Source organism: Aotus nancymaae, unplaced genomic scaffold (genome assembly GCF_030222135.1).
Source record: "Aotus nancymaae isolate 86718 unplaced genomic scaffold, 86718_ANA_hifiasm-v0.15.2.pri h1tg000008l, whole genome shotgun sequence".
Taxonomy (NCBI): domain Eukaryota; kingdom Metazoa; phylum Chordata; class Mammalia; order Primates; family Aotidae; genus Aotus; species Aotus nancymaae.
In genome coordinates, this window is record NW_026988419.1 from 31247332 (window position 1) to 31535689 (window position 288358).

The 288358-nt window shown below is 44.1% G+C and overlaps 4 protein-coding genes, 1 non-coding gene and 1 pseudogene across 5 annotated transcripts; 3 read left to right on the forward strand and 3 right to left on the reverse strand.

Annotated features, from left to right (window-relative positions):
• The first annotated feature begins 21346 nt into the window (after positions 1-21346).
• SUMO1 (small ubiquitin like modifier 1) lies at positions 21347-58440 on the forward strand. The gene is made up of 5 exons (XM_012446318.3): positions 21347-21504; positions 40696-40770; positions 47399-47476; positions 50391-50462; positions 57602-58440. Exons 1-5 carry the CDS (start codon positions 21493-21495, stop codon positions 57668-57670), a joined length of 306 nt encoding a protein of 101 aa, XP_012301741.1. The 5' UTR covers positions 21347-21492; the 3' UTR covers positions 57671-58440.
• Positions 58441-62311: 3871 nt separating this feature from the next.
• KIAA2012 (KIAA2012 ortholog) lies at positions 62312-196274 on the reverse strand. Its single transcript, XM_064373159.1, has 23 exons — positions 195950-196274; positions 194161-194445; positions 176754-176913; positions 174172-174327; positions 169756-169898; positions 167555-167738; positions 166484-166626; positions 163819-163987; positions 160393-160542; positions 156627-156803; positions 152858-152968; positions 139255-139323; positions 126777-126853; positions 110240-110377; positions 99742-99814; positions 82805-82895; positions 78804-78966; positions 77639-77753; positions 75428-75813; positions 72118-72320; positions 71269-71441; positions 68577-68793; positions 62312-62888 (listed from the first exon to the last, which is right to left on the reverse strand). The coding sequence occupies exons 1-23, from the start codon at positions 196031-196033 to the stop codon at positions 62750-62752; spliced, it is 3606 nt and encodes a 1201-aa protein (XP_064229229.1). The 5' UTR covers positions 196034-196274; the 3' UTR covers positions 62312-62749.
• LOC110567603 (DAZ-associated protein 2-like) lies at positions 63762-65602 on the forward strand (annotated as a pseudogene).
• LOC105712915 (ubiquitin carboxyl-terminal hydrolase 21-like) lies at positions 79787-81649 on the forward strand. The gene is given in 2 exon segments (XM_064372830.1): positions 79787-80721; positions 80723-81649. Coding segments are annotated over 2 exon segments (1698 nt in total). The 5' UTR covers positions 79787-79854; the 3' UTR covers positions 81554-81649.
• LOC135273761 (small nucleolar RNA U13) lies at positions 185957-186060 on the reverse strand. The gene has a single exon (XR_010341570.1). It is a non-coding gene; the product is annotated as a small nucleolar RNA U13 (small nucleolar RNA).
• Positions 196275-234854: 38580 nt separating the features above from the next.
• Positions 234855-239452, reverse strand: FZD7 (frizzled class receptor 7). The gene has a single exon (XM_012446343.2). It carries the CDS (start codon positions 238662-238664, stop codon positions 236940-236942), a length of 1725 nt encoding a protein of 574 aa, XP_012301766.1. The 5' UTR covers positions 238665-239452; the 3' UTR covers positions 234855-236939.
• Between the last annotated feature and the right edge of the window lie 48906 nt (positions 239453-288358).

Below are 288358 nucleotides of genomic sequence, written 5' to 3' on the forward strand. Positions count from 1 at the left end.
CTCTCGGCTCTCCGCACCCTCCGCCTCCTGGGTTCAGGGAATTCTCCTGCCTCAGCCTCCTGAGTTGCTGGGATTACAGGCACGCGCCACCATGCCCAGCTAATTTTTTGTATTTTTAGTAGAGACGGGGTTTCACCATGTTGACCAGGATGGTCTCGATCTCTTGACCTCGTGATCCACCCGCCTCAGCCTCCCAAAGTGCTGGGATTACAGGCTTGAGCCACCGTGACTGGCCTAATTTTTGTATTTTTACTAGAGACAGGGCTTCCCCATGTTGGCCAGGCTTGCAAACTCCTGACCTCAGGCGATCCGCCCGCCTCGGCCTCCCGAAGTGCTGGGATTACAGGCATGAGCTACCATGCCTGGCCTAGGGTGAATTAAGAGCATAATTGGCCAAGTGCAGTGGTGGTTCACACCTGCTATGATCCTGCCATTGCACTCCAGCCTGGGCTGCTAAGCAAGACCCTGTCTCAAAAAGAAAAAAATGCGTTGTTGATTATAGTTATAGCTATAATCCAGTGTGGTCAGGAAGACAAGAGAGAACAAAATTACTTTATTGGGAGAGGGGCATGGGTGAGTGGATGAGAGAGAAACACCATGTCTGTTTATAGTGGGGTGTGTGTGTGTGTGTGTGTGTGTGTGTGTGTGTTTTGAGACGGTGGTGAGAGCTCGGCTTACCACAACCTCTGCCTCCTGGTTCAAGCAAATCTCCTGCCTCAGCCTCCTGAGTAGCTCGGACTACAGGCATGAGCCATGACAACTGGCTAAGTTTTGTATTTTTAGTAGAGACAGGGTTTCTCAATGTTGGTCAGGCTGGTCTCGAACTCCCAACCTCAAATGATCTGCCCGACTCAGCCTCTCAAAGTGCTGCGATTACAGACGTGAGCCACTGTGTCTGGCTATAGTGTTATTTAACTGCACAATGTTTTCCTGTCTAGTCTCTTTAGCAGAAGTGACATCTGCTAGAGAATTGTGTCTATTTTACACGTATTTGTGTCTGTACAGGATATGTTGTTCTACTCATGAAATAAAATCACATTAAGTAATTCTTAAAAACTTAATGAATGAATGTCTGCAGGAAGTAAAATTCTTTTCATCTAAAGCCTTAAATCCTTCTCCAAAAATGAAATGAAACCACTTATTCAATGAGAAATCTCTTTACCATGGTATTTCCTAGAATTTCTCCTTGTACATTACCATTTACATAATCACCTCAATATGATGCTTTAATCAGGAGTTCAGAGCTGACTATGATTTGGGGTTTGTAAGTTGGCCAAATAAAATAATTGGAGATTTTCTCTTGCAAGGGAGAAGAAAGAGTCTTAGTACTTTGTTAAAGTACTGAGTCAAAAGGAGATAGCACAAAGAAATATGAGAAGCAGCCTGGGCTAGGTGACTCATGCCTGTAATCCCCGCACTTTGGGAGGCTGAGGCAGGCAGATCAGAAGGTCAGGAGTTCGAGACCCGCCTGGCCAATGTGGTGAAACCCGTTTCTACTAAAAATACAAAAATTAGCCAGGTGTGGTGTCATGCACCTGTAATTCCAGCTACTCTGGAGGCTGAGGCAGATGAATCGCTCGTACCTGGGAGGTGAAGGTTGCAGTGAGCCGAGATCGCGCCATTGCACTCCAGCCTGGGCAACAGGGCAAGACTCTGTCTCAGGAAAAAATCTTGAGGCCCACAAGGAATTTCCTCGTGTGTTAATTGCGAGGAAGGTATATAGCTTTTTTTTTTTTTAATCTTTGTAGCTATCTTATTTAGGAATAAAATTGGAGGCAGGTTTGCCTGACACAGCGCCCAGCTTGAAATTCCCTTTGACTTGGCGATTTTGTGGTTCTGAGATTTATTTTCCTTTCACAAGGTATTAATAAATCCTAACGTTGTGCCTCTAGGCTGGGCACATGCCTATAATCCCAGCACTTTGGGAGGCCTATGTGGATGGATCGCTAGAGCCCAGGAGGTTGAGACCAGCCTGGGCAACATAGCAAGACCCCATCTTGATTTTAAAAAAGAGTTGTGCCCCTAGATTGACTCATAATCTGACTTAATGAGTATTGTACAATACAGTATATAATGGCCTGGTGGGATGGCTCATGCCTGTAATCCCAGCACTTTGGGAGGCCGAGGTGGGCAGATCACTAGAGGTCTGGAACTCGAGACCAGCCTGACCAACATGGAGAAACCCTGTCTCTCCTAAAAATACAATATTAGTCAGATGTGGTGGTGCATGCCTATAATCCCAGCTATTCAGGAGGCTGAGGCAGGAGAATCGCTTGAACCTGGGAGGCAGAGGCTTCGGTGAGCTGAGATCATGCCATTGCACTCTAGCCTGTGCAATAAGAGCAAAACTCTGTCTCAAAAAAAAAAAAATACAGTACATGATGACATAGGGAAAGACCTACACTCTAGCCTGGGCGACAGAGTGAGACTCTCTCAAAAAAAAAAAGGTTGTTTTTTTTAAAAAAGAAAAGCTCAACGTCTGCAAGTTAATTATATATTAAAATGATATTAATTATTGATATGAATAGTATATGTTAGTAACTGTATATAATAGTATACTTTTTTTTTAAGAGACAAGATTTTGCTCTGTCACCCAGGCTGTAGTGCAATGGCATGATCACAGCTCACTGCAGCCTCAGTCTTTTGAGTTCAGGTGATCCTCCCACCTCAACCTGTGGAGTAGCTGGAATTATAGGTCACACCAGCATGCCTGGCTAATTTTTAAACTTTTTGTAGAGACAGTATCTTGCTATGTTGCTAATATGGTTTGGCTGTGTCCCCACCCAAATCTTATGTTGAATTCCCAAGTGTTGTGGGAGAAACCTGATAGGAGGTAATTGAATCATGGGGGGCAGGTCTTTCCGGTGCTGTTCTCGTGATAGTAAGTCTCATGAGATCTGATGGTTTAATAAGGGGGAGTTTCCCTGTACAAGCTCTCCCTTTGCCTGCTGCCAACCACGTAAGACATGACTTGCTCTTCCTTGCCTTCCACCATGATTGTGAGACCTCCCCAGCCATGTGGAACTGTAAGTCCATTAAACCTCTTTTTTGCTGGGTGCGGTGGCTCACGCCTGTAATCCCAGCACTTTGGGAGGCTGAGGTGGGTGGATCAAGAGGTCAAGAGATCGAGACCATCCTGGCCAACATGGTGAAACCCCGTCTCTACTAAAATACAAAAATTAGCTGGGCATGGTGGTGCACACCTGTAGTCCCAGCTACTTGGGAGGCTGAGGCAGGAGTATTGCTTGAACCCAGGAGGCAGAGGTTGCAGTGAGCCAAGATCCCGCCCCAGCCTGGCGCCTGACAGCAGAGCAAGAAGCTGTCTCAAAAACAACAACAGCAACAAAAAACCACCTCTTTTTCTTCCCAGCCTTGGGTATGTCTTTATCAGCAGCATGAAAATGGCCTAATACAGTTGCCCAGGCTAGTTTGGAACTCTTGGGCTCAAACAATCCTCCTGGCTTGGCCTCCCGAAATTCTGGGATTACAGTTGTAAGCCACAATGCCTGGCCTAATTTTATACTTTTTAGGTTGGATAGAAACACATTGATGTTCACAAGCAAGGATGGTGTTACTGGCAAAAGGAATCTGAGTTACTGGTGGTGAATTCTTTTTTTTTTTTGAGACGGAGTCTTGCTCTGTCATCCAGGCTGGAGGGCAGTGGCACAATTTCGGCTCACTGCAACCTCCAACTCCCTGGTTCAAGCGATTCTCCTGCCTCAGCCTCCCAAGTAGCTGGGACTACAGGCGCCTGCCACCAGGCCCAGCTAATTTCTTGTATTTTTAGTAGAGACAGGATTTCACCGTGTTAGCCAGAATAGTCTCGATCTCCTGACCTCATGGTCCATCCACCTTGGTGTCCCAAAGTGCTGGGATTATAGGCATGAGCCACTGCACCCAGCCTGGCAGCGAATTCTTATGGGTCTGCAGCAACCTCAATTCTTGCCTTCTCAGAAGAAAGAATTTAACTGAGGGGCATAAGGCAGAAAAAGAGACCAAGGCAAGTTTCAGAGCAGGAGTTGAAGTTTATTTTTATTTGTTTATTTATTTATTTATTTATTTATTTATTTTTTTGAGCCGGAGTTTCACTCTTGTTACCCAGGCTGGAGTGCAATGGCGCAATCTCGGCTCACCGCAACCTCCGCCTCCTGGGTTCAGGCAATTCTCCTGCCTCAGCCTCCTGAGTAGCTGGGATTACAGGCATGCGCCACCATGCCCAACTAATTTTTTGTGTTTTTAGTGGAGACGGGGTTTCACCATGTTGACCAGGATGGTCTCGATCTCTTGACCTTGACCTCGTGATCCACCCGCCTCGGCCTCCCAAAGTGCTGGGATTACAGGCGTGAACCACTGCGCCCGGCTTATTTGTTTATTTTTGAGATGGAGTCTCACAATGTTGCCAAGACTGGAGTGTAGTGGCACAATCTCGGCTCACTGCAACCTCCAATTATAGATGTGAGCCACTGTGCCCTGCCTATTTTTTAAAATTTTTATTTTATTTATTTATTTATTTTTTTGAGACGGAGTTTTGCTCTTGTCACCCAGGCTGGAGTGCAATGGCGCGATCTCGGCTCACTGCAACCTCTGCCTCCTGGATTCAGGCAATTCTTCTGCCTCAGCCTCCTGAGTAGCTGGGATTACAGGCATGCACCACCATGCCCAGCTAATTTTTTTGTATCTTTAGTAGAGACGGGGTTTCACCGTGTTGACCAGGATGGTCTCGATCTCTTGACCTCGTGATCCACCCGCCTCGGCCAAATTTTTATTTTTTATAGAGAGACAGGATCTCATTCTGTCACCCATGCTGGAGTGCTGTGGTGCCATCACAGCTCACTGAAGCCTAGTCCTCATAAGCTCAAGCAATTCTCCCACCTCAGCCTCACATGTAGCTGGGACTACAGGCGCACACCTCCACATCCAGGTATTTTTATTTTTAGTAGAGACAAGGACTCACTAAGTTGCCCAGGTTTGTCTTCAACTCCTGAGCTCAAGCAATCCTTCTGCCTTGGCCTCCCAAAGTATTGGGGTTACAGGAGTGAGTACGTATGTCACTGGTGCCATAGAACTTCATTCAATTTTGTTGTGCCCCTATTTGAAGGCAGCGTTGAAGGTTAATAGTTTTATAATGAGGAGATTTATCTTTAACTTCGTAGTTCTCATAGCAGAATCTAAAAAAGATTTATGACTTATTGAATACAGCACCATATAAAACTACACATATTATTTCTACTATTAATTTATTCACTTAACAAATAATTGTTTAGTGCCCAGCACGGTGGCTTATGCCTCTAATCCCAGCACTTTGGGAGGCCAAGGCAGGTGGATCACGAGGTCAGGAGTTTGAGACTAGCCAACATAATGAAATCTTTTCTCTACTAAAAATACAAAAAATTAGCCAGGCATGGTGGCAGGCACCTGTAATCCCGACTACCCAGGAGGCTGAGGCAGGAGAATCGCTTGAGCTCGGGAGGCAGAGGTTGCAGTGAGCTGAGACCACACCACAGCACTCCAGCCTGGGCAACAGAGTGAGACTCCGTCTCAAAACAAAAACAAAAACAAAAAATTGTTTAGTACCTGCCATGAGCCAGACACTGGTCTAGGTACTGAGGAGAGTAGTGTTTTAGTGAGAAGATAACTAGCTACTAACAAATAACTAAAAAATCTCAATGTCATCACAAAGTAAAGCTTTATTTGTCATTCACATCATAGTCTGAGTTGGGTGTTCAGTAAGCATCCTTTAATATTTTGATTCAAGTATTTAAGTTGGTCTCCTATCAATTTGTGCTGGTACCATCTTCTCATGCAAGGATCTGCAAATATGTTTTGTAAGGGGACAGATAGCAAATGTTTTAGGCTTTTGTGTCACAACTAGTCAATTCTGCCATTGAAGCATGAACTCAGACATAGACAATATGTAATTGAATGAGCATGACTGTGTTCCAATAAAACTTTATTTACAAAAACAAGTAGTGGGCTAAATTTGATGCATGAGCCATAGTTTGCCAATCTCTGTTGTAGGATGTCCTCAGAGTCTTGAACTGATTCTCTTTGTATTCAAGAGATCAAGAAAAAGCATGTGAAAAAAAGGAAGAAAGAAAAAGCATGAGGAAGGCCTAGAAATGGCCTGACTTCAACCCTTATCTCATTGGCCAGAATCTAAACACAATGTGACCACTAAATGAGTCTTTCTTGTGACCCAATGAAAGGAAAAGAGATTGGTGACCACTGAGCCAGTCTGTGACACAGTCTGCCTTTTTGCTTACCAAATATTCTGTTTACTATTTTTCCTTTGTATAGATACTACTCTCCCCATCTCCAAAGGGGATAGCCCAAGGTCCCTCCCAGTAAACACATGCAGCTGAAAGTCTAAGCTCTCCAGATGATTTGCAGTTTTTGTCATGAGGCTCAGATATGGCTTTCTTTTTTTTCTTCTTCTTCTTCTTCTTTCTTTCTTTCTTTTTTTTTTGAGACAGAGTCTCCCTTTGTCACCCAGGAGTGCAGTGGCGTGATCTCAGCTCAGTGCAACCTCCACCTCCCAGGTTCAAGTGATTCTTCTGCCTCGGCCTCCCAAGTAGATGGGATTATAGGCATGTGCCACCATGCCCAGTTACTTTTTGAATTTTTGGTAGAAACGGGGTTTTACCATGTTGGCCAGGCTGCTCGAACTCCTGACCTCAGATGATTCGCCCACTTCAGCCTCCCAAAGTGCTGGAATTACAGGTGTGAGCCGCAGCACCCGGCCCCCTCAGATATGGCTTTCCATTATCTGGTGACCTATGAACTAAAAAGACAATCTGCCCATATACACCCACACCTATGATAATGTAACGTAGACAGGAAAACTGGGAAAAAACCTCCTCATTCAGAACAAGGAAGAATTGAGGACACAGCGGTCACTGGACCACAGCAATTTTGAAATCCCACTGGGTAAGTATTATGAAGACCCCCTTCACAATGGGTCAACTCTGCTTGTGAGCTCTGAGAGTTCACATAGTGGGGATGTCCTCACTTCACACAGGCTCCAACATCCTGTGCGAGGCAATTGTCTACAAGAATGTTCTCCCTCTTGTCAAGTCTGACACCATGGTTGGGCTTTCCCTTCACAGGACATCCTCTTCACTCCAGTCAGGCTCTGACATTCCTCTCCAGGTGACACCATGTTGACACTTAGTCAATTCGGCCCTACTTGATGGCTTTGGGACCAAATTGTTCAGAAAGAGAAAAAAGAATAGAGAAAGGGAAAAGGGGAAGAGAAAAAAGAAAACTTTTCTTAACTAATTTCTTATTGTTAGGGTCTGGAAGCAGTCAGCATTTCCTACTTTCAAGGCTCCCAACTTTTTTATTCTATTCCTTTCAATTTCTGTTTACAAACCCAGGAATTCTTTCTTGATCTCATCTCTTTCTTGTAATATCTTGCCAAACATTGCTAAAAATAATCACTATTAAGTTTCAACTTTCTATTTCCTTCCTCCAGGACTGCTGACTCAGTAGACACATGGCCTGCTGCTTAAGTAACCTCAGGCAACAATTCTGTCAAATGTTCTGCCCCTGTATCTCATGGCTTAGCATCTTTTCAGCCACTTATATCAACTTCATTGCAACCCACCACCCACCTGCTGTCTCAATGATCTATAGCTAAGGTGTGGCTTTTTTACAATAGAATTTTACTTCAAGCCATGAACAAAACAGATAAAGCCTCATTAAGCTTACATTCCAGAGGATTCTTCTAACTCCTCACATGGTTTTATTTTAAGAAGGATATGATTGGCCTGGCACGGTGGCTCACACCTGTAAACCCAGCACTTTGGGAGGCCGAGGTGGGTGGATCACAAAGTCAAGACATCAAGACTATCCTGGCCAACATGGTGAAACCCCATCTCTACTAAAAATTACAAAAAATTAGCTGGGCATGGTGGCATGCACCTGTAGTCCCAACTGCTCGGGAAGCTGAGGCAGGAGAATCACTTGAACCAGGGAGGAACCTGCAAGGTGGAGGTTGCAATGAGCTGGGATCGTGCCACTGCACTCCAGCCTGGCAGCAGAGTGAGACTCCATCTCAATAATAATAATAATAATATCACAAAAAATCTTTAAAGATTAATACAGTGGTTTACTCTCTGACTAGAAGACCATCCTATCCTCTATCTGGCCCCCTTCACTTGGATTACTATTTTCTACTTAACAGAAATCCAATTGTTTCTCCTTCAGCATCTTTTCTCATCCTTAAATACACATCATCCAGATTCAGAAATCTAAATCAGCTGAGTGTGATGGCTCATGCCTGTTATCCCAGAATTTTGGGAGGTGGAGGTGGGAGGACAGCTTGAGGCCAGGAGTTTAAGATCAGCTTGGGAAACAAAGTAAGACTTCCTCTCTACAAAAAATCAAAAAATTAGCCAGGCATAGTGGCCTGCATCTGTAGTCCCAGCTACTCGGAAAGCTGAGGTGGGAGGACCACTTGAACCTGGGAGGTCAAGGCTGCAGTGAGCCATGATCATGCCACTGCACTCTAGCCTGGGTGATACAGTAAGATTCTGTCCCCCCAAATAATAAATAAAAATCAAGACCCTGCACATTTCCTTCTCTGCTGCCTCCTGAATTATGTTAAACCAACCCCTAGACATGTTATTTCACCTCTACATACTTCAGAATGCATTGCTTAAAAAATTGATATTTTCTGCAATTGCCCTGTCATTCCTAAATACCTAGATATAAAATTCTCTTCCTTGGCTGGGCACAGCAGCTCACACCTGTAATCCCAGCACTTTGGGAGGCCAGAGCAGGAAGATTGCTTGAGCCCAGTAGTTCACAACCAGCCTGAGACAACATGGAAACCTCATCTCTACAAAACATACAAAAATTAGCCAGGCATGTGGTGCACACCTGTAGTCCCAGCTACGTGGGAGACTGAGGCAAGAGAATCCCTTGAGCCAAAGAGATGGAGGTTGCAGTGAGCTAAGATCACGCCACTGCACTTCATCCTGGGCAACAGAGCAAGACTGTCTCAAAAAAATTCTTTTTCATTGGCGTTTTTTTTTTTTGGAGAAAAGGTATGTCAATTTATTGACCTTGCACATGGGAGAATCACAGAGTGATTGCCCTATTGATATGGTTTTGATGAGTGGAGGAACACCAGGGTTTTTTTGTTTTGAGTTGAATTGAATAAAATGACACAAACACATGGAGTGTTTTTTTTTTTTTTTTTTTTGAGACAGAATTTTACTCTTGTTGCCCAGGATGGAGTGTAGTGATGTGGTCTTGGCTCACTGCAACCTCTGCCTCCTGGGTTCAAGTGATTCTTCTGCATCAGCCTCCCGAGTAGCTGGGATTACAGGCATGTGCCACCATGCTCAGCTAATTTTTGTATGTTTTCTAGAGACGGAGTTTCACCATGTTGGCCAGGCCTGGAGTGGTTTTAAGGAGCAGACAGTTTAATAGGCAAGTAAAAGAAAGACCAGGTGCGGTGGCTCATACCTGTAATCCCAGCACGTTGGGAGGCTGAGATGGGCAGATAACCCGAGGTTGGGAGTTCAAGACCGGCCTGACCAACATGGTGAAACCACCGTGCTGGCCTCTAAAGCCTTTTTAAATAAACTTCAGGCCGGGCCCAGTGGCTCATGCCTATAATCTCAGCACTTTGGGAGGCAGAGGCGGGCAGATCACGAGGTCAGGAGATTGAGATCATCATGGCTAACATGGTGAAACCCCGTCTCTACTAAAAGTATAAAAAATTAGATGGGCGTGGTGGCATGTGCCAGCACTCGCCTGTAGTCCCCGCTACTTGGGAGGCTGATGCAGGAGAATGGTTTCAACTCGGGAGATGGAGGTTGCAGTGAGCCGAGATCGTGCTGTTGCACTCCAACTCTGGGCGACAGAGCAAGACTCCATCTTGGAAACAAATAAACAAGCAAACAAAACAACCAGGTAATATTAGAGCATGGCCCAGGGCATGGGGGAATAGCAAATGTTCAAATAATGTTTAATTTTAATTTCTCCAAGAATCTTGTTTGAGAAATGTTCTAAGTTTGATCAAAGTTCTTCACGTTTCTCTGTCACTTCTACTTTCAGACCACCATAATAATAATAATAATAATAATTTTTTTTAGAGACAGGGTCTTGCTTTGTTGCCCAGGCAGTGGCATGATCATAGAGCACTGTAGCCTTGACCTCCTAAGCTCAAGTGATCCTCTCATCTCAATCTCCTGAGTAGCTGGGACCATGGGTGTGTGCCACCATCCCTGGATAATTTTTGTATTTTTTTAGAGACAAGTTCTCAACATATTTCCCAGGCTGGTCTTGAACTCCTGGCCTCAAGCTATCCTCCCACCTTGCCCTTTCAAAATGCTAGGATTGCAGGTGTGCACCTGTATCCAGCCCCAGGCCTCCATTTCTTTCTTTCGTTTACAAACGTGTCTTCCTTTGCTACTATCCACCAAACTTATTCACTGGTTCACTGGCTTCCCTACATTTTCAAGCCCTGCTGCCATCTAGGGTGACTTCAGTTTTTATGCAATAACCTATCTGTATTAGTTTGTTTTCTTACTGCTATAAAGAACTGCCTGAGACTGGGTAATTTATAAAGGAAAGAGGTTTAATTGACTCACAGTTCTGCATGGCTGGGGAGGCCTCAGGAAACTTACAGCCATGGCAGAAGGTGAAGGGGAAGCAAGTCATCTTCTTCACAAGGTGGCAGGAAGATGTGCCAAGCCAAGTGGGAAAAGGCCTTTATAAAACCAACGGATCTTGTGAGAAGTCACTCACTATCACAAGAACAACATGGGGGGAACCACCCTCATGATCCAATTATCCTCCACCTGGTGTCTCCCTTGACACGTGTCTCAGGCAGTTCTTTATAGCAGTAAGAGATTATAATTTGGCCGGGTGTTGTGGCTCATGCCTGTAATCCAAGCACTTTGGAGGCCAAGGCGGGTGGATCACCTGAAGTCAGGAGTTCAAGACCAGCCTGACCAACATGGTGAAACCTCATCTTATACAATAAATAAATAAAATAAAATAAAATAAAATAAAATAAAAGATTATAATTCAAGATGAGATTTGGGTGTGGGGGGGCACAAATCCTAACTATATCACCATCAACACCCTAACCCTAATCCTATATTCCTGCATCTACACAAGACACTTTATTTTTCTTTCTTTCTTTTTTAGACGGAGTCTTGCACTGTTGCCTGGGCTGGAGTGCAATAGCGCTATCTCGGCTCACTGCAACTTCTGCTTCCCAGGTTCATGTGATTCTCCTGCCTCAGCCTCCTGGGTAGCTGGGATTACAGGTGCCTGCCATCAAGCCCAGCTAATATTTTGTATTTTTAGTAGAGATGGGGTTTCATTATCTTGGCCAGAGAGGTCTCAAACTCCTGACCTCATGATCTGCCCACCTCGGCCTCCCAAAGTGCTGGGATTATAGGCGTGAGCCACTGTAACCCAGCCAAAAGACACTTTAGCCACTCATTTCCAAGGGCACACCTTGGCCCTTGTTATCACCAAAAATTTATTCACCCCTTAAACCTTAAATTCAAGTCACTCTCTTATTTCCATAACACACCTGAAGAACATAATAAACTCCTGGAATAACTGAGCTTTATTATAGTAGTGATTCTCAAGGTGAGGAGTGAGGTAGAAAGAAGTAAACTCCCAAGGGTAGGGCATTAATCTGCATCCTGAAGGTTTGCTTGATTTGAAAACCTCCACTGGTTATTTTTTTTTTCTCTTTAAGAGAAGGAGGCTTGGTTTGTTACCCAGCCTGGAGTGCAGTGGAATAATCATGGCCCACTGCATCCTTGAACTCCTGAGCTAAAATGATCCTCCCAATTCGGCCTCCTGAGTAGCTAGGACTACAGGTATGTGCCACCACACCTGGCTAGTTTTTAAATTTCTTTTTTTTTTTTTCTTTTTTTCTTTTTTTTTGAGACGGAGTTTCGCTATTGTTACCCAGGCTGGAGTGCAATGGCGCGATCTCGGCTCACCGCAACCTCCGCCTCCTGGGTTCAAGCAATTCTCCTGCCTTAGCCTCCTGAGTAGCTGGGACTACAGGCATGCGCCACCATGCCCAGCTAATTTTTGTATTTTTAGTAGAGACGGGGTTTCACCATGTTGACCAGGATGGTCTCGATCTCTTGACCTTGTGATCCACCCGCCTCGGCCTCCCAAAGTGCTGGGATTATAGTCGTGAGCCACCGCGCCTGGCCTAGTTTTTAAATTTTATTGTAGAGTTGGGGTCTTGCGCCAGGTGTGGTGGCTCACGCCTGTAATCTCAGCACTTTGGGAGGCAGAGGCAGAAGCATCACGAGGTCAGGAGTTCAAGACCAGCCTGACCAACATGGTGAAACCCCATCTAAATTAGCTGGGTGTGGTGGCACATGTCTATAATCCCAGCTCTCAGGAGGTTGAGGCAGGAGAATTGCCTGAACCTGGGAGGCGGAGGTTGCAGTGAGCCAAGATCGTGCCACTGCACTCCAGCCTGGGTAACAGAGTGAGACTTCATCGCAAAACAAAAACAAAAACAAAAAACAGAGAGATGGGGTCTTGCTTCATTGCCCAGGCTGATCTCAAACTCCTGGCCTCAAGTGATCTTCCACCTTGGCCTCTAAAAGCTCTGGGATCACAGGTGTGTGCCCCTGCACCTGGTTCGCAAGTGATTTTGATAGGCCTCCTATAGGTAGCATTTCTCCTACCCTCTGTAACTATTGTAAATCACTGAGGGAACTGGAGTCAAGATCTCTTGGGTTTAAATCCTAATTCCATCCCTTACTTGAGTGAGTTATCCATTCATGCATCTGTTTTCTCATCTATGAGGATAGAATTATTTCTTGCTTTATAATATTATGTGAGATAATAAATGTACAGTATTTAAAAGAGGGTTTCCCATTCAATACATGTTAACAATTAACATCATCATCCTCATCATCAACATTTATATGCCAATGGCTTCCACATTTCTTATCTTCAGCTCAGATTTCTCTCAGTGCTCAAAATCATAACCAATTGCTTCTTGGACATCTCCCTTTGGAAGACACTGGAAACTGTACACTTATATTTAAAACTTATCTATTTTTTTTTTTCCGGCTAGGTTGGGTGGTTCATGCCTGTAATCCCAGCATTTTGGGAGGCCAAGGCGAGTGGATCGGTTGAGGTCAGGAGTTCGAGACCAGCCTGACCAACATAGTGAAACCACATCTCTAGTAAAAATGCAAAAATCAGCTGGGCGTGGTGGTGCGTGCCTGTAATTCTAGCTACTCGGGAGAATGAGGCATAAGAATCTCTTGAACCCCGGAGGTGGAGGTTGCAGTAAGTTGAGACTGTGCCACTGCACTCCATCCTGGACAACACAGTGAGACTCCATCTCAGGAAAAAAAAAGGGTCCTTCTAAGACAGAGACAAAAGAGTCAAAAGGTCAGAGTCAGAGAAGAAAATGTGCCAGGCTGGGCATCATGGTGAGAGCCCGTCTCTACAAAAAACTAAAAAAAAAAATTAGCCCAGTCCAGTGGTGTGCACCTCCTAGCTATTCTGGAGGTTGAGGTAGGAGAATAACTTGAGTCCAAGAAATAGAGTCTGCAATGAGCTGTGTTCACACCATTGAACTCCAGCATGGGTGACAGAGCGAGGCTCTGTCTCAAAAAAGAAAATAGGACCATGGAATCAGAGGAGAGAGAGAAAGAGTAGAGAAAGAGAAAGAGGGAGAAGGGGGAAAGGGAGAGAAAAAGAAAGAAGGAGACAGAGGGAGAATGAGATATTTGAAGATGCTAAGCTGCTGTCCTTGAAGATGGAGAAAAGGACCACAAACCAAAGGATGCAACCAATCTCTAAAAGCTGGAAGAGACAAGGAAACATTCTTCTCTAGAGTCTTCAGAAGGAACACTCAACAATTAACTTGATTTTAGGACTTCTGACTTCCAGAACTATAAGATTTGTGTTGCTGTAAGCCATGAAGTATGTGGTAGTCTGTTTCAGCAGCAATAGGACATGGAAACATTTTGTTAAATTTCTTTAACAAATTTAACAAAACTTGCTTAGATTCATTTTTTTAATATTCTGTGTGGAGAAATGTAGCCATTTCTGCTCTATGTAATGGATATATTTAGGAAAAGCACACATAAGATGGTTTCCACTGTGAGCTGATTTAGCCACTTTATTTTTTGTTAAGAATTTTTTTTTTTTTTGAGACGGAGTTTCACTCTTGTTACCCAGGCTGGAGTGCAATGGCGCGATCTCGGCTCACCGCAACCTCCGCCTCCCGGGTTCAGGCAATTCTCCTGCCTCAGCCTCCTGAGTAGCTGGGATTACAGGCATGCGCCGCCATGCCCAGCTAATTTTTTGTATTTTTAGTAGAGACGGGGTTTCACCATGTTGACCAGGATGGTCTCGATCTCTTGACCTCGTGATCCACCCGCCTCGGCCTCCCAAAGTGCTGGGATTACAGGCTTGAGCCACCGCGCCCGGCTAAGAATTTTTTTTTTAAAGACTAACCAGGCTGGGCGTGGTGGCTCATGCCTGTAATCCCAGCACTTTGGGAGGCCCAGGTGAGCAGATCACCTGAGGCTGGGAGTTCGAGACCAGTCTGACCAACATGGAGAAACCCAGTCTCTACTAAAAATACTCCAGCCTAGGCAACAAGAGCAAAACTCTGTCTCAAAAACAAAAAACAACAAAAAAAAACAACAACAAAAAACAATTTTGTTAAATTTCTTTAACAAATTTAACAAAATTTATTTCATTTTTTAAAAAATACAATATTAGCTGGGCCTGGTGGCGGCATGCCTGTAATCCCAGCTACTAGGGAGGCTGAGGCAGGAGAATTGCTTTTTTGGAAATAGATGCTTGGTGCCATAAAGAAAAATTAGCACTGAGACAAAGGATCTTTCAGCAATGCAATTTTTACTTCCTGGACTGCAGGAAGGGTACTCTTGCTAGCCATTGTGCCACAAGAGTCCAACAAACAAAGGAAAACAGAAATAATTATTTCTTACGCATTTGGGGTCATCCTTACTGCTGTGTCTGATCTCTGTTGGCTGGAGCCGGACCTCACAATCTTTTTTTTTAATTTTTATATATATATTTATTTATTTTTAAAGACGGGATTTCACCATGTTGGTCAGGCTGGTCTTGAACGCCTAACTTCAGGTGATCCACCCGCCTTGGACTCCAAAGTGCTTGGATTACAGGTGTAAGCCACCACATCTGGCCCAGACCTCACAATCTAAATTAAAACCCAATTAGCTAATAACTTGAAACTTTTCTAAACAGGTAAAAGCAATGGAGAGCTGGGACATGCCTGTGAGCACGTCCAGCACAGATATCTTGGTTAAAGTACAAGGACATATAGAATGTACTACGTGCCTGTAAGCATGGCGTGTCTAACAGCTGCATAGGATAGGGCTTAACAAAGTTATTAGCATACTTATTCTTTAACAAGAAAGGAAACTTTAAAAAGAAACACTTCTTAAAAAAAAGAAAGAAAAGCCAGGCACGGTGGCTCATGCCTGTAATCCCAGCACTTTGGGAGGCCGAGGTGGGTGGATCACAAGGTCAAGAGATCGAGACCATCCTGGTCAGCATGGTGAAACCCCGTCTCTACTAATACAAAAAATTAGCTGGACATGGTGGTGCGTGCCTGTAATCCCAGCTACTCAGGAGGCTGAGGCAGGAGAATTGCCTGAACCCAGGAGGCGGAGGTTGCGGTGAGCCGAGATTGCGCCATTGCACTCTAGCCTGGGTAACAAGAGCGAAACTCCGTCTCAAAAAAAAAAAAAAAAGAAAGAAAGAAAGGCCAATGATGAGACATTTAAAAAAAAAAAAAAAGGAACATTTCTACTTCCTCCAGCTTGAACTTGGGAGGTGGAGGTTGAGGTGAGCTGAGATCATGCCATTGAACTCCAGCTTAGGCAACAAGAGCAAAACTCTATCTCAAAAAACAAACTAACAATAACAACAACAACAATATTGTGTTAAATTTCTTTAATAAATTTAACAAAATTTGCTTCATTTTTTAATATTCAGAAATGCAGCCAACTCTGCTCCATACAATGGCTATCTTAAGGAAAAGACACTTAAGATTGTTTCCCTTGTGAGCTGATTTAGCTACTTTATTTATTTATTTGTTTATTTTTGAGATGGGGTCTCATTCTGTTGCTCAGGCTGGAGTGCAATGGCATGATCTCAGCTCACTGCAACCTCTGTTGCCCAGGATCAAGCGATTCTCCTGCCTCAGCATCCTCGGTAGCTGGCATTACAGGCACCTGCCACCACACCCAGCCAATTTTTGTAGTTTTAGTAGACACGGGGTTTCACTATCTTGGCCAGGCTGGTCTTGAACTCCTGAACTCATGATCCACCCACCTCAGCCTCCCAAAGTGCTGGGATTACAAGTGTGAGTCTCCACGCCAGTCCTGCCACCTTATTTTTTACTAAAAAAAAATTTTTTTTTAAAGACTAATCAGGCTGGGCGCGGTGGCTCACACCCATAATTTCCAGCACTTTGGGAGGCCGAGGCGAGCAAATCACCTGAGGTCAAGAGTTTGAGACCACCCTGACCAACATGGAGAAGCCCCATCTCTACTAAAAATACAGAATTAGCTGGGAGTGGTGACCCATGCCTGTAATCCCAGCTTCTCAGGAGGCTGAGGCAGGAGAATCACTTGAACCTGAGAAGCGAAGGTTGAGGTGAGCTGACATCCTGCCATTGCACTTCAGCCTGGGCAGCAAGAGCGAAATTCATCTCAAAAAAAGGAAAAATAAATAAAATAAAATGGCCAGGCGCAGTGGCTCACACCTGTAATCCCAACACTTTGGGAGGTTGAGGCGGGCTGATCATGAGGTCAGGAGTTCGAGACCAGGCTGGCCAACATAGTGAAACTCTGTCTCTACTAAAAATACAAAATTGGCAGGGTGTGGTGACGGGCATGTGTAGTATCAGCTACTTGGGAGGCTGAGGCAGGAGAATGGCTTGAACTTGGGAGGCAGATGTTGCAGTGAGCCAAGATCATGCCACTGCACTATAGCCTGGGTGACAGAGCAAGACTACCTCTCAAAATAACAAATAAACTAATAAAATAAAATAAAAATAAAACACTAACCAAATGCAGTAGTGAGAAGAGGGGAAAATGTAAAACAAGGAGTCAAATCTGTAACTGACTGAATACTCAATTGAGATAACTCACTACCTACTAACAAGTCTATAATTTTTAAATAATGGAACACTGGGCCAGGTGCAGTGGCTCATGCATGTAGTCCCAGCACTTTGGGAGGCCAAGGCGGGAGGATCACTTGAGACCAAGAGTTGGAGACCAGCCTGGCCAACATGGCGAAACCCCATCTCTACTGAAAATACAAAAATTAACTTGTATGGTGGTGCACGCCTGTAATCCCAGCTCCTCTGGAGGCTGAGGCTGGAGAACTGCTTGAACCCGGGAGGCGGAGGTTGCAGTGAGCCAAGATCCCGCCATTGCACTCCAGCCTGGGACACAAGAAAAAAAGGCTGGGCTCGGTCACTCACCCTCATAATCACAACACTTTGGGAGGCCGAGGTGGATGGATCACTCGAGATCAGGAGTTTGAGACCGTCTACCTTGATCCATATGGTGAAACCCTGTCTCTACTAAAAATACAAATATTATTTGTGTGTGGTGGAGCATGCCTGTAATCCCAGCTACTAAGGAGGCTGAGGCAGGAGAATTGCTTGAACTGGGGAGGTGGAGTTTGCAGCGAGCTGAGATCTGCCATTGCACTCCAGCCTGGGCAACAAGAGCAAAACATCGTCTTAAATACAAAAAGTTGCCGGGTGTGGTGGCTCACGCCTGTAATCCCAGAACTTTGGGAGGCTGAGGCAGGTGGCTCATGAGGTCAAGAGATCAGACTATCCTGGCCAACACAGTGAAACCCCATCGCTACTAAAATACAAAAATTAGCTGGGCATGGTGGTTCCTGCCTGTAGTCCCAGCTACTCTGGAGGCTGAGACAGGAGAATTCCTTGTACCTGGGAGGCGGAGGTTGCAGTGAGCCAAGATGGGGCCACTGCACTCCAGCCTGGCACCTGGCGACAGAATGAGACTTTGTCTCACAAAAAAAACGTTTAGAACTACTGCTCTAGGTTATTTCAGCTTACTCTCTGGCCTTCCATTTAGACGTTATTTATTTGTTTATTTTGGAAGCTTTTCCTGACCAACTTGCTTGGATGTCGGTGTTCTACAGGCTGTCAATAATCCCCCATTCTTCATCTATTATTAGCAGCTCTTTTCAAGGCCATTGTATTTTTTTAATATAATCATTTTACTAAGATAATTAGCATATACAACTCACCTCTTTAAAAGATATGTTTTAGTTTTTTTAGTATATTCACATAGCTGTGCAACCATCACCAATCAATTCTAGAGCATTTTCATCACTTCCAAAAGAAACTCTGTACCCATCAGCAGTCACTCTCCATTTTCTCCCTAATCTCTCAGCCCTATAGCTCACTAATTTACTTTCTGTCGCTATATATTTATTCTTTTTTTTTTTTTTTTTTTTTTTGAGACGGAGTCTCGCTCTTGTTACCCAGGCTGGAGTGCAATGGCGCGATCTCGGCTCACCGCAACCTCCGCCTCCTGGGTTCAGGCAATTCTCCTGCCTCAGCCTCCTGAGTAGCTGGGATTACAGGCACGCGCCACCGTGCCCAGCTAATTTTTTTTTTTGTATTAATAGAGACGGGGTTTCACAATGTTGACCAGGATGGTCTCGATCTCTTGACCTCGTGATCCACCCGCCTCGGCCTCCCAAAGTGCTGGGATTACAGGCTTGAGCCACCGCGCCCGGCCCTATATATTTATTCTTACTGAACATGTCATATGAATGGAATCAAACTTTGTGACTGGCTCCTTTCTCTTAGCCAAATAATTTCTTTTTTTTTTTTTTGAGACGTAGTTTTGCTCTTGTTACCCAGGCTGGAGTGCAATGGCGTGATCTCGGCTCACCGCAACCTCTGCCTCCTGGGTTCAGGCAATTCCCCTGCCTCAGCCTCCTGAGTAGCTGAGATTATAGGCACACGCCACCATGCCCAGCTAATTTTTTGTATTTTTAGTAGAGACGGGGTTTCACCATGTTGACCAGGATGGTCTTAGCCAAATAATTTCAAGGTTCACTTATGTTGTACAGGCATGTGCCACCATGTCCAGCTAATTTTGTATTTTTAGTAGAGACAGGGTTTCACCATGTTGGTCAGGCTGGTTTCTATCTCCAGATGTCGTGATCCACCTGCCTTAGCCTCCCAAAGTGCTGGGATTACAGACATGTGCCACTGAGTCTGGAATGGATATATTTTTTCAGTTCTCTGAGTATATACCTAGGAGTGACATTTCTGGATCTTATGGTGATTTTATGTTGTACATTTTTGGGAACTGACAGTGAGTTTTTCAAAACAATTTTTTTTTTTTTGAGACAGGGTCTTGCTATGTTGCCCAGGCTATAGTGCATTCGCTACTCACAGGCTTGATCATAGTATGGCACACTGAAGCTTCCAACTCCTGGCCTCAAGCGATCCTTGTGCCTCAGCCTTTTCAGTAGCTGGGACTACAGGCCCAGTGCCACCATGCGTAGCCTAAAGCATTTTATATTCCTACTTGCAGTGTATAAGGATTCTAATTTCTCCATAGCCTTGTCAACACTTGTTATTATCTGTCTTTTTGAACATAGCCCTTCTAGTGTGTATAGTGTGTATAAAGTGGTATCTCCTTTTTTTTTTGTTGTTCATAGAACTTTTTTTTTTTTTTTTGAGGAGTCTCACTCTGTCACTCAGGTTCAGGCTGGAGTAAAGTGGTGCAATCTCAGCTCATTGCAACCTTTGCCTCCCAGGTTCAAGCGATTCTCCTGCCTCAGCCTCTTGAGTAACTGGGATTACGGGCCAGCACCACCATACCTGGCTAAGTTTTGCATTTTTAGTATTTTTGTAGAGACCAGGTTTCAACATGTTGCTGAGGCTGGTCTTGAACTCCTGGTCTCAAGAGATCTGTCCACCTTGGCCTCCCAAAGTGTTGGGATTACAGGTGTGAGCCATGGCCTGCGGCCTCCTTGTGTTTTCTTTTGAGGCGGTGACAAAAAAAAAAAAAAAACCAAAACAAAACAGAAAACCACAAACAACAAACAAAACAAAGTCATTCTTTTGCATATGGATGTGCAGTAGTCCTAGTACCAATTGTTGAAAAGACTGTTCTTTCATCATTGGTTTGTCTTGGTGTTTGTGTCGATGCAAATGTGAGGACTTACTGATTTTATTTCAGGATTCTCAATTCCATTTGTTTATATTCTTATCTTCCATGCATATGCCAGTAGGGCTATTGTGTTTTACAGAATAAATCTAGGAAGAATCTTTTTTATTTTTTTGAGATGTAGTCTCGCTTTTGTCGCTCAGACTGGAGTAAGGTGGCGCGATCTTGGCTCACTGCAGCCTCCCTCTTCCGAGTTCAAGCGATTCTCCGGAACTTCAAGAACTTCTTGGCCATGCGCGGTGGCTCACGGCTGTAATCCCAGAACTTTGAGAGGCCAAAGCGGGTGGATCATGAGGTCAAGAGATCGAGACCATCCTGGCCAACACTGTGAAACCCCATCTCTACTAAAAATAACAAAAATTTGCTGGGCATGGCGGCGTGTGCCTGTAGTCCCAGCTACTCGGGAGGCTGAGGCAGGAGGATCGCTTGAACCCGGGAGGCGGAGGTTGCACTGAGCCAAGATCGCGCCACTGCCCTCGAGTCTGGCGAGAGAGTGAGACTCCGTCACAAAAAAGAAAAAAAAAAAGAAAGAATCATTTTTTAACCTTAAGTCAAAGCAACCGATTCAAAGGTTGGAATTACCCACCCCCCATTTAGAACTTTCAGCAGCGGTCTTTAGCATCAGTAGCCATCAAGATTGTGTCCAATGGGGTCGTTGCTTTCTTGTTTTAAATCACAGCCATGTGTTTGGCAAGGGTGCTAGTTAACCGGAAATGTTGGCTCTAAGCTGGAAGCACTGGCATTGAAATCAACATATTTGGGGGTAGGGGGTTAACGAGCAAGGCTGGGAGGAGACAAAAGAAGTATCTCGGCTCAGCGATCAGAGACGCGCAAGGTGTAAGGGAGGGAGGAATCTAGGCTGTGAGAGTGGCTCCAAACATTAAGAAGGGGCCAGGACCTTTCCTCTTGGGGGATGGCCCTAGTACTGATGCGTAGGGCCGGGTCCTTGACGGAGCTGACAAGACTGCTGTTCACCCGTGCGACCACCGGTAAAGCAGCTCCACAGCCCCTCCTTCCTCTTGGCTGCTCCCCGACCGGTTTTCCCGCCTTGTTTTTCCTCTCTTCTCTCTGTCTCCCTCCTCCCTGCGCGTAGCGGAAGTGACGCCAGGCGTAGCGGAAGTTGCTGCAGCCGCGGTGTTGTGCTGTGGGGAAGGGAGACGGATTTGTAAACCCCGGAGCGAGGTTCTGCCTACCCGAGGCCGCTGCTGTGCGGAGACCCCCGGGTGAAGCCACCGTCATCATGTCTGATCAGGTATCGGGCTGGGAGCCATCCGACGGCGGTGGCCAGGGCCTTCCCTGTAGGTCTGCCTGCCGCTAGGCTGGGGTCGGGGATGGAGAGGCGGGGGAGGGGAGCGCGGAATGGGGGAGGGGGCGGCCGGTGGGGACTGGGCAGGCGAGGGAGGGGAGCCTACTAGGGCCGGAGATGCCGGGGCCTGCCGCGGGGCTCCCGGAGCCACCCGCCCCTCTCTGGGCTCGCTCATCACTCCCTGTACCCCAGCGCCTCTGGTCGCGGCCTCCCTCATGTCGTCCCACTTCTTTCTGCCGGGTCGATCAGGTGCAGAGCCCCGCTTCCACCTCCCTGAGAGGGTCTCTGGAGAACCCGTCCTTCTTCCTCCAGAGGACTGATCGCAGAAGCAGGGCCCTAGGCCCCAGTTATGTAACGGGAAGAGAATCCCTGACTGGGAGGCTCCGTGGCCCTGAGAAGCGGCTGGACTCTCCACTTTCTGCTTTTTCGTCTGGGAGGGCGTGGGGCGGCGGGGGAGGTAGATGTCCGATGTTGTTGGGAATCCAGAGAGCTCTGCCTCCGTTCGGATTGCAGCTAGGGCAAGGATGCCGCTGCTCTTCTCTTGAGTTACGTGTGGGGGTGCAGAGCTGTCGCCTCTTTTCTGTACTTTCCCATTTCTTACTCGGGATTGGTTCATCCTATCTCTCCAGTTGTAAGAGACCGTTCGGAATAACCAAGAAAGAAAATAGAACGAAACTGCTAGAGCAACAAAAAGCATCTCACCTGGGCATTAACCTGAAGAAGACTGATATTTTTGAGGAAAATGATAGGAAAACTTTGTGTATGTAGAGTAGTTGCAGAATATTTGCAGAAAGTTGCCAGGTAAGGCAAAGTGCTCCAGCTCAGTGTTAGTATCAATAATTTACTTGAGATTTGCACTTGATCAGAAGTGATCCATTTTTCTTAAGCTTTTCTTCCTCATCCTGTTCTAATTAGCCACCTTTATGATGTTTTTACTTTAAAGTTTTTGTCTGGTCTTTTGTTTGCTCAGACGACTTTGACGTTTTTTATTATTTATTTACTTATTTTTTTTTGAGACGGAGTCTCCTATCGCCAGGCTGGAGTGCAATGGTGCGATCTCGGCTCACTGCAACTTCCGCCTCCTGGGTTAAGTGATTCTCTAGCCTCTGTCCCCCGAGTAGCTGGGATTACTGGCATGCGCCACCACATCCACCTAATTTTTGTGTTTTTAGTAGGGACGGGGTTTCACCATGTTGGCCAGATTGGTCTCCATCTCCTGACCTCGTGATCCGCCTGCCTTGGCCTCCCAAAGTTGTGGGATTACAGGCCTGAGCCCTGCGTCTGGCCGACTTTGACTTTTAACATTTTTGGACCTTTTACTCGTGTAGTGATAGTTATTCAGAAAACTATTTTTCATTCAACTCCACGGTGTACTTGAACTTTTAAATTTAACACACCTATTCCCTTGGCTTTTAACCCAGTTTTGTACCATTTGCTGAGAGTAAATGAGGCTTTTGGAGATTTGTACTATTGTACAAAATATACACTCACATATTTAAGGCTTAACCATAATCTAGATTAATTTTGGATGGATCTACCTACTAATAATCTAGAGTAATTTCCAAGTTAGCATTATAAGTGTTTCCCTAGGTGGTTGTTTACTTGGTTACTAGGAAAAAAACTATAGGTGTAAATGCTTAGTTTCATCAGCCTTTTATTTTGCTTTTCAGAAGTGTCTAGAAAGCATTTTGAAATTTATTGTAGACTGATGAAAGAGCAACATAAATAAATAATTATAAAATAAATTGTAGAATTTATTGCTCCATTTTGAAGTCAGGTCATTTAAGAGAGACAAAGAAATGAAAGGCCTAGGACATCAATAGATTTTTTTATTTCATGTTCATACTGGGACATTATTTGTCTTTTTTTCAGTCTTATTGTTTCATGAGTGTTCAATGGAGATTTCTAGAAACTAACATGACCTGTAATAACAAAACAGATTAAATGTGGAGGCAGATGTGAAAATCCAGCTGTTTTTATTAAGCCAGACATTAAGGAGATTGAAAAAAATGTGTAACTGTTTCACTCTTTAATTTTGTTTTGAAAAATATTTTTAATAAAAATATGTGTTGACATATAACAGGTTTGTTGGTATTTTGAAATCAATTAATATTTAAAAACATTTCCTGGCCGGGCGCGGTGACTTACGCCTGTAATCCCAGCACTTTGGGAGGCTGAGGCGGGTGGATCATGAGGTCAAGAGATTGAGACCATCCTGGTCAACATGGTGAAACCCCATCTCTACTAAAAATACAAAAAATTAGCTGGGCATGGTGGCGCGTGCCTGTAATCCCAGCTACTCAGGAGGCTGAGGCAGGGGAATTGCCTGAACCCAGGAGGCGGAGGTGGCGGTGAGCTGAGATTGCGCCATTGCACTCCAGCCTGGGTAACAAGAGCGAAATTCCGTCTCAAAAAAAAAAAAAAAAAAAAAAATTCCCAGTTTTCAGTGTTTAATGCTGTAAACATCAATAGATGTAACCAACCTAACAAAAGCTTTATGGGGTTCTAAATAAGTATAAGAATACTGAGACCAAGAAGTTTGAGAACTGTTGCTGTAGGCTGATTGACCAACATCATTATTAATAATTAAGACTCTGGCTGAGCGCAGTGGCTCACACCTGTAATCCCAGCACTTTGGGAGGCCAAGGTGGGTGGATCACCTGAGGTCAGGAGTTTAAGACCAGCCTGGCCAGCATGGTGAAACCCAGTCTCAAAAAAAAAAAAAAAAAAAATTAAGACCCAGTACATTGGCTGAGTGCGGTAGCTCACACCTGTAATCCTAGCACTTTGGGAGGCCAAAGTTGGGGAGGATTGCTTGAGCACAGGATTTTGAGAGCAGCCTGGGCAACATACACCTCATCTCTACAAAAAATAAATTCGGCAGGCATGATGGTTTGTGCCTGTAGTCCAAGCTACTCAGAAGGTTGATGTGGGAGGATCACCTGAGCATGGGAGGTTGAGGTTGCAGTGAGCCCAAATCATACCACTGTACTCCAGCCTGAGCGATAGAGACCCTGTCTCAAAACAAAACAAATGAGACCCAGTACAAGTTTAGTGTTGAGTGCTAAAGACTTAAAGAGTTGGCTGGGCGCGGTGGCTCACGCCTGTAATCCCAGCACTTTGGGAGGCCGAGGCGGGTGGATCACGAGGTCAAGAGATCGAGACCATCTTGGTCAACATGGTGAAACCCTGTCTCTACTAAAAATACAAAAAATTAGCTGGGCATGGTGGCGCATGCCTGTAATCCCAGCTACTCAGGAGGCTGAGGCAGGAGAATTGCCTGAACCGAGGAGGCGGAGGTTGCGGTGAGCCGAGATTGCGCTGTTGCACTCCAGCCTGGGTAACAAGAGCGAAACTCCGTCTAAAAAAAAAAAAAAGACTTAAAGAGTTATGAAGCTGAACTCTTAGTCTTAAGAGGTTTATAAGTGAGAACAAGAATCTCCAAATCCTGTACTGTAATATCAGCATGAGACTAAACTACTGTCCTAAAAACCTTAATTTGAATCAAGTTCTTTTAGAGTGATGTATTTTCTGAGCCATTTCTCAGAGGGTTATTGTCTGGTGCTAAGATAGTGAAGTTGAGTAATAGCTTAAGCTTAAAATAGGTGGACATTAAATATACACAGGACTTCAATTGTCGGGTTCTCCATTGATTAATGAAAAATGATTGTTTTTGGAATTTGAATGAAACACTTCTTGATGACTGGGCAGGGTGGCCTATGCCTGTAATCCCAGCACTTTGGGAGACTGAAGTGGGTGGATAACTTGAGTCCAGGACTTTGAGGTGAGCCTGGCCAACACGATGAAATCCCATCTCTACTGAAAAGAACAAAAATTAGCTGGGCCTGGTGGCTCATGCCTGTAATCCCAGTTACTCCGGAGGCTAAGGTGGGAAGATTGCTTGAGCCCAGGAGGTGGAGGTTGCAGTGAGCCGAGACTGTGCCACCGCACTCCAGCCTGGGTGACAGAGCAAGACTCTGTCTCAAAAGAATAAAACACTTTTGTAATAATTTTAACAATTCTAACATCATCTAGTGGATTTGTGTATTATTATTAAATAATCCTCTAAAACAGGTATGAAACCTAAGGCCCTTAGACTTTAAAGACTGAAAGTCCACTGAGATTGTATGGAGTGTTTTGTGAGTATTTGTGTGTATTTTTTTTTGAGATTGAGTTTCGTTTTTGTCGCCCAGGCTGGAATGCAATGGCATGATCTGCAACCTCTGCCTCCCAGGTTTAAGCAATTCTCCTGCCTCAGCCTCCTGTGTAGCTGGGAGTATAGGCATGCTTCATCACAGGAAGAAAGATATTTCTTCCTCCCAAGAAGTTAGGCTTCTTATGGGGATATTGAAGGCTCTGAGAATGCTTTTCCACAATAAAAGTATTTTTAGTAGGGATGGGGTTTCCTCCATGTTGGTCAGGCTGGTCTTGAACTCCCGACGTCAGGTGATCCACCTACCTTGTCCTCCCAAAGTGCTGGGATTACAGGCGTGAGCCACTGCACCTGGCCCGGCTAATTTTTGTATTTTTTGTAGAGCTGGTGTTTCACCAGGCTGGTCTTGAACTCCTGACCTCAGGTGATCTGCCCACCTCGTCCTTTCAAAATGCTGAGATTACAGGCACGAGCCCGGCCATATTCTTTTCTTTTTTTTTTTAAATAGGAGAAAGGATCCGTAGTTTCATCAGGTGTACGTGATTCCTCAAAATGGTTAAGGACCGTCATTTAACCAGTAACAGAAATCAGATTGGGTGTTTTCCTTTAGCCGGGTCTCACCTTGCAGCAAAACAAAGCACTCCTACAGAATCAGAAGCTTAATATCAAAAGGATGAGGATAATTTGTACAAATATTTTTCCCTTCCTCCTTTCTGATATTTGAGTTTATAGTGTTTCTTTTTTATATCAACATCATCAAAGGTAGCTTGGTCAGCTCTTCAGTTCAGGTCTGTTAATTGTAGCAATTGTATGACTGATTTGTTCCACTCTAACTGAACCTGTATTAACACCCCAGAAAGAGAGGTTGATTGAACGATTTTCTTTTTATCTTTAGTCAAAGATTTGGAAACGTTGTGTAATTATGGTTATCTGAATACACTACCTCAAAATTTTGTGACTTAACAGCCTTTTGTTTTGTTCATAAATCTGCAATTTTAACAGGGCTCTGTAGGTTGGACTCATCTCTGCTTCTTGGTGTGTGGGGCCTCAGCTGAGATGACTCAAGTGGCTGGGGGCTGGAACAGCTGGGGGTGGGGTGGGATGAGACTGAGTTGGGCAAGTGTCTCCATATAGTCTCAGAGCCTTTCTGAGTGGTTTCATCATGTATTCTCAGCATGGAGACCCCAGGGTATTCAGACTTATGCCTCAGGAATCACGGAGAGAATGGGTGTTCCAAGAGAACCTGGGTGAATTGAAAATAGCAAGGCTCCTACAACCTAGCCTTGGAAGTCACTTCTGTATTCTACTGGCCATTCAAATCACTAAGATCAGCCAGAATGAAGGGAAAGGCATTTATTTAGACACTGTTTCTTAATGGGAGGAGTAACAAAGAATTTGCAGTTGTTTTTTTTTTTTAAACGGAGTCTCGTTCTGTCACCTAGGCCAGAGTACAGTGGTGTGATCTCAGCTCACTGCAACCTCTGCCTTCTGGGTTCAAGCAATTCTCCTGCCTCAGCCTCCCAAGTAGCTGGGACTACAGGCGAGTGCTACCACGCCCAGCTAATTTTTATATTTTTAGTAGAGACAGGGTTTCACCATATTAGCCAGGATGGTCTTGATCTCCTGACCTTGTGATCTGCCTGTGTTGGCCTCCCAAAGTGCTGGGATTACAGGCTTGAGCCACCGCGCCTGGCCAATGTGCAGTTATCTTTAATCTACATTAATTGTATTTTTCCTGCCATGATATATTCCCTGAAGTATTCTTTTTTTTTTTTTGAGACGGAGTTTCGCTCTTGGTACCCAGGATGGAGTGCAATGGCGCAATCTCGGCTCACCGCAACCTCCGCCTCCTGGGTTCAGGCAATTCTCCTGCCTCAACCTCCTGAGTAGCTGGGATTATAGGCACGCGCCACCATGCCCAGCTAATTTTTTGTATTTTTTTTTTTTGAGACGGAGTTTCGCTCTTGTTACCCAGGCTGGAGTGCAATGGCGTGATCTCGGCTCACCGCAACCTCCGCCTCCTGGGTTCAGGCAATTCTCCTGCCTCAGCCTCCCGAGTAGCTGGGATTACAGGCACGCACCACCATGCCCAGCTAATTTTTTGTATTTTTAGTAGAGACGGGGTTTCACCATGTTGACCAGGATGGTCTCGATCTCTTGACCTCGTGATCCACCCGCCGCGGCCTCCCAAAGTGCTGGGATTACAGGCGTGAGCCACCGCGCCCGGCCCTTCCCTGAAGTATTCTTTGTAGCTGATTTTAGAAATACTTTGCTTGAGATAGCAGGAGAATATGAACTAGTTGTGTATTAAAATTCATAATTATGTTACTACTATTTATATCAAAGAATAGGTGAGTTAGACTGTAGTTATTACTTGAGCATGTAGTCAGCGATGTGTACCTTAAGCATTTCATGCCCGAGGAGAAGAAAAATACATATTCTGTGTCCCGCTAGGATAGACATGAGGTCCCGCTAGGGGATATTACAAATGTATGGGTTGTAGTAAAACACTTTAAAGGAAGCATTATCTAAACAAACTTTACTAGTAGTTTAAAACCTGAATATGAGTGTTATGATTGGAGTACTCATTAAGCTTTAGTAGTTTAAATTTCAAAACTATAAAGCAGTTGTCATATAACTAATGACATCCTTTAGTCCTAAAAAGAAGGTATCTCTTTCATAATTTTTAACATGTTCTACCTCAAACTTTTGTGACTTAAAACAGCAGTCTTTTTATTTTGCTCATAAATCTGCAATTTGGACAGGGTTCTATAAGTTGCACACATCTCTGCTTCTTGGTGTGTGAGGAGGCCTCAGTAGTAGTGTAATGTAACACTACATTCAGTTACTCGTGTTAACACTCAGTAACATGTAATATTACAGTTACTTACATTCTTTTTTTTTTTTTTTTTTTTGAGAGGAAGTCTTGCTGTGTTACCAGGCTGGAATGCATCTGCCTTCTGGGTTCAAGTGATTCTCCTGCATCAGCCTCCTGAGTAGCTGGGACTATAGGTGTGCGCCACTGCGCTCAGCTCTTTTTTTTTTTTTTTTTTTTTGTATTTTTAGTAGAGTGGGGTTTCGCCATGTTGGCCAGGATGGTCTCAATCTCTTAACCTTGTGATCCACCCGATTTAGCCTCCCACAGTGCTGAAATTACAGGCCTAAGCCACCGTGCCCAGCAGTTTTTTTTTTTTTTTGAGATGGAGTCTTGCTCTGTGGCCCAGGCTGGAGTGCAGTGGCATGATCGCGGCTTACTGCAACTTCTGCCTCCCGGTTCAAGTGATTATCCTGCCTCAGTCTCCTGAGTAGCTGGAATTATAGGTGCATGCCACTGTGACTGGCTACTTTTTGTATTTTTAGTAGAGATGGGGGTTCCCCCATGTTGGCCAGGCTGATCTCAAACTGCTGACCTCAAGTGATCCGCCTGCCTTGGCCTCCCAGAGTGCTGGGATTACAGGTGTGAGCCACCGTGTGGCCAGTTATTTAGATTCTAAGTGTTTTTTTCTCCATTACATCAAGCAGTATTCATCCTTTTTTTTTCCTGTAGTGCTTAGCACATTGAGTGGATACTTAGTAAAAAGTTTTTTAAAGGAGAGTATCCAGATTTATTTAACAGATGTTTATTGAATGTCAGAATATTTGCAGCACCATTCTAGGCTGTAGAATTGGAAGGTCGCCTCAAAAACGTGAAACAGCGTGTACCTTCCTCCTCCTCCTCTCTCAGTCCTCTTGATGTTGTTTTTTTATTGAGGCAGGGTTGGTTGTCATGGAATAGTTTTTCTCTTACGATATTTTTGCATACCTTCATGTTTATTTCTGTTAGCAATAGACCTTGTAACTTTATCTCCAAAGTTGAATCATTTACTTCTTCCAGGACATTGAGATTATTAAGGATAATTTCTTTTTTAAACAAAAGGTCTCATATTTATTACTGAACCTAGCCAACCAACTCATTCATAACAGATTCAGAGAGAAAAAATATATTCCCAGTAAAACGTGTCTGACTCTCCAGATAGTGGTGACATTTTTCAGCTTGATATGGTAACATTATTGTGAGCTTCAGACAGCATTAATTATGTTGTATTGTGCAATTCCTTACAGACCCAGCTTGGTTCTTCTTCAGTGTCTCCTTTTGGAGTTTTACCTGATTTTATTACCAGTTTTCATCCAAATCCACTCGGGAATGGGATGATTTTGCTTTTGTTTCTTTGTCAGGAATCACTTAATCCTGAAAGTCTTGTAAGAAGACATGGTGAGAAGTGGAGCACACACCATGATGGTGGATAAAGGAAGAGGGGTGGATAATTTTTTTTTTTTTTTTTTTTTGAGATGGAGTCTTGCTCTGTTGCCCAGACTGGAGTACAGTGGTCCAGTCTCGGCTCACTGCAACCTCTGCCTCTGGGTTCACGTGATTCTCCTGCCTTCGCCTCCTGAGTAGCTATAATTACAGGCACTCAGCATCATGCCCAGCTAATTTTTGTATTTTTGTAGCAGTGGGGTTTCACCATGTTGGCCAGGCTAATCCTGAACTCCTTACCTCAGGTGATCCATCTGCCTTGCCCTCCCAAAGTGCTGGGATTGTAGGCATGAGCCACTGCACCTGGCCTAGATAATTTTTTATTAAGGTGTTTTTAGCATTCCATTTTAGAATTTTCTGAAATTGTGATTTTTTGAAAAAGATACTCTGATTTTTTTTTGTTTGTTTTTTGAGATGGAGTCTCGCTCTGTTGCCCAGGCTAGATTGCAGTGGTGCGATCTAGGCTTACTGGAACCTCTACCATGCAGGTTCAAGTGATTCTCCTGCCTCAGCCTCCTGAGCAGCTGGGATTAAAGGCATGTGCCACCACGCCTGGCTAATTTTTGTAATTTTAGTAATTTTAGTAGAGACGGAGTTTCACCATGTTTTTCAGGCTGGTTTCAAACTCCTGACCTCGTAATCTGCTTACCTTGGCTTCCCAAAGTGCTGGGATTACAGGTGTGAGTCACCTCGCCTGGCCTCTCTATTTTTTTTGTGAGACGGAGTCTTGCTGTCTTACTAGGCTGGACTGCACAATCTCTGCTCACTGCAAACTCCGCCTCCCAGGTCCAAGTGATTCCCCTTCCTCAGCCTCCCGAGTAGCTGGGACTGCAGGTGTACACCACCATGCCTGGCTAATTTTTTGTATTTTAGTAGAGATGGGGTTTCACCATGTTGGCCAGGATGGTCTCGATCTCCTGACCTTGTGATCCGCCTGCCTTGGCCTCCCAAAGTGCTGGGCTTACAGGGGTGATGAGCCCCCACTTACATAGCCTGGCCTATTCTCTTTCTTTAAGAGTCTTGGGGAAAAGTTCACACAGGTACTGTTATTGAGCACCTTAGTTTTATGTTTTAAAATTTGGATAATTCCTGCAACATGACTATGTTTACTTAAAGATATGTTGTTTTGGTTATATTTTGTGGCTGTTTTTGCATTTAGTTGCTTTTTCTGAGCTAATGAGGATCTAAAGGAAAAGACCTGAAGGAAGGAAGGGTGGAGTTCTATTTGCTGGGCTGGTTCTCAGTATCTAGGGCCAGTTATTTTTAAAGGTTTTATCAAAGAGTAATATACCTACAAAAAAGTGCACAAGAGTGTATGGTTTGCTGAATTTTCACAAACTGAACACAACCTTGCAACCAGCACTCAGATGAAGAACCACTGTACTGACAACAAGTAGAATAGTTTTGTCTGTTTTTAATACAGTGTAACATTTTATAAGTGAAATCATATAGTATGTACCTCGGTTTGTGGGTTCTTTTGCCCAGCACTGTTTAGAGGCTCATCCATTGTTACTGTTTATAGTTGTATCTTATTGAAGATACAGAATAGAATGCTGTATGGCATTCTATTGTGTGCAGTGCAATACACACAATTATTCATTCTGCTTTTGATGCCCATTGAGGAGTTTTCTAGAGTCTGGTTTTTTTTGAGACAGAGTTTTGCTCTTGTCCCTCAGGCTGGAGTGCGATGGCACAATCTTGGCTCACTGCAACCTCTGCCTCCCGGGTTTAAGCGATTTTCCTGCCCTAGCCTCCCGAGTAGCTGTGATTACAGGTGCCTGCCAGCACACCCAGCTAATTTTTGTATTTTTAGTACACCACGCCCAGCTAATTTTGTATTTTTAGTATGGACTGGGTTTCACCATGTTGACCAGGCTGGTCTTGAACTTCTCTTCTCAGGCGATCTGCCCGTCTTGGCCTCCCAAAGTGCTGGGATTGCAGGTGTGAGCCACTACGTCCAGCCTAGCACCTGTTTTTAATATGAGCCAAACTGATACCTATTTATAGCACCTTCTGTGTCAGGATTGCTTTTGGGCTGAATAACAGAAAATCTGATTTATCGTACATTAAACAAGTTTTTTTTTTTTTTTTTTTTTTTCATAAAACAAGCAGCATAGACATAAGTAGCTCAGGTGCCTTTGTATTCTTTTCTTCTCCATCCTTAACAGCAGTCTTTCACTCTGGTGCTTGTCTACTTGTGGGCTCAAAAAAGCTACTTTGTGTTCCAGACAGGAGAAAAAGGAGAAGCAAAGGGAAAAATATGTCACTTTACATCTCTTTGGCCAAAATGGCTATAAAAGAAGCTGGGAAATATGTTTTTTATCTGGGCAACTTTAGGTTTCCCTTTGTAAGGAAGAAAGGGAAAATAGATATCAGATAATTAACAATGTCTGTCATACTTCCAAGCCTGTTTGCTAGTACTTTTGGATGCAGTCAAACTGGTTTGTTGTAGGCTTAGCATAAGTTCATAGTCTAGGCTCAAAGAGTAGGGTTTACACAACCAGTAAAATGTTCAGTTATAGTTTGTAGTTCCTGAGAAGCTATCTGTACATAACTAGTGTTTAACCACCATTCAGGGTTGAATGTAAATATTCAGAGGCCGATTGTTTTGACAGCTTTGACCTAAACCTTGAGGTTATGGAGTTAAATCTGGTCAGTTCTGTTCTAAATCTCTAGTACTGTCTTACTAAGTTTGAACATATGCAGCATGAAGATGAAAATATACATATATTTTTGTGTTTTTAGAATTGTGGGCTGTGTGCAGTGGCTCATGCCTGTAATCCCAGCACCCTGGAGGCTGAGGCAGGAGGATTGCGTGAGTGCAGGAGTTCGAGACCAGCCTGGGCAACATGGTGAAACTCGGTCTCTACCAAAAAATAGAAAATTTAGCTGGGTGTGGTGGTGTGTGCCTATAGTCCCAGCTACTCAGGAAGTGGAGTTGCAGTGAGCCAAGATTGTGCCACTGTACTTCAGCCTGGGCAGCAGAGCGAGACTCTGTCTCTTTTTTTATTTTTTTTTTGACTCTGTCTCTAAATAAATTGTGGTAAATTATTTAAGTATGAGAGAAGTGACTTTATTATAATTCTGAGTTTTTACCTTTTAATAATGGGTGCATTAGAATTATCCTGTTTAACTCGTTTTGAGCTTTCTTCATTAGGAAATAAATTGATGTATACAAAATTTGCTTGAAGCTTGGAGTGAATTTTTTTAATGAAAATTTTAATTTATGTTTAAATGTACTGCATATATAATGAATCCTTGTGGCCACCTCTTAGCCTATCATCTAGAGCATCCCATTATACTCCCCCTTATTATTTTGAAGCCAATCCTAAATATTGTATCATTTCGTCTGTAAATATTTCAATGTATATCTTTAAAAGAGACGGGCTTTTTCTTTTTTTCTTTTTTTTTTTTTGAGACGGAGTTTCGCTCTTGATACTCAGGCTGGAGTGCAATGGCGCGATCTCGGCTCACCGCAATCTCCGCCTCCTGGGTTCAGGCAATTCTCCTGCCTCAGCCTCCTGAGTAGCTGGGATTACAGGCACGCACCACCGTGCCCAGCTAATTTTTTGTATTAGTAGAGACGGGGTTTCACCATGTTGACCAGGATGGTCTCGATCTCTTGACCTCGTGATCCACCCGCCTCGGCCTCCCAAAGTGCTGGGATTACAGGCTTGAGCCACCGCGCCCGGCCGGGCTTTTTCTTTTAACATGACCAGTATACTGTTATCACACCTTAACAAATGAACAGATTTGTTAATATCATCAAATAAGAGTAAATGCATTTTTTATTTGTTGTTGGGTTTTCCTAGAATCCCTCCGATTTCAATAAGAATGAGTAATCCAGCCTGGTGTGGTGGCTCACACCAGTAATCCTAGCACCTTGGGAGGCCAAGTTGGGCGGATCACCTGAGGTCAGGAGTTGAGATCAGCCTGGGCAACATGGGGGAACCCCGTCTCTACTAAAAACACAAAAATTAGCCAGATGTGGTGGCACGCACCTGTAATCCCAGCTACTCAGGAGGCTGAGGCAGTGGAATCACTTGAACCTGGGAGGCAGAGATTGGAGTGAATTGGGATTGTGCCAGTGCACTCCAGTCTGGGCGGCAGAGCAAGACTCCATCTCAAAAAAAGAAAAAAAAAAAAAGAATGAGCAATCCTTGTGCAGCTGGGTCAGTAACACGTTGGCAGTAGTTAAGCATGATACTCTCTCCCTGTGACTGAACTGTTACTGTACTGATTACCAGAGTGCTTTTTTTTTTTTTGGAGACAGGGTCTTGCTCTGTTGCTTAAACTGGAGTGCAGTGGCATGATTTCGGCTCACTGCAACTTCCACCTCTCAAGTTCAAGCAATTCTTGTGCCTCGGCCTCCCGAATAGCTGGGATTACAGGCGTGCACCATCATGCCCAGCTGACGTTTTGTATTTTTTTTTTTTTTTTTAGTAGAGATGGGGTTTCGTCATGTTGGCTAGGCTGTTCTTGAACTCCTGGCCTCAAGTGATCCGCCCACTTGGCTTCCCAAAGTGCTGGAATTATGGGAGTGAGCTACTGCGTCCGGCCTCCAGAGTGCTTTTAAGCAAAGGTCTTGTTCTTTTGACTTTGAAATAGCATAATAAAACTCTTCTCATGAATTTTGTACATTTGAAAATGAGGACTCTTGTGTTTTCCATATCTTTTGCAGTCTAAGAGGTTTTCAGTTCTCGGTTTGATCCTGTATATTCACTTAATCTTTCCATCATCCATTTCTTCTGCTTTGGGTCTGTGTATCCTTTCAAGCCAAATCACCCAGCACTCTTTGGGATTCTCTTTTCTTTGATGACCTAGTGTCCCAGACTCAGAGCTGAATGCTTTCACTGTTTTGTAACTAGTGCGTGCCATACCGTTCTGTACTGGATGCTTTTTGCAGGGAAGAGAAGGAAAGACAGCACAGCATACAAAAGACACCGAGCTCGCTGGAGACAAACTTTGGCCTTTTTTTGTATAGGATCTTCTTATTTTCCAGGCAGGTTTGTCAAAGAAGAAGGTGAAAAGCTTGATGGTTGCCTTAAGCAAGCATAGACTATTAAACAAGTGGTACAGGTGATTGTTACTCTAGTGGTTAAGAGTTGGGAAGAGATCACCGAATGGAGTGTCTAGGGAAAGTGACAGCTTATTTTTGAAAATTTAAAATCTCGTTCACATATTCTTTTTTGTTGTTGTTGTTGAGACAGAGTCTTGCTCTATCACCAGGCTGTAGTGCAGTGGGCGCAATCTCGGCTCACTGCAACCTCCGCTTCCTAGGTTCAAGCGATTCTCATGCCTCAGCCTCCCAAGTAGCTGTGATTACAGGCACGTACCACCACGCCTGGCTAATTTTTTGTATTTTTAGTAGAGACAAGATTTCACCGTGTTAGCCAGGATGGTCTCGATCTCCTGACCTTGTGATCTGCCCACCTTGGCCTCCCAAAGTGCTGAGATTACAGGCTTGAGCCAGCCACATCTGGCCTTATCTCTTTTTTTTTTTGAGATGGAGTTTCACTCTTGTTACCCAGACTGGAGTGCAGTGGCGCGATCTCGGCTCACCGCAACCTCCGTCTCCTGGGTTCAAGCAATTGGCCTTATCTCTTATTCTCAACTGTGAATCCAAAAACTGAAAAGAACTGTTTGAACTGACTATTGCATACAGAATTATGAAACATGAGTAAGATTCTGTGATATGATACAGAAAATAGTGCTGTCATTCTTATTTATTCAACAAACATTTAATAATTGCTTAGTATTTGGCAGGTGAAAAAACTTGGACTGCTTGTAAACTTGTAGGGAAGACAAGACATATGAACCTGTCACAGAAAACTTTTTTTTTTTTTTTTCTGTGAGACGGAGTTTTGCTCTTGAGTCCAATTGTGCGATCTTGGCTCACTGCAACCTCTGCCTCCCGGGTTCGACGGATTCTCCTGCCTCAGCCTCCCGAGTAGCTGAGATTACAGGCATGTGCCACCATGCCCGACTAATTTTGTATTTTTAGTAGAGATGGGGTTTCTCCATGTTGGTCAGGCTGGTCTCGAACTCCCGACCTCAGGTGATCCACCTGCCTCGGCCTCCCAAAGTGCTGGGGTTATAGGCATGAGCCACTGCACCCAGCCAGAAAACTGTTTAATAAGAATATTGAATATCTTTAAAGTACCAGGCTCTATGCTTGACCAGAAATACAAAGAAGAGTAAAGCATGCCAATAAGAAGCTCAAATCTGGTAGAAGAAATAGATATGTAAACAAATGGTTATGATAGTTAAGTAAGCAGTATGGGAACTTTTAAGAGGATGATCAGTGAAGTGTGATGTCTGGGTGGTCATGAGAGGTGGGTAGAGTGGGAAAAGGCCTTTGATGAAGAGGGGTTCAGCATGCACAGAGATAATTGAAATAAGGTAGAGGGTGCCATGTTCAAGGAATTGTAGATAGTTATGGCTGGAGGATAGGATATATACTAACAGAGGTAGGAGAATAAGGTTTCATTGCTAGGCAGGGACCAGCACATGAAGGATCAGTGTATGTCAGCTAAGGAGTTTGATTTTTTTTTTTTTTTTTGAGACAGAGTCTCGCTCTGTTGGCCCAGGTGGGAATGCAGTGGGCGATTTCAGCTAACTGCCACCTCTGTCTCCTGGATTCAAGTGATTCTCCTGCCTCAGCCTCCTGAGTAGCTGGGATTACAGTTGCATGCCTCCACACCCGGCTAGTTTTTGCATTTTTAATAGAGATGGGGTTTTGCCATGTTGTCCAGGCTGATCTTGAACTCTTGACCTGAGGTGATCCACCCGCCTTGGCCTCCCAAAGTGCTGGAATTACAGATGTGAGCCACCGTGCCTGGCCTAGGAGTTTGAATTTAACCCTGAAGATTTTGAGCAAATCAGATTGCATTTTAGTGAGATGACTCTGGTGACAGTTTGGAGAAATAATTGAAGAGAGGAAAACTGGGAACATCAGTTATGGTATTTTTAAAATTATTATTCCAGTGACAAGGTCTCGCTCTTTCACTCAGGCTGGAGTGCAGTGGCATGATCCTGGCTCACTTCACCCTTGACCTCCCTGGCTCAAATGATCCTTCCACCTCAGCCTCCCAAGTTTTCTCAGAAATGAGAAAACCTAATCTTGGCAGCCACCAGTGGAGAGTTTTCAAGGTAGAACTCATCAGTGTTTGTTGTTTAAGAGAGTTACAGATGAAAGTGTACATTGGATTTAGCAATAAGGAGTCCACCTGCTAACATTGGTGAGGAGAATGTCAACTGGAATGGTGGGGGCATAAACCATACTACAGTGGGGTGACAGTGAAAGTGGGGATAGCAAAAACGGAATATTCTTGTAAGAAGTTTGACTTAGAAAAAAGGTGAGAACAACAAATAGAGAAGTAAGGTCAAAGGAGAGTATTTTCAAGTTGAGAATAAATGCCATAAAAGATATGAATAAATTGCAAGTAGAATAAATACCATAAAAATATGAATAAATTGCAAGGAAGATATTAATATCATTTGGAAGGTTGGAGGAGTGCTGTGGTTCGTAGATGAGTTTTAAAAAATACTGACTTGGCCCAATGCAGTGGCTCATACCTGTAATCCCAGCACTTTGGGAGGCTGAGGTAGGCAGATCACGAGGTCAGGAGATTGAGACCATCCTGGTCAAGGTGAAAGCCTGTCTCTACTAAAAATACAAAAATTAGCTGGGCGTGGCGGCACATGCCTGTAATCCCAGCTACTTGGGAGTCTGAGGCAGGCAGGAGAATCACTTGAACCTGGGAGATGGAGGTTGCAGTGAACCGAGATTGCTCCATTGCACTCTAGCCTGGTCAACAAGAGCGAAAATCTGTCTCAAAAAAAAGAAAAGAAAAAATATACTGGACTTAAGTTGATGTGTGAGGAAGATATCCTTCAGGTGATTTCAAGAGAGGCTAAGAGAGGATATATATATTCCAGCTAAATGAAACTAGGGCTGCAAAGGGCTGAAGATGAAGTAATGCTAATGGACGTGTTTAGGTAACAGCAAATAGTCCAATTGAACAGAGTCTTTGGGTTTGTAAAGTGAGTGATGAGAGAAAAATGAGAATTGAGCTTAAGGGTGGAAGGACAGAATGTCATGCTATAGAGTTAGCTTATAGGCCCTAAAGTACTGGAAGCTATTTATGCTTTTTCTTTTCTTTCTTTCTTTTCTTTTTTCTTTTTTTTGAGATGGAGTCTTGCTCTGTAGCCCAGGCTGGAGTGCAGTGGCACGGTCTAGGCTCACTGCAGCCTCTGCCTCCCAGGTCCTGGTTCAAGCAATTCTTCTCCCTCAGCCTCCCAAGTAGCTGGGATTACAGGCATGAGCCACCATGCCCAGCTAATTTTTGTACTTTTTTAGTAGAGACAGGGTTTCACCATGTTGGACAGTCTAGTCTTGAACCCCTGATCTCATGATCCGCCCATCTTGGCCTCCCAAAGTGTTGGGATTACAGGCGTGAGCCACCGCACCCGGCCCTATTTATGCTTCTTGATTTGAGTAGTTACATGATTGGAGAAGCTGGGCTTTAGAAGGAGAGTTCTGAAGCACTGAGGGTGATGGAGAGGAGGAGGGGGAAGATTTCTTTTGTGCCGAGTAGCCTCTATAGCTACCCTGTCTAGGAGTCGCAGGAGCAAAGCCACTCCTGTTGTGCTGATACATTGCTGCTAAGGGAGTGGGCTGTCCTTTGTGCTAACTTAAACAAAGCTTCTTAACACCTCCTCTCCTTCCAGTTATAGAGGACTTAGGGCTTGGTTGCTGTTTATTGCCCTTTACTGCATGGAATAAGTTGTTTTTGCCTTCTAGATACTTAGAGGAAGAAGCAACTGTTTACTATGAATATATAATAGAAATGTGGAGACAGACTATATTTGAAGACAGTCTTCTAGTTTTCAGGTGAAATACTGTCTCACTAAAGAAGGTTAATTTTGCCTGCTGCCATAATAGTCAGTAGTCAGCAAATGTTAAAAGCACTGCAGAATGAAAAACAGGCAAGGATTCATACTAATGAAGTCAGTTCTGTCATCTAAGCATTTCCCTGGATTCTAGCCTGTATCTTAAGGTTAAAAGCTACTTCTAGTTTAATATGTTCTCTCTTTTTTAAATTGAGTTTTGCTCTTGTTGCCCAGGCTGGAGTGCAATGGCACAATCTCAGCTCTCTGCAACCTCTGCCTCCCAGATTCAAGCGATTCTCCTGCCTCAGCCTCCTGAGTAGCTGGGATTACAGACATGTGCCACCATGACCAGCTAATTTTTTGTATTTTCAGTAGAGATGAGATTTCTCCATGTTTGTTAGGCTGGTCTTGAACTCCCGACCTCAGGTGATCTGTCTGCCTCAGCCTCCCGAAGTGCTGAGATTATATGGGCATGAGCCACTGCGCCCAGCCATGCTCTCTTAATTGTTGAATGTTAAAGAATTTTGTATTTTAAGTTACTAGCATGAGCTATACAGGTAATGGTTCTGTTATTTTACCTGTAAAATACAATATGGTTATTCTTATCAAATATGGATTAACTGTTTGAAATTATTATGAATAATAAGGTATATATCTAAATAAGTGGGTAATTTGGTGGCCAAACTAAGGTGTAGCACATAGAGAAAAAAGCTACTTTTTTTTTAACCACATTATTAGTGAAAATTTCCAAGGTACCCACTTTACAAAAAATGATTTGCTTATTCTTGAGATACCTTCATGGTGAAGTTGTTTCAACTAATTTATTCTGTTAACTTCATTTTCATTCCAGTAACTCTCTATTTGAAATTATTTTGTAACTCTCTTGTTTTTGTGTTCTTTTTTTTAAAGAGATGAGGTCTTGCTATGTTGTCCAGGCTGGCCTCGAACTCCTGGGCCAAGCAGTCCTGCCATCACAGCCTTTCAAGTATCTTGTCATCCTATTTTTGTCTCCTCTTTTCCTTTAACTATTTACCGTGTTTGTGCTTTTTTTTTTCTTTCTAATTCTAATACAGTTCCTTTAATTTTTTTCAGCCAAGCCTTAGCTTTTAAACTTAAGCATTATGCTTCGGATAGTCTAAAATAATTGATTATATAAAACTGATTTGTTTTGATTCCAGAATATATTAGGCCAATACTTTCCTATTTGATTTTCCTTTCTAAATAGCCTTGCTTATGCTAATATGATTAATTTAAATGTCTTAGTACAGTTTTGTAGTTGGATTAAACTCATAATAGGCTGTGAGAAGATAATCTTGGATTCAGAATCTTTGTCTAAAAATCATGGAGGATGAACTCCCTCTGTGCTGGTAAGAGCTGGCTGTAGGGCAGTTGTTTCCAAGTTGTTATTCCTTTGGCCAGCAGCATCAGTACCATCTGGTAATCTGTTAGAAACTGATTCTCATCCCTACTGCAGAAGTGCTGTATAAGAATCTGGGGCTTGGGCCCAGCAGTTTGTAACACGTCCTTCAGGTGATTTTGATGCATGGTAAAGTTTTAGACCATTACTATGGGATATTATAAGAAAAGAGACCCCTTTCTTGATTTCTAGTGAATGATGATTGGGACAGTAATTGACTTAGAATCTTTTTTTCTTAATTGACTGGCATGGAAAAGAAATGCTCTTTGTATTCTCAGGTGCAGATTTTGCACCCTGAATGAAAGTAATGGATACTCATAAGAGTAATTAAAATAATATGTAAGAACTTTTATCTTGAAATTTGATTTTTTTCAGGAGGCAAAACCTTCAACTGAGGACTTGGGGGATAAGAAGGAAGGTGAATATATTAAACTCAAAGTTATTGGACAGGTGAGTTTCATTGTTTTTCTGTTTTGACTCTCCAATGTGAATAATTTTTCACAGGAAAATTATTTAAGTAAGACAAATTATTTTAAAATGACTGTGTATGCATTTTAATTTATTGTGTATGCATCTGTTAGAGGTGGAAGAGACTGATAATGTTTTTAAAATTACTCTGCCAGGCAGTTATAGATCACCTTAATTTCTTCAAATAGAAACTTTTTCTTGGTTAGTGTGCTTCAGGGGCAAATACAGTGAACACTATTAAGTGATAAGGCTAGGGCCCTGTCAGCCCTTTTCCTGACCCTTTCCCCTTTTCTAGCCCCCTATTTCCCTAGAGTCTAGTCTGTAGCTTATTGACTTTGAGATGTTAATTAAGGTTAGCTAACAACGGTTCCAGGAATGAATCTGCATAGTTATTTGGGTTTTCTAAAGGACAAAAGACAGAATTGGTGGAATGGTGGACTCTCACCATCGAAGTGTGACATTTAAAAAAATTTTTGCTGGGCATGGTGGCTCATGCCTGTAATCCTAGCACTTTGGGAGGCCGAGGCGTGCGGATCACAAGGTCAGGAGATGGAGACCATGGTGAAACCCCGTCTCTACTAAAAAATACAAAAATTAGCTGGGCGTGGTGGCGTGTGCCTGTGGTCCCAGCTACTTGGGAGTCTGAGGCAGGAGAATTGCTTGAACCCGGGAGGTGGAGGTTGCAGTGAGCCGAGATCGCGCCACTGCACTCCAGCCTGGCGCCTGGCAACAGAGCAAGACTCTGTCTCAAAAAAAATTTTTTTTTAAATTAAAATAAAAATTAAAAATTTTAATGTATTATTATTTTTTTTGAGATGGGAGTTTGTGCTCTTGTTGCCTAGGCTGGAGCGCTGTGGCACGACCTTGGTTCACTGCAACCTGTACCTCCTGGGTTCAAGCGATTCTCCTGCCTCAGCCTCCTGAGTAGCTGGAACTACAGGCACCCGTCACTAAGCCTGGCTAATTTTTTAAATTTTTGTAGTTTTATTACACAGATGGGGTTTTACCATGTTGGCCAGGCTGGTCTCGAACTCCTGACCTCAGGTGATCCATCTGCCTAGGCCTCCCAAAGTACTGGTATTACAGGTGTGAGCCACCACGCCTGGCCTTATTTTGAAAACTTTTAATTCACATACTATAAAATTCACTATTTTAAAGTATATGATTTAGTGGCTTTAGTATATAAGTATGTAATTCAGTGGCTTTAGTATATAAGTATTTAGTATATGATTCAGTGGCTTTATGTATTCACAAGTGTGTGCAGCCATCACCACTACCAATTCCAAAACATTTGTATTACCCCAAAAAGATACCCTGTACCCATTAGCAGTCATTCCCCATCCTGTTTTCGCCAGCCACTGACAGCCATGATTCTATTTTCTGTCCTATGGGTTTGCCTATTCTGGACATTTCATATAAATGAAACCATAAGATACATGCCTTTTTTTTTTTTTTTTTTTTTGAGAAGAAGTCTTGCTCTTGTCTCCCAGGTTGGAGTGCAATGGCAGATCTTGGCTCACTGCAACCTCCACCTCCTGGGTTCAAGCGATTTTCCTGTCTCAGCCTCCCAAGTAGCTGGGATTACAGGTGCCTGCCACCATGCCCAGCTAATTTTTGTATTTTTTTTTTTTTTTTTTTTTTTTTTTTAGTAGAGATGGGGTTTCACCATGTTGACAAGGCTGGTCTCGAACTCCTGACCTCAGGTGATCCACCCGCCTTGGCCTCCCAAAGTGTTGGGATTACAGGCGTGAGCCACTGCACCCAGCTTTTTTTTTTTTTTTTTTTTTTTTTTTGAGACAAGGGTCTCGCTCGGTCATCTAGGCTAGAGTGCAGTGGCCTGATCTCAGTTCACTGTGACTTCCGCCTCCTGGGTTCAAGCGATCCTTCTGCCACAGCGTCCTGAGTGGTTGGGATTTCAGGTGCACACTACCATGCCCAGCTAATTTTTGTATTTTTAGTAGAGATAGAGATTCGCCATGTTGGCCAGGCTGGTCTTGAACTCCCAACCTCAGGTGATCTGCCTACCTCGGCCTCCCAAAGTGTTGGGATTACAGGCATGAGCCACTATGCCTAGCTTCAGTATGTGACTTTTTATGTCTGGTTTGTTTCTTCTTTTCTTCCTTGCTTCCCTCTGCCCCCCCCTCCCCCTCCCCTCCCCCCTCCTCCTCCCCCCCCCTCCTCCTCCCCCCTCCTCCTCCCCCCTCCTCCTCCCCCCTCCTCCTCCCCCCTCCTCCTCCCCCCTCCCTCCTCCTCCCCTCCCTCCTCCTCCCCTCCTTCTACCCTCCTTCTCCTCTCTCCCTTCCCCTCCCCCTCTCCCTCCCCGCTCCCTCTCCCCTCTCTCCTCTTCTCTCTCCCCTCTCCTCCTCCCCTCCCCTCCCCTCTTCTCCCCTCTTCTCCCCTCTTTTGAAATGGGGTCTTGCTAGGTTGCTCAGGCTGGTCTTGAACTCCTGGGGTTAAATGATTCTCCTGCCTTGGCCTCCTAAAGTGCTGGGATTATAGATGGGAGCCCCTATGCCTGTTCTTTCTTTTAGCATGTTTTCAGGTTCATTCATGCTGTAACATGTATCAGTATTTCATTCCTTTTAAAGGCTAAATACTGTTTCATTGTATGGGTAGAATATATTTTGTTATCCATTTGCCAGTTGATGGATAGTTTGTTTCCATATTTTGGCTACTATGAATAATGTTGTTGTGAACATTCATGTGTGTTTTTGTGGGGACATATGTTTTCAGCTCCCTTGGATATAGACCTAGGAGTGGAATTGCTGGGTCTAGTATGCAATTCTGTTTAATTTTTAAGGAACTGCCGAACTGTTTTCAGCAGTGGCCCTACCATCTTACGTTCCCAGCAGCAACATATGAGGGTTTCAGGTTTTCTGTATTCTGGTCAACACTTCTAATTATCTGTCTTTTTGGTTATAATCCTAGTGAGTGTGAAGTGGCATCTCACTGTCGTTTCGACTTGTGCTTCCCTGATGCCTAATGATGCCAAGCATTTTTTTATGTACTTATTGGCCATTTGTAAATCTTCTTTGGAAAAATGAAGATCTTAAGGTCTTTTGCCCATTTTTAAATTGGGTTAGTTGTCCTTTTATTGTTGAGTTGTAGTATGTCTTTTATTCTGGGTATTAAATCTTTATCATATATATGATTTGCATAGATTTTCTCCCACTTTGGGCTATCTTTTCACTTTCTTGGTTTTATTCTTTGCAGTGTAAAGTTTTAAATTTTGGTCAATTAAGTTCATCTGCTGCTTTTTCTTCTGCTGCTTGTAATTTAAGAAACCATAGCCTGATTCAGGTTCACAAAGGTTTATGACTGTGGTTTCTATTTTTTTTTTTTTGAAATAGAGTCTCGCTTTGTCGCCAGGTAGGCTGGAGTGTAGTGGCATGACTTTAGCTCACTGCAACCTTTGTGTCCTGGGTTCAAGCGATTCTCCTGTCTCAGCTTCCCGAGTAGCTGGGACTATAGGCATGTGCCACCTTGCCCAGCTAATTTTTGTATTTTTTAGTAGAGACGGGATTTCACCAAGTTGGCCAGGATGGTCTCGATCTCTTGACCTCGTGATCCACCCACCTCGGCCTCTCAAAATGCTGGGATTACAGGTGTGAGCCACCATGCCGACCCGATTGTGGTTTCTTTTAAGAGTTTTTTTTTTTTTGAGATGGAGTTTCGCACTTGTTACCCAGGCTGGAGTGCAATGGCGCGATCTCGGCTCACCGCAACCTCCGCCTCTTGGGTTCAGGCAATTTTCCTGCCTCAGCTTCCTGAGTAGCTGGGATTATAGGCACGCACCACCATGCCCAGCTAATTTTTTTTTTATTTTTAGTAGAGACGGGGTTTCACCATGTTGACCAGGATGGTCTCGATCTCTTGACCTCGTGATCCACCCGCCTCAGCCTCCCAAAGTGCTGGGATTACAGGCGTGAGCCACCACGCCCAGCCTCTTTTAAGAGTTTTAAGGCTGGGCGCAATGGCTCACGCCTGTTATTCCAGCACTTTGAGAGACCTAGGTGGGCAGATCACCTAAGGTCAGGAGTTTGAGATCAGCCTGGCTATCATGGTGAAACCCTTTTTCTACTAAAAATACAAAAAATTAACTGGGTGTGGTGGATCACACCTGTAATCCAAGCTACTTGGGAGACTGTGGCAGAAGAATCGCTTGAATCCCATGGGATGGAAGTTGTAGTGAGCCGAGATCGCACCATTGCACTCCAGCTTGGGCAACAAGAATGCAAATCTGTCTCAAAAAAAAAATCATCATTTTGAATAATTTTTGTATGATCATGTTGTCTCATACCATTACTTGAAAAGACTTTCCTTCTTTTACTGAATTGTTCTGGTATCCTTGTCAAAAAGTGATTGACTATCGATATAAGGGTTTATTTCTTAATTGTATGCCATTGATTTATATGTCTGTATACCATGGAATATATTTTTAAGAATTATTGATTTGTGGGGTTTAAAAAAATAATGTCTCTTTTTTTGTTGTCTGTTACATGTTATAAATACTTCTTGCAGTATGTCTTAACTATGTTTATGGTGTCTTTTACTCTGGCTTTTTTTTTTTTTTTTTTTTTTGGGACGGAGTTTTGCTCTTGTTGTCTAGGCTGGAGTGCAGTGGCACAATCTTGGCTCACCGCAACCTCCACCTTCCTGGTTCAAGCCTTTCTCCTGCCTCAACCTCCCGAGTAGCTGAGATTACAGGCATGCGCCACCATGCCTGGCTAATTTTTGTATTTTTAGTCGAGACGGGGTTTCTCCGTGTTGGTCAAGGATGGTCTCGAACTCCCAACTTCAAGTGATCCACCCGACTCAGCCTTCCAAAGTGCTGGGATTACAGGCGTGAGCTGCTGTGCCTGGATCGCTATGGCATCTTTTATTAAAAAAAAAAAAAAAGAAGAAGTAGATAAATTTGACTTAATAAAATTAAATCAAATTTATCTACCTTTTTTTTTTTTTTTCCGCCTTGAGATGCAGTCTCGCTCGGTCACTCAGGCTGGAGTGCAATGGCGTGGTCTCGGCTCACTGCAACCTCTGTCTCCTGGGTTCAAGCGATTCTCCTGCCTCAGCCTTGCGGGTAGCTGGGTTACAGGTGCCCGCCACCGTGCCTAATTTTTGTATTTTTAATAGAGACAGTTTCAGCATGCTGGCCAGGCTGGTCTTGAATTCCTGACCTCAGGTAATCTACCCACCTTGGCCTCCCAAAGTGCTAGGATTACAGGCGTGAGCCACCGTGCCTGGCAAGAATTTTATTTCTTCGTAGTTAAGAGTCACAAGCAAAAATATTGTAAATGTGCAGCTTCTGCAAATACATATTTGTGTATGTGATATGTACTAATGAAGTTTGGCTTTGAAATTTTACATTATGCAAGTATCAGTATTTTTTCTGATGGTTCGCTGATAGTTTGCTTCACAATCTGAGTGGAATAAAAGAATTTGTGGTCCCAAAAATCAGTTTGACTAACTCAGGTTCTTACTCATTTTACTCATGTGGGAGAAACCAGATTCCATGTGGTGATTTCTTTTTTTCTTTTTTTTTTTTGAGATGGAGTTTTGCTCTTGTTACCCAGGCTGGAGTGCAATGACACGATCTCGGCTCACCGCAACCTCTGCCTCCTGGGTTCAGGCAATTCTCCTGTCTCAGCCTCCTGAGTAGCTGGGATTACAGGCACACGCCACCATGCCCAGCTAATTTTTTGTATTTTTAGTAGAGACAGGGTTTCACCATGTTGACCAGGATGGTCTCGATCTCTTGCCCTCGTGATCCACCATCCTTGGCCTCCCAAAGTGCTGGGATTACAGGCGTGAGCCACCATACCCGGCCTCTTTTTTTTCTGAGGTGGAGTCCTGCTGTATTGCCCAGGCTGGAGTGCAGTGGTGTGATCTTGGCTCACTGCAGCCTCCACCTCCTGGGTTTAAGTGATTCTCCTGCCTCAGCCTCCCAAGTAGCTGGGACTATAGGTGCGTGCCACCGCGTCCAGTTAATTTTTGAAGTACTTTTAGTAGAGACGAGGTTTCACCATGTTGACCAGGATGGTCTTGCTCTCTTGACCTGGTGATCTGCGTGCCTCAGCTTCCCAAAGTGCTGGGATTACAGGCGTGAGCTACCGTTTCTGGCCGATAGAGATTGTTTTAAGAAAATCTGTTAAGAATGCTAAAAAGAATATTGTGGTGGAAAAATACAGGTGACTAGGTTTATGTTTCTTTTCTTTTTTTTTTTTTTTTTTGAGATGGAGTCTCACTTCATTGCTAGGTTGGAGTGCAGTGGCTCAATCTTGGTTCACTGCAACCTCTACCTCCTGAGTTCAAGTGATTCTCCTGCCTCAGCCTCCCGAGTAGCTGGGACTACAGGCATGTGCCACCAGGCCCAGCTAATTTTTGTATTTTTAGTAGAGACAGGGTTTCACCATCTTGGCCAGGCTTGTCTTGAACTCCTGACCTTGTGATCTACCTGCCTCAGCTTCCCAAAGTGCTGGGATTACAGGCACGAACCATCACGCCTGGCCAAGATTTATGTTTCTATTTGCACAATATATAATTTGGTTTGAGTAAAGCAAATGATTTATACAAAGAGGGATAATTTTTTTTTTCTCTTTTTCCTCCTTAGGATAGCAGTGAGATTCACTTCAAAGTGAAAATGACAACACATCTCAAGAAACTCAAAGAATCATACTGTCAAAGACAGGTTTGTATATTTGTATTAAGTACAACGCTTTGTCATTAATTTTTTTTTTTTATAGAAGGCTGTCAAAAGAAAAATTCTGTTTTATGATTTTCACCATTAGCAACTCAAGGAAAAAGCTCTAAGTTTATCATTTCTTGTACCCTATTTAATTGCTTTTTTTTTTTTTTTTATCTTGTGGACTGTTTTAAAGTTTGTATTCATACTATGTGGAAGTAGTTTGAAAAGTAATTCAGAATTTTAAAAACAGCTCAAATGAATGTTTCTGTCTTGATGGCTTACCAGTATATGTAGCAATAAAGGCAAGTAATTTTTTGGTGATTACTATGATTTTTTTGTACTTCTAAACATGAGTGTTTAGCCATATGTTAAATTTAAGTAGTAGTATTATTGGCATATTGTCTTTATACATAGTAGTACATATTACTTCGAATTGCCTTCTTTTTTTTTGAGACAGAGTCTTACTCTGTTACCCAGGCTGGAGTGCAGTGGCACAATCGTGGCTCACTGTTACCTCTGCCTCTTGGGCTCAAGGATTCCTCCTACCTCAGCCTTCCAAGCAGTAGCTGGAACTAAAGGCATGTGCCACTATACCCAGCTAATTTTTGTATTTTTAGTAGAGACAGGGTTTTGCCATGTTGCCCAGGTGGCTCTCAAACTCCTGCGCTCACCTCAGCTTCCCAAAATGCTGGGGTTATAGGCATGAGCCGCTGTGCCAGGCCCCATATTTTCAACATGAAGGAATTTTCTCTGTTTAAAGAAAATTTATGTAGAAGTCTAGTTAATACGAAATCATCACAAATTTTGGCCTTCAAGAATTAGATTTTATTAGATCAATAATTACACCATCCTGCCTGGTTCACATTTGGGCTCCACCACTCTCTTGCTGTGTGACTTTGGGCAAGTTATTTAACCTCCATGTGCCCTGTTTCTTCAATTAGTAAAATGAGAATTTTGTAGGGCCACATCATGAAGATGACTTGAGATATTCTACATAAACCTCTTAATGTGGTGTCTAAAAATGATCAATACATGTTACCTATTATTATTATTCTTAAAACAGGTTTTTAAAATAAATGTAACTGGAATTAATATATATGAGACAACCAAGATATATTTTAAGTGAAATTATGATTTAATAAGCAAGAAATACATGTTTAATCAGTCTATTAAAATTGAATTATGTAATATTAACTCAGGCATTGTAGATTTGTTTTTAGAAGGTTTGCTTTTAACCATTTAGATTTGTAATTAACATAAAAATAACTTACAAGAAAGACTAGTTGTTAGGATAAGTAAAACAATAGCTGGTTTTGTAGATTTTAATTTTTAAATTTAATAAAATCTCATTAATTGGTTTCAGCTACTTCACATTTGTAATAACTTTGGGTATTAAAATTGAGATGAAATTCATCAGAGGAAAGAAACATTTATTGAAATGTAATTTATATGTACTATGCCACAGGTACTTAAGATACATTGTCATTTAATCCTCATTACTCTGAAGAAAATTCATATAGCCTTCACACCCCCCAGTCAATAGGCCAGGGAATTGATTTTTGTCGTCGTTGTTGTTGAGATGGAGTCTCACTTTGTCGCTTAGGCTGGAGAGCGGTGGGGCCATCTTGGCTCACTGCAACCTCTACCTCCTGGACTCAAGCGATTCTCTTGCCTCGGTCTCGACTGAGTAGCTGGGATTGCAGGCACCTGCCACCAGTCCTGGCTAATTTTCTTATTTATTTATTTATTTACACAGGGTCTTGCTCTGTTGCCCACTCTGCAGTGCAGTGATGTGACTTTGGCTCAGTGCAACCTCTACCTCGCAGGTTTAAGCGATTCTCCTGTTGCAGCCTCCTGAGTAGCTCAGATTACAGGCATGCGCCACCCTGCCAGACTGATTTTTGGATTTTTGGTAGAAATGGGGTTTCACCATGTTGGCTAGGCTGGTCTTGAACTCCTGATTTCAAGTGATCTGTCTGCCTAGGCCTCCCAAAGTGCTGGAGTTACAGGCTGAACCACTGCGCCCGTCCCATAATTTTTGTATTTTTAGTAGAGACGGGGTTTCATTATGTTGGCCAGACTGGTCTCGAACTCCTGACCTCAAGTGAGCTATCTCTGCTCTGCCATCTAGGCTGGAGTGCAGTGGCGCGATCTCAGCTCATGGCAGATTCTGTGTCCCGGGTTCAAGTGATTCTCCTGTCTCAGCCTCCTGAGTAGCTGAGATTACAGATGGACATCACCATGCTGGCTAATTTTTGTATTTTTAGTAGAGATGGTGTGTTGGTCAGGCTGGTCTTGAGCTCCTGACCTCCTGATCCTCCTGCCTTGGACTCCCAGAGTGCTGAGATTACCCCACAACACCTGGCCTATGCTAATATCTTTTGTAATATTTTTGGTACTATCTATGTCATCCAGGTTTATGGTAGATTAGCCATTGTGCTTTACTAAATTTTATGATTTAATCTGTTTAAAACCAATTTTGCCAGTGTAGTTGGATGCTAGTAAGGGTGCTCATTTAGTTTCTGATTTTATCTTTTATGCTAGCTTAACAGATTTAGGGCAAAATGAATCTAGTAGTGGTCAAGAGCACAGGCTTAGAAACAGGTTTGGGCTTCAGTTCTTGGCTAGCTCCAAGCCTTAGGTTCCCTAGCTGTAAAGTGAAGATAAAGTGATAATAACTACCTTCCAGTGTTGTGTTTAACACTTATCATTATATATGTAAAGTAATTGGTACAGGGAGGGCCTTGCAAATAGTTGCTACTCTGTATATGGTATTTATGATTGAGTTAGCTCTCTAGTTATATTTTCTGTGTAGTTCTAAGGCTTTCATGCTTGCCTTTTGTGCATCAGAGTTACCATAATGTTTTCTAAGATTTGTGTGTGTTTGTATATATTATTATTATTTTTACCTTTTTAGGGCGTTCCAATGAATTCACTCAGGTTTCTCTTTGAGGGTCAGAGAATTGCTGATAATCATACTCCAAAAGAAGTGAGTATACTTTTTTCCTGAGTCACGAAAAAATTTAAATTCTCCTTTGAGCAGTTTGGTTCACTGGTATTAAACTGCCCTTTTCTTAAATATTCTCTGATTTAAATGGCCTATCATTTGTTGGAGAGAAGAAATAATGTTTTGGGTTGAACTTCTCTATGGTGCCTTCAAAAGTGACAATAAAAAGGGAGGTAGAATCATAATGAATACTGAAATTGTCATGGGGCACATGCTACATCTCTTTTGAAGATGGACAAATGTTCCTAAAATTTGTCAAATTTCTGGTATACGTCATGGATTTTGATTTTTGAACCATTTTGAGAATGTTAATACAGAAGCATAGTGTATATAAATATATTTGGCTCCGTCATCTTGTTTTATTCTTTTTTTTATACTTCTGTGTCTTCTTTTAATGTTTTTATTGTGTGAGTGGTTTTCTTTGCTTTTATATTCCACCCATCTCCCTTCCATAGCGATATCTCAAAGTAGAGTGTGTGTGTGTGTGTGTGTGTGCATGTGTGTGTATCTACATACATAGATTCCCTTCTTCATACCCAAAGTAACATTACTGATATTTCAGATAGTAGGAACAATATAGGGTTATTAATTTTTTATTTTGAAAACATTTCAAACTTACTGAATTGTGAGAATAGAATAATAATCTCCTATATACCTATTCCTTAGACCAGTTAAAATTGCACAGCATTTGGGCCAGGCATGGTGGCTCACCCTTGTAATCCTAGCACTTTGGGAGGCCACAGTGGGTGGATCACTAGAGTCTTGGAGTTTGAGACCAGCCTGGGCAACGTGATGAAACCACGTCTCTACTAAAAATAAAAAATAAAAAAATTAACTAGGCTTGGTGGTGTATTCCTGTAGTCCCAGCTACTTGGGGGCTGAGGCGGAAGGATCATTTGAGCCCAGGAGGTCGATGCTGCAGTGAACCCTGATTATGTCACTGTGCTCCAGCCTAGGAGACAGAGTGAGACCCTATCTCTAAATAAATAAATAAATAAAATAAGATAAAATTGTGCGGCATTTGATAGCTGGGCGTGGTGGTACATGCCTGTAGTCCTAGCTACTTGGTAGGCTGAAGTGGGAGGATCACGTGAATGAGCCCAAGAATTCAAGACCAGCCTGGACAACAGAGTGAGTCTCCTGTCTCAAAAAAAAACCAAAATAAAATACAAATAAACAAAATAGTGTGCAGCATTTGTTTTTATCACTCTCTTTATAGACATATATTATTATTATTGCTGAACCATTTGAGATTAAGGTGCAGATAGCATGACCTTTTACTGCTAAATATTTTAGTGTGTTATCTCCTAAGAGCCACAGTTCAGTTGTCAAATGTGGGAGATCTAACATGGCTACATTCTTATTTTTTTCTTTTTTTTTGAGATGGAATCTGACTCTGTCACCCAGGCTGGAGGGCAGTGGCACGATCTTGGCTCACTGCAACCTCTACCTTCTGGGTTCAAGCGATGCTCCTGCCTCGGCCTCTTGAGTAGCTGGGATTACAGATGCATGCCACCATACCTGGCTAATTTTTTTGTATTTTTAGTAGAGATGGGGTTTCACCATGTTGGCCAGGCTGGTCTGAAACTCCTGACCTGTGATCCACCCGCCTTGGCCTCCCAAAGTGCTGGGATTACAGGCATGAGCCACTGTGCCTGGCATTTTTTTTTTCATTTTTTTTTTGAGGCAATCTTGGTCTGTCGCCCAGGCTGGAGCTCAGTGCAACCTCCACCTCCTGGGTTGAAGCAATTCTCATGCCTCAGCCACTCAAATAGCTAGAATTACAGGTGTTTGCCACCATGCCGAGCTAATTTTTGTATTTTTATTAGAGACGGAGTTTTGCCATGTTGGTCAGGCTGGTCTTGAACACCTGGCCTCAAGTGATCCTCCTGCCTCGGACTCCCGAAGTGCTGGGATTACAGGCAAGCCACCATGCCTGGCCTGTTATTGAGTATGCAGTTACAATAGTCAGATGTTGCTATCTGTCCCAATAAGGTCCTTTATAAACCTCTTTTTACCTGACTCATCTAGGGTATGCATTCTAACTACTTGTCTTGTCATGCCTCTTTGTTTTTGAGACGGAGTCTCACTCTGTTGCCTAGGCTGGAGTCCAGTGGTGCGATCTCAGCTCACTGCAGCCTCCGCCTCTGGGTTCAAGCAATTCTCCTGCCTCAGCCTCCCGAGTAGCTGGGACTACAGGGGTGTGCCACCATACCTGGCTAATTTTTTTGTATTTTTAGTAGAGACGGGGTTTTACCGTGTTGGTCAGGCTGGTCTCGAGCTCCTGACCTCAAGTGATCCGCCCACCTTGTCCTCCCACAGTGCTGGGATTACAGACGTCAGCCACCAAGCCTGGCCTGTCATGCCTCTTTAGCTTTCTTGAATCTGGAACAGTTCCTCGGTCTTTTATAATCATACTGACCTTTTTTTTTTTTTAAGTCCTTCACTTTGGATTTGTGTAATGTTTTCCTCATGATTAGATTTAAGTTTTGCTTTTTTTTTTTTTTTTGTAGGGGATGGCACAGATTGAAGCTATGTACTTCTGAGTGTATTATGTCAGGAAGTACATGATGACTGTCCTGTTAATGTTAACTTTGGTCACTTAGTTAAGGTGGTAACTGGCAGATTTATCCAATATAAAGTTAAAATTTTCCCATGTAATCAATAAATAATCCGTGGGGAGTTGCTTTGAAACTATATTAATATCCTTCTTTAGATAGTTGGCGGTGGGAGTGCCTTTACCTTGGCATCTGTGTTCTTTTTGCCATTTTTCCATTTTTAAATGTTTTTTCTTTGAAATATATATATATATATATATATATATATATATAGAGAGAGAGAGAGAGAGAGAGAGAGAGAGAGAGAGAGAGGAGACAGAGAGAGAGAGAGAGAGAGAGAGAGAGACAGAGACAGACAGAGTCTCACTCGGTGGCCCAAGCTGTAGTGCGGTGGTGCAATCTCGGCTCACTGCAACCTCCATCTCCTGGGTTCAAGCTATTCTCCTGCCTCAGCTTCTTGAGTAGCTGGGATTAAAGGCACACGCCACCATCCCCGGCTAATTTTTGTATTTTTAGTAGAGATGGGGTTTCACCATGTTGGCCAGGCTGGTCTCGAACTCCTGACCTCAGGTGATCCACTGTCTCGGCCTCCCAAAATGCTGGGATTACAGGTGTGAGCCACCATGCCTGGCCTGAAATAATTTTTATTTTACAGAATTTGCAAGAACAGTATAGCAACTTTTCTCCGCCAAGATTAACTTTTTTTTTTTTTTGGAGACGGAGTTTTACTCTTATTGCTCAGGCCGGAGTGGAATGGCACAATCTCAGCTCATTGCGGTCTCCACCTCCCGGGTTCAAGTAATTCTCCTGCCTCAGCCTCCCAGGTAGCTGGGATTACAGGCATGTACCACCATGCCTGGCTGTTCTTTTTATTTATTTATTTAGTAGAGATGAGGTTTCACCATGTTGGTCAGGCTGGTCTTGAACTCCTGACCTCTGGTGATCCACGCACCTTGGCCTCCCAAAGTGCTGATATTACAGGTGTGAGCCACTGTGTCCAGCCAGATTCACCTATTTTTAACATTTTGATATCTTTGCTTAATTATTTTGTGCGTGCCTGTGTGTGTGTATTTTTCCTCTTCCTCCAAACCATTTGGGAGTAGCTTGTGTACACTGTGGCCATTTATGCCTTGTTAAGTGTGCATTTTTTAAGAAAACATTATTTTACAGTACCACTGTACTATTAATCAAATTCAGGAAACGTAACACTATTAGAATACTTTAAATTTAATGTACGACCTAATTTTGTCTTTTGTCCCAATTATGTCATATAACAAATTTCCTCCCCAGCACAGGATTCAGTTTAGTATCACATATTTTATTAGAGTGTGCCTTTAATCACCCTTTATTTGGAACAGTTCTTTGGCCTTTCTTTGTCTTTCATGACATTGACATTTTACCAGAATACCAACCAATTATTTTCTAGACAGTCCCTTACTTTGGGGTTGTCTGTTCCTTCATGACTAGATTCAAGCTATATATTTTTGGCTAGGATACTGTATAAATGAATGTGTCTTTCTCAGGTTATATTTGGAGCACATGAAGGCATGAAGCCACCTTATTGGTGATAATTTTTTTTTTTTTTTGAGATGGAGTTTTGTTCTTATTGCCCAGGCTGGAGTGCAATGGCGTGATCTCAGCTCACTGCAACCTCTGCCTCCCAGATTCAAGCGATTCTCCTGCTTCAGCCTCCCGAGTAGCTGGGATTATAGGCATGTGCCACCATGCCCGGCTAATTTTGTATTTTAGTAGAGACAGGGTTTCTCCATCTTGGTCAGGCTGGTCTCGAACTCCTGACCTCAGGTGATCCGCCTCCCTCACTCAGCCTTCCAAAGTGCTGGGATTACAGGCATGAGCCACCGTGCGCAGCTGGTGATGTTAATTTTTGTCACTTGGGCTTTTTGTTTTTGTTTTTTGTTATTTTTAAGCATACATGAGACTTAGTTCTTTTTCTTTTTTTCTAAGCGAATTGATGCAGGAAGAGATTTTTTTTTTTCTCTTATTTTTTGAGACAGGGTCTCTTGCTATATCACCTAGGCTGGAACGTAGTCATAGCTCACTGCAGCCACAAACTTCTGGCTCAAGCAGTCCTACACTATCACTGTCAGCCTCCTGAGCAGCTGGGATTACAGGCATGTGCCACCATACTCTGCTAATTTTTAAATTTTTTGTAGAGATGGAGTTTCCCTATGTTGCTGAGGCTTTGATCACTTAGTTTAAGTGTTGTCTTTTTTTTTTTTTTTTAACTGTGTAGTTAACTGTTTTCCTCTTAAAATTAAGTAATTTGAGGGGACATACTTTGAAACTGTGTGAATATCCCCTTTCTCATTAAATGTTCCCCTTAGGTTTAGTATTTACCACCTTCTTGAATACTTCCTTACTTTCTGGCACAGTAAGTTCCAAACTCATCTTGTAATTTCTTGACCAAACTTGGCATAATCTCTAGGACCGTACAATAGATACCCAATACATTTTACTGACACATGCCTTAGACATTCCTTGTAATTAAGAGACTATCTTTTCAGAGGAATGTTCGGGCAGTGGGAGAGAGTAGGTCTTTAAGGGAGTGACTCTCCTGTGCTATTGTTCACTAGTCTCTGTGAATGTACTTCTTGAAGTTCGTAGTTTCATATTTTTTATAGCTCAAGGACTTGTGCTGTCTTCCTGTTTTGAAGGTTTCTAATAACATTTGGAATTTTATTCCTTGCAATAATTACCATGCTATATGAGCAATTAAAATTGTTTTAAAAGCATCTTTAATAATTTAAATATTAATAAATATGCCACAACCAAGATAGCTTAGCACTAGAGCCATTCTGATCATTTTAAAATCCTAATTCATATCTGTTATGTTTAAATTTCTTAACATATTTAATTTTCTTTTGTTTTTAAAATTTTTAACATATTTAATTTTCATAAATTCTACACAAAAATGTTACCTATAAAATTTAAAACTTTTCGGTCAGGCACAGTGATCCACGCCTGTAATCCCAGCACTTTGGGAGGCTGAGGCGGGCTGCATCACTGTAGATCAAGAATTTGAGACCAGCCTGGGCAACATGGCGAAACCATGTCTCTACTGAAAATAGAAAAATTAGCTGGCTATGGTGGCATGTGCTTGTTGTGCCAGCTACCGGGGAGGCTGAGATGGGAGGATTTGTTGAGCCCAGGATGCTGAGGTTGCAGTGAGCTGAGGTTGAACCCAGGAGGCTGAAGTTGCAGTGAGCTGAGATTGTGCCACTGTACTCCAGCCTGGGCAACATAATGAGACACTATCTCAAAAAAAAAACCAAAAACAAATTAATATATATGCTGTCAAACTATCATTTAAACTATTAAATACATGTTTCATTAAATTTAAAAGTTCTTTAACATAGCTGTCAAAAACACCTTTTTTTTTTTTTGAGACAGAGTCTTGCTCTGTTGCCCAAGCTGGAGTGCAGTGGTGCGATCTCGGCTCACTGTAACCTCTGCTTCCTGGGTTCAAGCAATTCTCCTGTCTTTGCCTCCCGAGTAGCTGGAACTATAGGTATGCTCCAGTACACCCGGCTGATTTATATAGTTTTAGTAGAGACGGGATTTCATGATGTTGGCCAGGCTGGTCTTGAACTCCTGACCTCAAGTGATCCATCCACCTCGGCCTGGCCAAGTGCTGGGACTAGAGGGCGTGAGCCACCGTGCCCAGCCAACGCTTCAGTTTTATACAGCGAATAAACCTTGGTAGTGAAATTGAGTCAGGAAAGTAAGATGGATAACTCAATAGACAGAATGAGAAGGAAAGACACCTCTGTGTTCTTTGAAGAAAATAGGATTCTTTCTTTTTTTTTTTTTTTGAGACGTAGTCTCCCTCTGTCGCCCAGGCTGGAGTGCAGTGGCGCAATCTTTGCTCACTGCAACCTCTGCCTCTTGGGTTCAAGTAATTCTCCTGCCTCAACCTCTCAAGTAGCTGGGATTACAGGCGCCCACCACCACTCCCAGCTAATTTTTGTATTTTTAGTAGAGACGAGGTTTCACCATATTGACCAAGATGGTCATGATCTCTTGACTTTGTGATCTGCCCGTCTCGGCCTCCCAAAGTACTGGGATTACAGATGTGAGCCACTGTGCCCAGCCAGGATTTTTTTTTCTTTCTATTTTTTTTTTTTTTAAGATGGAGTCTCACTCTGTCACCCAGGCTGGAGTGTAGTGGTATGATCTCGGCTCACTGCAACATCTGCCTCCTGGGTTCAGGTGATTCTCCTGCTTCAGTCTCCCAAGTATCTGGAATTACAGGTATCCGGCTACTTTTTGTATTTTTAATAGAGATGGTGTTTCACCATGTTGGCCAGACTGGTCTCAAACTCCTGACCTCAAATGATCCACCCTCCTCGGCCTCCCAAAGTGCTGGGATTACAGGCGTGAGCTACCGCGCCCAGCCAGAAAGCAGGATTCTTAATCTTAGAGGATTGTAAGTATGGGTCACATTTGGATCTCTTTACACTTTTAAATTGGTGGTCACATAATTGTAGCCAATTTAAAAACAGTGCTTTTGTATTCTACTAACATTTTTCTTTCCTCTTACAGCTGGGAATGGAGGAAGAAGATGTGATTGAAGTTTATCAGGAACAAACGGGGGGTCATTCAACAGTTTAGATAATCTTTTTATTTTTTTTCTTTTCCCTCAATCCTTTTTTATTTTTAAAACTAGTTCTTTTGTAATGTGGTGTTCAAAACAGAATTGAAAACTGGCACCCCATCTCTTTGAAACATCTGGTAATTTGAATTCTAGTGGTCATTATTCATTATTGTTTGTTTTCATTGTGCTGATTTTTGGTGATCAAGCCTCAGTCCCCTTCGTATTGCCCTTTCCTTTTTAAAAATTACGTGTGCACAGAGAGGGCACCTTTTTCAGGACATTGCATTTTCAGGCTTGTGGTGATAAATAAGATCGACCAATGCAAGTGTTCATAATGACTTTCCAATTGGCCCTGATGTTGTAGCATGTGATTGCTTCACTCCTGGACTGTGACTTTCAGTGGGAGATGGAAGTTTTTCAGAGAACTGAACTGTGGAAAAATGACCTTTCCTTAATGAAGCTACTTTTAAAATTTGAGGGTCTGGACCAAAAGAAGAGGAATATCAGGTTGAAGTCAAGATGACAGATAAGGTGAGAGTAATGACTAACTCCAAAGATGGCTTCACTGAAGAAAAGGCATTTTAAGATTTTTAAAAAATCTTGTCAGAAGATCCCAGAAAAGTTCTAATTTTCATTAGCAATTAATAAAGATATACATGCAGAAATGAATACAACAGAACACTGCTCTTTTTGATTTTATTTGTACCTTTTTGGCCTGGGATATGGGTTTTAAATGGACATTGTCTGTACCAGCTTCATTAAATAAACGATATTTGTAAAAATCGTACTAATGCTTATTTTGTTTCCATTGTAAAGAAAGAAAAAAGAAAATGCCTAAAGTAAGGTTTTCTTGCATAGATACTGGAAATTACACCTGGTACAAATTTTTTCTTCATTACTGTACAGTGATGATGTTAATGACTTTGAAGCACTGAAAGTTACTGAAGTGCCTTCTGAATCAAGGATTTAATTAGGGCCACAATACTTTTTTAATACTCAGTGTTCTGTTTTTTTAAAAAAACTTGATATTCCTATATGGAACATATATATGATACAGTTACCTAATCATGTTGAATAAATTGGCATGCCAAAAATTCTTAATTGATTTATATTGATAATTTCAATTGTTCCTTTAACAATTTACAGAATGGTAAGGCTTGGTATATTTTGTTTATGTTTTCCTTTTATTTCTGTGTGTGTGTGTGTGTGTGTGTGTGTGTTTGTGTGTATGTATGTATCTGTGTAGTTTTTTTTTTTTTTTTTAGATGGAGTCTTGCTCTGTCACCCAGACTGGAGTGCAGTGGTGTGATGGGCTCACTGCAACCTTTGCCTCCCAGGTTTAAGTACTTTTTTTGCCTCAGTCTCCCAAGTAGCTGGGACTATAGGCGCGCCACCATGCCTGGCTAATTTTTGTATTTTTAGTAGAGATGGGTTTCACCGTATTGGCCAGGCTGGTCTCGAACTCTGGACTTTGTGATCTGCCCGCCTTGGCCTCCCAAAGTGCTGGGATTACAGGCTTGAGCCACTGTGTCTGGCCTGGCTTGCTTTCTTTCCCTTTTTTTTTTTTTTTGAGACGGAGTCTTGCCGTGTCGCCAGGCTGGAGTGCAGTGGCGCAATCTCAGCTCACTGCAACCTCTGCCTCCTGGGTTCAAGTGATTCTCCTGCCTCAGCCTCCGAAGTAGCTGGGACTACAGGCGCGCGCCACCACGCCCAGCTAATTTTTGTATTTTTAGTAGAGATGGGGTTTCACCATGTTGGCCAGCATGGTCTCGATTTCTTGACCTCGTGATCCACCCCTCTCTGCCTCCCAAGGTTTTGGGATTACAGGCGTGAGCCATTGCACCTGGCGTGGCCTTATTTCTTTATATCTTAAATATTTAAACTTTGTGTAAAATTCAAATACCAGATTAGTTTTTCCTATTAGAGGGCTTAACTTTTATTTTTAATGCTAATGAATCACAGAATTTACTATATCTCTGCCTACATACAGTCCAGTTTCATATTATCTCAAATAGAATGTCATTTAACTACTTTAGAAGACCAAATAAAACCCACCTTGAATGCATAAGCTATAAACTGTTACAGCTTACATACCTACTTAAGTCACCTTTTGAGAAAGAGATTGGCTTGATCTTATAGTTCTTATGTTTGACCCTGACTGAAAAATTATTTGTTTGGTGTAAGTTAGAGCTTTTAGATTGTCACTTGATATTTATCCTTGTATTCCTTAAACAGTGACTAGGAACTAGGCCTGTTTTAAGAAAATCCTCCACAGTTGCATATTTCTGTCAAGACTGAAAAACAGATCTGATTGGGTATTTGAACTATGTGAATCTATAGTTTGGTATCTTTTTCTTTTTTTTTTTTAGACAGAGTTTCACTCTTATTGCCCAGGCTGGAGTGCAATGGCACGATCTCGGCTCACCGCAGCCTTCACTTCCCGTGTTCAAGTGATTCTCCTGCCTCAGCCTCCTGAGTAGCTGGGATTACAGGCATGCACCACCACGCCTGGCTAATTTTTGTATTTTTAGTAGAGACAGGGTTTCTCCATGTTGGTCAGGCTGGTCGTGAACTCCTGACTACAAGTGTGAGCCACCATGCCTGGCCAGTTTGGTATCTCAATTTTGTTTGCATCTCTAAATGTCTGAAGGCTCTCAGGATTTAGGTGGTGTGATTTAGCTACTGGGGAAATAATTTTCTTGTTTTTAGTTTTTTTGGATTCTTCTCTAAATGCACTGCACTCTGCTATGGTTAACTTAAACATGTGCTTATCTGATTAGCAGTGCCGATAAATAGGCATTTCACAACAAAAATTTTAACACATTATCAGATTTCTTAAGGGACCTTGCATAAAAGTGAAGCCACTCTTATCTGGTGCTTGACTGCAACATCTAAATCTGTAAAAGAAGGGAGAAACTAAAGTCAGCAATGGTAATTTCCCCCACAAGGATGATTTCCTTGTGTTTGTTCTGTTGTGGGTTGAATTATTTGAGATGTTCCTTTCTTATCTGATTAAGTACTGTTCAATGAATTGATTGAATGAATGAATGTGCAGTTAAGGTCCACAAGCTTGAGAAAATGTTTAGATGACATATTGAAGTTTACTGTGACTGATATTATCTAGTGTTTGACTATTTTATTTCTATTTCATTCTTATATAAAACAAGGAGTTAAAATAAGGATCAAATCTAAGCAAGTCCAATAACAGCAATACAGAATCCAAACAGGTTTGATTTCTGGGTTGTAGAGGTGTAATTTCTGTAGAAAGCAAATACCTTACAAACATTAATGAGGAATTGGAGGTAATTACTTGCAAATATTAAGTTTTTCATCCATAGATGGTAAAGTATAGAGTAGGGCCAAAAGAAATTTGTGAAAAAATTAAGGTTCAGATGCTCTGGATTTAAATAACATCCTTTTATATAACTTGTATGCTAAAAATATCTTTCATCATCCATTTTGTTAAAGGGATATTTTATTAAATATTAAAAGAGAGATGTTAAAGATAAATATCTAATCCAGGCTCATCCTGGGCCTGGCACAGTGGCTTGTGCCTGTGACTCCAGCACTTTGGAAGGCTAAAGCAGGCAGATCACTCAAGCCCAGGAGTTTGAGACCAGCCTGAGCAACACGACAAAACCCAGTCTGTATTAAAAATACACAAATTAGCCAAATGTGGTGGTGTATGCCTGTAGTCCCAGCAACTTAGAAGGCTGAGGTGGGAGGATTGCTTAGCTCAGGAGGTCAAGACTGCAGTGAGCTGTGATTGTGCCACTGCACTCTACCTTGGGCTACAGAGCAAGACTGTTTAAAAAAAAAAAAAAAAAAAAAAGGACATCATGGTAGAGTCAATAATTTTTCAACTGGAGAAATTTTGTGGGTGGTTAATTCTTCAAGGCACAGGGGCTAAAACTCAAGATTTATTAATGTTCAGGGCTTTAGAATAATGCTGCCCAATAGAATTTCCTGTCATGGAAATATTCTACATCTGCGCTGTCCAGTATGGTAGCCAGTAGCCACACATGACCACTGAGCACTTGAAATGGGGCTGTTGTGACTGAAGAATGTTTTAACAAATTTAAATAGCTACATATAGCTGGTGCTGTGTTACTCAAGAGTGCAGCTCTGTAATCTATACTTTAAGGATATGAGAATGGCCTCACAAAACAGCTAATTTTGCTGAAATGAACATTTATCAAGTGATTACAAATATACATTGTTCTAAATAGACATTAAGTTTTAGATCCTTAGGGTAAAATGGTTGTGGTTTTGCTTTACAGAGAGATGTATAATAAAATTCCTAACATATATTTGAATATATAAATTAGTTTCTCTGAGCTAATTCAAAATTATTTGCATTACACAATTTTCATTTATCTGTAACTCTTTCGGACACATTGAAATGAAATACTTTGACTATCCTAAGACCACGTTAGTGTTTCAGACTGAAATGGGCAGTTTTAGGCACCAAGGCTTCTGGATTTATATGGTTCTGGAGAGCATAAAGGATTTAGGTGAGTGAAGAGTTCAATTGGGTTGAACAAAGTGTGTGAATTGTTGAGGGGTGGTGAAAATGGAGGTTTCAGAGTAAAGAATGGCTTAGATTGGATTGGCTTGAGGTAACCAGATGAAATGGAACTAAATGGGGTCAGGATGAAACTTTTTTTTTTTTTTTTTGTGGGAGGTGGGGAAGGGATGCGGAGGGGGAGGCACTGGGACGGGATGAAACTTTTTAAGAGACAGGGTCTCACTCTTACCCAGGCTGCAGTATAGTGGCACCATCAGTGCTCAGTGCAGCCTGGAACTCCTAGGCTCAAGCGATACTCTTGCTTCAGTCTACTGAGTAGCTAGGATTACAGGCACACCCCACCATGCCTGGCTAATTGAAATTTTTTTTATAAAGATGGAGTTTCCACTATGTTGCCTAGGATGGTCTCGAACTCCTGGCCTCAGGCAAGCGTCCCACCTCAGCCTCCCAAAATGTTGGGATTACACGCATGAGCCACCATGCCTGGCCCTTGGAACTTTATTATAAAGGGAAGTTTCTCTTTTTGTCACCACCTCCTCCCAACTTACTCTTTAGTTTTCATCTATCCTTAAGGCCTGGGTATTTGTAGGAACTGGAAATAAGAGTAAACCCATGGTCTGGAAATGTTGTGTGTCCACTGCAGGCTACTGGCTTCCTTATGGAGTTCTTGATGGAAATGAAGATGTTTCTCCAAAGCAGCTTTTTGCCTAAGGAGACAACCCCACCCCAATTACAATAATTATTAAGCACCCTAGAAATTATCCTTATAAGCTAGCTGGATAACTTTAGATTTGAATAATTATCAATTAGACTTGGGGCTGTTCATCTTGGATTTTAGTGGAAGATCATACTCTTCATTTAGTAAATTTACATATGAGGTTTACAGTACCATAAGCTTCCTATTGGAAAAGTAAAAGGAAAGGCATAACTCAAGTGTTTTTTTTTTTTTGAGATGGGAGTCTTCGCTTTGTTGCCCAGGCTGGAGTGCAGTGGCACTATCTCAGCTCATTGAAACCTCCACCTCCCGGGTTCAAGCGATTCTTCTGCCTCAGCCTTCCGTGCAACTGGGCCTACAGGTGCGTGCCACCACACCTGGCTAATTTTTTTTTTTTTTTGCGACGGAGTTTCGCTCTTGTTACCCAGGCTGGAGTGCAACGGCGCGATCTCGGCTCACTGCAACCTCTGCCTCCTGGGTTCAGGCAATTCTCCTGCCTCAGCCTCTTGAGTAGCTGGGATTACAGGCACGTGCCACCATGCCCAGCTAATTTTTTGTATTTTTAGTAGAGATGGGGTTTCACCATGTTGACTAGGATGGTCTCGATCTCTTGACCTCGTGATCCACCCGCCTTGGCCTCCCAAAGTGCTGGGATTACAGGCGTGAGCCACCGCGCCCGGCCAACCTGGCTAATTTTTGTAGTTTTAGTAGAGGCAGGGTTTCACCATATTGGCCAGGCTGGTCTTGAACTGACCTCGTGATCCTCCCGCCTCAGCCTCCCAAAGGGCTGGGATTACAGGTGTGAGCCACTGTGGCGGGACAACTCAATTCTTACACTGCTGAAAAGGACTCCTTCGTTTAAGAGATGAGGAAAGGGCCAGGTTCAGTGGCTCATGCCTGTAATCCCAGCACTTTGGGAGGCTGAGGTGGGCAGATGAGCCAGGTGTTTGAGATTAGCCTGAGCAACATGGTGAAACCCCATCTTTACTAAAAATACAGAAACTGGGGGGCAGCGCCACTCAGGTGTTGAGTGATGTTAGGCGGAGGGACTGTCACGTGACACAGAAGTGGCTCTGAACAGAAAGAGGATGAAAAAAATGGTCTCTGCAATGCCGGTATGAACTGGAATTGCAGCCACTGTGAACAGCAAAGGTCAGTATCCAACACAGCTAACCTACCCTGTGCAGCCTCCTGGGAATCCAGTATACCCTCAGACCTTGGATATTCCTCAGGCTACACCCTATATTGATGCTCCACCTGCCTACTCGGAGCTCTGATCTGAGCACTGCACCCAGGGGCTGCGACAGTCCCCACCATGTCAGCTGCATTTCCTGGAGCATCTCTGTATCTTCCCATGGCCCAGTCTGTGGCTGTTGGGCCTTTGGTTCCACAATCCCCATGGCTTATTATCCAGTGGGTCCCATCTATCCAGCTGGCTCTACAGGGCTGGTGGAAGGAGGGTATGACGCAGATGACAGATTTGGAGCTGGGCTACTGCTGGCAACATTGCTTCTCCACCTCCTAGATGCCCTCCCAATGCTGCTCAGCTTGCAGTCATGCAGGGAGCCAGCATCCTTGTAACTCAGTGGAAAGGGAGCTTCATGGGTGGTTCAGATGGTGGCTACACCATCTGCTGAGGAACCAAGGCCACCTTTGTGCCGGGAAAGACATCATATACCTTCAGCACTTCTCACAGTGTAACTGCTTTAGTCATATTAACCTGAAGTTGCAGTTTAGACACATGTTGTTGGGGCGTCTTTCTGGTGCCCAAACTTTCAGACACTTTTCAAATTTAATAAGGAATCATGTAATGGTAGGTATCTCCCTAAAGCATTTTGTGGTAGGGAAGGTATCCATTCATAATGTGAATGTGGGTGAAGCCGCCCTAAGGATCTTCCTTTAATTTCTCTGGAGTAATAGTGTACCATACTGCTTTTTGAGTTTGGTAATAAAACACCAAATTAGGATTAAAGGGAACTTAGATCTTCCTAAGAATTAAAGTTGCCAGATTATTCTGACTGGTCTTTAATCTCTACGTTTTTGATTTATATTGTTATAAATGGAACACATTAGTTGTCTGCCTTTTCTTTTCCATCTCTTGCCCCACCCATCCCATCTCCAACCTTAGTCTTCCACTTCATCCTGCCAGTCTCCATTGAATCAAAGGTGCAGGACAGAAAGCCAGTCAAACTAATTTCCTCCTTTCCTCAAACTTCTCCCCACTTGTTATCTTTTAACTAGTCTTTCACAAGGATCCTCTGAAACCTGCTATGTGCCCCAAGCACAGATCCCGTTACTTCCGCTGCTTTCATATCTCCTCAGGCAATAGCGGAGGGTGCCTTTTGGACCCTCCTCATAGGTTGTGTCTGCACACATGAACCTAACCCAAATTTGCTTTGGTGCAAGAAAAACTGAGCTATGTTTGAACAAACGTATCGTGCAAACTGTTCTGTGAACAACAGTTGGTTTAAAATATGAGGGGCAAAGAGGAGGATGCATTTCAAAAGCCTGATTGATGTGTTTAGAGCCAAATTAAGAGAACCTTTCAGATCAAAAATTAGTTACTATTTTTTGTCAGAGTGTCTGATGCAGCTACTCATTCGGCTCCCCAAAATTCCTAGACTGGGTTAATAGGGTCATATTGTGAATGCCTCACTGCTAAATGACTTGAGTCCAGTGAGAAATCTCATTGGGGTTAAGAATATTTCAGGGATCCTTAATCTTTTGAGTTTTGTTTTCTGAAATTGAATTTTATTTTATCTTATAATTTCAGTTCATCTAAATTGTGTGTTCTGTACATGTGATGTTTGACTGTACCATTGACTGTTAACGGAAGTTCATCGTTGTATGTCTGCCTACACTGTGGTGTGCTTAAATTGTGGATTTTTTATACTAAAAATGTAGAATACAGACTATTTTGAAGATTAAAAAATATAATAATACAAAAACTAGCCAACCTGGTGGCTCCCTACCAGCTACTCGGGAGGCTGAGGCATAAATCTTTTGAATCTGGGAGGTGGAGGTTGCAGTGAGCTGAGATTGTGTCCCTGCACTCCAGCCTGGGCAACAGAGTGAGACTCTGTCTCAAAAAAAAGGGGGTGGGGTGAGAAAACAGGCCAGAGAAGTTAAAGTACCTGGGCCAGTGTCACACAGTGAAGATGAAATAAAGCAAGTTGATATGAAATTCTCCTGAGTCTTGCTAGAGTGAGGCTCTTCTCCTCATCCCTTTAGTTATTTGGTTTTCTGCTTTCAGCTACTTGGACTATCCTTATAAATTGCCCAGCTTTGCCTTGGATAACTGTCAGTTTCCTTCCCATGGAAAGTTGGAACTCCCGATAGTTAGCTTGTGGTCTCAATATTTAGGAACCTAATATTCTGCTGCTATGGTACATGGAATAGATAATTTTGAAATGAAGTGAGGGCTTGCCTAATGATCCATTTTGTAATTCACCTAACAGCTGAGGAAAGTCCAGAGGAGGAAGAACTCAAGGTTAGTAGACAACCTTGAAATCGAGTTGCACTGGCTGCCTTCTCTTTTTGGTCCCTTAAAGAGTATTTGTCATCTTAGATTCAGCTTAAGTTGTGGACAGATATTTGAAGGGAAAAGTATTTACAGTTAAGGTTGGAATCACATGGTTTTCTGGGTTGTACCTCTTTACCTTTCAACTTTGGTGGTTCTAAAGAGGGACAGTTATTAGTTACTTTCTCTAAGGAGAAGTTCATGATGTAGCAACTATAGAGGTCCTAGCTTTTAAAGAGTCAATTGAAATACATACCTCAGTTTTTATTATCAGTAAGATGCAATGATAATCAGTATTATAGGAGAGTAAAGGGGGAAAACTCTGATGACTTTGATTCTTTGCTTTTTCTTCTAACAAGGCCCTCATTTTAGATCTGGTCTTGGCCTATGTCCCTAACTTCATCTGGAAGTATCCTTTGCCCTTTGTCCCCTTCATTCCATCCATACTGTCTTTTATTCTTCCAACATGCCAGCCTCATTTCTTTCTTCAGACCTTTATACTTACTGTTTACTTGCTGGGATATTTTTCTCCCAGATGTTTATGTGGCTCTTTGTCATTCAAGTTTCACCATATATGACACCTCTTCTGAGAGGTCTTGCCCTGGTTAACCAATTAAAATAAGCCACATGCAATTCTATCGCATCTTTTTTTTTTTTTTCTCACTCTTGTTGCCCAGGCTGGAGTGCAATGGCTTGATCTCGGCTTACTGCAACCTCTGCCTCCCAGGTTCAAGTGATTTTCCTGCCTCAGCCTCCCAAGTAGCTGGGATGACAGGTGTCTGCCACCACACCCAGCTAATTTTTGTATTTTAGTAGAGATGGGGTTTGAACATGTTGACCAGGCTGGTCTCAAACTTCGGACCTCAGGTGATCCACCCACCTCGGTCTGCCAAAGTGCTAGGATTACAGATGTGAGCCACCATGCCTGCCCCCCTTGTTTTTTTTTTTTCTTTCTTTTTTTTTTTAAAAAAACGAGTCTTGCTCATGGAGTACAGTGACTTGATCTTGGCTCACTGTAGCCTTGACCTCCCAGACAATTTTCTGATCCAACTCTCAAATCTGTGATTGTGAGAGACTCCCTGCGAGAAATTTTGCAAATGCCTCCTGTATAGCTGGGACCACAGGCATTCACCACCATACCCGGGTAATTATTATTATTTTTTTTTTGTAGGAATAGGGGTCTCACTTTGTTGCCTAGGCTGGTCTTGAACTCCTGAGCTCAAGGGATTCGAAGTGATTCTCTTGTCTTCGTCTCCCAAAGTGCTAGAATTACATGTGTGAGCCACTGTGCCCGGCGTCCTATCACATTTTAAAATTTTTTCTGCATAGCATTTATTGCTGGCTTTAAAAAGTCTTTGTTGGCCGGGTGTGGTGGCTCATGCCTGTAATCCCAGCACTTAGGGAGGCCGAGGCAGGTGGATTACGAGGTCGGGAGTTCAAGACCAGCCTGGCCAACATGGTGAAACCTTGTCTTTACTAAAAATACAAAGATTAGCTGGGCATCTCAGCACATGCCTATAATCCCAACCACCTGGGAGGCTGAGGCAGGAGAATAGCTTGAACTAGGACCTGGGAGGTGGACATTACAGTGAGCCGAGATTGTGCCATTGCACTCCAGTCTGGGTTACAGAGTGAGAATCTGTCTAAAAAAAAAAAAGTCTTTGTTTAGAGTTTGTCCCCACCCCCGCCCCTAGAATGTAAATGTGATGGGAGGAGCCATCTTCTCTGTCTTTCATACTCCTGAATTCCTAGTGTCTGTAACAGTGTTTGGCACATAACAGGCACTCAGTAGATACCAAGGAAGGCAATGGGTATGGAATTAGGGGGTCTTAGATCTGGTCTTGGCATTATTCCTAAGTCACTGTTTGTTCGTGATCAAGATCCTTTTCCTCTTTGGGACATGCCTTTTTCATCTATCAACTAGACGATTGAGGTGGATCTCTCTAAACTCCCTTGTAGCTTCAGTATAACTTCTTTAAGCCATGGAGGAATCCTTGATATTTGCAGCAAAAGAATCCCTCTATGCCTTTCTGTCTTCCAAACCATGCTTGGGGTGGGGGAACTTTTCTTGTCCAAAGGCAGTGCAAGGCTAGCATTAGTGCTGGACAGTGAAGCCCTTGAACAACCCCCAATGACAACTGTTGCCCAAATGTCGAGTACCTGGTCTGTTCTTGGGCTTGTTTTGTGGCTTCCAGAGCCAGTCTTGCTGCTTCCTCTTCCTTTTGCCTCCTCTCCTCTGCCTCCAGCCGAGCCTTCTCTTCCACTTCCTGTTTCCGCTGCTGGTACTCCAGTCGTTCCTCTTCAGCCATTTCCATCAGGCGTTTTTGTTCTTCTGCTAATTGCATTTCCAATTCCTTTTGCCTTTGCTTCTCTGCCTCTGGAGAATAGAAAAGAGGGTGGGCTCAGCAGGGATCATTATTGGGGAAAACAATTTTCTGATCCAACTCTCAAATCTGTGATTCTGAGGGACTCCCTGTGAGAAATTTTGCAGTTTAACCAGCTAGCTGGCTGCCAGATCCTCTCTGAGTAGTACCTTGGGGATTAATTTACTAATTTAAGAGTCCTGACCAAGCATGGTGGCTCACGCCTGTAATCCCAGCACTTTGGGAGGCCAAGGTGGGTAGATCATCTGAGGTCAGGAGTTTGAGACCAGCCTGACCAACATGGAGAAACCCCATCTCTACTAAAAATGCAACATTAGCCGGGTGTGGTGGTGCATGCCTGTAATACCAGCTACTCGGGAGGCTGAGGCAGGAGAATTGCTTGAACCCAGGAGGCAGAGGTTGCTGTAAGCTGAGATTGCATCATTGTGCTCCAGCCTGGGCAACAAGAGGGAAACTCCGTTTCAAAAAAAAAAAAAAGTTTTTTTTTTTATTAAGTACCTCCTACTATGTGTAGTACACTATGCAGTTAATACAAAGCCTTGGGGAAGAATTTTTCCAGAGCCTGGTGTGTTTATGTGGTGGTATGAAGCTGGGTTGGGGAGCAGTGTCAGATCAGGGTCTAGAGAAACTTGGTGCTTCCTCAGCTGCACTGAGTCTACAGCCAGAATCAGGAAGTGGCCACAGTGTGGTCTGCTGAAGTTCTTATCTCTTCCTCAAAGGTGTGGCTGGACCCAGCAATCCCACTGCTAGTATATGTCCAAAGGAAAGGAGATCAACATATTGAGGAGATACTTGCACTTGTATGTTTAATGCTGCACTCTTCACAATAGCCAAGATATAGAATCAATATAAATGTCCATCAATAGATGAATGGATAAAGAAAATGTGGTATATATACATAATGGAATACTACTTAGCCATAAAAAGAATAAAATTCTGTCTTTTACGACAATGTGAATGATCCTGAGAGGACTTACATTAAGTGAAATAAGCTCGGCATAGAAAAATAAATAAAATGTTTTTACTCATGTGAAAGCTAAAATTGTTGATCTCATGGAGGTAGAGAATGGAACAGTGGTTACTAGAGGGAGGGAAGGGTAGGGCGTTGTTGAGGGGTTAGGGAGAGGTTGGTTAAAGACTACTAAAGTACACCTAGATAGAGGAAATAAGTTCTAATGTTCTTTTTTTTTTTTTTGAGACAGAGTTTCGCTCTTGTTACCCAGGCTGGAGTGCAATGGCGCGATCTCTGCTCACCGCAACCTCCGCCTCTTGGGTTCAGGCAATTCTCCTGCTTCAGCCTCCTGAGTAGCTGGGATTATAGGCACGCGCCACCATGCCCAGCTAATTTTTTGTATTTTCAGTACAGATGGGATTTCACCATGTTGACCAGGATGGTCTCGATCTCTTGACCTCATGATCCACCCGCCTTGGCCTCCCAAAGTGCTGGGATTACAGGCATGAGCCACCACACCTGGCCCAAGTTCTAGTGTTCTATAGCACTGTAGGTGACTGTAACAACAACTTCTATTTCCAAATAGCTAGAAGAGTAGATTTTTTCTTTTTTTTGAGACAGAGTCTTGCTCTTGTTGCCCAGGCTGAAGTGCAATTATGCTATCTTGGCTCACTGTAACCTCCGCCTCCTGGGTTCAAGCAATTCTCCTGCCTCAGCCCCTCAGCCTCCCGAGTAGCTGGGACTACAGGCACGTGCCACTACACCCAGCTAATTTTTATACTTTTAGTAGAGACAGGGTTTTGTCATGTTGGCCAGGCTGGTCTCGAACTCCTGACCTCAGGTGATCCACCTGCCTCGCCCTCCCAAAATTCTGAGATTACAAGCGTGAGTCACGACACTTGGCTAGAAGAATGGATTTTGAAGAAAAAAAAAGTGGATTTTGAAGTTCCCAACACAAATGATGAATGTTTGAGGTGATGGATATGCTCATTACCCTGATTTGATAATTACACATTGTATATGTGTCAAATATTACATTGTACTCTGTAAATATGTACAATTATTCTATGTCAATTAAAAATAAGTAATAATTTTTAAAAAGAGGCTGGTGAGATTCCACACATCAGCACCTGAAAGTGCCCTGAAGCTATCAAGATGCTTGTGACTGTTCTCATCTGCTAGGGAAGGAAGAAAGGGGTAAGGCTGTGTCTCCAAGTTAGGTAGCTCCTGAGCAATGCCGAGAGGGCAAAGGGAAGGGCAAGTTCCCAGTTCAGGAGGTTGTTGGATTGAGAGAAGGTCTCTGGAGTCATTTCCACAAGCAAGTCATTACTTTCTTATTTAGAGCTATATTAACACACTATAGTCATACATAATCATTTTGAAAAAAATAGTTTATATATTTAGAATGCTTAATACACTAAGGCCTAGGATAGGAATACATGAACACTCACAGTTGGATAAAAATGTTTCTGCCCCAAATAGAAGAGAGATGCAAAGAGCTCAAGAACCCCCTCACCGGCCCTCTCAGCTTCCTTCTGCTGCTTTTCTCTCTGTAGTTCTCGTAGTTTCCTCCGAAACTCCTCTTTTTGTTGCCGAGCTCTCTCCTGGGCTGCTTTCAACTGGAGCTGCTGCTTTCTTTCCTCCTTGTCCTGCCGCTGCTGTTCTTCTTGGAGTCTCTGTTTCCTCAAGCTGAGAAAACACAAGATGCGCAGGGAAATGGCAGAAAACAGTGAGGCATGCTTGTGAGACCAGCCAACAGACAGTGCCCATGGGGGAGGCTCTGAGCCCACTGGCCACAGGGAGCATCCCATTCCCAGGAGACTCAGTTTTCCAAGGGAAGCCAGGATTGAAGAGCAGAGACAAGAGCCCAGTGGGCTTGAAACCAGAGTTTCAGTTCACAGCTCTGTACCCTGGCACAAAAGTTCATTTTTCACTCTTAAGGATTTCAAAACTCCTGCCTCACAGGGTTGTTGTGAAGATTAAATTGCAGTTGAGGCTGTGAAAGGGGCTAGCACAGTGCAGACAGCAAAGCGCAGGGGCTTGGCAAATGTTTGCTGGACTGAATCTCAGAGGCTTCCCAAGAATATCTCATGACCATCAATGTGAGTAACCCTCACGTGGGGTTGTAAACCTGAATGTGAGTGACATTTAGCAGAATGTACCCATGCCCTTGGCTGAGATGCTACAGCTTCTTTCTGGTCGGTGTTGTTCCTAGGAAAACTGAGGATAGAGAAAAATGACGCATGCTGTTTTACTTTGGGGGCATGAGCCGCAGAACCAAACATTGTCTCCAGGGGAGGTCAACCATTGCCTTTTCTTCTTCTGCTTCTGAACATGGCTGTAGTCTCTGGCTTGCCCGACCTACCGGATCTCTTCTGCGCGTCTCTGCCGCTCCAGCTCCAGCTCCTCCTCCATCTTTTTTGCCCTCTCCAGCTCCTCCTGCTGGAGCTGGCTCTTCTCTTCCTGTTCCCTTCTCTTCCTCTCCACCTCCAGCCGCCTCATCTCGGCTCTTTCTGTTCGAAGCCTGTCCTGGGAAGCCTTCTCTTGTTCCCTCTTAGTGAGGAGGGCCTAAGAAACCAGAGTGTTCTCAGTGCAAGGAACAGATAGGTCAGTCTCAGCACTGAGCCCTTTTCCACCCCAGACAATGTTGTCTCTAATCAAAGATGGACTCATAAAGCAGACTCAACACTCTGACCACAGCTGCAGACTCAGCTGCCACCAGCTTGGACTTTTGGGTCTGACTGACCTTGATTCAACTCTGTCTCTTACTTGCTTTGGGATTTAGGGATTACAACTTAAACTTCCCGATATTGTCTTCTTCATGGTATTGTTGCCAGGATTAGCTGAAATAATGAAAGTGCCAACATAATGTCCAGTACATGGTAGGTTCTAGAGTTCTCAACCCTAGCTGCACTTTAGAATTACCCAAGGAGCTTTCAAAAATTACTTGAGACTGGGCACAGTGGCTAACACCTGTAATCCCAGCATTTTGGGAGACTGAGGTGGGAGGATTGCTTGAGCCCAGGGGTTCAAGGTAACAAGTGACCTATGATCATGCCACTGCACTCCTGGGTGACAAAGCAAGACTCTGTCTCAAAACTATATAAAGACCTGGCACGGTGGCTCATGCCTGTAATCCCAGCACTTTGGGAGGCCAAGGTGGGCGGATCATGAGGTCAAGAGATTGAGACCATCCTGGCCAACATGGTGAAACCCTGTCTGTACTAAAAATATGAAAATCAGGTGGGCATGGTGGTGCACATCTGTAGTCCCAGCTACTCGGGAGGCTGAGGCAGGAGAATTGATTGAACCCGGCAGGCAGAGGTTGCAGTGAGCCAAGATCACACCACTGCACTCCAGCCTGGCGACAAAGTGAGACTCTGCCTCAAAAAAAAAAAAAAAATATATATATATATATATATTTACATATTGATGATTACATATATGTATGTATATGTACATATATATACACACACATGCATGCATACATACACACCACACACACACACACATATAAATAAAAACAAAAGTACCTGAGGTCAAGACTCTACCCAGACCAATGAAAATCTCTAGGTGGAAGGCCTCAGTTGTTGAAAAATTTCTTGAGTGATTCTAACATGAAGCCAGAGTTGGGAACCACAGGTTCTAGATAGAAGCTATTTTACCAGGGCAATCTCAGGTATAGATGGGTCAGACTCACATTTAATCCCATAGAAACTCACCTTTCCAATGGAAGGTTGTTATTTCAGTTTATATGAAAGTTGTTATAGCTTTCTTTTTCTCCCTAATGCCTCTTCCTCAGAAATATGCCTATGAAGGAACCTTGAGAGGCAAGCCTTCCAGGAACTCTGTGTATCCAACTCAGAGAAAAATCTCCTTGCTTTTTAGCCTTTGCAGAGGCAGCACAGTACTATGACAATAAATCTAAGACATGTTGATGATCACACAGGCTCACAAAAGTTCTGCCCATAGGTTGAAATTTTCATCTGTTGTGCAGAGCAGAATTCTGTGATCCAGGCAGCTGGGAGGGACTGAGAACTATAAAGGAAAATCCTCCTGGAATCCTTTTTGGAAGACCATGGGCCATAAAATAAGTAAATAGATAATAATTTAAAATAGTGACAAGAGTCCTGAACTTAGAGTCAAAGTACCTAAGCTTAAGTCTTGGCTCTACCACTCAATGGTTGTGTCATTTCTGGTAACGTGCATTTAACTCCCTCTAGCTTCTATTTCTGGATCTGTAAAATGGGGCTAATCATACCTGGCTCACAGTGTGGTTGTAAAGGTTGATGTAACATATGTGAGTTTAACCATAGTGGCTTAGCTGTGTGTGCATTTGTAGTGTTTAAAGCTACTTTTTAATTTTTTGTATAAGATGTCAAAATCAAGTTCAGTACCTTAGTCTCAGTGGAAGAAATAGTAATCTATTCTAACATCAGAAGAAAAATTGGTTGTGTTGGTCATACTGACAGATGATGTCTCTATATGGTATTCTTTTTTGGTTAATTGCAGGGATTTCCTTCCTTCCTCCCTCCCTCCTTCCCTCCTTCCCTCCTTCCCTCCTTCCCTCCCTTCCCTCCCTTCCTTCCTTCCTTCCTTCCTTCTTTTCTTTTCTTTTTTCTCTCTTTCTCTCTCTTTTCTTTATTTCTTTTTTTGGTTACAGATAGAATCTTGTCCCGTTGTTTAGGCTGGAGTACAGTGGCATAAACATAGCTCACTATAGCCTCAAACTCCTGATCTTAAGGAATGCTCCTGCCTTGGCCTCCCAAAGTGCTGGAATTACAGGGATGTGCCACCACATCTGGCCTAATTGCAGCAATTTTCAAGGGTAATTTTTCCTTACACTCAGTTTTTCTCTTCAGACCTCCACATAAGAATCAAGGCCTCTGGAACAAAGTGACTCTTACATGAAAAAGCACCCTGTGTATTTTTTTTTTTTGAGATGGAGTATTGCCCTGTCACTCAGGCTGGAGTGCAGTGGCATGATCTTGGCTCACTGCAACCTCTGCCTCCCGGGTTCAAGTGATTTTCTCGCCTCATACTCCCTAGTAGCTGGGATCACTTGCACACACCACCATGCCTGGCTAAATTATGTATTTTTAGTAGAGATGGGGTTTCACTATGTTGGCCAGGCTGGTCTCTAACTCTTGACCTCATGATCCGCCCGCCTCGGCTTCCCAAGGAGCTGGGATTACAGGTGTGAGCTACTGTGCCCGGCCCAAAAGCACCTTGTAAAAACAGATATATGTATACAGTATCTGTTTTATATATGTATACATACTGCCTCTGTTCCAGCTGTATACCACAGAAACACAGATTAGGAAAGCAGAAATTTCCACAACCTTTGGGAGGCAAGCAATAGATGAGCCCTAGCCTAAGTCAAGTAAATATGCTTGACTCTGATAGCCAGTAGTCACCTTTCCCTGTAACCATGAGTCCTGCATGCCTCACAAATGGGTGCTGTGCTCATTATCCACCCTATTCTTTACAGGGTGGATACTTGACCTGGCAGTGTGGGGGCCTCACAGAATGCATCACTTCAGAGGGGCTTTGCCACCCCTGCATCTTCGATCAGGTCTTACTAGGGTCAGAAGATACCAAAGGAGAACAATAAGACCATTAGGTATTAGAGCTGTTTCAGTAAGTACAATATAATTAAGGGCAGCTTTTCTCACCTCTGCACTTGTGCCAAGTGAGGACAGAACTCCCTCTGTCAAGCTGAGGACATCAGACTTGACTTTGGAAGGGTCCTCACAGCTTCTCTCTTCTTTAGATTCCATGTTGCCAGTGACAGTTGCAATCTGGGAGGGTGATGATCTTCCATCTAGAGAAACTTGGGTCTCCTGAGCATCATATTTGGGAGAAAGCCAAGGGTCCTCTACAAAGGAGTCTGAAGAGAAGGAACCTCTATTTGAGGTGTCTTCTGTTTCCTCAGGGTGAATGACATCAGGCCCACTCTGCTCTGCCGCTTTCTCCAGATTTCTTTCCTTCTGTGTCCTTTTCCTTTGGGCTCCTGGTATTTTTTCTAAATTTTTTTTAGCCTTTGAGTCCTTTGATTTTCCTGGGGCAGAACAATTGGGGATAGAGATATAGCTGAGTTAACTTAATGTGATCTCTAGACATCCTTTTTAGTAACTTTTTTTTTGAGATAGGGTCTTGCTCTGTCACCCAGGCTGGAGTAGTCACCCAGTAGCATGATCATGGCTCATTGTAGCCTTGATCTCCTGGGCTCAAGGGATCCTCCCACGTCGGCTTCCCGAGTAGCTGGGACTCCAGGTGTACCACCATGTCCGGCTAATTTTTGTATTTTTGTAGAAATGGGGCTTTTCCATGTTGCCCAGGCTAGTCTCGAATCCCGAGCTCAAGAAATCTGCTCACTTCCCAAAGCAATGGGATTACAGGTGTGAGCCACCATGCCTGGCCCCTTTTTAGTAACTTTTTTTTTTTTTTTTTGAGACGGAGTTTCGCTCTTATTACCCAGGCTGGAGTGCAATGGCGCGATCTCGGCTCACCGCAACCTCCGCCTCCTGGGTTCAGGCAATTCTCCTGCCTCAGCCTCCTGAGTAGCTGGGATTACAGGCACACGCCACCATGCCCAGCTAATTTTTATATTTTTAGTAGAGACGGGGTTTCACCATGTTGACCAGGATGGCCTCGATCTCTTGACCTCGTGATCCACCCGCCTCGGCCTCCCAAAGTGCTGGGATTACAGGCACTTTTAAAAGTTAGTATGCAATAGAATCACCTTTGGTTCAGTGGGAATCTGCATTGTAACAAACACCCCATGTGTTTTGGGAAGAGTAGTTTGCAGACCACCCTTTGAGAAACTGCCTTATCCTGTTTGGATCAACTGACATTCAGCAGTCTTGCTATTAAATAAGTTCTATTTCACTCTGACTTATGGTAGGGGCAGGACCGCCCAGAAGGGAGACTTGTAGACACAGCTGGAAAGTCATGCCTTGAGAGTCTGGCTTGAGGTTGCAGCTTTGTAACCTGGCAAAGTTTAGCCTTCCACACTCTAAGGACCCTTCCTTCACTTTACCTTTGGTGGGGACACCACAAGTATTTCCTTTTCCTAATCCTGCCAATGCTACCCAAGTCATGAGCTACAAAAATGTAAACTCAGCAAGAGTTAAACAAGCAAATCTCAAAAATAGATTTTGCTCAGGAGTGTGTCCATTGTTGTCCTTTCCAGCAGCATTGGATTTGTTTGGAGGGTATTCTGTATCATATGGGAAGTAAAGGATAGGTATAAGTTTTAGGCTAAAGAAAGTCTTTAAAAGCATAGGAATCTGAGTTCCTTGTCAGGGAACCAAGACAGAAACCATAGCTTGGAGGATCCTTGAACACTGTGGAGTTCCCCTTCCCAAATGCTCTCACTACCCAATACTCCGATTATGTGATATAGTTATTATTTTATGGAGGCAGTGGTAATAGAATCTGTTAGGAGTCAAATAGGAAAGGACAAACCCTGGGTCTACCACTTTACTGTCTGATCTGCTTGATGTTGTGCAAGTCACCCAACCTTGCTAAACCTCAGTTGCTACATGAATATAATAATAAAACTTCCTTCATGGAGATGTTGTGAGGATTTAATGAGATCATATATACAGAGTCCTAATAAAGTATTCAGTAAATAGGTGCTGTTATTATTATACTTTCCTTTCTTGGTGAACACAGGCCTCTAGGTTCCCCATTTTCCTCTATCTCTGTCTATTAAGATATTGACATGAAGTAAGGCTGCAACACCATCCTAGCTCTAGTAATCAAGGAGACTCAAAACAGAGCGTTTGTCTGGTAGGATCCATGCTAATTACCCATACCACCTCCCGACCCCCAATAGGAGTTTTCTCCAGTTTTTGTTACTTGCCGGCACACTCTCTTACCGATGGCAGCCTCTTCTTCCCTGTAGATCTTTCCTTCTCTCTCTCTCTTGAGCGCTTTGGTTTTGTCTATCTTGGGTCTTTTCTTTCTCTTGGCTTTGTCAATCAGATCCCTCTCCTAAAGGTGAAAAATCAAGAAAGGGGACCATGATATGTATAGGAAATGAAAAAAAAAAAAACCATCAAAGAAGATTGTGTTGAAGAAGGTGACAGAGTGGCTTAGAATGGAATTTGTGTGAGTTCCAGGTAAAGCAGAAGAGTGAATCTTAGAGAATGCAGAACCAATGGGGAGAGTCAAAGGTTCAACCTTTGATGTAAAACTGCTAGGAATAATTACATTAGAGGAAAGAGGAGGAAAACATACTTTATGGTCTGCCTCCTTTCTTAGATTCTAAATCATGATCTACAGAGCTGGATCAAAGTGAAACAGTTTTTACCTTTGCTAGATTGGTGTTGCCATGATTAATGGTTAACTATTGTAAATCAAAACCAGCTTTATTCACTGCAGAACTATTTGCTAACTTTCAGGAAACCTCAGGGAGATGACCACCTTTCTCCATGGGCTGGAAGAACACAGTGCTTCCTCCTAAGAGAGGATGGCAGGGTGGGGCAGTGACTACCCACTCAGTACCTTTGTAAGAATTAGAAATGGGGCCGGGTATGGTGGCTCACGCTGTAATCCCAGCACTTTGGGAGGCTGAGGTGGGTGGATCACTTGAGGTTAGGAGTTTGAGACCAGCCTGGCCAACATGGTGAAACTCCATCTCTACTGAAAAAAATACAAAAATTAGCTGGGAGTGGTGGGACATGCCTGTAATCCCAGCTACTCGGGAGGCTGAGGCAGAAGCATCACTTGAACCCGGGAGGTGGACGTTGCAGTGAGCTGAGATTGTGCCACTGCACTCCAGCCTGGGTGACACAGAGAGACTGTGTCAAAAAAAAAAAAAAAAAGGAATTAGAAATGGATGCTCCATCCTTCAGGAGGATGCAGCCCAATGTGGCTGTGCAAAGCTTGGTAAGCAGACCACAGGCTGGACTTAGTGCCCCCCTCATTTGCTTTATGCAAAAATGCCGCCCTCATAGTGAGCACTCTATACTACTCTACATGGTATCCTTGATGAGATCCAGGTAGGGCTTTCAGACTGAGCTTTTAGGTGTTTACACTCACATGACCGATGCTGGCTGTCTCCTGGCTAAATAGTCTTGGTTCAGCCTTCCCTTCTCTTTCTCTTGGAAGAAGAGATGTATACACAGCACTCAACCTCTCTGGTGACTCAGGCCTGTGTCCCAGAAGTCCTCTGTGGAGGTGGTGTACATCATAATCTCTGCTCCTTTGAAAAGAGCAAACCAACAGAACCAAACTAAAGAAAAAAACTCTGGTGGAAAGAAAGAGGGCAAGTGAACCAACACTGAGCACCTGTTCTCTGCAGGCCCTGTGCCTGACATTTGACATACTCAGTCAACTCTTTTTCTTCTGCATATCCCATGGTAAGGAAGATCAGAAAGATTGGTCTTCACTTTTGGGGTTTCCTCAGATAAATCCTAAAACTCAGAGAGTGGGAGAAGTCATTTGCTCTTTGGGGTTGCATATTTATGCTTTTAATTGAATGACAAAGAATTATTTAACTGAAATTTCTTCAATCAAAGGATTAGCTGGAAAAAGAAAGTGACCTTTAAAAAAGATTATGTTAGGAACATGTAACTATCCATTCAGTCCTTTATGCCCTCTGACTTCTATCCTTATCAAATTCAGCCACTAAAAGGTCATGTGCTGTGATGGTTTTATCCATTGTAGAATTGCTGTCACTCACTGAGTGCCCTGAGGATAACTGACTTATGCCCTCTGGGTAAAAAGGCCACTGAAAAACAGCCCCATGCATTGCAGTGACAGTAGCAATAGCAGCTACTGTGTGCCTGCTGTGTGCCAGGCCTGGTTCTGGGCATTTTGTTTTTTTTTTTTAGCTAAATGAGTATTCTCTTTACTGTGCTCTGCTAGCACAGGGCCTTACTGTAGAAACTTGAGAAATATTTGTGGAGAACAAAGATGGCGGCGGCCCCTGCGGCGGGAGCGATCTGGGCAACGGTTGCGGCTAAAGCTGCAGCCGGGCCCACGCGGGGACTGCACGGGGGTAGTAGGGGGTGGCCCTGAGCTGCGCCTGGCCCCGGCTGGCCTCTCCCGCCGCCTCACCGGGGGACAGGTCCAGCCTGTGGTGTCCACAATGCCCCAGGCCTCTGAGCACCGCCTGGGCCGGACCCGAGAGCCACCTGTTAATATCCAGCCCCGAGTGGGATCCAAGCTACCATTTGCCCCCAGGGCCCGCAGCAAGGAGCGCAGAAACCCAGCCTCTGGGCCAAACCCCATGTTACGACCTCTGCCTCCCCGGCCAGGTCCCCCTGATGAACGGCTCAAGAAACTGAAGCTGGGACCGGGACGTACCTCAGGCCCTCGTCCCAGAGGCCCCCTTCGAACAGATCATGGGGCTCCCCTGCCTGGCTTACCACCCCCAACTGTGGCTTTGCCTCTCCCATCTCGGACCAACTTAACCCGTTCCAAGTCTGTGAGCAGTGGGGACTTGCGTCCAATGGGGATTGCCTTGGGAGGGCACCGTGGCACCGAAGAGCTTGGGGCTGCACTGAGCCGCTTGGCCCTCCGGCCTGAGCCACCCACTTTGAGACGTAGCGCTTCTCTTCGCCGCCTAGGGGGCTTTCCTGGACACCCAACCCTGTTCAGCATACGGACAGAGCCCCCTGCTTCCCATGGCTCCTTCCACATGATATTCGCCCGGTCCTCTGAGCCTTTCTACTCTGATGACAAGATGGCTCATCACACACTGCTTCTGGGCTCTGGTCATGTCGGCCTTCGAAACCTGGGAAACACGTGCTTCCTGAATGCTGTGCTGCAATGTCTGAGCAGCACTTGACCTCTTCGGGACTTCTGTCTGAGAAGGGACTTCCGGCAAGAGGTGCCTGGAGGAGGCCGAGCCCAAGAGCTCACCGAAGCCTTTGCAGATGTGATTGGTGCCCTCTGGCATCCTGACTCCTGCGAAGCTGTGAATCCTACTCGATTCCGAGCTGTCTTCCAGAAATAATGTTCCCTCCTTCTCTGGATACAGCCAGCAGGATGCCCAAGAGTTCCTGAAGCTCCTCATGGAGCGGCTGCACCTTGAAATCAACCGCCGAGGCCGACGGGCTCCACCAATCCTTGCCAGCGGTCCAGCTCCCTCTCCACCCCGCCGAGGAGGGGCTCTGCTAGAAGAACCTGACTTAAGTGATGATGACTGAGCCAACCTAGTGTGGAAGCGTTACCTGGAGCGAGAGGACAGCAAGATTGTGGACCTGTTTGTGGGCCAGTTGAAAAGTTGTCTCAAGTGCCAGGCCTGTGGGTATCGCTCCACGACCTTCGAGGTTTTTTATGACCTGTCCCTGCCCATCCCCAAGAAAGGATTTGCTGGGGGCAAGGTGTCTCTGCGGGATTGTTTCAACCTTTTCACCAAGGAAGAAGAGCTAGAGTCGGAGAATGCCCCAGTGTGTGACCAATGTCGGCAGAAAACTCGAAGTACCAAAAAGTTGACAGTACAAAGATTCCCCCGGATCCTCGTGCTCCATCTGAATCGATTTTCTGCCTCCCGAGGCTCCATCAAGAAAAGTTCAGTAGGTGTAGACTTTCCGCTGCAGCGACTGAACCTAGGGGACTTTGCCAGTGACAAAGCCGGAAGTCCTGTATACCAGCTATATGCCCTTTGCAACCACTCAGGCAGCTTCCACTATGGCCACTACACAGCCCTGTGCCGGTGCCAGACTGGTTGGCACATCTACAACGACTCTCGTGTCTCCCCTGTCAGTGAAAACCAGGTGGCATCCAGCGAGGGCTACGTGCTGTTCTACCAACTGATGCAGGAGCCACCCCGGTGCCTGTGATGCCCTCTCTAAGCCCTGGCACCTGTGAAGCCCTTTAAACACCCTTAAGCCCCAGACTCCCCATTGTCTCCCAGCCCCATGTACAGAGCTCACCAAGCCCTTGCCCATGTACAGCCCCCAGACGCTCTGCAATTTCACTTTTTGTGAATAAATTTATTAAGAAAAAAAAATATTTGTCGAATGAGGTAAATGGAATTTCCTGTAAATATATGAGTCTTTAAATCATTCAATGTCACTCTATAAAAGCCCATAGGAGAAGTCTCCTTTAGAATTTAGTGTTTGGAAAACCTTTAATTTCCCTGAGGAATAGGTATGCTGCAAATGAGAACCACAAACCCGATCATTTTACTCTTTTTTTTCAGAAATCTCTATGTCAGGAATGCCTCTGTCAGGCCTGAAATTAAGTCATGAAGACTGTAATGACTTTTGTAGAAGTTTGTGTTTTTTTCTCCTGATTTAAAAATTTCTTTTTGATTATTTCGTGTTTTTTGGTGGAGGGAGGGTGGTTGTCATAAACATTTAAAATACATTGTGAGCAAAGATCAGGTATAAAAATTTAAAAATGGAGTTCCTCTGGTGGCTGTCTCGTTCATCCAAGTGCCTTTCCCCCTTTACTCCTGGGGAATGCAAAAGCTTTTTGACCCAGGAGGGAATCTTTACATCCCAGGGCAGGTGAGGGCAGGTTTTTGGGAGGTCACAATAGGCTGTAGTTCCAGATGGAGGCTGAGAGGCCACACCAGCTCCCACTGCCAAAGGGGGCTTAAGTCAAAACACTATGCCTGACTGGCCGGGCTCACAGTAAGCACATTGGTACAGTACACAGGAAGCACTCAATACAGGCTAACAATTATTATTAATATTGGTGTTAGGATTATTAGCATTATTTATTTTACTCAGGGCTGATTGAATGCTAAGAGGAGAAACCCAGGTTGAAGTGATAGATTTCAGCTTTCTAGGCAATCTCTGTAGATTTCAGATTGGACAAATGGAAAGAGCTGTTTCCACATGGTTAGAGTTAACTTCACTCTTCACCCACCCATTCAAATAATATGGTTTTTAAGTAGGAAACACACCACAATAAGTCATCCGCAGAATCTTTGTTTCTTAGACAACCATTTAATTTTGGCTGTCAGAGCACACTGTCAGCTGAGAATTCTCATGACTGTCAGAAAATAACCAAACTAAATTAATTAAAAATACAAACAAAATAAAAGCAGAGAAGCCCGTGTTATTACAGCTTTGAACACTTACACCTTTTGCCCAGTATCTGCATCCGGGGTCTGGATGTGCTTAGTCCGGGAAGCACTGAGAGAGTCAAGGGTCATACTCCTTGGCTCTGGGTCTGTGAAAACACAGTATCAATCAATAAAGGACAACAAGCAGTTATCCTAGGAGGCGATCAGACATGGAAAAACGTCTACCTGGTGAGAGTCAAAGGCATGCAAATTAGAACAATGACGTATGCTATACCTAGAAAATTAGCAAATACTTCAGAAACCAGGGCTGGCACATGGCAAGTAACATTTAAATTAGTATTAAAATATCCTTTGGGAAAGTGATATGACAGTATGTATCAGCAATCAGAAAAATGTTCTAGCCTTTGATCAGGAATCTCGCTCCTGGATATTTATCATAAGGAAAGAATTCAAAAGAAGAAACAAGCTTTTTGTACCAACTTACTTATTACAGCATTACTATTAATGATGGAAAATTGGAAACAGCTCAACAAGGGAGATTGGGAAAGTAATTTATGGTACATTAACTTGACATTTAAAATTATGGTTAAAAAGATAAATAAGCAATATGGAAAATATGACATGACAAGTAAAAATATAAACTATAGAATAGTGTGTTAGAATGTTATAACATCTGGATGGATACAAACTGGAAGAGAAAACAGAAAAAGGAAATAATAGATAACATTGGGAGGTTAATATGTATTTATATTTCCCCAGTATGGGTATAACATTGAGAAGCAAGTTGATTTTGGCCGGGCACAATGGCTCATGCCTATAATCCCAGCACTTTGGGAGGCCAAGGCAGGCAGATCACGAGGTCAGAAGTTCTAGACCAGCCTGGCCACCATAGTGAAATCCTATCTATACTGATAATACAAAAATTAGCCAGGCATGGTGGTGTGTGCCTGTAATCCCAGTTACTCGGGAGGCTGAGGCAGGAGAATCGCTTGAACCTGGGAGGTGGAGGTTGTGGTGAGCTGAGATCACGCTACTGCACTCCAGCCTGGGCAACAGAGTGAGACTTCGTCTCAAAAAAAAAAAGCAAGTTGATTTTAAAAAACAAATGTTAGGCTCACACCTGTAATCCCAGCACTTTGGGAGGCTGAGGTAGGTGGATCACCTGGTGTTGGGAGTTCGAGACCAGCCTGGGTAACATGGTGAAACCCCGTCTCTACTAAAAATACAAAATTAACTGGGCGTGGTGGTGCATGCCTGTAATCCCTGCTACTCAGGAGGCTGAGGCAGGAGAATTGCTTGAACCTGGGAGTGGAGGTTGCAGAGCACCACTGCACTCCAGCCTGGGCGACAGAGTGAGACTCCGTCTCAAGAAAAAAAAATTATATATATATAAAACAAATGTTAACTTTTTTTTTTTTTTTTTTTTGAGACAGAGTCTTGGCTCTGTTGCCCAGGCTGGAGTGCAAGGGCACAATCCCAGCTCACTACAACCTCAGCTTCTTGGGCTCAACCAATCCTCCCCACCTCAGTCTCCCAAGTGGCCAGGACCAGGACCACAGGTGCACACCGCTATGCTGGGCTGATTTTTTATATTTTTTGTAGAAATGGGGTCTTACTATATTGCTTAGGCTGGTCTCGAACTTCTGGGCTTAAGTGATCCGCCTGCCTCAGCCTCTGAAAGTGCTGGGATTACAGGCATGAGGCACCATACCTGGCCAAAAAAAAACAAATGTTATCTCATGAGGAAGGGTTACATAGGCCACACAGCTAGTGCTCTTTGCTGGGTGCTCTGAAGACCATCTTGGGTTACTCTTTTAGAAGGAAGAGTCTCCAGACTAAGACTTCATATTGGACTAGTCTGCGTCTTATTTTAGTTACTTTAAATAATTTTTTTATTATGCAAGATACATTTTATTGCAGAAAAATTGGAAAACACCAAAAAATCATAAAGAAGAAGAAACAAAACCCCCACAATCAACTCATAACTATTAGAATAACTAAAATTAAAGACTGACTGTACTGAGATTTGACAACTATGTGGAGGAACTGGAACTCTCATCTACTGTTTGGAATGTACAATGGTGTAACTACTAAGGAAAATAGTTTGGTAGTTTCATAAAAACTTAAATATATACCTGCCATACCATCCAGCCATCCTACTCCTAGGTATTTTACCCAAGAGAAATGAAAGAAATGAAAGCATAAATCCATACAAAGACTTGTACACAAGATGTTCACAGCAGTTTTTATTTTTATTTTTATTTATTTTTGAGACGGAGTCTTGCTCTGTCGCCCAGGTTGGAGTGCAGTGGCGTGATCTTGGCTCACTGCAACCTCTGCCTCCTGGGTTCAAGTGATTCTCCTGCCTCAGCCTCCTGAGTAGCTGGGATTTCAGGCATGTGTCACCACACCCAGCTAATTTTTTGTATTTTTAGTAGAAACCGGGTTTCACCGTGTTAGCCAGGATGATCTCAATCTCCTGACCTCGTGATTCGCCCGCCTTGGCCTCCCAAAATGCTAGGATTACAGGTGTAAGCCACCGTGCCCGGTGTTCATAGAAGTTTTATTTGTAATGGTCAAAACTGAAACAGCCCAAATGTCCATCAAAAGATAAATAAACTGATGTATATATACAATACAATACAATTCAGCAGCAAAAAGAATGAACTATTGATATATTTGGCAACATGGATGAATCTAAAAATAATTATGTTGAGTGAAAGAAATCATACAAAAAAGTACATATGGCTGGCCAGGTGTGGTGACTCACACCTGTAATCCCAGCTCTTTGGGAGGCTGAGGCAGGTGGATCACCTGAGGTAGGGTGTTCGAGACCAGCCTGACCAACATGGAGAAACCCCATCTGTACGAAAAATACAAAATTAGCTGGGCATGGTGGTGCATGCCTGTAATCCCAGTTACTCAGGAGCCTGAGGCAGCTAATGTTTGAAAATTTTAATTTTTGTAGAGACAAGGTCTCATCATATTGCACAGGCAGGTCTCAAACTCTTGGTCTCAAGTGATCCTCTTGCCTCAACTTCCCAAATTGTTGAAATGACAGGCATAAGCTGCCACACCTGGCCTAAATGTTCTTAAAAAATGATTTTAGACTGGATGTGGTGGCTTATGTCTGTAATCTCAGGACATTGGGAGGCTGAGGCAGGCAGATCACTTGGGCACAGGAGTTTGAGACCAGTCTGGGAAACATGGTGAGACCTTGTCTCTACAAAAAAATAGAGAAATTAGCTGGGCATGGTGCCATGTGTCTGTCGTCCCAGCTACTCAGGTGGGTAAGGTGGCAGGATCGCTTGAGCTTGGGAGGTCAAAGCTGTAGTGAGCTGTGATGGTGCCACTGCACTCCAGCCCGAAAGACAGAGAGGGATCCTGTCTCAAAAAAATTTTTTTAATAGCACAGTATGTTATCATATGAATGTACCATATGTAACTTAACCAAACATGTAATTTAAAAAAATTCATATTGCTTCTATTTTGTATAACTATAAAGAGCTTTGCATAGAATATTCTTGAAAGGAATTTTTGTTTTGTTTCTGAGACAGTCTCGCTCTGTCGCCCAGGCCGGAGTGTAGTGGTGCAATCTCGGCTCACTACAACCTCCACCTCCTGGGTTCAAGTGATTCTCGTGCCTCAGCCTCCTGAGTAGCTGAAATTACAGGTATGCACCACCATGCCTGGCTAATTTTTGTATGTGTACTAGAGATGGGGTTTTGCTATGTTGGGCAGGCTGGTCTTAAACCCTGACCTCAAGTGATCCACCTGCCTCGGCATCCCAAACTACAGGTGTGAGCCACCGCATCTGGCTAGGAATGTTTTGATTATTAAAAAATTTACTCTTTGTCCACATTTCTGATTATTAAAAGACATACAATCCTCAAATCACAATGCCTACTGCCAAAGTTTTCTCCAGAAAATTTGTACAAATTTGTACTCCAAAAAAAATGTTATTCCTTCCGTCATTTGTCAGATTTACTGAATATTTACTAAATGCCAGGCGTTGTGCAAGGTGCTGGGAATATGGCAGCGAATCAGTTAGACACAGATGCTGGTCTAAGGGAGCTTACATTCCGGTGGGGAAGATGAATATTAAAACAAAACAAAACCTCAAAACACAAAACTGTTTTTGAAAGGAAGACTCTAATATTCAATTTGTGCCTTTCTGAGAAGTAGATTCTTGCGTGGATTAATTAATTTCTACTCAGTTTTGTTTATTTGAAGATATACTTTTAAAGAAAGATTTGAAAAGAAAAAGTTCACCCATTATTGGCATCATTCCCTTAATACTACGGTTAATCCATTTTTCTTTTTTCTTTCTTTGAGACGTAGTCTCTCTGTCACCCAGGCTGGAGTGTAGTGGCTCACTGCAACCTCCGCTTCCTGTGTTCAAGCAATTCTCTGCCTCAGCCTCCCGAATAGCTGGGATTACAGGCGCCTGCCACCACACCCAGCTAATTTTTTTTATTGTTAGTAGAGATGAGGGTTCACCATTTTGGCGAGGCTGGTCTTGAACTCCTGACCTCGTGATCCATCCGCCTTGGCCTCCCAAAGTGCTGGGATTGCAGGTGTGAACCACCGCACCCGGCCTGTTAATCCATTTTTCAATGTTTGGTTGTGGTTTCCCCACCCAAGAGCTTCTTTGCAACCTGGGTTTCCTTCTACCTCTACTCGGGTTCAGGGAGGTAGATGTCCGCTGTATCACACATCTTTAGAGGGGGCACAAGATTATTAACGCACAAAGGTGGTTAAGGAAACTGGAAAGGTTGATCAGGCTGTACCTTGGAATTTATTTTGTCTTGGATAATATGTAACATTAACAGAGAGCAGAAGCTGGTCAAGTATCTTTGTGTCAAAGGGTAGTTCTGTGAGGGTTTCTTTCCTTAACATCGCTGGCTGGGAAAAAACTCATTGAAGACCTTCGCTGCTCTTCACAACTTTTGAACTCTGGGGCAGGGCATGAAAGGACCAGCAGAGGGCGCATTTGTATTGACCAAAAGCTGAAGTTCTACATTGATGAAACTTCCATTGTCATTAGAATTGAAACCCTGTAGGTTTTGGGATGTGGACCATAGAAGGGTGTTTTTTTTTCTCTCTTAGAAAAATAACCTGATATTTAGGAAGTATTGAAACAAACGAAGTTAGTGCTTTGAATAATAATGTACAACTTTTAACTACTTTTAAAAAGTCTATACAGGTTGGGCGCGGTGGCTCACACCTGTAATCCAAGCACTTTGGAGGCCAAGGCGGGCGGATCACCTGAGGTCGGGAGTTCAAGACCAGCCTGACCAACATGGTGAAACCCCATCTTTTTTAAAAAAAAAAAGTCTATACAATATCTTAAGCATTCATAGTATAGGAAAAATACTGTATAATCATTGCCTATAGATTTGCCACTTAGTTTTGTGAAATTTTAACATTTTGTCATATTTGAGTCATGCATTTTCTAAAGAAATAAAACATTAAAAAAAATGAAATAAAACATTTAAGACACAGTCCAAGACTTCATTGTATCATGTGCTACTATGGTTTGAATGTTATTGTTTCCTCTAAAATTCATGTGTTGAAGACTAAATATTCAATGCAGCAGTGTTGGGAAGTGGGGCTTAATCAAAAGGGTTTAGGTCATGGAGGGCTCCATCCTCATGAATAGATTAATGCTGCTATAAAAAGGGTTTGTTGGCTGGGCACAGCAATGCACACCTGTGGTCCCAGGTACTCGGGAGGCTGAGACGTTGGATCGTGTGAGCCCAGGAATTCAGGGTTAGCCTGGGCAACATAGAGAGACTCCATCTCTAAAAAAAGAAAAAGGGATTGTGGGAATGGATTCTCTCTCTCTTGCCTTTTTTTTTTGAGATGGAGTCTTGCTCTGTTGCCAGGCTAGAGTGCAGTGGTGTGATCCCAGCTCACTGCATCCTCTGCCTCCCGGGTTCAAGTGATTCTCCTGCTTCAGCCTCCTGAGTATCTTAGATTACAGGTGCATGCCAGCATGCCCAGCTAATTTTTGTACTTTTAGTAGAGACGGTGTTTCACCATGTTGGTCAGGATGGTCTTGATCTTTTGACCTTGTGATCCACCCGCCTCGGCCTCCCAAAGTGCTGAGATTACAGGCGTGAGCCACCCTGCCCCACCTCGCTTGCCTTTTTGCCTTCCATCATGTGAGGACACAGTAAGAAACCTGCATCTTGATCTTGGGCTTCTCAGCCTCCAGCACTGTGGGAGACTAAATATCTGTTCTTTATAAATTAGCCAATCTCAGGCATTCTGTTACAGCAACACAAATAATCCCATTTCCCTATCTCCCCCTGAGGTAATCAGTTTCTTAAATTTGATATTTATCAGTCCTCATATATATTTTTATATCTGTATTACATATAAATGGACATGCAAACAATATATAGTATTATTTTACATATTAAAACTTTACATAAATGATATTGTTTATATAACTTTTTCAACTTGCCTCCTTATTTTGCTTAACATTATGTTTTTGGGATTAACCCATGTTAATACATGTAATTTTATTTTAAGCTATCATATAGTATTCCATTGTAGAAATATATGACTTTTTAAATCCATTTTAGTGTTGATGGCCATTTTGACTATTTCCAATTTCTTATGATTATAAATAATATTTCAATGAACATTTTTAGGTGAGTCACTGTTCATACATACTTTCTCTAAAGTATACCTGGGAATGAAATTGTTGGGTTGCAGGATATATGCATTTTCAATTTGTTGGATATTTCCAAATTGCTCTAAATTTCTAAAACTTCATATCCTCTTCAATAGTATTTATAGACTTTTAAACTTCTGCTGATCTGATATACATAAAAGGATATATTTTTGTTTTAATTTGAATTTTCCTGATTAGTAGGAAGGTTGAACTTTTTTTCTACATGGCCATTTATTTAGGTTTCTTCTTCTGTTAGTTGCCTGTTCATATCATTTGCTCATTTATTTCCTTTGAGCTGATTGTCTTTTTCTTTCCCGATTTGTAGAGGGAAGAAATGCTGCTGCATTTTGGTTGTGAATCCTTTGTTGGTTACATGCATTTCAGGTATCTCCTTCTAATCTGCAATTTGGCTTTTAGCTTTATGCTGTCTTGTTGAAAACTTAACCTTTCATACAGTCAGATTCATTGTCCAGGCACAGTGGCTCACACCTGTAATCCCAGCACTTTGGGAGGCCAAGGTGGGCAGATCACTTGAGTTCAGGAATTCAAGACCAGCCTGGCCAACATGGTGAAACCCTGTCTCTACTAAAAATACAAAAATTAGCTGGGCCTGGTGGTGCATGCCTGTAATCCCAGCTACTTGGGAGGCTGAGGCAGGAGAATCACTTGAACCCAGGAGGTAGAGGTTACAGTGAGCTGAGATCAAGACACTGTACTCCAGCCTGGGCAAAAGAGCGAGACTCCATCTCAAAAAAAAAAAAAAAAAGATTTATCAATAATTTTCTTTATGGTTTTTGTTATGAATAATAGGTAAAAAGATTTTTCTTTTCCCAAATTCATAAAGATATTCTGCTATGTTTTCTTCTAAAAGTTAAATGTTGCTTTTGGACCTTAAGCTCCTGAATACACCTGATATTTTGTGAGGTGAGAATTTTAAAATTGGATAACCAGTTGTCTCAAACTTACATGGTGAATGATAGATCATCCTTTCCCCACTATTTTCCTCAGTGTTTTATAATGCCATTTTTGCCATATATCAAGTTTTTGTACACGGGCACATTTATTTCTGGATTCTCTATTCTCTTCTCGCTGTCGCTAAGCCAATAGCATACAGTTTTATCTTTTGCAGCTTTAAAATAAGTTTTTATATTTGGCAGGGCAAACTCTTCCACTTTGTTTTTCTTCAAAATTGTATTGGCTAGTGTCTTAGTCTGTTCAGACTGCTATAATAAAATACCATAAACTGGGTAGCTTATAAACAATAGAAATTTATTTCTTATGGGTCTAGAGGCTGGAAAGTTCAAGATCAGGGTACTGGAACATTGTGTCTGGTGGGAAGGGAACCTTCTGGTTCATGGAGGGAACCTTCTTTTGTGTCCTCACATGATAAAAGGGGCAAGACAGCTCTCTGGGGCCTCTTTTGTAAAGGCACTAATCCCATTTTTGAGGGCTCTGCCCTCATGACTTAATCACCTTCCAGAGGCCTGACCTCCAAATACCTTTACATTGGTGATTAGGTTTCAGCATATGAATTTTGGGGAAACACAAACATTCAGACCATGACAGTTATTTCTGGCTTTTCTATATGAATTTTAAGATCAGCTAATCATGTTCTGCCAAAAATCCTGTAGGGGATTTTTAGAATTGCAATTGCATTGAATTTATAGACTTCCAAAAGGAAAAACCAAACCCAATCAGAATCTGATCAAGTCTCTAGTCTAAGTGTTAACGTACAGGACATGTGGAAGACAGAGGAACATGTTAAACTGCACCATGAGAATGCAATCAGCAAAGCCTAGATTGAAACTCAACACGACAAGTGACCCAATTTTCTATAAACAAACTAAAAGGGGGAAAAATAAATGGAAAGGAACTTATAAATTCAATTAGATTTAAAGGCCACATCAACCAATTACAAACAATTAGTTTGCAAATTCTAAAACAATTATAATAATTATGGGACAATTTGAACTTTGAAAACTGGTTGAATATTCAATAATATTAAAGATTTAAAATTTAAAAAGAATTATTTAAATTTCAGGTATAATAATGGTATTATGATTATGTTACAAGAGTCATTTCTCATGTTTGAGAGATGTGTTCTCAAGTATATATGAGTAAAATGATATGAGCCTAAAGTCTGTTTCAAAATAACGTGTGAGAGAGAAAGGAGCTGGAGACAGAGGAGAATTTTGGCTAGGAGATGGGCAGATGGGATTCATCGTGCTGCTCTGTTCACCTCTGTGTGTGTTTGCGGTTTTCCATAATAACAATTACGTTTAAATTCTATTTTTAAATTGTGCTTTATGTTTTCAAACACTAGTTTGTACACAATTGATTTCTGTGTATTGATCTGTATTTAGTAATCTTTCTGAATTATTTTGTCTTTTAATGTCTGTAGAGTCCCTTGAATTTTCCACTTAAGTAATAATATAGTCTGGAAATAATACCCATGTCATTTTCCTTCTTCCTATATTTTCATCTTTCCTTTCTTTGGTTTCTTTACTCTTCTGGCTAGGATTGCTAGAACAATGTTGAATAGAATCAGTGATAGAAGACATCCTTGTCCCAGTCCTGTCTCTAAAGAGAATGCTTCTCGGCCAGGTGTGGTGACGCATGCCTGTAATCCCAGCACTTTTGGAGGCCGAGTTGGGTGGATCACCTGGGGTCAGGAGTTTGAGACCACCTTGACTAACATGGTGAAACCCCATCTCTACTAAATACAAAAAATTAGCCAGGTGCGGTGGCGAGATACCAGCTACTTGGGAGGCTGAGGCAGAAGAATCACTTGAACCTGGGAGGCAGAGGTTGCAGTGAGCCGAGATCATGCCATTGCACTTCAGCCTGGATGACAAGAGCAAAATGGTGTCTCAAAAAATTAAAAAAAAAAAAGATTCTCAAGTTCTAACATTCAAGTGTGATGTTTACCGTAGGTTTTTCATAGATACTCTTTGTCAAAATCAGGAAGCCCTCTTCTGTTCTTAGTCTGATAAGTTTTAATTGGGAATGGGTGAATTTTATTTTTTCCTTTTGCATCTATTGAGATGATCCTAAGTCTTTTCCCCATTAACCTCTTCGTGTGGATTATAAACCTATTTTCATATGTTAGGCCTTCTTTGAATTCCTGTGATAAACCAAATTCAGTTATGTGTATTGTTCATACTTTTAAAAATACAAGCTTAAGAATTTGATCGGTTAATAGTTTATTTCAGAGTTTTGTATGTTTGATTAGAAGTGAGATTGGTCTATAATTTTCCTTTTTTTTTTTTGAGGCAGAGTTTCACTCTTGTTGCCCGGGCTAGAATGCAATGGCTTGATCTCGGCCCACCACAACCTCCACCTTTTGGGTTCAAGTGATTCTTCTGCCTCAGCTTCCCAAGTAACTGAGATTACAGGCATGCACCACCACGCCTGGCTAATTTTATGTTTTTAGTTGAGATGGGGTTTCTCCATGTTGGTCAGGCTGATCTTGAACTCCTGACCTCAGGTGATCCTGAGGTGTAGGTTGCAGTGCCTTGGCCTCCCAAAGTGCTGGGATTACAGGCATAAGCCACCACGCCTGGCCAATAATTTTCCTTTCTCACGGTTTTTCTTATCTCTAGTTGTAGTTGCTTTTTGGTTTTGACAAATTTAGGTATCTTGTTAGAAATGAGCTTTTCTTCCTGGAAGGTGAAGAGAATTTTCAGATCAAGGGACGACTGTTGTTCTCTGGGACTCTGGGGTTCTTCCTGGGGGACTTCCTCAGTCTGGGCTGAGTAGGAGTAAGCTAGAAACATTGTTAAGGGTGCACCGCTTCCCACTTCCTCCTCCTTCACTATGAAAGAGAACTTTGAAATACTTCCCAGAGGAAAAATAGAGCAGTACCAGAGTGTTAAGGACTAGCAGAATATTCTGCACACCGTACTGCGGGCTGCAGAGAGCAGGGCCTGGCCGTGTGCTGTGCTGTGACTGCAGGCCTCAGACTGGGCAATGTGGGGAGCAAGGAGCCCCAGACTTTTGCATGGTGCTATCTTCCAGGCTGTAGATTCTGGTGAGTGGCACCACTGGGACTCCTGGGCACACACTGCTGGTCTCCCTGTTTTCTCCACAGTGTTAGGAGGAACTTTTCCAACCCTGGCTACTCCTCACTTCTTTGCACAGGTCGGGCAATCATTACACTTGCTCCTTATGGAGCTGTTTATTCCTGAAGCCAGAAACTGCCCAAGGAAAAGCCTTCAAAATGAAACTCACCTGAATGGAATGGAACCGAACTGGATGACCACAAACACTGGGCAGAGACTCCAGTTACCCTGGTTTTAATAATCAGTTGTGATGCACAGTTCTCTTGACTTGTAGGCCTTAGGTTTCTTCATCCATAGTATAAAAGAACTTCTAGATCACTTCCAAGATTCATGCTGGCTTAAAAAACACACTGCCGTAATTTTGTGATGTTTCCCTGACTTTGTAACTATTTCCTCTGAGAAACACATGAATGGCATCACAATTCAAATTCAAGGACTGTGGAGTCATAGAAACCTGGGTTCATCTCTCAGCTTCTCCGCTTATTGGCTGTGTGTCCTTGGGCAAGTTACCCAACCTCTCTGAGCCTCATTCTCCTCATCTGTGAACTAGGGATAATACACTTTACCTCATAAGATTATAGTGAGGATAAAATGAGTTAAATGTATATAAAGCACCTAGCATTGTCTTGTTTCATAGTAAATGCCAAAAATGGCTGGGTGCAGTGGCTCATGCCTGTAATCCCAACAGTTTGGGAGGCCGAGGCAGGTGGATCACCTGAGGTCAGGAGTTTGAGACTAGCCTGGCTAACATGGTGAAAACCTGTCTCTACTAAAAATACAAAAATTAGCAGGGCCTAGTGGCAGGCGCCTATCGTCCAGCTACTCGGGAGGCTGAAGTGGGAGAATTGCTTGAACTCGGGAGGCAGAGGTTGCAATGAGCTGAGATGGTGCCACTGCACTCAGGCCTGGGAAACAGCAAGACTCTGTCTCAGAAAAAAAAAAAAGTAAATGCTAAAAATTACTTCCCTTTTTTCCACCCCTAAGTGGAAAACTAGCCAAAATAAAACGGCATCAATTAAAAAGTCCAAATTGTTTGGGTGGCACTCCAGAGGTTTGCCTGCCTCCTGGCCTTTTCCCCAGGGACTGTGCGAGCCTGTTTTTCAGATGTTTAGACCTTCTAGCTCTGCCAGTCTCCACCTCGGGATGGAATCCACAGGAGGCCCCGGCGTTAGAGACAGCACAAGCCACGACAGAGAGGAAAAGAAAAGACGAAAGGAGGCGACACACCCGGAGAAGCGACCCTTCGGGGAGAGCCCGCCTGGGGTCTTGAGCTCACTGGCGAGGAGCTCCTTTTGTGAGGCGGGGACGACCTCTCGCAGCAGAGAGGGGCTAGGCAGGAGCCTCTCCGACGCCGCGGGGTCCCGAGGGGCGCTATTGAAGCCACAAACGCGGCCGGCCCGAGAGGGTCTGCTCCCTGCGTGCCTGCTGTGGGCCCCCTGACGCCTCAGAGGCGAAGATGCCGCACTGCTGGGCCACTTCGTCCCCTCCCCATTGGCCATACCTTTTTTCCCTTTAAAAAACTGCTTGAAGAATCTTTTCATTCAGATTTCTCTAGCGAGTGTGTGTGTGTGTGTGTGTGTGTATATGTATGTGTCTGTGTGTGTATATGTGTGTGTGTATGGGTGTCTGTACATATGTATGTGTGTGTGTGTGTGTGTGTGTGTGTGTGTCTGTGTGTGTTTAGTTTTCTTTAGATCTCTATTTCCCCGGACCTTGCTGTTTTCTCCTGCGGGGGTGGGGGCGAACCCTCTTTTTGGTAGCTGTTAACATCCATAATTAATCTATGCAGACAGAGCCTGGGGAGGTCAGCCTCACTATTACCCAGCTCTGCTATCAAGGATGTGGTACCTAACTACTCTGTGCCTCAATTGTCTCATCTGACAAATAGGGATAGCAAGGGCTGCTTCTGTACAGGATTGATATAAAAGTTAAATGAAGCACTTTATAGAAAATGCATAGCCTGGTGTCTGGCACACAGGGAGTATGAACTGTTGTCTCTCTTGATGTCTTCATTACAAATGAGTGAATGCAGTCTAGGTTCAGTAAATGCCTTCTTTCATCTCAGCCATCACCTCCTTCAGGAAGCCCTACCTGATTTCTCCCTATCCCTTCTGCCCAGTCTGGATCAGTTGTCCTTCCTGTATTCTCTTAGAGCACTGATTGCACTGCACTCACTGGAGCTGTGTGCACGCATATCTGTTTTCTGCACTGAAGCGGGAGCTGCAATAAGGAGTGTGTTTTATCCAACCACAGAGGGTGTGAAACTTAGGGACCAGCAAGTGTATGCTGAGTGAATAATGGAAGCTTCCATTTATGTAGTCAGTGGTGAAAGACTTAAAGCCTGAACCTGGAGGCTGAACCGTGGAGCTATCTCAGTGGTAGCATCGTGGATCTGCTTTTCCCCTTACCAGAAACAGTTCCAAAGTCATTGAGTCACACAAAGTGAGAGACAGAGATTGGAAGTTCAGCTTTGTTATTTTCAGGTCAGGAAGTGGAGGCCTCCAGAGGCCCAGGGGTTTATGGAGGCCTCATGTCATGCAGGAGCACCATGGCAAAGCAGTGCTCCCATCTTTTTTTTTTTTTTCTCGGATACTATTGGCAAAGGAAACTTGACAAACAGTGCTCCCATCTTGACCTGTTGAGTTGTCACTCACTTGTTGCTGCACCGAGCCAGGGCCCACAAATGGCACAGGGATGGCCTTCTCCCAGACTGTCACCTGAGGGAGGCTGGGTGGTAGCAGAGATTCATGTGGGACACAGTGAAGGTGGCAGGCCAGCCTTTCCTGGAAGTAGGGGTGGGGGATGAGCTTGGGAAGGAGGCCTGGCCCCAGTCCTGGATCTGCAGCCTATCACTGTGCAAGCCTGAGCGACTCATAGATGCCCAGAGCATGAGAATGGGATGGGGCCCCAGAGATGATCCATCCCAACCTCTTTGGTTTATGGGAAAGGAGACCAAGGCCCAGATAAGCGACCTGCCCTTCCCTGAACTACAGACTTAATCAAAGGCACAGCTGGTAAATGAATCCATGTCTTTTGAATCTGAAACCTAGTTTCCTCAATGAATGGATTCCAGTGTTTCCCAGATATCAATGGGCATATGAATCACTTGAGGACCTTATTATAACACAGGCAGGACTGGGGTGAGACCCCAGATTCTCTTTCCTAATAAGCTCCCAGGTGCTAGCTAGAATGGCTCTAGGTAGGTGGTTCTTAGAAAAATTACTGGTGTAGACTGCACTATGATGAAACTCCTTGGTGTACTAGCCATGAATTAGTGTAGCCTTATCAGGTGAATGAGGACATTGGCTGCTGGGACACTCACCGAGGTGCTGATAGAGCCAGTGTCCTTCCCCATCAGCATTAGTCACCTGTTGCCCTGTTGGCTGCTTCTGGGTCTATGGTAAAGATGCAGGATCTGGCTGGTGGCTGTAGGTTCCTTGATTGCACCCTAGTTAGAGGGCTGTGACTTACTCAAGGCATCAGAATCACCTGAGAACTTACTAAAACTGCAAATCGTCAGGCCTCAGCCCAGATCTAGTGAATCAGAAACTCAGGGTGGGGCCTAGAAATCTTTATTTTAACAAGCCTTACAGGTGATTCTGATGCACACACTGAAGTTTCAGAACCATTGGCCTAGGAAATAAACAAGAATTAAGATAAGAATTTAAATTTTATTGTTTCCTTGGACTTTGGACGGGGGTAGAGGGGTGGAAAGTTTTGTATTTAAAGCCAGAGCAATTTTTCAAAGCCACTTTGATTTGGAGGTTGCTGATTTGACCTGTCTTGTGGAAACTTGCATGAAGTGTTCTCACCGAGTCTAAGACTCATGATATTCTCACTGCAGGTGAAAACTGATTCACTGCTTATAACTAACCGTGAAGATCACGACTTAATTTAGAGTAGGAAAAAAATCCTGGTAATTATCCTTAAGACCTATGGGGGAGAAAATTGATCCTTTTTTTGTTTTTTTTTTTGAGACAGGGTCTGGTTATGTTGCCCAGGCTGGAGTGCAGTGGCATGATCATAGCATAGCTCACAGCAGCCTCAAACTTCTGGGTTCCAATGATCCTCCCACCTCAGCCTCTGGACTGATGACACTACAGGCATGTGCCACCATGCCCAAGGACTTTTAAATATTTTTGTAGAGATAGGATCTTGCTATGTTGCCCAGGCTGGTCTCAGACTCCTGACCTCAAGTGATCTTAGTGCCTTGGCCTCCCAAAGTGTTGAGATGAGAGGCGTGAGCCACTGTGTCTGGCTGAAAATTGATCCTTAAATAGTTAAAAAAAAATTCCTTGGCGCTCTGTCCTCTTTTTCCTTCAAAGACTTGAAATTCTTTCTAAACATTAGCGTTTATCATTCAGGACAGGAAAATGCCTTCTTTAATTTTCTGTGGTGATATGTCATTGCATTAAAGATGGTCTGAATAACCTTTATGCAGCCCAGCCGGTGCCTGCTCTTCTGTCATGAGACAGGAAATCTGTTTTGACTGACTTGGTCATTACTTAGGTTTGGCCATGTTCTGTGCTGCCTAAAACCTCCATCGCACTTGGTCAAGCTCGGAGCCCTGTCAGTGTGCACATTCTGCATGTGTGATTTATGATATGGCAGATCTGAAGACTGGAGCCTGTTTCTCTGGACAGTGTCACTCTGCCTTGAAAGTGGAGGTGGTAAGAGCTCACGTGAACAGAAACCTGCTTACAGCTTGACCAAACCCAGCATCAGGCTACCATAATGTACTGCTGTCTGATATCCCCAAAACAACAAGCTCTTGTAAAATTAGTATAAAAATTAATTATTTTTGACTGGATGTCAACTGAAGGACATGGTAAAAGATATGAACAGAAAAAGATCAAGTTAAGGGTGAAATCCAAAATCTGTGACTTTACACATTTATGTCTTTTTTTTTCTTTTTTTGATATGAAGTGCAACGGTGCAATCTCAGCTCACTGAAAACTCCGCCTCCCAGGTTCAAGAAATTTTCCTGCCTCAGCCTCTCCAGTAGCTGGGATTGCAGGCATGCACCACCACACCCGGCAAATTTTGTATTTTTAGTAGAGACAGGATTTCTCCATGTTGGCCAGGTTGGTCTCGAACTCCTGGACCTCAGGTGATCCACCCACCTGGGCCTCCCAAAGTGCTGGGATTACAGGCATGAACCACCGTGCCCGGACTACACATTTATCTTGTTTGCTCTTTTGGGTTCCCACACCCCACAGAGTTCCAGAGGAGATAGGGAGAGTCATGGTGTCATTTCCCAGATTGGTAAATAGTGACCATGAGAGGGTAGCTATTGATTCATTGTGATATCCAAGTTGAGACTGCTCCCTCTGCTGGACAGCTTTGTACAAGTACCGTCCTGTACTAGCCCTGCATACACTCCTACATCCAGAGGTGTAGGTGACAGGGGCTAGGACTGTAAAGATGACAGTCCCCACTCTGTTAAAACATTATATATCCCTCTAAGCAGGGGACCCCAACCCCCCTCACCTGCATATCCAAGCCCCCATGAAAGCAAGAGGAACAAAGAGATGGAGGTGCCTGTGGGACCTTTTGGTAATACCCCAAAGTCTCCACTCTCTGACATCATCAATCTGCTGCCTGTGGCAGAAAAGAAATCCTTCAACAAGTCCAAGAACATAAAGCATGTTATTATCATTTGGCTTGTGATCCACCAAGCCATGCACTAACACATCAGAGTCTGAACTCAGCACTTTGGTCTGTGTTCCGACTTCCAACCAATGATCTGAAAGAAACATGGAAGGCTCATTCCCCATCAATTTTTTTTTTTTTTTTTTTTTTTTTTAGACACAGTCTTGCTCTGTCACACAGGCTGGAGTGCAATGATGCAACCTTGGCTCACTGCAACCTCCGCCTTCCAGGTTCAAGCAATTCTCCTGCCTCAGCATCCCGAGTAGCTGGGATTACAGATGCCCACCACTACGCCTGGCTAATATTTTTTTTTGTGTGTGTATTTTTAGTAGGGATGGGATTTTGCCATGTTGGCCAGGCTGGTCTTGAACTCCTGACCTCAGGTGATCCACCTGCCTCAGTCTCCCAAAGTGCTGGGATTACAGGCATGAGCCACCGCACCTGCCCCCCAATTAACATCTTTTAACAGTGCAGAGTTCATCTGACAATTATGATTATAAGCTTATAAAGTCCCTGGAGTCAGATATTCAAGGACAGGAGAAATAAAAAACTAAAAAATAAAATAAAAATAAAGTCCCAGCCAGTGGTCTCTACCTTGGTCGTCATGATGAGTTTCTCTGAGGCATCTTCCTGCTTCTTCCTGATAGTCCAGTGCCTCTCCACTTTCCTGCAGGGTTAACACACAACGAAAATTACATTAGACAAAATAAATGCAAACACTTTAAACACTTCTGTAGTCGACACCCTTTGGTAAAAAGGAATCCACTTTTCTTAGCAGTTTCTTCTTCTTCATCAACTTGTTTTTACTTAGGTCTCCAGGAAGGCTGCTACTAGTGTTAAACAGGCTTAAAGAGCCAGGCAGGGCTGCACATGGTAATAGGCACCTGCAGTCTCAGCTACTTAGGAGGCTGAGACGGGAGGATCGCTTGAAGCAGGAATTCCCAGGAGTTTGAGTCCAGCCTGGATAGCAAGACCCTGGACCCTGTCTCTTAAAAAAAGAAGAAAAAAAAAAAATCCAGGGCCAGGCAGGCACCAGCAGCGTTGAGCGCTGTGACCTTCCTGGTTGTACTTATTTTCATGAGGTCTTGTATCATTCACCTGTGCAGTGCTCAATGCCTGGCATTTGCAGGAGTTTACTGGGGGAGGGAGAAGAAGGTCATGACAGAGGCAATCTGGCAGAAGGAAGCAGGGCACCTCCAGGACCTGAGGGAAGACCGTGTGACTAGTGCAGAGACTGAGAGAACTGTGCAGGGTTGGGAGGAGTCAGACCCCTATGGCCTTGCAGGCAGGTTGAGGACTTTGGTCTTTATCCTGAGAACAAATGGAAAGCATTCAGGATTTAAAGCAGGGGAGCCAAAGGGTCAGACAGGCTTTTGTGGCATTCCGGGATTACCACGGATTGGGTTTCTTATCACATTTGATCCCTTCTTCCTTCTTTTCCTTGAGTCATACAAGCTGCTTGGAATCCCTCCTCCCAGCAATCTCCATAACTGTGGTTATCAACCCTGGCTGCACATCAGAATTATTTGAGAAGTTTTAGAAAATATGATTCTCAGGATCTAACTCCAAATAATAACAGTCAGACTCTCTGGAGTTGGGGCATTTTAAGGCTTCTAGGTTGAGTTTGATATGCAGCCAGGACTGAGAATCATGCTCTTCTCTAGAGTATTGGAAGAGCAGCTCTTCAGTGTCAAAGTAACATGGCATGGAGTTGGTGACCCAAGTAAGCCCTGTATGTCTGATGAGGCCAGCTCTGGGCCTTTGTCACCTGGATCCCTGCTCAACTCACAGCTTCATCTTGCTGCTAGAGCTGGAATCTGATACGAAGGGTCCTAGAAGTCTCTCCCGGGTTACCCTCATTCTGTAGTGACAGTTACATTGCTACTTTGTTATCAAAGTTGCAACCTGCTTGAGAAGAGACAACTAATTATCTGCTATTTTGGCACTCTCTTTAACTCCCCTCTGAGTTCCCTCACTTGGTGACTTTCTACCTTGTGTGTTTGTTTCTCACTTGTTAGCTTAGTGTTTGTAGCTGAAGATATATACTGACATAAAAAAGCTAACACAAGTAAATAATTTTCTTACTTTTGGGTTTCTTATTTTGGAGACAGAGCCAATTTGGGCTGGTACAGTTAAAAAAAAATCCCTGAATAAATGGAAAGGAGTAAGAGGCTAAGTTAGAAGCACAGGAAAGAGAAACTTAAAAAACAGAATCACTGGTTATAAAGCCTTTGAATCTAACAAGAAACTGTATTGAGAGGGAGAGCCAAGCTTCCTCTTTTGGAAGAATTTTAATACCAAGAAGGATAAACTTTCAGTCTCAATAACATGCAGCCATGAACCTTCAGGGGCGAGGAATATCTTCTCATTTCACAGAGTGGGAGAGAGAGACAGAGAAACTCAGGGATTTGGAAAAATATTTTCAGGTGAGTCCTTGTTAGAAAAAAATAGTCTTAATTTGAAACTCTGTCCATTCAACTGTATGTTGCTTAGGAAAGTGTCAAAGAGCTATCATTTTTTAGTTATAAGAATACGCATGTGGCTGGGTGTAGTGGCTCACGCCTGTGGCTGGGTGTAGTGGCTCACGCATGTGGCTGGGTGTAGTGGCTCACGCCTGTAATCTCAGCACTTTGGGAGTCTGAGGCAGGCGGATCACGAGGTCAAGAGATTGAGACCATCGTGGCCAACATGGTGAAACCCCGTCTCTAAAAAAAAAAAAGACTCTGAACAATGTGTATAATATGCTAAAACTTGCATATACTATCTATCTGCGTATGCATCTATCTGTATTTGCTTCTATATGCATCATACATCCCAGGAAGGGGGACACAGGAAACTAGCAACAGCGGTTGTTCGAGGGAAAGGAACAGAGCAGCTGGAAGGCACACTGTTTTGTACTTAAATTTTAAAAAAAAACTCTTTTGAATATATTTCAGATTCAAAATTGAATTAAAGAAACTAAACTGGCTGGGCGTGGTGGCTCACGCCTGTAATCCCAGTGCTTTGGGAGGCCGAGGTGGGTGGATCACCTGAGGTCAGGAGTTTGAGACCAGCTGCCCAACATGGTGAAACCCAGCCTCTACTAAAAAAAAAAAATACAAAAATTAACTGGGCATGGTGGTAGGCACCTGTAATCCTAGCTACTCAGGAGGCTGAAGCAGGAGAATCACTTGAACCCAGGAGGTGGAGGTTGCAGTGGGCTGAGACCGTGCCATTGTACTCCAGCCTAGACAACAGAGTGAAACTTCACCTCAAAAAAAAAAAAAAAAAGAAACTAAACCTAAATAAAATGCTATGTCACTTTTAGTCTGAGTTACAAATGCCGTGATTAAAACTGAGTGATGGAAACACAGGTAATAATTCTTGGTGAGTGAGCAAAACAAATGGAGGGACTGCAAATTCAAATCCCAGGTCTGTTATCCCAGCCAGTGCTCTCCCTCTGTTCATTCAGCTAATGAACATTTATTGAGTGTCTGCTGTGTGCCAGGTACTGATAGGCACTGGGGGCACAAAGATGAAAGATGTAGTCATAGGACGCTCACTGACTTGTGGGGAAATGACAAGTCAGTTTGCAATGCAGCGTGATAAATGTTGTGGCAGATTATGACAGGTTTCTGCAGGGCCTCATGGGAGGTGAAGCTAAATTAGGCTGGGAAGGTTGTTTACCAGCAGACACAGCGCTAAATCTTGCAGTGAAGGGAAGGTAGAACAATTCCAGGCAGAGGAAGCAGCATGTGCTGGTTAGGGGATAGTTTGGTGTGGGGGCAGTGTGTGGACACTGTAAATTAGACACAGGCCAGATCTTGCATGTTACAGTTTGGAGTTTAAGAAAAATTGCACGTTATATATTTTTCTATTTGTAAAATAAATACATCTTTGATGCTGGGAATTTAACCAGAGGGCCAATGGGGACACAGTCAAGAATTTCAAGCAAACCAGTGATAAGACTGAGCTGTATTTAGAAAGAGCAGTGGCAGCAGTGTGGTATTATAAGACCGGGGGAGGAGGAAGAGTCACAAACACTTTGTGAACACAAACTTCAGCATTGAAACCAACATGTGAGAGGTGGTTTCTCTGGTGGCTGAGTTATAGGTCCTACAGTCAGGCTGTCTGCACTAAAGTCCTAACTCCTACACTTGGTGTCTTACAGACCATGGGAGTTACTTAACCTCTGAGCCTCAGTTTCTTCAACTGGAAACAGACAGATGCTGGACAAATGATTTTGGGTTATCTGTCCTTGGAAAACCTTCCAGCCGTCCTGCCCTCCACTCTCATGCACAGCACCCTGTCTGGGCACATTACTTTTAGGACCACAGCAAGCTTTCTTGGGGAGCTGCTGGGAGGATGGAGGAGCATGGGATGCAGGAGTCTGAGGTGTGGCCTCCAGCCTGCCTTGAGCCATCTGCATGGCTTATCATTGAACCTCAGCTTCTACACCTGTGAAATGGGAGTAACAATAAATAATCGTACAGAGTTCTCAAAAGGCTTAACCAGAAAAATACATTTGGAAATTCCATGTTACATACTGTAAGGTTTAAATGAGGCAACTGAGGCCAGTTATTGGAATAAAGAAATTTAATTGGCTCCTGGGCGAGGTTCTGCGGTCTGACAGGAGGGGCCGGAGGAGTCACGCTTGACTCCTCTTGGGCGTGGGGTTTTACAGGGAGTGGAGGCGTTTTGATTGGTTGTGGGGAAGCAGGACGTGGACGGGGCAAGCTGCTACTGGCAGGTGGGCGGGATTTCCAGTGAGCGGGCCGCCCAGGGGGAGTGAGACCTGGACGGGGCAAAATGCTATTGGGCAGGTTCTGGCGGGGCTTCTTTTAAATTTTGGTGGGGTTCTTCAACAGTTGGCTAGGTGCTGAGTGCAGAGGCTAGTGTTGAGTGCAGATTTGCGTGCTGAGTGCAGAAGTGGGCGTGGAGTGGTGACGTGGTTTCTAGGCGTGGAGGGGGGTGGGTGTGTCCGAGCTCCTGGCAAGGCTACCGGCCTTACACATACCATGTGATATATGAATATAAATGACTAATTTCAATACTTTCTTAATGATGGCTTTTTTCTTTTGGAGCTAGAACAAACTCATATTTTTCCTGGCAATATTAGTCAAGTGTCCTGGAACCACTAAATCTTGAGACCAGCTCATGATCCCTCTACAACTTTCCTGCCAAGTGGTCATTAAGGCACATTTAAATGCTTCTGGAGACCAGAATTTATCTCCTAAGGCACCCTGCTCCATCTTTAGACAATGTCCTAAGTCAAGCATTATTTCCTTGTTGTATGTGAAATCCGCAGATTCAGGGGCAGCTCCCCTCTGCTTGGTGGTATGCATGTACACCTGGCCACATAAGTAAAGCTTGGGACTGGCCTCAAAACAGGTGGGGCAGCTCTAACTGCAGGCACAGCTGGCTCTTGTCTGTCCAGGCCAATTCCTCTACTTTGCATTTGAGGGCACTATGTGCTAACTGTGTGGGAACTGCAAGGTGGAAGCTTATTTCTCATTCTTCAGATGTTCTGGGCATAACATACACACCCTTTGATAGCAACGTGGAGTATAAGGATATTCAATTCGGTATCTAACGTTTATTACTATTTTCTTCCCTACTACCATGACCTATCCCTGAAAATTCAAAAAGTCCCTGAAAAAAAACTCTATCCTTATTCATTCATCAATTACCATTTCTTTTTGAAAAACAAAATCGAGTTTTTAAAAACATGGTTCAAAAAATTTGTTTTCTTCTTTTTTGGTTTAGAAAACAGGTTGGTCTTGGCCAGGCGCAGTGGCTCAAACTTGTAATCCCAGCACTTTGGGAGATTGAGGTGGGTGGATCACCTGAGGTCAGGCGTTCAAGACCAGCCTGGCCAATATGGAGACCCATCTCTACTAAAAATACAAAAAATTAACTGGGAGTGGTGGCAGGCACTTAAAATCCCAGCTACTGAGGAGGCTGTGGCAGGAGAATCGCTTGAGACTGGAAGGCGGAGGTTGCAGTGTGCTGAGATTGTGCCATTGCACTCCAGCCTGGGCAACAAGGGTGAAACTCTGTCTCTCTCTCTGTCTCTTTTTTTTTTTTTTTTTTTAAAGAGACGGAGTCTCGCTCTGTTGCCAGGCTGGAGTGCAGTGGCGTGATCTCAGCTCACTGCTACCTCTACCTACTGGGTTTAAGCGATTCTCTTGCCTCAGCCTCCCCAGTAGCTGGGACTACAGGTGTGTGCCACCATGCCCAGCTAATTTTTGTACTTTTAATAGAGATGGGGCTTCACCATGTTGGCCAGGCTTGTCTGGATCTCTTGACCTTGTGATCTGCCCACCCAGCCTCCCAAAGTGCTGAGATTACAGGCATGAGCCACTGCACCCGGCCAAAACTCTGTCTCAAGAAAAAAAAAACAAACAGAAAAAAGAAAAGAAAAGAGCCTGGTCTCAAACTCCTCAGCTCAAGGGATCCAAGCAGCTGGGATCCTAGACATGTGCCACTGTGTCCGGCATGGTTCGATTTTTAAATGAACCCAGATATACTCTGGATCAATCATATTTCCCCAAATCTAAGCCTGATATAAACAGATTATTCTATATAATCGGCTAATAGTGTAGCCTTCAGTGTCGTAAAGAGATTCTTAAAATGTGAGAATTTCACATGCAATAAATGGGAAATGAATGAATGCTCTCCTATAGTAACATGAGCCTACTTCTGCCACAAAACTGTGCTGATATTACCTGGTTCATTGTTTATCTTCCCCTTAGATTCTAGGCTCCTTGGAAGGTCCAGGATAGAGATGATTCATCTTGTATGCTCAGTGCCTATCGTAGTGTCTGATACACAGAGTGTGTTGAATATATGTTGGCTGAGGGGAACCGAATGATCAGTGGGAGAGAAAGTTTCGTATTGTCTCCACAGAACTTGGGTAGGACTAGAGGGAAGGTCAAAGTCCTGTGGGGTCAGAAAATCTTCCTGGAGCAGATGAAATGTGTCCACAGGAATAGAATTTTCTAGAAGGAGTGCTGGATGCTTAGCTAACATGATAGGAAGTGTTTTTGATTGGACAGGGCTCAGCTGAGGGCTGCAGTGAAGCTTTATAACAGATGGTTGAGCATAGGCACCGGAACTGGGCTGCCTGACCAAATCTTCCTTCTGCAATTTACCAACTGTGTGACATTTGGGAAGTTACTTGCCTCTCAATGCCTTAGTTTTCTCATCTGTAAAATGGAGTAATTCTACTTATTTGTGAACTAAATAAATGCATGTATATACAATTTAGAACAAAGCCAGCCACAGAATATGTACTCAGTAATGTTAGCAACTGTGATTATTTTTTATCTCTTTCCATTCCTTTGTTCTGCCTTGACCTTTCTTGTCACATACTATCATACCGGGCAACCTGCGATGCTCCCTACATGCCCCAGGCAAAAATGAATGACATGCATGTGAATAGGCAGGGGATACATGAATGTATAGAATGAGATGGTTTCTGCACAGCTCCAGGTATGGAGGGCAGCCTGTGTGCTGACTGTCTAGAATGAGCTAGTTTCTACATGGCTCAAGGTGTGGAGGGCAGCCTCTGTACTGAATGTATAGAATGAGGTGGTTTCTACATGGCTCAAGGTGTGGAGGACAGCCTGTGTATTGACTGTATAGAACGAGCTGGTTTCTACATGGCTTCAGTTGTGGAGGACAGCCTTATGTGCTCACTGTATAGAATGAGCTGGTTTCCACATAGCTGCAGGTGTGGAGGAGAGCCTGTGTGCTGACTGTATAGAATGAGCTGGTTTCTACATAGCTCCAGGTGTGGAGGGCAGCCTGTGTGTTGACTGTATAGAATGAGATGGTTTCTACCTGGCTCCAGGTGTGGAGGGCAGCCTGTGTGCTGACTCTATAGAATGAGGTGGTTTCTACATAGCTCCAGGTGTGGAGGGCAGCCTGTGTGCTGACTGTATAGAATCAGCTGGTTTCCACATAGCTCCAGGCGTGGAGGACAGCCTGTGTGCTGACTGTATAGAATGAGCTGTTTTCTACCTGGCTCCAGGTGTGGAGGACAGCCTGTGTGCTGACTGTATAGAATCAGCTGGTTTCCACATAGCTCCAGGCGTGGAGGACAGCCTGTGTGCTGACTGTATAGAATGAGCTGTTTTCTACCTGGCTCCAGGTGTGGAGGACAGCCTGTATGGTGACTGTATAGAATGAGCTGTTTTCTACCTGGCTCCAGGTGTGGAGGACAGCCTGTATGGTGACTGTATAGAATAAGCTGTTTTCTACCTGGCTCCAGGTGTGGAGGGCAGCCTGTGTGCTGACTCTATAGAATGAGATGGTTTCTACCTGGCTCCAGATGTGGAGGACAGCCTGTGTGCTGACTGTATAGAATGAGCTGGTTTCTACATGGCTCCAGGTGTGGAGGACAGCCTGTGTGTTGACTGTATAGAATGAGCTGGTTTCTACATGGCTCCAGGTGTGGAGGACAGCCTGTGTTCTGATTGTATATAATGAGTTGGTTTCTACCTGGCTCCAGGTGTGGAGGACAGCCTGTGTGTTGACTGTATAGAATGAGCTGTTTTCTACCTGCCTCCAGGTGTGGAGGACAGCCTGTGTGCTGACAGTATAGAATGAGTTGCTTTCTACATAGCTCCAGGTGTGGAGGACAGCCTGTGTATTGACTGTATAGAATGAGATGGTTTCTACCTGGCTCCAGGTGTGGGGACAGCCTGTGTGCTGACTGTATAGAATGAGGTGGTTTCTACATAGCTCCAGGTGTGGGCACAGCCTATGTGTTGACTGTATAGAATGAGCTAGTTTCTACATGGTTCCAGGTGTGGAGGACAGTCTGTGTGCTGACTGTATAGAATTAGGTGGTTTCTACCTGGCTCCAGGTGTGGAGGGCAGCCTGTGTGCTCTTCTCTGTTTGAACTCGCCATCTTTGTCTGTACTACCCTGAGACTGCGTCTTACTATACAGCAATCCCTAAGAACCTGGGAGCTACGACATGTGCAAAGGAGTGTATCTAGAGAGAGCTGTGAACACTGAAGATTTCCAGGAAAACCCATGGTCTTTTGGGCAAATACTGGCCTAGGACTCAGAAAGTGCACTGAGCATGTACTTTGTGAGTCCTTTGCAAGCAGGCTGAGTTGCCATTTCTATGAGTCTTGGGGATGGGAAAGTGGGCCTCAGGGATGACAACTCTTTTCCTTCTATAATACTGTGCCAAAATTACTGGACGAAATAAGTGTAACATGAAAGCATTGTGGATACTAAATATACAAGCAATTACTGTAAAATTCCCTACTTTGAATTCTGCAGTTCTTAGATGCTCCACATTTTCTTATCTCATTTCCTCAGCAGCTATCACCTTTGAACATGCTGCACACTCCGCTTGCTTATTACGTCTGTTGTCTGTTCTCTATCCTGGAGCAGGGCAGGGATCTTGATCTGTTTTGTTCATTGATGTATCCCAAATGCCCCAAAACTGCCAAACACATAGTAGAAAGCAGGTGCTCAAATATCGGTTAAATGAATGGTAACTGTGATATTTCCTCCCAGAAAGTACAATTCATAATTCTTTCAGCCCCAAGAGAATAACTAAACTGTGGCTAAGAACAAAAGGGATAGTTTCAGTCATGTAAGTTATGGAGCATGGCAATCTTTTTTGAATACTGGTAGAAAACATCTTTTCTTTTGCTGTCCAGAATCATTCTCCTTTCCTATAGTTTTTTTTTTTTCCTATGAAGATGGGGTCTCATATGTTGCTCAGGCTGGAGTGCAGTAGCTATTGCAGACGTAATCATAGCACACTACAACCTTGAACTCCCAAACTCAAGTGATCCTCCCACCTCAATCTCCTGAGGAGCTGAAATTCCTTTTTATAGTTTTCATTACTCCATTTTCCTCTTTAGACATGCTTTCTCTTCCCATTCTCAGTCCCTGTGGCTCCAGGGTGGGCCAGTGGCTTTCATTTGGGTATAGATAAGTGACCTGCGTTGGTTTACATTCAGTTCTGGAATGATCTGGGAAACAGAAGATGGTGGCCAGCTTGCCACCCCTGGGGAAGAGCCTATCTAAGAGGAAGCCCTGAAAAGCAGAGCCCATTCATGGACAGAGACAGAATTTGGGCAAATGCACAACTCTTAATCAAAGCTCCACCTTGCAGAACTGGGATTGGGGCAGCCCAGAGAATTAGGAGGGTGACCCTCATGACCTCCAAAGGTGCTGCCAGTCTATGGCACCTGATAGAGCCATCACCATGCACTAGGCAAGTATTTGTTTTTTTTCTGCCCCATTCCTGTCTTTCTCAGTCATTCTTATCAAGGGCCTGGAATATTTCCTCCAGGTTACTATGAAGGATCTGAGATCCTTCCATGCCAGGTCTGGCTCTGTTCCTGGTCAGTTTCTTTGACTCCATGGCTATTTATTTCCAGTTCAGTAAGCTCTGAGGAGGGCAAAGAATGGGTAGGAAAGGGGCCCTAAACCAGAGGGTGTGGGATGAAAAGGATGGGTCAATTCATGGAGCATTTAATGAGCACCTTCCACGCGTCGGGCGCTGTGTTCGACGCTGGGGTGGGAGGGAGTATGGCAAAGATGGACAAATGCCATCCTTACTATAGAAACCCTCAGTACCCTTAACTTGAAATGAAGCTGAGCTTGAGAGATCAATGAACTTTTAGAGAACAGAAAGCAAGGCCAGATATCCAGAAAGGAATTTGCAGTTGACTTCTAAATAGTTAGCTCAAGAATCAGTCTTCTCTACAGTAGTAACATCAACTCTACCAAGTGATAGTGGTAAAACAGTAACAATTATTTTAGTTACTGTCAAGATAAAATGAATTGTATTTGCCTGTTTTATAAGGTGGTTTAAAGTTACTCTTTCTCCTCTCTGTTCCCTGTCCCCCACCACCCAAACCGGACACCCGACTGATTTGTCCCCGATGGCTGGCTGGGATTACTGTCCTAATTTGCTCTTTCCTCATCTGCTACAAACTGCCTATTTTCTGTGCTTCTGATAATGCAGGAGCTCTGAGGGACTTCTGAAGCTGTTTTTGTACCATGCAGAAGTGTATTAACTGGAATTCCTATGTTTGTGTCTATAAAACCCCTCGTCTTCTCAGTGTGAGATCACCTTCAGGAACGGCGTCATGTCGATGTGCAGCTTGCGCGTGTAAAATTCTTTTCTGTTTGAACATATCAGCCCTTTATTTATACAACTTTGAGGCTCTCCTGTCTTCTGAGCTGCTGCCTCCAAGGACTGCTGGGCTCCCTGTGAAGAGAAGTAGAAAGCCCAAACTTTCATATGAATGATATACGGTGCAACAAGAGCTAGTCCAAATCCCCAAATATTTATAGAAAGCAATTTTTAAAATCACTGAAACGGTAATAGGCAACACCTATTTTTACTGTTGAAGACACAGAGAACCCTATAGAGAGAAAATAGCCCAAGACTGTTTATTAATTAATACCTAAGGAAGTGGAAAAAGGGAGCTTCCTAGGTCCCAGGTTTTTTTTTTTTTTTTTTTGAGATGGTGTTTCGCTCTTGTTGCCCAGGCTAGAGTGCAATGGCGTGATCTCGGCGCACTACAACCTCTGCCTACTGGGTTCAAGCAATTCTCCTGTCTCAGTCTCCCAAATAGCTGGGATTACAGGCATGTGCCACCATGCCTGGCTACTTTTTTTTTTTTTTTTTGTATTTTTAGTAGAGACGGAGTTTCACCATGTTGGTCAGGCTGGTATCGAACTCCTGACCTCATGATCCACCTGCCTTGGCCTCCCAAAGTGGTGGGATTACAGGTGTAAGCCACTGCACCCGGCCGGTCCCAGGGTTTAATTATTTCATTTAACCCTTACAACAACCCTGTAAGACAGGTACTGTTACTCCCATTATACAGACGAGGAAACCAGGAGGCTCTGGGAGGTTAAGCAAGTTGCCCAAGGCCATTAGCTGATACAAGCAGAGCTAAAATCACCATCTGCTGAAGACTCCTTTTTAATGAGATCTTTTTGATACTTCTACAGCTTCCATGAATGGTTATCAAATCTGCTTTGCAGCAAATATGGTTATAGCAAGATTCCAGTTTATTTCCAAGATGACAAAATTGAATTTTATGTGTTAGGAAGACTGATTGGAACAAATGTAGCAGAGAGAGAAGGAAGAATGGGCTAACAGAGGAGTTTTGGAGGCCCCGGGTGCTCTCTGAGCTTCTGGGCCATGCAAAGGGTGTCGCATTTCAGGACACCACAGGGTTGGATCTGAAGCTGCCCTCCAACCCATGCCCCACACTGCAACCTGGGTGCTCCTTCCAAGATACACACTGGACCATATCACTTCTCTGCTTGAAACCTTCAAAAGCCATTGTCCTCAAGATGAAGGCCAATTGGCTTACAAGGTTTAAAGCCCTTTCTGCCTGGCCCTGGATGATCTCTCCTGCTTCATTCAGTCATTCAACAAATATTTATTGGGTGCCTTTTCTATGCCAGGCAGAGCAGATAGGACAGTGCCCAAAGGGATGAAAGTCTCCACCCTCATGAAGAGTACACATCCATTCCACTGAAAGGGAAGACAGAATCAACAAGGAACTGGAACATAAGTACCTGTGAAGGTGGTTTGTGTTAGGGAGAAAAAGAAAACACAAAGTGGGCTAAGGGAATAGCTGGGGATGGAAGTGGAGGCTGCAATTTTAAGCAGGGAGTCAAGGAAGGTCCCATGAAAAAGCAATGACTGAGCAAAGCTCTGAAGATGGTGAGGGAGGGTTCTAGGGCCTATTTGCATGAAGAGTTTACTTCACGATGGGAATAGCAGGTGCAGAGGGCCACATGGACACCAGCCCTTGAGCTCCCGGAGCAAGGCCTTTGCACATATCCTTCCCTCTCCCCCTTTTGACTCTTCTTCATCCTTCAGGTCTGGCTTCCCTGTGCCTGTGACCTCCCAGAGCATAAGCACCTTCCACCATTGCCCACTATAATTGCTCAGGCTTGTGCAGCCATCTCTCCTCCCCCTCTAGACTGGAAGCCCCCTGAAGGCAGGAACCACGGCTGTTCCATTCCCATTGTCCCAGCAGTTTCTGACTCCGGGTCTGGAAATGAACACACACTTGATACATATTTGCTGAACAAAAGAGTAAGTAACAGTTTATGGCCCACTTCAATGCAAAGTCACATGCTTGGGTGGTTTTTCATTTATCCATTAAACTGATATTTATCAAGTGCCTACCATATGTCAGCACACATAAGAAAGATGATGCTTTTAGGTAGTGACTAGTCTGTGAAGACAATGCAATGGTGCTAGGAGGGAGGGCAATGAGAAGGGGGGGGCCACTTGCTTTGGGTGATCAGGGGAGGCCTCTCTGAGGAGGTGACATTTGAGCAGAGGCCTGGATGACAATCTGGAGCCAGCCCTGGATGGATCTATCTTTAGCAATCAGGGTAGCTGATATCTCTGTGGTCTGATTATTTATTTACTTAATTATTATTATTATTTTTTTGAGACAGATTCTTGCCTTGTCGCCAAGGCTGGAGTGCAGTGGTGGGATCTCGGCTCACTGTAAATTCTGCCTCCTGGGTTCAAGTGATTCTCCTGCCTCAGTCTCCTGAGTAGGTTGGGATTATAGGTGTGTGCTACCATGCCCGGCTAATTTTTGTATTTTTGGTAGAGATGGAGTTTTGCTGTGTTGGTCAGGGTGGTCTTGAACTCCTGACCTCAGGTGATCCACCGGCCTTGGCCTCTCAAAGTGCTGGGATTTATAGCTGTGAGCCACTGTGCCTGGCCTGTGGTCTGATTACTTAGAGGTAAGCAGGGGATCTTTGAAAAAGGAAGTGGAATTCCTGATAGGCCTGTCTGTCCTAGCCTTCTGGGCTCCATCCCTGGCCCTGTGAGGCACCCCTCTGTTTTCTGAGTGGTAGAGCAATCACAACCAATACGTGCAGCTCTTGGGTATGCTGAGAGCAAAGGCAAGAATAAATAGTGATCAGGAGTCAAGGTCTCTAAAGGTATAGGAGGAAGAAGAAAACACAAGATTAAATGGAAGGGAAGGAAAGTGGGATAACTGAAGAAAGCAGAGATGCCTGAAGGTTTTTTGTTTCTTTTCTGTGAACACTTTGGTGGAGATGATTAAAAAACTAATGGAATGGCCAGATGTGGTGGCTTCTGCCTGTAATCCCAGCACTCTGGGAGGCGGAGGTGGGTGGATCGCTCGAGGCCAGCAGTTTAAGACCAGCCTGGTCAACACAGCAAAACCCATTTCTATTAAAAATACAAAAATTAGTCAGGCATGGTGGTGTACACCTGTGGTCACAGCTACTTGGGAGTATGAGGCATGAGAATTGCTTGAACCTGGGAGGTGGAGGTTGCAGTGAGCCGAGATCACATCACTGTACTCCAGCCTGGGCACAGAGTGAGACCGTCTTAAAAAAAAACAAAAAACCAACCAAACCAACCAAAAAACAAAACAAAACAAAAAAACAAAAAAAACTGACGGAATGGTGAAATGTTTAGCAGAAAAACAGAACCCATCCCTTCACCTATATTGTACTGTAAATACTTTAATATTTTTATGTTCTGCTAAAAACACCTGGAAGCCTTTCTCTTCAGTAAATGAAGCAATAAAGATTAACGAGTTAATTTGGTAAAGCTGATTTGAATTGCACAGAAGGCATTGCATAAGTGCTTGGCATTTAAAAAGTTATCTTGACATTTAAAAGGAGATGACTGTTAATGAATTCAAGAGCTAATCTTATACTCTGACAGAGTGAGCCATGGAAAATCCAGGATTATTATCTTGCTGTAAACACAATGTGATTCAGTTGAGCTATCAAAAAAAAAAAAAAGCTATTGGTTGTGTACAAATATCTAGACTCACACACATATATAATATAGCAAAACTTAGAACATTCATGAAAATTACAGACACGTCTTACTATTTCCTTCCTTACTCTTGGATTATAATATCTGAGCTACAGATCCAAGGAGAAACCCTTCTCCCCAGTGATTTTTCCTCCTCCTTTCAGCTGGGGCATTTTAAAGGGTCACTACCCTTTAAAATGGGTTGGCTCTCCAAACAGACCTTGGAACGTCTAACATTAAGAAGGAGACGAAATTCTAAACCCAAGTGGCTGCGTCTCCAGCCCTGGGTCCCACAGAGCCACCAGAGATAAGGATCTGTCCTGTGGGTGTCCCTCAGGCCCTCCTCATTACCTCTCCCACTTCTTTCTAATTGGGGTTCCCCATCTTTGTAGCTGCGGCTTAATGGCTCCAAGAAGAGCGATTGTCCCTCATTAAGGAGGCTGCAACACTTTCGCTGTCTAACTGCCTCCCACGCAGCTCACAACTTCATTCTGGCGGAGAGCAAGCTGCCAAGAGGCTCGGGGAACCTGTGGGCAAGCTGAGCTGGAGGAAGAAACAGAAGGGAGGAGGAGGGCCTTTGTAACCAAGATCTGAAATGTGCTGGGGAACACACCCCGCCATTATCTTCATGCTTGAAGAGCGGGTGGGGGGACTGAAACCCTTAGGTGGTCTCTCAAGTGGCCACATCAAACCTCTGTGCACACAGGGCCTTTGTCCCCTCCTGTGAGTAAACACAAAGAGTCAGTCCCTCCTCTGACCCCAGGGCTCCCCTTGTTGGCTAATAGTCTGACTCCTCTTGGTGGCTCTGAGTCCTGAAGGCACAGAGAGAGCTGAGAGATTTAGTTCCTGGGGGTAAGGGAGAAGGAGGCTGGGACCCTGAGCTTCCCTGTCCTCCCTCCCCCTGCTAGGGTAGGGGAACCAAATCCTGGAAGGGGCCCTTCCTGCAGGAGTGAGGGAGCTGGCAACTTTCTTCGTGTTTGGCCTTCTGGCCCTGTTGTTCCTTGCCCATGGCAGCCTACGGACCTAAAAACGGGCAGTGGGGATGGGGCCATTGATGGGGCTGAGTGTGCCTGGGACTCCCTGGGCTCCCTGAGATGGGGCTGCCTAGAGAGGAGATCCCAGTGGGCCAGGCATTGTACACGCTGTTAATCCCAGGCTGACTTGGAGGGCACCCTCCGTGTGGCAAGGCCAACCTCCCCGGTTACCCCCAAGGTCCTCACTCTGAGGTTCTGTCTCTGTCTAGGTTTCCCTGGCTGGAAGGCAGGAGGCCTCCAGTGTGCAAGGGGTCAGACGGATGCCCAGGATCTTAGCTCAGCAACCTTGCCTGCCCACAGAGCCTCTTTCTGAGGAGCAGCAGAACCCCCGAGCCACAGCGGGCTTCCACCCACACAAATGTGCCCAACAGTCCAGCGCCTGTCACCTGGGTTCATCCTGCTCATCTTGGCCACCTGAGGTCTGGGTCCACTTTTTACATTCTACAGGCAATTTGGTGCTAGTGAAATGGGCTGAGTGGGGCGTTTTGTGAGGGCTCCACAAGTAGGCATGATGGAGACAAAATTAGTTTGGTGGCCAAAGAAAACTTTCTTGTCTTCCTGTCAGAAATTTTGGTCTTCATCTATTTATTTATTTTTTTTTAGATGGAGTTATGCTCTTGTTGCCCAGGCTGGAGGGCAGTGGCATGATCTTGGCTCACCATAACTTCTGCCTCCTGGGTTCAAGCGATTCTCCTGCCTCAGCCTCCTGAGTAGCTGAGATTACATGCATGTGCCACCACGCCTGGCTAATTTTGTATTTTTAGTAGAGATGGGGTTTCTCCATGTTGGTCAGGCTGGTCTTGAACTCCTGACCTCAGGTGATCTGCCCGTTTTTGGCCTCCCAAAGTGCTGGGATTACAGGCGTGAGCCACCTTGCCTGGCTGGTCTTCATCTATTTTTTAATGTCCTCGACTCTATAAAAGGAGATTTTACATCCTCCTGAGTGTTTAGCAAATTAGCCGAACAGTTGGCAAACATGAGACTTGGAAGAGAAACATGGCAGCCTCCAGTCTTGGCTTTTGTAAGGGGCTCATTTCATGACTGGCTAAGTCATGAATCTTTCTGTGCCTCAGCTTCCCTACCTAGAAAATGGGGCTAAGCTCATTGTTCTCTTCCAGGACACTTTGAATAATGAAACTCTGGACACTTTCATTCCAGGGCTTCTACTATCTGGAAGGAAATCTTATCCGTGAGTTCTAATTGATATTGTCTTCAACATAATTATGTGCTTTGTTGATGTAACAGAATCACTGTTTATCTGGCTTAGCAGAAGCTGGAGGAGAAAAATTTCAAGCCAAAATACTGATCTCTTCTGCCCCAAGGGGAGTAGAAACCAGCTTTTTCTGTGAGGGGGTGGGTAGCTGTATTCAGGCTGGAACCATGCCTGTGTTTGAGAGATGCCACATTCTATTTTAGACTGGGAAATGGGAGGTCGGGGGGTGAAAGGTGAGAAATCTGAACAACCCCCCACCTCCTTCCAACTCAAAACTTGAACTCAACATGGTGTGACTTCCTTGTTTTGTTGGGTCTGGTGGGACTTTTCCAATGTGACAACCGACAGACAGGGAATTTCAACTTGCAAAATGATTCCACTGTGAAAAGGTCATTTTTAAGTCAGTTGATTTTTACTAGGAAAAAAAATGGTGTTTTGATTCCCAGACTCGCCCATAAAAGTTGATCTAACCTAAATTCAGCTGGACTATGGAGGTGAGGTAGTTCTGGTCATGTGGGACAGCAGAAGCCTGGAAGAAGAGAAAGAAAATTGTCCTTTCTTTTTCTTTCCTGGCCCTCCACACTTTCCTGACTCCTTCCCCTCCACTAGAGTCTTCTGTCTTCTGATGTCTAAATTTTGCAGCCCTGTGCTGTGGGCCTTGGGGTCCTGCCGACACAATGCTCCTGGTCCCCAAATTCCCTGCCTCCCCTCTGCTCCAGGCCTTCAGCTGTGCTCTCTTAGGTATAGGGGGGAAGCAATTAAAAAACTTTCACAAGGAAATATGAGGAGCCCAAAATAATCTCTAATAGTTCGAATTTTAAGCAGTGAAACACAGTGAACCTTCCAGAAGGCATGGAAGATGTTTGGGAGGCTGAGAGAGGGATGCTTGAATTGGGGGTTGGGTATGGGAAAGGGAGGAACAATTGGTAGATTGACTCATAGTCCTCCTTTAAATGATTCCTGCTTTTCAAGCTTCTCCTTTTCCACGTCTAAACCCATAGATTGTACACAAGCTCCAAGTTCTGTTCTATAATGGCTTTCAAGGCAAGGGACAGGGGAGTATAATAGTAATTATTATAATGTACTGAAGGCTGCCTGCTCCAAGCATTGTGTGAATCCCTTTCCATATGCTTCATCTAATCCTCGTCATGACCCCATCAGGGAAATATTATTATCCTATGAGGAAACTGAGCTGTATTTTTAGTATAGACAGGGTTTCTCTATGTTGGTCAGGCTGGTCTTGAACTCCTGACCTCAGGTGATCCATTCCCCCCCCACCCCCACAGCTTCCCAAAGTGCTGGGATTACAGGCATGAGCCACTGCGCCCAGCCTGTTTATTTTTGAGACAGAGTCTCGCTCTGTCACTCAGACTGGAGTGCAGTGGTGTAATCAAGGCTCACTGCAGCCTCGACCACCCAGGCTCAAGCCATCCTCCTGCCACAGCCTCCTGAGTAGCTGGGATTACAGAAATGCACCACCACACCTGGCTAACTTTTTTTTTTTTTTGAGACAGAGTTTTGTTCTTATCGCCCAGGCTGGAGTGCAATGGCACGATCTTGGTTCACCACAGCCTCCGCCTCCTGGGTTCAAGTGATTCTCCTAGCTCAGCCTCCCGAGTAGCTGGGATTACAGGCACCTGCCACCATGCCTGGCTAATTTTGTATTTTTAGTAGCGGGGTTTCTCCATGTTGGTCAGACTGGTCTCAAACTCCCGATCTCAGGTGATCCATCTGCCTCAGCTTCCCAAAGTGCTGGGATTATGGGAATGAGCCACGGTGCCTAGTTTATACCTGGCTAATTTTTTATAGAGACGGGATCTCACTTTGTTGTCCAGGCTGGTCTCAAACTCCTGGGCTGAAGTAATCCTCCAGCCTTGGCCTCCCAAAGTTCTGGGATTACAGGTGTGAGCCACTGCTCCCGGTCTAGAAGTTGGGATTTAAATGCAGCTCTATTGGATTCGCAAATGACTAGGCCTCTTTGAGTATAGTTCATGTGTGAATGGGGCCCTATTAATCCTGACATCTATTTCCTTATCTGTAAACAGGGATAGTAAGTGTACCAACTACATGGGGATGTTGTAAGGATGAGATAATCCTAAACCCTGTGCATAGCAACACTCAAACACATTGGCTGTTATTACCGTTTAAAAAGACCCTTTCGGCCAGGTGAGTGGCTCACTCCTGTAATGCCAGCAATTTGGGAGGCTGAGGTGGGTGGATTACCCAAGGTCAGGAGTTCAGGACCAGCCTGGCCAACATGGGGAAACTCAACTCTACTAAAACTACAAAAATTAGCCTGGCATGGTGGCCGGGTGCCTGTAATCCCAGCTGCTTGGGAGACTGAGGCAGAAGAATGGATTGAACCCAGGAGGCAGAGGTTGCAGTGAGCCGAGATTGTGCTACTGGACTCCAGCCTGGACAACAGAGCGAGACTCCATCTTAAAAAAAAAGACCCTTTCAAGAGAACGGGGAGATAATTGTTAAAGCTTGTGATAGGTACGTGGTGGTTCATCATACTATTCTTTCTACTTTTACATATGTTTGACATTTTCCATGATACAAAGAAAAAAGGAAAAGGAATTAACTAGGCAGATATTATATGTCACTAGCAGCCAAGACATCAATTAATACAGACTTATTGGAATAAATGACAGTTGCAGGGAAAATTCAACAAATAAAAGCCTTGATTTTGTAATTAAAAACAAACCGCTCTCAGGAAATTAGCCTTAAATTGTCTACGGCGTTTTGGGGCAGACAAAGTAATCCTGTGGGCAACGTTGAATCAGAAGATGAAGTTTGCTTAGATCTTCAAAAAGCCTTTGAATCAAGTTCCACAACCAAAGGGAGACACAGAGAGAGAGAGAGAGAGAGAGAGAGAGAGAGAGAGGAGAGTGAGCACAGGCATGGAACTAGGTGAACTGTTGCAATGTCTTGGAAAACAGAGCCGACTTTAGAAACAAGAAACAAAGGCAGGGTAGGGAGTCAAGAGCATGTCTCTTGATGGGGAAATGGAGAAAGTGAATTATCTTAGGCATCAGTGCGGAGACCAATCTTACTTGTCCGCCTCACAGAGATCTCTAAGAAGGATGCCTAGTCACTTCCCCAAGTCTGCACATGACCCAAAGCTTTTCCAGAGAAGGAAAAACCAAATCATAATGACCAATTGCAGGAAATGCCCAGATTTTGTGAATTGTGGGGTAAATATCAGTTGAACTTCCATCTCATTATCACTGAAAATACAAGTGCAATGTCTAAATCTTAGAGGAGATGGCATTTTTCTATCCAGAACATGGACCTTAATGTTACTAACAGATTTATTTGTTAATATTTATCTATATAGCGATAGGGTCTCACTTTTTTGCCCTGGCTAGTTTGGAACTCCTGGTTTCAAGTGATCCCCCGACCTCAGCCTCCCAAAGTGCTGGGATTACAGGCATGAGCCACCATACCCGGCCTGTTGATTTATTTTTGAGTGGCTCCCATGTACCAGAAACTGTGCCAGACACAAGGAATACAAAGGCAGGTAACAGCCTTAAACAGAAGGCAGGGTAGGGTATGGCTTAGAAGGACTCTGAAATAAAAGGTTACCTTTGTACCCTTGTACAAAACATAGTGGTTTATGTTTTGTGTGTGTGTGCGTGCGTGTGTGTGTGTGTGTGTGTGTGTTGTTTCTGGTCCTGAAAGAGGAGGCTGACGGGGATATGAACACCATCTGTGAAACCAGCAAGGAAACAGATTGGGTAAACACAGGTTTATTCAAACCAAATCATGGTGTGCTAGAATTACAGGTTACTCTTTGAAATCCAAAAGAGGTAAATGTAGGATACATAAGATCAAATATGAATTTATACTGTTGTAAACTGATGAAACCTGAGCTGAAGAGATAGTATAGGTTGAAACAGAAGTGGAAAAAGGGACGAAACACCAATTTAACAGGATTTTTAGGATCCCACCCAAGCTCTAAGCCCCACAAAGCAACAAAACAAAACCCAAGAGAAGGTATGTGAGAAAGGAAGTTTGTTCTCCCCAGCTTGGAAACAGTTTAAACAAAGGGAGAAAAGTGACAATGTGAAAACTGCTGAGATGCTTTCTTTCTTATTTTAAACAAAGAGATGCAGTCATTTTTGGGAGATCTAATTAAGGTTTTGAGCTCGTCCTTTGATACTCTTTACTGAGAATCTCTGCCCCAACATCTCTATAAACAAGCGGGCTTAGCACGTTTTCCAAGCTTACATAGATGGATCTGGATGGATGAGCGTTTTATGGTCTGCGTTCTAATTTTTCAGAAAGATGAATTCATTGTCCCCCAAAGTCTGGAGTTAGAGGGATAAAATGCCAAAAAGGGATTGAGATCCTTAAGAGGAAAATGCCAATGACTCTATTCAATAATCTAATAAAAACCTGATTAATTTTAAATATTTTAAACCTATGATAATTAGCTAAAAAATAATGGTGCTATGGTGTTGACACCTGTTCAGTTTACTGTATACTTGTCATATACTCTGAGTCTTAGATTATTTTATGCTAGACTTGAATAAAACCAGCTCTCCTCATGATCAATCTTTCCTTCTTATAGGGATAATTTAGAAAAAGGCAAACAATGAAGAAAAAAAGACCAGGAAAACAAAGTAAAAAACAAAATATATCTCAATTTCAAGTTAGCATGATTGCACTTTTTAAAATGCATTATTTGCAAGTCTTTTCCTTATAGATACATTTTTTAAAAACATAGTTGCAGTCATGGTAGACTTATTTTGATTTCCACTTTTAAAATGTTAAATTAGGCTGGGCGAGGTGGCTTATGCCTGTAATCCTAGCACTTTGGGAGGTTGAGGTGGGTGGATTGCCTGAGCTCAGGAGTTTGAGACCAGTCTGGGCAACACGGTGAAACCCTGTCTCTACTAAAATACAAAAAAAAAAAAAAAATGTAATCCCAGTTACTTGGGAGGCTGAGGCAGGAGAATTGCTTGAACCCGGGAGGTAGAGGTTGCAGTGAGCTGAGATGGCGCCATTGCACTCCAGCCTGGGCAACAGAGCGAGATCTCATCCTCAAGAAAAAAAAAAAAATCAGTGTTCTCAACTGGAGGTGATTTTGCTCCCCAGTGGACATTTATCAGGGTCTGGAAACATTTTTGATTGTCACAACTGGGGAGGGTTGTGGCATCTACTGGCATCTAGTAGGTAGTGGCCAGGGACACTGCTTAACATCCTACATCAACAGGAAAGTTCCCCACAACAAAGACGGTGTGGTCCAAAATGTCAATGATGTTGCCTGTGTTAAACATTAATATTAAATTTCAGTTTCTGGTATGAACAATCATCCTTTTTTAATGCTGGAATTAAACCTTTCACCAAGGGTGAAACTGCCATTGCAAAATTGTAACTGAGACAGTGAAAGAGATCTGACCTAACCAACTCCATCTTGATTGTAACCTCCAGGCTGTCCTTGTTCATTCCTGCGTGTAGGCTGAACTAACTTTGGGAAAAACTCAGTTTATAGTTTAGCTTTAAAACAAAGACAATAACAGCCCTTTCCCAAAACAAACTCCCTTCCTACCTGGGAAGTAGACTGTCTTCACAGGACTAACAAATTCGCCACAAAATTAGAAATTATGGTGGCTGGAGGCCTCAAGATTCTAAACCTCTCCAAAATTATTTCTCTGATATTAGACTCTTAGGCTGTTTCCAGTTTTTCTCAATTTTTTTTTTTTTTTTTTTTTGAGACAGAGTTTTGTTCTTGTTGTCCAGCCTGGAGTGCAATGGCACGATCTTGGCTCACTGCAACCTCTGCCTTCCAGGTTCAAGCAATTCTCCTGCCTCAGCCTCCCGAGTAGCTGAGATTACAGATGGCTGCCACCATACCTGGCTAATTTTTGTATTTTTAGTAGAGGCAGGGTTTCACATGTTGGCCAGGATGGTCTCGAACTCCTGACCTAGTGATCCACCCACGCTGGCCTCCCAAAGTGGTAGGATTATAGGCGTGAGCCACCGGCCTGGTCTAGTTTTTCTCTATTACAGGTAATGCTGCAAAGGACATCTTCATTGACTTTTTTTTTCCATTGAATTATTTCCTTAGGATAAATTCCCAGGAGTCAGAAATACATAATCAATGGATATTTTATGTTTTTCATGTTTCATGAGTTATATTGCCATTTTGCTTTACAAAGGGATTGAACCAAGACTGTGATTCACCAGAAGCGTATATTAGTTTTACCAAAACCCTGGCAGCCCTGGGTGTTACCATTTAAAAAGAGTAAGAGGAGGCACAAATCTCAGATATAAGATGGTACTTACAGTTTGCCTCAATATGCATTTAAATTGCTAATCAAGATGAATAATTTTTTTGCATTTATTTTCTGTTACTCTTTTTTGGATATGAATTGTTTCTATCTTTTGCTTATTTTTCTCATTATGGTTCTCAATGTTTTTCTTTCAAAATTGCAGGTAATCTTTACTGAGTATAGATAGTAATGTTAAAGTTAATGAAATTATTTTATTTTTTTTTCAGTTTTACTTTCTCCCACCACTGTCTAGCTATGTTAATATTTCCTCCTGAAATTTTCATTTATAATTGTAACACTCTTTTTAGGTGCTGGTCACCTTACCCAACCTGCGGCCTCTATACAGAGAGGCCTCGGGGGAGAGGAAAAGCTTCCCCAGCGATTGATGTCAGTGGCCCACCGAGGTAAGAGCAGTACTCAGTCTCTGAAGGTATCCCAGAAACTAATTTCCCTTAATCAAATGAAGGGCCTTAGGAGGAGCCACGAGGCAGAAATGAAAATAAATCTGAAGGAGAATACCAAATTCTGTGAGGAATTTGAAAGACCCGCATTAAAAAAGGGCGCCGTACCTTCAGGACTTCAGCACTGGCGATGCTCCATATGCAGTTATTAATATGCAAAAAATGCCTTCATAAATACTTGATTCTGTTCACAGTGGGGAAGCAGTTCATTTGAAAGAGGAAATGGGAGCTTGGAGTTGAAACATGTCTGCTTGTCTCCTTTTTCTTTTTTCATTGCTCTCTTTTCATCTCCACATTTCCCCTTGTAGTTTTCTTCCCCCTGCCCCCCACCCACTCACCCCTTCTTCCAACTCCTAGGAAGTTGCTGATGTCAGTTGCTACTCTCATTTCTTTTGATGGATTCACTGCTGAGGCCCTGCTCCTCGGGTCAGGTGTGGAAGGGGTGCCTTGGGAGCCGTTCCCACCATTTGCCATCCTCATCGTGTGTTGGAAGAAGGAGCCTAACCCTTTCTGCTCCCACTGCGGCGCGAACAGCCTCCTCCGAGGAGACAAGGTGACAGCTCTCCCATCGCCGCGGTAGGGCCTCCAGAGAAGCCTCCAGCCCAGGAAACCATCAACCCAGCCTCTGCAGAGGACGGCGTGGCTTTCTCCCCAACCCACACGCCAGAGATTGTTTTCCAAATCTAGGTCTGCGACTTCTTATTAGAGCGTGGTAATACCAGAATATCCACCTTTGGCATGTCTTCCCCTCTCTCAGCTAGCACTGTGATAGAAGTACAAGTCTTTCATGTGACTGAACCCGTAATCGGGTCTGATCCCGAGGAAGGGAGGGAGTGGGGAGTCAGTGGGGGAACTGATGGAAAGGAACGGCTGCTAAGATCAGTATTGTGGTGTCCTCTGCTTCAGGGTGGGAAAGGCCACAGGGGAAGGAATCCCCTGAATTGTCAGTGGCACATAAAGGTAGGGAACTGAAGTCAGCTGGGCAGAAATTTGTTCCTAAATGTGTTTCAGATGCTTTATAATAAACATGAAATTAGTCATTGCCTTGTAGTAGGCCGAGGAAGTAGTTAAAACTGAAGTCAGTGATTAATCTAGTAAGAGGCCATTAGCCTTGAGAAGTGAGCCGGGGTGCAGGGGGCCAGGAAATCACCCCACCTCCCTCCCACCCTGTTTTCTCTGTGTTTGGGGCCGGTGGGGGTCCCTAGACGTCTCAGATGCCCTTTCTTTCCATGGTTGCTTATAAAGGAATTGGGACTACTGCATCTTGGATAAACCTATGGGTTCTGGTGGGAGCCACCCTGCCGGTTCACGTAGGAGGCAGGCGCAAGGGCTTCTCAGCCAGCTGACTTTCCACAGCCTTGCAGGGGAAACGGATGAGAGTTTAAGACTCCTCACTCTGGTGTTCCTTTTTCTGACTGCAAAGTTAATAATTCAGTCTAGGATTTAATTTGACATGTTGAGCCCCTCTTTTTTTTTTTTTTTTTTTAGATGGAGTCTTGCTCTGTCACCCAGGCTGGAGTGTAGTGGCATGATCTTGGCTCACCACAACCTCCACCTCCTGGGTTCAAGCCATTCTCCTGCCTCAGCCCCCCAAGTGGCTGTTATTACAGATGCGCCTGCCACCATGCCCAGCTAATTTTTGTATTTTTAGTAGAGATGGGGTTTCACCATGTTGGCCAAGCTGGTCTTGAACTCCTGAAACTCGTGATCTGCCTGTCTCAACCTCCCAAAGTGCTGGGATTACAGGTGTGAGCCACTGTGCCTGGCTGAGCCCCTCTTTCATTGCAGGTGATAGTAGGTCTTGTGGAACAGAACTGTGGGGCTGTGTCAATTTGGAGTGTGTTTGGGGTATGTGAGGCCTTTGCATGGCCTTTGGGGTTGCAGAATTATCAAAATACACCATATTATGTTTTCCTTAGTCACAGACTCTTTAAAAAACTCTGTTTCTAGATCCCTTATATGGGATGTCTGCAAAGTGGGCATTTAAAAAATGCAAATGTTGAGTTTGCAGCTGCTTGGGAGCTGGGAGGAGCTGCTCAGCCGTGTTTCACCTCAGTGGAGGCCTGACCCAGGCCTGGGGTTGTCACAGAGAGTTCAAGTCCTACCTCAGAGCCCAGCTCAGGCATGCAGATGAAAGCAAACATGTTTCTCTGTTTCTTTTCTTTCTTTCTTTTTTTTTGAGACAGAGTCTTGCTCTGTCACCCAGGCTAGAGTGCAGTGGCACAATCTTGGCTCATTGTAACCTCTGCTTCCCGGGGTTCAAGCAATTCTGCCTCAGCCTCCTGAGTAGCTGGGATTACAGGTGCCTACCACCACGCCCAGCTAATTTTTGTATTTTTAGTAGAGATGGGGTTTCACCATGTTGGCCAGGCTGGTCTCAAACTCCTGACCTCGTGATCCACCTACCTCGGCCTCCCAAAGTGCTGGGATTACAGGCGTGAGCCACTGTGCCCGGCCGCAAACATGTTTCTATTATCATTATATATAGTGAGTGCTGGGGAAGAAGAGAAAGCCAGGCCATGGCAGGAAGGAAGATGGAGAGAATGGTGAAATCAAGATCATGGCCCAGAGGTGTCACTCAGCAGGGTGAGACCTGCGAGGCCCCTGGAGCTGCGTGTGCTGCCTCTGCCTCAGATTCTCTGAGGCCCTGGATTCAGTTCTAGGAATTCCCATGAGTTGCCTCTCTAGAGAGAATTCGAAGACAGTTCCAGCTTCAAAGCTTCCAAGGAAGGAAGAAACTTATAAATATTTGTGAGCATATGTCCTTGAACCACTAATAGATATTCTTCTTTTTTTTTTTTGAGACAGGGTCTCGCTTTGTCACTCAGATTGGAGTGCCGCAGCATGATCTAAGCTCACTGCAACCTCCACCTTCTGGGTTCAAGCGATTTTCTTGCCTTAGCCTCCCAAGTAGCTGGGAGCACAGGTGCATGCCACCACGCCCAGTTAATTTTTGTATTTTTAGTAGAGACAGGGTTTCACCATGTTGTACAGGCTGGTCTTGAACTCCTGACCTCAGGTGATCTGCCTGCCTCAGCCTCCCATAGTGCTGGGATTACAGGTGTCAGATGATGTGAGTGTGAGCCACCTTGACCTGCCTGCTAATAGAAATTTTTTCTTTTTTTTGAGACAGAGTCTCGCTGTGTTGCCTAGGCTGGAGGGCAGTGGTGTGATCTCAGCTCACTGCAACCTCCGCCTCCCGGGTTCAAGCAATTCTCCCGCCTTAGCCTCCTAAGTAGCTGGGATTACAGGTGCGTGCCACCATGCCTGGCTAATTTTTTTTTTGTATTTTCAGTGGAGACAGCGTTTCACCATGTTGGTCAGGCTGGTCTCGAACTGCTGACCTCAGGTTATCTACCTCAGCCTCCCAAAGTGTTGGGATTACAGGCGTGAGCCACTGCGACCGGCCTGCTAATAGAAATTCTTAATGTATCCAGATGAAGCACCATCCTCCTTTCTTTATGATTACCCTTGCACTTTTTTTTCTTAATTGCTAATTTTTGTCTGTATTACGAATGAAAATTAGTGCCTACTGCCTCATTTAATGCCACCTTTTTATGTTCCCTTATTCCCTTTTTGACTTTGCAGAAGTCAGGGAAAGGCCTATTCAGCTTATTCACACACATAAAGAGCTAAATGGTACAGTCCAAGTTACGACATTCCAAGGAGTAAAGGAACCCCTGTGATTTCAGAGTCTACTTGTCTCATTTTACTGATTAAGCAAATGAGGACCAGAGAGCTAAAGAGTCTCACCTAGGGCCACACAGCAAGCTGAGACAAGAACCCAAGAGTTGTGACTCCCAACACCATCCTCATTCAGAGTCAATACTGTACCTGCTTCTCTGTTGTTTGGGTCAACGGTGAGGTTTCATAAAGATTCATGTGAAGATCGGCTCTAGCTTCAGTGTCTGCTATAGTGAAAATCAAAGAGGAACAAAGATCAAGGTGGTCAGATCTGGATCTCATGACTTTTTATATATACCATACACACCCCTAGTTCATATGTATATAAGATTATAAGCACATATACAGCCATGGCATTCATAATTTACTCACCAAATAACACCTGTAACCTCTATAAGCATAGTCTAAACACCATGTTAAATATAGCGTTAAGACCTTATATTCAAATAGATATTATTCTTGTTTTGGTTGCTCTTTAAAAGAACAAAAGTGAATTTTTTATGCTATTAAAATTCAGATAAAGCTGAAATTAAAAAGGAAATATTGATGGAAAAAAATCTGCTGATGCTGTTGAGTATAAATTTTGTATGACTGCACTTCACTGAAGTAGGAACATGCTTCTGCAAACTTCCAAATAGATCAGAGACTTCCCTTTTCCCTCATAACGTGGCAGGGCAAGAGGAGAGGTGGAAGCATGAATCAAGCAAAGGCAAAGGCCAAAGTGGGGCTGGAGGGAGTAGACTAACGGAAGCCACGGCAACCGTGGAGCCTGCCGGGAAGCAGCGGACACCAGCACGGGGCTGTGGTATGATGCCCATGACTCCCCTCCATGGCTGTTGTTACCACTGTTCTCTAGAGGTGTGGCAGCTGAGGCTCAAAAGGCATACTAACCCACTCAAGGTTGTGCCATTAGTGAGGTTTTTGAGTAAGGATTTCCCTCTAAGACTGCCCTACTCTAAAACTCCATAGTGCAAAAGGATAGGTTTTGTAAGGTTTGTTCTTGCCGAGTTTAAAAGGAAGAAACTGAGGCCAACGCAAGAAGATCCAACATGAAGGGTTTATTCAGGCTCCTGGGCGAGGTTCTGCAGTCTGACAGGAGGAGCTGGAGAAGTCGCACGGACTCCTCTCAGACATGGGTTTTTATAGGGAGTGAAGGAGCTCGATTGGTTGTGGGAGAGCAGGACTACTATTGGGTAAGGTTACAAGCCTTTGTTTGCACACAGGACTTGGCTGCTATTAGTTAGAAAGACTCAGCTGCTATTGGCTAGAAAGACTCAGCTGCTATTGGCTAGAAAAACTTGGCTGCTATTGGCTAGAATCACAAGACCCCACTTGCATACTGGGTTCTTTAAGGAAAGGCCAGGCTGTGCAAGAAGGGGAGAAGGGAACATGCCCGAGCATGTCCGAGCTTTCAGAAAAAAGGAGGCGGGGAGTGCGTCCGAGCTCCTGGCGAGGCAACCGGTCTTACAGGTTTTATTTTTCTTTTCTTTTTTTCCTTTAAGAAAGTAAATTTGGTCAGGTGTGGTGGCTCATGCCTGTAATCCCAGCACATTGGAAGGCAGATGTGGGCAGATCGCTTGAGGCCAGGAGTTTGAGACTAGCCTGGCCAACATGGTGAAATCCCATCTCTACTAAAAATTCCAAAATTAGTGGGATGTGTGTGGTGCATGCCTGTAGTCACAGCTACACAGGAGGTTGAGGCCAGAGAATGCTTGAACCTGAGGTTGCAGTGAGCTGAGATCATGCAACTGTACTTCAGCCTGGGTGACAGAGTGGGACTCCATCTCAAAAAAAAAAAGTAAATTTAATATTCTAAAAGTATGTTTATCTGAGGAACAGATTTAGCTAAGCACATGGCTCTATTGACAAGGATTTTAGTCTCTTCTGCACAACTACAGGCACGCTTGAAACTGGGAGTTCACAGTCCTTCTGTGATGAACATTTCTGCCACTCTTCTATGGGACCAGTGTCCAGCAAAAAAATTATTTCCATACTTGGTACTCATAAGTAGCTCTTTTAGGAGCCAATGGCTGTATATGACTCTGTCTCTTTGTCTTTTTGACCTTAAGCCTCTACTCGTTCTTTGTGGGCTTGACCTTCCCATTTCTGTTGTTTCTCAGCTATCTTATTCTGTCTTTGAAAATGACTTTTGCACAGATTTAGAACATTTCTTAGCAGGGTATGGTGGTGGATGCCTGTAATCCCAGTTACTCAGGAGGCTGAGGCACAAGAATCACTTGAACCAGGGAGGTAGAGGTTGCATTGAGCCAAGATTGCACCACTGCTCTCCAGCCTAGGTGATAGAGTGAGACTGTGTCTCAAAAAAAAAATTTTTTTTTAAAATTTAAATCAGCTTGGGGAAAACTGAGGCCCTGAAAGTGTTTTCATTCAATTGGCTCATGGCCACACCTTGAAATAACACAAGACCAGGACGCAGAACCCAGATGTCCTGACTTAGTGTCTTGCACTTTCCACTCCACATCACACCACCTCCCATTAGCCTCACTGAGCTTGCCACATCACAGCTGCTTGGCCATGATCCACCCTCGGGACAAATCCAGCCCAGCAGAATTGTGTTGTGATGAGGTTCACTTCACTGTGGCTTGGAAGGAACCATGGGCCTCTTAGAAATGAAACTTATAAATTCTAATGCATAAGGAAAATTCTTGCAACACCAGGAGACTGAATCGGTCAGCCAGAGTTCAAGAAATGTAAACACATTTTTAGATAGGAGACTGAAAAATCACTTAGGACTTCTCCATCTCTTGGGTCAAGACCTTGGTAATTTGCTGAGGTCCAAGCTATCAAGGAGGAGACACAACTCAAGCTGCATTCCAGGGAGATAGAGCAGTGGGGGTGGTAAAACCTCCTTTCAGATCTGTCCCTGTTATCAAGTCAAAGAAACTGATTAACCCATCGACCAACCAGGCAACTGGCCGAAAACAAAGGCCTGGTTCTTTTTTGTCGTTCAGAATCTGGTGTGCACATTTCATTTTTTACAGTCTATACAGACTACAGACTACACAACTTCCAGGCATGCCCGAAACTGGGAGTTCACAGTCTTTCTGTGATGAACATTTCTGACACTAAAGAGATAAACAGAAAACACATTCCTTCCTTTGCTGCCCACCATCAGGCCTTAGCAAATTTTCAGATGCTAGCATTAATCTAACCAAAGGCTTTTAGTGAGGAGATAGCATTCCCGCCAGATAATCAGGCAGTTTTAGAGATGACCCTTTCTAGATGGGGGTCTCATCCCAAGCCTGTTTTGCCTTCTTCAAATCATGGGATCCTTCACCAAACACTCAAAACTTGAAAAGTAGGAAAGGGCATCTGATTCTAGCTTGGAATATGACTCCTTAACATTTCCTTCTATTTAAATCTGTGTTGGCTATGTTTAATTCCCAAGTCGTTGTTTGTTGTTTTCAATAAAAATGAAACATAGTTGGCCCCGGGCGCGGTGGCTCACCTCTGTAATCCCAGCACTTTGGGAGGCCAAGGTGGGTGGATCACTTGAGGTCGGGAGATTGAGACTAGCTTGGCCAACATGGCAAAACCCCATCTCTACTAAAAATACAATTTTCAGTAGAGATGGGGTTAGTAGCCAGGCATGGTGGCAGGCACCTGTAATCCCAGCTACTTGGGAGGCTGAGGCAGGAGAGCTGCTTGAACCTGGGAGGCAGAAGTTGCAATGAGCTGAGATGGCGCTATTGCACTCAAGCCTGGGCAACAAGAGTGAAACCCTGTCTGAATAAAAAAAAAAAAGAAAAAGAAAAGAAACATAGTCATATTTATTCCCATTGTTTCAGTTTGCCTTGGTATGGGACCTTCTTTTGGACCCTATCTGGTGTCAAAGTAGAGATCAACTTCAAAGAGTCATTTTACTAGGCCAGGTGGACCGCCTGGCTCCTTCCTAGATGTATGTCAGGGTTTGAGAAAGATTATCACACTCGTAGGGTCCTAAGTGGCCAAATATCCAGTGGTTACAAGGGCAGTAGCTGTTGGAGGTGCTGGCAGGAGCTTCTGTAAATCTGTTTAGGGTCTTTGTCTATATATACCATTTCTGAGGCATAAGCACCCTTTGTGGCTAACATGCTGTCATGAAATACACCCCATAACTTGCAACGTTTCGTCACCATGGAGGGGATATATCCATTGCCAAACAGGTCTCAGAAAGCACCTTTGCCTTCTCATAGCTTTGCACAGGGACTTGCTGGGCCCAACAGGAACCAATGGGAGAAGGCCTGAAAGTCAGCCTCAGTCCCTTCATGGTTTTGTGTTTTTTTGGTCACAAATGGAAAATGCAAATGCAAATTCCAGATTATTAAAAAAAAGTTCTCCTCAGTATAAACTTGACCATAAAAGGAAGGATAATTTTGGTCCTGCTGACCTTTCCTTAAGAATATCTAAAAATACTTTATTTTATATGATGTGACTCAAGACGCCTATGAGCTATAGAGTGTTTGTTTTGTTATAATAAATTTTGAGTCTGCTTGTTTAATGCAGGACACCCAGACCCAAGATGGCCTTTTGGTATTGTCATTATCAAATTCTTAGGACAAGATTTAAGACCCTGTTTATGCTACATTTTCACGTTAAATCTTCCCGAACAAGGAGGAGGGTGAGATGGGCATATGGAATAGTTGCTGGAGACCCGAATAAGTCTCCAGGCAAAAGACATCCCCCTGGGAACTCTAGCTAGGGAGTAAAGTAGACAGATCTAGAAAATATGAGTCAGTCTGAATTTAAATACGGAAGTACACAGTAAAGGCAAGGGCAATATTTTTCTTTCAATTTGGGATAACCGTCCTTTTACTTATATCTTTTTAGATTAAGGCTAGCTAAGTCTCAAGGATCTGGCTTTAGCTTTGGGAACACCAATCTTGCTCAAAAGTTCATAAGTTATTTTTTATGGAAAGGTCTAAAGGCACATGGCAGTTTACCAAGCCCAGAATGAAAGCCTAGCTAGAGGACTGAATTTAAATTCAAGTTGCGTAACAACAAAATGTCAACCACACGAGAAACCCTCCAATCAGGAGACATCGCAGGATTAATAAAGATATCTATGTGGAGGAAAGGAATTTAAAAAAAGGCTGAAGGTGGAACTGCATACAAAACAGCAAGCAAATGTCATTCACATGGTGGTCTCTGTTTCCCAGAAAACATATTTACATATATTTTTTGAGAGGAGTCTTGCTCTGCTGCCCAGGCTGGAGTGTAGTGGTGCAATCTTGGCTCACTGCAACCTCTGCCTCCTGGTTCAAGAGATGCTCCCTGCCTCAGCCTCCCGAGTAACTGGGATTACAGGTGTGTGCCACCATGCCTGGCTAATTTTTGTATTTTCAGTAGAGACGGGGTTTCACCATGTTGGCCAGGCTGCTCTTAAACTCCTGACCTCAGGTGATCTGGACTTGGCCTCCTAACGTGCTGGGATTACAGGTGTGAGCCACTGTGCCTGGACACAAAATATTATTTTTGGTCACTTGCTCTCAAACAAATATAGATATCTGGGCCCCATCCTCTAGTCTTATCTCCTCTATTCCATTCTCTACATAGCTGGGAGTCATTCCTATAAAATAAAAATCTGGTGATGTCAATTCCTATGTAAGCAGAGTCCCACAACCATTGGCATAAATTCCTTAGTTGCTTTCTGTGGCCCTTCGTGATCTGGCTCCTGCCTCCTTCATGAGGTGCATTTCTCATCACTCCCTCCCCTGCATGTACCATGGGGTGCAGTCACTACAAGTTGCCTAGGTTTCTCCATGCTGCCATGCTCTCTCATCTTTATATGGTCCTTTCTCATAGAGCATCCTGTCTTCACCACTTGGCTAGTTCCTACATATATCCTTAGAAACTCTGCTTAAGTGTCCAAAAGCCTTCTCAACCCCCAGGCTGAGTCAATCTGTACTTGTTCATACCTCTCAACACATTCCACCCCTGTGGGCTACTTGAAGGCATGGATGCGGTCTCTCAACTGTATTTTTGTGCCTAGCATAGTATTTGTCACTAGACAGACAACTGGTGTTTGTTGAATAAATGAATGAGCAATATCTTTCTGATTTGTAAAACATACTCATGGCCAGGCATGGTGACTCACCCCTATAATCCCAGCACTTTGGGAGGCTGAAGTGGGCAGATCACCTGAGCTCAGGAGTTTGAGACTAGCCTGGCCAACATGGTGAAGCCCTGTCTCTACTAAAAATACAAAAAATTACCTGGGTGTGGTGGCATGCGCCTGCAATCCCAGCTACTCGGGAGGCTGAGGCAGGAGAACGGCTTGAACCTGGGAGGCAGAGGTTGCAGTGAGTTGAGATCGTGCCATTGCACTTCAGCCTGGGCAACAAAAGCCAGACTCCGTTTTAAAAAACAAACAAGCAAACAAACAAAACAAACCAAAATCAACATACTCACAGATTCTTTCTGTTGAACACAGTCTGACTCTGGTGTCTACATTAATTTTCAAAGAAGGGATTATGGGGAAACCAAGACTATAGCAAAATCCATAGGCCACAGAGAGATGTATGAAAGGAGGAAGAGAAAGAAACTAAGTGGGAAAAGAATCCTTTAGAAAAGCCGTATACTTCTTTCTTTCTTTATTTTTTATCTTATTTTATTTTTTTGAGACAGAGTATTGCTCTGTCACACAGGTTGGAGTGCAGTAGCATGATCTTGGCTCACTGCAAACTCCACCTCCTGGGTTCAAGCGATTCTCCTGCCTGAGCCCCGAGTAGCTAGGACTACAGGCACGTGCCACCATGCCTGGCTAATTTTTGTATTTTTGGTAAAGACGGGGTTTCACCATGTTGGCCAACCTGGTCTTGAACTCCTGACCTCAAGTGATCCACCCACCTCTGCCTCCCAAAGTGCTGGGATTATAGGCATAAGCCATCACACCCAGCCTCATGCTTCTTTATAGTTTTGATGAGAAGACAACACACATGTCTGAAGGGTGATGAAACAGAAAATAGTATTTATGAATTACTAGTTAATGAAAGTTATAATTTTTTGATGACTGTGACAGAAGAAAATTTAATATTCCAAACTTTAATATAGGTGGAGGAATGTAACTCACACACAAAATCCCAAGATCTGTACCTGCTTTAAAATGCATTGTGCTAAGTATTACTTCACTGCTTGGGAAAGGTCCTGATCTCTTGTGCATATGATGCATTAAATGAACAGCAGATCCTGGCTACTTGGGAAGGACACATCCTGAGAATTTTAAGACTCCTTAGATTTGTGAATACCTCTAGTGTGTATCTATTCGTAATAAAACTAAAGAAGAATTGAAAAAAGAGAGCGTGTTCTTCAGACTCTTAATGAGACTATAAATAAAGGATTAGAGTGATTTATTAAATGATTTTTTTGGCAGAGAACCATCACATTGTTAGGCCACTTCACTTTCTCTTACTTCCATCACAAGTCCCAGCAGTCAGCTTTTTAAAGGGCCATTAAAAATACATGTGTGTGTATATATGTATATAAAGAGATCAATGTTCTTCTGTTTGAAAAGTAACTGCACAGGAGCTATTGCAGATGTTATAATGAATTATAGACCACAATATGAGATGCATGAGTGCTGTGAGGCTGGCTAGGCTCACTCACTAGCTTAGTGATAGTCTTCTGTCTCCCAGCCTTGCCGTATCAATGATTCGACTTCATGCCTCTGTAAAATGACAAATTGTATGGGTCCTGATGTTTTATTTATTTTTTATTTTATTTTTTTAAATAAATATAAAAAAATAAAAATAAAAAATTTGTTTTTTTGCTATGTTGGCCAGGGTGGTCTTGAATTCTAGACTCAAGTAATCCTCCCACCTTGGCCTCCCAAAGTGCTGAGATTACAGTCATGAGCCACCACACTATGCCAGTCCCTGACTTTTGAGGTCATTTCAAATAGTTGAAATCAACCTTCATGTCCACAAATACCCAAAGTCTACCATCTACACAATCTTTTTAGAATCCTCTCACTTTTATATGAAAATATTCATTAAAACCAAATGACCAAAAAGAAAAAATTATGAAAACTGTAGGCCGGGGCAGTGGCTCACGCCTGTAATCCCAGCACTTTAGGAGGCTGAGGCGGGTGGATCACCTGAGGTTAGGCATTCAAGACCAGCCTGGCCAACATGGTGAAACCCCATCTCTACTAAAATTACAAAAATTAGCTGAGTGTGGTGGCGGGTGCCTAAAATTCCACCTACTTGAGGGGCTGAGGCATGAGAACCACTTGAACCTGGGAGATGGATGTTGCAATGAGCCAAGATTGTGCCACTCACTCTAGCCTTGGCAATAGAGTGAGACTCTGTTTCAAAAAACAAAATTGTGAAAACTCTATAGGTGTTTCAATGAATAATGTTTTAAATTTGTCTTTGAACTCAGTTCCAGGGGGGTATCAGGTATTTTCTTTTCTTTCTTCTTTTTTTTAGATAAAGTTTCATTCTTGTTGCCCACGCTGGAGTGCAATGGTACGATCTTGGTTCACCACAACTTCCACCTCCTGGGTTCAAGCAATTCTCCTGCTTCAGCTTCCCAAGTATGTGGGATTACAGGCATGTGCCACCATGTCTGGCTAATTTTGTATTTTTAGTAGAGATGGGGTTTCTCCATGTTGGTTAAGCAGGTCTCAAATTTCTGACCTCAAGTGATCTGCCCACCTCAGCCTCCCAAAGTGCTGGGATTACAGGTGTGAGCCACCACACCCGGCCCAGGTATTTCCAAAGTAGTGTTATATCTATTTCCTTAACAACAGATGGGGAATATTAAGCACAAAGTGAAAAAATGTTTTTGTTAAGGTCATTGGGCAAATCAAGGGAACAAATAAGGTTCTAAGATGTCAAAGAGGCCCCCTATAAGACGCACCCATGCTTATACGTGGAATGCATCTTCCTGCAGAGACTGTTCTGCATAGTGATTACGTTTCTAAGTCAATCTGGAAAAAAAAAGCCTATTTCACCCCTATTGTAGCTAAACTTTTTTAATCATTAAATGCTTATGACACACTGACAGCAGGTGTGTGTTAGCAGCATATTACCAGGTAATAGGGGTGCTGGTGGGTCCCTGCCCTTAAAAAGCTTGCAGTCTAGTGACAGAGTGTGGTACCTCACACCTGTAATCCCAGCACTTTGGGATGCTGAGGTGGGAAGATGGCTTGAGCCCAGAAGTTGGAAGCCAGTCTGGGCAACATGGTGACACCCCATCTCTACAAAAAAAAAAAAAAAAAAAAAGAAAAAAGAAAAAAAGACAGGCATGATGGCAAGCACCTGTAGTCCTAACTATTCAGGAGGCTGAGATAGGAGGATCGCTTGAGGCTGGGAGGTTGAGACTGCAGTGAGCTGAGATCCAGCCACTGCACTCCAGTCTGGGCAACAGAGGGAGATCCTGTCTCAAAAGAAAAGAAAACAAAGCTTGCGGTCTTATGGAGAGAAAAGTCTAGTAATTGGACAATGTAGTGAGCGAGACTCAATGGTTGTGACGGGGTAAGCACGGTTCGTTGTGCGCATGTGGAGGGGGACTGTCACCCATCGGCAGGGAGGGGGGAGGGAAGGAGGGCCAGGGGGAAGCAGAAAAGCCTTAGCGGGGAGGTCAGCTTGGGAACTAAATTGGGAAGTGAAGGATTAGCAGGAGTTAGACAGGACAAGGGTCAAAGTTGGGGGATAACAGAAAGTAGAATGGTGGTTGCCGGGGGCTAAGGGAGGAGGAGGGGGAGTTGTTTAATGGGTATAAAGTTTCAGTTTTGCAGGATGAAAAGAGTTCTGGAGACTGGTTGCACAATAATGTGAATGTACTTAACGCTACTGGACTGTACACTAAAAATTGGTTCAGATGGCAAATTTTATGTTATGTGTATTTTATCACAATCAAAAAATGTTAGGAGGAGATGAGGAGCTGTGCTCCAGGAGGCAGAGGGAACAGTACGTTCTAAAGCTTGGGAATAGGAAAGAGATTTGCATTAGCTCAGGGTCTTTTAGTTACTAGGAATAGAGGTGAGAAGGAGCAAAGCGTTCTCTCCTTTTCCTGGACCTAGAGTTGCTGCGGGGCCCCCTGTAATAGGCTGAGTTAGCTTTTGGTGCGCCGTCATTGCCCCTTCGGTACTTTTCTCCTTTCAGAGTCCCCTTCTCCATGCACTTAATGTTCCCCTGTTTATCGGCGCCCCCGAGGGCACTCCAAGGGCCAGGGATGTTTTACCCGGCGTACTTCCGGCCTGGCGTACTTAAAGCTCTACGTACGTACTTCCGGCCGGCGCTGTGGCTCACGTTTGTAATCCTAGCACTTTGGGAGGTAGAGGGTGGTAGATTGCCTGAGCTCAGGAGTTTGAGACCAGCCTGGGCAACACAGCGAAACCCTGTTACTACTAAAATACAAAAAATTAGCCAGGTGTGGCAGCGTGCTCCTGTAATCCCGTCTACTCTGGAGGCTGAAGCAGGAGAATCGCTTGAACCCGGGAGGCCGAAGTTACGGTGAGCCGAGATCGCACCACTGCACTCCAGCCTGGTGACAAAGCGAGACTTTCTCTCCAAAAACAAAACAAAACAAAACAAAACAAAACAAAAAAACTGCATACTTCCAAATTATTCACCTTTATGGCCACCCCATCAGAATTTTTAGTCTCTCGGAGCAGCTCTTCTCAGCTAGGTTGCAAGAGAGTAACTATCTGATTAAATACACTTTTACTAGAGTGTGACAGACCATTCACCTCTCAAAAGTCTCAGAATCTTAAGAGGATACTTCTTAATCCAAGGTAAGTCTTTGGTGAGATTTTAATAGTAGAATGAAGTGAAATGGTAACATTTTAGGTGCTATTGGGAAGAATATTTTGGTTTGTGGAGCTAGCCTATAAACAAGCCTGTCTGGCTTGAAAATTTGTTTCAGGACTTTGAGTCTCCCAAACTGTTACTTTTTTTTCCCCCAGCTTCTCTTCTTCTCCCTATAATGTCTCTAAAAGTTGCAAATCCTTTTAGTGTTACCCACAAAAGGGTGTGTGATGTGAGTAGGGGGAACTGGAGGGGGAAACAGGAGTAGGATAGAAGCCATTTGTTGGTATGGGTCATTACTAAGCAAGGACTTCCTGAACTCTCACATATTGTCAGATGGAATTGCCCCTGTTTAGACTGATGCCACTAATGAACCATGCCTAGTCATAAAAATACAGTTTCCTTGGGTTCAAATCCTAACTTCACCACTTTGTGTGACCTTGGGCAAGTCACTTAGCCTCTCTGAGTCACATTGTCCTAGATGAAAAATGAAGATAACGATAGGATTTATCTCCTATCGTTGCTGTGGGGATGAAATGAAATAATGAATGTGGCCAGGCACAGTGGCTCACGCCTGTAATCCGGCACTTTGAGAGGCTGAGGTGGGCGAATCATGAGGTCAAGAGATGGAGACCATCCTGGTCAACATGATGAAACCCCATCTCTACTAAAAACACAGGAGGCTGAGGCAGGAGAATCACTGAATCTGGGAGGTGGAGGTTTTAGGGAGCCGAGATTGCACCACTGCACTCCAGCCTGGTGACAGAGCAAAACTGTGTCCAAAAAAAAAAAAAAAAAAATGAATAATGAATGCAAAGCACTCTGCATGATGTTTGGAATATCAGGGATATATAATAACAGTAACTGTCGCTGCCACCACCACCAACATCATCATTTTCACTGAGGGCTCCTATTTAAGAGCTGCTCTGGCCCAGTTCTAACGAATGTATGAGCATGAGCAGAAATGGCACCGAAACTCTACCTTCGTCAGGAGGTCTGCCCAAGGAAGATGGCAAGGGGGAATACAGAGGGCCAGACTTCCAGGTATTTCTCTGCTTACAGATTTTGAGATTGGCAAGGATATGATTGTGCCTTTTCTCTTACTTTTGCCATCTCTGGCAAAACAGTCCTTCCACCCTAATTTGCCTACAGCCCTTGATCTGTGGCACTGCCTCCTGCCTGTTCCTACAGCAGCTTCCTCATGCAGGATTCATTGCCGCCCAGCCCCAAAAGAAGCAGTCAGGAAGACCACACACATTTCTCTGTAATCAAAGACTTTTAGGAGAGAAAGTCTCCAGGTAATCATCCTTTCCTTGGTCTGAAGCAGCAGCAGCCATGTCTGTGGAGGATGAGCTACAAAGTCAACCTACACTCCCAGTGTTTGCAGATCTCTCCACGGTGGAAATGAGATAGAAAAGGAATCTGAGGAGAGGCCTGAGACCTGGCTCCAGTCCTCCATTTAAAATACAAGCCTGAGTCTTTCCCACATCGGCTCCTAGCTTGTGGGGTGTGTGCAGGCTGAGTGATGCACAACTCCAGGGGACAATGTCTGCCTCATTATTTTGGGAATTCTACAGTGGATAACCTGCAGAACCCACAGGACATCTGCATATTATCCTTCCCCAGGCCAGCTAAGCACAAGCACTTGGTTCTACCCAGCATCTCTTCCTCACTAATATTTACACTCAGACTACGGGGCTGCCCAAACTCATGAGAACAACACATTTCTCAGCTTTCTAAGAAGTAAATCCTCTTGGCTACTTATTGGTATATTTGGGGAGAAATTGTGGGTTTCTGGAGGTCTATATATGAAATAATATCATGAGTCAAATTACATAAAGAAGTAGAGGTAACTTTTTAGGGGAAAAGCTTACATTTTAGGAAATGCTCAGTACTAGACCCTTCCTCTTCATGGTTGATATTTGAATTGACTGATTCATAGACTGAAAAACAATAAGATATTTTACCTGAGAGTGGGAAAAAATCTTGAAAAGATTTATTCCGTTATCCTAAGACAAGGGAAAACATGAAATCGTTGCCTCAATGTTTAAGCTTTGCAATGAATTGGATTTTTTAAATTTTAATTTTTGAGATGGAGTTTCTTTCTGTTGCCCAGGCTGTGTGCAGTGGCATGATCTTGGCTCACTGCAACCTCTGCCTACTGGGTTCAAGTGATTCTCCTGCCTCAGCCACCTGACTAGCTGGATACGCCCATAATCAAGCCAGGCTAATTTTTTGTATTTTTAATAGATATGGGATTTTGTCATGTTATCCAAGCTGGTCTGGACTCCTGACCTCAGGTGATCTGCCCACCTCAGCCTCCCAAAGTGCTGGGATTACAGGCATGAGCCACTGCACCTCACCTTGAATTGGATGTTTTTGAAAACCCAGAGATGATAATCTGGAGAGAAGGTTGATCTAGGATTTAAAAAGCATTGAGGAAAATAATGTTTTTATCCAAGATGTGTAAAGGTAAAATTCTGTAGGGTTCATGATGATAAAATTCTGCAAGGAGAACTTTTGATAAAATAGGATCATGAAACAGTTAACGTTTGACACACGCTGCAAGATGCTCAGATTTGAACAGCAGCTGTCTCAGTGTGTGCAGCCATGGGGGATGACAGACAAGCACAAGGAGCCCCCTCTGCAGCTGTAGCACAGAGTGTTGGACCAGGGGAGCCAGGAGGGATCCTAGCCAAAAAGACAGACAGGCTTTTTCACAGCCCCTAATGAATTTTTTTGTGTGTGTGATCTGTTAGTCACCTGGGGTGAGAATTATTCTCCTAGCTGTCCTTGTCAGTCAAAATGAAAATCTGTTAAAACAATGCCTTTTTTTTTTTTTTTTTTTTTAAATGGAGTTTCACTTTTATTGCCCAGGCTGGAGTGCAATGGTGTGACCTCCACCTCCCGGGCTCAAGTGATTCTCCTGCCTCAGCCTCCCAAGTAGCTGAGATTACAGGCATGTGCCACCATGCTCGGGTAATTTTGTATTTTTTTTAAGTAGAGATGAGGTTTCTGCATGTTGGTCAGGCTGGTCTCCAACTCCTGACCTCAGGTGATCTGCCTGCCTCAGCCTCCCAAAGTGCTGGGATTACAGGCATAAGCCACTGTTCCCAGCCAACAATGCTGTTTTAATGACAGATGAGAATTAGAATGACAGACTTGAGAAAGTTAAGGGAGAGGTAATAGCAAAGAGGTCAATTGAGTGGGTCCTAAATGAAGGGATACAGTTTTTTTTTTTTTTTTAAATGGGAGATTTACCCAGAGTGACATTAAAGTTTTGGGAAAGGCAAAAAATAATGTGAGTGTGCATACAACATAGAATTTCCTTGCCTCTTTAATCTGTATTCTTCATAGTCCATATCTACCTTTTTTGCAGACAGGGGCACATTTACAGTCTTTTATTATAAATGTGGCAAAGGAGAAACCTGTACAAATATTCTTTCTTACAGAAATGTCAATAGAATGTACAGAAAAGCCAAGTCTAATATTTTATTTCTGTTGTTGCTTAACTGTGCAGTGATAAATAAAACTCAGTATGACTCTAGGTAAATTTAGAAAAATATGAGAAAAAGTGAATTACTTTTCATACAAACTTTTTTAAACACTAAAAAGCTATGTTCTGCCTCAAAACATATAGAAGTGTTTTTGTTTTTTAAGGCAGAGTTTTGCTCTTGTCACCCAGGCTGGAGTGCAATGGCGTGATCTCGACTCACTGCAATCTCTGCCTCCCGGGTTCAAGCAATTCTCCTGTTTCAGCCTCCTAAGCAGCTGGGATTACAGGTGCCCGCCACCACACCTGGGTAATTTTTTTGTATTTTTAGTAGAAATGGTGTTTCACCATGTTGGCCAGGCTGGTCTCGACCTCCTGACCTAAGGTAATCCACCTGCTTCAGCCTCCCAAAGTGATAGGATTACAGGTGTGAGCCACCGTGCCTGGCCAGAAGAAAGGTTTTTAAAGGGAAATTTGGTGTGTGTGTATGAGAGAGAGAGAGAGTCAGGGAGTGAGAAGGGAGAGGAAGGTGTGAGCTATCAGGGAGAGAGCAATGGAGAATAAAAAAAGGAATCCTAGAAAATTCAAACTGGAAAAGACTTAGAGATTTTCTAGTCTACCTAGCCACCCAAACTCATTTCCAAATAATTCTATTTATTTATTTTTTGCTTCATTGTCTCATTACTGATTACAAGTAGACTAGAGAGGTTGCCAGGAAAGAATGTTTGGGTTTTACTGAGTTGCTAAACTGCAGTGGGGCTTGGCAAAGCCTGCCTCTAGTGCTTCTGTATCGAGGGGCACACACAGGGCCACGTGCACACCGAGAGCTGAGGCTGAGCAGGCGGCCTGGGATTCTGAGCATCAACACTGGAGAGAGGAAAAGCCGTAATTAGTGTTAATTGTTGACCCTACAGTTCAAGAATAGATGCTCTGGAGAATGGGAAATGAGAACAAACATTAATTATTGAGTAAGGGCCTTGGAGACAGACACTCTGGATTAAAAGGAGAGAGATAAATTGCATAATGAATGTTAATTTTCCCTCAAAGAATTGAGTGGTCGGTGGTTGAAAGGGAAAAAGAGGCTAAAAAACAGTCATGAAAGAGAAAGCTCCGTGTGTGTCAGGTGAAAGGGTGGAGGAGGGTTACACAAACACTGTCTGTCACTGCCACTGTCCTGCCCTTTGCCTCATAGCTCCCAAGAAGTTTGCTATCAGGGTTTTCCTTAGAACTCCTTATTTACCACAGCTGCCTGCTAAAGAGCTCAACCGTTTCCTCTACAGCGCAGGAGCCAGGAAACAGCTATGCTGCATTGCTGACAAGCTGAGAGGCACGTGGCATGGGGATCTATCTTTTCTGTGTGCTGGTGGGACTTTGACTTGGCTTGAGGGAGGCTGCCAAAGCTGTGACCCTATGGGTGCTGCTGTGGGACATCACGGGCTCCAGGCCTTAGTTGTTGTTTTAGCTTAATTACAATACAGGAGACATACATGCCCTGCTTTCCGAAATAACCTTCTTAACTGAAAGTAAAAACAGAATAAAGAGAATTTGGGCTGGGCGTGGTGGCTCACGCCTGTAATCCCAGCACTTTGGGAGGCTGAGGCGGGCAGATCACGAGGTCAGGAGATTGAGACCATCCTGGCCAATATGGTGAAACCCTGTCTCTACTAAAAATACAAAAAAATTAGCTGGGCGTGGTGGTGCATGCCTGTAGTTCCAACTACTCAGGAGGCTGAGGCAGGAGAATTGCTTGAACCGAGGAAGCAGAGATTGCAGTGAGCTGAGATCGTGCCACAGTCTGGGGACAGCGTGAGACTCTGTCTCAAAAAAAAAAAAAATTGGGCTGGGCGCAGTGGCTCACGCCTGTAATTCCAGCACTTTGGGAGGCTGAGGCAGGTGGATCACTTGAGTTCAGGAGTTCGAAACCAGCTGACAAACACAGTGAAACCCCATCTTTACTAAAAATACAAATAATTTAGCCAGGCATCATGGTGCACACCTGTAGTCTCAGCTACTTGGGAGACTGAGTGTGGCAGGAGAATTGCTTGAACCTGGGAAGCAGAGGTTGTAGTGAGTTGAGATTGTGCCATTGCACTCTAGCCTAGGCAATAAGAATGAAACTTCAGGCCGGGCGCGGTGGCTCGAGCCTGTAATCCCAGCAGTTTGGGAGGCTGAGGCGGGTGGATCACGAGGTCAAGAGATCGAGACCATCCTGGTCAACATGGTGAAACCCCGTCTCTACTAAAAATACAAAAAAATTAGCTGGGCATGGTGGCACCTGCCTGTAATCCCAGCTACTCAGGAGGCTGAGGCAGGAGAATTGCCTGAAGCCAGGAGGCGGAGGTTGCGGTGAGCCGAGATCGCGCCATTGCACTCCAGCCTGGGTAACAAGAGCGAAACTCCGTCTCAAAAAAAAAAAAAAAGAATGAAACTTCATCTCAAAAAAAAAGAGAATTTGAGTAGAAGATTGGAGATACACATTGTAGCCAATTTTATAAAGAGAATCTACAAACAGGCTTGTCACAGGCGGCCCAAATCTCAGAGTGCTGGTTGAGATGCCCACGTCCAGTCAGTGGCCCTGGGGAGCCTCCCTTTTAGGCATGGCTGTTCACTGCCTTCCATTCATTTGGCCCTCGTGCAGTATGTCTGGCTGATTTTGCAGTAGCCCAAGCCCTCTGTCTTTTCTCTTGTCTGTTCCTTCATGCTAGCTCATGCATTGGGTTGCATGATATCCCTCCTCAAACATCTGTGATTCCTTGTTGCCTAAACAGCAGCATTTCGGCTCTCTCCTGGCACACAGGCTTTCCCTGGTCTGACCCTTGTGTGCCTTTCAGGCCCAGCTCCTCCTCACCCACCGCATGAAGCTCCTCCACAGTCCACTCACACAGTGCTGCTCCCCATTTCCCACATGTTCTCTATGTTCCTACCTCTTTCTTTGTTCATGCTGGTGTCTCAGCTGGCTGGCACTCCCCTTCTTTGTCTATCCACTTCTCATTTCTCAAAGGTCATTGCAAATGGAGCTTCCTCTGTAAAAAGCCCTTCCCAACCTCCTAAGCTAGAATTAATAGCCTCCGTAGAATACCCCTGGATCATGCTCTTAGGCCTCTGTGATAGCACTCATTTCATTCTGCCTTGTGTTACAGTTAATGGTTGTGAATCTGTTCTCCACGTGGACTGTGAGGGCAGTGACCGCAGTGCCTGGGATCGAGCCTTGGTAAGTGGAGTGAAGACAGACAGGCCTGGGAATGAAGCCCAACTCTGCCCTTACCAGGTGAGTGAGCTCCCTGTGTTTCAATCTCCTCACCTATGATATGTGAATGAAAATACTCATTTCCTATGATTGCTGGGATGAGGGAGTAAGATGGCATGCGTAGCAAGGTGCCTGAGAGTGTTTGCTCTCAATATTAACATACTTCCATGCCCTTTGCATATGGGAGGTGTTCAGTACATTGTATCAAAGGAGTCAACACACATGTAATGGGCCTTCTCTCTTTGAGGTTCAATGATATTTCATATTGGAATTATACTTAATACTTTACAAGATGGAGTGCAAGTGTGATCTGATTTGATTTTCACAAAGCAATGTGAAGTATATTGGCAGATATTATAGTTGCATTCTGTCAAGGCAAAAGGTAAGCTGCTGTAAAACAAGAGGTCTGAAAAGATAAACATTTATTTCTCTCACACATAAAAGTCCAGAGGTAGGCAGGCAGCCTGATCAGGGTGACTCTGCTCCATAAAGTTACCTGAGCACCCAGGTTCCTAATATCTTAGTACTCCATTATCCCATACAGAATTGTTCTCTTCCAAATGGTTGAAGCTATTTCACCACTTCAACCAAGTCCAAGGAGAAAGAGGAGGGGAAGGGCAAACAGTTTCCTTTTAAGGACATGACCTGGAAGTTGCATGTGTTATTCCATTCACATCTCATTGGTCAAATGTTGGTCATGTGGCCATACCTAACTGCAAGTGAGTCTGGGAAGCATAATCTCTTGCTAGGCACCCATTTTTTCAGCTAAAATTCAGGGTGAGGGATTCTATTATTAGAATTTAGCTGAACACATTCTTCCATTATTCCTTTTATAAATACTATTCAGTCAATATTCATAATATTAAGTCAATATTATCAGAAATACTCTGGGAGTACCAAGTGTGTTCTTTGGGATATTCAGAGGTAGATGAGGGGGATCTACTTATAGGAATTTCAAATCTAGGAAGAGAAAGAAGAAAAATAGTAAAAAGAATAAAGGATGTGAGGGGGTGCTTGGTAAGAGGCCCAGGCAGTAAGAATTGGTGGAACGTAAAGAAGTAGCAATTGTTGTGGCTGAGGTGGTCAGGTAAGGCGTCAGGTAAAGAGGGAACTTCCTCTGGTCCTTGAAGCTTGAAAACCTGATTAAGAGGAACTAGAGGCCATGTGATAATAGTGGGAAGAGCTCTGGCCTCACTGAATGAAGGAAGATCTGGGTTTGAGCCTTGGATTTGCCATCTAAAAGCTGTGTGTCTTTGAGCAAACCATACCTCTTTGCGCATCAGTTTTCTTACCCACAAAATCAGAGGTTTTCTTTTCTTTTCTCTTTTTGAGACAAGATCTCCCTCTATTGCCTAGGTTGGAATGCAGTGGTACGATAATGGCTCACTGCAGCCTTGACCTCCCAGGCTCAAGCAACTCTCCCACCTTAGCCCCCTGGAGTAGCTGGGACCACAGGTGTGCACACCTGACACAGCTAATTTAAAAATTTTTTTGCAGAGACGGGATCTCACTATGTTGCTCAGTGTAATTAGTCCATTTTCATGATGCTGGTAAAGACATACTGGCAATTTACAAAAGAAAGACTGGGCAATTTACAAAAGAAAGAGGTTTAATTGGACTCACAGTTCTATGTGGCTAGGGAGGCCTTATAATCATGGCAGAAGGCAAGGAGGAGCAAGTCACATCTTACCTGGATAGTGGCAGGCAAAGAGAGAGCTTGTGCAGGAAAACTCCCTTTTTAAAACCATCAGATCTTGAGAGACTCATTCAGTAAGAGGAGAATAGCACAGGAAAGACCCACCCCCATAATTCAATCACCTCCCACTGGGATCCTCCCATGGCATGTGGGAACTGTGGGAATTACAATTCAAGATGAAATTTGGGTGGGGACACAGCCAAAAGATATCACTCAGGTTGGTCTTGAACTCCTGGGCTCAAATGATTCTTCTGCCTCAGCATTCCAAAGTGCTGGGATCATAGGCGTGAGCCACCGTGCTTGGCCCAGCAGGTTTTCTAATTGTCACATAACTCTAGTGGCCCTGCATAGACACCCACCCTGACTCCTAGAACCATCTTAGGTGGGGAAGAATTAGCTGGGCTGCAGAGAAGTTGGGAGGGACATAATTAGACTATCTCTAGTTCAACCAGGTATTTCTGCTTTTATCTGTATCTACTGGTATCCTGATTAGATGCTTCCTTTGCTTAAATACTGACAAAGGTGATGCCTAAGTTCCCTCTTGACTCTGGGGTTCTCTGAAACAGAACAAATGCAAGGAGGTAGAATTCATAGCTTCACAGGTTCTGTAAAAAATGACATAAGTGCCATCATCTTAAAAAATTATATATTATTCAACACTCTGTATTGATCTTTTTCCTTCAAAAAATGAGTATCTAGTGGATTTAAAGCAAGCTATTTTTTTTTTTTTTTTTGAGACAGAGTTTTGCTCTGTTGCCCAGGCTGGAGTGCAGTGGCACCATCTTAGCTCACTGCAGTCTCTGCCTCCTGGTTTCAAGTAGTTCTGCCTCAGCCTCCCGAGTAGCTGAGATTATAGGCACTTGCCACCATGCCTCGCTAATTTTTGTATTTTTAGTAGAGTCAGGGTTTCACCATGTTGGCCAGGCTGGTCTCAAAACTCCTGACCTCAGGTGACCCACCCACCTCAGCCTCCCAGAGTGCTGAGATTGCAGGCGTGAGCCACTGCACCCAGCTACAAGCTATTATTCTTGACATTTTTCTTCTTCGGAAATCATAAAGTGGGGATGATGCCACCTTTTCAGCCACATATGAGGTAGGGAAGACTTTGTGTTTCTAGGAATTACAAGAGGTTTTTGTCAAAGGAAAGGAAGGAGAGTCCCTACTGTGTTTTAGTAGCTCTCTGCTGGTGGCTATCAAGACACCTTCCAGAGTGGGCAGGCTGTGAGGCCTTGCTGGTCTCACTATGGTGAGGGAAACAACCCTGCTTCCTTCTGAAGGCTGGGACAAACACAGCTATCACAGCTTGCCCTTCTACAACCACTCAACACTGCGGTACATGTGACAGACCTAACTTAACCCAACACCAAGCCTGATGGGAATCTCCATAATTTTTGTAAGGAGAGCTTATTAGTCAGGGTTCAGCACAGAACAGAAACTGCCCAGATATTTTTAAGAAGAAACAGAGTTACTATAGAGTAACTGCCTCTTATCATGCTCAGTATTCATGAGCTCAATGCCCAAAGCTTTGATGCTTCTGCCTCACTTCTGCCCTCTCAATCTCATGCAAGTACATCTAATTGGCAGAATATGATTTGCATCCAGCCCCTTAGCTGCGAAGGTTATCTGGGAAATGTAGTTTTTAGCCTTCTAGCCTCTGTAGTATGGGAAGGCCCACTGGAAGGAAATACTGGGTGCCCAGAGTATTTTCCTTTATTTCCATATCCAGCCACATTTTCCTTTATTTAAACATTTGACCTGAGATCACTAGGGCTGGTAGCATCTGCCAACATTGTTTCTCATAGGGGTTATGAAAAACACTGAAAAGGCATAAGGGACAATGTACACTATGACCACAGGGGCCTCCTATCTTCCTCTGTTTCTTCCTATCCAGAGATGGATGGATTGTGGATCCTATGTTTCAGAACTGATGTTTAAAGAATAAAAATAATAATCACAAATCACTGAATGGCTGAAATCCTGTTTCAGGATTTAGACAACAGGACTGTTTCACTGAGAGAGTCTCCTTGGGGAAAGGGGCATATTTAGAAATATGAAATGTTAGAGGAACCTTAGAAATTATCAGTTTAGCATTTTCCAAAGTTTGCCAAAAACTATTTAGATCCACATGATGCTTTACCAAAATCAAATGCATCCAGCGATCAAATAAGTTTGGGAAACAGTGCATATCCCCATCCTGAAGAACCGTGATGCACATCAGCATATCGGAGGCACTAGGAAGTCCTGCGGTAAGGAATCTGCTTAACTTTGGTCCACTGGTTTCCAGATGTATCTGACCCTAGAACCTTTCCTTTTTTACACAATGCCTGTTAACCTTCTGAGGAATTGGAGTTTGACAGGACATGTGCTGTGAGGACTGGATCTAATACCAACTCCTCTTTTTCCATATGTAGAAACTGAGGGCCAAGGCAATGAAGTCGTTTGCCTATGATCACAGAAATCCCAGGCAGTAGAGCTGGGAATAAAACTATAGTTTTTTTCTTCCTCACATGGCTTTATCGAAATTAATTCTCCTCCCAGACATCTCTAGGCATCATCAACAAGATAACAGCTACTAAGAGATGGGCTACTTAAAGAAAATCATACTTTAAACAATATCCCACCAATACAGAAGGATTCTTTTACCCATGGGGTCCCACAACCAACTTATCACAAAGGAAAAATTGGGAGAACAGAGAAAGTCAGTTACTCATAGGGGTAGCCTATGTTTACCCCTAAATGATTAGTGTTTTGAGACCAACTGAGATATTCTTAGACTCATCTTTCTGTCAACCAAATCACAGACCATCACAAAATGACACCAAGAATACGAGTTACCTATTACTGCAAAACAAATTATCCTGAAACCTAAAACAATAAACCTTTGTTGTGTCTTGGTTTCTATGGGAATCTGGGAGTGGCTTAGCTGTGTGGTGCTGGTGCATTCTTTCGTGAGGTAACAGACAAAATGTCAGCTAGGGATGCAGTCGTCAGAAGACTTGACTGGGGCTGGAGAATCTCCTCTCAAGGCAGCTCCCGCACAAACCTGGGAAGTTCATTCTGGCTGGTAACACGGGGCTTCTGTTCCTTGCCATGTGGACTGCTTGCTATAGGTTGCTTGAGTGGCCTCATCACATATATGGTGGTTGAGTGGCCTCATCACATATATGGTGGTTGGCCTTCCCCAGTAACCCGAGAGAGAGAGAGAGAGAGAGAGAGAGAGAGAGAGAGAGAGAGAGAGAGAGAGAGAGAGAGCGCGAGCGAGCAAGAGCGCTTATGAGAAGGAAGCCTTGGTGCTTTTAAGATCCAGTCTCAGAAGACACATACCATCAATTCTGCCATAGTCTATCTTTATTTAGAAGTGAGCCATCATATCCTACTCACACTCAAGAGGAGAAGAGTTACTTTCTCCCTTTTGAAGGGAGAAGTGTCAAAGAATTTGTGGACATATTTTGAAACCACAACACCAAGAAAGAGTTGCAAGGGGGAAGGATGCTAATTAAATGACAAACAACAACAAACAAACAAGAAAGGCCGAGTGCAGTGGCTCAAGCCTGTATCCCACACTTTGAGAAACCTAGGTGGGAAGATTGCTTGAGGCCAGGAGTTTGAGACCAGCCTGGTCAACATAGGGAGACCCCCATCTTTAAAAAAACAAGAAAAAAAGCCAGGTATGGTGGCTCATGCCTGTAGCCCCAGCTACTTGGAATGCTGAGGTGGGAGGATAGCTTGAGCCCAAGAGTTTGAGGCTGCAGTGACCCATGACTGTACCACTGCACTCCAGCCTGTGTGACAGAGCAAGACCCTGTCTAAACAACAACAACAACAACAACAACAACAACAAAACCCAAGAAACCTTTTGAGGGTAAAAATCCATCTAGGACAAGAACAAATACTAAATAAAAACTCTGAAAGAGACCAGGAATTTAAATTTACATGGGACTTGAAGCCCAACCTGAATCACTGGCATAAACATCCTTGAACTTCTTTGTAAAACAAACTTCTGAATAAAAGAACTTCTGAGAGAAAAGTTCTATTGCTGGCACTGTGACTAGGGGAATAGATGAAGGATTTGAATCAAGGATAAGCAATTCAGAGAGCATATCCAATGTTTTGACTTGTATCCTTCCAAGTTAACTTTTCCTTTCTCAAGCCTTTCAATTTTCTAAATGTTGCAATATCCCAACATGACCAAAAGGGTCAAATTCCAGCTCTAGTCTTCAGATTTTTTTTTTCTTCTGAAGGTTTATATTCATTTCCCTATGCTCTCTGAAAGCGAGATATCATGATCTAATTGCCTAAGAATTTATTTCCAAATAGTTGTTGACGGAGCCTGGAAGTCTCAGAAAGATCAGATAGATCATATTCCTTCCTTTACTCAAGAGGTTTTTTTTTTTTTAAATTAAAAACAAAAAACAAAAAACCAACAACAATTATGATCCCCAAAAAGCTTTCCTTTGTGGCACCTGGGGTATTCAGTCAATCAAGAAGCTTTTCTTGGACATATGATAGAGATGAGAGGTTCTCTACGACTCATATATTGGAAGCTAAACAGAAAACAGATGCAGTTAAATGCAATAACCACATAAGTGGGATTGAGAAAGAGACAGAGGAATGGGGCTGAAGCTACGTCTAGGCAGTTATGTGCAATGAGGTGGATTTATTATGGAAAATGTTCCAGAAAAGATGAACTTAAAGCTATTCTAAATATTTAGGGGCAACTTGTGCAAAAGTTCAGAGAGAAAAGAATGAAGTCTGAATTTTTAGGTCATCAAAGAGATGAGCAAGGGGTGGGCTGGAATATAGCAGGAGATGAGACTGGAAAGGAAGGGTGGAGACAGTGATTAAGATAGATTTGAATAAACTGATCTGCAAAGAGTTTGGTATGGTTGGAGCAATTATAGGTTGGTACAAAAGTAATTGTGGTTTTTGCAATTAAAAGTAACTGCAAAACCGCAATTACTTTTGCACCAACCTAATACTTTGTGAGAGGAAAAAGCTTTTTCAGTATGCTGTCTCTTGAATCAAACCAAAAAAAAAAAAAAAAAGGCCAAACCAAAAAAATCTTTGCTCATTAAGAGACAAACAACAACAAACTAGAAAGCTAGACCCTCCCTTGTAGGAAGATGTGGATTTAAGATCTTACACCACCTTCTTTTTTTTTGTTTTTTGAGATGGAGTTTTGCGCTTATTGCCCAGGCTGGAGTGCAGTGGCATGATCTTGGCTCACCACAACCTCCATCTTTTCTCTCTAAGAAATTCAAGCGATTCTACTGCCTCAGCCTTCTGAGTAGTTGGGATTATAGGCACCCACCACTATGCGCAGCTAATTTTTGTATTTTTAATAGAGAGAGGGTTTCACTGCGTTGGCCAGGCTGGTCTTGAACTCCTGACCTCAGGCAATCTGCCTGCCTTCTCCCTAAGGGCTGGGATTACAGTGAGCCACTGCGCCTGGACAATCTTTCACTACCTTCTTGGGCAGCATCCTATCACCATCAAGACTGAAGGTCAACCAACTGCCCATGGAGGAAAGGCTTGAGAGAGGTCAGCAGCTAACTGATTCATTCATTCATTAATTCAATGAGCACGCAGTGAATACCTTTAGGTTTGAGAGGCAAGTAGGATTAAATACACTGTCCATGGGACTGGGACAAGATGGCAGCCAAGTCTTCATTTATCAGCGTAAGTTTCATCTTTCTCTCTCTCCATGTCATGGGAATTATTGAAAGATTTTTCAAAACGTTTTGATGAACATTAATTGTGATCCTTCTAGGTATATGTCGCGGACTATGCTAGGTACCAGGGATACTGAAATGACTGAAGCATCATATTGACAATGGTGACAATAAACTTACAGCCTAAATATTTCCTTTTCTGCTTCTAACTTCTGCTGTGCCAAAAGGGGGAACTATTTCTCCTGGAACGGAGTGGACAAATGTGCAGCAGGTGAGCAGAATCATTTTGCTTTCCAGCTGTTGCACCAGCTGTGTCATGCTGACAGTGGCCTCCACCTGTCTAACTCCTGCTTCCACCAATTCAGAACTAAGATATTTTTATACTCATAACATGGTATAAACCAAGTGCTGATGGAAGTTCTTTGATGCTGAATTTGGAATCAAATACATTCTACTTTCTGGAAATCCATATACTAGGTGGCTACTTTGATAGCAACAGACACAAGATGTAAAATGCAGCAACGGTCAAGAAACTTCTTAGGGGAGGAATCAGTCCTCTCATTTTGGTTGAGGAACCTTGGATACAGGGAGGATGAGGGACTGACTCAAAGTCATCTGGCAACTTAGAGGCGAAGCCAGAGCTCCTCAAATCTCCTAGCTCTGAATCCATCCTCTTTTTATTGAACCAGTCATGACGTAACCCCCCAAATGAGTGCAGCTTTTAATCTCCCACATCAAGGGGCCTGCTGGCTGCCGACTCATGCATGCATCTCATGGTGGTTTCTGGGTGGTTGATGCTCATCACCCTCTGACTTCATTTCTTTTTTCCTTTGCAAAATGGCTATTGCCCAGAGGCAGCATCTCTTTTCTAAAAAGTGAACATGCCAGAAGGGTTTTTGGAAACTGCCTTGCTATCTGTCAGGGGCCAGATGATTCACAGGGATAAACCAATGCTCATAACAAGGGTACCTGGTTGGATTACCAATTAGCCACCTCCACCTCGGCAGGGTGGTTGGAAAGAAGAGAAAGGCAGTGTTTAGTTTGGGCAAATACCAAGAGGACTTATCATTCTCATCAAGGTATCAGCGCGGCACATCAGACTTCTTCCAAGCCATTCCATTGGAACTTCTCTCTCCAAATGCTCCAGCAAGAGTAAACTTGTTATGCAAACATTGGATCATTGTATCTGAGTGACAGAAGCACCTCTGTGTCGGTGAAAGGGGAGAAACTGGCTGACTCACATCTGTTTTTAATGATGTCTCTGCTGCTGGGAAAATTTGGAAACTGCAGGTAACATCTTCTCCTTTGGGAAAAAAACTCAAAAAAACAAACAAAAAAACCAAGGCTGCCCTGGAATGTGTTAGCTTACCTTTACCGGATGGAAACACCTTGGTCTGGGTAGGCCCTGGGAGGGATACGTAGACTTTTTCTCCATCTGGACCCAGCAAGAAGTGTCCCAGTGTGGGGTTGCTGGAATCTTCTTGAAAATAAGCACAAGCATAGGCGCCGTCAGCAGTGTGCTGGTGAGGGAGACAGACTGAACCTAGGCCGTGTTCCCTAGTCCCCTGCAGGCACACACCCATAGATACCTGTGTGCTTGGGTGCCCACCAGAGTATAGGGTGAGCCCTACTCCTGGGACTCAGCAGAGTGGAGCTGTTGTTCAGGCCCTGGCTTCCAAGGGTCAAGGTGGGATGAACAGGGAGGGGCTGCCACTTGCCTACATCATGCCTTTGGGAGAGCCTGGCTATCTCAGGGGCTGGGCTCAGTGAAGGGGGCACTCTGTGTGAAGGAAAGGGAGCCCCTTCCTCCAGCTGTATACAGTCCAGCCCCTGGGTACAGGGCTTCCTGTTTCCTGCCTCTACTGCCTGTTCAGTACTCAGCATACATGGCCATATCTTCTAGATGAAATACTGGGATGGCTTGGTGATGCCAGAGGCTCAGGTCAAGGAGGAGGATACTGTGTCTCCCTAGTTACTTAGAAAGATTGAAGGTGTTTTTATAACCTGACTATAAAAGTAAAAAACAAGTCATGGCCAGGCGCAGTGGCTCATGCCTGTAATCCCAGCACTTTGGGAGGCCGAGGTGGGCAAATCATCTGAGGTCAGGAGTTTGAGACCAGCGTGACCAACATGGAGAAATCCTGTCTCTACTGAAAATACAAAAAAAAATTAGCCAGGCATGGTGTCATGCACCTATAGTCCAGCTACTTTGAGGCTGAGGTAGGAGAATTGCTTGAACCCAGGAGGCAGAGGTTGTGGTGAGCCAAGATCACACCATTACAGTCCAGCCTGGGCAACAAGAGTGAAACTCTGTCTCAAAAAAAAAAAAAAAAAAAAAAAAGTAATTTTTCCCCAACTCTTAATTCCAATTCTCCACCCAGAACATTCCTGGTACTAGATTGTGGGGGTTCCCCATGCCAAGCAATTCTCCAGCAGATACCAACTGGTTTTCCTATAATTTAATTCAGTTCTGACTCTCTACCTGGAGATGGTGTCAGATTTCACAGGGCAGGGCTCAGTCCACAAGATTGCCCCCCACTTCAGGTACCAAGTGCAAGTCCCAGATTGTGACCTGGACTTCTGACCAACCAGCTATAAATTGGGCCTCCCACAATCGTCCCTTTCCTTGGGTTCAACAATTTGGTAGGACAGCTCACATAACTCAGGGAAACACTTAACTTACATTTTCTGGCTTATTTATTTATTCATTTTTAAAGAGACAGGGTTTCACCTTGTTGGCCAGGCTAGTCTCGAACTCCTGGCCTCAAGTGATCCACTGCCTCGGCCTCCCAAAGTGCTGGGATTACAGGTGTGAACCACCGTGCCTGGCCTTTTCTGGCTTGTTTTTAAAGGACATTAGAAAGGATATAGTGAGCAGCCAGATGAAGAGATGGGCGAGGCGTGGGGAGGATGTGCAGGGATTCCGTACCCTCCCTGGGCATGCTACCCTCCCAGCACCTAGACGTGCTCAGCAGAAGCTTCTCAACTCAGGTTCAACAGCTAATAAAGAGCTTGATCTCCAGTGCCCCCTCCCCTTTCCTGGAGGTTGTGGCTAGAAGCTCCAATCTTTTAATCCTCTTATCACTTGGTCCTTCTGGTCACTGGCCCCATCAGAAGGCTACCTACAGGTCTTACCCTATGTCACCTCATTAGCATAAACTCAAGTGTTTTCAAGGGGACTTATGAATAATAAAAGATACTACTATCATTCAGAAAATTCCAGTTTTAGCTTAGGAATAGAAACCAGGGGCAAAGACGACATTTATTCGTATTATACTACATTTACCTTCCCCATCTCCAAGACTAAGAGGCCAGGAGTCCAGCTACCTGGACTAGCAGACCACCGGCTAGAGTGGATGCTAAGGAGTGCACACATACACACACACACTTACAAACATACACACTGACATATTCACACAGGGGCACACACATGTATACTCTCACAGGACAAGTATGCACACACACTGCACACATGAACAATGACATATGAACATGACACACATTTATAGGACTGAATATATAGACATGCACATGCATATGCAGACATGCATATATGGAAGTGCACAATGACACACAGTTGTGCATGCATTCACACAAGCACACACGTACTCACATGGGCATATAAGCACACATCCCACACACATTCACTTACACACATGCAGACACCCAACACACACACTTGAGGCTTCAGACTGCTCTCTTGTCACAGTCCTGGTCCTGCCTGGTGTCCTATTTTCACCAGATTCTCCGTTTATAAGGCTGTCTAAAGTAGGTGTGAGTATCCATTTGCTGTTATTTGTCCCAGGCCAGGCAACTTCCTAGGAAGGCCCCAGGTGGGGACATAACAGTACACCAAGTTTGGTTCATTTGCATCAAAAGGGCGTTGCTGCCGCACAAGTATAAAGGGGAGGGGATTGTGAAAGAGAGGTTCCAACCCTGGAATGATTTCTAGGTGAAAACAGTGTCTCTAGGGATAGAGAGTGTTGGGCGGAAGGAAGGGTTTTAATTTTGGCCATCTCAGCCTGAAACAGGAGCTGCAAACACAGAATGGAACTATTAATCTGTGAATTTAATTTATGCTTAAAGAATTCAACTATATATGCTTTGAGGAGAGAATGAGATGGGGGTGTGCTGGGCTGGGGGAGAGAGAGACAGCAAGTGAGACTGATTTAAATACTGAGGCATTCTGTCCCTGAGTGATCATGAAATGAAAGATGTGAAATCTGTTGCCTCTATGATGGCGCTCTGTTCCCATGTGCCTCTCAAAGTATGAGTGTCTCGCAGCCCTGACTGTGATTCTGCTGTTAACAGAGATACCTCTTTATACAATCTGTCCCCCAAACACATGTCATCTTCATCTGGTGCTCAAACTGAGAAAGCAGCCCACGCCTTCAACGAAGGAGAAACAGCTGCCTGGACCACATGTTCCTGAAAATGGTCTCAGTCTCCAGCGTGGCACCTTCCCAGGGACTTTCAGAGATAACTTGGGCTCTTAGCAATTTTTGCTCTATGAGCTACCTTTATTTTAGATGGAAGCCCCGGGGCTGCTGTTGCACTGTCCTTGCATTATTGCTCTGTGTAAGCGTCTTAGCCACCTCCTTGACTATCCGCTCCTTAAGGATAAGCACTTTTAGTGGGGCTAAATCCTAGAGGGAATGCCCTTGCCCTGACTCACCCTACTACAGAAATCACGGTCCTTCCCTCTCCATGAACAGCCCCTCTACCCTGGGCTGGAGTTGACTTCTGTCTGGGGACTCTTTTGCTGGCAGTGTCATCGGGCTCTCTTGCCTCAGGGGGCAAGGGCTATAGCTCAGTGTGGAGTATGCCTGGTAAATCCAGTAGCATGCCTCCCGCCGAAGCACAGGGAGCTGTGTCATCAAATGCTGCTGCCAGGAGTGAGGAAAGCACAAAACAGCATGGCAGTACATGTAGGTGCAGCAAACCCTTAAAACATGTACTGACCCTTTAGGAATATGCACAGGGAACATTAATCCCACTGACTCATCGGAAACAGTGTTGATTACCCCTTTCCAATGGAGTACCTTTTAGAAAACTTACATCACAGCAGCCACAAGGCCCTGGAAATGAGCAACATACAGGCCAGTGAGGGGGCATCCATACAACCTGGGAATGATTACCTTGACCTGCTGGCAGTGCCTTCCCGGGTGCTGTCACATTCGGAAGACTTGGGGGGCTGCTGTGGCCTGATGTCCTAGGGCTGTCCAGGCCCTTCTGGCTTGCAGAACTTTTTTTTCCTTTAATCGGGGGTAGAAGATCCAGTGGTGGGGTCACATTGTGGGGCGGGGCATCATCATCTTTAAAAACAAAAGGGGAAAAAGCCTGTGTAAGAAAATGGAATCAGCAGGAAGGAGAAGGAAACTCTCTTCTAACTTGGTTGATGGACCTCTGTAAAGACTGCCACGAAGAGCTGGTCAGTGTATTGTGGCTAGGAGGGAGAAACCAGAGTGGTTTGTTATTATTAATAAATCATGCTAACACCAGGATGGTTTATTCCACTCATTCCCAGGTTGTCTCACTTTTCCAGTCCTGCTTAGCAGCAGGGACCTGCTCTCTCCCATGGCCAAAATGACATGACTCTTGGCTAGAATCATGGCAGTTCATTTGGAAAATTGCCAAGAACTGGGAGGAACTGAGTGGTGATTGTTTTTATTCTCATATTGTGGATGAAATCCTGAGATGTAAGGAGGACTGGAGAGGCTGCCAACTGCTTCCATCCCCAGTCTGAAGGCTATGACTAGGGAGATCTTAGCTTTAGAGCTGATGAGATTGTTGGATACAGATTTCTGACCGCAAAGCAGTTTTGCTAGGCAGAGTCAATGATCACATTCCCTCCTCAGGGTTAAAGTACAAGGTGCTACCTTCCAGATGGAAGTCAGAGGGTATCAGGATTGATGGTAGCATTCCATAAAACACACTGTACCCTCTGCCTCTGTTTTCTCCTCTAACACCAACAGGGCCTGCTCTAGGAAGGCTGAAACCCAGGAACCTAAGTGACTTAGGCCTTGGCTTCACCTCTTTCAGTGAGAGTAATCTTTATTTCACCTCTTTCCGAGGGAGTGGTCATTATTTCACATTTAAAACAACAGTTGCTATTAATATTTCGGTTTAAATGTTGGCTTCATGTGGTCTCAAATTATCACAGACTACTTATTCATTAAAAAGAGGCAAAGTGTCTTTACATGGGGAAATGGGCCTTTAACCAAATAATAAAATTTAACATCACCTACAATGGAACAAACTGACATTTTGCATCCCTATGATGGGCTGAGAACGACACATCACCTCTCTGATATTCCTGCCCAAAATGTCTGAGGTGAATCTCATTATGAGGAAATAGAAAAATCCAAATTGAAATTAATTCTGCAAAGCAACTAGTCTGTCTTCTTCAAAAATGTCGATGTCATGAAAAACAAGACTGAGGAACTCTTCTAGATGAAAAAATTCTGAAGAGAGGGACCACTAAATGTAATGCATGATCCTGAGGTTGAATTCTAGGTTGGAAAAAAAAAGCTACAAGGAACATTATTGGTATAAATAAAGAAATGTGACTATGAATTAGAAATTAGAAAGTACTATTACACCAGTGTTTTCTTTCTTTTCTTTTTCTTTCTTTTTTTTTTTTTGGAGATGGAGTCTCACTCTTGTTGCCCAGGCTGGAGTGCTATGGCACAATCTTGGCTCACTACAACCTCCGCCTCCTGGGTTCAAGTGCCTCAGCCTCCCCAGTAGCTGGGATTATAGGCATGCGCCACCACACCCGGCTAATTTTTGTATTTTTAGTAGAGATGGGGTTTTGCCATGTTGGTCAGGCTGGTCTGTAACTCCTGACCTCAGGTGATCTGCCCGCCTCGGCCTCCTGAAGTGCTGGGATTACAGGCGTGAATCACCATGTCTGGCTCAAACTGCCTCTTTAGATCCCTTTCTTTCTGCATCTATTCCCAGGTTCAGTCACATGCATAATTTATGCCAAGGGGCTTCTGAAACCAGTTTCCTCCTGGCAGAGTGGCAGAGGAGGGACAAGTTTTGGTACAGTGGAAGATGAACAGTATGGAAGGTGAAATCTGCTGGTGTCATTTGTCTTGTGGCTCCGGCTGTGCACCTGGTGTTGTGGCTCACAAGTAGAAAGGTGCTTTTTTCTCTGTTTCCACAGTGATCCTTGCCCATATTTGGATTTTTAAAAAAGGAAACACTAAAGTCTTTAGGTTAATTAACTCCCACTTAAGAGAGAGACCAAATAAGCCTCTGCCTCAGTAATCAAAGGACATTCTCAGAACCTAAATGTTTTGAGAATGTCCTGACTTATGTTCATTATTTGGTTTATTCTTTTATTCTTTTTTATTTTTTTGGGTATTAGTTAGAAAAGTAACTATGTTGGGTTTATTCTGAAAGGGAATGTAGTATGATGAGTGAGAACATGGGTTCTGACATTAGAAGCCCTGAGCTCCAGTCCTAGTGAGATTCCAATCCTAGTGAGCTCCACTCCATTTATAGTTTTGTGACATCAAACAATTACTTATCTCTTAGGGTTGCTGTTTTCTGATCTGTGAAAGGAGGAGAGGGTTGTTGTGAGGAGTACCTGAGAGAATACATGTAAAAACTAAGAGTGCCTGGCACAGAGGAAGAACTCCATACACTTTAATGTGCATCTGCCTATTTCTGATACCAGTAGTCAGAGGTCATTGACATCTGTGATATTGTCATCTCACACATGCCTTTTGGAAAGGAGACTCAGTTTTCTGAAAATGGGGAGCTTTCTGAATATGGCCTGTTATTTCCAACCTATCTAACACATAAACACAAACAGATGTACCCATGTGTATAATTTCAAATTTTCACATGTGGTCGAAATTGGAGTGAATACTTTTATCAATATTATGGACTTTTTTTAAATTTTTAGACAGGGTCTTGCTCTGTTGCCCAGGCTGGAATACGGTGGCAGAATCTTGGCTCCCTGCAACCTCCGCCTCCCAGGTTCAAGTGATGCTTGTGCCTCAGTCACCTGAGTGGCGGGGATTACAGGAATGTTGCCACCATGCCTGGCTAATTTTTTGTATTTTTAGTAGAGAAGGGGTTTCTCCATGTTGGCCAAGCAGAGAACTCCTGACCTCAGGTGAATCCCACCTGCCTCAGCCTCCCAAAGTGCTGGGATTACTAGCATGAGCCACTGCATCCGGCCAATACTATAGACTTTTTAATGAATAGATACATGTTTATAAACAGATTAAAAATGACATTTCATTGTTTAAAAATACAGGACAAATTATAAGGCATGCAGCAAATTTTTGGTAAGTTTGATGCTTTTTTTTTGTTTTCTGTTTTTTTTTTTTTTTGAGACAGAGTCTCGCACTGTCGCCGGGCTGGAGTGCAAAGGCACGATTTCGGCTCACTGCAACCTCCGCCTCCCAGGATCAAGCGATTCTCCTGCCTCAGCCTCCTGAGTAGCTAGGGTTACAAGCACCTGCCACTGTGCCTGGCTAATTTTTTGTATTTTTAGTAGAGACGAGGTTTCACCATGTTGGCCTGGCTGGTCTTGAACTCCTGACCTCGTGATCTGCCCACCTCAGCCTTCCAAAGTGTTGGGATTACAGGCGTGAGCCACCTTGCCTGGCACTTGATACAATCAGAAAATATAAGTAGTAAGTTAGGGATATTAGTAGTGAGTAACTTAGTAGTGAATGAGTTAGGGAGTAAGTAATTGGTGAGTTGGACACTTCACTTTGGTGAAGGCAGCTGCTGTCTGAACAAAGGCCATGTTTCAGTGGTTGCCGGTGAACTAACCTCCCATCCAGCCTCCTTTTCCTTGGCTGTGGACCCTTGTGTGTCTTGCCTTGCTTCTGTTCCGAGTGAGGTTCCCGAGGGATGCTGGAGGGAGGGAGGAGCTACCTTGAGGCGAGAGTGAGTCCCTGCCTGTGTCCACCGGGAGATGCACCGTTAGCTCCCTTGGCTTTTCTAAGGACGCATGCTTCAAGGGCAGTTTCCACACAGGCCTGGCCTCTTCGCTTATTTCTGGTTCTGACTCAGGGTGTAGAGCACCTAGGAGACAGAGAGGAGGCCAAGTTGTAGCAGGGGTCTGTTGTTTTTGCCTAACGTCTCTTCTTTTGGGGACCTATCCCTTCCCTGCTCATACCATGTGGGTGGAGCAGTGTCCACTTGCTGATTCCAGAGAGGGGCATGGAACTGAAGCCTGGCATGAGTACCTCATTGCCTTAGCCACAGAGATTGCTTCCTGGGTGGGCACATGACCCAAGCCCAGAAATCCGGTGATTTCTGTGCTTTGCAAGAGCTTTTAAGAGGCATATCCTTTCTATAAAGGTTAACAGGAAGGAAATTAGCATGGAATTGCAAGAAGACATCTTTATCACCTGATTGTAATAGCCTGCTTGAGAGGAAAAACAGAGTTGAGAGACAAGTACTGCACACATATTTTCCGGGGCCTGGATTCAGCTGGTCCTGCAGATACCTGATTCTTGCATGAACAAATTCATTCCCTTCCTCCCTTCCTCCCTTCCTCCCTTCCTCCCTTCCTCCCTTCCTCCCTTCCTCCCTTCCTCCCTTCCTCCCTTCCTCCCTTCCTCCCTTCCTCCCTTCCCCATCTTCTCTCCTTCTTCTCTTCCTTCCTTCCCTTCCCTTCCTTCCCTGTCTCCCTTCCCATCCCTTTCCTCACCTCCCCTCTCTCCCTCTTCCTCCTCCCTCCCTCCCTTCCTGTCTTCCTCCCTTCCATCTTTCCTTCTTTTTTTTCCCTTTCCTTTGTTTTTGCTTAACACAATTTGAGTTAGGCTTCTGATGCTTTTTAAATGAGAGTCCTCATGACATGTAAATGAGGGAAGAACTCCATGGATTCACCCCTCCCGCTCTGTTGCCCAGGCTGAAGTGCAGTGGCACAATCTTGGCTTACTGCAGCTTCCACCTCCCAGGTTCAAGCAATTCTCTGCCTCAGCCTCCCGAGTTGCTGGGATTACAGGCACCTGCCACCACGCCTGGCTAAGTTTTTTGTATTTTTCGGAGAGATGGGATTTCAGCATCTTGGCCAAACTGATCTTGAACTCCTGACCCCATGATCCACTGCCTCAGCCTTCCAAAGTGCTGGGATTACAGGCATGAGCCACCGCGCCCGGCTGGATTCACTTTCTTTGTACCTGATTCCTATGTTTCATTGTCAGTGTGTTGGCAAGCTCAGTGCATCTGGCTTTAAGAATCTGGTTCATGATGGCCTGGTGGTTTTCCTTACCCTCCTATCAGGGTCATCATGGAAAATAATCAGATCTAACCCAATCTTGTGACTAGTCTTGTCTCTCTTTATATTAAGTATATCTTTTTATTCTGATGCTTTGACGTCTGGGACCTGACTGTCCCTCCCAGGGCTGGCTGATTCCTAGAGAGAGTAAATGACTTACCTGGGAACATATTTGTCATATGCACCCCAACCAACCCAGAGTTCCTAAACCCCGGCAGCCTCCTTTATCGAACTCTTACATTCCCAGGCTACTATCCACCTGCTGTAATGATCAGAGGACCAGTACCAGAAAGCAAGGGACAGCCCCTATGCTACAGAGCTGGCTGAATTGTGCAAACTAGACAATTCTAAATCTGCTTAGCTTGCTTGCTTTGCCTTGTCCATATTCCTTCTACAAAAACCACAATACAACCTCTTGCCTGTGCTCCCTGCCTTCTGCCTCCTGGAGGCTGGTGCACCCCCACGTGGCCCTGCATGGTGTGGCATGCCTCCTCCTCTTGGGAACTGTGAGTAACAAACTAACTTTTCAGTACCAACTGTCTCCTTATCTCTTGGCCTCACCACACCTGAATAATAAGACCTACATTTAAAAACAGTGTGGTGTTGATTTTTTTTTTTTAAGGAGTGGAGTAATTGTTTTTGGTAAGGTAAAATCTACATATAGTGAATTGTACAGATCTTAAATGTACAGTTCAATGAGTTTTGATAAATGTATAATCTGCAAAACCAACCCAGAGTGAGAACATTTTTATAACCCCAGAAAGTTCCTTCATGCCCCCTTCCATTGGTCTTTTAAGTTCGACTGTTAGGTGTTCTTTTTTCTAGTGAGAAGTCCAAACAGCTTTAGAACAAAATGGCTATCTGGTGTGATTCTTAGGAGTCAAACTCTCTAAGAAGCCAGTGACAGTCTCTAGAAAACTCAGACTAGAACCCCTGTCAAAACTAGGATACCTTTTGCCTCAGAGATTCCAGAGAAGTCCCCAGAGCAAGAATGTGTCTTAAACAAGAGTACTATGGAATGACAGGAAGGTCAGAGTTTCTCCTTGTGACACAGGGTGAGAAGTCACTCAGAAGCCTCCCCTAAAAAGCCCACATCCGCCGGGCGCGGTGGCTCACGCCTGTAATCCCAGCACTTTGGGAGGCTGAGGCGGGTGGATCACGAGGTCAAGAGATCGAGACCATCCTGGTCAACATGGTGAAACCCCGTCTCTACTAAAAATACAAAAAATTAGCTGGGCATAGTGGCGTGTGCCTGTAATCCCAGCTACTCAGGAGGCTGAGGCAGGAGAATTGCCTGAACCCAGGAGGCGGAGGTTGCGGTGAGCCGAGATCGCGCCATTGCACTCCAGCCTGGGTAACAAGAGCGAAACTCCGTCTCAAAAAGAAAAAAAAAAAAAAAAAAGCCCACATCCACAATTGGAATTGATCTCCCTTGCTCATATTCTCTTAGAACTTCACTTAGAAGCACATAATCTCTGCCCTGGCAAAGATTGTAGAGGTCATCCCTTACATAATAACCTAATTCAAAATCAGAAAAATGACTTTTTGGATGAGCTTTTATCTTTCTTTTATAAAATGAAGATGCAAAGATTTTCAAGTGTCCTTTTTACCTTGGCTGCCAGGAAACTCAGCTAAATCCAGTACTTACCTCAAACCATGAATTCATCTCAGATATCTGATAACATCTATTTCTCTACTCCTTTTGACCAGTTTTTTTCAATGTCAGTTTTAGTTGTCTTGTTTTATATATTTAGTTTTTTGTAAGCTGCCTGAAAAATTCTTGCCCTTTTATAACACCTATGGTGTGTTGGACTTATTTATGTATATGCCTGTCTTCCTTTCTCTTCCACAGCTTAATAAAATACATTGCTTAATGAAGGGTATAATAAATATTTTAAAAATCCAATAGAATATGATCAGAAGAGATCTTCTAGATTTTATCCTTTTTCCTTCTTTAAACATTATTCTCTGAAGAGGATGACCATAGGGAAGGTCAGCCATGATGTGGGAGCGTGTAGAATTGGCAGGACCCCCCATCCCAGGCTCTCAGGAGTGTCTATGAACCCGGGACCTACCTCTTCTGTGGGCTTTTTCTTTTAGCGGGTGTCCGGTGTGGTAATGAATCTCCACTGGGAAGATGAAGAGCTCTGTTGGGGGCTCATTGGTTTTAAATTGGCTCTTCAGGGGCTCCAAGACTCTGGGTGATTCTTCTGAGATAGGAGGTAATTTCAAAGCCTTTGGTGCCTGGAGAAAATTTAAAAACAAAACGAACATGGCAGGTATCCAAACCCTGCTGCCTGCAGGGGCAAATGATACTGTCTCTTATTGTATCTCTTGCACCAGGAGCTGCTGAGAGAGGTAAGCTAATCCAACTGGGAGCCGGTATCTGACTTCAGTGGTGCCACTCGGTCTCCTGGGATCTAGCATATGCTCCTGTTAGTCCTGACTGGGATTCATCTGAGAATTATAAACATGCTCAGTTTAAGGGCCTTTGGGAGGATATATAGTCTTTCTTTTTCTTGCAGCTGGGGAAACTGAGCCGGACTAAAATGACATAGCTGAGACCTCTTTGTACTGATTGGGAGAAATCTCAGCATATGTTGTTAAGGGACAAAGCAAGGTGCAGAACATTGTTTGAACAAGGTTCCCCTAAGAAGGGTCAGGAAAGAGTGTTTGTGATTATTGACCTTATCTAAGCTCTCTAAGCCACAATTTCTTCCCTTGTAAAACAGGAGTAATCATACTATCTACCTCATAAGATTGTTGTAAAGATTAATGAGCTAATATATGCAATTATAATATGTTTGAAACTAGGATTATTTCCTTATTTCTTTGAGAGTAGACTCTCCTCTCATTAGCATTTATCTAGCCACTAGCAGAAAAATTGAGGCTTTTTCATACTTATCGAATATGAATATAACTGACAAAGAATTGCTGTGTGTCAGAATCAGCAACTAATTTGGTCCAGTTTTTTTTCTGCCCCCAAAAAGTGTGTGTGTGTTTGTGTATGTATATGAGGGATTCACTGGGGTAGTAGTAAGAGCCTCCTGTTTCCAATTATTCAGAGGTTGCTGAAGATTTCTCCTTTTAGTTTGCAACTTTTAACATATGAACTTGGCTCTATGAAATGTATACATGTGCTGGTTTCAGGAGTTCAGTTTCATAGGAGGAAAAATAAAAGCATCAGGCCTGCTGTTTGCTCCTGGTCCAAAGAAATCTGGGAAGTCAGATACCCTTCTGGTATCCTTTTTAGTACTCAAAAGAAAAAATAAGATCAGAAGCATACATAAGCAACCTATGTATTTAGAGTTGATTGAGGAAGGAAATTCAGCCAAATCTATGCAGGCTAATATTTATAATTTTGAGACATTAAGAAAATGATTAACCAAACACATGCACATAGGATCTTTATGTTCCTGGAGACCTTCACTGTCCAAGTGCTGGCTGCCCACCAACTGCCCTCTTTTGAATACTGACCTTGTGCATTTTGTTTGACAAGGTTTGCATTGAGAAATCAATGTGGAAACTCAAATGATTTGTGTGAGGTATGGCTGACAAGCCAAGACTTAATTTCTTTATCCTAATTAAAAATTTACACAGAGTTTTAATATGGTGGAAAATATTGCTTTCCTCTGTGAAACCATGTGCATGGGTTGAGGGAAGGAACTCCTTTCCTCTGGGTCTGGCTCAGTTTTGGGCTGACCCAGGAGTGAAGTTGAGGGCTTTCCTTGGGCTTGTGGTGAGCTTGGTAGGTCAGGCCTACTGCTCTCTTCTGCACCAAAGGAACCTGGGAAGACAGAGGCCCTTCTGGTGTGGATGAAAAGGTTTAGATGAATGCAGAGACAGAAAATCTGAGAAAATCTTGAACAGACTGTAAACAACCTCCCTCACTGGCACCAGGACCACGTGGAGTGCCCATGGCTGCTTCAGGACCACTTCAGATGACATGAATCCCTACAATTAATCAACATTGCTGTAGATCACAGTCAGATACAACATGCTTTTCTAAAAGCACCTCATCTCTTCTCATCCTTCTACTATCCCTGAAAAGTTGACATCATTATCTGTATACACAGATAAAGTCACTGTACTCAGAGCATGTGAGTGACCTGCTCACGTTCCCATAGCTACTATGGGCAGAACATTCTGGATCCCTTGCTTGTTCTCATTTATCATCGGTGCCTCCAAACACTGAATAAAGACCCACACAGAACTGCAAGGCAGGGCCGGGCCAGAGACAGACAAGGACATCTCTAAAAAAGAAGGTGTAATTGGCCCCTGAAGGAGGTTGATAAACTTGCAAAATTTCCTCTGCATTTTCAAAGGTGGTAGACCTTCAGTAGAGCCAAACTGCTGCTTGATTCAAGATCTCCAGCATTTTGAATCTGAAGTGGGTTTACTGCTTATAAACTCAGACTCGGTTCTTTAATACGTTTACAGATAATCCCCAGCCCCTTAAGAAATCAAAGGATTCTGTTGCTGCTAGGGAGTGTGGTAATAACACATGCTTTAAGGTAGAATTGGTGGCAGCTGAAATTCCTTGCACTTCACGATTTTCAACCTTTATTAAATTACTACAGCTCTATCCCAGCTCCACCTGGTGAGCTCAGATGCTAGAGAGGCCAATTCTTTCTTGAGACATTCTTTTGAGTCACCTTATTTCTAGATTGGGATTAATCTCTCTCTCTCCCTGTCCCTGTCTCTCTCTCGTGCATGCACAAACATACATATACATGCAACCTTTTTCTTCTTCGCTTCTCCAGGGGTGTTTATTCTGGAGCCAGTGGCAGTTACTATGGGAGGGAAGAGGCATCTTTCAGCAGGAAGCTCCTGTAACAAGTGGCCGATTCTGGCCTTGTGGAGTTTCACGTTCCTTTGTTTATCTTTAAACACAAGATGAGAATGAGAATTTATTAATTGCAGGTATGGGGATGAACAGTTGAGTTTTGACTTTTATCACGTTTTGGTTAATGGGGAGAAAGAGAGAGTGCTGGGGCACTGGGACAGCCCTAGCTTTGGGGGAGGCAGGTTCAGGGAGCCTCAGTCTCCTGATCTGGGTTGAATACTTGTTGGCTGAGTCAGGTGGTGAAGAGAATGATGACAATAATAATTAATATGTATTAAGCTCTAAATATGGGGAAAGAATTAGGTAGAATATTTCATATACATTAACTCAATTTCCACAATAGCTTTATAGGGTTATTATTATCCCCATTCTACAGATGAGAAAACTGAGCATCAGCAATATTGGTTAATGTGCCCACAATCACAGCTGTAAGTGGGGGTAACTTGAGCCCAGACAGTGTAATTTCTGAATGACGCAGCTAAGCATTAGGCAAAGAGGTGCCTGCCAGAGTCTCATTCCCATGTCCAGCTAGATTCTGGCTTTTCTCTTTTTTTATTTTGAGACAGAGTTTCACTCTTTTTGCCCAGGCTGGAGTGCAATGACATGATCTCGGCTCACTGCAACCTCTGCCTTCTGGGTTCAAGTGATTCTCCTGCCTCAGCCTCCTGAGTATCTTGGACTACAGGCATGAGTCACCTCACCTGGCTAATTTTGTATTTTTAGTAGCTACAGGGTTTCTCCATGTTAGTCAGACTGGTCTCGAACTCCGAACCTAAGGTGATCTGCCCACCGTAGCCTCCCAAAGTGCTGGGATTACAGGCATGAGCCACTGTGCCCTGGCCTGGCTTTTATTTTCTAAGGTGAGTGGCACAAGGAAGTGAGGTTCGGGGTGCCTCAGTGTCCTCAAATGAACTCTGCATGACTGGATTCACCCAGATCAATGAGCAAGACATTTGGGCTCTTACCACTGAGATCTGCCTTCCTATTGGGGAAGGCACCTCCACAGAAGGTAATATGGGATTTGTCACTCGGGAGCCAAGAGTGATCCATGTGGCCATGCCCAAAGGCCTTCCTGAAGGTTTGCTGTGTCTTTTCATTGTAGCTTTCCTTTGAAGCATGTAAACAAAGGTGATTCTCTATTGACGTGTCCTAGGAAACGACAGATACACATTCCTGTAAACAGGCTGTCATAAAGGGGCAGAGCAGGTTTCTTTAACAGTTAAGTCCTCATAGCTAAGCTTGTGGTTTCAAGGATGAAATTTCTTTTGCAGATTGGGAAGAAGAATAAGGTTATAACAGCAAGCTCTCTGATGCTGTTTATTACAATTAAGCATTTTATTATTAATGATAGAATGATACTTAGCCATGCCTGACAGATAATGCTATTTTGCGAAAAAAAATTAAAATATTTTGATTAAAAATCAAAATAAAGTGCTAGTGTTGGTGTCTTCATCCATCAGGAAATGTTTCTCAGGCTGAAGGCAGTGGCTCACACCTGTAATCCTAGCACTTTGGGAGGCCGAGGCAGGAGGATTGCTTGAGCTCAGGAGTTTGAGACCAGCCTATGCAACATAGTGAGATTCCATCTCTACAAAAATTTTTTTAAAAAATTAGCCAGGCATGATGGCACAAACCTGTAGTCCCAGCTACTCAGGGGGCTGAGGCAGGAGGATTGCTTGAGCCCAGGAGGTCAAGGCTGCAGTGAACTGTGCTAGTGCCTCTGCAATCCAGCCAGGGCAACAGAGCAAGATCCTGCCACCCTCTCCCTGCAAAAGAAGAAATGTTTCTTCCCTCTGCCTTTCCATTCTGTGACTCTTCTTCTCCTTGGCATATGACCTTCTTGTAAGTCAAATGAGTTTATTCAGGATGGGAGCAGATGTTGTCTATGTTGCTCTGAACAACTGTTACCTTGTACACACACACATACCCCGCTTTAGAGTTTAGAAAGTGTTTCTACATTGTAATTCATTTAATCCTCACAATAATCTTGTGAGACATATGATAATAGCTCCATTTTACAGAAGAGGTTAACTCAGGCTCAAAGTTACAATTCTTGGACAGGCTTATCACAACTAGCAAAAAGCAGGACCCAAACCAAGGATTTCTGAATCTAAGGCAATAGCTGTTTTCCAAACAAGATTAACAGCTGCCAAGGTGGGCAAAGAGTCAGGGGAGAATCTGTGGTTACATAGTTTGGAAAACCTAGAGTTTAACCAAGTTAAGCTGGTGACTATGTTACAGAGCTTCTTGAAGCCCTCTGTATCTAACTATCCATGTGACTTTCCAGGAGGAGAAGGTATGAAGCACTTCTCCAGCGTATTTGCCTATGAAACTCTTATTTCTTTATTTGGAGACAGAGTTTTGCTCTGTCACCCAGGCTGGAGTGCAGTGGCACGATCTTGGCTTACTACAACTTCCTCCTCCTAGGTTCAAGCAATTTTCCTGCCTCAGCCTCCTGAATAGCTGGGATTACAGGTGCCTGCCATCATGTCTAGCTAATTTTTGTATTTTTAGTAGAGATGGGTTTCGCCATGTTGGCCAGGCTGGTCTCGAACTCCTGGCCTCAAGTGATCCACCTGCTTTGGTTTCCCAAAGTGCTGGGATTACAGGTGTGAGCCACTGCACCGGGCCAAAACTTTTTAAAATGGAGCATCTTGCAATGCTAGAGTTCCATAAGTGACACTTCGGGGAAATGATGGTCAAAAAGGTCAAAATACTCTTCCCTTCTCTGGAGCTCTCAAGAAATGGCAAATGGAGAGAGATTCCTCTCTGTAGTCAAGAACAATGGTAGAGGAGAGCCCATTAGAAGTGGTACCTCTGGCCAGGCGCTGTGGCTCATCCCTATAATCCCAGCACTTTGGGAGGCTGAGGTGGGTGGATTGCCTGAGCTCAGGAGTTCGAGACCAGCCTGGGCAACATGGTGAAACTCCATCTCTACTAAAATACAAAAAGTTAGCCAGGCCTGGTGGTGCTTGCCTGTAGTCTCAGCTACGTGGGAGGCTGAGGCAGGAGAATCGCTTGAATCTGGGAGTTGGAGGTTGCAGTGAGCCGAGATCATGCCATTGTACTCCAGAATGGGCGACAGAGTAAGACTCTATCTCAAAAAAAAAAAAAAAAAAAAAAAGAAGAAAAAGAAAAAGAAAGAAAGAAATGAAATAAATGGTACTTCTGCCCGTGTTTCATCTTCCGGCCAGGGCTGCTTCCTGAGTGGTAGCAAGCGAGTCCCCTGACGGCCATGGTTCTTGACTAGAGGGTCCTGGTCCAGGTGTCCAGCAGCTTCAGCTTCCCCTTTATCCAGGCTCTGTTGCCCTGCAAAGGTGAACAATGGGTCACCTTGTCACCCCCAAAATGGACATGGTGTTCTTGCTGCCCGCACACTGCCTCCCTTCTTGCTTCTCTTCTCTGAGTGAAAGTGCTCAAGGCCTTCCCTTGCTCTCCCTCCTCCCTTATTTCTGTGTTTCTGATGGTGCCTCCTCGGAAGTGGCAGCCAGGTTTCTGGAAACAGCTGCACTAGCATTCAGGAGGCTCAGGGGCGAGTCTTCATTTCGTGGACACAGTTTCCCCATCTATAAAATGGGGATACAGATTTTTTGCCCTTATTTCCTTGTAGAGTTATCTGGAACTCAAATAAGATAATGAATGTCTCCCTTTGTAAACTGTGAGGGATTAGTGGATGACAGTGGTGTGATTATGGTGGCGTGACGTGTAGTCTGCTCTGTTGTCATGGAGGGCTCAGCCTGAAGCAAGCTCTTGGGATTCCTGGGCTGTCTCCTGGCTCTTTACTTGTGGAAAAGCCTCTGCTGAACACACTGAGTGGGACTGCTGTTTAGCTCTGTGAACTTATCCTGTCTGCAACCCTCAGGAAGGATCTGAGTCAACAAATGACTCCAACATAGTTAATGAATCTTTCATCAATAGTTTAAGGGGTCCTGCAGTTGTTTTCATCACTTTCTCAAGGTAGATTTATTGCTGAAACAGTCTGGCACAGCTTCCTTGTTTGGAGCCAAGCTTTAGCAATACCTTTATTCCCAGCATGTGGCTCCATGGAACAATATGGGGTTGTCTTTCAGCCAGGGGCTCTGGAAGGCTTCGGGGGCTTGTGCATGATGGAGCATAAGACTTCTGGGAGTTGCTCCTCCTCTGCCTCCAGCAGCCAGCCTCAACTTCCTTCTCTTCTCCCCCTCATTATTTCCATCCTTGGTGTCATTGGGCCAAGAGTCAATTGCCCACAGGTGGGGCTACTCCCGATCCCTTTTTTTTTTTTCTTAGTAAACATCATCATCTGATTCTCCTTCCTTTGCCCACTGGCTCCTGGAGGCTGTGCTGGATGTGAACTGAGACTGAATGTTGGTGGAAGAAATATAGGCTCAGGCTCAGGCTCAGGTTCAGGTTTACAGGGTCTGCTCTGGTTTTAGTGGCCCAGGGAAGTCTGATGGGCTGGGGACTCATTAATATGAGGTGACTTGGGGCTACATTAGGCCTGCTCCTAAGAGGACCTCAACTTCATACAGACTGCAGCACTAAAGACTTTCTGGGATATGCTAGAATGAGTCCTTGTAGAATGATTCCTTGGGGTCAAACCAGACACTAACTAGGTCCATCTTTTCTGGTCAGATTCACCTGGAACCAGATGCATGTTTGAGGTTGGAGGAAGTGAAATTCTAGCCAAGTGGCCGCTTACCTACTGAATAGTCTGTTTGGTTTTTTTTTGGTGGGGTGGGGGGACGTAGTCTTACTCTGTTGGCCAGGCTGGAGTGCAGTGGCTTGATCTTGGCTCACTGCAATCTTCACCTGCAGGTCCAAGTGATTCTCCTGCCTCAGCCTCCCAAGTAGCTGGGATTACAGGCATAGACCACCACACCCAGCTAATTTTTGTATTTTTAATAGAGATGGGGTTTCACCATGTTGGCCGGGCTGGGGTTGAACTGCTGACCTCAAGTGATCCACCTGCCTCAGCCTCCCAAAGTGTTGGGATTACAGGCATGAGCCACCATGCCCAGCCTGAACAGTTTTACACATTGGGTATCTAAGTTGGGGTGGGGGCATTGTGAGTAGGGGGATACAGAAACAATCTTTCCTTTGGTGATATCCCAGGTGAGTTTGAATTTGTGACTCAATCAGTGCAAGGGGAAACAAGAACTCCTTTCTTAGTAAACATCATCTTCTGATTCATTTATCTGTGCTTAATAGAAACAGGTTTGCAAGCAAAGTATTGGAAGCTTCAGTTGTTAAAAGGAGACCACAAATCTTAGTCTCTCTGTATCTCAAATATGGATTCAGATAATCCAGATAATGTGCATTGGAGTAGCTCTGTCCTCTCCTGTGATTTTTCACAAACAACCCAGGGAGGAAGGAATGCAGACTTCAGTATTTACATTTTACAGATGCGCAAACTGAACATGCAGGGAGCTTAAGTGACTTGGCCAACATCACAGTGTTGGAGGATGTGGGATTTTTAGCTGGGACTTTTGCTGCTGCTTCAGATAAAGTGTCAGGCAAAGAGTGGGAAGCCAGTGGAAGATAAGGTTCAAACAAATGAAAACATCAGTCAGGGTTCAAGTTACAGCCACTGAACTATTTTTGCTTCTTTTAAAATAGATTTTTTTGGCTGCTGTGATTATGGGCAGTTGGGCATTACAATTAGTAATTATGCTTAAAACACAAGCTAAGGAGGCATCATGAATGTTTATTGAGCACTTAGTATGTACCAGCTTCTATTAATACATTATCTCATTTAATTCCCACATACAACCCTGTGAGATAAAGATAGGTATGGTCCATTTCCATTTTATAAATGAGGAAACCAAGGCCCAGAGTGGCTATATGGCTTGGATTCCGTGCAAATGGCCACATGTTTAATCACTATTCGATACAGCCTCTTTGTTTTCTGCCTGATTGTGACAGCTCCTTGGTATATGGCATCAATTAGGAAAGTCACTTTATCCATCAGGTGTGCAGTGTTAATCCACCCATAAAATGAAAGCTCTGAGGCTGAGCACAGTGGCTCATGCCTGTAACCACAGCACTTTGGGAGGCCAAGGTGGGAGGATCACTTGAGAAAGGAGTTTGAAACCAGCCTGGGCAACATGGCAAGACCCCATCTCTACAAAAAATATAAAAATTAGCTGGGTGTGATGGTGTGCTCCTATAGTTCCAGCTCCTTAGGAGGCTGGGTGGGAGGATTGCTTGAGCCCAGGAATTCAAGGCTGCAGTGAGCTGTGATCACATGGCTGCACTTCAGCCTGGGTGACAGAGCAAGAGCAAGAGCTTGTCTCTAAAACAAAAACAAAAAAAGAAAAAGAAAAAAAAAGACTCAAGTGAGATGTGTGGTCAGTTGAAATGTTTAATGACCCCAGGCTCTGAGAACCTGCCATATTCTTCTCTATTCATGCAATAAATCAGATTCTCTACTTATCCTGACCAGATCATTTCCCCAAGGATGGAGCTTGGTCAGATACTGCCATTGCTTCTGAAAAATATATATTTTAGAGACAGGGTGTCTCTCTGTCACCCAGGCTGGAGTGCAGTGGTGCCATCATACTGCTCACAGCCTTGAACTCCTGGGCTCAAGTGATCCTCTTGCCTCAGTCTCCCCAGTAGCTGGGATGATAGGCATGCACCACCATGCCCATCTAAAATTTTAAACTTTTTATAGAGATAGGATCTCACTGTGTTGCCCAGGCTGGTCTCAAACTCCTAGCCTCAAGCGATCCTCTCTCCCTGGCCTCCCAGAACATGAGCCTCAGGTATGAGCCACTGAGCCTGGCCAAAAATCTTATGTTGGGCTCTTGCTCTTTTATTTTCTCAAGAACTCTGCTACCAGCCAAGGCCCTCGTCTTTGCCTATTACTGCTACCCAGTTGTCTTCTCCCATCTCCCTTACCAAAGGCAACTTCTGGCTCTTTTAATACTTCAAATTCCATAGAATAATATTGACAGGGTCAATTCCCATAGTACTAAACAGTTTACAGGTAGCTTACAAGAATTTTCTATGTAGCCACGATGTAGATCTTATTGTGCCCATTACAGGGACGAGCAAACAGAAGCTCAAAGAGGTTAAGTGACTTGCTTAAGATCTTACACTAGTTAGTGAGAGAACAGCCATTTTGATACACATTTCTGGCTCCAATCTTATGTATATATTTCACATTATATTGCCACAAAAATCACAGGATTAAGGAATATTAAAGCAGAACAGATCTAAGAAATTATCTAAAATCTAGAGTCTAGACCTATACTGCCAAATACAGTAGCCATCAACTGCATGTGGATATTTAGATGTAAATTAATTAATATAAAATAACATAAAAAGCTCAGTTTCACTGTTGTACACTACATTTCAAGTGCTCAATAGCCACATGTCGCTAATGGCCACTTTATTTAACAGCACTTATGGAACATTCCATCACTGCAAAAAGTACTATATTGGACAGTACTGGTCTGTACTAACCCCTCATTTTACATACTGAGGGCTATGCAACCCAGAATCCCAAGACCTCGTTTTGGGAAACTCCATTTTAAAGTGTTAACAGTCCAAATATCTGAGAAGTGGCCATAAAATCAACATGTAAATCAACATGTACCTTGTTCAAAAGATTTTCCTTGTTGAATCCAACATGAAGGGAAGACAGGCAGGAGATGGTATTTTGGCGGTTCACCTGAAAGATCCTGTTGTGGCCTGAGCTTCTTTGGTACATTAAGTTGACTGTCCTGGAGCAGCACAGAATCCTTGATGTATCCTGAAGAGTAGGTCAGGAGGTATTGATAGAAATAGTGGACACCAACTTCAAGTTCTTGGCAATAACTACAAGGTTCCTCACTTGCACTAGTCTTGGCTTTGGACATTGTCCATTAGGGAAGACAATTAGAAGATGAGGGAGATTAAAAAATCAGATAGAACCCATAGAGGCTTCTCTGTTCAGTGTCTTGGGTGCTTCTGGTTCTGTGCTACATGTGTGCTTCCTCCACCCCATCATTCCCAAGAACTGGCTCTCCCTGGTGGAAGGAACATGGCAGCTTCTTTGGGACAAAAAGCTCCTCCTGCCTTAGGAGGAGATCCAATGGTAGTGGATGTATCCTATTTGTTTCTGTAGACCCCATGATCAGCAGCTTCCTCAATCCAGTCATTCTCTAAGTATTCACTGAGGACTTCCCTATGGGCCTACCCCTTGGCCGGTGAAGTAGATCCAGAAGAACCAGACTTGGGCCCTTTTAAAAGGCACTCATTCAGCTGGGTGTGGTGGCTCACACCTGTAATCCCAGCAGTTTGGGAGGCTGAGATGGGTGGATCACCTGAGGTCAGGAGTTTGAGACAAGCCTGGCTACATGGTGAAACCCTGTCTCTACTAAAAATAGAAAAATTAGCTGAGTGCAGTGGTAGGTGCCTGTAATCCCAGCTACTCAAGAGGCTGAGGCAGGAGAATCGCTTGAACCTGGGAGGGGGAGGTTGTAGTGAGCCAAGATTGCGACACTGTACTCCAGCCTAGGTGAAAGAGCGAGACTCCATCTCAAAAAAAAAAAAAAAAAAAAAAGAAGGCACTCATAGTCTATCGGAGAGACAGAGCTCTCTTGCGTTCTGTATGGCTCTGAGTGTTAGTGTGATGTAAGGTCAGAAAACAAGGAGCTTGATAATGACTGGAATTGTCAGCAAAGACTTTGTAGAAGATGTGGACTTGAAGGGTGGGGAGGATTAATCATAGGCGTGTGAAGAAGAAGTCCCAGAGAATATATATATCAGTATCACAAAGTGGGAAGCTCTGAGATGTGCAGGAAGAGGGTGGCAGGGGCCATTGGGCTGGTGGGCTCACACTCGATTCTTGCCATTGTGCCTCCAGCTTGAGGGTCTCACCTTCAAGAGGGACTTTGGCAAGGAATTATGGCAAGTAGCTCAAGAATGTGTGTGTGTGTGTGTGTGTGTGTGTGTGTGTTTTCTTAAACCACATGTTTTAGCCATACTCCATGGAGGACTCAGAGACATTTTTTGAGATTAAGAGGGGTCTTCATTCTGGCGAATGTTGGACCTAGGCTATGGGAGAGTGGCCTGCTCTGCCCTCTGCCCCACCCAATGAGAAACACTTCTTTGGTTAAGAGACTCTTTCTCACAAGTGTCAAGTAAATGGAACTGCCTATAACTGTGGAACTGCCCTGGGAGTAAAACCAATGACTGGACATGCCCACAACTTTCATTTTGCTTCAAGTCACCACTTACTAGGGGAGAGAATTGTTTTCTCTTCTTTCTCAGGGTAAACCTATAAAGCAGGAAGAAAGTCAGTCTTTCTCTGGTCCTGCCTGTTTGTTGTTGCTGAAGAAGTGGCAAACAGCTGACTGGGCACTGGCACATTCTCTGCTCACTCTTCTCATCCCCAACAGGTTTGCCAAATAAAATACAGGATGTCCCAGTTAAATTTGAATTTTAGATAAACTATGAATACTTTTTTAATAGAAGTATGTCCTGAAGATTGCAAGTGTAACTGTTTATGTATGTTGGGGGATAGGAGTGGGTATGCACATGCTAATTCTGGCAACTCTAATCCCCAACCACCTCCCATTTTTGTTTTCAAGCATTTACAGAGTGCATTTAGGGTCTGTTCATCAGAAGGGTGTCCATCGCACACCTAATAGATTGTGCTGGAGAACCACCATCTTTAAGAGGAAGAGTCCTAACATTTTACTTCCGGGAGGACATGGGATCACCTCAGGTGGGGAACTAAGGAATGTTGGGAAGAATGTGGAACTGGGGTTGCAGGGTGGATGTGACTTCTGGTCTCAGCTCTGCTTTTGACTAAATGACCTTGGACAAATTACTTTGTCTCTCTGGGATTCTTTTTCCTTATCTTGTAAAAGATGGGGGTTGAACTGGAGGGTCTCTGAGTGGAGAAGATTGGGAAGAAAGTTCTGGCCTGGATGTGGCATGTGAGGCTGCTGAGGGGGAGGAGTGGGAGTGAAGGCAGGACTTCAGGCTGTCCCTCCCTCTGCAAATGCACCAGAGGACAAAGGGTAGGAGCTGTGAAAGAGGCTTGTGAGCTACCGAGTGTGGGGACTTTGCTTTAACACAGAACTGGGCTTGAAATTCTGGTGTTTTAGGTCTTGATGGAAAACACACTCTCACACCAGAATGGGAGGTAGCGCAGTTTGGGGTGTGCCCCCCTCCCATTTCCCCACTGACCTGTACACCAGAGCCTGTACATGGCGTCTGGGGGCCAAGTCTGCAGAAGGCCTCGGAGGTATCTCTTGGCTGAATGCCCTGGCTGGATCTGCCGTTGGGCCTGGCTCTCCAGCTGGCTTCGGAAGTGGAGGTATGGTTGCCAGGCTCTGTCCTGCTCCCCCTGTGGGGATACCAGTCAGGAAACCGCACAGCTGCTGGGCCCTGAGCAGCCCAGTGATACAGGCTGGTTAGCACAGTCTTCATCAGTAACCCAGGAAACTCCCAGAAGGTGCCAGAAGGCACCAAAAACAGATGCCTCGGCTAATAGACATAAACCAAGTGCTCACAGAGCGAAGCTCTGAAAGGCCCCTGCAGGTTTGCAGTTGGAAGCAGAAGAAGAAATGACATATACCAGACCCCATCTTGAGATAGAGCATTAGGAAAGGATAAAAGCTTCAGAAGAAAACACATTACCTAGTTCAGCCTGTGGAAATCATTTTAGTATCTTCAAAAATGGTTCTGTACTATAATGGGAAAGCCAGCTCACAAATCTGCATTGGCATTCAGTGTTTGTAATATGAATAATGGGACAGACAAATCATATCCATGTTCACAGGGAGCCTGGCATTTTGAAAATATCTGGCTCTGATGCATTTCATTTAAGCTGGGGAGAATTTTCTGGGAACCTACCTGCCAAAGTCAGTGCCACTGTGTAAGACATCATGGGGAATAAATATGAATAATAACATCTTACAATTGACTAGAAATTTACATTATATATAGAACTTTATTTTATTTTATTATTATTTTTTTTGAGATGGATTCTTGCTCTGTCACCAGGCTGGAGTGCAGTGGCGCGATCTTGGCTCACTGCAACCTCTGCCTCCTGGGTTCAAGATATTCTCCTGCCTCAGCCTCCTGAGTAGCTGGGATTACAGGCATGCACCACCACGCCCTACTAATCTTTGTATTTTTAGTAGAGACAGGGTTTCGCCATGTTGGTCAGTTTGGTCTTGAACTCCTGACCCCGTGATCCACCCACCTTGGCCTGGGATTACAGGCATGAGCCACTGTGCCTGGCCAGAACTTTCACCTCAACTGCAATGCTATAAGGTAGACTGAGTTACTATAACCACTTAAGTGATGTAGAAACTCTCAGAGGATGATTGCTTAGGCACAAGAATAGCAAAAGTGTGACATTTGTATTGACATCTCTCACCCTCCCCAGTGCCCATGGCAGACATCCCTAATCAATCACAGCATTCTTGATTGCTGAACTGAAGGTGATCTCAGAATGCACTTTCTCCTTAAAAACATTTTTGAAACTGAGGCATAATTTATATAACGTACACAGAGCTTAGATATTCATTTGATAAATATTGACAATTGTATATACCCTTGTAACCATCACAGAAAACAAAATACAGAATACTTTCATCCACCTAGGAAGTCCCTCATGCCACTTTCTAGTCAGTGTCCTCCTACCCACTAGGTAATTGCTATTCTGATTTCTAACACTGTGGACTGTTTTTTTCTGTTCTTGAACTTCATATAAATGGAAACATACAGCATATATTTTTGCATGCTCCATGAAAGTGATCCACACTGTGTTCCAGTGAGAACTGGCATGAGAGATGCCACTTAGTCCCCTTTGGCTAAGCAGCTTTCTCAAGGCAACAATATAGCCTGGAAGGATAGAGGGCAACTGTATGGATCCAGTTAGCAGTGGAATTGGGCTTGAATCTAGGGCTTCCAAATCCACATCAGGGCAAAGACTCTTGTTCTTTAAGAACTGACCATCTCATCAAAGGACCAGCATTTAGCACCGTGAACTGGCTTGATGTCAAAACAAGAAATAAAAATGTTTCAAAGCAGGTGCCTCAGTGAGTATCCCAGACTGTAAGAACTGTAGTCTAGAGAGGCTAACATTTTCATAAGTGTTAGGATGCAGTAAAATCTGACTCAACAGTCTTGAACAATGAGAGAGAAAGTTTGTTATCTCATGTAACAAAAAGACCAAAGGCTAGAGAGTACCAGAGTTGGTTAATTCAGTGGCTCGATAGCTCTGGCATCCTGAAACTCATGCTGTAGGCACCAAATCTCTTTCTACCCTTCAGAACAGTCTTTCCCTTCAGTCTTACGGGCCTGCAGAGGCTGCACAATGGACACAGGGAAACATCAAGAGGCCCAAAAAGCACAAGCCGAAGAGTGGGAAGGAGACAGCCTGTGAAAAAGCCTGGGAAAGAGCCCTGGATTTTAGGGCCAGAGTGCCTAGACTCTAGGCTGGCTCTGTCTCATGGGAACTCTGTGATCTTGGGTGAGCTCTGAAACCGTCTGAAGCTCTCTCTAAAGTGGAGCTAATAGAGGTAGAGGGGTTGGAGAGTGCATGGGTTCTGGAATCAACCTGAGAGTCCGGCTTCACAGTGCCTGACACATACTAGGGGCCCGATATTGTGGGGAAATGAATAAATGAACACACAGTTCCAATCCCAGCCTCACTACTTCTCAATTGTCTGCGTTATAGAATTTCACTCATAATAATGACATAATACCTCTTTTTTGGTGTAAATGAAATAATGTAAGTGAACGGTGTCCCACTGAGCCAGGTTATGGTAAGGTGAGAGGTGCATCCTCTCCCTGCCTGTCCTGCACTCGTGAAAGCGCTTTCTCATCTCTCAGCACTCCTAATGGGAGCTGAGGAGAACACAGTGGAGAGAGTGGAGGCTTTGCTTTAAGATGGGGTCAATCTTGAGAGCTTGGTTAATCACTTCTCTCGGTAATTTTACTCAGTGTCCTCAGTGTAAGGATTATATGAGCTGAGGTATGTAAAATATGTAATGCTTAGCATGTAGTAGGTGGTGAACCAATATTAGGTCTTTTCTCCTTTCTCTTGTCTGGGGGGTGGGAGACTATGCTAACTGCCTAACACTTCCCCCGCTACACTTCTTTTTGCTAAGAGAGCCCCAGTTTTTTGTCAGCAGATCCCCTTTCCCAAATAGTCATCCCTAATTGTCTGTGGGGAATTGGTTCCAGGACCTCTGTGGATATCAAAATCTGCATATGCTCAAGTCTCTTATATATTATAAAATGGTGGTAGTAATATTTGTACAGTATAGCCTGTCCACATCCTCACTATACTTTACATTGTTTCTAGCAACTTATGATACTGAATACAATGTAAATGCAGTATAAATAGTTGTTACACTGTTTTTTAGTTTTTTTTTGTTGTTGTTGTTGTTGTTTGTAGTGTTATTTTTTTTCCTGAATATTCTCAATCCCTGGTTGGTTGAAGCCAGGGAAGTGCAGACATGGAGGGCCTTGCTTTCCTAGACTCTGTTGTGTCTCAGAGTGGCCAACGGACCTAGCTCTGGCCAATTAAACTAAGAGGAAGCTATTTGGAGCCTCTGGAAGGTCTTTGATTCCTTAGAGAAGGAACAGCTGTGCAAGGATGGCTTGGTGACCCTTTTCTTCTGCTTTGAATCCAGATGTGACCTCTGGAAGTAAAGAACTATCTTGTGAATGTGCGCTAACAAGCCTAATAAGAAAAACCAACATTCAAAGGATAGTGGAAGGAAAAGATAGCACTTGAGTCCTTCCTGGCATCGGCAAGAAGCTGAGCAAGCATAAAACTCCTATCCCTCCATTTTGTGTTACTTGAGATAATCACATCTCTTTATTGCCTGAATCAGGGGTTGGCATTTTTCTTTTTGAGACCATCTCGTTCTGTCACCCAGCTTGGAGTACAGTGGTGCTAACTCAGTTCACTGCAACCTCTGCCTCCCAGGTTCAAGCGATTCTCCTGCCTCAGCCTCCAGAGTAGCTGAGACTACAGGTGCGTGTGACCACACCTGGCTAATTTTTATATTTTTTGTAGAGACAGGATTTCACCATTTGGCTAGGCTGGTCTTGAACTCCTAACTTTAAGTTATCTGCTCATATTGGCTTCCCAAAGTGCTGGAATTACAGGCATGAGCCACCATGCCTAGCTTGGCAGATTATTTTTTTAAAGGGCCAGATGGAAAATATTTTAGGCTTTGCAGGCCATATGGTCTCTTGCCACCACCTGTCCTTGTAGTGCAAAAGCATCCACAGACAATATGTAAACAAATGGTTATGGCTGTACACAAACAAGCAATGGGCAGGATTTGGCCAGTGAGCTGTGTTTGCTGATTCCCCAACTTCAACCATTGATAATCATGAAATCTGTTGCTTGCAGCCAGAAGTATTTCTGATATGTGGATACAATATGATTTAAAGCTGCTACAAATTTCTGATATGTGGATACAACAGATTTAAAGCTGCTACAAATTCTAGGGATGGGAAACAAGCACTGGAGAAAAGGGGATGATGAAGATGGATTGATAACTAACAAAATCACATCAAGTGAGTCCTAAAAGCACAAGCGGCAGAGTGGGAAGGAGACAGCTTGTGAGAAAGCCTGGGAAAGCACCCTAGATTTAGGGCCAGAGTGCCCTAAATCAAGGTTCAAGATAAAAGAAAGCATGGCTGACTATTCAGTTGGCTTTACTCCTTGGGGACTTATGAATTAAATGAATGCTTAGAATTCAAACATAGAGCATCACCTGCTTCTTGATGTCTATAAAGTTTATGTGGCAGGTACTTCAAGTGCAAAAAGAGCCTCGAAATTCAGTCTCATGTGGTCTTGAGGCTTTTTCCAGAGGACATGAAAGAAAGAATTGTAGAGACGATGGTGGAAGCCAAATGACACTTTCACACACTCCATTTTTTCACTCAGCCGTACAATAAATATTGTTGGGTACTTTTTATATGCCAGGCACTGTGTTGGGCCCTGAAATATGGAGCCATTATACCAGAGGCCTTTTCTGGGTGAATTGGAACCTCATTCCTTTTCTGTGAATCTTTGCTTTGACTGACTTTCCTCTGAATGCAGTAAGGACCACCAGCCTCTTCCGAGATGCTTTGGCCCCTGTGCAGATGGGATGATGTGCTGTTCGAGTTTGGAGAGGAACCCTTGTAGTTTCTCATCAGTGGACATTTCTTTCTTTCTTTCCTTCCTTCCTTCCTCACTCTTTCTTTCTTTTTCTTTTCTTTCTCTCTCTTTCTTTTTTTTTCTCTTTTTTAATGGAGTTTCACTCTTTTGCCCAGGCTGAAGTGCAGTGGTGTGCTCTCGGCTCACTGTGACTTCTGCCTTCCAGTTTCAAGCGATTCTCCTGCCTTAGCCTCCCCTGTAGCTGGGATTACAGGCACCCACCACCACACCAGGCTAATTATTGTATTTTTAGTAGAGACAGGGTTTCACCATGTTGGCCAGGCTGGTCTCGAACTCCTGACCTCATGATCCACCCATCTCGGCCTCTCAAAGTGTTGGGATTACAGGTGTGAGCCACCAAGTCCAGCCATTAGTGGGCATTTCTGAAGCACTAGCTTGGTTCTGAAGCTTTATGGGGAAGCTTGCTCCATGGTGCAGGGAGTTGCCAAGAAGAGTTAGGGAATCCTAGACCTGGAATTTAGAGTATTTACGTATATTTTTGCTTAGGGTTTGGAAGATGATTTTGGTGTATTCATTTCCTATTGTTGTTGTTAACAAATTACCATACATCTAATGGTTTAAACAACACAAATGTATTATTCTTGCACTGTTCTGGAGGTTAGAAATTTGAAATGGGTCTCACTGGGCTAAAATCAGGCTGCTGACAGGTCTGAGTTCCTTCTAGAGGCTCTCGGGAAGAATCTGTTTCCCTGCCATTTCCAGCTTCTAGAGGTCATCCGCCACCTTCATTCCTTGGCTCATGGCCCTTTCCTCCATCTTCAAAGCCAGCAACATTGAGCCGAGTCCTTCTCAGGCTGCCCTCGCTCTGATCATTCCTTCTGATTCCTTTTTCTGCTTTTAAGGACTCTTGTGCTTACCTTGGGCCCGCCCAGACCATCCAAGATCATCTCCCCATTTGGAGGCCGTCTACTGATGACAACCTTAATTCCACCTGCAACCTTGATTTCCCTGTGCCCCGTAACCTCACATAGTCATAGGTTCCAGGGATTAGGACATTGATATCTTTGACAGGACATCCTGCCTACCACATTCTCTTTAAGTTTTTTTCTCGTTTCCTGGTTTCTTTTAATAATCTCTCAAATGATGCCTGTGAAGTTGGTTAATAACGTCCCATCTCATTGGAGAAACTGAAGCACCTAGGGATGGCCAAGGCCTGCTTAGGACTGCCAAGGAGACCAGCCAGGGTGAAAGCGACTGACTTATTTCCAACCTGTTAAATAATATTTTCAGTGGAAAACAGCAAAATATAAGAAAGCATGTATAGTAGAATTACAATCTCATAAAAATATATCCTGTATATAATCATGGTGGAAAGACTGGAAGAAAATAGATGAAAAAGCTAATAATGGCAATGTTAGCGTGGTGGGCATGAGATTACAAATAGTTCTTTCTTCTCTCTCTTTTTTTTTTTTTTAAATAAAATCAAGTTTTCAGTAATATAGTTAGATTATATTTCTAAATAGAAAACATGGTAAAAATTAATTAATTTTATGGCACCCACCCTCTTCTCATGCGTATTTCTTTAGTTCTTCCCTAAAGTTATTCTACACCTAACCACTCACTCAAAAGTCACTCTAAAATATAAAAGGAGACAGAAGGGAGCCAGGAAGGGAGTTTCTGGAACAGGGAAATAAACGTGACAGCAAGAGGCTGGCTACGTATGGTTTCAGACTGTTCAGGCTTGCCTCGGCTTTGCCAATCAACCCCAGCTTTGGGTTTCTTCTGCAATGAGTAATTAGTGTGCATGGGGTGGCCTGTTACCCACATTCCACCATGAGCACTTCCTTTAGCTTCCTTTAACAAGGGACTTGCTCTGGCCAGTTGCCTTCCTGATGCTTATCAGGTCTCTGAATGCAGAGGTGTGAAGGGGACTCCCAGTACCTGCCTCTTCCCACACACTGGCTATCCTGTCCACCTGCGCTAGTGCTGGCTGCTGAGGGTTTTGAGAGGATAGAAGGAGATGGTAGGGCTTGTGCTTCTGCCCAGCAGATATGGGGTGGCAGGGCACCAGAGTCCCCAGGAAGAAAACAAAGGCTCAGATAGCCAGCTGCTGCCCAGGCTTTGTGTGTAGGAATCAACAGAAGGGAAGAGAGAAGCCCCCAAATCCCAGAAGTGGCAGGCACAGCCCTCCACAACTTGGCCCCACCCACTTCCCCAGGTATATTTCCAGCTGGGAGCCCAGCTAGTGACCCTGACCTCCCCTGCACGTTCTCTCCTTGAGGCCTCTGCTCACCTGAGCCTGGAAGGTCTCACCCTGCTTAACTTGACAAGATTCAGCTCAAATTCTACCTTCTCCAAGAAGCTGCTCTAGATTTTTCTCAGAGAGAAGCAGTCACACTCTCCATCTTCTTTATTAGGAAGCCGTAATCTCACTCATCTCATGGACTGCCTTGTATCAAAATGTCACTGGGGCACAAATCCACCTCTTTCACCAGATTGCTCACTCTTTGTGGGTAGAGGTTACAGTCTCCTCCTGCCACCTCCTTCAACCCATATGTCAGTAAACAATTCGTTGAGCATCTGCTATGTGTCAGGCACTGTTTTAGGCCCAGGGCAGTTCCTAACTACTCAGATGTTGGCTCGGTTGAATGGAAAAACCTAATAATGTCTGCATTTTACTGCTGATCACCTGTGCTCCAAGGTGCCTGCTCCATCCAGCCAGAAGTCCTTCTCTCAGGAGGGGCACAGCTGGCACCTCCTCGCCCTCAGTCAGGCTTGCTGGAGTCAGTTCTCTGGCAAAGGCCAAGCCTCAGAACGGAGTGACTGCCCATTGTTGTTGCACCTGTGCACGTGTGACTGGAGCCAGCCAGGTGAATGCAACTGGAGTAGGGGTGGGGGCAGGGTGGGAGGCGAGAGAGGCCACTTGCAGCTGTGCCTGGAAAGCATCCACCACCCCCAGCCTAACTCAGCTTCGTGCTAACACTGCTGCTCTCAGCCAGTTGTTTCTCTGCAGGTTTAATTTCTGGGATTCTGTGCAAATGATACTCTCTCTCCTGTCTCTCTTTGGTGAGCATATTTTCCTGGAAACCAGGCCATAAAGAAGAGAACTGTGAAGTGGTCTGACTTTTCTCATTAATGCAGTGTTGTAACAAGGCGTGATCCCTGACCAAACCATTCAGCATCAAAGATTTGACCAGCCATATGTCATAAACATAAAGGTAGAACTAGGATTGCTAGCAGCAAAAATTAGACTCCAGTTCCTATAAGAGCTCAATCTGCCTGGATTTGAATCCTGTCTTGATGACTCACTAGCTGTGTAACCTTAGAGAAATTATTTGATCCACCTGTGCCTCTGTTTCTTTATCTGCCAAATAAGGATGACAAAAATACATACTTTACATGCAAAAAAAATGAAATTGGACTCTTACCATACACCATTTACAAAAGTTAACTCAAAATGGAGCAAAAACCTAAACATAAGAACTAAAACTGTAAAACTCTTAGAAAAGTTTTCTCCTAGAGTTTACAACTATAGGGGAAAAGCTTCGTGGGATTGAATTTGGCAATGATTTTTTGAATATTATATCAAGAGAACAGGCAAAAAAGAAAAAATAGATAAGTTGGACTTTTAAAAAATTAAGAACTTTTTTTTTTTTTTGAGACAGAGTCTTGCTCTGTCACCCAGGCTGGAGTGCAGTGACACAATCTTGGCTCAATGCAAGCTTTGCCTCCCAGGTTCAAGCAATTCTTCTGCCTTAGCCTCACGACTTTTGTGATCAAAGGACACTGTTGACAGAGGGAAAAGGCAGGCAACCCATGGAGTGGGAGAAAATATTTGTAAATTAATATCTTAGATTAATATCCAGAATATCTCTCTTTGAGAGAGAGACAGAGACAGGGTCTTAGTCTGTCACTCAGGCTGGAGTGCAGTGGTGTGATTATATTTCACTTTAGCCTTGGTCTCTTGGGCTCAAGGGATCCTCCTGCCTCAGCCTCCCAGAGTGTTGGGATTACAGGCACAAACCAATTATTCAGAATATCTAAGAACTCCTACAATTCAACAACAAAAAAAAATTCACTTAAAAAATGGGGCAAAGGACTTGAGTAGATATTTCTTCAAAAAAGATATACAAATGGCCAATAAGATAAAAAGATGCTCAATGTCATTTATCAGTAGGTAAATGCAAATCAAAATCACAATGAGATTCCACTTCACACCCGTTAGAATGGCTATTTAAATTTTTTTTTTTCAGGTCTGACAGGTGATGCATGATGTTGTAACAAGGTTCAGAGGGTGGCACATTTCACACATGCATGTGAACACCCAATCATCATGCTCATGAACTACAAAAGGATCTGGCTATTATAAAATAAAGTGTTTAAAAATAGTAACAAGTGTTGATGAGGATATGGAGAACAATTCGTTGAGCATCTGCTATGTGTCAGGCACTGTTTTAGGCCCAGGGCAGTTCCTAACTACTCAGATGTTGGCTCGGCTGGTGGGAATGTAGAATGGTGTAACTAACTGCTATGGAAAATCGTATGGTAGTTCCTCAAGGAATTAAAGATAGAATTACCATATAATCCAAAACAATTCCACTTCTGGGTATATACACAAAATAATTGAGAACAAGGACAGGAACAGATATTTGTACATCCATGTTTATAGGGCATTGTTCACAACAGCCAAAATGTGGAAGCAACTTAAGTGTCTGTTGATGGAAGAATGGAAAACCAAAATGTGGTATATATATCATACAAGGGAATATTACTCAACTTCACAAAAGAAGGAGATTTGGATACATGCTACAACATGAATTCATTCTTCTAATGAATGAAGACATTATGCTAAGTGAAATAAGTTAGCCACAAAGGATAAAACTATGTGCTTTCACTTATATGAAGTACTCAGAATAGTCGAATTCACAGAGGCAGAAAGCAGAAATGTGTTTGCAGGGGCTAGTGGCAGAGGGAAAGGAGGAATTACTGTTTCATGGATATGAGTTAAGTTTAGCAAAATGAAAAAATTTCTGGAAATGGATGGTAGTAATGATTATACAACAATGTGAATATACTTACTGCCACCTAAAAATGATTAAACTGTACACCTAAAAATGGTTAAAATGGTAAATTTCATGTTATATATATTTTAATACAATAAGAAAGGCACCTACCTTATTAACTTGTTGTGAGGATTAAGTGAGTTAATAAGTGTAAAGCACTTAGAATGGTGCTGGTATAATACTAAGTTCTATATAAGTATTAGCCATTGTTATAAATATTGTTATACAAGGGAACCAATGAATGAAGTACATAAAACCTGGAAAAATGGGAGTGTACTGGATCATATATATATATATGGCTTATTATAGAAATGCTACTTATAATCCAATTTAATTTTAATAAAAATCTGATTTGCTTTCCTAGAATTATAAAGGGTTAGCTTAATGGATGTGTTGAAAGACTCAGATCCACTTTTTAAAAATACTGCTAAAGCTGGGGAGATGCTTGTTTTTCTCTGGGGCATGTGGAGTTTTCAAAATTAAGCCTTCTAGGGGTTAAACGTGGGGCTTTGGAATCAGTTGTGGAATCTAGCTTCACCACTGAAGTGTGTAATTTTGAGCAAGTTAGTTAATGTCAGGCTCCATATTTTCCTCCTAGAAAACGGAGGTAATGCTAGCTAGCACCTGGCGCATAGGCTTGTGCAGATTGAATGAGGTTGTACAGATAAAATGCCTACCACACATTAAGCACTCAGTAAGTTCAGCTATTATTGACATTACCTTTGACCTCATAGTTGAGTTGACCATGTTTCTCTCTGATCATTCCTACTTCTAGGTTTATTAAAGGCTCCAAGTACAATGTCTCAGGACCTGCTCCAGTGGAGCACACTTGGAAAAAGGAGTGCAGGCAGATCACCCTTTCCCCCCCTTTGCTGCCTTACTGCCTACTTAACACTGTTGACAGCCGCCAGAGCACTTCCCACATTTTACCGACACCATCTAACAAGTAGCAGGTTATTGATCGGGATTTGCAAGGAAACTTCATCCTCCTAATCTCTGGCTAAAAGGGTAACAGATGATTTTTAATGCTCTCTCCTTTTCTATAGTTTTCTAATTTGCATACAAACCCTGTATTATGATTAGAATGGGAAGAATAAACTTAATTCAAAAGGCATATTTCTTACAATATTTTCTACTTGATAAAATGGTAACCTGGGCTGGGTAATGTGGCTCATGCCTGTAATCCCAGTGCTTTGGGAGGCTCAGGTGGGAGGATCACCTGAGGTCAGTAGTTCGAGACCAGTCTAGGCAACATGCTGAAACCCCATATCTACTAAAAATATAAACGTTGGCCAGGCACTTGGGAGCCTGAGGCATAAGAATCGCTTGAACCTGGGAGGCAGAAGTTACAGTGAGCCAAGATCACACCACTGTACTCCAGCCTGGGCCACAGAGCAAGACTCTGTCTCAAAAAAAAAAAAAAAGTAACCTAAAGTTTCCTTCATGGGTGGACATTGACTGAAAACAGCAACCAAAGCATTAAACGCCTTGAGTATTAAGATTTGGGGAGAAATTAGGCAGTATAGAATGAGTGGTGACTATTCAGAGGAACAAGGCTGACAATACTTTAAAAACTAACCAAATTTATAAAGGAGATGGCAGTAGCAATACAGTTGGCTCTCCACATCTGTGGGTTCCACATTTGTAGGTTCAACCAACCATGGATCAAAAATATGTGGAAATAAACAATTAATAATAGCAATATAGACTAGACTCGGTGACTCACACCTGTAATCCAATACTTTGGGAGGCTGAGGTGGGAGGATTACCTGAGCCCAGGAGTTTGAGACCAGCCTGGGCAACAAAGCGAGAACCTATCTCTACAAAAAAATTTTAAAGAATTAGCTGGGTGTGGTGACACATGTCTGTAGTCCTAGCTGCTTGGGAGGCTGAGGCAGGAGGATTGCTTGAGACTAGGAGTTCAAGGTTACAGTAAACTATGATCATGCCGCTGAAATCTAGCCTGGACAACAAAGCAAAACCTTGTTCTATGAAAAAAATATATATAAAAGTAAAAAATAATACTAATAAGAACAATACAGTATAATAACTATTTACAAAGCATTTATACTCTATTAGGTATTACAGATAATCTAGAGATGACTCAAAGTATATGGGAGGATGTGTAGGTTATATGCAAATACCATGCCATTTTGTATAAGGGACTTAAGCATCCTTGGATTTTGGAATCCTCAGGGAGTTCTGGAAGCAATGTTGGTCCTTGATTTTGAAATTAGGTGTATCCTGGAACCCTGCAGATACGAAGGGACAAGTGTACAATGTTGCTTGAAATCTGCTATAGTTATCTAAATCCTGTTTATCTCTCAATGGAATAGAGAAATGGCATGTCCTGTGAACTGAATTTTAAAACAAATTATCTTAAATAGATTATTTAATCAATGTCTCATTGTTGGGTACTTATACAACCCCAAATTATGGTTACTTAGGTTTTATAGCTATTTGACATCTCAATAATGGGAAGCTGAATAAATTAAAGGCCTCAAGAAGAATGGTTTCAACTTTGGAAATGCTAAACAAGATTTCCTTCTGCTAAAAAACAACAACAACAAAAAACCAACCAAGCAACGTATCTGTGTGTATCCAGAAGTCTAAGAATGCTGACCTCTGATTTCTTGACTTAACATTTATTTACCCATTAGGAATTGGGACATGAAGAAAGTTCAAGGGTGGATGTATGCTGAGCTATAAACTCCAGACGGTTGGCACATGTGTGCTATCAGATCAATAGAGAGAGCTGGAGGTGCTGTGAGATGCTTTAAACATTGACTTGCATCTTTCTGCGACAGCCTTCATCTTGCAGGTCTGGGTGAGGCCTGAGACATGCGGATTTCTTGATTCACAGTCCAGCCAAGAACAGATCCTTCCATTAGCAGCACTACTGTATTGGTTAACCTCCTCTACCCCTTTTCCCATCCTCACTTTGGCTCTTTGACTTTGAGTGTAGTGTTTTAAACTCTTAAACTACCCTATTTTGACAAAGAAATACTCACCCTAAATATAGGTGGTGTGGTTATTGGTGGACTCATCTTGCAGCTTTTCCATTTTCCTCCCCAAAGCCTCTCACCTTGATCTCTAGATTCAACTGTCTACCTCCTTCAGAGTTATAGATTTCTATTTTATTTGTAAAATTCCATAGTTTAAAAAATATATTTGGTAAAATGAAATGTATAAATTAAAATATGGTTTATAATCCCACCACCCATGGTTTATGCCACAGTTGAAATTTGGGTAGATTTCCTTTGGTGGATGTATAATCAATTTTTATTTATTTATTTTTTTTGAGATGGAGTCTCACTCTGTTGCCCAGGCTGGAGTGCAATGGCACAATCTCGGCTCACTGCAGTCTTCACCTCCTGGGTTCAAGTGATTCTCCTGCCTCAGTCTCTCTAGTAGCTGGTATTACAGGTGCATGCCCCCATGCCTGGCTAATTTTTTGTATTTTTAGTAGAAATGGGGTTTCACCATGTTAGCCAGACTGGTCTGGAACTCCTGATCTCAGGTGATTTGCCCGCATCGGCCTCCCAAAATGCTGGGGATATAGGCAGGAGCCACTGCACCCAGACAATAATCGATTTTTTAAAATCAGAATTACATTAGAGAGGTGATGTTTTCTATGTGGCCTAGTCTCACATTCTGGTGCAGTGATTTACTTTGCTATATAACCTTGAGTGAGTCACTCAAACTCTCTGTGCTTCTGTTTCCCCACCTTTAAAGTAGATAGTAATAGTACCTACCCCCAGGATTATCAGAAAGCATAAATGAGTTATACTTGGAAAGCACTTAGAATAGTGGCAAAAATATCATAACTACTCAAAAAAAGTTAACGAACATTGGTATTTTTAGTGTATGAATGCAATTTTGTAATCTGCTTTTAAAAAATACATTCCGGGCCAGGAATGGTGGCTCACGCCTGTAATCTCAGCACTTTGGGAGGCCGAGGTGGGTGGATTGCTTGAACCCAGGAGTTTGAGACCAGCCTGGGCAACTGAGCTAAACCCCATCTCTACAAAAATACAAAAAATTGGCCTGGCATGGTGGCATAAGCCTGTAGTCCCAGCTACCCGGGAGACTGAGGTGAGAGGATCACCTGAGCCCTGGAGGTTGAGGCTGCATTGCGCTGTGATCATGCCACTGCACTCCAGCCTGGGTAACAGAGGAGACTCTGTCTCAAAACAAAAACATTGTGCGTATTTTCTCATGTTATTCATGACTAACACATGACTTCATTGCTTGACCCAGGTCATTACGTGATTTATCATGGTTTATTTAATCAGTGTTCCATTGCTGGATATTTATTGTTTTCAATGTTTTGCATAGTAATAAAGAACCCTGTAGTAAGTGTTTTCCTGCATAAATCTTTGAACATATCTCTGATTATGTCCTAGGATCAGCTCCTAAGTAGAATGTTGAATCAAAAGGTATCAGTCCTTTTTAGGCTTTTGTCATATTGCCCTCCAGAAATGTCATGTGAATTTGTGCTCCCAACATGTGAGACTGCTGTTTCCCTATAGCTGTCCTAGCACTGGGTATTATGATTTTAAAAGTTTCTTGCCAGGCTGTTGTTTTCCTAGTCAGATGGTACTATTTTCCAAAGCTTCTTAGGTGTTCATTTTCTTTTCTTTCTTTTTTTAAAAAATAATTTGTATTATTTTTATTTTAATAGAAACAGGGTCTCACTATGTTGCCCAGGCTGGTCTGGAACTCCTGGGCTCAAGCAATTCTCCTGCCTCTGCTTCCCAAAGTGCGGGATTACAGGCATGAGCCACTGCACCCGGTGTGTTCATTTTCTTTAATTCCAAGTCCCTTTTGAGTTGCTCCCCCTCCTCTTTTAGTCTACTATGTCCTTTAATCTTAAACTCCAGTCATGTACTCTTCCATACGTTTATTTTCTCTGATTTCTTCACACTATTTCCCTCTGCTCATGTGTAGACTACATATTCTGTTTTGTACAGATATGAGCTATAAATTTAGAAGATGGATACCACAGGGAGATAGTAACTTCTTTTTTTCATTTAGCCCAAATATAACCAAAAATGAAACTGACCCCAAACTGACTCATCTACTTTATAAACTAATAAGATCTCTGTTACCTGAAGTATTTCGCCTTATAGACAAGCATCTGAAAATGATGGGAGGTATTTTTACTCTGGGCAGTAAGTTAGCCTATATATCACTCAGTGTCCAACCAGTAAAATAGAAAGTGAGTATTTAAACACAGAAGGAATTGAATTTAGGGAATTGGTTGTACAGGTGATTGGAGAGCTCAGAAGCCAAACAGATGGTGGTGGGGGGTGGGGCAACATTGAGATTAGTAACATCAGAAAGCCAGCGCCACACTTAGGCTAGAAGGACAGATGGAGGAGCTGGTGGGGTCATCTGGAGGAGTCGGGGGTCATAGTGGGCCTGTCTGTTGAGAGCTGGATCACAGAGGCAATCCAGATGCTTCTTTTCACTTGATGCAGAGTGGGAAGGGAGAAATACTGTGGTCTTCCTCTTCTTCTCCCTCTCCAATCTCTTCCCAGTGTCTTCCATTGGCAAATTCAATCAGAAGCCAGTGGACACGGATGTTTATGGAACTGTATGTAGCCTGTGGTCAAACTGCCTGTGATGCAGAGCAGAGCAGGGGAAGGGAACAGAGGGGATCTGAGAAAAACAGGCCATGACCAGGCATAATGACCATTGGAGTCCCTTCAAGTCCACAAAAAACAGGACAGTGCAAAGTATGCCGGCCCTGGTGAGGTAGGCAGTCCTGGATTTGAATCCTGGCTCTGTCCTTTAGTAGCTCTCTGGCCTTAGGCAAATCACTTACCTACCCTGAGCTTTGGTTTCTTCATCTATGAAAGGAGGCAAGAAAAACTGTATCGCACAGGGTCATTGTAAGGTTTAAATAAAATAATATTTAGCTATAATGCAACAGTCAGCATTCAACAATTGGTTTTCTTTTATTCAAGAATTTATTATTTTTAACACAAAGAACATTGGATATTTGGCCAAGGTCATCAAGCTTCTCTATTTTGAAAGATGAAAAGAGGGCAGAGGAGTCTTTTCTTTTGGAAGCTCTGCCTGGCATGGGGGTAGGTGATAAACTGTCCAATAGTGATTCAGGGAGATGATGTTAGAAACATTGAAAATATCATGCATGACCAAGTCATCCATTCCACAAACATTTGTGAATACTCATACTTTCTGGAAATGATTTAGACATAGTCTCCACCTTGGAAGAAATGTTAATCCATCAGGAATGACAGAGAGTCATTTTTTGCAAACACTTAAATAAAAACATGATTTTATTTAAGCTTTGTGACAATGGTGTGCAGCAGAGAGTCCACAAGATAAATCTCAGTGCATGATGGTATGGGAATCGAAGTTTGCAGAGGAGGGAGCCATGGGCTATCTCTGCCTAGGGGAGTGGGAGAAGGCTTCAGTGAGGAGGTGGTATTTAAGTTGCGTTTTGAAGGATGAGTGGGAGCTTGCCAGCTGTAGAAGTGTTTGCAAAAATGAAGAGTCACAAAAGGGCACAGGTATTGAGGAACGATGAGCTAATCACATGGGTGGGGCCTTACGGCATCAGTGGTTGAAGTGGTATAGGAATAGGCGGAAGATGTAGCTAGACAAGGAGAGAAAGCCAGTGTGTGAAGAGCCTGATGTAAGAAGCTAATGACTTCATTTTGTGGGGAATAAGAAGTCAGGAGAGACTTTTAGATTAGGGAGTCACCCACCACTTCTAACCTAGAATTTTACTAAGTGACACATCTTCCCAGACTATCTTACGGCCTCAGTCAAAGGGCTGATGCATGCAATTCTATAAAGCAGGGGCCAGGTGCACATCTCACAAGACATTAGGAAGTATGAATCAGAAAAATGAGCACAAGCATTTTCCCTTAATATTATATTCAGGATGGAAAAAGTCATTAACTTATCCTGCAGATGCTGAAAGGCTCAAGGTAAATATTTAAAATGTTCTCCCTCTCATTTCCACAGAGCCAAGAACATCAGAGGTGGGATGATGATGCTTGTGGCTATGAGACAGGATTTCAAGGATCCTGATGAAATGTCTGCTGGCCTGAATCTGTCTGAATGCTGAAAAGGACTTTGTGTTACTCTAACTAAAGGAAAACACAAAATGATGATAATATAGCCCTTTATGCTTTTCAGAACCCTTTCACATAACATGATTTTATTTAAGCTTTGTGACAATGGTGTGCAGCAGATAGGGCTAAGAGCACAGTCAGTCTCATTTTAGAGATGAAGAAATGGAGGTCTGAGAGTTTCATGCCTTCCCCAAGGTCCAAGAAGTTATTCCCACAGCTGCAACTGGGTTGTAGACATGCTGCCAGCACCTTCCCCAAACCCAAGGGAGTGCTCTACCTACCTGTTGCCTTCCATATGCCAGAATGGCTTCTTTGAGGTCTTGAAGTGTGTACAGTTCAAGATCCAGCTTCCTCCAGTGACCTTTGGGGCGGTAGGGCCCTTTTCCCCTCTCTTTGTGTGTCCATGCTGGAATGGCTAAACCTTCTGAGTAGAGGATCAGGGCACCCTTTCTAGTGCTGAAAGTTTTAGGGAGAAAGAGGCTCCAGTAGTGCTGGTTGGTATTGTCCTCATCTTGAGGTTTGCTGGCAAGAACATAGTCTTCTGGGGACTTCCAGTTCAAGTAATCCTGCAATGAAAAGCAGCCGCCTTGACAGGGCCACTGTGGAAGATCTTTCTACAGCAAATACTGCTGGTGGAAGGCTGGTGTGCTGGTTCACACCTGTAATCCCAGCACTTTGGGAGGCCAAGGCAGGCAGATAACCTGAAGTCAGGGGTTTGAGACCAGGCTGACCAACATGGAGAAACCCTGTCTCTACTAAAAATACAAAATTAGCCAGCGTGGTGGCACATTCCTGTAATCCCAGGTGCTTGGGAGGCTGAGGCAGGAGAATTGCTTGAACTCGGGAGGTAGAGGTTGTGGTGAGCCAAGATCGTGCCACTGCACTCCAGTCTGGGCAACAAGAGTGAAACTCTGCCTCAAAAAACAAAAACAAAAAAAAACAAAACTATTTTTTCCACCAAAAGAAATATTGCTGGTGGAAAGCCTTTGGCATTTTTTTAGTTACTGATTTTCTCTTAATTGTTCCCATGGTGTTATGGAACACAATTGCTCTTCTTAGCAACTGCCTTTTCTCTTCACATTTCAAAATTAGTAGAGAACCCAGAGCATGGTTCTATTTCACTCCATCCAACTTTCAGGAGAGTCATTTATGGCTGGAGGATTAACTCAGCTAGAGTGTAGGTTACAGGCCAGTTTCCTGGTATGCAAGTAAGCAGTCAGAATTATTAAGGGCAGCAGATAACTTTGAAATTAGACCTGGACTAGCTGGCAGTTTAAATAGGAGCATTCCAAGACCCCACCACTTCAACTGTACACAGCGAGAATTTCTATACATTCCAGATGCTATGTAACATTACCTAATTTGGCTATTTGGGGGCTTATAAAGTGGTTACATATCTTGTAGGTAAGAAAATGCCACTGCCCATACAGGTCCTTTGAAACTTAATATGCCTTTTAACACAGCAAAGGCCAAATATCATGACCAACTACTATGACAATGGAAATCTCTGTATGACCCCCAAACTTGCAAAGTATCCCCAATAGATTTCTTATTCCTGGCAGGAATAAGAAATAAAGTCCAGTACAACAAGGGAATTTTGCCACTTCTTTAAAATCTAACATGAGATTTTTTTTGGCCTATATTAAATATGAGTCCTGTGGGTTGAATTCCAGAAAGTTCAAGGAAGCCATTGAAATAGCACAAACACACACAGCATTTTAACCACAGAGCATGACTTCCAAAAACCAAACAACCATCAGTTTGCCTAGAACCCAGGTGCAAATTCTGGTCTTGCACCAAACCATCCAAATTCCAGAGACTCTGGAATTCCTTTGGTCCAAGCAAAGGCAGATACAAGGAGAAAGACGAGGGTCCCAGTGGCAATCTTGGTGTGTCAGGAAAACGACATTATTTTGAGTTTCATGGAGGAGGAAGGAAGATCTTCCAGTGACCCCTGCCACCTCACTAACAACACACACCAAGACACACATGGTTTACCTCCCAAGTGGAAAAATAGAGCATTTCTCTCCCACCCCCCAAAATGTGCCTTTTTTCAGCTGTAAGACTCACCTCTGGTTCAAAGTAGACTTCTAACTTCTGTTTGTCCTGGCCCAGCTTCCCGAGGCCCCGGCTCAGGAGGGAGAGCGTGAACATGTTAAACTCTGACCACCCCTTCTCAAGGGCAGTTCATCTTGGTTTTGAAGGCTGAAATCTGGTCACACCTCAAGATTTCCAGAGCTCACAGCAAGCCCAAGAAGACCACAAACACTGGACCTTTTATGAAATACATTTTTCCTTCTCGCAGCAGCTTCTTAATAACAACCAACCACACAGTTTAGACACTGCGTGTCTTTGTGGAGCAAAAAATAAACCACATAGCCGGACTCCTCAAGCCCTGGATTTTCTACACTCTGGGCAACCTGTCTCTTGCTTCGCCTGAGCTCTTGTTGTCACTGGGTCCCGGTTGCTCTGTTACCAGCCTTGTGCATCTACGGATCTCAGCCACAGCACCATCCTTCTCCTCTGAGCGGTGGTTGTTTCCTGGTTGCTATGGCAGCACAGGGAAATGAAGTCCCTTAGACTAGCTCAGGCAAGGCAGAGACGGGTGCCGGGTGCAGTGTGCATTCGCCGGGGATGGGGTTGGGGTCAAATGGACACTGAAGGGACCAGGCTCAGGTTGCAAGTCCCGGTTGCACGGGGTGGGGGCTGTGTTGGGGTACTTTTTCTGTTATTCTCATCTTGCTTTTAGAGAGCATCTTCCCCTCTCTCCTGATATGTGAGCCTCTTGCTGTCAACTAACCATTAACAGAGCCAGGGTGTCATCTAGGTCACCTGAAACCACCTGTGACTTTTTCCTTGCTGAGAGCTCCAGCATCCCCTGGATGGGGAGTTTTGACCTGCTCCGTTTCCGACCTGGGCCGGTTCACCCCTCCTTAGGCAAGCTGGTGGCCCCCCGCTCCCTGGAGGTCACCATTTTGATGCCGAACTTAGTGCGGACACCCGATCGGCATAGCGCATTGCAGCCCAGAACTCCTGGGCTCAAGCGATCCTCCAGCCTCAGCCTCCCGAGTGGCTGGGACTACAGGCACGCGCCACCGCGCCAGGCGCTCAGGTCTCTTTGACAGTGACATTGTGACGAGCACAGGACAGGAGAGAAGAGGCTCAGGAAACAAAAAGATCCCTTTGCTGGGGATCTAGGGACCTGCTCAAGCCTGGGCAAGCAAACTGCGTTTCAGCGTTCAGCCGAACTACCCTGGCCGTCTTGTGAAAGTGCCCCCTGCTGGCCAGTGTGAAGAAGCACAACGGGCTACAAGCCCACTTAGCTTTTTGATCTTCCTATGTGGCACCTTCCACTCCCCCTCCTACCTTCCCCACTTCCAACCAAGCTTAAGTCTCCTGAGAAAGAAATAGAGGTTATGTTGCAAAATAAGATAGGGTTTATTATGGGGAATCAGGACAGTGAATGAGTGAATGCAGAGGCTCCAAACTGAATATAATCAAAACCACAATGAGATACCACTTCACACCTACTAAGATGGCTATTATTAAAAACAAAACAAAAGAAAAAAACAAAAAACAGAAAATAACAAGTATTGGTGAGGATATGGGGAAATTGAAAACCTTGTGCATTGCTGTTGGAAATGCAAAATGACATAGCCTCTGCAGAAAATGGTATGGCAGTTTCTAAGAAAATTAAACAGAATTACCTTACCATCCAGTAATTCCACTTCTGGGTCTATGTACCCAAAGGAAGTGAAAGCAGGGTCTCAAAGGGATATTTGTATACTCATATGTAGAGCAAAATTGTTTATAAGTGCCAAAAGGTGGAAGTAACCCATGTCTATCGACAGATGAATGAATCAACAAAATGTACCAGGTGCATACAAGGCAGTATTATTCAGCCTTAAAAAGGAAGGAAATTCAGACACAGGCTACAACATGCATAAACTTTGAAGACATTACACTAAACAAAATAAACCAATCATGAAACAACAAACATTGTGTGATTTCACTTATGTGAGGTACTTATGTGAGTGGTCAGATTTGTAGAGACAGAAAGTAGATGGTGATTGCCAGGGCTGGCGGGGAGTTGAGAATGGAACATCAGTGTGTAATGGGTACAGAATTTCTGTATGAGGAGATGAAAAGCTTCTGGAGATGGATTCACAACAATATGAATGTACTTAACGTCAGTGAACTGTAAACTTAAAAATGGTAAAATGGTAAATTTGAGCCGATGCAGGTGGCACACACCTATAATCCTAGCTATTCTGGAGGCTGAGGCAAGAAGATCCCTTGGGCCCAGGAGTTTGTGATCAGCCTGAGCATCATTGTGAGACTTCATCTCTAAAATAAAAGTAAATTTATATTACATATATTTTACCACAATTAAAACTTTTTTTGGCTGGTTGTGGTGGCTCACACCTGGAATCCCAGCACTTTGGGAGGCCACGGCAGGCGGATCACTTGAGGTCAGGAGTTCGAGAACAGCCTGCCCAACATGGTGAAACTCCGTCTCTATTAAAAACACAAAAATTAGCCAAGCCTGATGGCATGCACCTGTAATCTCAACTGCTTGGGAGGCTGAGGCACAAAAATTGCTTGAACCTGGGAGGCGGAGTTTGCAGCGAGTGGAGATGGCACCACTACACTCTGGCCTGGGCAATAGAGTGAGACTCAGCCTCAAAAAAACATGTTTTTAAAAAATATTGTACAGCAAAAAATAAAAAAGAAAACATTGAATTCAGCACTTCATAATCCGAAAGCCGATTGGTCAGCATTACCATGGAGTGACCTTCTCACGGCAGGTGAGACAAAATTCGAGAAATCCAGGGTTCCAAATAGTTTCTGGGGTCTTAGCCTCCAGTTGCTCCCTCCCTTCCCCTTCCCTATCCCTTTGAAGTGCAAAAAGGGCCCTTAAACAAAACTTTGTTGAGAGATTACTATATCCCAGACATGATCCCTGGACTCAAGGTGGTGCTGATACCTGAAATATGATGTGACAGTTGTGTTAATGGAGGTCGAGTGAAGTAGGTGCTCTAGGAAGAGAGGTGAAGGTGTGAGCATGGGGGAGGTGGGGAATGGATGGTGGCAGGCACTGTGGAAGTAGGTGCTCTAGGAAGAGAGGTGAAGGTATGGGCATGGGGGAGGTGGGGAATGGATGGTGGCAGGCACTGTGGAAGGCCACTAAGATGAGGAAGCTTAGAGGTGGGCCTTGGAAAACAGCAGTTTGCTAAGAAGATGTGAGAAGATGGTTAGGAGGGAAGATCAAAGCGGATATTGCAGGAGGCAGGGACAAGGAAGTTTGAGGTCTCTGGGGAAGGGGTGACTTCTCTGTTGTGATCAAAACTGCAAGTCAGCTGGGAGCAGTGGCTCACACCTGTAATCCCAGCACTTTGGGAGGCTGAGCGGGTGGATTACCTGAGGTCAGGAGTTCGCGACTAGCCTGGCCAACATGGTGAGACACGCCACCCCCCCAACCCCCGTCTCTACTAAAAATACCAAATTAGCTGGGTATGGTGGTGCATGCCTGTAACCCCAGCTACTCAGGAGAATTGCTTGAGCCCAGGAGGTGGAGGTTGCAGTGAGCTGAGATTGTGCCATTGCATTCCAGCCTGGATGACAAGAATGAAACTTCATCTCAAAACAAAAACAAAAACAAAAAAAACTGGGCTCAGCATGGTAGCTCATGCCTGTAATCCCAGCACTTTGGGAGGCCGAGGTGGGTGGATCACAAGGTCATGAGTTCGAGACCAGCCTGGCCAATATGGTGAAACCCCATTTCTACTAAAAATACAAAAATTAGCCAGCTGTGATGGTGGGCGCCTGTAGTCCCTGTAACTCGGGAGGCTGAGGCAGGAGCATCACTTGAACCTGGGAGGTGGTGGTTGTAGTGAGCTGAGCCGAGATTGTGCCATTGTCCTCTAGACTGGGCAACAGAGACTCTGTCTCAAAAAAAAAAAAAGAAAAAAGAAAAGAAAAAAGAAAAACTGCATGTGGACAGAGGTCAGCTGGCCAAGGCCATGAGGGCTGCATACACCCTGCTGAAGCATTTTGGATTTTATTCTTCAGGTAGGTTTTTTGTTGTGGTTTTGTTTTGTTTTTTAGAGGCAGGGTCTCACTATGTTGCCCAGGACGGTCTCAAACTTCTGGGCTTAAGCGATCCTCTTGCCTCAGCTTCCCAAATAGAAACCACATGAAACAGAAAATAGACGCTAGTTAATGGCCACTTCCCCGGCACATTCAGGAATGCATCCCTTGTTTCAAAGTGCTTGGAGTGAATGAATGTCACTCTGGAGAAGCGGCCTATGTGATACTGTCAGAACCTTTATCCCTCTTTAAAAGGGAGTGTAATAGTGTTTTCTAATATTGTATTCATCTTTAGGGGAAATCTATAAGGAGACTCCTTGGTGTTGCCCTTGTTACCTTGGGATTACAGGCGTGAGTCACTGGCGTCCCCAGGTAGGTTATATTAAAGCACGGGGATGGGAGGGGTGGGGGGTGATGTGATTCCATCTGGGTTTTAGGAAGATAACTCTGAGGAACTTATAAAGGATAAATAGAAGGAGGAATCCTTATCTCATCAACCTCTGGGCAAACTTTCAAGACTTGCAACCCAGGTCAGTCTTCTCTTGGATATGAATGAACTTGGTCAAATAGGTCAGGAAAATCACCAGCTAGGTGGTCTTTGAGTAAGATAGAAGGGGAAACTTTACATCAGCTGCAAAGAAAGATAAATCTTGCCATTTTGAAAATGCCATTGCTCAAGCAAGAGAAAAGTAGCACCAGAGGGACTTAATAGAGCCCTTGGGACCTGAATGAGAACCACTATCGTTAGCTGAGGGATGACACCAAGTTTCTCCAGTGGAAATTCTTTCTCTGAACTCACCTGACTTTGAAATGCTAACTCATCCATACATAGTGAACCAGGGCCCCAAGACGTGCTCTTTCTGAGTCTAGGTTGGGAGAGCATCTCACCTAGGAAAATGCCTAGGAGTCCATCTGGCCCTCCCAAGGCTGTGACAAGGCTTCCAGGTCTCTGTGGGGCCACCGCAGGAATCTGTAAGCAGCCAGACCGCAGCCTAAAGTGGGCCTCTACTAAACCAATGTGTTTACATCTATGCTGTTTAATATGGACAATGAACAGATCCACAGATCAATTAATAGTCATTTAAAAGCATTTACTCAGTCCCGACAACAGTTTATAGAAAGTGCATTTAGAAAGCAATCCGGATTATTGCTATTCTGAAGAGCTTGGGGATCCCAGATGAAAGGGCCTTGTAACTGGAAAGTATTTATAACTCAAGAAGAACCCTCCACACCCATGTTATACAACACCAACACCATCTCCTGGCACGCCTGACCTGTCAGCCTATGCAGCATGTCTGTTTGAATTACACTGTAACTTCTATAGGGTGGAGACCTTGTTTTTATGGTTTGTAAAGCATCATGAATAACCATGGCACTCTGTAAATAAATAGAAACCACATGAAACAAAAAATATATGTATTTCAATGGCCACCTCCCCAGCACATTCAGGAATGTATCCCTTGTTCTAAAGTGCTCAGAGTGAATGAAGTCCTAGGAGTCCATGTGGCCCTCCCAAGGCTGTTTGCATAATAATATGAGATGCATAATTGTCTTTGAGCCAGTATGAAAAATATGGAAAAGAAAAGAATTGGATCAAAGCCTGTTTTACTGGTTGGTAGTTAGCTATAGTACAAAGCTCAGACCCATAGGTTAAAGGTACTGGAGTGGCCTATGTGATAGATACTGTCAGAATCTTTATCCCTCTTTAAAAGGAAGTGTGATAGTGTTTTCTAGTATTTTATTTTTCTTTAGGGGCACTCTACAAAGAGAGTCCTTGGCGTTGCTTTTATCAACAAAAGAGTAAAGATTGTGCACAGAGAGATGAAATGATTTGCATAAAGCCATATAGAGCAAACCAGAGGTAAAATGGGACCTTGTCCAGATTTGGTTCCAATTTCAGCCTGTTGTTCATCCTATAATACTTCTGCAACAGAGTAGTAGCAGTTCTTCATAAGAAGCCCCATCGTGGCTCTCAGAGCACAGCTATGACTTTGGTCCCCACTACCGCTTTAGCCATGAAGCTGGTGACTGGGCCCTGGACCTCTGGTCTGGCTGCCATGACTGCTTCTGAGCACTCAGATCTCCCCAGCCCTGCTTCTCTTAACTTCACTTTGTAAATCTAGTTGCAAGGGAGTCTAGAAAATAAAGTTTTCAGCTTTCTAGTTCTTCCACCAGAGGGTATATAGAATAAAGATTGATAGAGCCAACTACAGTTATCTACCATAAGCACCAAAGACAAGTTGTATGAGAAAGTCAACACAACAGACTTCTCAAAATGTGGGGTGTGAGGTTGGGCTCAGTGACTCATGCCTGTAATCACACCACTTTGGGAGGCTGAGGTGGGCAGATCACTTCAACTCAGGAGTTCAGGACCAGTCTAGGCAACATCGCAAAATCCCTCTGCCTATATAAAACATAAAAAATTAGCCAGTCTGTCTATAAAAAGTACAAAAATTAGCTGGATATGATGGCACATGCCTGTAGTTCCAGCTACTCTGGAGGCTGAAGTGGGAAGATTGCTTCAGCCCAGGAGGTAGAGGCTGCAGTAAGCTGTGATCGCACCACTGCACTCCAGTCTGGGAGATATGGCAAGATCTTGTCTCAAAAAAAAAAAAACAACAACAAAAAACAGGGCCATGTATATGCAAGCAGCAATGCCTTAAATGATTAAGGCTCTTTCCATTTGCTGTGTTTTATGCCCCAACTAGACTTCTAGACTTTAAGTTTTTGGAAGGTAGCAACTATATCTTACAATTTTTTTTTTTTGAGACGGAGTTTCACTCTTGTTACCCAGGCTGGAGTGCAATGACGCGATCTCGGCTCACCGCAACCTCCGCCTCCTGGGTTCAGGCAATTCTCCTGCCTCAGCCTCCCGAGTAGCTGGGATTACAGGCACGCGTCACCATGCCCAGCTAATTTTTTGTATTTTTAGTAGAGACGGGGTTTCACCATGTTGACCAGGATGGTCTCGATCTCTTGACCTCGTGATCCACCCACCTCAGCCTCCCAAAGTGCTGGGATTACAGGCGTGAGCCACCGCACCTGGCCCCAGTTTTTTTTTTGTTTTAGAGACAGGGTCTTGCTTTGTCACCCAGGCCGACTGCAGTGCTGCAGTCCTTGACCTCTGGAGCTCAGGCAGTCCTCCTATCTCAGCCTTCTGAATAGCTGGGGCTACAGGCATACACCACTATGCCTGGCTAATTTTTTATTTTTTTTTAGAATGCAGTCTCACTATGTTGCCCTGTCTGGTCTCAAACTCCTAGACTCAAGTGGTCCTCCTGACTCAGCCTCCCAAAGTGCTGGGATTACAGGTGTGAGCCACTGTGCCTGGCCAATACCTTAAAATTCTTAATACTCCCCATAACATAGCACCCCTTGCATTATAGCAGCAGCTGATTATTTGTCATTTTGCTTTTTAACATGCCCAAAGAGATGCCTAACTGTCTTTGACCCAGTATGAAAAATATAGAAAAGAAGAGAATTGGGTCAAAGCCTGTTTTAGTAGTTGGTAGTTTGCTGTAGTACAAAGCTCAGACCCATAGGTTAAAGGTGCTGACCAACTCAAGGCTTAGTATACAAAGGCTGAAAGGGCCTTAACACAATCTGCGTGGAAGATGGAACCATCTGAACTTGTTAGAAGTACAGACTTGCTAAGGATAAGATACTTGGCTTATTCAGAGACTTTGGCTAATTTCTTATGTGGCCCAGGCCAGATTTGAAAGAAGAAAATGCAAAAGGCAATAAAGAATACTCTGGAATCCTAGCAAGAGAGAGAGAGTGTCAGCCTTGGATCCCTGCTTCCTTTCTCTCCTTAGCTATAAATTATGGCTGCGTGGCCTGTCTAGTTCAGAGGGAAGGGACTAGGGATCTCTTTATTTTAGATCTTTCTGAAGGGTTTGCTTTGGGAATCTAAAATATTTAGTTATGCCTTTGCTCAGGGCTTATTTTATTAGTAGGAGCACTCACTGTAATTGCAAGCTTTTAAATTTATGGTGGAGAGATAGTGAGTCGGTAGAAGAAGTAGAAACCACACATTCTTGGTTCTTTCATAACATGGGGAAAATCAATCACTACCTGGCTAGCAGGTCAGTTACTGTGGGCAAAAGTAACAAACCTCCATAGGAACAAACTTGTGGTGGTTGACAGGAGCAGGGATGATTTAATTCTAAGGGGAAGGTCTCAGAGCAGATGTTATTCATTGAGACTGCATGGATTCTGATAATTTAATACCATTGAACATTAGAGTAATAATATATAATAATAACATAATAATGTTTTATCTGTGTTGTTTGGTGGTGGGTACATTTTTCTTTTGATTTTCACTAAATACTGTTACAGTGATGTTTACATAATTAACAAATGAAATGATTTGTGTCAAGCACTGAGTATTGTGCCAGGCGTATAGTACATGCTCAATAAATAGAAACATATATATATATATATATATATATATATATATATATATATATATATACATTTTTTTTTTGAGATGGAGTCTTGCTCTGTCACCAGGCTGGAATGCAGTGGTGTGATCTCAGCTTACTGCAACTTCTGCCTCCCAGGTTCAAGCCATTCTCCTGCCTCAGCCTCCCAAGTAGCTGAGACTACAGGCATGTGCCACCACGCCCAGCTAATTTTTGTATTTTTAGTAGAGAGGGGTTTCACCATGTTGGCCAGGATGGTCTTGATCTCTTGACCTCGTGATCTGCCTGCCTCAGCCTCCCAAAGTGCTGGGATTACAGGCATGAGCCCGCACGCCCGGCCAAAAATATTGTTTAATGAATACTTCCATCTCATGATTCAGAATATGCAGAATCCCCCACTTTTTGCACACAGTAGTGAGGTTTGGTTTTATTTTAGAGATGGGGGGTCACGCTATGTTGCCCAGGCTGGTCTTGAATTCCTGGGTCCAAGTGATCCTCCCACCCCAGCTTCTCTAGTAGCTGGAGCTACAGACATGTGCCACTGTGCCCAGCTCAGTAGTGAGGTTTTGCTGCACAAATGGATGCTCTGAAAGTAATTTCCTCACAACAGGAAATCTAATATATATAGAAAGTCACTAGACTGCAGAACCAGACGCTTCTCTGTCAACTGGCTTCCAGCTCATTATTTTAACTTTATGATGAGAATAATTTTTATGTTTTCTGATTATCACAGAGTAAAAACTGTGAACCCTATGCTGGTCATTTTAGAGAAACGTTAATTTGATGCATAAAATATGTATCTTTGTAGGGACATATCAACACCCAAGGTATACACAAATTCTCTTCCCACTGTTTGCTCACATCAGTGAGATTTTGATGTTCAAATTTATGACTCCACCCTTAGCCCCAGGAGGGGAGCGGCCAGGGAGCTGCAACTGACAGTGTGTGGAAGAGGAAGGGGTGTCAGGGAGCCTGGGTGCTGGGAGAACCTTCTCCTCAAGGCCCACACATTGCTGGAGTTCACTGTGTGAACTGAGGGGCCCCTGACCCACAGGTAACCTCATTGTCTGTTTTTCAACCTTTATAGTTTCCTTTTGGAAAGCATTCACATCTTCCTGAGAACTGAGATAAGATGCTAGTGCCTTTGCAGAGATGGAATTAATCAGGCTGTGCAGGAATGGAGCCCAGAGTGGATGCCGGGAGTGGGGATTGACTGAGGAGGGAGAGGAAGAAGAGGGACAGGTTGGAGGAGTCCTGGGAGGTAGGTTGGGAGGCCCACCCACAGCAGCTTTGCCCACTCCCCCATTTTCCCAGCCAGCCGGGCTGTGCCCACACTCCTCCAGCCAACGATCTGAACCTGAGGCATAGGCGGCCAATCTCCAGCTGGCCCTAGGAGGCTCTGAAGTACACATTTAGGGAAGAGGGGAAGCATTTCCTCCTTATCTCATAGAGCAGACCCACCTGGGGCAACAGTGTCCCATCTCCAAAGGCTAAGAGACCACATACAACTCAACCACAAGTTGAGAGGAGTCACTAGTGTTCTAACGTGTATGATGAGACATGAGCAGTGCCCTCTGCAGAGTCTCATCCTCCTCACCAGCCCTCACTCGTGCCCACCTCTTATGCCAATCCACTCTAAAGCAGGTGTCCAGGGGAGCTGTTAGTCAAGCAGGGAGAACAACTTTTTTCTTTCTTTCTTTTTTTTTTTTTTTTGAGATGGAGTTTTGCTCTTGTTGCCCAGGCTGGAGTGCAATGGTGTGATCTTGGCTCACCGCAACCTCTGCCTCCTGGGTTCAAGTGCTTCTTCTGCCTCAGTCTCTTGATTAGCTGGGATTACAGGCAATCACCACCATACCTGGATAATTTTTTTTTTTTTTTTTTTTTTTTTTTTTTAGTAGAGATAGGGTTTCTCCATGTTGGTCAGGCTGGTCTTGAACTCCTGACCTCAGGTGATCCACCCGCCTTGGCCTCCCAAAGTGCTAGGATTACAGGCGTGAGCCACCGCACCCAGCCCAGCTTTGAAATGGTAACTTCCAGTGGGAGATACCGACAGGAGGGGTGGCTTGGCTTTTCCAGATTTTACCATATTCCTTCTCTTGACTCACTGTCTAGACATAGTTAGGTGCACAAAGGGTTAACAGGCCCTGTAGGACTCAGCTGCCAAGTACACTTAATGCTCAGTCCAGCACTCCCGGCTTGTATTCTTACGCTGCTGGAGTGGCCTGTTCATGGCATCTGGTTCCCTGGCAACAGCTTTCATTGGCTCAATCAAAGCCCTTTCTTCTTAAGAAAGCTCCTACTGAGACGCCCACCACCACTATGAATCACCATCTTAACTCAGTGTTTAGGATGCAGCTGGTATGAAAACTGCATTAGTAGATGGGGAAAGAGAAAGCCATGGCCAGGTTGAGTCCACCTGTCTTGCATGAACCTTGCACTGGTTTTCTACTGGGCCAGTTGGAAATTACCTGCTTTTCCACTGGGACAGAGGGAGAGGCTGGACCAGAAAGTTTCCCAGAGCTGGAGTTCTTTGTTCGGCAGAAATCCATGAGCCTCTGTGATTCATGACTAGCTGTTTCCTGGGCTGATCTGTGATATAACTGTGGGCTCTGTGCTCTGACAAGGGGCGTTGCTGAGCTGAGGGAGTTCAGACAACGAAACCCATATTGTGGAAGGCGTGTCCCCAGCCAGCAACAAGCTGGGAAAAGGCGTCTGCCTCCATCAGAACCTGAGGAGTCTGGCAGCTGCTCCACCCTTCCCGAAGACATCTCAGCAGCTCCAGATTTGCTCAGAACAGCAGTGGAAATTAGCTCTTCACACAGCATTTGGGAAAAAGAAAAGTCGACTCGATTCTCTAACTCATAAAGATGAGAATTCTTAGGGGAATTCTTCAGTATTACTGAGAGCCGCTTTGAGTTTTCTTGTTTTGTTTAGGGAATAAATAAAAGGAAAAGCAACAAAGTGGAGTTAAAGAAGAAGGCAATCTATTCTCACATTTGGTTCACCTGTGTCAATCCATTTGACTCACTGACTTTTTAAAGCAAATTTCATCTTATGCATTCGTGCTCACTGAAATCTAAGTACATAGCATATCCAGGAAATGCAAGTGTTCAAAATTCCCAGTAATATTTATTAAAAATGCTGGCTTTTGGCCTGGTCATCCGCTCTAGCATTTGTTCTGCTCTAACCTTCTGATTCCTTAAGAGAAAAGTTGCCAGGTGTGGTGGCTCATGCTTGCAATTACAACATATTGGGAGGTTGAAGCAGGAGGATTGCTTGAGGCCAGGAGTTCAAGCCCAGCTTGGGCAACATAGCAAGACTGTCCCCCCCCTACTCCCATCTCTACCAAAAAAATTAAAAATAAAAAAGAAAAGAAAACAGCTATCTTGGTCATGGCGGTGAGATGTTATGAAAGAGCTGACAAGTCAAAGAGACAGAGTTTGTGACTGCTCTGCTTGAGAGTGAAAAGTGCAGTGTGGACGTGAGCATTGGTGCTTTCCTGCTGCTGTGTAGGTGGATGTATGGCTCTCTGTCTGATCCACTGGCTTAGCAGGCTAAGGGCTTTTGGTGGTTCTATATCACATGTTGTTAAAAAATATTATGAACAGCACTTACCAAAACAATGTTTGTGTGAGAGCTATTTGGGAGGCAGGGAGCTGTGGCTCACACCCTTGGCACTTTGGAAGGCCAAAGCCGGTGGATCAGTTGTGGTCAGGAGTTCGAGACCAGCCTGGCTAACTAACATTGCGAAACCCCATCTGTACTAAAAATACAAAAAATTAGCTGGGTGTGGTAGCAGACACCTGTAATCCTAGCTACTTGGGAGACTGAGGCAGGAGAATCACTTGAACCCAGGAGGCAGAGGTTGCAGTGAGCCAAGATCACACTACTGCACTCTAGTCTGGGCACCAGAGAGAGAATGTCTCAAAAAAAAAAAAAAAAAAAGAGCTATTTGGGAATCAGACTGTGTGTCCCTTATTAAATGTGTAATGGGCAAGTCTTAACCTCTCCTAGCCTGAGCCCCAGTTTCCTCATCTGGAAAATGGGGATAATAGCACCTCTCATCTGGAGGTGTTGCAAGGACTAGGAGAAATGAAGTATCTGTGCACCCCCGCATAGATTCTGATTGGATTCTTCTGGAATAGGGTCCTGGTACTGATAATTTTTAGACGCTCCACAGGTGATTCTGATGTTCAGCCAGTATTATTAAGAACCACAGATGTTACATATGGAAGGCACTCTGTGGTTATTTTTTAGGCTGAAGAATTCCTCAAATATTATGGATTCTTAGGGATGGAGATGAGGAGACAATATTTACAGAAACAAAATTTCTTTATTCGCTCATCAGATTCCAGAGTTGCCTAGACTGGACGGAAGTGTAGCCCAGTACAGTGCACGAATTTTGTCCCCTTTGGGCCCTTTCCAGATTTTTTTTTTTTTTTTTAATTTTTAAGGAAAAGAATTTTACCTGGGTCACAGTTTTGCAGGCTGTGCATGAAGTGTGGCACCAGCAATTGCTTCTGGTGTGGGTCTCAGGAAGCTTACAATCGTGGTGGAAGGTAAATGGGGAACTGGCATGTCACATGGTGAGAGAGGGGCAAGAGAAGCCCTGATGAGTCTCAGTCAAATAGCTTTTTCATTAGAAAAAACCACATAGACACACACACACACACAGAGCACCTTCTATATGAATGTTTTGGGGAGAGATTAAATAGTATAATAGGGATACATAGATAAATAGTTCATGGCTGGTCCTAATCAAATAATTTTTTCATTATTTGATTTCATTATTTTATATATGTGTGTGTGTGTGTGTGTGTGTGTGTGTGTGTGTGTGTATACATAGAGAGAGAGCGCGCGCCTTTTATGTGAATGTTTTGGGGGAGAGATTGGATAGTATTATAGAGGTAAATAAATAGTCCCTAGCCTGAGGAAGCTCACAACCTAGTAAGGGAAAATAAGACATGCTACAGTGAACCTATATGATACTGGGCTTGCCATGATTAAATAGTAATACCCCAAGTGGCCTTTGTCTGGTGGAAGCTTGACTGTGTGACACAGGAAGATTCAAAACACTCTGAAGTGGGGGGCTCATTTTCAGCTTGGACTCTAAGCAGGAAGTGCTTATTATCCTTCCCAATAAAGGATAGTAAAGGATACTTCCCAATAAAGGAAAGACCAAGAAGCTACTCAGGAGGCTGAGGCAGGAGGATCACTTGAACCCAGGAGTTCCAGGCTGCAGTCAGCTATGATCTCAGGCCACTGCACTCCAGCCTGAGTGACAGAGCGAAAATATCTCAAAAAAAAAAAAAAAAAAGCCATTTTTATTAGTTGGTAGAATGGATAGCAAGCAAATTGTAGGGCATATCGTAGGCAAGAAAATCATTCAAATATGTCAATTAAAAGTTGAATGGTACTTAAAGGATATATATCTGTAAATACATTTTAAAAAGCTAGAACTTATTGTGGTTAGTAACCAGGAAGGGTAGCCCAAGACAAAGTGGAATGCTGGATCTTGAAATCTCAGAACCTTCGAAAAGATTTCAAAGTAATCCCAAAACTATTCTTTTGACCACACTGTTGTGAGTTTTCATGAATTCTTTTTTAAAAATTTATAATTATGGATATATAATAGTTGTATATATTTATGGGGTACATGTGATTTATTTTTATTTTTATTTTCAGGGACAGAACTTTGCTGTCACCAAGGCTGGAGGGAAGTGGCATGATCACAGCTCACTGCAGCCTCGGACTCCTGACCTCAGGTGATCCTCCCTCCTTGGCCTCCCAAAGTGCTAGGATTACAGGTGAGAAGCCACCATGTCCAGCCACATGTGATATTTTGATATAAGAAAGCAATGTGTAATGATCAAATCAGGGTAATTGGGGTATCCATCACCTCAAGCATTTTTCATTTCTTTGTATTGGGAACATTCCAATTCCCCTTTTAGTTATTTTGAAATATACAGTACATGATTGTTAACTATAGTAGACTACTGTGCTACTGAACACTGGATTTTATCCCTTCTATCTAAGTGTATTTTTGTACCCATTAGCCATCCTCTCCCTATCCCCCCTCTGCACTACGTATCCAGTTTCTGGTAGCCATTGCTCTATTCTCTATCTCTATGGGTTTGATTTCCCTTTTTTTTTTTTTTAGCTTCCACATAGGAGTGAAAATGTCTCTGTGCCTGGCTTATTTCACTCAACATAATGTCCTTCAGTTCCATCTAAGGTTGTTGCAAATGACAGGATTTCATTCTTTTTATGGCCGAATATTATTCCATTGTGTCTGTATACCATGTTTTAAAAGTCCATTCACCTGTTGATGGACACAGGTTTGATTCCATATCTTGGCTATTGTGTATAGTGCCGCAATAAACATGGCGGTATCTCTTCAGTATTCTGATTTGCTTTCATTTGGATATTTACCCAGCAGTGGGATTGCTGGATCATATTGTAGTTTTATTTTTCATTCTTTGAGAAATTTCCATACTGTTCTCCATAGTGGCCGTATTATTGTTAACTATATTTACATTCCCACCAACAGTATATAAGGATTCCCCTTTCTCCACATCCTCATCAGTATTTGTGATTGCCTGTCTTTTGGATAAAAGCCATTTTAACTAGGGTGGGATGATATCTCATTGTCGTTTTAATTTGCATTTCTCTGATGATTAGTGATGTTGAAGATTTCTCTGTATATCTGTTGGCCATATGTATGTCTTCTTTTAAGAAATGTCTATTCAGATCTTTTGACCATTTTGATTGGATTATTAGATTTTTTTCCTATAAAGTTGTTTGAATTCTCTATATATTCTGGTTATTAATCCCTTGTCAGATGGGTAGTTTGTAAATATTTTCTCCCATTCTGCAGGTTGCCTCTTCACTTTATTGATTGTTTCCTTTGCTGTGCAGGAGTTTTAGCTTGATGTGATCCCATTTGTCCATTTGTGCTTTGGTTGCCTGTGGTTTGAGGTCTTACTCAAGGTATCTTTGCTCAGGCCAAAGACCTGGAGTAGTTCCCCAATGTTTTTTTCTGGTAGATTCATAGTCTTTAATCCATTTTGATTTGATTTTTGTATCTAGGGATAGATAGGGGTCGAGTTTCATTCTTCTGTATATGGATATCCAGTTTTCTCAGCACCATTTATTGAAGAGATTATGATTTCCCCAATGTATGTTCTTGGCACCTTTGTTGAAAATGAGCGGATGTATATATGTGTATAAATTATATGTGTATAAATGTGTGGATGTATTTCTAGGTTCTCTGTTTGGTTCTATTTGTCTACATGTATGTTTTATGTCAGTACCATGCTGTTTCAGTTACTATAGCTTTTTAGTATAATTTGAAGTCAGGTAATGTAATGCCTCCAGCCATGTTCTTTTTTCCTCACGGAATTGCTTTGGCTATTCTGTCTTTTGTGGTTTCATATAAATTTTAGGATTTTTTTTTCTATTTCTGTAAAGAATGTCATTGATATTTTGATAGAGATTGCATTGAATCTGTAGATTACTTCGAGTAGTATGGACATTTTTATTATTTATTTATTTTCTTAGAGCCAGGGTCTTGCTCTGACACCCAGGTTGGAGTGCAGTGGCATGATCTTAGCTCACTGCAGCCTCCACCTACTGGGCTCAAGCAACCCTCCCACCTCAGCCTCTGGAGTAGCTGGGACTACAGGCACCTGCCACTGCACCCAGCTAGTATGGACATTTTAACATTATTGATTCTTCTAATCTATTAACATGAAATATTTTCTCATTTTTTTGTGTGTCTTCTTTGTTTTCTTTTCTTCTTTTCTTTTTTTTTTCCTTTGGAAACCACCGTGTTAAAAGATTTAAAGCTGAACCTTTTTTTTTTTTTTTTTTTTTTGAGGCAGAGTCTCCCAGGCTGGAGTGCAGTGGTGAGATCTCGGCTCACTGCAACCTCTGCCTCCTGGGTTTGAGCAATTCTCCTGCCTCAGCTTCCTGAGTAGCTGGGACTACAGGCACACACCACCACATCCAACTAATTTTTGCATTTTAGTAGAGACGGGGTTTCACTATGTTAGCCAGGATGGTCTCAATCTCTTGACCTCGTCATCTGCCCACCTCGGCCTCCCAAATTGCTGGGATTACAGGTGTGAGCCACTGCACCTGGCTTCTTCATTTTCTTTCATCAATGTTTTATAGTTTTTATTGTAGAGATCTTTCATGCTTTAGTTAAGTTTATTCCTAGATATCTTACTTATAGCTATTGTAAATGGGACTATTTTTGAAACTTCTTTTTCAGCTCGTTTGCTGTTGGCATGTAAAAATGCTACTGATTTCTGTATGTTGATTTTATATCCTGCAACTTCACTGAATTTGTTTGTCAGCTCTAGTTATTTTTTTGGTGGAGTCTTTGGGTTTTATTTTTTTCTTTTTTTTCTGAGATGGAGTCTCACTCTGTTGCCCAGGCTGGAGTGCAATTTTGTGGTCTCAGCTCACTAAAACCTTTGCCTCCTGGGTTCAAGCAATTCTCCTGCCTCAGCCTCCTGAGTAGCTGGGATTACAGGCCCCTGCCATACGCCCAGCTAATTTCTGTGTATTTAGTAGAGACGGGGTTTCACCATGTTGGCCAGGCTGGTCTCAAACGCCTGACCTTGTGATCCGCCTGTCTCAGCCTCCCAAAGTGCTGGGATTACAGCCTTGAGCCACTGCACCCGTCGAGTCTTTGGGTTTTTCTAAACATAACATCATATTGTCTGCAAGCAAGGATGATTTGACTTCTTGTCCAATTCGGATGCCTGTTATTTCTTTCTCTTGTCTGATTGCTCTAGCTAGGTTTTGCTAACTCTTTAGGGTGGAGAAAGAGATGGTGTTAGAGCTCCTTGCCTATTCTTCAGAGTTAAATTCCATACAAGAATATAGCATAGGGATGGCAGACGGGATTCCCATTATGTACCAGATCCTATCAGTTGGTCGTGATTGCCTAGAAGACTTGATTGGGAATAATTCTGCAGACTCCTGGCCTAGCAACAAAAGAGCCCATGGATGATCAGTGATGTCTTCCACAGACAAGGGAGGGAGAGTGAATTGTTACCTATACTGATCTTTGCCAGCTCAATATTGTAAACTGTAGAATTCTCATTACAGGGTGTGGATTTAATCATTCCTAACAGTTCCTTCTGGCATCAACCTAAAGCCAAAAGTTAAAGAACTATGCCACTGATTATTATATTAACTTTAGTTCCTCAATTCCAAGGGACCATGTATTTTAAGTATACTACTGATTTAATAACAGGTTTTGAGGGGTAAAATCCACTATAATAAATGTGAACACTAAAAATAATATTGATCCATATATTCTTTTTCAGTATCTCATTCAGTGTTTGGGAATAAACCTCTTCTAAGTATAGCCTATGGATTCTTCTGAACCATCTGTAACCATTGGCACTTGTGCATAGCATCATTGAGATTCTCTGCTTTCCAGTCGTGGGCTGGTGATGTTGACCTCCTTGGCAAATGTGGGCTAGACAATCTAATTTTTAGCCATGTTATGGAGCACCAGGGTTTCATTCGTATTTCCCGTTTGGTAAAACTCATAGTTTTGTCCTTCCCTTAATTAAATTATTTCTTTCTATAGGGTAAAAGCTTCTTCTGAAAGTCACCCAGAAGCTTCTGAAAGATATTTGGCACCTGAGGGTGACTTTTCTGTGAATAAGCTGATCACACCAAATTCCTGTAACTTTAAAAATTCCGCTATTTCTCCTGAGGTATCTGTCAATTGTTATTGTATATAATTACAGTGCCCATTGTGTAGACTGGCAGTCCTTTTCCTGTGTCTTCTGAAGTGCTTGTCTGATGTTTTGCTGGAAGACATGAAAGTGTAGTCATGCCTTCAGCAATAAATATTTGCTTCACTTATTGTAAATATGCCTCGCTAAGTTCTCCCATGGGCAGACAGTAACAACTGCTTTTCAACTCACTCTCCTGCCAGCAGGTGGCAAATTTCTTTTGACATAAATTATAAGCTGCACTCCCATTTTAGAAATGTTAAAATGTGAGCAAATAAGAGTCTGAGAATAAAGGGAATAAAGCAGATAACTAAATGAGGTAAACCCTGAGGATTCAGATTAAGATTCCAGTGCCCAGAGTAAGAAGATGAGGTGAGCAGCCTCCACCCCCACCTCAGAACCATTTCAGAATAGTCTTCAAGGTTTCATTGTATCTGAGGGTGCTTCATATGTATACACATAATACGAAGTAGAAAGTAATGCAAAATAGAAAGCATTAAACTGTGTAAGAGAGGGACAAGTAAATGCCTTAGGAGGCTGGGTGCAGTGGCTCATGCCTGTAATCCCAGCTCTTTGGGAGGCCGAGGAGGGCGGATCACGAGGTCAGGAGTTCGAGACCAGCCTGGCCAATATGGTGAAACCCTGTCTCTACTAAAAATACAGAAATTAGCTGGACATGGTGGCGTGTGCCTGTAGTCCCAGTTACTCAGTAGGCTGTGGCAGGAGAATTGCTTGAACCCGGGAGCAGAGGCTGCAGTGAGCCAAGATCGTGCCACTGCACTCCAGCCTGGGCAACAGAGCAAAACTCCATTTCAAAAAAAAAAAAAGTGCCTTGGGAATTCAGAGAAGGATAGAGCACTTTGGTTAGTATAAATGAGGACAGAGGAGTAGGTAGCTTTCAAGAGGATGTTGAAGAAACAGGTACTGAATGAGGCCGTGTGTAGAGAAGAGGCAGCCCACAGTTGCCATGAAAAGGCCCCCTTGGAGTTCTAATTTTGAGGAGCGAAATTGATGGAGCGTTCTAGCTGCTGTGCTCTGAGCTGACCACCACACTTTTCCAGAGGCCAAGCTTCTTACAGGCTGCTCCCAGCCAATGACTGCGTATGACAGAGATGCTACGGTAGGCAGGCTCCGTCTTGGGAGATGCTGCAGATGTGGGACTCTTCTGATGGGTGACTTTGGCTCAAGGATTCCCGATGTCCTTGAGGAACTTTCTTAGAACTGCACAGCAGTCTAAGACACTTCCACCTAAACTTCCTTCCCTCCCTCCTACGCCCAAGGTGGACCTGTGTCCAGTCTGATGGTTCTCCTGGCTCCCTCCTCATCTTGCTTCACAGGTGTTTTCCTCAAGAAATCTCTTTCACATCTAATCCTGTCTTGGAATCCGCTTCTTGGAGGACCCAGGCAGACACACAGTCCTTGTGGGGATGCCAGGCAGGTATCCCCAGTACATTCCAAATCTACTGTTTTGTCTGCCTTATTATTTCCCACCCTTTTCCCAATTACTGCTTTTTTTTTTTTTAGAAGTTGGCATTACTGGATATTTTCCAGAATAAGAGACATTTTAGGCAGTAAGAAGTGCGTATAGAGAAGCCTCATTTTTTTCTTTTTAGTCTAATTATTCTTTGAAGTTTTTTTTTTTTTTAAATGGTGTATTTTATTAGTAGGACCCTTTTGGTTACAAATGACAGAAACTCAGTGCAAACCAGATTAGGGAAAAAGGGTTAGTGATGATTGAAGATGATGATTGAAGATGATGATGATGATGATGATGATGATGATGGTGATGACACTGAATTGCATCTCAGGAACAGTAGAATCAGGGACCTGGGTGGTGTTAGTGTGTTATTTCTGCTTCTTATTTCTGTGGCCCATAAGATGACCACAGATGGCACCTGGACTCCACATGTGACAGCCTGGGGACCTAAAGAGAGACTGATTTCTTTACATTTTTTTTTTAAAAAAACAAGGTCTCATTCTGTCACCCAGCTGGAATGCAGAGGAGCAATCAAAGCTCACTGCAGCCTCAAACTCCTGGGCTCAAGTGATCTTCCTACCTCAGCCTCCTGAATAGCTGGGATCACTGGCGTATGCCACCATGCTTAGCTAATTTAAAAAAAATAATAATTTTTTTGAGAGATGGGGTCTTGTTACATTGCTGGGGCTGGTCTTGAACTCCTGGCCTCAAGCAGTCCTCCCACCTCATCCTCCCAAAGTGCTGGGAATACAGATGTGAGCCACTGTGCCTAGCCTAACTTCTTTTCAATTCCAGTAATTTTCAGGGGAAGCTCAACTTGGTCTAGTTTGGATCAGCCACCTAACCTCACATCAACTGTAATCAGGAGAACTGCTCAGCCGAAGCGACCGTGATGACTGGTCCATGTTATACCAGCATGGTAGGGTTCACAGCCACCATGTGCATTCTGGCTGGAGGAGGAAGGAAGGAGGTTGCTGAGAAGACCACTTCATATTTACACTATACAAAAGATGTCTACAGTGTCACTGCTGCACAGCCCTGTATAAACACCCAGACCCTACTCTTCTTGCAGAGAGCTTGACAGCCTCTCAGCAAGAGACTGGAAGTGGGATGAACTCACGCAGGGCACACAGCTCTTGGATTTGCTTCATGTAGATTCTCAGGGCTTCATCAAGAGGCTTCAGCTCCATCAGGGTTTGTAACTGCAAAGTTACTAGAAACCCTCTCATACCTGCCCCAAATAATCAGATTTGTGGGGCTGTACTTTCAGCCTGTTATTTCTCTGCCACAAGGAATCTGCATCGTATAGATTTGAAGTTAGGAGACCTGAATTCTTATCTTGGTTATGTTTTAACTAGCTGTGTGCCACTTAGTCTCTCTGCATTGAAATTTCTCTTCAAATCTTCACCTGGGGAATTAGACAAGTAAAGGTCATTTCAACTCAGAGATCCTATGATTCAATAATTGTCAGTTATAAAGAATCTGTTGGGCATTTCTTAGGCTTAGGACTACCTTCTCACTTGAAACTAACTCCCTCCTTCCCTTCCCTTCCCTTCCTTCTTCTTTCGTCCTTTTCCCCTCCATGCTTCCCTTCCTTCTTTCCTTTTTCCCTGTCTTTCTCTCCCTCATTCCCTTTTTTCCTCCTAACAAACATATATTGAACAACTGGTATGTGTCAGGCACTGTACTATGGGTTGGACATAAAAATATAGACAAAACCCAGTCCCAGCTCTCAGAGAGCACAGAGTCCACTGGGGCAGCAGACATATAAACAGATCATTAAAATATTACGTGATAATGCTTGGTCACAAACAGGGTTATTTCTCTAAGAAAGTTCTTGTGCCAATCATGAGTTTTTTCTTTTCTGTAATTATGTGTTGATATTTCTACAGAAAGTGGCATCGTCCAGTTTTTGAAAGAATATATTGGATGCAATTAGTTTTTTTTTTTTTTTTTGAGATAGAGTCCGCTCTGTTGCCCAGGCTGGAGTGCAGTGGTGTGATTTTGGCTCATTGCAACCTCTGCCTCCTGGGTTCAAGCGATTCTCCTGTCTCAGCCTCCTGAGTAGCTGGGACTACAGGTAGGCACCACCACACCTGGCTAATTTTTTGTATTTTTAGTAGAGACAGGATTTCACCATATTGGCCAGGCTGCTCCCGATCTGACCTTGTGATCCACCTGCCTTGGCCTCCCAAAGTGCTGGGATTACAGGTGTGAGCCACCGCGCCCGGCCCTGGATGCAATTAGTTTTGATTGTCACAGCCATCCTGTCAAGAGAAGTCAAATAATTGTTGGAGCTCAAGCAATCATTCATTTAACAAATACTTTTTGAACATCTAGTATGTGCCAGGCTCTGTGCTAGGGGTCTGGGTGGGGTGACAGACAATAAACAAAGAAAAAAAGTATATGACTACAAGCCGTAGTCAGTTCCGAAAAGGAATTGAATAGGGAACTTAGACGAAGAAGGAAGGAGATGAGGAGGTACCTAATTAGATAGTGGAGTCGGTGGAATCTTCTCTGAGGTGGGAAGATTTCAGCAAAAACCCTTGAGAGAGAAAGAACCTGCTGGGCTGTAGGCATGGAGTGGGTGGGAACAGCATTCCCAGATTGAGGCCCGAGGTAAGAGAGTGCTTGGATCTCTACCTGAAAGAGGGCCAGTGTGGCTCGGGGACACCTGCAAGGAGGAAGGAGGTAAGGGATGAAGGTGGGATTGGGTAGAGGCCAGATCAGGACGGACCTGTGTGTCAGTGTAAGAGGTTCTCCGCAGGAGTCCCTCACAGGTTCTGAAGCAATACAGCTGATTGGATTTGCACTTTTAAAAGGTGGCTCTCTGGCTGGGCATGGTGGCTCTCCCTTGTAATCCCAGTACTTTGGGACACAATGGCAGGCGGATCACTTGAGGTCCAGAGTTCGAGACCAGCCTGGCCAACATGGTGAAACCCTGTCTCTACTAAAAATACAAAAATTAGCCAGGTATGGTGACAGGCGCCTGTAATCCCAGCTACTTGGGAGGCTGAGGCAAGAGAATCGCTTGAACCCGGGAGGTGGAAGTTGCAGTGAGCCAAGATCACACCACTGTACTCCAGCCTGGGCGACAGAGTGAGACTGTCTAAAAAAAAGAAAAACAGAAAAAAAATTGTGGCTCTGCCTATCAGGTGTGTTCTGTCTTCTGATGGAAAGTGGGACCCTCTTGTATACTCATTTTGGGGTGTGTTTTCTGGAGGTTGTTTGCAGGAGCTGAAAGAGCCAAAGGAATGGAGAAAAGAAGCTTTTCACCTGTCCTGGCTCAGCCTGGCCCCGCCTCCTTCACCTCAAGTGAACCTGTGGGCCAGATGGAGACATGGGGTTTGCTTTCTTTTGTATTCTGGCCAGTGGCTCCCCATTTCCTGGAAAGGTAAAATCGAAATAGAAAAAAGAAGCAGGTGGAATAAAAATGCATAATCTTTTCCAGAGAGAACTACAGGAAATAGAGACTGATTTAGAGAGTAAAACATCATGTGACCTCATGTGAAGGACAATTGGCTGCCACTGCTGTCCCTGCCTGTCTTGGCCAAGCCATAGGGACGGCAGGAAGAGGGCAGGGCAGCCAGGTGCTCTGGGATGGCAGGGAGCAGACTGTGGATTTGGGAGTCAGACAGGTTTAGGCTAAAATCCTGGCTAGACTTTGTCCTATGATCCTGCACTGGTTACTTAACCTCTTTGAACCTCATTTTCCCTATCTGTAAAATTGGAATAATACCATTAACTTTGCAAGGTTATTGTAAGGATGAACTGAGGTAATGTGTGCCATGGATGTGCTGAACAAATGGTCGCTGTTATGATGAGAGAGAAAGGGAGAGAGAGAGAGCGAGAGAGAGAGAGAGAGAAAGAGAATATCCATTAGGCCTTCAGAATCAAGTCAGTCTTTGAAATCTCCACTTCCTCTTTCAGGACCCCCAGCCTCTACCTTTCTTCTCTTCTAAAACTCCCTATAAGGAAAATGTCAATTTACCAGGGCATAGAGTAGTGAGGAACTTCAAAACATGCCTGAACGTACGAGTGGGTTATGGATTATTTTTATTTCGTACCTTATTAAATTCCTAGGGAGTGTAATCATTTTTTGCAGGCAACTGGCAACACTGCTTTTGGGAATTTGGGACTCAGAGGAGAAATCTCTCCCACTCCCCTCCTGCCTTCATCGCGGCCTCTCTCGGGCTGACTTAGCATCGGATTGTTAGGGCAGTTTCCCACTCACTGTTGGCTCTTGCAGCCACAGCCTTTGGCGTCCTTAGAGCTTTGGACATGGGGAAGGATGGATTTTGGAAACACACTCTGTTATCCTGATGGGACAGCCAAGTGCTGGGCTCCTTACCCAGCCCCTGGCACTGCTGTGGTGGCTGCCGCCTGGCGAGGCTGCCTTTGAAAGCTGGAGTTTTGTTGGTACAAACTCAAGCCCAAAGGCCGAATTGGGTTGCAGTGGAAAGTAGATTCCAGAGCTTCTCCTGGAATGTGAACTTTTCCTGGAAACTTTCCATGTTGCCTCTTAGCAGCAGGCATCAACGTATTCACACCAGGACTCAATTAAAGAAACCCGAATTATTGCCATTCCAATAAACAATGATCTCTCTTCCTTTTCAAATAAACTTGTTACGATAGCCTAAAAGCCAGTCTAATTACACGATTGGATAGCATAAATCTGATTAGAAGCTTTTCGTCTACTTTAATTTTCTCCTGCAATCAGAGCTATTTCTAGTAAATGTTAAATGTGTACATAAACAACTTCAACGTATACCTTTCCTAAAACCTACTGGGGGTTCTCTTTCATCCATCCTTACTCCTTTTTGATGAGGCATGAATGTTCCTAGGGCATAGTATTTAGAGAGGAAAAGATTTGGAGAACACCACACCTTCATAATTGAGCCTGTGATATAAATACATGTATCCTGGGTACAAACACATAGATCACATATCATAGGTTAGAGTGGAGGTCATTTAAGGTGGTTCTGAGTAATCATTAAATGTTTGATCCACTGGAGGGGGAAGGAGAGGAAGTAAAATGGTAAGAGTATTAGCAGTGGATCATAACTATGCCGTTCAAACTTGTCTGAAGACAAACTTGTCTTCCAAGTGCAATTGTTCTTACCTGTGATCCCTTCCTGCTACCTCCTTAGCCCTCTTTTCCGTATACAGAAGACAATCTCCTCTTCCCAATGTGCATCTCTGCCTAACTAAAAGTATCAAGATCTGCTATCTGAATGGTTTAAATATTCATCTTACAGGTAACAGATATATGTTATTCAGCTTCACTTAGCATGATGCCTGGTACATAATAGGTGATCAATAGGTGCTTATGGAAGGAAGGAAGGGAGGGAGGGAGGAAGGAAGGAAAGAAGGAAGGGAAGGAGGGAGGAGAGAAGATTCTCATATACAACATAGTTAGAACTCAACAATCTCTTTGAAAAATCATTCTTCTGATTGAAAAGTATGACTGGTGAGATTTGGTGGTATGACCGAATGCAGAGCTGGCTAATATCATATGTCAGATACCCTTAGCGTACATGAGAAGTGGGTAATTGTGGGTGAATTCCTTTTCCTTTGTAGTGGGATTCCTTAAGGGCCTTAGTTAGATTCTATGTCATCTTTGTGTTGATGAGAATTATTGTGGTTATTTTATGTTTCTCTCAGTTTACTATATCCTCCTTGTCAATTCTGATGAAGAAAAAAAAAAACTGCCTTGAGGTTTTTAGAAACAAATTCCTGTGGAAGTTGAGCAATTACTTTTTTTTTTTTTCACCTTTCTTGGCAGGGGAAGGAGAGAAAATGTTAGTTTAAGGCATTTCAGTTTGATGGCAACTTACTAATTGTAGAAATTACTCTTTTCTTTTTCTTTTTAGTAAGTTCTGAAACTGACATCCCTGAAACCAGTGGTATCATTATTTTCTCCTTTTTTCAAATTGGCCATGAACAGCAGAAATAAAGGGAAATCCTATGTAATAATTCCTGAGGTAATAAATAAATCACAACAACCAAACATGAAATAAGGTTTATTTTCCTGTTGATATATTTAAATAATTTGCATTGAAGTTAATGCATACAGTAAAGGAAAATTCTCTGAAGATTTTCTGAAGATTGTTCAATATGTATGCACAGAGAGATTTGGGACTCACTGTTAGCAAAGGATGGGGCCTTTCATCAAACGTAGTCAAATGATCTGTTTGCATTGCTCAAGGTGACGTGATAGGGTCCACTTACCAAAGTTCCCAACACCAGCCAGCAGGAGACCCCCCACACCCTGCCTTGGAGAAAAAACCAATTTGGCCAAACAGTAGATAAGGAAGAGGACTCACTGCCGTGGCTGGGTCACTGATGGCTCAGCCAAAGTTTGATCATGTCTAATAATATCTCGTGTTTACATAGGAACCTTTTCTTGGGGGCAAAGTGCTTTACCAGCATTATCTCATTAGCCTGTCCTCTGACCCTAAAAGCATCTATAGTTTACTGGGGTTGGGAGTGAGTAGAAGAGTGAACAAAAAGAAACTGAATGACGCAAAGCTGGATTTGGCATTCCGGTCTCTGCATTTCTGGGCCAGGTTACTCTCCTACCATCTAGCACCGTTCTCAGGCCTGTATGTTTTCAGTGTGTCCAAGGAAAAGGTGGAAAATCCTAAATATTATACCTGTGTCTTTTAATTCAGGAGTTCTTAATCTTGGTTAAATGGGTTTTGTGGGGGTGGGAGTGGGGTAGGAGGACACTGTCTAAAATCTTCTGTGTGTATGACTATACTTCCATTTTTCTGGGGACTGAGCTCTTTCTTTCTTCCTTTCTTTCTTCCTTCCTTCCTTCTTTCCTTCCTTCCTTCTTTGCTTCCTTCCTTCCTTCTTTCCTTCCTTCCTTCCTTCCTTCCTTCCTTCCTTCCTTCCTTCCTTTCTCTCTCTCTCTTTCTTTCTTTTTCTTGTTGAGACAGGATCTTGCTCTGTTGCCTAGGCTGGAGTGTAGTGGCACAATCTCGGCTCACTGCAACCTCCATCTCCCAGGTTCAAGGGATTCTCCTGCCTCAGCCTCCCAAGCAGCTGGGACTATAGGCATGTACCACCATTCCCGGCTAATTTTTGTATTTTTAGTAGAGACAGGGTTTCACCATGTTGGCCAGGCTTGTCTCAAATTCCTGAGCTTAAGTGATCCACCCACCTCGGCCTTCCAAAGTCCTGGGATTACACGTGTTAGCCAGCATGCCCGGTCTCCATCAGATTTTCTAAAGGATCTATGATTTCCTGAGAAGAACCTCTGGGTTCTTTGTTTTGTTCTCATTAGCTCTGGCAAGGTATTGTAGTCAGTCTGTAGCAAACCCACTGTTTCCATTTACAGTTCCTATATGTTCAGCTCTAATCTGAACATAATGGAGTCATGGGGCAGGAGAAATTGATTTTGGCCGATAACCTATAAATCCTCCTACCTCCCCCTCCCCTGTCTCCCTCCCTCCCTCCCTCCCTCCCTCCCTCCCTTCCTTCCTTCCTTGACAGGGTCTGGCTCTGTCACCCAGGCTGCAGTGCAGTGGCACCATCATAGCTCACTGCAGCCTTGAACCCCTGGGCTCAAGCCATCCTTCCGCCTTAGCTTCCTGAGTAGCTGGGACTATAAATCGTATTTCTAAGGGTGCTAATGCTTTGTTTGGCTTCAAATAATTTCCCACAGGTGATCTGTTCATTTATTCTTTTATTTATTTATCCAACAAACATTCACTGAGTGTATTACTTTTGTAGGGCAGCTGTAACAAATTACCACAAACTGGGTGGCTTAAAATAATGGACCTTTATCCTCTCGCAGTTCTAGAGGCTAGAAGTCTGAAATCCAGGCAGCAACAGGGTCATGCTCTCTCTAAAGGCTGGTGAGGAGGAGCTCTCTTTGCCTCTTCCTAGCTCCTGGTGGTTGCTGGCAATCCCAGGCATTCCCTGGCTTTGTAGCCTCATCCCTCCCATCTCTGCCTTTATCACATGGTGCTCTCCCTGTGTCTCTTCTCCTCTTTTAAAAAATTTATTTATTGAGACGGAGTCTCGCTCTGTTGCCCATGCTGGAGTGCAGTGGCATGATCTCAGCTCACTGCAAACTTCCCCTCTGGGTTCCAGCAATTCTCCCACCTCAGCTTCTCTAGTAGCTGTGATTACAGGTGTGCGTCACCACGCCCTGCTAATTTTTGTAGTTTTAGTAGAGACAGAGTTTCACCATGTTGGCCAGGCTGGTCTTGGACCTCAAGTGATCTACCTGCCTCAGCCTCTCAAAGTGCTGGGATGACAGGCGTGAGCCACTGCAGCCGGCCTCTTCTCCTCTTGTCATAAGGATAATAGTCACATTGAATTAAGGGCCCACTCTATGCCGGTATGACCTCATCTTACCTAAATAAGTATGCAATGACCCTATTTCCAAATAAGATCACGTTCTGAGGTTCTAGAAGGATATGAATTTTGGGGGGACAGTAAGCCAGTGCACCGAGCACCTGCTCTGCCCTGTTATTGTGTTGGGCACTAGAAATTGAATAGAAGACTAATCACTGCTTTTTAGGTACTAATAATACTTAATCTTTTTTAATTTCTTTTTTTCTTTCAGTCCTGTAGTGGCCTTCTTTTTGGGATTCCTTTAGTTGTCCTAAGGTAATCAGGAGTCCTCCTGGACCCACATTCCAGCCTCTTTCCAGTGGGAGCAAGACAGCTGGAGTGCTTCCAATAAGGGCTTGTTAGCTTTCAATCATCGTAATAGCTACAAATTCTCCCATTCATCCAAAAATGAATTTGTGTGACACATGAATGTGCAGGTCAACCATAACAGATGAAGATGGCCAGAGTATTCTCTGCAGAGCAGGAATAGTGAGAGATAAGACTGGGAGCTAGGCAGAGATCAAGGAAGGCCTTGTAGGCCATGCTTAGGGTTTTAAAAAAGGAAGAGACATTGTCATCGTTGCATTTGCCATAATTCCCTCTAGCACAGGGTATGGAGGAATTGGAGGAGGGACCAAAATGGAGGCGGGAGGCCAGTTAAGGGGCTATTAGAGTGATCAAAGCAACAGGTACTGGTCATGGGGAGGAAGCAGAATCTACTGCGGTTGGCTGATTGTAAGGGTTGAGAGCGAGGACACAGCCAAGGATAAATTACAGGTTCCAGCAGAGTAAAATGTGTAACACCAGCTGTTAGATCTCAACCCAATTACCTTGTCCCAGCAATCCACAATGCTTCTTAAACACCAAGAAGCTGCAGGGCTGCTGGGGACAGTTGTGGAGCTTGGTAGTCCTTGACAACATCAGGAGGAGCCTGGCTATCTTTTTCTGTGTCATTTGCCTTCTGTCCCCTGAGGCAGGTCCTGTAGAGGGGACTACAAGAACTGACTGGCTGTTAGAGAGATGCCTGCCTCACCTTTTTCCAACAGTTTGGATAAGAAGGCTTTTAAACATCCATCTTGTCCCACCCAGGATGCCCCAGAGAGGGAAAGGGGACATCTCAGACTATAGGGTAGAGGGCCCTAGTTTGGCTGTGGGACATTCTTGTTTCCTTGACCCTCTTAGCTCCATGAACTCAAGAGCTGAGCTGAAGATATTTCCCCAACCTGGAATGACAATGATGACTTTTTTCATGCTTGGATGGAGCCATTAATGTGTCTTTTACAAGCAACTCCCAACCTCTTTAGGGAATCTGTGATTATCTCTCAACTCCCTCATCTAGGGGAGTTTGGAGCCGGAGCGCAGGGGGAGCACTTGGGAGCACATGCTGGGAGTCACCTGGACTTGGCTGCCGACCACCAGAGTCCTCTTGCCCAGGGGTACTCTTATCAGGCTCCTCTGCCTTTTACACCTAAGAATACAAGGAGATGAGCTAAGTCCAAGCCCGCCGTGGCTCCACCAATCTATTAGCCCAAAGGGTGGCCGTGATCCTCCTGTGTAACCCTGTCACGTGGTGTGAGGTCATTAAACAAAAAGCATGGAAAAGCAGGGCCTCATTTCTGCTAATGAGTAACACATGACTTGGGATAAATGTACTTGAATCACAGGAAAAGCTAATCACAGTTTTAGCAATATTTCAAAGAAACAGGGTTGATTCTGTGGATATCAACAATTTAGTAGTCAGGGCTAGAAAAAAAGGAAGAGAGAGATGCAGCACACATATGAGTCAAGGGGTCTCGGGCAAATTACTTAACCTCTTGGTGTCTCAGCTTTCCCTATCTTTAAAATGGGGATAATAGTATCTGTCTCAGAGTTGTTGAAAGAATTGCGTGAGATAAGATGTATGGAGTGCTTAGTACACTCTACATGTGTGCCTGGCACATCAAAACTCATGCGTGTTACTGCTTACTGTAACTCAGGTGCAAGGAGTGAGAGTAATGATAGAAAGTTGATTCATCGTTGTCAAAAGGATGATTGAATAAAGGTGTCAGTGGCTTAGGAAGAGGGCTGTGTTCAGAATTCTCTCTTGCTATCTTGCTCTCTCTTTCCATTCTGAGTTTTCCCTTTGATCTTTTTTTTTTTTTTTTAATGTATTCCATCTTTGTGTTTCCTTTTCCTTGGTTCAGAGTGACAGGTAAGGAAGATCTCTAGGTTAAAAGAAGTGTCCCCAAGATCTCCAGCTTAAAAGAAGAAGTCCCCAAGGAAAATGAGACTAGCTCCACTGTAATTTTTCTTAAAGGCTAATTGTAGGCAAAAGACTATATTTGGGTCTTTCATTTTAAAAAACAAATAGCCAGGATTAAGAGACATATGAATGTTTACTCCTACCCATGCAGTAACTGTCTTGGAGGTAGAATCTGTTGAGTATTTCTATGCCTGTGCAGAGATACCCAAACCTACTATTCTCACGACTCGAAATTATGTTTTATAATTTAAATAATTAAAAGCAATTTATATAGCATTCTGATTGGACAGTGGAGACCACATTTAGTTTTTTTCAGTAGTCACCTCGACAGCTCAGACAGATTTCAGTAATCCTGAGAGACAAACGCAGAACAGTTATAAATATATAATAGTGGTAGTTTGCACTGAAAGAGGACTTAGTTATCTGAAATAAACATTTTGTACAACTTGTAGACCAAAAACCACTTGGTGAATGGAAGGATTGTATGTTGCCTTCCTCTCATCAGAGATGAACTAACGGAATTTCCTTGCTGTTTCATTTAACTCCTAGATTCCCACCTCAAACAAAACATGAATTCACTTTTGTAGAGGGAGTGCTCCTAAGTGGAGTCTGAATGAAGGACTCGAAAAGTTTAATTTTTAGCCTTCTTTTTTGTCAGCCACTTGTGCTGACAGCAAGGGGAACTTCTTTGTGCTTGAGAGGATGGTTTGGTTGGAAACAGTTGTTCTCATTTTCTGGATCTTCTGACTTTATCAAGCCATTTGGCCTTTGAAGAATGTGCAAGAGGGACGGGCAGATGCCTGCTATGCTGGAAGCTGGGAGTACTGGCAGTAAATTAATATGGCATTAATATTTTTTCCTAAGGAAAGTGTGTTATTTACTAATTTACCTCCTTGAAATGGTAAGTACAAATGGTGATCAAAGTGACAATAAATCATCCTTAGAATGGATTCTTTTCTGCTAAAAATTAAATAGTTCCTGTTCAGACTGGTATGTGTCTTTATGTAAGGGTGTCAGATGCCATCCATTTGACATCCATGTCAACCTTCAGGGAACAAGACCCAGAAGGTAACAATGAGAAATGCAGCATTTCAGTGTCAATCATGAGAGAGAGAATATATAAGAAACAGTCTTTTAAATAATGGACAAAAACAAGATCTTATCTGAACATTTAGATTTTCTCTCATAGTCTGCTCCCCTTTAGATCAGCAAAGTCCAGCTTGAACTACACCCCCCACAATCCCCCTTTATTTGAAATAGTACACACACACACACACACACACACACACCACCATCCCCCCCTTTCATCTTTTTTACGCATGGCTTGATTTTCTGTGAGAATGTAGAATTTGTAAGCAATCTAAAGCTCACTTAGGCCCTGGAAAAACTAAAGAATGGACTCCAGCCCCCCATGATATCTAATGAACATCAGGCTTTAATTAGCAGATTAGTAGACAGTTGTACTTTGGGCAAAGCCTTTGGTTTCTTTTTTACCAATTTCTGCTATGAAGTCCCTGATGACTGAAACTTTCCCTGTGTGGAAATCCAGTTATCTTGCTGGCAAATGTTGTAAACCTGCAGAGCCACAAATCCGGAAGTGGGTGGTGCCATGGACTTGGGGTGCAAGATGTTATTTTACCTTGACATTCAGCACCAGAAGAAAGACAATGTCCCACTTCTTTCTCTGCAGATGCCCTGAATTTGTTGTTGAAACTTGTGAAATTATTTCATGTGGATTTTTTTTTTTTAAGGATAACAATAACAAAAAAACTGTTGCCTTCAGAATTTACACCTCCTGGGGCCAGGGTGGAAGGACAGAGGAATTTAACTACATTCTCTGCAACTGTTTTCACTCTTGCCCAAGAATGGTTTCCTGTTTGTTAAAGAGCACTCCAATGGGAAGCAGACCGAAAATATTCCTCATTGTACCTCAAGGCCCAGTTAAATTCTATGTGGCTTGGTTTGCCCTGTCTGTTACTCTGGAGATAATTAAAAGGGATTTAGGGTAGGATACTTGCACAACTCTCTTGAGCTCATGTCCAACTCTAGTGGTCAGTGTGATTTCACAAGTTCATATTGGGAGCCTGTAAGATGAGAATAATAATTTCTTCTTCTTCTTTTTTTAATTTGATACGAAGTTTCACTCTTGTTGCCCAGGCTGCAGTGCAATGGTGCGATCTTGGCTCACTGCAACCGCTGCCTCCCAGGTTCAAGTGATTCTCCTGCCTCAGCCTCCCAAGTAGCTGGGATTACAGGCATGTGCCACCATGTCCGGCTAATTTTGTATTTTCAGTAGAAACGGGGTTTCTCCATGTTGGTCAGGCTGGTCTTGAACTCTCAACCTCAGGTGATCTGCCCGTCTTAGCCTCCCAAAGTGCTAGGATTACAGGCGTGAGCCACCGCGCCTGGTTGAGAATAATAATTTCTATCTTATAATTTATGGATTAAATGAGTTAATGTAAGTGCTTAACACAGAACTGACGCATAGTCGACACATTAAATGACAGCTATCAGTGTGGCCATTTCATTATGATGATATGGATAGGACATATATGGTAAGAATCATGTGAATGTTTTTGTGATTCTTTACACAGGCCTTCAGGAAGAGGGTTTCCGCAGTGCTGGGGATTGTCTTCCTCATGCTCCCACTCACTGACTCACAGTCAGCAGGAAGACAGTCTGCCTTGGTTCACAAGAAGGACAAGCTTTCTCACTAAGCCTCTGTCCCACTCTCCTGAGCCCACCCTGTTCTTCAGGGCTGGAATGGGCAGGAAAGGGGCTGGTGGCAGGAGAGGAGGCCTCTTAGGGATTCTGACACCAACTCCTGAGGGGCTGAAGGTGGCGTCTGGGAAGCACCTTCCCAAGCTCCTTCTTGCTGCCAGGCCCTAGGACCCCAGTGTAGAAACATATGCAGGAAAGACTGGGGAGCATCTGGCACTTCAGAATGTAAACAGCATTTACAAGCCTTCTGCATCTCACCAAGAAAAAGTAAATACTTTCTGGAGACTAACACTGAAAATCCCCTCCTCGATTCCATTCTGTCCTGATGTAAATTATTTTCCTCCCTTTTGAATGGTTTGGATTAAATTAAAAAGAATAATAGGCCGGGCGCAGTGGCTCACACCAGTAATCCCAGAACTTTGGGAGGTCAAGGTGGGTGGATCACAAGGTCAGGAGTTCAAGACCAGCCTGGCCAAGATGGTGAAACCCCGTCTCTACTAAAAATACAAAAAAAAAATCAGCTGGGCATGGTGGCAGGCTCCTGTAATCCTAGCTACTTGGCGGGCTAAGGCAGAGAATTGCTTGAACCCAGGAGGCGGAGGTTGCAGTGAGCTGAGATTGCGCCACTACACTCCAGCCTGGGTGACAGAGTGAGACTCTGTCTCAAAAAAAGAGAATCTGACAGGCATTAAAACCTCGGTAAATGTTTGTGGCATAGTGATCAGGGACACAGACTGGAGCCAGTTTTGCTGCTCTCCAGCTCACCTTTTAGAGCCTGAATTCCCTTACATGTCAAATGGGGAATAATTATACTTATCTCCTAGGGATATTGTGAAGAGTAAAAGAGATAATTATATAACAATAATAATGTTGGTGTTTATTGATCACTTATTAGATGCCAAATACTATGGTTAAGGCATCGTGTGAGCTATCTTGACCGCTATACCATATTGTACTAAAGACAGCATATCGTCAATACTCAATAAATGTTAGCAATTATAAAGACAATGATCATTGTTATCAACAAAGTACAAAGAGCCGATCTTGGCCAGGCGAGGTGACTCACATGTGTAATCCCAGCACTTTGGGAGACCCAGGCAGGTGGATCACAAGTTAGGAGTTTAAAACAAGCCTGGCCAAGATGGTGAAACCTTGTCTCTACTGAAAATACAAAACTTAGCTGGGCATGGTGGCAAGTGTACCATCATGCTTCCCTTGACAAAGCTGGTCTCCATACCCCACCATTCCCCTGCCCCTCTCAGGTTCCTTTAGATCATACCACATCTTTAAACCCTACTGCTGTGGGGGAAAGATGACTAGATTCAGAGTCACTAGGCGACCTGGGTGGATCCTTCATTGTGGCTTGGCCTGTTATAATTTACCTGTGACACTGACAAGCCACTTTTAGACTCACGGTGCTGGTTTCCCCCATCTTTACAATGTGATCGAGATGCTGCTATTTATTCGTTAGTATTGTAGGACCCTGGGGAGAAAGACACTTCTGAAATGAAAAGCACAGTGGTTTTTGGCCCACTCTCCTCCTCCCCCTCCAGCAGCTGGTGTGGGAAATAAGTGAGGTGTGCTGTTGGCAGGTCGAGGCACTGGCTGAGACTGGAGAGAGTGAGTCCCAGCAGCCACTGTGCTAAACACAGGGCTAGCACAGCACCTGGCATGTGGTAGGTCCTCAAGAAACCATCTGTTGGAGGTGGATAATTCATGATTTTAGCTCAAGGATATGTCTGCTGCAAAAAGCTGCTATGACCAGCTGCCACCCCCATCCCTCCCTCCACAGACTCCAGACCTGGAAACTAGAACCAAATGTTGCATGCCATTTGTTTTTTCCTTTGGAAATTGAAAAATGTCATTGGTGCTAGGTTATGCCGCATACGCTTTCATTGCTGGTACCATATTTCCTAGTCTCTGTCCCACCATACTCTCTCCCCGGCATGCTTGTCCCTTTGATTGAATTGGCCTCTAGGTTCTGCAAGGCCAAGCTGAAGTTTAGGGAGAAGGGTGAGTACTATCAGGTTAGATGATTTGAACAGCTTGTTTTTATATATAGCCTAAATAGAACTTTATCTATCTCTTCACTCCTCCCTACTGTTTCCCTGCCTCCTAAATTTCCTTTCTTGCTCCTTAGACGCACATCTCTTGGAGGCCACTTCTCACACTCAGCTGAGTCTGATGCCAGGGTCCACCAGCATGAAGAGCTTCACAGGTGGGAAGCACTAACGGAAGCTAATGAGCAAAAGAGCTGGGCTCAAGCTCCCTAAATGGTCCTCACAATGTAAAGTAAACCCTCGGCTAAGGCACATCTGAACTCCTCACAATAGCTTTTTTTTTTTTTTTTTTTTTTTTTGAGACAGCCTGTTGCTCTCTCACCCAGGCTGGAATGCAGTGATGTGATCTCGTCTCACTGCTACCTCTGCCTCCTCGGTTTAAGCAAGTCTCATGTCTCAGCCTCAATCTCAGTAGCTGGGATTACAGGTGCACACCAGCATGCCTGGCTCATTTTTGTATTTTTAGTAGAGATGGGGTTTCACCATGTTGGCCAGGCTGGTCTCACACTCCCAACCTCAAGTGATCCACCAACCTTGACCTCCCAAAGTGCTGGGATTACAGGCGTGAGCCATGGTGCCTGGCCTTCTTCATCTTCAAAAGAGGAATTATTGCCATTTCAGGGTTGTAATAATTGTGAGAATCAAGTTAAATAACGAATATGAAAAGAGCTTTTAAAAACGGTAAATGCCACCAAATTCCAGGTAATATTACTCCAAACAGCATTTGTGCTTCTACAGTGACACGTGCCAGGTTCTGTCTAGCATGAGACTTCTTTGCTTATTCTTCCTTGGGAGATGCCCTCCTTACTCCAGCTAGGTTGACAGTTACTTCTGGTGGACTCTGTGTCCCTCCAGTCCCTGTCCTAGTACCTTCAGTGTAGTGGATGTTTGATCAGTACTTGTTGAATTGGATCCCTTATAATAAACTACTATTGTCTTGGTCAAACTTCCTTTCTTTCATCTACCACAAATCCATGAATTGAGAAAATTCCAGGTGACTGATCTTTTTGGTTCTTAAACAAAAAAAAGAGAGAGGGCCGGGAACAGTGGCTCACACCTGTAATCTCAGCACTTTGGAAGGCTGAGGCGGGTGGATCACAGATCACGAGGTCAGGAGATCAAGACCATCCTGGCTAATACGGTGAAACCCCGTCTCTACTAAAAATACAGAAAAATTAGCCAGGTATGGTGGCAAGTGCCTGTAGTCCCAGCTACTCCAGAGGCAAAATCTCTTGAACCCGGGAGGTGGAAGTTGCAGTGAGCCGAGATCGCACCACTGCACTCCAGCCTCGGTGACAGAGCCAGACTCTGTCTCAAAAAAAAAAAAAAAAAAACCCAAAGAGGCACAATGTATGTTTACTATAGAGCTGGCAGTTTAATGGTACCCTTTTAAACTAGTTTACTTTTGTATAAAATGTAAGAAATGTCACACAGTGAGAAGAGGTGAAGAACCAAGTGTTATGAATCGATTTAATGCCACTGAGGGGGTACATCAGAGAAAAATAGAACAGATTTATGAATTGCTTATTTCAGTCCACATTGGAGTGGGTTTGGACCCTTCTAGGATTTCCTGGAGCCCTGTAGGCTGTTATTCACCCTTCATATATGCATATATAAAAATATACCATCTATAAATAGCCACCTGCCTTTTCAGTGAAATTAAAGATGGGAGATTAGAAGAGATTTTCCCAGTATAATTACAGGGCTCAAACCTACAGCTGTTATACTACTATGGTTCTACTCAGAGAATTTCTAATATCACTATTTTAAGCACATTGAAAAATTCTATTTCAATGGTAAGACGTTGTCCACAGACATTTATTTTTTTTTCTTGCCAAGATTTCTCACATACCTACTTAAAAAGATTAGGTGTTGCATGGGGTTGCTGTACAGAGTAGTTTTGTTTTATAAACTGCAGAAAATTTTCACAAGTGTTTCTACTCCTTATCTGGGGATTAACACCAAACTCCTGCCAATGTTTTTCTTAATTGCTACACATACCCTTTTACAAACACTTGCCATCACATATTTTTCTGCAGAGATGTGCCTCCTTAAGAAAAATCCCTGAGCTTCTAAAATTCCTAGGTGTGAATTGACTGCATAAGAACACAGAACAATGTGAAAGGAATTAAACTGAACACTTTCATCTTTGCTTACAAAAAAAAGCAAGTAGCAAGGTATTCATCTGCCGTCTTTGTTCCCTTACTAAAGACCGACACTCTTCAATCTTTGAGAGCCCTGAAAGTCAAGGCAGAGCTGATGAGACGAAGGGAACGCACTCAGAGGAGCAGCTACTGCACTCTCCCTGTAGAAGGGTCTAAGTGCCTTCAGCAGTTAATTTGCAAGGAAAAAACCCCGTTGGGAGCCTTCCACCTACTCTAAAAGCAAACATTCTTAACAGGCGGTATTAGTGTGGTGTTAAGAGAGGCATGCTTTAACCTAAAAGGTGTCATTTTATGAGCAAAAACTGGATAAACCTTCAGAGACTTGCAATCACTGTGTTTTCCCTTCCTTGATGCCAAAATCTTCACAGGTTAAGAACTTACACCCATTGTGATGCTCAAAACCCGGGAGGATCTTAAAGAAAAGCTGCTTTGCACGCAGTGTGTACATGCAGCTTCCTGCTCCTGCGGGAACTGTCACTGGTTTTCATTTCATGCGTTTGTAAAACACACCAGCCATGTGTGTGAGCCTGTTAATTAAAACAAAAACAGAACTGTTTCTGTTGTGCTTTAGAACTACAGAAACTTTGGGGCCAAGTGGGGCGAGAGAAACAGCAGCACCCAGTCTGCTCCTGGGTCCCACGGATGCCAGGGAATGAAGCCACTGTATTAGAAAAAGCCAGGAAATAGGCACCAGAATTAAAGAAGAGAGGTGAGTGGAAAAAAAATTCTAGTAAGGCTCAGAATTAGATGTGTTAAAATGTCTTTTCATTCCCCTGAGGGAGTTTCATATAAAAGTTTCTGGAGAGTGAAGGCTTCCCTGACTAATCTGATTCCAAAGTTAGCCTCTTCTACAAGAGGAGAGAATAGCTTCAGTGGCTTCAGAGGCCATTCCAGGGTCAGGCGTGGAGTCTATTCCTGCTGGAGCTGCTGAGTCATTGCCACCTTGGGAGCGGCTTGACCTCTGCTACGGTTTACCTAGAAGGTAGAGGGAAGCCTTCAGCTGAGAACACTCCACCAGCAAGGCTTCGACTCTTATCTGGAAGTATCCACTGACTTGCACTAGCACCTGAACCCAAAGCATTTAAGGATTACCAATCTATATAAACTGCATTAGAATACAAAAACACTGATCAGTTTGAAAAACAACCAAACCAAACATCCAAAAATTCACTGAATTCTTCCCAAGTGTTTTGATACCAAAACACCAATCAGTTAAAAAAAACAACAAAAACAAAAACCCAAACACCCAAAAACTCACTGAATTCTTCACAAGGGAAACACTACCAAAAAAGCAGCAAATATCAAAAAGATCGTTTAGTCCTTTTCAAATATGGATTTCATCTCCTAAGGGCAGTAAAAATATGGATCAGACAGCACTTCTCTAAAACAGATGCTTATTCAATACCTTCAACAGTCATCCAAAGCAGGCTGTAAAAGGGCTTAGGGGTGTATGTGGTGGGGTGGGGTGGAGGAAGGCAGGAAGCAGCAAAAACAGGAAAAAAAAAATTAAATGACAGTCAAGGCATTCATTATACTCTGTATCTTAAAGGCAGGAAGAAAAAGACCTCAATAACATACGTGATTCTCTTTCACGGGGACACGCCGAATGGTGTCCCTCCATACTTTTTCCCCATACTTTCCTTCTTTCTCCTCTTTGGTTTAATATTACAGGAATAGTAAACTGAATAAGTGTTCATTTTGTATTAAAAAATTTTATTTGTGATCTGTACATGTGATAAAGTGGGGCTTTGTTGTAGACCTTTAAAGGCAAAACAAAACAAAATCCAAAGTAAAAATGTATAAATACCATATATATTTTCTTACAAAAATGGGAGATTTACAAAATATACATACTGTACTTATCTCTATTTTACAAATTTCACATGCACTTAAAAGATACAGCACAAAAGATGCCAAAACCTGTGTAGTGAGAGTTTTAAAAATCTGACAGATGAGATAGTTTTGAAGGTTGAAGAAACACAAGATCGATATTAACTTTAATGTAAAAAGGCAGTTCCACTCAAGTGAACATTACATATATAAAGTAACTTGTACACTTTACAGTACCCTCTATGATTGGCATTTAAAAACTGTTCTAAGAAACAGGATAGTGTTTCAAGATTGGAGGGTAGTGTCAAAGGTGGGGTAAAAGTTAGCTCCCATGATTCTCTGCTCTGCTTTACCCCATCATGCAAAAGAATCCGAGTTCTATTACAGAAGAAAAGTACATGATTTAAGATTAATAAATTTAAGTCTTCCAGCACATTTCAAAGAACTCCAGAATCACTTTGAAGTTTACCTTCTTTTAATGACTTTCTTTCAAGATGGGGCCCATGGTTGGAACTTTCCTCTTCATTCACTATGGTATCTGCTGATCACCTCCCCATGCAATCACACAGAGACAGGGCCAGCTTATGCATGATGTTTTATAAACAGATTGATGGAACCAAGAAAACAGGACAAAATGGCTCTATGCTTTTTTAAAAATTAACTTTCCTTTATTATGAGGCTGAAGGCATTATGCTTTTTATCTCGAAGGATCCAAATGGGAGAAAAAAATAGAAAGAAAACCTAAATATAGGCTTATAGCAAGAAAAAAAAAATGAAGGGAGAGATTTCCCTGAATATTTTAAGAGTCTGTTGGATCATGTGTTCCGAATTAAATATATTTAAAACAAACAACAAACCCCCTTACATTTGCTTTAGCGAAGTCAGAACCTCATATCGCAGTGTGATAGCACACTGCTCTTCACTTTTCCTTAAAAAGGAATGTTTATCTCAACCAAATTAACCACCAAAGGGAAACCTCAGATTTGCGCTGCTTTGCCTATAAAAGTTGCTGTCTTCACAGTTATGCCTTTCCACAGGGAGACACTTTTGTTTCCTCTTTTGTCTCTTACAACAAAGACAAGGGGGAAAATGCATTCCTGTTTTGAAAAGCAACAAGTCATCACTTCTTTTCAGGATATTAGACCAAATAAAACACCCGTCTTTCTGCCTCCTGCCTTCCCCAGAAAACGAAAAAGTAGCAGAAATACCTACTACACATCTCCTTGGCCTCATCTCAAAATGTTATCCTCCTTTCTTTTGCGTCCTCACATTAGGATTCTAGCAGGCAGGCCTCCCAAGACTTCCAAATGCTTATTTTACAAGACTTGAAAGGAGTACGGGAGGAAAAACAGGCGGGAGGGAGCAGGGGAGGAGAGACCGTAATGTCTGACCCTGGAAATTAACCCATCTGGGCTCCAGTTTGGCCCCAGTGAAAAGAGATTATGGTTTGACCACTGCTTGACAAGGACACCGCAGGAGGCCCTCCCTCTTTCCAACAAAGCAGCCACTGCAGACAGAGCGGTACCTTTCCCAGGGCCTCACAGGGGTCTGGACAGGCCACTTGCCCTGCAGCAGGGGGGTCACTCACAGCCCCCGTTCAGCCCCAGAGCCAGGAGAAACTCACAGCAGTCTCTGCTGGTCTCAGCCTTCTCTTAGGCCCAAGCTGGCCCGTACCTTTCACAATTCACATCGTCGTTATCATCATCATCTTCCTGTAAGTCTTTGCCTGAAGTCTTTTCCTCCAAACCGATTTCCACCCAGGTCTCCTTTTCCAAATCACCCCTCGCCCCAAATCTGCAAACAACTTCTCACTTCCAGGTCACTTCTCAGTAGAGGGGGAGAAGATTACAGAAACAGACCCCCACCCAACAGGTCTTTCCCTACTGTGCCTCTCCTCTTGCAAGAGGGCAGGGGGTGGGAAAGGTGGGGAGGGGCCGGGGCTCATACCGCAGTCTCCCCCTTGCTGCTGTGGCTGAGTCTGTGGTAGAAGCGGCGCCACGACTGCAGAGTCTTGCCCGACCAGATCCAGAAGCCAGTGGTGATGCCCACGATCATGGTCATCAGGTACTTGATCATGAAGACGGTGAAGTCGGGGCTCATGGGTGGGAAATGGCCGGGCGGGCAGGGCACAGCGTAGCTCTTGCATGTCTGCAGGAGCCAGGTGCGCTCCCAGTGCTCGCGGAAGGCCTGCTCGTAGAAATAGCAGGCCAGCACGATGGTGGCGGGCACAGTGTAAAGCACGCTGAAGACGCCGATGCGCACCATGAGCTTCTCCAGCTTCTCCGTCTTGGTGCCGTCGTGTTTCATGATGGTGCGGATACGGAAGAGAGACACGAAGCCGGCCAGCAGGAAGGACGTGCCGATGAAGAGGTAGACGAACAGAGGCGCCAGCACGAAGCCTCGCAGCGCGTCCACACTGGACAGGCCAACGTAGCACACCCCGCTGAGCAGGTCCCCATCCACCTGGCCCATGGCCAGGATAGTGATGGTCTTGACGGCGGGCACGGCCCACGCGGCCAGGTGGAAGTACTGCGAGTTGGCCTCGATAGCCTCGTGGCCCCACTTCATGCCGGCCGCCAGGAACCAAGTGAGCGACAGAATGACCCACCAGATGGAGCTGGCCATGCCAAAGAAGTAGAGCACCATGAAAAGGATGGTGCAGCCCTCCTTCTTGGTGCCCTGCGCCACCGTGCGGTAGCCATCATCCGAGAAGCGCTCCACGCACACGGCGCGGTCCTCCAGAAGGAAGCCGGCCACGTGCGCCACGGCCACCATGAAGTAGCAGCCCGACAGGAAGATGATGGGCCGCTCTGGGTAGCTGAAGCGCCGCATGTCCACCAGGTAGGTGAGAACAGTAAAGAGCGTCGAGGCGCAGCACAGCACCGACCACACGCCCACCCAGAGGCGGGCGAAGCGCCTTTCCTCCTCCTTAAAGTACATCAGGCCGTTAGCACGGCCGGGTTCGCACGGGGCGCCGCAATCGCGCTCACCCAGGAAGCGGTAGCCCAGGTAGGGGGGCACCTTGAGCTGGCGGGGGCATGAGAAGGGGAAGGCGGGACGCCCCCTGCCATCTGCGGCCCCCGGGGGCAGCGCGGTGTACGGCAGGTCCGGCAGGTAGGGTGCGGTAGGGTAGGCAGTGGGGCCGCCGCCTGGGCCCCCGGAGCCATCCGACGTGTTCTGGCCCACGCAGATCTCGCCCGCGCCGTGCACCGGGAAGTTCTCGCAGCGCAGTCGCTCGGGCCACTGGAAGCCGAACTTATTCATGAGCGCCTCGCAGCCCTGGCGGGCGCGCTCACACAAGGAACGGCACGGCGGGATAGCCTGATCGAGCACGGTGCACACGGGCGCGTACATGGAGCATAGGAAGAAGCGCAGTTCGGGAGAACACTGCACTTTCACCAGCGGGTAGAACTGGTGCACCTCGAGGCCCGCGTCCTCTTGGTTCGTGTGGCCCAGCAAGTTGGGCAGGATGGTCTGGTTGTAGGCGATGTCCGTGCACAGCGGGATGGAGATGGGCTGGCAGAAGCCGTGGTCCGGCACGGAGATGCCCTTCTCTCCGTGGTACGGCTGCGCCCCGGCGCCCGCGGACAGCGCGCCCAGCAGCGTCAGCACCAGGGCGCAGAGGCCCAGAGGAGAGCGCGAGGCGGCTGCGCCGGGGCCCCGCATCGCCGGCCGCGGGTGCAGCGGTGCTCTCAGCCCGAGGAGTGTGACGAGGCGGTTGGGAGAGGCTTGGATGCGGGGAGGCGCCGCCGCGCCCGGCTCATGAGAGTCCTCCAGGCGCCTGGGCCGGGCCGTGGGCGGCGGGGAGCAGAGGGCGCTGCCGCCGGGGTGCCCGCGCCGCGGGGGCGCCTCCACCGCCTCCGCCCTGCAGTCGCAGGGCCGCCAGGGGCCCAAAACTCCTCAGCCTGGGTTGGGGGCGCCGAGGAGGGCTGCCTCGCTCTCCCAGCGGGCACGTAACGGAGCGGCTCCCTCCGCGCCGAGGAGCAACAAGCGGCTCCCGGGACCCTTCAAAGTTTGCCCAAGTCTCTGGACCCCCGGCGCACGGCAGCGTGCACGCCCCCCGCGCCCGGCCCGGCCCCCGCCTGGAGAACCCCCGGCGCCGCCGCCCGCTCGCCCCGGCCGCCGCCTCCGCGGTGCAGCTCCGCCTCCTGGCCTCGAGGCTCCGCTCGCCGCCGCCTCCTTCGCCTCCTCCTCCACACCCCGCTCCTTCTTCAGCCCCAAAAGCTCGGCCCCAAGTTTCAGCCAAACGGCCGGCTCTCGCTGAGTCCGATCTCGGCCCAGAAGCCGGGAGCGCGACGAGTTCTTTTTGGAAATCCAGTCACACTGCGTCCGAAGCCGCGCGGCGCCAGTGCCCGCGGCCTGGCCCCGGCCCCTCCAGCCCCGCGCAGCCCCAGCCGCGAATACAGGCTCCCGCCGCCGCCGCCGCCGCCCGCCAGGAGGGAGCGCCGACTAACGCCTCGGAGTCGCGCTGGTCGCCAGAAGAAGCGTCGGGCTCGCAGGGTTCCGGGCCGGCCCACCCCCCTTCCCTCCCCTCCCCTCCCCTCCCCTCCCCCATTCACAAACCACTCCGGGGGCGGCCCCAGGCCCCGGCGGCCCAATGGTGGCCTTTGTTTTTTCGGCGGCCGCCTTCGGATTGGGCAGAAGTCGGAAGGGGCGGGAGCGGGAGCGGCGGAGGCGGTGTCCGCGGCGCTCAGGGCGGATTCCTGAGGGGAGGGGCGGGGGACTGGGAGGGAAAAGTTAGGAAAAACTTTTACCCTGAATTCGCTCGGGGGAAAAAGCACAGAAAGGGAATTTGCTTCAAAGATTCGTTCCTCTTCCTGGTGCGCTCAGATGCGCATTCCTGAGCAAAGGAGCCTTCGCCAGCGGCGTTTGCGGGGAGCGAGGACCGCGCAGCGCCCCTGTGGGGAGAGACGTGACCCCGAGTCGCGTTAGGGCTGCAAAGCTGGCTCTGGCTTGGCTTTCGGGTCGCCAGGTCCTCCTGTGGGGTTTGGGACGGGGCGAGAAGGGGGTGCGCCTTGCCGATCGCTTCTCTCCCCCTGGACCCAAACAGTCCACGCGAGGCCACAGTCCCCAATCCGTTCCCCCTAGTTGTAAAAAGGAGGAGGGGCCGCCTCCGAGGAGAAACCCGAGTCGGGCGGCGGGGGCCGAATGACTGCGGGAGGAAGGGCCGACCCCTCGGAGGAAGGGCCCGGAGCGCGCGGGGGGCGCGGGGGGCGCGGGGGGCGCGGGGGGTGCGGGCTCAGGCCACCCAGCCTGCGCGCATGGCCTGGAGTCTGGGGAGCTGGAGTGGCCATAGCGAGGTTTTAAGGAAACGAAGACGGCGTTGGGGGGGCTGGTTCTATAAGTAACCTGAGACTGAGCGCCCAGGAACACTCTGTACGATGCGCCGCGCGTCTTCGGTGGACCCGTGTGCCTTGGTTCTGCGGCATGTGGCCTTTAGGGATCCCATCTTAGTTGCAGAAAGAACAATTTGATCCTCCATTTAGAATCTGCGTAGAAATGTTTAAATGCATCTTAGAAACCAGGGCATTGGCTAATTAAAGAGTTTTCAAAACACAAAGGGGGGTTATGCTTGTTCTCGGGTAGGATTTTCTGATTGGCAAACGTTCTTTTGTTCTCGGTTAAATCTTCGTCTTGCGCCAGGCGCTGGGCGCTCACGCGCGCTCTCTGGTTACTCCTGGAGGGATCAGAAGTCACCAGGGGGCCTCTCCCCTCTCTCTGGGCTGCCAGGAATATCAGGAATTCCCATGCAGGAAAATGACACGTTGAGAAGGAAAGGAAAAAAATCAATCAAACCATCAGTTACTCCTCCTCCTCCTCCTCTTCCTCCTCCTCTCTCTCTCTCTCTTTCTCTCTCTCTCACACACACACGCGCGCGCGCGCGCACACACACACACACATGCACACACACACACAAACACACACAGAAATCCTATGCTTTAAAAAACGTTATTCCTGGTCGAGCGCTTCTGCCTCAGCCCCGGGTGCTGGAGCTCTGAGCGATTTCTGATCAGGTTGAACCTTGGCAGAAGTTGCTGCTTCCCGTGCGCTTCTCCATCAAGAAAAAAACAAAACAAAACAAACAAACAAAAACCAAAAAAAAAAAAGAAGAACCTCATTCTGAAATCGAAGATAGTTAAAATTGGGTTCTCTTCCATGGAAGACTTTGGCTTCCTCTGCTTTTCTTTATTTATTTTCGATCACTGAAGTTTGCTTGGAATCGTTCTTTCCAATTCACGGTTCTTTGTCGTCCTCTGCTCTTGTTAACAAGTCGAAAGGGCGGAAGGAAGCCTTTGGGCCAAGGCAGGGTGTTAGACTGATCACATCCTCCATCCGGCCCTCAGCGGGAGTCGCCTTCATTCTCCTTCTAAGCATCAGTTTCGCCCTCCCTCCCGGACCCGTTTTTTTCCCCCTTTTCTTTGGGACGTGTGCCTGAAGGTAATATGATATTTGCTTTTAAAATGTTTCATTCCTTCTTTGTATTTTTTAAAGGGCCCCTCTTTTCTTTCTGAATTATTATTCCTATTACCTAACATCGGGGAGTGTTGATCTTCGGTTGAAATATGTTGTTTAAAGACAATGCTGCTGCTTTGCTTTGTCATTTAAAGTATGTGTGGTGGGGGGTTAGATTCCTTTTTTCTCTGTGAGCTTCAGGATATCCTCCTTTTCTAAATCAAATTTTCATGCTTATTCATCAGGCCACAGATCTAAGTCATCTTTGCTTATTGAGGAAGAAATACCAAGCACTGTCATCAAATAAAATGAAAACCGACAGGATAAAATACTGTTTCAACTGCAACTAAAACCAGTTTAGTTGATGAGCTTCTACTCTCCATATTATAACCCCAGACAGCTCTGATGTTAGGCAATAAGGTTAATAATTTAGAAAGAAAGAAAAATAAAGAAAGCCCTTAAATCAAATACGAGGGACAAATGAAATGTTTTTTAAAGCAATCTATGCCTAAGATGCAGAAAAACCATCCCAGATGGAAAGTGTCAGATGTGAGCCCTCTTGCTCTGTTCCAGGCAAACAAGTGCAAAAAGCAGAGAGGCAAAGCCAATTTTTGAAAGAGATTGTTTTGTATTAAAAGATTTTTTAAAAATCCATCCAAAATTATTCCCCAAAATAAGAATTTGCTGTCTGTGAGAGGGGAGCTTTGGCTTTCCATGCCTTGCCTGGTATAGAATGCTGTGATTTTAAGGAGCTAAGTAATAAAAGGGAGTAGATCAGAAAAAGTCAGTTCACAATGTAATGGGCTAATCATCTGTTTCAGGTTCTTTGACAAATGACTATAGTGACATTTGTTTATATTCTGTCCAAGATCAATTTAATTTTCTTTCCCAAGCAACTCCTTCCACACCCAACTCCCAAAGCCACTAACTGGTATCTTCTTGGGAGAGCCAAGGGTGGAAAATTTTGTAACTATCTGCAGCAAAATTTCCAATTGTCCCTGCCCTTTAAAATAACAAAGGCCTTTATTTCTTCACATGTAGTCATACGGTCCCACAGAAAAGCAATGCTATTCATTGGCTCCAGTTTTGCAAATGCTACTTATTTTGGCCAAGTCCCAGGTTTATCTAGTTGAATTACATTCTGATGTCAGGCCAGATTTGAAAATGGCCACCTTCGTGTGCCCCAGTCCTGTGGTTGCAGTGAAGCTCCCACTGCAAGAATTACTCGTGCAAGACCAGAAAGGGCAGCTTTTAGCACATGCTTTCCATTCTGGCCTCGCTTTTACTAGACAATTTTGACGTGATAACATGGAGACCTTCAAATTTCCAGTTGCCAGGTTGCCATTGAGTTGTGTTCATTTTTGTTGGGGTGTTGGAGCATTCTAAAAATGGAAATATTCTTATCCCTAAAACCTTTTCAAGGGTTATGAAAGTTAGAGATCTCTAAGTTGAGGAAGAGGAGGACCATGCAATGATCATGTTAGATGTGTAGGCCCTATCTTGTAGAGATGATTTATATGGTAAATTCAGTCACTGATTCTGTTTGACCAACACTTCCCTTGTTGATTGAGAGGGGTTTTTCTGTTTTTGTTTTTTGAAACCCTTGCCATTCAGGCTGGAGTGCACTGGAGTGATCATAGCTCATTGCAGCCTTGAACTCCTGGTCTCAAGTGATCCTTCTACCTCAGCCTCCAGAATAGCTGGGACTACTGGTGTACGCCACCACACTAGGTTAGTTGAGAGTTTTTTTTATAAGTTGTCTGTTGTGTAATCAGGGTGTTGCTCAGGGCTGCAGTGGCCTCAGGCGCCATTGGAAGACCCACTTCCAAACTCTCTCATGGCTATTGGCAGGCCACAGGCTCTCACTAGCTGTTGGCCAGAGACACCAGTTCCTTTCAATGTGGACCTCTCCTAAGGCCACATGTAATATGGCATCCTGCTTCCCTCACAGCAAAGGCTCAGGGAGTCCCTCTGAGAGTGAGAGAAGGAGGGAGGGAGAGAGAGAGAGCAGGAAAAAATGACAATCAAGATAGAAGTCACAGTCTTTCTGAACCTAATCTGGGAAGTGACATCTTATCACTTTTGCAATATTCTATTCACTAGAAGCAAGTCACTAGATCTTCACACACTCAAGGGGTAGCAGGGATTACACAGAGTGTGCAAAGCCATTGGAGGATCGTAGGGAGCCATTAGAAAGGCTGCTTACTACAAGGGCTATTCATTTACTCATTCCCTGAGTATTATGAAGATGAGGCAACAGAGAGAAATGACTCTTGGACCTCTGACCTTGGGGAGTCCAGAGAAAGGGTCCCAGATAAAAATACAGTGTTGACTGGTTATGATGCCACTTGCAGATGTTAGAGTCAGGACTGAACCCTAACTCTGGCCAACCAGTTTTCCTGGACTCGAGGGAGACAAAACATAAAGGAAGTTGATTAATAAAAGATCATGAGGCCAGGCACAGTGGCGCATGTCTGTAATCCCAGCACTTTGGGAGGCCGAGGTGGGCAGATCATGAGGTCAAGGGATCGAGACCATCCTGGCCAACATGGTGAAACCCCATCTCTACTAAAAATACAAAAATTATCTGGGCGTGGTGGTGCATGCCTGTAGTCTCAGCTACTGGGGAGGCTGAGGCAGGAGAATCGCTTGAACCCGGTAGGCGGAGGTTGCAGTGAGTCGAGATTATGCCACTGCACTCCAGCCTGGGCAACAGAGCAAGACTCTGTCTCAAAAAACAAAAACAAAAAGAAAAACAACAAAACAACAACAACAACAGCAGCAAAAGACTATGAGCAGTTCTGGAAAAAACGTCCAAATGTAGAGCGCTGGCCATTCTGGGGAGTCAAATCTGCACTCAAAGTTCAGAGCATATGGACCAAGTCTGTAGAAGGTGACTTCAGCTATCTGGGTTATGATGTAAAAAGGACCTTTGGTAATTGCTACCCGTGGCTGCAGTGCAGGTCTGCACGGTACTGACATGTGGGAAGGATGCAGAGGTGGTTGGTACAGACTGGTTTAGTTCTGCCTTTTGCTGTTGACTTCTTGTCCTGCCTCAAGGCCAGTCACTTAACCTCCCTTGCTCCTCCAAGATATCGTGAGAATTCATGAGATAATATTTATGAAATGCTGTGTGATCCATTGGCAAAAAATCATCAGGGCAGAATCCTGGTTTTGTTGTATGGATACAAATCTTAGGGATCAAATAAAAGGTGAAGTTAGCTGCATATTTTGGGGCTCTGGCTCTTTGCTGAGGTTATGATTTTTTTTATAGTGGTATGCTGGTAGATGTTTAACAACCGACTCCCCAGGAAAAAAGCCCTGATCTGTACATTTGCCAATTTCCATGGTGTAAATAATTCTACTATGGCCGATTTCAAGCCAACATGATGTCAGTGAACTTAGTGTTTGGAAAAGATGCACATAATCAGCTCCACAAACCCCTAAGAGCTTGTCCTGGCGTGCCACTGGGGTGCTAGAACTTATTATCTTCAGATTAGTTTGAGCATCAAAAATAGTTTTTTTTTAAAAAAATACAATGACTATCATTTGTAAAGTTCCAAGTGCTTTAGTATCTCTAAATTCATAAGAATCCTGTGCAGTTCAGGGTGTAACTTCCTTTCCATAGTAGCCAGCCTGAACTAAAACTTAGGTCTATATAACATTTTTCACTTCATACTGCACTGCTACCTGATCTCTTTTATGATAAACACTAATGATTTTTATTTTTCATATGTCTGATAAAAAGCTATTCCAAGATTTAGAGAAGCCCCAGAATTTCTAGGCTGAGATGTATCAAGCCAAGGTTAGTGATGACCCCTTGAACATTACACCTAATTCAGGTTTCAAACCAAGTTGGAAGAATCTGTTAATTTTCTCTCGTTACCTAAGGAACAATTTAATTCCATTGCTGAAACTGCACTAGTGGGCATTTAGATTGGGAGATTTGGGAGCCCTACTCTTGCCCCCTAGGGCAAGTGGGAAACTTGCTGTGTATATTAGGCTCTTTCAGTAAGAGAATTTTATCAAGCCGTGACAGTCAGCAGAGAGCTAGGAGGAGAAGCTGCAGGAACCAGACTCAAGGTAGTAATGAAAGCTTCCAGGAACCCTCTGGAAGGGTAAACATGGAACTAGAGCAGCAGAGTACAAGATTGGTTGGTCATCAGAATCACCTGAGGAGTAAATGAAAGAAACAAGAAAAACATTTTCAGAAGCCTGAGCTCTACTTCAGATATGTTGAGTCAGAATCCCTGGTGGAGGGCTTGGGGATGCAATTTTTAAACACTCACTGGGTGATTCTTTGGAATCAGTCAAGTTTGGGAACGACTGAACCAGGCTTATATTCCATAGTGGTACATTGCGTCACTGATACCTTATAGGATGCCTTTAGTTTCACTCTTATCACCCAGGCTGAGTGCAATGGCGCAATCTTGGCTCATTGCAACCTCTGCCTCCTTGGGTTCAAGCGATTCTCCTGCCTCGGTCTCCCGAGTAGCTGAGACTACAGCACCTGCCACCACACCCAGCTAATTTTTGTATTTTTAGTAGAGATGGGGTTTCACCATGTTGGCCAGGCTGGTCTCGAACTCCTGACCTCAGGTGAGCCACCCACTTCGGCCTCCCAAAGTGCTGGGATTATAGGTGTAAGCCACTGTGCCTGGCTTGATGCCTTCAGTTTTGCACAAAGTTCTCACTCTAGTTGATTACTTTTTGAACTGAAGGATGGAAATAATAAGAACCATAAGGGAGTGTGACATGTGTGAGGGGTGTGAGTGTGTGTGTGTGAGAGAGAGAGAGAGAGAGATGGTTGGATAAATGTTGCATGGTGTGATATTGGGTCTGGGGCCTTATTTATGAGTCTTGACAAGGTCACAGTGGCTATTCTGAAATGCAACAGCTGCTACTTCCAGAGGTTGCTTCATAGCATTTCCTTAGACTGACCTTGCCATCTGTGTACTTTGTGCCACATGAATCCTGACCTCAGGGGATTGAGTCTGGAGTAGATGATGTGACCCAGCAATGAGGTTGTCTGGCATGAGACTTCTGTCTAACAGTTGTGCCTGCTGGATACAGAGAGGCCACCTAATCAGATCCTTTCATTTGGGGGTCTGAGTGTAAAATATGCTGGCAGAAGCTGGGAAGCATTCAGTTAGAAGAGAACGAGCAGAAACTAGGAAGCAGTAGAAGCTTGGAGGAAGCAAGAGCTGTGAGGCAGTGAAGTGAATAGAGACAGCAATTAGATGCTGGCAATAGGAGCAGAGGAAGGACAGGAGAGCAGTGGCCTTTATAGTGGAAAAATACAGAAGGAAGGAAGGAAGGAAAGAAACAAAGTAGAAAGGAAGGAGAGAAGGAATACCTCTTTCAGAAGAAGACAAGAAGACCAAGTCCGGAGAGCTGTTTCCTGGCTTGCTTCCTTCCCTCAGAATTCTGCCATCCCTATGAATGAAGCCGCCTGACTCCTTGTTTGTTACTAGAGAGAACCTTACTAACCACAGTGACAGGCTTAGAAAAGGGTGAAAACATGTCTCTTCCGACTCTCCTGGAGCATGTGCCCACAGTGGCAGAAGATTGACCACAGAGGATTAGCACTAGCCTAGGAGAGACATCCACTCAGGGCTGATTAACAAGGGTAGGTCTTGCAGCCACCTTCTTCTCGCTCAATGACCTGGATAAAGAATTTGAGAATATACTTCCCAGGGCTGCAACTGACATCAAATTGACTGTGATTGCAAAAGTGTTACAAGATAAGAATTATCTGTAAAGGCCCCGGAGACGTTGTCCTCTTGGGGAGACATCTTTCTCTTGGGTTGTTTTGAGAAGTAAGTGCACTAAAGAATATAAAGTTCTTAGCATGGTGTGGAGGCTACTAGTTGTCCCCTAATATCTGTTCCCGTCTTCTTCCATAGTAATAAAGTCCCCAGTCTTCAGATGAACATATGACCAAATAGAATAAGAATCCCATTTTCCAGCCTCGCTTATGGCATCCACTGAATTCGGGCCATGGGTTGCCAACCAAAGATTTGTGTGCAACTTAAAAAGAGTGGGAACCCTCCTTCCCTCTCCTGACAGCTGAAACTCCATGAGCTGTTGTGGACTGTGAGGTGACATTTGGTCGAGGCCTGAGTCTCCAACACAGAGGTGCACCATGCTAGCCTGGGATGGACTCTCTGGATTTCTCAAATATGAGATCAAAATAAACTTCCATCTTGTTTTAGCCAACATTGTTTTAGATTTTCCTGTGCCTCACAGCCAAGCCTAATCCTATTTTATCACGATGTACCTGGCTCATGGTAGCTACTCATCAAATGTCAGTTTCTTTCACCACCTTTCTTCGATATTACTCTATGTTCTCTTCAGTTATTTGGTGCTTTCTTACTCCACCTATTTATTTGAAAGGTCTTTGAGAATAGGAACTATACTAAGATTTTTCTCCTTCGTCCTTCACAAGGTAGACATTCAATTTGTGGAATCAAATTGAGCAATTCATCAGTCAGATGAAGTTCAGTGAAAATAAAGACCTATAAATTGCAGAGATACAGGATGGTGAAAGGCTAGCTCGGGATGGAAGACTTCAGAATCCTGATGGACCACAAGCTAATCAAGCGCCAACAATCACTGTTATTGTTTTAATTTATTTGTGTTTAGAGGCAGGGTCTCGCTCTGTCACTCAGGCTGGAGTGCAGTGGTGCCATCGTAGCTCACTGCAGCCTGGAACTCTCTGGGCTCAATTGATCCTCCCGCCTCAGCCTCCCAGTAGCCGGGACTACAGGCACATTGCACCATGTCTGGTTAATTTTAAATTTTTTTTGTAGAGATGAGGTCTCTCTTTGTTGCCCAGGCCGGTCTTGAATTCCTGGGCTCAAGCAATACTTCCACCTTGGCCATCCGAAGCGCTGGGATTACTGGGATGCCCATGGTTCCTGGCCCTACTATTGCTTTTAAATTGAACACATAAATTTGGCATGCGGAAAGTAAATGAAGCTGTGTGAAGGAACCAGTATGAAGAGTAACCCAACGAAGTTAAAAAGGTGACTCTCAGAGGGGTGGTAGAAGGTAGTCGTAGAGAGAGACTTTTTAAAAAGCCTGCTTTCTGGGCCCCACTCCTAGACAGTGTTTAAAAGCTCCTCAAGTGAGTCTACTGTGGAGCCAGGATCCAGAATAGCTAGTGAGAAGACAAGTTGAAAGTTTGTTTCTCTTGGAAAAATATATGAGGTCATTTAACTGTCTTTCTAAGTGTATGAAAATTTATTTTGAGATGGACGTGGTGCATTTCTCTCTCCAGAGGAACAGAGAAAGATTTCAGTGACAGCCAGGGAAATGAGAATTCTTGGGGTCCAGCCACTACCTCCCTGGTCTCCGGCAGTCAGTGCACCTCTTGGGGCTGCGTCTGCATCTGGAAATGGTAGAAACTGGGCTTTGTGATCTGGCTCCGCTCTGATCGCCTATGGCTCTATCTGGGGGCTCCTCGCCTTAGCTAGGACTTTCCAAGTAGGGACTTTCTTGCCTTTCCAGGTCCTGTGGCGGGCTCCCAGTGCACCAGCCAGGCCAGCAAGCAGCTCACAGCCTGTGCCCACTTGTGCTGAGAAGGCTGGGCACGCGATATCCTGAGTGTTCCCTGAAGGGCCACTTGGCCATCGCTTTTCTAGCCTTTCACATTTCCACTTAGCCCCCTTTCCCCTCTCCCTTTCCCTGCCTCCTCCTCATTATTCTAAATAGTACTTTAATTCTCGAGCCGGGCTCTTCAATTAAGGTGTAGACAAAGTGGGTTGACTCCACTTGATTAAAAACTCTGTGAATGGGAAGCAAACACACATTTGCCTTTCAAAGCCAGAAGAAGGGGGGAGAGAGAAACTGTTATGTGATCTCGAATTTGCCAGATGTCAGCTTAGAGGGGCCTAAAGAATTCCTAAGCCTTTGTTTACCAAATCCTTCCTCGGAGTCTCAGTGAACCCAGAGGCTGTGGCTACCTTGCCGGAGAGGCCACCGAAAGGCCAAAACTGAATGGGAAGGGGCAGGGTGGTAGGGGTGGGGGTGGGGAGAGGTATTTGAATTTTGTTTTTTCCACTTAATTATCCGGGGCTGCTCTTGGAGAAATCGGTTCTCTTTGCATTGGGAAATTAACCCTTAATCTCCACAAATGAGGGCAATCAACCCATTTACTAAATAAACACAGATCATTGCAGACTGGCTCCTCTTTGTGATTTAATTTGAGAATGGCTTCACCTGAGGGAGGGGCCGAGGCGTGGCTGGCCCTGAGGAACCTGGTAGGAACCTGGTAGGGTCCCCTAAGGGAGGTGGCGGATGGAAGAGGTGGTTAAGAGAGGGCGGAGGGAGCGAGTTTGAGACTGAAGAAGGCTTTGAGATCTCCTTTTCGTGAGTGACCCGGCTCGGGTCTTACCTTCTGAATTTATTTGGAGCCTTCCGTTGTATGCTGTTAATTTTGGCTTTGAAAGTGTAAAGCCGGTTAAAGCAACTTTTACGAGAATGCTGGCTATCAGAAGCCTCTGGGATGGGAACAGAGAAGCCCTTTATTTCTTAGCTAACTTTCTCATTAATATGTTGAGGAATCTCTCCTTGGCTTTTAATTCCCTGCCTCAGTCACCAGTTACTTTGTTTGTAGGTAGTCACAGAGGTTATTTAAATCCACACAGTTACACTGCAGCAGGGCACAGTGCCAGCAGCAGAGTGGGTTCGGTAAACGATTGGATGTATGGGGTAGGTACAGCTCAAGTTAAAAGGATGTAATTCAACCACATGGTCCGTTTATTTTTTAAAATGTATTTAGAGTCATTATATGTCAGGTCCTGGGCTGTGTGAGATGTGGGGAATGTGCGGCCGCGCCACCATGGATCTCATAGTCTGTCTTCCTTTTTTTTTTTTTTGAAACAGAATCTCGCTCTGTCTCCCAGGCTGGAGTGCCATGGTGCCATGTTGGCTCACTGCAACCTCTGCCTCCTGGGTTCAAGTAATTCTCATGCCTCAGTCTGTCAATAAGTTGGGATTACAGGTGCGTACCACCACGCTTGGCTAATAAGAGATGGGGTTTCACCATGTTGGCCAGGCTGACCTCTAACTCCTGGCTTCAAGTGATCCGTCCGCCTTGGCCTCCCAAAGTGCTGGGATTATAGGGGTGAGCCACCGAACCCACCTCAATCTTATCGCCTGGATTGACAAATGAATCTGGTTTTCTGCAATGGCCTTGAGTTTGTCTCGAAATTATAATGGGAGTTTGGCCTGAGCTAGGAGCCAGCCTATCCCGTGATTTAAAAATGAAGGGCTAGGCTGGGCATGGTGGCTCACACCTGTAATCCCAGCAGTTTGGAAGACCAAGGTGGGTGGATTGCTTGAGCCCAGGAGCTTGAAAACAGCCTGAGCAACATGGCGAAACTCTGTCTCTACCAAAAATACAAAAATTAGCTAGGCATGATAGAGCGTGCCTATAATCCCAGCTACTCAGGAGGCTGAGGTGGGAGGATCACCTGAGCCCTGGAGATTGAGGCTATAATGAGCTGTGATTGCACCAATGCACTTCGCCTGGGTGACAGAGTGAGACCCTGTCTCATAAATAAACAAATAAGAAGGCCTGAGTTGGAAAATTGTTCAGGGATTGACTTTTTTATAAGTGATCTCAGACTCCAGTCATTCATTCTCTTTATTTTGCGGGGTGAGGGGGAATGACTTCAGAAAACTGAAGCCCAAGATGGTAGAGTGAATTGTCCAAGGGCTGGACAATTCACAACAGAAAGAACTGGAACTCGAATCCACACGTTTGGGTTCCAGGGCTTGTGTTTTACCCCAGAACCTTGCACATAAGGGCCTAACTTTATTCTTTCTGCTTCCTCCCCACCTCACATTGGAAACAGCTTGTATGAGTTCCAGAGTGAAGGATCCAAGTGTCTGGCCGGAGTGAGGGGCTTTCGGGGTGGCTTGTGACCTGGAGACCCACAGAAAGCTGGTGAGTGGGGCAGCTCTGCTTGCTGTGCATTGTCCTGGACAGCTGGACCTTGTCAAGAAAAAACTGGAAGGGGGGCACTGCGGGCATCCAACCTCACCCTAGAGGCTGGGGAGGGACCTGGCTGTGCCTGCTGGCTGTTTGTGCTGCGGAAGGGGCTGTTGGCCTGTTTCTTTGGCTTCCAGCAGACTTGTAAAGAGCTGCTACCAAAACGGAGGGCTTTTGAAAACAGCCCGGGAGGCTGGAGGGGAAACATTTAGAGAAGAGATAAACAAAAGAAGCGACAGACTTCTCACTCTAACAAAAGGGGCTTTGGTTTACCTGTGAAACTTCACTCCTCCTCTTCCCCTAGCCTTAATTTATAAAGCCGGTCCATGGCTCCAAGAGATTACCCGCTATTTTAAAGCCCTAGTTCTGAGGAGCATATTGTTCTTGCTGTGTTTTAGCACCCAGGGTTGGTGATGTCCTGACTTAAATTCCAGCTGAACGGTTAGGAGTAGGCCGGCTATCTGACTCTGGTGTCTGGTATTAGCCGTGTTGTTACTATTTTTATTAACAGCTAACATTTATTGAGTGTTTTCCATAGTCAGGCACTGTGCTAAGCCCTTAACCTGCACTCCCTGAGTCTTCATCCTCACAGCAGCCCTTAGAGGTGGCTACAGTTTATTCGACCCGTTTTACAGATGAGAAAACCAAGGCATAGAGAGGTCTAGGGTTACACAGGTAGTAAGTAAAAGAATGGGACTTTTTTGAGATGGAGTCTCACTCTGTTACCCAGACTGGAGTGCAGTGGCACCATCTCGGCTCACTGCAACCTCTGACTCCCAGGTTCAAACGATTCTTGTGCTTCATCTCCCCAAGTAGCTGGGATTACAGGCATCTGCCACCATGCTGGGCTAATTTCTTATTGTTTTAGTAGAGACGGGGTTTTACCATGTTGGCCAGGCTGGTCTCAAATTCCTGACCTCAGGTGATCTACCTGCCTCAGCCTCCCAGAATGCTGGGATTACAGGTTTGAGCTGCCATGCCCAGTTTAAGAATGGATTCAGCTCTCTCTTTGAAGAAAAAGGCCAGGTGTGGTAGCTCACGCCTATAATCCCAGCACTTTGGGAGGCTGAGGTGGGTGGATCATGAGGACAGGAGTTCCAGACCAGCCTGGCCAACATAGTGAAACTCTGTTTTTACTAAAAATACAAAAAATTTAGCAAGGTATGGCAGCAGGCACCTGTAATCCCAGCTACTCCGGAGGCTGAGACAGGAGAATTGCTTGAACCTGGGAGGTGGAGGTTGCAGTGGGCTGAGATCAAGCCATTGCACTCTAGTCTCGGTGACAGTGCGAGATTCCATTTAAAAAAAAAAAAATTGTGCGAAGGAAAGAAGAACAGGGAAGAAATTTAGCCTGCTCCTAACAGCAGGAGCCCTCTGTGTATGTCTGGCCTGGAAAAGGCTCTTAGAGAGCAAGTAGACAGGACGAGCTGGTGTTTTCTGTGGAAGCCTCCGTGAGGATGTGTTTCTCTCTACCTCTGAGGCATCCAGCTGTCCTGGAGAATATCACAAGACCAGGATGTTCATGGGATGCTGCATCACTGTAAGGTATATAGGATGTTTCCTCTAGAAACAATCTTACATTTCTCTTCTAAGAGTGACAGAGTCGTTTTCCCATTCACTATTTTGAAAGCTCTTAGTTTTGGTATCGTGGGGACTCCTCTTTCTTTAGAGATGCAGTTTGATGGTTTTGGTGGAGAGCCTGGGTTTTGTGGGTTTGAATACTTGTTCAGTAGCTTGTTAGTTATGTGGCTTTGGACACACTTCTTAACTCCCCTGGGCCTCAGTTTCCTCATCTGTAAAATGGTAATAATATTTAATAGTAGCACCTGCTTCATAGGATTGCAAAGGTCAAATGAGATAATACAATGTACTTAGTACCCCGCCTGTTACAAATGCTCAGTAAGGAGTGATGATTATTGGTAATGGTTTAAAGAGGCAGTTTGATCTGGGCAGATGGGAGCTAAAGTTTCTGATTTCTCAAAAGGCTGCCAGCATCATCTATGCCCGGTTGAGAGTGAGAATATTGTAGGAATGGCAGGGCCAGAGGAAAGTCACATTTCCATCTCGAATATTTCCAAAGTGCAAGCACGCTGAAGAGATGGATGTTTGTAAGTTGCTGCAGACCACAGGAGCTGTTGAAGAGAAAGCTTTCTTTTCCAAATCTGGATGCTTATACCCCATAGAAAAGATATTCTGGGCATCCCATGTTTATTTCTACCCATGTCCTTTTTAGGCGTAGGTCTTTCAGAAACAAAAACTGTGCTAGGTATAAATAAAAGAAGAAAATATTTCTTTTTCAGTTTTAGGCAATATGCACACAGTGTTTATCAACATGATCATAATCTTCAGAGGAGCTGACCTTCTGATGGAAAACAGGGAAAAAAACCTTAAGTTCCAATGGCACAGTTTTTACTGTGTTCATCTTTGCTTTATTTTATGGTCCTACCCATTTCATTTGGGATACAAGCCAATTCAAAATGCCCTGTAGCTCATTTTAGATTTGCAGAGCCTGTGGAACTCTGCCCGTTTTTGCAAGTGGAAGGGTCAGAAGCAGTTATTTGCTGCATGGCAAAACCCTGGCAGACAGCATCTGCATCTACATTTTTTATTTTTTTTGAGGCAGAGTCTTGCTCTGTCACCCAGACTGGAGTGCAGTCGTGCAATCTCGGCTCACTGCAACCTCCGCCTTCTAAGTTCAAGAGATTTTCCTGCCTTACCCTCCTGAGTACCTGAGATTACAGGCGCCCGCCACCATGCCTGGCTAATTTTTGTATTTTGAGTAGAGACAGGGCTTCACCATGTTGGCCAGGTTGGTCTTGAACTCCTGACCTCAGGGATCCCCCCCAACCTTGGCATCCCGAAGTGAGTCACTGCACCCGGCCTAAAACATATTTTTATTTCCAAGGAGGGTTTGGACTAGATGGTGCTTAATAAATATTTGTTGAATAAAAACATTGTTTTCTACTTTATGCAGTTAAATTTGTTGGTTTAAAAGAATTTTCCTTATTATAATTTCTGAAAGCTTAAACACTGAAGTTTGTGTTTATGTGTGTATGGAAAATAACAATTATAGACGTTGAGTCCAGTCTTCCTCCCCGACTATAAGCCCCTGTTGCAGTGGTCCCCATACCTATCACTATGGCCCCCCCTTGAATAAATCTGCCATAACCCCCCAAAAAAGTTAATTATAAAAATGCTGTTTTATGTTGTATTAAGTAAAAATGGTGGCCTCTCTTTTCTGACTGCTATAAACCAGTAAGGGCTTGAGCCTAGGACACCATCTTACTTTTCAAAAAAAACAAATTCTTTTGATAAACATAAAACCCTCACAATTGCCCAGAAAGTCGAATGTGTTTTTTATCTGCATGTTTTAGATGCAGAAACGGACACTTAGAGAGGCTAAATAACTTGCCCGAGATCATGGAGCTAGTAACTACTGGGGCTGGGATTTGAACCCAGGCCATCTGGCTCCAGACCTGGAGGTGCCACTTGATCACACTGACAAGTGTCAGGTGTGTATGCCACTGGCCAACACACAGTTCTGGCAGGAGAGATCTCAGCTCTGCTCGAACTCCAGGGAGGGAGGGCTTTCTTTGCATGTTCCCATTTCGTTTTTTGGACTGCTTTAATTGTTAGAAAGTCCTTCATTATATTGAACTGAAATCTGCCTCCCCAAGGCTTTCATTGATCTTCACAGTACAAATTTAATCCCTCTCCCACACAGCCGCCCCTCAGATATATGTGTGCCGCTCCGCCCCCACGCCCCCTCCCCGACCCTGTTGGTGGGAACACTGGAAATAGGCCCTCTCAAGGTTCCAGGCCCCCAGTGCTGCTGAGACCATGGGGAGGCTAGATGGGGTTTATGTCAGAGGTGGAATGTTAAATCGGGTATTGCCAGTTGTTTGCAGGTAGTGTTTAGAACCCTGAACAAGGAATTCCCTAGGAACCAGCTAAGAATGGCTCACCATCCCTGAATTGTACACTTCCCTATAACACGGACATTGCCGTACGATGCCGTTGGTCCTGAAAGTGGTGAGTGCAGGGAAATAGCAATGACTTGAGCTCTCTGATTGGTAGCTGAGTCTTTATTCCAACCTAATGAGTTTCAGTGGGAAGGGGAACCATACACACAAAATTATTGAGGTTGAGACCCCAAGAGACATCAAAATGGGTAGGATGGAGCGCCTGACTGGGGATGCAGAGCAGATTCAGCGGCAGGAATGATTACGTGGTGCCTAATGGATTTGAAATGGCAGTAGACACTTGCTAAATGCATACCCTGGTCTGAGCACAAAAGAGACTTAGAAATGCAGTCTTAAAATCATTTCTGTTCTCTCCATTGATTACATTATAGAAATAGAAATGCATGGGTGTGTGGCGGGGGGTGTATGGTAGCAAAGCAACCAGGGCCTGCTCCCCTGGGAGGTCTCAGCCAAGGAGAATGAAGGAGTAGCACGTTTTGGCAGAAAGTTTTAGCTGTTCTCTCCATCTCCGACCCCCAGCCTTTGGCTAGACTGGCACCTGATGGATGGATGGCTTATCCTTGTATAACCACATGGCTGCATATCTCCAAAAGGCCAGCAATGATATGGTAGCCTCAAAGCTCGGCAGGACCCAAATCCTGACCAGATACAACAATCCTACGAAGAAGCAGCAAACACGACCAGCAAAGGAGATGCCTTCATTGTGTCTAAATGCACGTGTCCATTCATCCATCCAAAAACCAGGTGTGCCCGGCCCTGTGTGTGAACACACAGATACAGTGGCAAACGAGCCCAGCACAGGCTCTGTGCCACGTCATTCAGACTTACTGCACACCTACCAAGTGCCAGGCTCTGTGCTGACCTGACTTGGTATGTAGGCCCTTCATGGCCCATCCTTTTAGGGGTTTTAGGAAGGAGATGAGGAGGGCAGATGTCTTCCATGCTTTTGGAATGGTCTGTGGGTGGTGTGCTGGGACTGCCCATGCTGGCTGTTTTCTTGGAGATGTGAGATGTATAGCCACCAAGGGCTCCTCAGAGGAACACCCACAGGACTCCCCATCCACACCCCCATCAGGCAAATTCCCCTTTGTCTAAATTTGGATGTTGTTCTCTCTAACAGAGCAGAGGGTAAGTCTAGCAATGTCAGCCTCCCTTGGAATCTCAGGCCAAGTCTTTGAGCAGACAGGCACTGCTCATCCTCAGTCTCCCAGCATCTCCAGCGATTAACATAACCTGACACCAGGCCCATCAAGATAAGGATCCTAATGGCCACAATGGCTTCCCTTTCCTTCCCGAGCCCTTCTTTATTGCTCTGCACATTACGCTCACTTCCAGCAGGGAAGAGTTTAGAAACGTGGGGCTAGGCGACCCCGTTCTGCAGGCAGCTCCCCGCAAGGCTTGTGCGAGGGCTCCAGGGACGGAGAAGCATTTCCCTTTAATAAGCTTCTCACACTACATTAAAGATAAAAGGGGAAGGGAAATATTTATATTCTGACAAAGCAGCTCTTCCCTTCAGGCTCTTGTTTTATTTATTAACTTGCTCTGTCCCTCTTTCAGTCTTTCTCTCTCTATTTCAGGGGCGAGGCATTTCCTCTCCTTCTCCCCTTTAGTCATTAATTTTGCGGGTGACTGACAGTGACAGGGGGACTTTAGAATCATTGTCAAAGAGATGGGATTTATAGGTGGGTGCCATTCCCAGGTGACACACACAGCTGTTCCTGTACCCTCCTGGGAGATGCTCCCCCATTACCACGCTTATTATATAGCCCTTGGACGGCAGGATGAATCACGCTGGTTATGTTATGTCATTTAAAATGAAGCTGTGTCAGTCCAGCAAATTGCTCAGAGATAGAGTAACCTGGATGCTGACTGCGTACACCTGGGACTTCTTCGACCTCTTCTTTTATTGCATATTTTCGTCTCTCCCAGAGGTGATTCCTTAGGGAAGCTTATTTCCTCCAGCTAATCTGCCTAGAGCCAATAAAACACATATGCTCTTTTGAATCTTGAGTCACCCTTTGCAATGATTATCATTAAAATTGCAGGCTACTATTGTTCTAAAGCTTACTCTAGTAGTAAAGGAGTTAATTCTCTCTCTCTCTCTCTCTTTTTTTTTTTTTGAGACAGAGTCTCGCTCTGTCGCCCAGGCTGGAGTGCAGTGGCGCCATCTCGGCTCACTGCAACCTCCACCTCCTGGGTTCAAGCAATTCTCTGTCTCAGCCTCCTGAGTAGCTGGGATTACAGGCACCTGCCATCATGCCTGGCTAATTTTTGTATTTTTATTAGAGACGGGGTTTCACCATCTAGGCCAGGCTGGTCTTGAACTTCTGACCTCGTGATCCACCCACCTCGGGCCTCCCAAAGTGCTGGGATTACAGGCATGAGGCACCGTGCCTGGCCAGGAGTTAATTCTCTTAACTGCACCCTGCCTAGATTAGTTAGAGGGTCAGGATGGTTTATCCTCTGTTTTGCTGGCCTGGGGAATATTCATCTTGTTTTCCAAGTAGAGGCTCTTTTGTTTTTTGGTAATGACTTTCTAAAAATGACATATGATCATCATTTAAATATTCAAGTACAAAGAAAGCAACAAATGTCCTACCTACCCACTTGTGGAGGCTGGTCTTTGGGGGCTGGTCTTTTTGTGCCATCCAGGGTGATGGTTGAGAGCAAAAACTGCAAAGACCCTGGAGCCTGAATCCCTGGGTCGGACTCTTAGCTCTGCCATGTACTATCTGTGTAACCCATAGGAAATATCTCCATTCCTTAGTTTCCTTACCTATCAAGCGGAGGTGATGATGTTGTCTACTCCTTAAAAATCTTATGTCGGGGGCCGGCACGGTGGCAGATGCCTGTAATCACAGCACTTTGGGAGGCCAAGGTGGGTGGATGGCTTGAGCCCAGGAGTTCAAGACCAGCCTGAACAACATGGCAAAACCTCATCTCTACAAAAAATATTTTTAAAAAATCAGCTGGGCGTGGCAGTGTGCACCTGTAGTCTCAAATATCTGGGAAGTTGAGGCGGGAGAACCACTTGAGCCCAGGAGGTGGAGGCTGCAGTGAGCTGTGGTCATGCCACTGCACTCCATTCTGGGCAATAGAGGGAGACCCTGTCTCAAAAAAGAAATAAAACTTTTGCAAGGATTAAATTTGTAGATACATGTAAATTTCTTAAGATAGTGTTGACACGTAGTGAGCCCATAAAAAGAATTAGCTATTGTTACAATTACCATTGAAAAACAATGAGAAAGCAAGAGAGGTCACAAATAATTTTATTGTAACATGATCATATTATACATGCTTTTAAAAATAATTAAAAGGCTGGGCGTAGTGGCTCACGCCTGTAATCCCAGCACTTTGGGAGGCTGAGGCAGATGGATCACGAGGTCAAGAGATCGAGACCATCCTGGTCAACATGGTGAAACCCCGTCTCTACTAAAGATCAAAAAATTAGCTGGGCATGGTGGCGCGTGCCTGTAATCCCAGCTACTCAGGAGGCTGAGGCAGGAGAATTGCCTGAACCCAGGAGGCGGAGGTTGCGGTGAGCCGAGATAGTGCCAATGCACTCCAGCCTGGGTAACAAGAGCGAAAATCTGTCTCAAAAAATAAATAAATAAATAAAAATAATTAAAAACATTAGGTTTGGTTTTACCAGAACTTAACAGAAAAAAGGAACTCAGGTGAAATTAATAAACTTCAAAGATTAGTTCCTGAATGACAAGACATTAGTTTCTAGAAGATCATCCCAAGATTAGAACAACATAATAGATGATGAAAATTAACTGAAAGGTGGGGTGGGTGGTTTGGATTGACTTCCTGCCAGGTAATAAGACGACAGTGCTCTCTTGTTTCTTCTCCTCTTCCAATTTTTGATGCTTCTGTAATTTTTAACTTGTTTGACTTTATAGTATCTACATTCTGATTTGCATCTATTTATTTCTCCAGAGGTCTAGTCCTCATTTTATATTTAATTGAATTCAGTGTTTATTGCTAGTCCTTTTATCAAGATTTTTCATGTTACTAGTTGTTTAATTTGGCCAATTTTTTTTTTTTTTTGACTGGTTGTATTTCATTGTTGAGTAGGCTTTTTTCTTTTCTCTTTTGAGAGATAGTCTCGCTCTGTGGCCCAGGCTGGAGTGCAGTGGTGCGATCTCAGATCACTGCAAACTCTACCTCCTTGGTTCAAGTGATTCTTCTGCCTCAGCCTCCCAAGCAGCTGGGATTACAGGCATGTGCCACCACGCCCGGCTAATTTTTGTATTTTTAGTAGAGACGGGGTTTCACCATATTGGTCAGGCTGGTCTCGAACTCCTGATGTTGTGATCCGCCTGCCTCAGCCTCCCAAAGTGCTGGGATTATAGGCGTGAGCCACTGTGCCTGGCCCAAGTAGGCTTTTTTCTCCCATTTTTTGCCTCTGCAGAAGGACTTATTGGTGCTATGGTCCCCAAATTCTTTCATATTTGAGAATGTTTGTTATGTCGCAATGTACATGAGTGACTTCTTGCTGAGTGTAGTGTTCTTGAGTCACCTTTTCTCTCCCTCAGAACCTTGTGGGCATTCTTCTACTGCCTTCTGGCATTAAATATTGCTATTTGGAAGGATGAAGCCAGGCTTGTAGTTGTTCCCTTGTCAGATCCTAGGTTTTTTTTTTTTCTTGGATGCCTAAAGAATTCTTTCTTCATAAACAAGAATTCTTGTCTGTTTCTTTCTTTCTTTTTTTCTTTTTTTTTTTTGAGTTGGGGTCTTGCTCTGTCACCCAGGCTGAAGTGCAGCGGCATGATCTCGGCTCACTGCAGCCTCTGTCTCCCAGGTTCAAGCAATTCTCCTGTTTCGGCCTCCTGAGTAGTTGAGGTGCATGCCACCACACCTAGATATTTTTTTTAAATTTTATTTATTTATTTAGACAGAGTCTCGCTCTGTTGCCCAGGCTGGCGTACAGTGGCGTGATCCTCAGCTGACTGCAACCTCCGCCTCCTGGGTTCAGGCGATTCTCCTGTCTCAGCCTCCTGAGTAGCTGGGATTACAGGTACCCACCACCATGCCTGGCTAACTTTTTTTGTATTTTTAGTAGAGACAGGGTTTCATCATCTTGGCCAGGCTGGTCTTGAACTCTGGACCTCATTATCCACCTGCCTCAGCATCCCAAAGTGCTGGAATTACAGGCATGAGCCACCATGCCCAACCGTTAAATTTTTTTTTAATTTTTAGTAAAGACAAGTTTTCACTATGTTGGCCAGGCTGGTCTCAAACTCGTGACCTCAAGTGATCCACCCATCTCGGCCTCCGAGTGTTGGGATTATAGGCATGAGACACTGCACCCAGCCGAGAATCTCATTGTTGAATCTATAGCAAATTTCCCTAGTTTCAAATGCCTGCCTGCCTGCCTGCTTTCCTTCCTTCCATCCTTCCTTCCTTCCTCCCTCCTGTCTGTCTCTCTCTCTCTCTCTCTTTCTCTCTCTCCTTTTTTAACTATCCAGACCTTGTCTGGCATAGAGTGGGCCCTATTAGTTTATTTTATTCATTTTTTTGAGACGAGGTCTTGCTATGTTGCCCAGGCTGGTCTTGAACTACTGGGCTCAAACAACCCTCCCACGTCAGCCTCCCATGTAGCTGGGATTACAGGTGAGTGCCACTGTGCGCTGCTGAGTGGGTCTTTTAAATCGGAAGATTCAAGTGTTCTTTGAGTTTGGAAAAGTTTTTCTGAATTATGTCCTCAAATATTTTTTCAATTCTATTTTTTAGGGTAGAGAGGTGGCTTCTATTTCAGGGTTGGATATCAATTTACCTTCTATTTCTATTCCTTTCTTGAGAGTTGCTTTAATTGTTGTTTTTCCTCTCTGTTTTAACTTGAATTACCTCAAGTGTTTCCCTGATGTGTTAATTTCATTTTGGGGGCTGGTCTTTTTCGTGCCTTTAGTTTTTTCTCATTTATAGAAGGTGATGATTTCTTGGTCCTTAATTGTTTCTTTAGCTGCCTGATCTCTTCTTTCATCTCATTCTTTTGATAGTTTGTTTCAACTTTGAGTTGCCTGGGTATTTGTCCCCAAGGTTTACCAAAGAGGCAGAGGAACATTCTTGCCCTTGACACTGTAGTATAGCTTGGGGAGAGAACAAACACAGAGAAAGTTAAATGACAATCAACACTCTATATGCTCAAGGTGAGTAACTAGACATCAGGTGCTGTGAGTGCCTAGAAGAAGGAAGAGGAGTTTCGAAAGTTGATGGTTGGGATAGTCAAAGACCTGGGACACAAGGATGAGCAGCATTTCAGCAGGAAGTCCTCTGGTCTGTGGAGGACTGGGCAGGAGCGGGCAGAGGGCAGACAGTGGGATCATAGTGTAAGGCGGGTTCATTTAGCACAGCATTTGGGTTTCCAGGCTTCAGAGTCACACAACCTGGGTTCACCTCTTTGCTCTACTACTTGTAAGCTGTGTGACCTTGGGCCAGGTACTTGATCTCTCTGAGCCTCAATTTCCTAATCTGTGACATAGCAATAAGCCATTTCATGGCATCATTAAGACTAAATGGGTTGGGTGCAGTGGCTAATGCCTGTAATCCCAACACTTTGGGAGGCCGAAGTGGGCAGATCATGAGGTCAGGTGATTGAGACCATCCTGGCTAACACGGTGAAACCCCATCTCTACTAAAAATCAAAAAAAGGCCAGGTGCAGTGGCTCACGCCTGTAATCCCAGCACTTTGGGAGGCCGAGGAGGGTGGATCATCTCAGGTTGGGAGTTTGAGACCAGCCTGATCAACATGGAGAAACCCTGTCTCTACTAAAAATACAAAATTAGCTGGGCATGGTGGTGCATGCCTGTAATCCCAGCTACTCAGGAGGCTGAGGCAGGAGAATTGCTTGAACCTAGGAGGCGGAGATTGTTGTGAGCCAAGATCACACCATTGCATTCCAGCCTGGGCAACAAAAGCAAAACTGCTTCTCAAAATAAATAAATAAAATAAATAAAAATACAAAAAATTAGCCAGGCATGGTGGCACACACCTGTAGTCCCAGCTACTCAGGAGGCTGAGGCAGGAGAATCGCTTGAACCCAGGAGGCGGAGGTTGCAGTGAGCCGAGATTGCGCCATTGCACTCCAGCCTGGGCAACAGAATGAGACTTCATCTCGAAGAAAAAAAAAAAAAAAAAAATACTAAATGAGATAACTCATCTAAAGGGCAAGGCAATCAGCACATTGTTATAAGTGCTTAATAAATGTTGACTACTATTGTGGAAGCCCTTGAATCCCTAACTAGATTATTGAGTCCTTGGGAGAAGGAATTATGTCTTATTCCTCACTGTGTGCCTTACACATAATAGATGAGCAATAAATGTATGGATGACTTTATTTTATCAGTTAAGTCATATTTCATTGCACATAGCAGAAACCCTAACTCAAACTGGCTAAAACCAGGGATGCGTGCAGGATGCCATCATTTTGTAGGTCAAATCCAGCCTGCTGCCTGTTTTTGTACAGTCCATGAACTAAGAATGAGTTTTGCATTTTTAAATGTCTTAAAAAAATCAAAATATTTTGAGAAACTTGAAAATTATATGAAATTAGCATTTCACGTTCTATAAAGAAAGTGTTATTGGAACACAGTCATATGCTCATTTATGTATGTATGTATGGTGTATGGCAGGTGTTGGCAACCTTTTTCTATAAGGGCCAGATTATAAATATTGTAGAGGTGGGAAACTATATGTCCTCTGTCACAACTACTCAACTCTACTGTAGTAGCATGCAAGTAGCCATCGGCAATAACCTTAGAAGAGAAGATCTGAGGACAGCAAATAGGGTAGGAAAATGGAAGGGCACCTGGGTTCTAGGCTTGGCTTTTACCAACCAGTAGTAGGATATTCATCAAGTCACTTCACTTCTCTGGGTCAGATTTTCTGGGAAATGAATGAAAGGGTTTAACTAGCTTTTTTTTGCTGTTTTTTGTTTGTTTGTTTGTTTGTTTTTCGAGATGGAGTCTCGCCCTGTCACCCAGGCTGGAGTGCAGTGGTATGATCTTGGCTCACTGCAACCTCCGCCTCGTGGGTTCAAGCAATTCTCCTGCCTCAGCCTCCCAAGTAGCTGGGACTATGGGTGCACACCACCACACCTGGTTAATTTTTTTGTATTTTTAGTAGAGACAGGGTTTCACTGTGTTAGCCAGGATGGTCTCGATCTCCTGACCCTGTGATCCACCCGCCTTGGCCTCCCAAAGTGCTGGGATTACAGGTGCCCAGCCACTGTGCCCAGCCGATTTTGAAAGCTTCTTTTGCTTCAAAATTCCTATTTTTCTATTTTGGTTTCCCATTTTAATAACCTGGACTTTCTCTCTGTGTAGCAGTTACAATACTTCAATTACAAGCAACAGAAGCCAATTCTAATTAATTTAAGCAAAAATACATTATCGTGGCGATATGCAGGTAGGTCACAGAAACAAAGGAAAAGCAGAAAACGTAGGCTTAGAAAGGACAGAAACCAGAGCAGAGCCTGGGGTCCAGGCAGCAGGAACCAATGGATAATCTCTTCAGGATACTCTGGCCATTCTCAGGAACATTCAAGACTGAATTTCCGGTGTTGTGTTTCTAGCCTGGCTTAGATTTGGTTAAAAGAACCACCATGATGGTATCCAACAGGAAGCGGCGGTAGTTCCCCAAAGCCAAATGAGGAGGTATTACTAGAAAAAGGGGGAATGGAAGCTGAGCAGGCAAAAAGGACAGACGTCCATGACCGTGAAGGGCACAGTTGTGTAAGTGCTAGGCATGGTAGCATGAGGAGCCAATACTGACTCTTGAGTCGTTTGCTCATTCTCTCAACAAATCCTGACTGAATTTAATCATGCCATTTTGGAGGACACCAAAGAAACATAATAATGACCTATAAGACCGGTGGGAACGGGCGCCTGGATTTTACTCAGGAAGACCTGGGAACAAGATTGTATTCCCTTTTAATTGGAATCATTAAAATATATCCGGGCATATGTAATTGCAGCTCATTATAGGGAGATGTTAAGTAATTCTCTAATTATATGTATTACACTGTAGGCAGAGGATCCTCAGACAAATGACTTATCTCACATGTCAAGGGGCAGAGCTAAAAGAAGGACTTGACTTCCTGACTTGAATAACTGTTCTGAACCAGCTGCCTAGCAACTGTGGCCTCAGTTCAGGAGCAGCTACCATGTGAGGAGCCTCAGTGCCCGGCTGCTCCACTAAACTGTGAATTTCTCAAGGGCAGAAACAGGGTCCTGTTCCTCTGCATTCCCCCCAGGGCCTTGCCTGGCATCGGACGCACAGATAAGGACGTTCAATAAGGAGTCAGCTTTATAGCTTCCGCCAATGAAACGGAGCCTGTCTCTGTCTTAGATGATGACTTGAGCTGAGGAGTACTGAAAACATCCCCAGCTGCTGTCAGCAAAGCCTTGTCCGGGGACATGGAAGGGACATATTTCAGAGCGGGAGAATTTCAGACATTCTAACAGGAGACTGAACTGTAAACTCTGCGGTGTTCACATTAGACGGCTTCTCCATCTCAATGTATCTTATTTCTTCTGGCAAATAATGAAAAATTATGACCTCACAAAGCAAAACCAGTGAGTACAATTATCTCTGTTCACACATCTCTCTCCTTCTCGATGGGAAAAAGCTAGGCTGTGGCTTGAAATTTGCTCAGAAGGAAATATTTATAGAAATTTGTCTTCAGGCCGGTGTGGTAGTCCCAGCACTTTGGGAGGCCAAGGCAGACAGATCATGAGGTCAGGAGTTCGAGACCAGCCTGGCCAATGTGGCCAAACCCCATATCTACTAAAAATACCAAAAAAAAAAAAAAAAAAAATTAGCTGGGTGTGGTGGTGGCTGCCTGTAATCCCAGCTACTCAGGAGGCTGAGGCAGGAGAATGGCTTGAACCCAGGAGGCAGAGGTTGCAGTGAGCTGAGATCATGCCACGGCACTCCAGCCTGGGTGACAAGAGCGAAACTCCATCTCAAAAAAAGAAAAAAAAAAAAAAAGAGAAAAGAAAAGAAAAGAAATTTTTCTTCAATCAAGGGCTTGGCCTGTAATCTCAGCACTTTGGGAGGCCAAGGTGGGCAGATCACCTGAGGTCAGGAGTCTGAGTCCAGCCTGGCCTACATGGGAAAAGCCTGTGTCTACTAAAAATAAAAAAATCAGCCGGGTGTGGTGGCACACACCTGTAATTCCAGCCACTTGGAAGGCTGAGGCAGGAGAATCGCTTGAACTGGGGAGACAGAGGTTTCAGTGAGCTATCATGCCACTGTACTCCAGCCTGGGCTGGAGTGAGAGTCTGTCTCAAAAAAAAAAAGAAAAGAAAAGAAAAAGAAATTTGTCTTCAATCAAGTACTGGTGCATGTATGCACTCTGTTTAGGATAAGTGCTAACTCGCTTGACTTACCTCTGAAGGCTGGTACCTAGGCCTTTCCTCAGCTGTCTGATTCTGCAGCTGCCCCAGGCTCAAGCAGGCTCATCCCTCCTGGGCCCCAGCAGGCAGGATTAGCCCCACAGCTGCGTGCTGGAAGGGTGGATTTCAGAGGTCGTGAAATCATTTATTAAATAAACTTGCTTATCCTTTTTCTTGTTACTTACCTTCACCTGAAAAAGGAGGTTTCTTAGTACTTCCTTTATTTCTCCCCCTGAGGCAGTTGGCCTCACAGCCTAGATCTGTGGGACGGCAGGGACTTCCAGCTTCAGTTTCACAACATCCTAGAGTGTCTCCAGTTATCTGAAGGCATGTTGAGAAATCCTCAAAATTAAATTAACCTCAGTTCACTTTGGCTTAATAAATCAACATCACTCTGCACTGTAAGGCACAGAAGGGAGAATGTTGGGGAATGAAAGCCTTTGTAGATTGTCATATCTCCAAAAAGACTGGCTCCCTTGGAGATTACTTTGGGCTGGTTCATCACCACTTTTCTTATCTCTATGGCAAGAATATGGTGTTGATTTGTTTAAAGGAAGATATTTTTCTTTCTGTATCTCAACATGAACCAGCCCTCTACACTTACCCCAGCGTCCTTAACTGTCTCCTTGCTGTGTCCATACAACTGGGATTATTTCACTTTCTCGCTTTGCCCTCACCCCATATCTACTGCCATGTCATTGTGGTCCCCCGCCTTGTGTGTGACAGCACATCTGAGCTACTTATTAATAAGGCTCAGCGTGGGCCAACTTCCACCATGCCAGTTTCCCTGGCAACACCAGTGGGCAGTAAAGATCTTAGACAAACTTTCTGGTAGGTCACCCCTGAGCTATACCTCCCTTAGAATCCAAGAGATTCTCTAGAGAGCCCCGCTCCTATGTTGGTTGGATCTCATTTTGTTTCTGTCTAGCCACAGAGAATTTTAATTCTAAATGAAAAATTCTAAATGACTTACACAAATCTAGAGCAGTGTTGAAAGATCTTACAAGAGATGTCCAGATAGAAGGGTGGCAACAATATGAACAGCCATCAGGGTCTCTGATGGGGCCACCCAAATGCAGCGGGCACCCTGCCTGCCCTCCAGGTGGCCAGCGTTTGCTTACGATGAGTCTCCTCTGACATACGCAGGATCACTGTTTTTTTTGACAGAACCCATCTTTTCTCTCACTTTTCCCTATTTCTGTTTATTTATTATTTTTGTTTTTTTGTTTTTTTTGAGACAGAGTCTTGCTCTGTCACCCAGGCTGGAGTGTAGCAGTGCGATCTCGACTCACCTCAACCTCTTCCCAGTTCAAGCAATTCTCGTGCGTCAGCCTCCCAAGTAGCTGGAACCACAGGTGTGCGTCACCATGCCCGGCTGATTTTTCTAATTTTAGTAGAGATCGGGTTTTGCCATGTTGGCCAGGCTGGTCTCAAACTCCTGACTTCAAGTAATCTGCCCGCCTCGGCCTCCCAAAGTGTTGGGATTACAGACATAAGCCACCATGCCCAGCCACTTATTTCTCCCTTTAAAAAGTTTCTAAACTTTGTTATGTCAAACCCATTTAGACAACGATTCAAATAACAGGAGCACCCAAAGAATGTTTCAGGTTTCCGTCCCATCACGTGGCCTTGAGGAAAGAGCAGAAGTGCGGGCAGGACAAACCCACGGCTGTGGGTGGGATCTGCAGCCAGGATCTGCAGCCAGCCTGGGGTGAGTGATTCCGGAGCTCTTGAGGGACAGGCCTGTGGATCCCCTGGGGTGAAGGGTGTGTGCAGGAACGTAAGGAGAACTGAATAGCACTAGGAAGGACATGTGTGCCGCTGATTTAGCATTTCTCTGAAGCTGAACCTGCTGACACTCCTATCACCTGATAATTAACATTCTGTGCAGAGGGAGCTTTTGTTTAAGGCTTTTTCCTTTAGGACAATTGTTGGGAGGTTTGGAGAAAGGAAGCATTTTTTAGCGGGGATGAACCCACAGCAGTGAGAGCTTTGGAAAGCAAGGCAATGCCGGACTACCTACTTTTTTTGTATAGTGTTTTGTTGATTGAATACAAACCTTTGGGCCGGGCGCTGTGGCTCATGTTTGTAATCGCAGCACTTTGGGAGGCTGAGGTGGGTGGATTACCTGAGGTCAGTAGCTCAAGACCAGCCTGACCAACATGGTGAAACCCTGTCTCTACTAAAAATACAAAAATATTAGCCAGGCGTGGTGGCAGGTGCCTGTAATCCCAGCTACTTGGGAGGCTGAGGCAGGAAAATCACTTGAAACTGGGAGGCAGAGGTTGCGGTGAGTCAAGACTGCACCACTGCACCCTGCCTGGGCAACAGAGCAAGACTCCTTCTCTAAAACAAACAAACAAAAAACCAAAAACCTTTGCCACAGCCTGATTCCAATTTATCTTTTTTACGTTAGAGGACAATTAGCTCCTATGCTATGAGAAAAGGAAGAAAACTAAACCCAAAACTTGCCCCAAAGTTTATCAATGAGACTATGTTCCTTTAGTTCCTTTGGTCCCATGTGAGTTGGTGGACACCAAATGTGCCTGTGAAAACTCTTCAGTTTAGTGTTCAGAGCCCTGCTTGTAGCCGCCAGGCCACTGAGATGATTAAAACTTACTCAAGGGCTGCAGACAATTAAAATAATGATGTGCAGCTTCACAAATTGGCATGAGTGACTTGGGTGATACCAAAGAGGAAAGGAGGATTTTCAGTCTCTCCACTAAATCAGCTTTAATGAGGATGCTCGTTGCTTCTCCTGCCATTCTTTCTAGTTCTAAAATAAAGCTACCAAGATCTATTGATGTCCCCAGGCAGGATGGCCCTCTGTCTAAAAGCCACACTTCTATCTTGTCACCCTAGTTTCTCTTGAACTCAAAAGGTCAGCTTGAATGAGTTATTGCATATAACCTTTGCAATTTCCATTTGATCCTATAAGGAGAGAGGGAAGGATTAGGTTTGAGTTGTGAGAACCTTCAGTGCTTGCTTCCCAGCTCTCTCCTCCTGATCCCGGGGTGATACGCTTTCCAACCTCTCGGGGAGTCTGAGTGCTTAAAAAAGGCTCCTTCTGAGCTTGAATCAAACATGAGTTCAGGGCGAGGGCGTGGGCAGCTGTTGGGTGGACCACCTGTTTGCAAAGTAGTGAAACCTTGAAAGAGGAAGTAAAAGTATTTTTTTTGTTGGGGGGATAGAACTAGCTTGGGCAAGGTAGCATCTGAAGGGGGCAAACTGCAATGGAATTAGAAACGAGTGGATTAGCTTTTCCTGAAAATATCCTGTGTTAAAACAATTAGGGGGAAAATACTTGGCAGGATGCATTTCAGATTTGGTGCAGCTGAGAGTTTGGGGCCAGGGAAGCAATTCACAGAATCCAGCACATACGTTATCAGCCAATGTTTGATGTTATGGCTCATGACTAAACAATATTACATATTATACATGTTGAAGATAAAAGCCTTCCAGTGGCTAATGTGGCACGGTGATCAGCAAGTAAGCTGTCTGTGCTTACACTTGTTTTTATTATTTATTTATTTATTGTTTTGAGATGGAGTTTTGCTCTTGTTGCCCAGGTTGGAGTGTGATGATGCGATCTCGCCTCACCGCAACCTCCGCCTCCCGGGTTCAAACGATTCTCCTGCCTCAGCCTCCCAAGTAGCTGGGATACAGGCATTCGCCACACCTATCTAATTTTGTATTTTTTTTTAGTAGAGATGGGGTTTCACCATGTTGGTCAGGCTGGTCTTGAAGTCCTGACCTCAAATGATCCACCTACCTTGGCCTCCCAAAGTGCTGGGATTATAGGTGTAAGCCACCATGCCTGGCCTATTTTTTATTTTTTAAGACAAGGTCTCAGTCACCCAGGCTAGAGTGCAGTGGCATAATCTTGACTCACTGCAGCCTTGACCTCTCGTGCTCAAGTGATCTACCCACTTCAGCCTCCTGAGTAGCTGAGACTATAGGTGTGTGTCACCATGCCCAGCTAATTTTTGCATTTTTCGTAGATACTGGGTTTCTCCATGTTGCCCACGCTGGTTTCGAATTCCTGAGGTTTGTGACCCACCTGCCTCGGCCTCCCAAAGTGCTGGGATTATCCATGTGTGCCACACTGCACTTGGCTACATTTGTTTTTAAATCACTAGCTTGTTCTAAAAAACCACCACCACCATCAACAAAAATAGCAAAATTTCCAACTGTAGCAATAATTAGTTCTAAAAAGAGAAATCTAAATAAAAATTTCTGTCTCATCTCAGCCTTTTAATTTATATCATTTGACATACAGTTCCTGAGAAGTAAATATGAGTTAAACTATTAGGCTAGAAAAGGACATGTCAATTAACTGGGCGTGGTGGTGGACACCTGTAACCCCCACTAGTCAGGAGGCCGAGGCAGAAGAATCGCTTAAACCCTGGAGGCAGAGGTTGTGGTGGGCAGAGATCAGGCCACTGCACTCCAGCCTGGGTGACAGAGCGAGACTCTGTCTCAAAACAAAAGAAAAGGACATGTCAAGAGTGGCCCACTCTATAAAAATGTGGCTCATTCTCAAGTTAGATATGTATATGTATAGGTATGTTTGTACGGATAATCTTGTTTCAGATCTACAAAATGCCCACTAAGCGGTCAGGAATTTTCCTCTGTATACAGCACAGAGCCAGTATACAGCAGATGTACTTTACTGGATCCATTGTATTGAGCATCTACCATGAGTGGTAGCACAAATAAAACTTTCAGTCAAGATTAACCTTGGAAAATCCCTTCAATGGCTTTTTTTTTTTTTTTTTGAGATGGAATCTCACTCTCACCCAGGCTGGAGTGCCGTGGCACAATCTTGGCTCACTGCAATAACCCTCGTCTCCCAGGTTCAAGTGATTCTTGTGCCTCAGCCTCCCGAGTAGCTGGAATTATAGGCGCCTGCCACCACACCTGGCTAATTTTTGTATTTTTGTATTTTTTTTTTTAGTAGAGATGGAGGTTCACCATGTTGGCCAGGCTGGTCTCAAACTCCTGACCTCAGGTGATCCACCTGCCTTGGCCTCCCAAAGTGCTGGGATTACAGGCGTGAGCTACTGTGCCCAGCCCCTGCCCCTCCAATGGCTTATAAAGTAAAGTAATATCCTTCACTAAGTTCAACACAGCTAGGTTTTTCTCCAACAATGGATCAGATCGCTATTTTGTTTTGTTTTGGTTGGGAACCAGATGAATCAGCCGGCACTTATTTACAGCCCCTGATGTACCCTAATCACTTATTTTTTAGATTCTAGCTTCACATGCAGCCTCACCTCCGAGAGGCACAAAGAGTAAAACTAGCTGAGCTGACAGTGGGCCTGTGTCCCTCCTCTTGCCAGCTCTGGGACCTCAGTCACCGAGCAGATGGGTGATTGGAACAGCCACTATTGAAAGAGTTATTTTTTTCTTTCTCTTTCTTTTTGGTGGGGGGTGAGAAGGGCCAAGGCACATAGTTGAATTTGTATCATGTATGTTATGACTCTACAGTAAACATTTATTGAGTTAATAAATGTTTGAGAAGATTTTATTTCGTTCAGTCGATCTATTGACATTTGTGTGAATGTTAGCTATTTTTCCCTGCTAAAAAAAAAAAAAAGCAATGGCTTACACATCTTTAAGTAATGGCAAAGCATGTGGAAAAGGCTAAAAGAAGAAACTACCAATCACTTTTAAAAGGAGAAAAAAAGAGTCCAGACTACTTGAAGGCCTGATCATAAATATTCTAAATTTCCTAGGGGCATAATATATAGCAATACTGGCAATTTTAATACCATCACTAATCATTTCGAATACTCTGACATCCTTTCACTGTAATATTTGTGTATTTAGTGGAAACTTTTTAAAAAGTCATGTCACTAGCCAACAAAAGTCATTTCATAGTTATGATGTAATTGTAAGGTAATATTTCAGGGTTGTCAAGATCAAAGACTTGAAATATGACTTACAAAAAAAACAAAAGTTCAAGAGAGACCCCTCTGAATAACCTTTTAAGGGACCTAAACCAATAGCATCTTGTCTTCTGTTTTCCTTGGGGTTTTGGAAACAGAATCATACAAAAGATGCATTCTCCAGAGGCACATGAATTAAAATTAAAGAGCGAAAATAAATAATCATAGATGAAATTTCTCCCCCTGATTTAAACAGTGAGAAATAGATGTACTCAATGTGTTGGCAATAAAAATAGGAAAACTGTACTCAAATTGTGAATTGGGCCCAATACAAAAATCTGAAAATGGATGTCATGGAAACCACTTTATGATTATTATGTTGACTGAAGGAAATATTTTTTATGTGTAGGAATTATCTGTCTAGGTTATCTTCCTGGGCTGTATGGTACAAAACTATACATTATCTTTAAAAATTAAAATTCTATCTGTGCATTTTTTTTTTAGAGATGGACTCTTGATATATTGCCCAGACTGGTCTCAAACTCCTGGCCTCAAGTGGTTCCAAAGTGCTGGGATTACAGGTATGAGCCACCAACTCTTTCTGTATAATTAAAGCCAAATTGATGTGTAAGTGTTTCTGTATTTTTGCTATTAGCAATTGATCTGATCTGAATGAGCTGATTCCTGGGTGGATTCAGAAAGTTATTTTTCATCTGCTTGTCTAAGGGGATGAAGAAATGAGATGTAGGCCAGGTGCAGTGACTCATGCCTGTAATCCCAGCACTTTGGGAGGCCAAGGCAAAAGGATTGCTTGAGCCCAGGAGTTCGAGACCAGCCACAGGCAACATGGTGAAACCCATCTCTACAAAAAATACAAAAATTAGCCAGGTGTGGTTGCTCATACTTGTAGTCCCAGCTGCTTAGGAGGCTGAGGTGGAGGATTGCTTGAGCTCGAAAGGCAGAGGTTGCAGTGAGCTGGGATTACACTCTAGCCTGGATGACAGAGTGAGACCCAGTCCCCCCAAAAAAAAGAGAGCGAGAGAGAGATGCCAAGTTGTAATTCTACTTTGTAATCCTCCAACTCCCCTAAACTAAAACAACAACAACAACAACAAAGCAAATAATAATTATTAACATATAAAGCATTTTTAGATGATGATGATGATTTAAAAAAAAAATCATGAAATGCCAAACCCTTTAAAAGAAAAGGTAAGGAAAAAGAAGTGGTGGTACTTGCCCTGCTCTGGTAAGTCAGAGTAGGATTCCAACCCAGGGTCTCATTTCCTTTTTAAGAATATTGATCCCCAGGGGTGAAAGAATCAACTGGAGATCACATATAAGTAAAAAAAACCCAACAAATGACCTCTCAACTATTTTTTTCCTCCAGAAAGATATAAACGTTTGCTTTTGTCAAAGATTTTGCCACCTCGAATGAAACGTTGGAATTGGTACAATGTACTACGCCCCCACCTGAGACTTAGATAAGCTGCCTCCTCGGGGAGATATCTGCCAAGGGTTTTTCCAAGGTACTTGTCAAGGTACTTGGTGGCTATCCTCCCAGCCAAAGGACAAAGATGTTAATAACAACGTAGTCATGGTGATAGTAATCATAGTATATAACCACCTCAACAACAGTACCTACCATTTAAGAGGGTCTGCCACTGTGTGTCAGGCACCAAAACTGGCTATTAGCACATGTTAGTTTGTTAATCTTCACAATGCTCCTTTAATGAAGACTTTATTATGGCCATTTTACAAATAAGGAAACTGAGCTGAGATACTAAGTAGCTTATTGTCTCATAATAGTGAGTAGTGGAGCTGCAATTTGAACAGCTGTCTAACTTTACCCACACTCTTTCATACTCTCCTTGCTAATGCTCTAGTCAACCCATATGGCTATTTCTTGAGAGAGCCAAAGAAGTAGGGAGAGGGCATCTGGAAATTTTTCAGGAAGACCGAAGAAGAAAGACTGCACTGTCCTGGACACTGCTTCACTAAGTGCTGAAAGCCAGGCGAATTAACAGTTGTAATCCCAGCGTCAGGCACAGAGGAAATTGATAAATGTGAAGTGAATGAAGATAATAGGGGCTCATTATATTTGTTCTGAATTGAATTGAATTTTAAAACCACTGTCCTATCAACAGTCAGGATGCCACAATGTCTGTGGAGGGGAGGTTTTGAGGACGGCACACTGGTTGAAAGAGGGCCCAGGCAGACTATCCTGGAATATGTCAAGGGGCAGGTGGGTGGCTTTGATAATGGTGGTAATGGTAAATAGTGACAATGACAACTCAGGACACACTGAAGTCCTCGTAAGACTGCTTAGCATGGCGACTGAGGATCCGATCCTGCCCAATGATGGGTCAGTGGCTGCATGGCCTTGAAGAGCCTCCCACCCACCACAGACATTACAGGGAAGCTGTAGAGGACAGGAGGGGTTGGCCTAGTGCCTTTCCCTGCTGTGGTCAGCTCTCTGCTGCCAGCAGCACTGCAGCTGGGCTGCGCAGGGTGTTTCCTGCAACGCGATGACAGTGTGATGGAAGAGCCATTGCCTTGCAATCCTGCAGCCCTGCCAAACACTGGGAATGTGTGTGTTCACATGCAGTCAACTGTGTTCCTGAGAACCTCCCAGCCTAGTGGGGCCCACAGACAGGGGCGGGGGGGCCGCCTTCCCTAATGTAACATCTTAGCACATTCATCACAAGCAAAATCAAAGCAATTTTCCTCCAAACATAAACCTATGTCAATGACATGGGTTCAGAACAGGGCTGTGGCAGGGTCCAGCTGGACTCATCCACCCGGTGTCCATGGATGGAACCAAGAGTGCAGAGGATGTAGGAGATAAAGTTTCTCTGTTAGGGAAGAGTTTGAAACTGGCTTCAAAGGAAAGAGAGGGATGTTATTGTTGAGGTTTGGGTCTCAGAGGAAGACATCATTCCAGCTGAACATTAACAAACCAAGCTTACAGAATTGGAAATTCTAGACTTTCTGGTTGAAAGCACCTGAGGCCCAGGCTTTACTGATCTCTCTTCTCTGGGTTGCAGCACATTTTTTTTTTTTTTTTGAGATGGAATTTTGCTCTTGTCGCCCAGGCTGGAGTTTAGTGGTGTGATCTTGGCTCACCGCAACCTCTGCCTTCTGGGTTCTAGCAATTCTCCTGTCTCAACCTCCTGCATAGCTGCGGTTACAGGCACCTGTCACCATGCTCAGCTATTTTTGTGTGTGTGTTTTTAATAAATACGGGGTTTCACCATGTTGGGCAGGCTGGTCTTGAACTCCTGACCTCAGGTAATCCACTTGCCTCGGCCTCCCAAGGTGCTGGGATTACAGGCATGAGCCACTGCACCCAGCCAGCACTTTTAATGTGTCTCTTTTAATGTGCCTTGGATTAAGCAAGGGTTTCTCCCATTCTCTGGAGGTTTCTTCTCCACAATTTGACCTCCCTTGCCAGCCTCTGAGTGTTTTTAAATTATTATTATTGTTATTATTATTTTTTTGAGACAGAGTCTCGCTCTGTTGCCCAGGTTGGAGTGCAGTGGTGTAATCTTGGCTCACTGCAATCTCTACCTCCTGGGTTTAAGCAATTTTTGTGCCTCAGACTTCTGAGTAGTTGGGATTACAGGCGCAAGCCACCACACCCAGCTAATTTTTGTATTTTTAGGAGAAACGGGGTTTCATCATGTTGGTCAGGCTGGTCTTGAACTCCTGGCCTCAAGTGATCCACCTGCTTCAGCCTCCCAAAGTATTGGGATTACAGGCATGACCCAACAGCCCAGCTTCTCTGAGTGTTTTAAATCCAGAAGCCATTTCCTTTCTTGCTAAGCATCCATCTGAGTTATTGTGAGTGAAAGCATACTGTAAATGAAAATGTACTGTACAAACAGGAATGTCCTTGAAGATACCTATATTCTTCTTAGAGCCTAGAACTGTGCTGACCTGGAGCACAAACACAGCAAAGATCTGTTGAGACCTGGTCTGGTGGCTCACGCCTGTAATTCCAGGACTTTGGGAGGCCAAGGTGGACAGATTGCTTGAGCTCTGGAGTTCAAGATCAGTCTGGGCAACATGACAAAACCCCATCTCTACAAAAAATACAAAACAATTAGCCTGGCCTGGCTAATTGTTAATTAAACATGCCTGTAGTCCCAGCTACTTGGGAGGCTGAGGTGGAAGGATCGCTTGGGCCCAGGAGGTCGAGGTTGCAGTGAGCTGAGATTGCACCACTGGACTCTAGTCTGGGTGACAGAGCAAGACCCTGTCTCAAAAAAAAAAAAAAAAAAAAAGATCTGTTGAATAAATAAAATGATTGGAACTTGGAATGGCTCTCTTGTTGGCTGATGTAAAAAACTGTCTCACCACAGTCTGCTTCCAGTTTTACTACATTGGCCTTGTTTCTTTAAGCAAGAAAAAGTGAGGAAGATGTCTGATGAGACATGTCCACAGAGGCAGGGTGTTAAATGTAATTTAATTTCTCTTTCCCAGAGAAAGAGAGGCCATCATAGCCCATAACCGGATGTCTTGGAAAAGTCAGGAAGAGTTGCTATCATCTCCTTTTTTCCTGGGCAGCCTGGTTAGCATGTTTCTAGGGAGAAAAAGATATTTCCCAGAACAGCGCAAAGAAAAGAATTAAGTAAAACCTGGGCCTCTGGGTGCTTTGAACAAGAGCCTATTGGACTTTTGACCCTTTAAATACTACCAAATTTGGGGAGGTACTTTCTCACTTATGACATATATCAAAGTGGGACAAACGTATAATAAAATTAAGCTCATAAATTTAACAATCATACATGCTTGTTCTTAGAAGCCTCTAAAAATTTATGCCCAAGTTTCGATTTTATCTGTGACTGTAACTTTGTTTTCACTATAAGGGGAAGTTCCTCCAGCAGAGGGTAATTTAATTTTGCCAGTAACCAGACCCATTCTGTTTAGACTTGGAATCCTTTTAAAATGGTAGCTTTCTATCAATCACCTACCCAAAGAATGTTTGGATTATGGGCTCTTCTAGAAAGGAGCTGTCTGCTTATTGATGATGTGGTGACCAAGGAGGATGGGCTGCCTTATCTGCAGCAGCTCCCCAGAGGAAATATGATCAATATCCATGTGTTAATTAGCAGGAAATGGCTTGGCCACTGCTCTCTTGCCACGTGGCCTCTGCTGTCTCCCTTTCAGTCCAACACTCCCTTCTGTGTGAGTGGCCGTCAGACACTGAAGGAAGAGAAGAATTCCAGCAACAGTGAAAACATAACTTTCCACTCCATCTCAAGAAGCCAAACACAGCAACCATATTCAAAGAGTTCTTTGTCCAGAAGATCACGTTTGAATTGGAAACTTGTTTAGCCAGATTCTCTTGTTATGATTTACTGCTTCATCAGGTAGGGGCAGGGACAGACACGATCCATCCTTTAAATAATAGAAGGATTCCCACAGGAAGGTTCGGCAACTCCAAATGTGTATTAAAAAAAATCCCTCCTCTCCTGCACCTCAGCTTCCAACGTGGAAAAATGTGCCTCAGACTGCATGTGGGTTTCCACTTGGGAGAAGGGATTCACGTCCAAATAACCACAGACAGGAGCCCTGACTTTCAAGTTGGAGAGGAAAAAGTAGCCAAGAGTAGTCATATTTAGAATACCTTCTCTCCCAGGGATTCAAGGTGGGAACGGAGACGGGAGGGATGGTAAGAGAAGGAGAGAAAGGATGGACAGACATCTTCCTCCATTCCTGGGAGAACAATCACCTTTGTTCACAGCAGGCTGAGAGAGCTGCCTGGGAAACACTGGATCTGGGCTCAGGGCAGGTTAGAGCCTGTGTGTATGCGTGAGGTCTCCTGGTGACCAAGGGCCCAGGTGGGTGGCCCTGGAATGCTGATACTGGAGAGGGGCTGAGGGGGTGTGTTGGACCATTGTCTGCCCACCTGCACCCAGAGCCCCCCACTGTGTCGCTTCCTCAAGCCCCTACAGCATTCCTGGTGGGGGATGGAGGCAGCAGGGATTTCCTGCCTCCCTCTGGAGAGCCTGGTTGGCTTTTAGGGATGAACTGATATTCCAATTGCCCAGTTCTGAGGGATTTGGGGGGAAGGTAGGGTCTGGTCCAGGTTGGGCCATAATTACCTGGGGAGTTAAAAAGGAAAACAAAACAAATTCCTGGGCCCCTGAAGATCTTTTGAATCTGAATCTCCGTGGAGATCAGGCTTGAGATCTCCATGGAGATCCGGGTATTTCTCATGCTACTGGTGGGGAAACCGATGACTTGTAAGATGCCTTTTAGCATGAATATAGTCTGTGTTTTGTCTTAAATCTACTAATGCATGTGAACTAGTTGGGAATTCCAAATCTAAAAATTGGCCAAACTGCTCTGGGTCTTGCATGGTCCCCGGGGCAGCTTCCTGCAGCTAACGTGTTTCCTAAGATGGGCTTGGGGAGGGCTGTTCACCTAGAATCCTTCGACCTCTCGGTTCCCAGGACATGGACTGACAGAGTCATTGAGCTTATGTTTTCAAGTCCTTATGCCTTGGAAAAGTCAGGCGTGGTTGATTGCAGACCCAAGTCAGCTGCTGGGAAACCGGAGAGAATGGGACTAAGAAGCCACAGACATGCTGAAGACCAGGATGTCCTACACAGCAATGCCCCTCCAGGCTCCATCTCATCCCTCCTCTTGGCCCACCTAAGCTCTTAGGGGTGGCCCACCTGCTAGCTTCCTTGCTTGGCTACCTCCCCTATTTCCATTTTGACTTTTCCCCTCCAACACCCCTTTTGTTTATTATGATTTATTTTCTTTCCTTCCTTCCTTCCTTCCTTCCTTCCTTCCTTCCTTCCTTCCTTCCTTCCTTCCTTCCTTCTTTCCTTCCCTCCCTCCCTCCCTCCCTCCTACCTTCCTTCCTTCCTTCCTTTCTTCCTTCCTTCCTTCTTGTCTTGCTCTGTTGCCCAGGCTACAGTGCAGTGGCTCAATCTTGGCTCATTGCAACCTCCGCTTTCTGGGTTCAAGTGATTCTCCTGCCTCAGCCTCCTGAGTAGCAGGGATTACAGGCACCCACCACCTCGCCTAGCTAATTTTTCTATTCTTAGTAGAGATGGCATCTTTGTCAGGCTGGTTTCGAACTCCTGACCTCGTGATCCACTTGCCTTAACCTCTCAAAGTGCTGGGATTACAGATGTGAGCCACCTTGCCCGGCCTTATTCATTTTCTTTTATTCCTCATGCCCCACTCCCGTTTCTCATTCCTTAGGCAACTATTCTCATGTCTTAAAAGTAGATCTTTTGGTTTGTGTGTGGTCTTGCAAAATGTGTATTGCTGTCTTGGTCATCAATTCATTCAACAAGTATTTGTGGAGTACCTGCTTTGTGCCAGGCATTTGTGGATACATTAGTGAGCAAAACTGACAAGGATCCCTGGCATGTGTATTCTAACAGAGGATGCAATGCAATCATCTATACACACAAAAAGACAAGACAAAAAATTATCAGTATGTTAGGAGCTGATAAGTGCTGTGGGAAGAAATAATCCAGAAAAGGAGATCAAGAGCACGAGAGGGAGAAGGAGTCTGGGCAGGTTGCTGTATTTTTAGTTCACATAAATAGTATTACTACAGATCTCATTTTATCTTTTGCTTTTTTTTTTTTTTTTTGCTTTAGCACTAAATTTTAAAGATTCTCCCAAGCTGCTATGAGTACCTTTAATTTGCTGCTTCTAACCACTGCATCATATTCCATGGTGTGTGTTTACCATAATTACTTATTCACCCACCCAGAGATGGATGTTCAGATTGCTCTCAATTTCCCATGCAATCTGCATTGTTGTAGGTTGGAAAATGTAGCTGGGATCGCTACAGAGTGGAGTTGCTGTATTAGAAATTCTGCCTCTACTTAATTTCACCAAATGTGCCAAACTGCTCCCCAGAGCTGCTGCAACAGCCCACACTCCCATCAGCACGTACAAAGGTGCCTATGTCCCCCACCTCTGCCAACACTTGGTATTATCTAGCTTCCTGATTTTCTCCCCCAGAACATTCCGGCTTCTGTTATTGCCTCTTCTGCTAAAATAACCTTCTGTCATTGCTTTTCACAGCCCTGTACTCACTTCAGCTCTCATTTTCGCTTCCTCCTCTCCGCTTCCTTCTGACTGCTGACATCTCTTGCATGTACTTCTGAGCTGTCTGTTTTTCTACCTCAAGGTTCATTCCGTTTGGACTTCATATCCTGAGTTTGGAATTCCCACATCCTAGTTGGCAAGGAAGTGTCTTAATGACTGTAAAGACTATCCTGCCCTTCCCTCGTGAAGCAGTTTTGCTTCTACACCATTTTCATCAAGTCCAGCCCCGAGGAGTGCATGCAGTGGTTGCATGAAATCTAAATTCTCCCATCTGCCTTCAAGACTTCAACCAGCTTGGTCTCCTCTTCCCCCTACTTGAGTCTTTGCACATATTTCCCCCTCATCCAGAACCCCCCCTCTCCCACTTTTCCTAGATCAGCCTGGCCCATCCTGCTCTCCGCAGAGGTTCACTTTCTCCTCTCCCCTGGTTCTCAGGTGGGCCTCAGCACTGCAATCTGTACTCTCCCTGTGGTAACAAGTCTTCAGCCTCCTTGTTGCAGACACCACTAGCCTCAAGCTCTTTGATGGAAGGACTGTATCTTTTCTGTCATAGACCCATGACTGACAGTTCAGTTGATATTCATTACTGAGTGAGGGAGGAAAGGAATGATTGAGGGAGTGAAGACTGTCCTTCTCTTACATATATGATTGTTGCCAGCATCAGGTTTTCATGCCTACTTGAAATACTTCTCTCCTTGTTTTAGTCCATTCAGACTGCTTTAACAAAATATCGCGAACAGTGTAGCTTATGAGCAACAGCATAAACTATGTTATGTAGCTGTCACAGTTCTGGAGGCTGGGAACTCCAAAATCAAGGCCGATTTGGTGTCTGGCGAGGGCCTGCTTTCTAGCTTGAGAATAGCACCTTCCTGCCATGTCCTCACATGATGGGGGTGAGGGGTCTCTCTTGGGCCTCTTTTATTAAGGCGCTAATCCCTTTCCTAAGGGTGGGGCTCTCATGACTTAGTCATCTCCTAAAGGCCCCACCTCCTAATACCATCACCTTACGGGTAGGGATTTCAACACAGGAATTTGGAAGACAAACATTCAAACTGTCTTCTACACATTCATCTGCTTCTACTGTTTTTCAAAATTTGTTTTAAAACCCAGCAACTCTGTAAATTTTATGCATACCCCCAACCTGATTGCTGTTTCTCTCTCTTTTTTTGTTTTTTGTTTTTGAGATGCTCTGTTACCCAGGCTGGAGTGCAGTGGCACGATCTCGGCTCACTGCAACCTCTACCTCCTGGATTCAAGAGATTCTTGTGTCTCAGCCTCCCAAGTAGCTGGGATTCCTGGCACTCACCACCACGCCTGGATAATTTTTGTATTTAGTAGACATGAGGTTTTACCATGTTGGCCAGGCTGGTCTTGAACTCCTGACCTCAAACGATCCGCCTGCCTTAGTCTCCCAAAGTGCTGGGATTATAGGCATGAGCCACCGGCTCTCTCTCACCCTCTTTCTCTCTCTCTCTCTCTCTTTTTTTTTTTCGACTTCTGTATTCTTTGTTTGTAATACACTGGAGCCAGTTTTCCCATTGGACTTAGGGTTTATGAATGCCTTGGGCTGCATTATAGAGGAAGCAGACTCTAATGGGGTCCTGCTTTCTCCTCTCATCTGCCATATTCTGTCCTTAAGCTGTGTCCTAGAGATTTTCTCTGCAGTCCATCCTTTTATGTTACATCACTTGTGACAGCGATTTGTAACAACATTTGTTGATTTAGGTTCTCCAGTATCCATTCATCTATTTACCCAGGGTATAGTTCCCAGGTTTCCTTTAGAGAAACCACCCCTCCTTTACTTTCAGCCCACCTTTGGAGGTGGTGGGGAGACGGCATAGGATGTAATCCTCAGCCAATCAGTCCATTCATTCCCTAGGCCACGGCCACGATGATTGGTTAGCAAGGTCATATGACCCAGTCAGAGCCAATGAGACACAATGAGGCTTTTGCTGGGAATGGAGAGAGAATATTTATATTTGATATTTAATATTGAATAAGGAGTGGAATATTGTGGTGGGGGAAAAAAAACAGTGAACCAGGAATACGGGTTTCAGACAAACTCATCTACTAGCTAGCCATGTGATCATGGTCAAGTTATGATATCTCTTTGAGTGTCAAGCTCCTCATCTGGGCAATGGAGGAGGTGGGCGAGACGAGGGCTCACATCGTACCAGTACGTACCTGCCCCACGCTCCAGCTACCTTCTGATCTGACATGCCACTTGTTAAATACCTTAAACCTGGACCAAATAACCTCAACATTCTTGTATTTCTGTCGTTCTTTGATTCTAGGCAGGGAAAATCTGATCCTTTATAATCCCTGTTATTCAGATCCAAGCACATCTCCTATAAGGTACAAGAAGATGCATATTGTATTAAAACCAACAAATAGAATATTTCTACTTCCCATACATGATTTCTGTCCTCGCTAAGTTTCTTGTAGATTCATCTTGCCTCAGTAGTGTCTGATTTAGGAAAAAGAGAAAAAGGCAGTCTAGGCCTCGGCCTGGAGTATGACTTCATCCATCATTACGCTGTGAGTAGAGGCGACAAAGAGGATAATTTGCGGTGACATCAGGAATGGAGTTGTGAAGCTTTTTTTGTTTTGTTTTTGCTTGTTTTGCCTAGATTCTGAGATTTTAAAGATTTTTTCTTTCATGTGTTTAGACTTTTAAGAATTTTTTTTTTTTTTTTGAGATGGAGTCTCTCTCTGTTGCCCAGGCTGGAGTGCAGTGCCATGATCTCGGCTCACTGCAACCTCTGCCTCCCAGGTTCAAGCAGTTCTCCTGCCTCAGCCTCCCGAGTAGCTACAATTACGATTACAGGCGTTCACCACCATGCCCGGCTAATTTTTACATTTTTAGTGGAGACGGAGTTTCAGCATGTTGGCCAGACTGGTTTTGAACTCTTGACCTCAAGTGATCTGCCTGCCTTGGCCTCCCAAAGTGCTGGAATTACAGGCATGAACCACTGAGCCTGGCCCGAGATTATTTTTTAAACACAAATGTTTCCCCATATTTTTTTGCTAAAAAAACATACAACTTTTGCCTTACAATTCTCATTGATATTTTTCATAGTTGTTTTCAAGCTTAGCAATATATTTCTCAGACAAGTTAAATGTTTCTGGGCCTACTTGTGTCAAAGGAGCAAACAGAATATACAAATCAGTAATAGGATTTTTTTCTCTTAGACATGGGGTCTCACTGTGTTGCCCAGGCTGAAGTGTGGTGACTATTCACAGGTGCAGTTATCGTGTGCTGCAGCCTCAAACTCCTGGCCTCAGGTGACCCTCCTGCCTCAGCCTCCCAAGTAACTGGGAGTTTATGTGCATGCCACTGTGCTGGCTCAGTAATAGAATTTCTAATAAATGAATTCACATGGGCTAAACCTCCTGGGCTTGGCATTTGAGAAACATGGTCGAGGACGGTTTGTTTTGAGTGTATAACTAAGTTCTGATGATTATTGCAATACCTCTAATAGCCCATGATGGAAAAAATGAACATAATTAAGAAAAGTCAATATACAAATAAAAAACCTGGCTGGGTGCGGTGGCTCATGTAATCCCAGCACTTTGGGAGGCCAAGGCAGTTGGATCACTTGAGGTCAGGAGTTTGAGACTAGCCTGGCCAACATGGTGAAACCCTGTCCCTACTAAAAAATACAAAAAGTTGCTGTGTGTGTGGTGGCACAGGCCTGTAATACAAGCTACTCGGGAGGCTGAGGCAGGAGAATTGCTTGTCAAAGTAGCATATAGAATATATATATATATATAGTTTGAACCCAAGAGGCAGAGGTTGCAGTGAGCTGAGATGGCGCTACTGCACTCAAGCCTGGGCAATAGAGTGAGACTCTGTCTCAAAAAAAAAAAAGCACAAACACATACACACAGAAATTTCTCTTGGCTCAAAGAAGCTTAATTGACTTCAGAGATCTTTAAACAGTAGTTTTGATTCGCTCATTCCTATCTATTGGCAAATCCTCTTGGTTCTGCCTTTAAAGGACATCCCACGTTCATCTACTTCTCACCCTCCATTGCTTCTGCCTTGCCTCAAGGCTCCACTACCTCTCACCTGGACTCTGCCATATGTTCCTGTCTTCCATTCTTGGCCCCTTCCAGTTTATCCTCCATGGTGTAGCCATATATCACATCCCTGCTCAATACCCTCTTATGGCTTCCCACCGCATGCAGTATAAGCCCCATGGCCTTACCTTGACTTTCAAGGCCTGGCAGCCTCTCCAGCATCATCTCCTCCCACTCTTTGCTCTAGACACTGGCCTCCATGCTGTTCCCAGAAACACCTAGCATCTTCCTAACCCAGGGCCTCTGCCCTTGCCATTCCCTCCACCAGGACTGCTCTTTCTCAGACACATTTGCAGTTCCCCCTCACATCATTCAGGTCTCACTTCAAGTGTTAGCAGAGTGTCCCTCAGCACTATCTGAAACAGTAGCCAGCATTCCACTCTAATTAGCTTTGTCTTATTTATCTTCATAGCATGTAGTCTTACCTGACATCATATATTTATTTGTTTACTGTTCCTTGATGTCAGGAACAGCTGTTTGTGTTAATTCAATACAATGTCTTCCAAAACTTAGAATAAGGTCTGGTACATAATAGATGTACAGTATTTGATGAGTGAATGAATTTATTTGAAAAATAATAAAGACACGTGCACACGTACATTTATTGTGGTGCTGTTCACAACAGCAAAGACTTGGAACCAACCCAAATGCCCATCAATGATAGACTGGATAAAGAAAATGTGGCACATATACACCATGGAATACTATGCAGCCATAAAAAAGGATAAGTTCATGTCCTTTGCAGGGACATGGATGAAGCTGGAAACCATCATTCTCAGCAAACTAACACAAGAACAGAAAACCAAACACTGCATGTTCTCACTCATAAGTGGGAGTTGAAAAATGAGAACACATGGACACAGGGAGGAACATCACAAACTGGGGCCTTTCAGGAGGTAGGGGGCTAGGGGAGGGATAACATTAGGAGAAATACCTAATGTAGATGACGGGGCGATGGATGCACCTAACCACCGTGGCACGTGTATACCTATGTAACAAACCTGAACGTTATGCACATGTACCTCAGAACTTAAAGTATAATAATTAAAAAAAAAAGAAAAGTAAGTATTTTATTGATTGGTTGGTTCAGACAGGGTATTGCTCTATTGCCCAGGTTGGAGTGCAGTGGCATGATCTCAGCTTGCTGCAACCTCTGCCTCAAGTGATCCTCCTGCCTCAGCCTCCCAGGTAGCTGGGACTACAGGTATGTGCCACTGCACCTGGCTAATTTTTAATTTTTTTTTTTTTTTGTAGAAATGAGGTCTTGCTATATTGTCCAGGCTAGTATTTTTAAATAAATATTTTAGACCTATGAATGTGCTGGGTATTGGCATTCGGTTAATAACGTATGTAAGACAATAATTTTGGGTTGTAAAAGAAAAAACTCTCCGAAAACACATTTATAATGAAAGATGTGGCTGGGCATGGTGGTTCACGCCTGTAATCCCAGCACTTTGGGAGGCTGAGGTGGGCGGATCACCTGAGGTCAAGAGTTTGAGACCATCCTGGCCAACATGGTAAAACCCTGTCTTTTCTAAAAATACAAAACTTAGCTGGGCATGGTGGTGCATGCCTGTAATCCCAGCTACTTGGGAGGCTGAGGCAGGAGAATTGCTTGAACCCAGGAGGCAGAGGTTGTAGTGAGCTGAGATAGCACTATTGCAGACCAGCCTGGGCGACAGAGCAAGACTCAGTCTATTGTGAGATAAAATAAAATAAAATCAAATAAATAAAGAGAGATGTTAAATCTGTAAGCAAAACAGAAACACAGGGGGTATAGCTCAGTGGTAGAGCATTTGACCGCAAAACAGAAACATGAAAACATTGAAAAGAGCTGTAGTCTCAGGTCCCAGTGGACTAGTGGCATTATCTAATAGCCTAAGCTGTGGTTAAGTATGTCTTAGGACCTATTAGTCCTAACCCTGGGGAAAGGCTGCTCAGCCCTGTTGATTATAGCCCAGCTGTGCCTGAAGTCACAGGTTCCTGCCCCATGTGAGCCTGTCAGCTTTGTTTTTACCACAACCCCGGATCTGTGGCTTTTACGCCAACCAGCCTCCCCTGACCAAACATGACTGTGGCCTCCAAGGAGACCACTTAAGGAGAGATGAATTAATTTTCACAGAACCATCACTGATCTGGAAAACCACTCAAAGCCAGCTGCTACGTCTGAAGACCACACAGTCACGGTGAAGGAGAAGTGTGATTGCATGGAGAGGGAGTAGAGATGGAGGGTCTCATGGTGGGAGAGTTTGGTCTGTGAAGCATTCTGGGCCTCAGAGATGGCATCTGGTACAGGAAAATTACCTGACTTTTACCAAATCCATTTATTTTTATTTTATTATTATTGTTTGAGACAGGGTCTCACTTTGTCGCCCAGCCTGGAGTGCAGTGGCGCAATCTTGGCTCACTGCAACCTCTGCCTCCAGGCCTCAAAGCAATCTCCCACCTTAGCCTCCTGACTAGCTGGGATTGCAAGCATGTACCAACACACTCGGCTAATTTTTTTTTTTGAAACAGAGTCTTGCTCTGTTGCCCAGGCTAGAGTGCAGTGGCACAGTCTCAGCTCACTGCAACCTCTGTGTCCCAGGTTCAAGCAATTCTTGTGCCTCAGCCTCCTGAGTAGCTGGTACTAATTTTTGTATTTTTAGTCGATACAGGGTTTCACCATGTTAGCCAGGCTGGTCTTGAATTCCTGACCTCAGGTGATCCGCCTGCCTTCGCCTCCCAAAGTGCTGGGATTAGAGGTGTAAGCCTTTGCACCAGGCCTAATTGTTGTAGTTTTAGTAGAGATGGGGTTTCATCATATTGCCCAGGCTGGTTCAAACTCCTGTACTAAAGGGATTCACCTGCTTCGGCCTCCCAAAGTGCTGGGATTACAGGCGTGAGCCACTGTGCCCGGCTGCCAAATCCATTTGAAGTGGGCACAGACCATAATATGCTCATTCTCAGTTTTCAAATGAAAACAGCTTTAAAATATCCCTGAAACCCCCTATTGGGTTTTCTCTTTATTGCCCACATGTGTGTGCTGGTATTTCACATGCTTCTGTATCACTGGGAAGAGCTAAGGTGGTGCACCTCCTTTTACAGGTGGAGAAAATGAAGCAGAGACGCTTACGTGACTCACTTAAGGTCATCTATGTTAACGCCACTTCTCAGACTCCAGCTGTCCTCATATCCCCAAAAATGCTTTTTCAGGTCAACAGTGCCTTTAAGTCTTTGGATTCCAGCTGGTAAAAGATTTTTCCTGCCATTAGTTAATAAAGGAAATACGGGTTGCCTAGAAGCAAGCAGATGTGATTGGGAGGAAGCTGAGGAAGGATTCTGGCACCCCTGTTTTATTCTTTGTTTTCAGAGAAGATTCTATATCAATACAAGGAAGCAGGGGATTCAGTGACAAGCCCTGACTCTACTGTGGCTGAGTAACCAACCAGTCACTCGGGTTGTCAGTGAAGACTCAGCGTTGCCCTGGTACTTTAATCACTGTGGTCCCAGGGGGCGCACAGAGCTCAATATCTTACACTTGCAGTTCATATACCAGCCGTTGCAGGAAACAGGTTGTTCTCTGGTGGTTAAAAAAGAAAGGCAATTTCTCTAATTTGCATCAGGCCAAGTAAAATGGTGGCTGAGGCTTTCCCTGTTCCAAGTCTGGGGAACTCAGATCAAGCACTCATAGATCACGAGATCAGCATCTGACAAGAGTAGATAAACAGAAAAGCTGTTTTCCTGCCTGGCGCGGTGGCTCACTCCCATAATCCCAGCACTTTGGCAGGCTGAGGTGGGCAGATCACAAGGTCAGGAGTTCAAGACCAGCCTGACCAATATGGTGAAACCCTGTCTCTACTAAAAATACAAAAATTAGCTGGGTGTGGTGGCACACACTGTAGTCCCAGTTACTTGGGAGGCTGAGGCAGAAGGATCACTTGAACCTGGGAGGTTGAGATTGCGCCATTGCGCTCTAGCCTGGGCGACAGAGTGAGACTCAACCTCAAAAAAAAAAAAAAAGAAAAGAAAGAAAAACTTTTTCCTGTACAAAGCCAGATCTGTGCAGCCCCATGTCACGTTGTACCTGGTTATATGTGTTGAAGTCTCCAAGCTACTCCCACAGTCAAGCTGATCACAAATCGGATTGGGCCTCATTTTCACCCTGGGGGAAACTGAGGCTAAGAGTTGCTGAGGACTGCCCCAAAGGTTGTGCCAAGAGAGTCAGCTGGAGGCCATGTTCCCTTCCTCTAACCGTAGCAGGACTCTCCCCCTGGTGCGCTCCAACAGCTGGAAGGCAATTGCGCTTGTCAGCATGGGCTTTCCAGAATGTGTGCAGCTCAGATTCTGGGAAGGGCAGGCAGTAGGGGTGAAGGTGAGACAGGAAATCTTTCTGGAGGCTCTGAAGCCATTCCGGTTTTGGAGCATCCCCAGCAACTCCCACAGAGTCAAGCCTTTTAAACTGTCTTTTGGAGAAGTTGG

Bases quoted from the DNA above. Each gene is read 5' to 3' on its own strand.
- SUMO1 (XM_012446318.3), top strand. The intron at 47,477-50,390 runs GTTTGTATATTT...TTACCTTTTTAG, and splicing joins AATCATACTGTCAAAGACAG to GGCGTTCCAATGAATTCACT. The intron at 50,463-57,601 runs GTGAGTATACTT...TTCCTCTTACAG, and splicing joins ATAATCATACTCCAAAAGAA to CTGGGAATGGAGGAAGAAGA.
- KIAA2012 (XM_064373159.1), bottom strand. From the start codon at position 196,033: ATGTTCACGCTCTCCCTCCTGAGCCGGGGCCTCGGGAAGCTGGGCCAG. The intron at 166,627-167,554 runs GTAAGAGCCCAA...TTGTGTTTAAAG, and splicing joins TAGGAAGGCAGATCTCAGTG to ATAAACAAAGGAACGTGAAA. The intron at 160,543-163,818 runs GTAGGTCCCGGG...TCTGTCTCCTAG, and splicing joins AGAAAAAGCCCACAGAAGAG to GTGCTCTACACCCTGAGTCA.
- FZD7 (XM_012446343.2), bottom strand. From the start codon at position 238,664: ATGCGGGGCCCCGGCGCAGCCGCCTCGCGCTCTCCTCTGGGCCTCTGC.